The sequence below is a fragment of the Dama dama genome, chromosome 11 (assembly GCF_033118175.1).
Source record: "Dama dama isolate Ldn47 chromosome 11, ASM3311817v1, whole genome shotgun sequence".
NCBI classification, from domain to species: Eukaryota; Metazoa; Chordata; class Mammalia; order Artiodactyla; family Cervidae; genus Dama; species Dama dama.
Genome location: NC_083691.1, coordinates 19,693,400 through 19,976,977, shown reverse-complemented (window position 1 = coordinate 19,976,977; position 283,578 = coordinate 19,693,400). Strand labels below are relative to the sequence as shown.

General features: G+C 41.5%; 3 protein-coding genes, 1 long non-coding RNA gene and 1 pseudogene across 4 annotated transcripts; 3 read left to right on the top strand and 2 right to left on the bottom strand.

Moving 5' to 3' along the window:
• Positions 1-42,888: 42,888 nt before the first annotated feature.
• Positions 42,889-172,596, top strand: ROCK2 (Rho associated coiled-coil containing protein kinase 2). The gene is made up of 33 exons (XM_061154820.1): positions 42,889-43,035; positions 89,252-89,333; positions 91,481-91,581; positions 106,041-106,178; positions 115,673-115,933; positions 122,804-122,948; positions 125,565-125,703; positions 128,048-128,139; positions 128,970-129,129; positions 130,631-130,691; positions 131,284-131,295; positions 135,356-135,435; positions 135,595-135,643; positions 137,278-137,413; positions 137,508-137,599; positions 137,826-138,072; positions 138,466-138,572; positions 140,788-140,947; positions 142,696-142,856; positions 143,200-143,384; positions 146,794-146,863; positions 147,564-147,667; positions 149,655-149,841; positions 151,801-151,894; positions 151,990-152,084; positions 152,829-153,008; positions 153,520-153,688; positions 156,125-156,195; positions 157,240-157,328; positions 157,997-158,075; positions 159,302-159,563; positions 159,649-159,862; positions 169,241-172,596. Exons 1-33 carry the CDS (start codon positions 42,895-42,897, stop codon positions 169,242-169,244), a joined length of 4,167 nt encoding a protein of 1,388 aa, XP_061010803.1. The 5' UTR covers positions 42,889-42,894; the 3' UTR covers positions 169,245-172,596.
• Positions 136,135-137,120, top strand: LOC133064554 (large ribosomal subunit protein uL18-like; annotated as a pseudogene).
• Positions 172,597-173,455: 859 nt separating the features above from the next.
• SLC66A3 (solute carrier family 66 member 3) lies at positions 173,456-186,099 on the bottom strand. Its single transcript, XM_061154819.1, has 7 exons — positions 185,838-186,099; positions 182,818-182,900; positions 182,667-182,736; positions 178,665-178,722; positions 177,045-177,165; positions 176,237-176,278; positions 173,456-174,535 (listed from the first exon to the last, which is right to left on the bottom strand). Exons 1-7 carry the CDS (start codon positions 185,975-185,977, stop codon positions 174,444-174,446), a joined length of 606 nt encoding a protein of 201 aa, XP_061010802.1. The 5' UTR covers positions 185,978-186,099; the 3' UTR covers positions 173,456-174,443.
• Positions 186,100-198,727: 12,628 nt separating this feature from the next.
• Positions 198,728-203,961, bottom strand: C11H2orf50 (chromosome 11 C2orf50 homolog). Its single transcript, XM_061156203.1, has 3 exons — positions 203,707-203,961; positions 201,844-201,883; positions 198,728-199,131 (listed from the first exon to the last, which is right to left on the bottom strand). Exons 1-3 carry the CDS (start codon positions 203,946-203,948, stop codon positions 198,940-198,942), a joined length of 474 nt encoding a protein of 157 aa, XP_061012186.1. The 5' UTR covers positions 203,949-203,961; the 3' UTR covers positions 198,728-198,939.
• On the top strand, positions 201,006-218,205 carry LOC133065455 (uncharacterized). Its single transcript, XR_009694892.1, has 4 exons — positions 201,006-201,127; positions 204,521-204,678; positions 209,043-209,217; positions 215,753-218,205. It is a non-coding gene; the product is annotated as an uncharacterized LOC133065455 (long non-coding RNA).
• The last annotated feature ends 65,373 nt before the right edge of the window (positions 218,206-283,578 follow it).

Genomic DNA, 283,578 nt, shown 5'->3' with positions numbered 1-283,578 from the left:
TGATGACTGACGGAATATTTCAGTGTTTCTTTGAATGGTTTTGGCAAAGCATAGCCCTTAATGGCATTCCTGAATCATACAATGCATGAATTATTAAGGTTTTACTTGTGTAATCTATTAGTTATTTAGATGGTGATACATTGTTCTGGGAAGACTACTGGCTTTAGAATGAACCAGATTTGGAATCAAATTCTAAATTAGATTTTTAAAAAAAGAAACTGAAAAGACCAAAAAAAAAAAAAAATTCTGAATTCTACTAGTTACTACCCATGTGCTTTTGGAAGACTTAATTAACTTCCTGCAATATCAGTTTCCTGTTTTGTTTTTTTTTAAATGGGCATATAGTAATGTCTCCTGATAAAGTTGTTGTGAAATTTAGAGATAATATCTATATAACACCTGGTATAGAGCAGTCAGGCTTCCCTGGTGGTAAAGAATCCGTCTGCCAATGCGAGATCCGGATTTGATCCCTGGATTGGGAAGATACCCTGGAGAAGGAAATGGCAACCCACTCCAGTATTCTTGCCTAGGAAACCCCATGGACAGAGAGGAGCCTGGTGGGCTACAGTCCATGGGGTCACAAAGAATCAGAAATGACTTAGCGACTGAACAACAACATATAGCGGTCACTCAACTACTAATAACCTTTCTTTCTTCCTTCCTTTCTTTTCTTCTATTGAAGAATAGTTATTCATTTGACAATATTGTATAATTGTTAAATGGCAGTGTCGTGTTCATTTCTGCTGTACAGCGAAGTGATTCAGTTATATATATGTGTGTGTTATATATATATATGTTTTATATATATTTGCCACCAGGGAAGACCTGATGTGAAGAGCTGACTCATTTGAAAAGACCCTGATGCTGAGAAAGATTGGGGGCAGGAGAAGAAGGGGACGACAGAGGATGAGATGGTTGGATGGCATCACTGACTCAATGGACGTGAGTTTGGTTAAACTCCGGGAGTTGGTGATGGACAGGGAGGCCTGGCATGCTGTGGTTCATGGGGTCGCAAAGAGTCGGACACGAATGAGCGACTGAACTGAACTGATACATATATATATATATGTATAAAACAGCAAAGCGATTCAGTTATATATACATACAAATAGGCTTTCCTGGTGACTCAGATGGTAAAGAATCTGCCTGCAACGCAGGAGACTTTGGTTAGATCCCTGGGTTGGGAAGATCTGCTGGAGAAGGAAATGGCAACCCACCCCAATATTCTTGCCTGGAAAATTCCATGGACAGAGGAGCCTGGTGGGCTACAGTTCATGAGGTTGCAAAGAATTGGACACAACTGAGTGACTGACATATATATTCTTTTTTATATTCTTTCCCATATGGTTTATCACAGGATATTGAATATAGTTCTTTGTGCTATAACGTAGGACCTTGTTATATATCCATTGTCTGTTTATACTAGTTTGCATCTGAGAGCCTTTCTTACTGAACAGAGAGTCCCACCATATTTCAGTTTGTTGTATTTTCACCTCTCTTGTTAGTCCTCTGTTAGGCTATATGCTTGTGAAGGCAAGATTGTGCCTTAGAGGGTTCTCCACCAAAGTGAGATCAGGAAGGGTTTGCTTGGTTTCCTCAGATGCAATACAGGAGGAGTAATGGGGCTTAATGAATTTAGCCAGCAGCTTAACCATCATTACCCAGGTCCAATAGTGAAGTGAACTGCCTAGCTATTTAGTCACAGCGTGATCTCCAAAGCTTGTTAGGGGCGCCAAATTTGGGGCTGTCAATCATGTCCACAGGGGTAGGTTTCTACAGTATTTGGTTTGGACTACACAATCCTCCTCGGTGTCCTGCCTAATTGCATCAGGAGTTAATACCAGACCAAAACCTTCATATAAAATTTTATCTCCCAGGAATTTAGGATTGGGTCCAAGAGAGTTCAGTTAGCATCTTGGTATTAATATCTTGATGTGGTTAAGTAGAAATCCTGGAATGGACAATTGGCAATTTGCCATCATGAGACACTTAATTCAGAATGCACACACGTTCACACACATGCAGAAGCACATGTGTACACACATGTCCACACACTGATGCGCAGATGCAGAATTCAGGGACACAGCAGTCGTGCCCCTGATCCCTGTCTGGGTCCTGGCTGTGTTTCTGACCTTAGGTTTGGTGTTTGGTTTCAGTTGTTAATGTTGCTAAACTAGGTCTTCATTTCTGCTTCTCGCAACCAAAGAATCCTAAGCAACACCGTTCAGCAAGGACGCACTGCTTGGAGAGCAGGGCACGTATGGTGATACCCTGACGGGTCCAGTTAACCCAGGTCCACTCCTCAGAACTGAATTAAAATTCCCACCTGCTCAGCAAATGGGTCATAAATTTTTTTCATCTCGATCCCCTTCAAGGCAGAAAGACGCCAGTTTTTAAGAGCCTCAGCAGTTGACTTCCCTTTGTTATTGTCTTTCCCAGATGCCGGATAAGCTTGCTCCCCTCTGGGGGCAGAAGAGACTTGGAAAGATGACGTGTAGCCACATGCCACTGCCCAGGCGACCTTCCCTAGCTGAATTCATCCCTGTGGAGGTGGTAAGCGATGCTGTCTTCTGTGCCAGAGGCAGTCCAGTGACAGCCCCCAGAGCCCACGAGATTGCCCCAGAGAATGAATTCAGAAGCACTTGAGAGAATCCCAAGGTGGGAAACCAGGGCCACACTAAAGGCTGTGTGGTTGTGTTGCGTGGAGAAGATGAGGCCCTGGGATTGGGGGCCCTGGGGTGGGAAAGCAGACTCTGTAGAGTGTGCAGATGGGATGCTTGTTGAGAGGTGTCATGGGACCATCCCCTGAGGAGGGGAGAGGAAGGAAGTTGGGCTGGGCAGGGGGAGAAAGTGAGGCCCGACCACCGCCCTGTCAGCCCCACAGGGAACACAGGAGACAGGGTGGCCTTCACAGTCGTCTCCTGTGGGACTGAGGTGACCCAGCCCTTTTACTGTCCTCTGTTGGGTGTGGCCACCACAGAAAGGGTGTGACCTTGGACTAACCAGCGCTGTGCAGCTGAGGTGAACCGTGAAGGGGCTGCTAGCTGGGGTCACTGGAAGACAGCTCCCCCCAGCAGCTGGGGAAGCGAGTCCTGCGGTGCAAGGCTCCGGGTAGCACATCACGGCATCTGCCACAGGGATGCCCACTGCAGAGGGCAGAGCAGGAACCAGTCAGAGGAATCACCTGGAAGCCAGGTTCTAGAGCAACATCCTGTGCCGGGGGCTCAGCTGCTCATCCTCTGAACCCATATTTATGAAACACCAGGGGATTCTGAACCCATATTTATGAAGCACCTACATGTGCAGCCCTGGTCCTCACAGAGCACAGCCTAGCAATGCCAATAGAGACACAGCATCTTCCTGTGTGACAGGCAATAGCCAAGAGCTGCATGGGAGCTCAAGATCTAACTGAACCAAGAAATAAAATTCTAACAAGTAGAACTGTCACTAAGATTGGCTAGGCAGCAATGATACGGGGAAAAGAAAAAATGGACACTGACCTGGGAGGCAGAAAACCTGGATCCAGGGAAATCCTTGGTGGTCCAGGGGTTAAGAATTGGTGCTTTCAATGCCGGGGCCTGGGTTCGAACCCTGAGCAGGGAACTAGGATCCTGCAAGCTGAGTGGCACGTATTTGAACCCAGCTTCTGATGGCTGTGTGAGCTTGGTAAAGTCTCTAAGCCTCTCTGAGCTAAATCTGAAAACAGCAATCATAGCACCTGCTTTAGAGGGCTGATGCGGGATTAAAAAGCTAACATATGTGGCTGGCACTACCCGTGACAAACAGCCAGGATGCAGAGAAGTTTAGTTGGCTGGCCTTCTTGCTCTGATAATCACTCAGCCGTGATGAATATTGTAAAAGTTATTGTTCCAACCAGAAGGGCCATAAACTGTTTTTTATAACCTAATGAAGGCCAGATGCCAGGCAGAGAACCAGAGAACCAACGTTCAGTACTGAAACCCTTGGAACACCCCAGTCGTTCTCTGTCTGATGATTTCCATTACCCGTGTTCCAGGGACAGGAAAGATTTATATACGTTATTTGGGGCTCTGGTTCAAGTCTGGCCAAGCTCTATTGGGACTTAGTCATTCTGACACTGGCCAGACAGCATCCCTGTGAATGCGAAATTGGGTAAGTGGCTACTATAAGTAATTCCCACACACATACACACACAGAAAGTCTTACAATAGACAGATTTTCACAGATAACCATCTGTAAACCAGCAGAGGCTCAAAAAAAAAAAAAAAACAACCCAACAACTCTTCTTGAGGATGAGACAGAACCATCGACAGCCCAGATAATTAAGAGAATTGAAATCATCTTTGCCACCCAAGCTTGCAGAGAGTGGGAGGCAGCAGAATATTTTTATTCCTGATGACCTAAAATACAATGTCATAAACAGAACAGTTGGAAGATCCTAGGACTAACAGCCTTATTTTTCCCCCATTTTATTCTTGTGGTGAAATTTACATAACATAAAATTTACCATCTTAACTGCTTTTAAGTGTACAGTTCAGTGGTTTTGAATACATGGATAATATTGTGCTATCATCACCACCATCCATCTCCAAAACGCTTTTCATCTTGCCAAGCTAAAACTCTACACACATTAAACAACTCTCCAGTCTCTCCTTCATCTCAGCCCCTGGAAAGTACCATTTAACAGCCTTATTTTGCAGCTGTTAAAATAAGGAAAATAAGGCCCAGAGAGGGTCGACAACTTGTCAAAGACACACAGGCCATCTGTGGCTGCTGGAGGACTCAACCCAGATTCTGGAAGTCCCGGTTCATATTTGTTGTTGGTGGTCAGTTGCGTCGTGTCTGATTCTTTGTGACCCCGTGGATCGCAGCTTGCCAGGCTTCTCTGTCCTCCACTGTCTCCCAGAGTTTGCTCAGATTCATGTCCATTGAGTTGGTGATGCCATCTTACTATCTCATCCTCTGCCTCCCCCGTCTAGGTTTGTCACAGCTTTCCTTCTAAGTAGCAAGCGTCTTTTAATTCTCTTAGTTCATACTGTGTGTGTGTGTGCTATGTTGCTTCAGTCATGTCCATCCGACTCTTCGTGACCCTATGGACTAAGGCCCACCAGACTCCTCTGTCCATGAGATTCTCCAGGCAAGAATACTGGAGTAGGTTGCCATGCCCTCGGATTTTCTAGACCCAGGGAAACTGCATCTCTTGGATCTCCTGCATTGGCACTGGCATTGGCAGGCAGGTTCTTTACTAGTGCCACCTGGGAAGCCCCTTAGTTCATATTACTGGCTCTGTATTTTCTTGTGATGGTGGAGCGGGAGATACAAGGTGTGCTTGGCACTTCTCTCCAGCAATGCCAATCCTGAAATCACCCCCAGACCCTAACTACCATCCTATGTTATTTCTAGCTTTGTAAGCAGGAAAGAGAGGATGCTAAATCGCTTCAGGCGTGTCTGACTCCTGGAGACCTCATGGACTATAGCCCACCAGGCTCCTCTGTCCATGGGATTCTCCAGGCAAGAATACTGGAGCGGGTTGCCATGCCCTCCTCCAGGGCATCTTTCTGACCCAGGGATCAAACCCTTGTGTCTTGTGTCTCCTGCATTGGCAGGTGGGTTCCTTACCACTAGTGCCACCTGGGAAGCCCCAGGGACGAGAGATGGGGATGAAAAATCAAGAGCAAGAACCAGAATGGAAGCTGCCTTAGTGTCTTACAACTGTTATGACAAAGTAACACACACTGATGGACTTAGACAACAGAAATGTATTGTCTCACAGTTCTGGAGGCTGGAAGTCTAAAGTCATTGTATTAGCCGGCTGGTTCCTTTCCAGAGCTGTGAGGGAGCATCTATCCCAGCTATTTGAGCTCCGTCTTCAGTTTACAGGCAGCAATCTTCACCTCCATCTGGTAGTCACCTTGTGAGTCTGCGCCCCAACTTCCCCCTTTCATAAGGACACTGGGCAATTTGGGTTAAGGGCCACTCAGCACCAGTATGACCTCATCCTAGTTAATTACATCTGCAATGACCCTATTTCCAAATTCACATTCTGAGATGCTAGGGTGTTAAGACTTCAGCACATGAATTAGGGGGAGGGCACACAATTCAACTCATAGTAGAGGCCCTCTCCTTTATGAGCTGATCTAGAGAGACCAGTAGACCCACAAGCTGATGAACTCAGACATAGACTCTCATATATTTGGCAACAGAACTCATGACATCGTGAATCAACAAGAAAAGCACTGTCTAGTCAATAAATAACCTGAGTAACTAAGCAATTTCACTCCTAGGCATGCACACAAATCTATTTAGTAAATGTGACACAGAGTTTTATATAAATGTATTCACTGCAGCATTGTTTATAGTGCCCCAAAAATCTATCCCCGGGAGAATGAGTACGTGGGTGGGTGTAATGAGCTGATTTGTGCCCCTCAAAGTTCATGTGTTAACGTCTTCACCCAGCACCTCAGAATGTGCCTGTATTTGGAGATAGTCTGTAAAGAAGTAATTAATTTAAAATGAGATCATGAGAGTGGCCCTAGTCCAATGTGACTGGTGTCCTTATAAGAAGGGAAAATTTGGACTGATAAAGGGACATCAGGAATGTGCATAAGCAGAAAAAAAGAGGACACAGGGAGGAGACAGCCGTCCACAAACCAAGACGAGGGGCCTCAGAAGAAGCTAACCCTGTCAGCATCTTGACCTTGGACTCAGCCTCCAGAACTGTGAGAGAAAAAGTGTCTGTGGTCTAAGCTGCCCAGTCTGCAGTGCTTTGTTACGGCAGCCCCAGCAAACTAATACAGTGGTATAAGTATTAAAACATGACTAGTAGTGATAAACACCAAATTCAAGAGGAAGCTCCCCTGTGAGGAAGGAGGCAGGATGTGAGAGGGAGGGGTACTCAGGAAGCTTGGACTACCTCTAACCATTTTACAAATTGAAGTATAATTCATTTACAGTGTTGTGTTAGCTTCAGGTTCATATTTTATGTATAATATTAATGTGTTAATATATTGACCTGTTTATCTTTCATATTCTTTTCCATTATGAGTTATTACAATATATTGACTATAGTTCCCTGTGGTATACAACAGGTCCTTGCTGTTTATCTATTTTACATATAGTAGTGTGTATCTGTTAATCCCAAACTTCTAGTTTATTCCCTCCCCCCAATTCCCTTCGGTAACCATAAGTTTGTTTTCTATGTCCATGATCCTATTTCCGTTTTATAAATAAGGTCATTTGTATCATTTTTAAGATTCTACACCCAAGTTATATCATATGATGTTTGTCTTTCTTTGTCTGATTTACTTCACTTGGTATGATAATCCCTAGGTCCATCTATGTTGCTGCAAATGGCATTTTTCCATTGTTTTTTATGGCTGAGTAATACTCCGTTGTGTATATATATATATATATATATATATATATATATATATATATATATATCTTTATCCACTACATCTTTATCCACTCATCTGTTGATGGACATCTAGGTTGTTCCCATGTCCTGACTATTATAAATAGTGCTGCTATGAACATTGGGGTGCATCTATTTTTTAGAATTAGAGTTTTCTCTGGATAAATGCCCAGAAGTGGAATTGCAGGATTATTTGGTAGTTCTAGTTTTACTTTGTTGAGGAACCTCCATACTGTTCTCACCATAGTGGCTACACCAGTTTACATTCCCATCAACAGTGTCGGAGGACTCCTTTTTCTCCTATCTCCAGCACTTATTATTTGTAGACTTTTTAAAGATGGCCATTCTGATTGGTGTGAGGTGATTGCAATATTTTATTCTTTAAGCTGCATGGTGGGTGACTGGATATTGTTATAGTATTCTAATTTAATGTATTTAATTTAGTGTTATATTATTTTAGTTTAAATCCACAAGAATAGCGAATGTGACAAACGGCTGAGTACTCCCTCATTTCAGAGCAGCCTAGCACACGGAGGCTCTAATTTGGACTCAGTGTGTGACCCCAGGGGAACCTCTTCTCTCTGACCTCAGTTTCTCTACTTGTAAAATTAGAAGAATGAATTAATACAGCGCTTTTCAAAGTGTGTTCCACAGTATACTAATTCCATGAGGTTTTAAATATATATTCTATATCACACAAGGGTTACCTGGTCAAATAATTTTAGGAAGGGTTACCAAAGTGGCTACCCCCTCCAGTATTCTTGCCTGGAGAATTAATTCCTGGACAGAGGACCCTGGTGCGTTACAGTCCACGGGGGTCACAAAGAATTGAACATGACTGAGTTACTAATGTTTTTCAACCAAATATATAATCACATTATTTTATTGCAGAAATTTCAATGCTTTTTAATCATGAACAGCCAACATGGGCTTTGCATACCACGAAGTACCGCACTCTTTTCAAAGACTAATGATCAGCTGCCTCTCTGTTCATTCACACAAGTTCTTGTGTGGGTTCTGAAGGAACATCAGTCATTTTTTTCATGAGTTATTTTGTGTAAATAAACACATTTGAAAAGTTTAAATGATACAGTGACAGACCAATAGTTGTCTTGTGCATAACAGACCCTGCTGAGTATGGTCTGGGGCCTCCTTATATACAAAAGAGACTTTCCTGGAAATATGTTTGCTATGATGAGTAGAAAAATATTTATTTTTAAAACACTAAGCTAAAAAATGAATCAAATGCAAACTAAACCATCTCAAATTAACTGTGAGTTTAACTGTACATTTAAAAAGAAATCCATCAAGGTTTTCTTTTTTAAGTTTTTACTGTGTTACACACACATAAAAGGGAACAAGATAAATGTATGGCTTAGGCAATATCCATCACTCGGGTCAAGAAATGGAATACGGCCAGAACCTTGATGGGTCCTTGCAGTAGAGCCACGCTGAGGGCTCTACTATGGTTCTGGGATGAAAAGACAAGGCAACGTTTTCATCTGGTTCTTCCTGTACTTCTAAGACCACAGGTACATCAAAGGCAGAAGTACCTTCCTTGAATTATGATGCTCCCGGTGACCTCTGCCTTCTTGGAAATAGCCTATGAGCATCATCTGTTTGAACAGCATCCATGAGTCTTGTGTGACCATGGTGGAAGCCATGGTCCGTTCCAAAGCCCAGTGTCTCTTTCACAGGCACACTCAGAGGAAGTTTTAGCAGGAGCTTCATTCCAGGAAAACACTGGGCTCTTGCAAATCAATTTGTATGCATTCTTTTGTCAGAAAAAGAAAACTGTGTAACTCATAACATCCTCCCTTCATTTCAGCTGCCAGGAAATTTGGCCCAAACTCCAGTCCCTCCTTAGAGTCATCAGCTTTTTTGTTGTCGTTTAGTTGCGAAGTCTTGTCCGACGCCTTGTGATGCCATGGACTGTAGCCCGCCAGACTCCTCTGCCCGTGAGATATCCCAGGCAAGGATACTGAAGTAGGCTGCTATTTCCTACTTCAAGGGATCTTCTTGACCCAGGGATCGAACCCACGTCACCTGCATTGGCAGGCAGATTCTTTCCCGCTGAGCCACCAGAGAAGCCCCCATCAGTGTTTAGGACTGCTGATTTTAGGATTGTTGGTGTCAGAGCCAGGAGACTGCTTAGAGAGCAAGTGGTATCATGCATACAAATGGGGAGGTCAAGGTCCCCACGATGTCACTGGGCTTCTCTCAGGTGACCAGTCTCCCTGCTCCCCTGATAGAGTTTATTCCTAAGTGTGGCACTTTGCATCATTAATCCTGGGAAGCTCCTTTGAATATGATCGGAAGTACAGAGCTTGCAGTTGTCAGAACTGAACCAAACGAGCGCAAAGGTGGTCTTCCCCACCCAAGATGTGGCTGAGCTTTAAAGGAATTTAAATTTCGTGCCTCCCCTGACAATTTGACAATTTATTTTCTAATCCCTGCTTCCCAACTACTAGTCTTAGGAGCGAGGGTCAGGTCATAATAATTTTTTTCAATCTAAAGCTCAATAAGAACAATAAGGATGATGTAGCGAGTTCTTCAAGAAGCTAAACTCATTCATTTCTTTTTGTTTGTTTGTTTTTAAAATATCTTTTATTGGGCTTCCCTGGTGGCTCAGTGGTAGAGAATCCACCTGCCAATGCAGGAGGTACAGGTTCAATCCCTGGTCTGGGAAGATCCCACATGCTGCGGGGCAGCTAAGCCCGTGTGCCATAACTACTGAGCCTGTGCTCTAGAGCCCGGGAACCACAACTGCTGAGCCTTTATGCTGCAACTGCTGAAGCTCACACACCCTAGAGCCCTTGCTCTGCAACAAGAGAAGTGACTACAATGAGAAGCCTCTGCTCACTGCAACGAGAGAAAAGCCTGTGCAGCAACAAAGTCCCAGCACAGCCAAAAAAAATTTTAAAAATCAAAAATTTAAAAATGCCTTTTATTTTATGAAATGGTGGCCCTGGAAATTGTTTCCTTGCTCTTTCAAGGCAAAATGAAATGTTGTTAACCCCACATCGGCTCCCTCCTCCTCCGTTTTTTTAAAATAATTTTTTGTGATGTGTAAAATTCACAAGTCTGTGAGCCCTTGTTCTAACAGCCCCTGACCAGCTGGACTGCCCACACGTGTCTGGAGAGGAGCCAAGACCTCAAGGCCCGGTGTGAATGCCTCTTTCCCGTTTCACCGCGAGGTCTTCCCACTAAACCCTCCCTTGTTACTCTTGTTGCACTGGGTTACTGTCCACTCCCGTGATGCTCGTAGCCTTGGGACCCCTCTCGGCCTTCAAGATGGAGTTCCTCCTGCCCAGAATATCCTTCTTCCCTCCGCCTCCCAGGCCCAGCTTCACGAAATCCCTTGGCACTGTTAAAAAAGCTATAAATGTTTGCAACCCGGTGGAGAGTGAGGTAACCCCACAGCCTCTGGGGAGCTTTCCTCCCACGGAACCTTTCCAGAAGCTCCAGCTGGATGTCGGGCCTCTCTCCCTCCAGCACACGGCATTTTGTGTTCACCTTGTGCACAACTGTGTCAGGGTCACACATATCCTGGGAAGATCCGTGTACTCAAGGGCAGGCCCACATATTCCCTGTGGGCCAGGTCAGTCTCTCGGGCACAGCACACACCCATTGCATGTTTATGGGACAAAAGGGTGAGTGACTTCATGAGCCCAGCCCTGGAAGGAGGCACAGGGCAGGATGTGGGATGGGTGACCTACCTCTCTGGACTTTCTGCCCAGCCTCAGTGAGGAGAGACAGTACAACAGGCACCTGTGGGTGAGAGGGACCCAGCAACAAGAGCAGGCAAGACCCACATCCTTCCCTGCCCGGGTAAGGAGCCTAATAAAAATGGATTATCATTTATAAAAGTCCGATCTGAGCCAAGCACCTTTTGTATAGTATCTCATTTGTTCCCCATTTCAACCAAATAAAGTTAGAAATCTGGGACTCAGAGAGATAAAATAACTTGTCCAGGGTTATGCTGTTAATGAGTGGCTTAATCAGGGGGAGTGGAGAAGGAAATGGCAAGCCACTCCAGTATTCTTGCCTGGAAAACCCCATGGACAGAGGAACCTGGTAGGCTACAGTCCATGGGGTCGCAAAGAGTTGGACACGACTGGGCAACTTCACCTTAATTAGGGGGAGGGGGCTATAGACTGAAGTTTGTGTCACCTCCCGGCCCCCAGCCCCCCACCCCCTGAAAAATGCATATGTTAAAAATACAGCTCCCAGTGTGATGGTACTTGGAGGTGTGGCCTTTGGGAGGTGATGAAGTCATGAGGGTGGAATTCCCAGGAATGGGATTAGTGCCTTACTAAGAGACCCCAGACAGCTCTCTCACCCTTCTGCAAGGTCAGGACACAGCAAGATGTTAGCTTTCTGGACTTTCTGAGTGGTGCAGTGAATAAGAATCTGCCCGCCAATGCAGGGGACACAGGTTCCATCCCTGGTCCGGGAAGATCCCATGTGGCACGAAGCAACTTAACCTGCGTGCCACAATGACAGGGCCCACATGCTGCAACTGCCAAAGCCCGAGTGCCTAGAGCCCTTGCTCTGCAATGAGAGAAGCCACCGCAGTGAGAAGCCCACTCACCACAATGAAGGGTGGCCCCCAAGTGCCACAGCGAGAGAAAGGCCCTTGCAGCAACAAAGATGCAACTGAAAAATAAATCGTTGTTATTCAGTTGCTCAGTCGCTTCTGACTCTTTGTGACCCCATGCACCGCAGCATGCCAGGGCTCCCTGTTCCTCACCATGTCCCAGAGCTTGCTCAAACTCATGTCCATTAAAAAAAGAAAAAGAAAAGATAGTGTTCTTCTAAAAACCAGGAAGCAAATATGCCAGTGCCTTGATCTCAGACTCCTCAGCTTCCAGAACCATAACAAATTAATGTTTGTTGTTTAAATCTCTCAGTCTATGATATTTTTGTTATTGCAGCCCAGATGTACTAAGACACAGACTCAATCTGACTGATGCTAAAAGCTGTTCTCCTTCCCCCTTTTGCGGGGGAGGAGCTAGCCTGGGACTGTACAGCACCCACGCCTGGGAACCACAGGCCCCACCCGCCTTCTCCGTCCTCAGAGCGTTGACCACTTGGAGGAAGGGACTTTTATCAAAGCAGACAACGTCACCATGTGCTGCTGTAATAAACACAGTTATTTTGGACACCCCAAGGCTTGGAAAAGCGAAGGGAGGAGGAGAAGCTTAGTTAAGCCTGGGTTTATTTTTGTGAATAGGCGAGCGACAGCCGTAGAAATATTAAAGAGAGTTCAGAGAGTCTCAGAAAGGGAAATACTTGTGCTTTATCACTCGACCCAGAAACTCCAGCAGAGTGCTAATCTTTGATGGATTCTGTCTGCTTAACAGGCAAACTAAGAGTAGAAGTGTTGGGGGCTGGGGAGCATGTCCACACGTGACACATCAAATGCCCCACCCCTGAGCTGAAGCCCAAGCCTGCATAAGCCCTTTTGGGGTGGCTTCATACATGGAGCGTGGTTAGAGGCATCACCCACATCTGTGGCCCAGCAGCAGAGGAGGGGGACGTACTGTTCTCCAGGGAAGTGGGTAGCCCAGATCTTTATAACCGGAAAGTGAGTTTGGCTTTCAGCAGACCCAGGTTCCTACCTTATGAAGCTTTCTTATCTCAACTGTTCCTTTCTTAATAATTCAAAAAGTGAAAAAATTCACTCAATCGTGTCTCTTTGCAACCCCATGGACTGTAGGCCTCCAGGCTCCTCTGTCCATAGAATTTTCCAGGCAAGAATACTGGAGTGGGTGGCCATTTCCTTCTCCAAGGGATCTTCCGGACCCAGGGATTGAACCCTGTGTCTCCTGCACTGCAGGCAGATTCATTGCCTGCTGAGCTATCAGGAAAGTCCCAAAGCATGGGCAATTATCATGCATATTAATATTACTGAGTAAATATTGCTGAGTATCCACTGGGGCAGAAGTCAACCTTGCAGGTCAGAGGACCCCTTGCTGTTCTGCTCTGACATTGGTTTCGATTGGGACATGCTAGTCTACCCAGTAGCCCTCCTTTTCATCAAATACCAGGTAGGAAGGGCCCTGCTCCTCCCCTAAGTTTCCTGGATCACTCTTAGAATAGTCTCGCCCCTCTAGGTACCCTGCAGACTAGCTGGTGGGGCTGGCTTTGCCAAGTCAGAGTTCCCCTGTGGTTCACCGTCTAAGCGAGGCCCTTCAGGACCTGCCCTGCCCTGACCTCTCATCTTTGTCTCTCCAGATAGCAGCTGGGAGGATTTTCCATTAAAAAAAAAAAATTCTTTCAAAGTTCTAATAGGTCATTATGTTACATAAATTTAAGCCCTAATAGAACATTCTGTTACAAGAAGATAGAGGGATATTTCAGAGAACAAAAGGGTCTCAAAAGTGACTGGAATCAGAAACAAGGAAGCTGTCGGAACTGTCCTTCAGGTGCGGGAGGTGACGGGGGGACAGTTCCATCGTGTGCTCTGTGACAAGCATCTTATCATTTTTGCATTCGGCCCTCACAGTTGCTTCAGGCCTGATGTTGTCGGGGCTTCCTTTCAAAGGCCCAGCAGAGGCTGGGCAGCATTTCTGAGTCAATGTTCAAAATTTAGAATATTCTTCTGGCCCAGCTTGGGTCATTGGTCCGTCTCTAGTCCAGTTAACTGAAGCTGGTGTGAGGCGCGGTTATTCCGTGAGCCTGCTGTGGGGCAGGGTGAGTTCTCAGAGTAAAGGGGCTTTGTTGGCGAGGCGGGCACCCCCAAAGGCTGTCCACACAGCCTGTGACGTTATACAGAAAGGATAACGTTGCACCTAGTGCTCGGTTTCAAAATATGGAGTGTAACACCCACCTCTCTGAATTTCTGTGAGAACGTGAGTCGCACACGCCAGGACTCGGTCAAGTCTAAGGGGCTGGTGGAGGCTGGTGAAATCCCATTAGGGAAGTCGCCATGGCCAGCCTGGCGCTGACCCTCCCAGAACCAGCTGTGGGCATCTCAGTGGCCCTGAGCGTGGGGGCGAGGAGCAGGGAGTCCCTCTCAGAGCAGCCCCCATGAGCCCCTCTCACGCTCCTGGCTGGGAGGCAGCACCCAGCCCCGCCAGAGTCAAAGGCGGGTGGTGCCAATCCCACCACGTCCACTCCCTTGGAGAGGCTCCAGGCCATGCCCAGGTTGTCTCTGAAACACCAACCGTCAAGCAGTCCTGCATGGAGATGCGCTCTGCGGAAGCCCAGCCCAGCATAAATAGGCCTCTTTATTCCCCTGCCTTCATGCGAAGAAAAAAAGCCCAGCAGAACTGGGGAAGAAGGACATTCCAGAAATGCCACAGAGAGACCTCTGTGAGCGCTGTGCTATGTCTGTGGCAGGAAGCACTTCATGGGAGAGGCTGGAGCTGCGGGAGGAGCCGGCTCCCCCAGGCTCCCAGGGGGACCCCAAGAGCAAGGCCAGGGGGCTCCAGGCCCGTCTGCCTCCCCCCAGGTCATGATTCCTCTCCTGTGAGACAGTGGAGTTTTGCCATCGTGTGTTGTTGTGAGATCGTGGCGAGGGGGGAGTGGCTGGGATTATTTTTAAACAAAATCATTCACAGAGTCCTCATCCAAGTATATCAAGAATAAAGTCCTGCAAAACTGAGTCTCATTGGTATAAAAACTTGTGATTTGAGATGCAGAATAAACTGAATAAAGTTTGTCTTTATTTTTTTAATTTTATTTAATTATTTTTTTTAACACCAAAAACATTTTGTATTGGGGTAAGCAGATTAACAATGTTGTGATAGTTTCAGGTGAAGGCTTGTCTTTATTTTTACATGAAAGAAAGTATAAAAGGATAAAGTCTGCCTCTAACTCTAGACTTACTACTCAACAGGAGAGAAGAAATTTTTTGGTTCCACAGCTACTGAGGCCTGCCCTGGTGAAACCCATTGTAAAAAGGAGATCTCTCCAGGCAGGTCCACCCTTGGCTGGGTGGTTGTCAAGTCCTCCTGGCTGACTGGAAGCTCAATGTCATGATCTCTTTTGGTTTGAGAAAGTAAAGGCGAAACCTCGGTAAATAAAAATTTTCCAGAATATGGACAAACTAAACACACACACACACGGCCCTCAGACACTCTAGATCCTAATGAGCTGTATTTCTTCTGCTTGTTTCTCACCTCATAATTGGCATGTTGATTTGTACCCACTCACATCATTTAAGTGTGAGGTTCAGGCTGGGAACAGCTGCTCCCAGGGCCACTGCTTTGCTTCCTTCCAATCACAGAAAACAGGGTCGGAAGTTTGGGTTTGTTGTTAAGAGGTCTCAGAGGCGGACACACAGTTGTGTATGCCGGGGTTGCCTATTTCAGGAATGGGATTTCTGAGTCACCGACTGAATTAGACACAGGTGTTCTCAGCGTCGCTGGGGGCCCTGTCCCTTTGGGCTCTGCTGTGTGCGGGTCTTAGAGAGGAAGAGAACTCGACAGGGTCTGGACTGGGAGGGAAACACTCAGGCACTCTTCAGATGAGGCCTCCCCCTCCCCAAAGCGGCATCTTTGTAAGGAATTAGTTGAGGTTATTCCTTGGCCAGGTCTGGTTTCACAGCCGGGTCCCAGAAGCTTCTACTCTCTGATATATAAGGTAGCTGACTTATTTCAGTGTTGTAGCCGATACAATGTCCTAGTTCACAAATTGCAAGGTCATTATAGAAAAGAAAAATATTTGCTTCTATTTATTATTCAGATGCACTGGGTCTTAGTTGTGGTACTCATAGCAGCATGGAGCATCTTTAGTTGCAGCATGTGAACACGTGGGATCTTAGTTCCCTGACCAGGGATTGAACCTGGGTCCCTGCATTGGAAGCTTGGAGTCTCAGCCACTGGATCACCAGGGAAGTCCCTGTGGTCGTTCTTGAATTACCCTTTGTTCTCTCTTCTATCCCCAGACCCTCAAGTTCAGCTCTTAGAGAGCAAGGAAAAATTCATCTTTGAAATCCCCAAGCAGCAGCAAGGAGTATGGGTGGCCATCACCAAACCCTCATGGGTTAACCTCCCAGCAGCTGGGACTCCTGCTGACCCCTACCCCTACCTGGACACACACACCTGTGGAATGTACGAATACTTCCAAACACCCTTTTACACATCATGGCGATGACCGGCAGGGTGAGAGACAGGAAGCCAGCAGTAGAAATCCAGAACTGCACAGCTTTCTTGAGCTGAAGCATCAAATGTGTCAAAGAGAGGACAGACTGTGGACAGTAGAATTCCAGGGAGGGGGTCAAAGGTGAAAGCCATAGAGGCTCTGAATCTGATTCAGCGGGCAGATTCCCCTCTGTGCAAGGCCAGGGGGGCTGCAGAGTTCTGGGTGCAAATGTGGCTGAGGGTGTGGACGGTTAGATGAGTCTTCTTCATTCATTAGGTACTATGAGGACCTGCTATGTGCCCAGCACTGGACTAGGCACTGCGAATGCAATGGAGAATGAGGCACAGTCCAAAGGGCTTTTAAACACAGATGAATTCATTACTGAAGTCTCTAGGGTTCTAGCAGTCAGGGCAAGGTACACATGCAGGTTAGGTCAAGGAGGGGACAGCCCAGGTGGGGTCGAAGGTCAAGCTGGAGGAGGACTGGCCAGAGGAGGAAGGACATTCCAAACATGGAGAACAGCATGCAAAAGGCTGCGAGACCCAGGGCTTGAACATGGGCCTAGAAGTTCACAAAAGTCCGCCGTTACGGGGGCTGGCGCTGGGGCCCATCTGCCGGATTGAGCTGTGGGTTCCCTGAGACAGTCTCCTGGGTGGGACACTGGGCATTTTAGGGAGCAGCCTTCCTGGGGTGACAGACCCTCTGCACCCAGCCAGGAATGGAGGAGGTGAGTAAGAAATAACCTCACAGATGAGAGCAGGGAAACCTGGAGGAAAAGCTTCACCCACAACTGGTCTGAGGACTCTGCCCCTGGTTCTGAAAGTTCAGGCTCATGAAGGAGGAAGGTGAGGCCCAAACACCATAGGACAGCCGCGGATCAGATTTGGTTTCAAAGGTTAACTGCATTACCGCATGGCTGGCACTGCCTTCAGACCAGGAACAACTGGGAAGGAGGGACAGCCTCCAGCAGTAGGGGGAGATCCCCTCCTTCCTCTGGGACATCCCCCTGCAATCCTGAGCCTTCAAACACCACCGTCAAAGAGGCTGATGCCCCCGTGGGGCTGAGCGCAGGTCCTGGCAGCAGACAACATGCAACAGATGTTTGCACTTGAAAATGAACAAGGGGCAGAGTACAAGGGCACACCCGTCCACCCTGTCCTCTTCTGGAGCCTGCTCTGGGCAGAAACACAGGGGGCCACAGTGGAGGGAGAACTGGACCAGTGGTAGAAGACCCAGGCCCGGGCCACTAGTTATCTGCATGACCCTCAGCATGTCACTTTCCCTCTCAGAGTCTGTTTTGTCTGTGACATAGCATGGTTTGACTTCCCTGGTGGCTCAGAAGATAAAGTGTATGCCTACAATGAAGGAGACCCAGGTTCAATCCCTGAGTCGGGAAGATCTCCTGGAGAAGGAAATGGCAACCCACTCCAGTTTGCCTGGAAAATCCCATGGACAAAGGAGCATGGTAAGCTACAGTCCATGGGGTCGCAAAGAGTCGGACACGGCTGAGCACCTTCACTTTCACTTTAGCATGGTTTGGTATCTGCCTGCCTGGCTCAAGTCACACATGATGTCTAGCTGATACATGACAATGCATATGCACACTTTGTAACCGTAAAGAGAAGGTGGACTCTATTGAAGGATTTCCAAATATCCACTGTATCCAGTTCAGGACCGTGGTCACTGTCAGTGGGTGGGAAAGAGCGGGCAGCGTTCTTTCCGGGGAGAAGCAGGGCATTGCCCTCCCTGCTGGCTGAGGAAGCCGACTCAAGGCGCCGACGAGCATCACAGGGAAGTCACGGTTATGGGTCCCTAAAGGGTCATGCTCCTGGCTCTTCCCTACTGGTGCAGGTAACCAGAAGCCACATCAAGCCCTGACATCAAGGGCGGGGCTCCCTGGGGTCAAAGTCAGAGAGAAACGCGGAACCTTGGAATGCGAGGACTAGGAGGGAATTTTGGCTCAGATTCAGTCAACATTTGTTCAGTGTCACTGATATACATCCGGCACCAGGCCAGGTGACCTACAGGCATTAAATGGTCTCCATGACAACCTGGGATGACGCATCATTGTTATCTCCATTTCATGAGTTCAGCTGAGCTACATGGCTGGTCCAAGTGCCTCTAGCTGCACCTTCTACCCATCTGGATCCTCTCATCGCCTGGGTTTCTTCATAAATGTCAGCTCCTCTGAGACACCTTCCATGTTTTTCTCTCCCACAGCACCTGGATCTTAAACATCATTATGTACATAATGACTTTGGAATCACATGCTTCTTTGTGTGTTGCTTTTTTTAACATCTACCTTTCCAGTTAGACTGTAAACACAGGAACCAGAACTTTACTTTGGGCACCATGACTGTCATAGAGCCTCAGGGGCATTCATGAAAACACTTGTTGAACGAACTACCAGAAGAAACACAGATATTAACAACTTACACATTGTTTGATTTTTAAAGTTCTTTCCTTTGTCATTCTTCACCACTCCTCTTTCTAGATATGAGATGAGAAAAGATATTTTGGGTGGGACTCTTCAGTAAGGCCGTAAAAGTTCCCATAATCTTTCTCATATTGAAACCATTGAGCATCTGGCTGCAAAGTAAGGCCAAGATCTTCCAGCCAAACCCCGGATCTACAACTGTCTCTGCCCATCTCAAATGGGCCTCCCTGGTGGCACAGGAGTAAAGAATCTGCCTGCCGATGCAGGAAAAGCAGGTTCAATCCCTGGGTCAGGAAGATCCCCTGGAGAAAGAAATAGTAACCCACTCCAGTGTTCTTGCCTGGGAAATCCCATGGACAGAGGAGCCCCAAAGGCTCCCTGGGGTTGCAAAGAATTGGACACAGTTGAGTGACTAAACAACAACAAAAACAATATACCCTCTGAATTTACATATCAACATCTCATAATTTACACGGTCCCCAAAGCCTTGTGGGCACTCAAATAATTCATCGTGACTGTGGAGTTAAGCCAATTAAACTTGCTCCTTACCTATGTAGGACACGTAGGTCTCGGCTGTTTCAGTGCTGGCAGAGAAGCTCAGTTTGTCTAGACAAATGTCCAAATTGAACAGATTCGGCCAAAGCTCAGACCAGGCTGTCATTACTGTCTTAAATGTGCACTCAGGTTAACTGCACCATTTCCTGGCTGGAAATGCTGTCTTCCTCTTCTCTTCCAACTCCAGTCCTGGGAATTACCAGAGACAACCACTAAAGCTCTGACACGAACTCTGACACCCTAGGAGGCTTAGTACCTGCTGCCTTCCTTTCTTTCTCCATTTGCCAAGGGAGGCCTTGGTCCTGGTCCTCTCCACCCAGCCACCCCCCCCCCACCCCCAGCCCCCAGGTACATCCCATTCTCTGAACTCCCATGTCCCTAATTCCTCCCGCTGCAACTGGCTGGAAACTCACAAACTCTGAACTGAATCATTTCTCCTCTGAGCATGTGGGTCTCTAAATCCAGAGAGTGAGCTTCTTACAAACAGGGATTCAGACTTATCCTGGTCCCCAAAGAACACTGATTTCCGGACTGGCTTTGCAGCGACTAAGTGCTCCCTAAATAAGGGCAAGGCCTTAGAGGCTTTTGGAGAAGGGAGTGGGAACCCACTCCAGGATTCTTGCCATGGACAGAGGAGCCTGGCGGGCTGTAGTCCATGGGGTCGCAAAGAGTCGGACACGACTGAGCAACTTTCAGTTCAGTTCAGTTAGGGCCTTTTAGAGACCAAGGCATAATGGATGCAGAACAGGCTAGGAAAGCATGTAAATGTGAATCAGTTTTTCCTTCTTCCAGTTCTGAATCGAGTTCTGTGAGCCAGTCCTTTTAACTCCCAGGCCCCCTTCCAAGGAGACAGCATGGGCCTGTTGGGGAGCGGCGGGAAGTGGGGGGAGATGCATAGAACCTTAAGACTAGAGTTGAATTATGGTGGGAAAATACATACGTATAAACAAAAGCTAAATTAGGATGGGATGAGAGTTGAAGGAGAGAGCAGAATTCTGTCCAAGGGTTTCCTTTCATGAAACCAAAAATGTTTTCAAAACTCTGAAAGTCAGAAGTCAGTCCCTCACTGAAATGTTAGACAAGATAGTATAAGAAGAGCAGAAATGATGACTGAGAGAGACTTGTGAGCCTGAAGCTCATTTTTATGGGTGTGGACTTGGGACCTGGGAGGCTCAGCCCACTTTGATGGCTGGCAATCTGAGGATGCCCGCACTAGCCGCCCAGTTTCCCTTGGCTCACTGGTGTCCAGACAAAAAAGGAACAAAGCCATGGACAAACAGAGGTACCTATTTCCTGTTCCATGAAAACTGTATGAGTGCCTTTTCTCTCCCAGAATCTCTCTCACAGTCTGTGTCCAGGGCCCAGCCCCTGGCCCTCGGCCAACTTGCAAGATTCCATTTCAGTCTGGAGTTTGAAATTTGTCATGTGTTGACATTTTCGGCCAAACGGCTTAGGAGCGCTCATGTCCAGAATCCACCAACTCTGAATTTTGCACAACTGCCCTCTCTTCACAAGATGCCGCCTCAATTTTTCATGGAGAGTAGCTGAACATAGCAAGAAACTTCCAACTAGAAATTACCCGATTTTTCCCTGGGAGCTTCTGCCGGGAGAGGGCAGGGCCCGGGCTGCAGACACAGGAACTTATTCATTAATCTCACTCCAAGGCTACAAATTGGTTCCTTTTTCACAACAGGGAGCACATTTTAGTGAGCCCTCTTTTGTCTTTCAAATCAGATATACAAATAAGCTGATAGCAATTTTTAAAAATACAAAACAAGAATCTCCAATTATGAGAGCTCCCTGGGCTTCTGAGTTCCTGCCTCACTGAGGAAATGGATTTGAAATGCCAGAGAGGAAACAAGGAGGTCAACTTTCATGTCTATTTTAGTTTTCCAGTGAAGTCCCATTTCCTTTTGACTTTGTATAAACAGAGAGAGGACAGTTGTTAGTTTGGTTATTGCAGATAACCCATGTCTTTAAAGGGAATGTAATTTATCTAAATGGGGATCTAATAAATGACTCAACTTTTCCAAAATACAACTTCTCAGCTAATAATAAGAATAGTAGCAGGTATCATTTTATTGAGCAGTAACTATGTAACAGACACAGCATACATTAGAAATACTGTTGATTGTCTCTGCTATAGCTGTTTCACCCAGAAATTCTATTTCTGAAAATCTACTGCAAAGAAATAAAATTGATTTTGCAACAAGGGTGTGTGTGTGTGTGTGTGTGTGTGTGCTGCAGCTGAAACAAAGTGAATATCAATAAACATGGGAGCAGATGAATAAAATGTTATTTCCAAATCATGAAAAAATTATGCAGCTATTAAAATGAGACCTTCACCAGATGCCTAGAGAGGATTTCCAGAACATATTGTTGTGTAAGAAAATGATGCATAAAATTGTGTATAATATGATTCCCTGGAGTAGGAAATGGCAAGTAGTATTCTTGCCTGGGAAATCCCATGGACAGAGGAGCCTGGTGTCCTATAGTCCATGGAGTCGCAAAGAGTCAGACACGACTAAGAAACTAAACAATGATCTCTTTCTACAAATGACCAAAAAATTTTTCACACAAGGACTTATATTCCCTCAAGTGTACTTGAAAAGTGAAAGTTGCTAAGTTGTGTCCAACTCTTTGCGACCCCATGGACTGTAGTCCGCCAGGTTCCTCTGTCCATGGAATTCTCCAGGCAAGAATACTAGAGTGGGTAGCCATTCCCTTCTCCAGGTGATCTTTCCAACCCGATGACTGAACCCAGGTCTCCTGCATTACAGGTGGATTCTTTACTGTCTGAGCTGCCAGGGAAGCCCAGTGTACATATCAATATGCTTTTATTATTGTATAATCATGAAGAAAAATACAGAGGGTATCTTCCAGGTTGTCAACATAGTTGTGTGTGATGGACCGATGGCCTGGGTTTGAAGAGGAGCTCTGATTTGAGAAGTGCTGAGCCAAGTGGGAAGGAGAAGTTAAAACAAAGGAAAAGGAAATAAAGGACTCTACTTTAAGAAAATCCCCCTTTATATTTAATATAATCATGTCTATGTATTTACATAAAATTATCCGTGTCAGTTATAAGTAATGAAAATATTAGAAAAATAGAAATATTAATAGTATTGAATTTTTCTCAATAATCTTCTGAAATACTGGAGTAAGTAGCCATTCCTTTCTCCAGGGAATCTTCCCAACCCAGGGATTGAACCCGGGTCTTCCCCATTGGAGGCAGATTCTTTACCATCTGAGCCACCAGGGAAGCCCTCTGAAATACTACTTTTCTCATTTTATAGATGAGAAGATGATGATCTGCTTTGCCAAACAGATCTGATTTGCGATCTGATACCAAAGCCTAAAATCTTTTCCTAAAAACATGATGCACAGTTACTGTGGAAAAAAAAAAAAAATTCAAATATGATTCTAAAGTAAAATGAAGATGGTAAACTCACTAAAAGCCAGAGACACTGCTGTTATAATTTAGGGAAACAGCTCTCCAGACATTTCTATGTGCATATCTACCCTTTTAACATATCTCCCCAAATACACCAACATCACTCTCTGTTGAGGTTATGGTGCCAAAGCCCTGAAGGAAATGGACGTTTCCACTGTCAGTCATTCTGGAAAGTGGGCCATCCTGGGCAGGAAATAAGGCTGGTCTTGGGCTGAAGGAGGAGGCGACAGGCCCAGGACCTTCTCTGGGAGGCTCGAAGGAAGGGATCCTTGTGGTGGGACCTGCAGGTAGCCAGCCCCCAGCGATGGGCATAGTATTGAGTAGGATGTACCATGATCTCCACCCTTCAGAAGAGTTGTCCACCTCCCACCCCTCACACACACAGCAGTGAAAGAAATTAAGAATGACATTTTGGATGGGAGGAGGATGGTGTCCCCGCCCTGAGGTCAGGGTGGATGTCCCTGGGCAGAGCAGGTAGCTGGCATTCGAGTCATTCCCAACATGGCCCCAACAGTCCTTGGTCAGGCCTCTTGAGAAGTAATCTTCTGCTAACATGCCTAGAAGGGGCTGATCCGCAAGAGCTGGCACAATGGTCGCCTCTTGGCTGTGGGAGGCCTCTTCCAGAAGTGACATGGGCAGAGGAGAGTGCTCCCACTCCCTTTGCTCCTGGGGAGACACTGAGATGAAAGAGCAGACCACCGCTGAGGCAGCGAGTAGGGTCCAGAAGACGTGCACCTGGCTGCTGAAGGGACCCTGGTGCTTCCCCTGGCTGCCCAAATGGTCACTGATCTAGAAAGACATGGACCTCCTTGCCTGTGAGGACTGATTCACCGACCAGGGACAGGTCTTAAGAGATATTTGGGTCAGTTATACGCGGAATCTAAAAACACTGGACACATAGAAACAGAGAGTAGAATGGTGGTTACCAGGGGCTGGGGGTGGGATGATCAGGGGAGATGCTGGTCAAATGATAGAAACTTGGAGTTAGATGATGAGTAAGTTCTGAGCCTGATGCAAGTATGGCAATCATTGCTACCTACACTGTATTAGATAGCTATTTGAAACTTGAAAGCTACTAAAAGACCAGATCTTAAATGTTCTTATCACAAAAAAGAAAGGACAATTATGTGAGGTGATGGAGGTGTCAACTAACTCTAGGGAGGTAATCATATTGCAATAACAAGTATATCAAATCAACATGGTGTACCTTAAACCTACACACTATTATATACCAATTAAAAAAAAAGGAAATATATTGAGACATGAATCTCAAAGATAGACTCTTTCTTTTAATCTGGGTGGGTGGAGGCTCCTAGCCATTAAGATTTGAATTTTCAGGAAGGGTGACATCTTTGTATACCAAGCTGGTGAAGGGGGAAATGTCAATTGCATGGATATTGATATACACATCCAAAATATAAATCTTATCACATCATTGCCCTACCTAAAATCCACCAATGAATGACTTCCCTTGGGACAAAGCCCAAATTGTGCAACGCAGACTCTGCCACGGGCTCCCTGACGTCTCCTAGCTCCTTCCTTGGGTCTCCAGACCTTCACACATGCTTCTGCTTCTGTTTGAACCACTTCCCACTCCAGCCACCTAAATAGATTCTATTCACCCTTAGAGATTCAGCTTAAAAATGTCACCTCCCCTGGGAAGCCCTCCTTCAGCCCTCCTTCCTCTCAGATTAGATTCAGTCCTCCTGCTGGCGGTTCTTACAATCAGAGCATTTATCACACTTTATGGACATGTGCCACTCCAGCAGAGATTCTGTCCTATTGCATCCCATGGTTTCATATACTAGTTTTGTTGTTCAGTTGCTGAGTCATGTCTGACTCTTTGTGACCCATGGATGGCATCAGGCTATCTGGTGAAAGTTTGAATGATGAAGATAAACAATTTGACACAAAGGGATCATGTTCTTTCATCGTCCTGCTTACATTCAATGATGCTGTAAGTCTGTCTTGAGCATGGCATTCAAGCCTCTTATTGTACTTACTAACCCTCGTCAGCTTTATCCTATCTGCTTTCCATTCCCTGAATATTCTTCCCTCTACAGTGCTCAGCACACAATGGGTACACAGTCAGTGCTTATTAAACTGCCCAAATGAGGTGGTTTTGGACCTTTTCACAGTCTTTCCTTTTTTAATGACATGTCTTTCTTCAACCCCTGCCTGGCTACCCCTCACCGGTCCTCTGATGTTCCCCTGACATACACCTCAGCTTGAAACTGTCTCCATTGCTTCCAGAGTAAATCAGCCCTCATCCTGTGGTCCCCCATACCCTGCTCCTGTCTCCTCATGGCTCTCATTGAGGACAACGAAGATGTGTCTATGAAACTGGTTCGCCAACTCGGCCTGGATCACTGATGGTGCTGACGCTGTGTCCTCGGCCAGCTCCCCTCTCTGGCATCTCACACACTGTCTGCCACATAAGTTGAGCAAGGATTTGTTGAAGGAATGAATGAATGAAGAAAATGGATAGTTTTGCATTTAGAAAACTACCAGGTTAGACTGCACGATTGATTGGAACCCATCCCAATTTACTGCTACAGACTTGCAGAGCCTGTCAGTTGTGATCAGAATCAGAGAAATCATCCCAGCCTGCTAGAGTTGGGTAGAGTCCTTTTTTGTACATGAAGAAATTGCGGCCTGAAATGTGAAGGTCACACAGCAAATTACATAAGAAGGAAGGTGGCCAAGATACAGAGATTGATACCCGTGCATTTCAAGGATCTGATGTCACCTCTATTTCTAGTGACAGGTAATGCACATTTTACTTCTTAATAAAATAACGATTATTTTTTAAAACTGTATGGTGCTTTATGGCTTACCAAGTCCTGTTCAAAAAAAAAAAAACCTCTGAGCGAGGTATTTGTGGTTAAATAACTTGCCAAGATCATTCAGCTCTTCAGCAATGGATCCAGGGCTTGCACTCAAATTTCCTGGCTCTATGTCCAGTACACTTTCCAGGATACAATCAATCTGCCTCTAACATCACAATAAATGGTGGTTAAATATTGATTCTAGACTCACTCATGGGAAACACTAGCATTCCTAATCAATATCATCACTTCCTACTTCTAAGAATTTTCTGAAGGAGACACAGAACAGACTTGTCAAATCTTTACACAAGAGAGCTGGTAAAATCTAAGGTAGGCTACCAGAAGAACCAGAATGTTGCGTGTGTGTGTGTGTGTGTGCACGTGTGCTTGTGAGTATGCGTACAGGAGCCCATATGTGTCTCACAAGCATGTCATTGACTCTGCATGTGGAATACTTGGTATTTAGGGCACTGAAAATTGTGAACATGAACAAAATAAGCAAATCCCCAATATATAATGTCTGCATAGAGTATGACCTTAATAAATATTTGCCAATTAATTAATGTGCCTATGTTGATAAATTCTCATATAATTTTTCTGCATTCAGCCAGTATTTTTATAGAATGACTTTTTAAAATTTAAATGTGTTTTCCAAATAACTAAGTCTGCTCATTTATGCTTTCATTCAACAAAGAATGAATGCCTGCTAGGTGCCAGACACATTGTTCATCCACAATAAGGCAGTGAACAAGACAGACAAACCCGTATCCTCGTGGAGTTTACCTTCTTATGGAATAGGAGAGAAGGCTCATAACCAAACAGTATTATTATATACTATATTAAGTGACAGCCAATATGAAGAAAAATATGCTAAGAAAAGGAATTAAGGAGTGCCGGGGGGTGGGTGAGTGGGCTGCAATTGAAACCAAGGTTCAGGAAAGTGACAATTGAACAAAGCCCCAAGAACAGGAGGAATAAATTGTGAGGATCTCTTGGGTGAAACACTTAACTTTTAGAACAAATAATTTTACAAGGAATTTTTCCCCCCAAACAGCTTACACTTCACTGTTTTCTAAGAGAAGATAGAGCAGGTCATCTAACTGTGTGTGTGTGTGCACGTGTGTGTGTGATAATTCAGCACTTCTGTGACTATCAGTTTCGGACGATCATGTAACGAAGTCCAGCGAGGTTGGGACTTGGTGCTCAGAGGACTCTTTGCCCCTCCACCCAGTGGCCCCAAGTCTGTTTCTCTTTCTCACTGACTCTGTCACCCAGTCAGCTTTTGCATTCTGCTGACTCAGGCAGTCTCTCTACACCACCACCCCCAACCTTTCATCTGCCGTTTCTAAGCTGTTTGCTTGTGAGGGTTGGTTCCAGAAGAAAAAGACTTGAGCAGAAGCCTAACATTTAATGCCGGCGCTTTATGACATCTGCTCTGCCTGTTCCCACGGGACCTGTTGTGCCGACTTCTTGCTCTCAATTTCCTCTCTGACTGTCTCAGTGCCAGAGAATTAAACTCCTCATTTGAGAAATACTGCTCATTAAGGCCTCATTTTCTTTCTGTTTAGAGCTCTGAACCGTTTTCTTTCTGATTTCAACAGATTATCTTAATATGAGGGAAGATGTAGCCAAGACAGACTTAGATGGAGCCATGTCTGAGGGGAAGATTCCCAGGAAATGATCTCAAAGGAGGAAACCCAGAGTCATGCAGGACAGGAGCTGTTTTCATTCCTGGTGGCTCAGTGGTAAAGAATCCACCTGCCAATGCAGGAGATGCAGGAGACAGGTTTGATTCCTGGATCAGGAAGACCCCCACTCCAGTACTCTTGCCTGGAAAATCCCATGAACAGAGGAGCCTGGCAGGCTACAGTCCATGGGGTCACAAAGAGTCAGACACGACTGAGTGACTAAGCAAACATTCAAGCCCCTTGTACACAACTGGCAATACTGGTTGAAAAATTAAGTACTGGCACAGAGGGGTGCCAATACCTTCTTATACAGAGCTATCAAGAAAAGTCCTTCAAGAGAAATTCATGAAAAGTCCTGTGAGTAATAAATTACACAGAGTAATGAGTAATAAATTCTTAGTATGGACCTTGGGGAGTGTCTTTAAAAGAGGTGGCATTTGAATGAAGTTCTGAAAGATGAAAAGATTTTCAAGGTAAATAAAGGGAGAACATTTTCCAGATTGAGGGAACAGCAGGGACAAAGTCATGGGTGGGAGAGGGGGATGCATAGTTTATGGACCAAAAAATGAGAGGATAATTAGTCTAATTTACCTTTCCAGGATCTTTTAAGCTGAAACCTATCCTTCAGAAAATTCTTGCTGAAGATGCTGGGTTTTTTTCCCCTGTTCTTTCCCCAAGTTTATACTTTTGCAACATTCATGCACACAAAAATCATCAACTATAAATTAATAATTCACTGGCCCTGGACTTTAGAGTAGACAGAGGAGATGTGGGAAGTGGGGCTGAGAGTTACCGGGGGCCAAACTGGGTCTTAAACAGGTCTCTCTCCTTGGGGACATCCTGGAGCCCTGGGACTCTGCAGGAGGCAGCGAGACACAGCAGGCTGCCTTCTCCAGATTCAAGTGACGTGGCCTGGGTTTCCAAGGAGTACCTTGCAGGACGTGGGCCTCTTGGGGTTACACTGCTGCTGCTCAATAAGGGGGTATCACCAATGTCTTTGAGCTGGAGAATAACATCAACCACGGAGGGGCCCCCCGAGAGCCTCATCATATGGGCAATGGCCAGGGGGCCACCCCAAGGAGCACCTACCAGACGTGATGAGCCCTGCTCCTAGTAGGGGCAGTGAGTTTGGCCCATGGCCCGTTTACAGAGGCCCAGTCTGACTGCAGGCTGATGCTGACTCCACTTGGTCTCCTGCCAAACCCACGCAGGGTTCAGAGTTGGGCAGCTGCCATAGCTTCGCAGCTCCAGGGGGCACACAGGGGTCAGAGGTCAGGTAACCAAAAATCAAAGTGGTACAAATACCCTTGTGCCCTCCCAGGAAAGCTGTTCTCAACAGAGGGAAAGAGAGCTGGGGGTTCAGGCCCTGTCCAGGCAGGAGAGACTTCTAGAACCCACCTTTGTATCTATGTGACATGTGGTGAGACTGAGATCATAGAATGAAGAGCCACGCCCAAACTCCCATGGCTGGCCACATTTTCAAATAACTCCATTAATTTTATGGTAGCTTTGGATTGGTATTCTTGTTAGTTTTCATAAGTTTTTCCATGTAGTTCGACTTCATGTCTAGGATCCCTTAAGGTAATATTCTTGTTCAAGGTCCAATACATTTTTTTTTCTGGATTTTGATACTTCTGCAATAATTTTTAAAAGTCACTGTCTTTTGATTATCTTGACTTCAACTTTCCTAACAGATTTTTAAATGAAAGTAGCAGCCATGGAATTAAAAGACACTTGCTCCTTAGAAGGAAAGCTATGACAAACCTAGAGAGCGCTTAATAAGAGACATCACTTTGCCGACTAAGGTCTGTATAGTCAAAGCTATGGTTTTTCCAGTAGCCATGTATGGATGTGAGAGATGGACCATTAAGAAGACTGAGCACCAAAGAATTGATGTTTTTGAACTGTGGTGCTGGAGAAGACTTGAGAGTCCCTTGGACAGCAAGGAGATTAAACCAGTCAATCCTAAAGGAAATCAAACCTGAATATTCACTGGAAGGACTAATGCTTAAGCCGAAGCTCCAATACTTTGGCCAACTGATGTGAAGAGCCTACTCATTGGAAAAGACCCTGACACTGAGAAAGATTGAGGGCAAGAGGGGAAGCGGGTAACAGAGGTTGAGAGTATTGGATGGCATCACCCGACTCAATGGACATGAGTTTGAGCAAACTCTGGGAGATAGTGAAGGACAAGGAAACCTGGTATGCTGTAGTCAATGGGGTTGCAAAGAGTCGGAACGACTTAGTGACTGAACAGCGGCAACAACAAAGATAATAACAGGAACGAAATGTTTGCCAAGATTTGAACAGTGCCAGAAATATCCCTTGCCAAATGGTTTCCTCATCTAACACACTTTTCCTCAAAGAAAGGAATCACAAAAGGGAGAAGACAGCTGCCATCAGGAGATGATGACAAGGACGCTGATGGCAGTTGAGAGGCTTGAGCAGAGGAAACTGGGATCCTAGTTCTCTTCTGGCTTCGGGGACCTTGAGGAAGTCAGAATCCTTCCTTTTACAGTGTTAGTTCCTCAGCCTGATGTCCAAGGACCCTTATTAGCCCATGAGCAACTTCTGTTTCAGTCATGTGTTTATTTTGGTCATCAGAATTGACTGACCTCTCTCCTCATAATCCCCTCTAGTCTCTGCTCATTTTGCTATGTACTTCTGCTGCTCTAGTTCTTAGTATTTTGTTCAGGTCCCTGCATCTGCCCTGGGTGCTTCCTTAATTTCTCCAATTCAAATTGTTACATGTTTGTCTGGAATGCTTAGGATTGTTCAAGGATGCTTAGGATGTTCAAGTTGGATAGCCCCTTAGAGGTTATGAACACAACTCTTTTGTTTTATAGGAGAGGAAATAGAGGCACAGCATGGGGTTTCCTGTGATCACACAATTAGCAAATGGAAAAATTGATTCAGTTTTTCTGATTCTTGACTTATGCCCATTGTATGATAGCACGAGAGTTAATACTATGTTACATTCATTTGCCCTTTAATAAGAATTATAATCAATATTTTATAGCTAATACATTAGCATCTTGTCATTAATTCTCATAGGTATTCATCTATTCATTCAGCCATCCATCCATCCACCCATCCATCCATTCATTTTTTCCAAGCAGCCAATATTTATTGAGGGCCCGTGTTCAAGCATGGTACTAGATACTGAAAGTGAAAGTGTTAGTCACTCAGTCCTATCCAACTCTTTGTGACCCCCATGGACTATACAGCTCACCAGGCTCCTCTGTCCATGGAATTCTCCAGGCAGTAGATTGCCATTTTCTTCTTCAGGGGATCTTCCTGACCTAGGGATTGAACCCAGGTCTCCCGCATTGCAGACAGACTACCGACTGAGCCAACAGGGAAGTACTAAGTATTATTATTATTTTCATTTCAGAGGAGAAGACTCTGATGCTCTAAGAAGTTCCATGTCATGTTCTAATTTTCTGAATGAGTTAGGTCTCAACAGGAAACAGAATTGTTTCAAGTGGTTTCTAGGAAGGAACTCTCTGCAGAGGCGTAGGTAGGATTAAAGGAAGGCAAGGCATACTGCGGCTCCCAGGTATCAGCAACACTGAGAAGCTAGGGCCCCAGGGCAGGGGAGGACCCAGTGTTTCTGGATCCCAGAGAGAAGGGAATGTAGTGTTTGGGAGGTGGGGCTGCAGGTGTCAGGTGCGGAGCTGCTGCTAGAGGCCGTGTCAGTGAGAAGGGGAAGAAACCTTGTCCTCCATCCCAATCTCTTCCCAGTGATGCCTTTTGGCCAAACACAACCTGAAGACAGACAATGGCGGAGCCCGGGGGAGGTGGTCCTTCGAGGTCAGGTCCTGGACCACAGAGCAGAGTGAACAAGCAGTGGCATCCAGCCTAATAACCAGCTGGAAAGTGGGTGAGCTGGAATGTCAGCGCTGCCTTCAGATGTCAGATCCTGTGCTTCCTTCTGTACCATGGGCTTGCTTGCATTTATGCCCTTGTGTGTTCATTCATCGGTCAACCCTTTGTTCATGAAGTAAACAAGCTGAGAGCTTACTCCTTGATAAACTATATGTGTATGTACCATTTACCTCCAAATCACTTCCTGCCAAGTTCCCCAGTCATAGTCCACGATGTGCGGTAGGCATTCCACCCATTTTGTTGATGAATAAAGAGCTCCACTAAGGACCATTATGAACTGCACTAAAGGATGGTGCCCAGAGTAAGCCTTAAGCCCACTCTCATTCTCTGAGGCGTGGGGAGGGGATGCTGATGCACTCATCATATCGTCTTGGAATGAGAATGTGGATTGTATTTGAGGGCTAATGCTTCTGATGCTCTGGGAATTCGCACCCCTGTCTGACAACACAAAGTTACAACGTGTCTTGCTGTCAGAGCATCTCCACTCTGCTGAGCTCCTCCCAGCTCTCAGCACTGGTTGTGAAATCTCAGCATTGCTTCTTCGAGGGTTGCGGTGAAGTAGATGAAAGCAGAGCTTGCCCTCCCTTCAGACTTGTGGCTCACACCTCTCTGTTGGGGTAACTAGGTGATATACGTCAAGGTTTGAACGGCTTCCCCTTACAGGTCCTGCTGGGCTGCAGCGAGCAGTGAACATGTGTAAACAGCCCAGCCCTGTTTAAACACTGTCAGTGAGAATGTCAACAAGAGATGGAAAGATTTAAAGACTGTGGTCATTGGCATTCGGCTTCTGGTGGTTGCCATAACACACACACACATATATATATATATATATATTTCCACCCCCACCCCCCCCGGCAAAGTGCAAAAGAATCACAAAGGACAATCCTATCACTTGCTTCTGTTTTTTTCAAACTCATCTACCTTTATGTACTTTAAGGTAAATTTAAAGCACTTAGATGCAATAATCAAGCTTGGTTACTTCCTTGGGGGAGCCTAGTAAAATTTGGAGGTCATCTTCTCTTTCTCTCCTCGTCCACACCCAGAGTGCAAGCTGGGAATATCTCAGGATATAAGAGAACAGAGTTTGGATGTGTAACAGGATCACATTTGTAGAGTCCCCTCACATACATTGTTTTAACACTGGACTCAACTCTGTGGAGTAGCTTTGACAGATGAGGAAGCAGAGTTCAGCAAGTTTGAGTGATTTGTCTAAGGTCACATAACCCATAGATGGTGGTGCTAACCCCTGAGCCCAGGACTCTGGGCTTCTGCTTCTCCCATGAGCTCTGCTGTTTCAGAAAAGGGAGAAAAATTGGCCCCTTCTCCAACAGTGATCAGAACAAGGATCTATCTGACCAGGTACTTTTAGATTCACCCGCTTCAAGAATTACTGCCAAAAGTACTTAGAAAAATGGCCACAAAGAACCCTGCAAACACTGAAGGTGTGGACAGGTAGAAGAAAACTCTTGAAACCTGAGTGGGCTAAATTTCAGGGGTCTGCAAAAGTAAGTCCTTCCTCTCCACTCACTGTGGGCCTGTGACTTTCCTGGTGTCACTTTTAATGAACCACACTGCTGGTGGCTTAACTATGGGCCTGGCTGTCATAAAATGCTTTTATTTGTTAAATAAAAAGAGACTTTATGGGTGCCCTCGGCCTGGGGCACCCATCTTCTCCTCAGCCCAGTTTACCTCAGCTTTAATTTCTTTTAGATTTCATCAGAATTATTTCTTTCTCATGAACTTTCTCTGATCCCCATCTAGACTAGGCTCTCCTGCCTGTTATAATTCTCTTCACACTTTACAGTTTTTCTTTGTAGCACTTCTCACATTTGCAATTACTTGTTCATTTGCCTTACCATTTGTATCCTATCCATCTTTTCCATTAGATCATAAACCTAATAAAGGCCCACAAGGATTATTTCTCTGCTGATTACTATTGTGCAACCAGCACATAAATGTCTCCATTGAATGAATAAATTAATCAATGAAAGAAAGAATGCCTGACATCCAGTCAGTTCTGCTGCGTGGGAGAGAATCAGTCTTTCAGGATGCTGAATGCTGTGTGAGCCCTTATTTGTTCCTCATAGGAGAGAAACTGAAGCTCAGAGAGGTAAGTCAATTTGTCTGAGGTCACACAGCTAGAAAGGGACAGAGCTTGGCTTGGGATGAGGTTTCTCCAACACTACTGCAAGTCCCAACCATTCATTGCCTGTCTGAAGATGTAGCTTTGAGTTGTTTGCGCTTCTAGCCACATAGTTCTGACTCCTTGTAGGCCCACTTCCTCTGGTTCACTTCACAAAGGCCCCAAATTCATTTGGAGGCCAAAGCAGCAAATGGAATATTTCAAGGGCAACTTAGACATTAAAGTGCCACTCAAAAGGCCAGGAAGTTTAAAGTGGTTCCTTATTTCACAGTAAGACTGGCTTTTATGAAAACTAAGTGTTACCCTGTATTCTAAAAACTGATCACTTTAACTACAGTTTTCTCCTTTGTATGCTTTGTAAGTTGTTAATTACTCATGATCATAAACCACTTAATTACAAATGGTGACCTGTGGATTATGAAACAGCTCCCAGACTGGCCTCCTTCCGCTTTGCTTTATCATATTGCTGCTGAGTCCCCCATCACACCCATAATTGCTGAGAAGTCCCCTAATGCCCATCACAGAGGGCCACAGATTCAGGGGATGGCGCCTTGTGCCAGCATCTTCAATGACAGCAAGTCCTGGAGGACAGTAGTGGTATATGTGGCATTGCACAGCACGTTAGTACAGACTCTAGGCCTTCAGGGAAGCCAAGGAAAAAGAGACCATTGCTCTCTTTCTCACCACTCACACCTCCGCTCTCTGTCATTACTTGCTTTCTCATTTATTGATCTCACACTTTATCACACAAGTTCCTGTTTTGTTTGGAGGACTGTCCTCTTCTTCCATTTACAAACCCTAATGAACCTTGGGGACCCAGGTCACAAGCAACCCCCATGTACTGACCCCGTTGCTAGAAGATATCTCTTGCTCCAAGATCCTCTGTATTCTCTTAGCATACTATCGGTAAATATTTTCGGTCACTAATCTTTCTTGAATTACAATTATTTGTGGGGTTTTTTTTTTATGGATACATTCATTCAGTCATTAAACACTGAGTACCAGTTCAATCACCAATTCTTTATTTCTTTGGCTGTACTGGGTCTTAGCTGCAGCATGCGGGATCTTCCATCTTTGTTGTGGCACTCGAGATGTTTAGCTGTAGCACATGGGATCCAGTTCCCTGATCACGGATTGAACCCAGGCCCTCTGCATTGGGAGCGTAGAGTCTTAGCCACTGAACCACCAGAGAAGTCCCTCAGTGACCAATTCTCAAATGCAAATTCTATGTAGGAAGAATCCATACTCAGTTCCTTTTTGTATCTGACAAAGAACTAGCACAATACTTCAGTTACATTTAGGAGAAAACAGGACATAGGAAGCTGGACTGGGAGGAAAGGGAACTCCAGGGTGGCAGTGATGGAAAAAAACAAAAGAAAAAAAGACTGGGAGGTAGAGGATAGGTCAGGTGGAACGGCAAGAGCAAAACTCAGAAGTGGAGATGCAATGGCGCCTTCTGTGAACAACACATCCTATATGGCTTATAGTTTGCTGGATCAAAGTGTTTGGAGAATGAAATGGTAGGAAAGCTGTCTTCATATGGTAGATGGTAAATGATGGGAAATCACCAATATACTCTGGACACATAAAAGACCCATTTGGTGGGGTGGGTGGGGCATTAAAAACACTGAAAAAGAAATAGACATATTGTTCTTTTCATGTATGTGAAACAAGCACTTTGCTAAATATTTTGTTAAAAGCCACAGGGGACCCAGAGCTCAGGAAGAGTCAAGCTCTTCATTCAAGGAACAGAAGGGCTTAGTGGAGGATGGTTAGAAGCTTGGTGGGTGGAGAAAGGAAGGAAGAATGACCTTCCGCCTAGATGGAAACTGGCTTAACCAAAGAGCAAAGAGAGGAGTCAGAATGTTCAGTCAGAGAAGAGAAACCATGGAAGAAAAGTCTGGAAGGGAACGTTGTGGACAACTTGCAGAAAGACCCGGGTTCCAGACTGAGGATTTCACACATAATCATGGAGGATCCAATGAAGGTTTGAGAAGGGAAATCACATAAAACATCCTAGGGATGCAGAGAATGGGGTGGCCAGATATGACATCAAAATCTCCTGCCCAACTGGAATCCAAGCTGAGCTTTCCAGGATCCCAGATATTTCTTGAAACCACTCTTCTCAAACATATATATTTATGTCTATGTGACTTATGTCTATGTGACTCAAGTATACCTTCCAGCTGTGACCAGCTTGTTCTCCTCTGAGAATTTTTCATAGTTTACTGGTGAATAACTTGTCCTGGACGCATCTAGTATCTTTCATCTGGAGATCTTAAGGAGACTTAATGACAACCAAGCTTCATTATTTCTGTTTCGCTTATGAGGAGACTGACTCACAGAGGGGTACAGCAATTTTCTCATTCACACTGGGAGTTACGACCAGAGCTATGAATGAAACTTAGGATGAAACTCTGTTTCATAAACCATTAAACCCTGCATCCTTTATAGGAATGGAGTTTGCAAAAATAATGATACCTTTGTATCAAGAGTTCATCCCTTTATTCTGTTATTAAATCTTGGCTTATGTGAGGCGGAAGCATCTAGTTACAATGCCAGCTTGTGTATTGTACATGCTGTTGTTCTGACATGAAGCAGGATGGGAAAGGGATGTGTTTTGGTGACGCCTAGACTATTGAGAGCTCATTGTTTTCATTTATCTATTCATTTATTATTTCATTTATTCATTCCACTATCATATATCTGAGTTCCTATTACATCACCTGGAAAACGAGCGTAGTTAATATAATCATTAGCGAAAGGCTGTTTTGAGAAGTAAGACAATTTCTACAAAGCACATTGCGTAGCACATAGTAAGCCCTTATACATAATGATAATTACTCTCATTAAACAAGTAATTGCAAGTGCCACATGGAAAGACCAAAAGAAAAAAAAAAATCCTTTTACAATCCTATTTATCTGTGGAGAGGGGAAGGTTGCATCTAAAGGGTGGCTTAATTCCTGGAGAAGAGGTGGCCTCGAATTAAAACAGAGCAGATGGGTCTCAGGTCAACCCAAGGAGACAGGTTCACTGTCTGGAATGTGAAGTATCAGAAGAGCTAGGAAGTTATTGCTGGGTAGTGGAGGTTAAATTCTACTGTTAACCCAACCAGTTAAGAGATGGGCTGGGAATGAAGAGACAGAGAGAAACACAGACAAAATTCACATGAAAGAGAGGGGAGCAAGGCCTACAGATCAAGCTAGCTGTGGCAGAACCAAAGCCTTATTCCCAAAGAGGTCAGCCCTAGAGTCTCTGTTTCCTCTCCTATTAGCCTTCCTTAGTACTGCATTAAAGTTCTTGTCCCATCTGTGTTCAGGGCACATCTGATTAAAAACGAAGCTCTCAAGGTGGGACAGAGTCACAGAGCAGCAAAAATCCCTCCGAGAAGAGCAAGCCCAGGGAGACCCTCTTTCTGTGGATCATTCGGAACGTGATGAGTTTGATATTATTAGGAAACTGCCATTTCCTTATAGTTATTGCAACTTCAGGCCTCTGTGTGCCCTAAAAGTTGGATTTTAAAATCTTTCCCAATCCAGACACAAAGCCCAGGAGCTGTAGAGGAAAATATTGGTAGATGTGACTTCAGAAAAGGTAAACATTTAATGAGACAAAAGACACAAACATCAAAACTGAATGACAGGCAATAGACTGGAATAAAATAATGGCAAACTGTAATTTTAACATAGTTTAACATTGTAACAGGAGGAACATCTGTAAAGCATAAAAGCTCCTATAAACCAGTAAAAAAAGACAAATCCAAAGGACAAAAGATATAAATAGGTAATCTCAGAAGAACTAGAAACACAAAATGCTCATCTTCAGTAGTAATTCTATGCCATCCATGTTCCTGTTCAGTCATGTCGGACGGACTCTTTTTGATCACATGGACTGTAGGCCGCCAGGCTCCCCTGTCCATGGGACTGTCCGTGCAAGAATACTCAAGTGGGTTGCCATTTCCTTCTCCAGGGGATCTTCCCCACCCAGGGATGGAAGCTGGGTCAGTAGTAATTCAGCTCAGTCAGTTCAGTTGCTCAGTCACGTCCAACTCTTTGTGACCCCATGGACTGCAGCACACCGGGGTTCCCTGTCCATTACCGACTCCCGGAGCTTGCTCAAGCTCATGTCCACCGAGTCGGTGATGCCATCCAACCATCTCACTCTCTGTCGTCCACTTCTCCTCTTGCCAGTAGTAGTAATTAAGGGAATACAAATTAAAACAGGATCCCATTCTGTTTGCCTACCAAATTGGCAAAAATTAAAAAGATTTACAATATTTAATATTGGTAAATGTAAAGGGAAACTGGCAGTTTCCTCCACTGGTGGTGAGAGTGAAAACTCGTATAGCCTTTTTAAAGGACAGTTTGGCAGTATCTATCACTATTTAAAGTATGCCAACCCCTTCATACAACAATTTCACTTTCAGGAATCTATGCTATTTAAATATGTCCACATCAAGGCAAAAATAGAAGGATGTACACTGCAACAATGTTTGTGATAGTGAAGAAAACACCAGCATTATTCTACAGAGAAGGCAATGGCACCCCACTCCAGTACTCTTGCTTGGAAAATCCCATGGATGGAAGAGCCTGGTAGGGTTAGGGTTAGGGTTACCTACCTAACCCTGCAGTCCATGGGGTCGTTAAGTGTTGGACACGACTGAGTGACTTCACTTTCACTTTCATGCATTGGAGAAGGAAATGGCAACCCACTCCAGTGTTCTCGCCTGCAGAATCCCAGGGACTCGGGAGCCTGGTGGGCTGCCATCTATGGGGTCGCACAGAGTCGGACACAACTGAAGTGACTTAGTAGTAGCAGTAGCATTATTTTTCTAAGTGTTTCATAGAAAACATGATGAGGAAACCGAGGCACACATGGCTAGTGTGTGGTAGTGGCAGCGCCCAGGCAATCTGTTTCTAGAGTCTGTTCTTAACCATTATGCCCTCTTTGTTGTTGTTGTTTATTCACTAAGTCATGTCTGACTCTTTGCGACTGCATGGACTGCAGCACACCAGGCTTCGCTGTCCCTCACGAACTCCTGGAGTTTGCTCAAACTCATGTCCATTGAGTCGATGATGCTATACAACCATCTCATCCTCTGTCACCCCTCTCTCCTGTCCTCAATCTTTCCCAGCATCAGGGTCTTTTCCAGTGAGTCGGCTCTTCATATCAGGTGGCCAAAGTGTTGGAGCTTCAGCTTCAACATCAGTCCTTCCGATGAGTATTCAGGGTAGATTTCCTCTGGGATTGACTGATTTGATCTCCTTGCAGTCCAAGGGACTCTCAGGAGTCTTCTCCAGCACCATAATTTGAAAGCATCAATTCTTTGACCCTCAACCTTCCTTATGGTTCAACTCTCATATCCACACATGACTACAGGAAAAATCATAACTTTGAAGACATGGACTTCTGCCAGCAAAGTGATGTCTCTGCTTTTTAATATGCCGTCTAGGTTTGTCACAGTTTTCCTTCCGAGGAGCAAGCGTCCTTTAATTTCATGGCTGCGGTCACCATCTGCAGTGATTCTGGAGCCCAAGAAAAGAAAATCTTTCACTACATCCACATTTTCCCCTTCTATTTGCCATGAAGTGATGGGACTGGATGCCATGATCTTAGTTTTTTGAATGTTGAGTTTTAAGCCAGCTTTTTCACTCTCCTCTTTCACCCTTATCAAGAGACTCTTTAGCTCCTCTTCACTTTCTGCCGTTAGAGAGTTATCATCTATATATCTGAGGTTGTTGATCTTTCTCCTGGCAATCTTGATTCCAGCTTGTGATTCATCCAGCCTGGCATTTCTTATGATGTACTCTGCATATAAGTTAAATAAGCTGAGTGACAACATACAGCCTTGATGTACTTCTTTTCCAGTTTTGAACTAGTACGCTGTTCCATGTCTCGTTTTAACTGTTGCTTCTTGACCTGCATACAGGTTTTTCAGGGGACAGGTAAGGTGTTCTGGTATTCCCATCTCTTTAAGAATTTTCCAGTTTGTTGTGATCTACAGAGTCAAAATCTTTAGCGTGGCCAGTGAAGCAGAAGTAGACGTTTTTCTGGAATTCCCTTGCTTATGCCCTCTCATCCACACTATGGAACACAGCATAGCAGGAAAAGAATGAGGTCGATCTCTGTGACAGACCTTAAGATGTCTCTAGGATATATGACTAGAGGGAAAATATCAATGGCAAAACACTGTGATACGGTGTAACACTGTATACATGGGCAAGAGATACACATAGGTATATACAAATACATATGTATGAGAACTGATTAAGGCCTGGAATGGTAAGAGAATGTGTGTACAGAGATTTGGGAGTCTCATTTTGCAAGGTATGTTCTATCTAGTTGTGGTTTGTGTGAACTTTTACAAGAATGTATTTGTGCCCTCTTGGTAAAATAATTATTGTACTGACCAAAAGAAATAGAAAAAGGTTTAATTCATATCAAGGGATTAGTCTTTTCTTCCACATAGACAATGGTATAGGTAGTGGATAAAAATCTTCTACGCTGTGACTTTTTCTAGTCTATGTAAATGACCCTATGTAAAAGGTGCCTCTTCTCTATATCTTATTGATCATTATGTTTTTCTTTTTAGGGTTTTCATGTCTAGTATTTGGGATCATGGCTTTCTGTTAGTCCACCAAGCTTCATAAAAATATATGGCCAGCCATTGAAAAATTAATTTGAAAATTGAGAACCATATGGTGGGCCTTCTGCTTTGCCTGTTCTATTGTGATCAGGTAAAAGGATCAGTAATCAAGGATTAGCTCATTATTTTGTTTCAGTGCAGAAGCAGGTGGAGGGGCCGGCTCACTCTGTCCCCTCGGTGTGGTCTGTGGAGGTATAAATGAGTCACTTAGCATACACAGTGAAAGGACTGACCTTTGAACAGAAGTCAGCGTTATTATCTGCCAGGAAAAAGCTGTATTGGATCCTCCAGGATCTCTTCCTGCCTCATTCAGGTGAGGGTGGCTTTAACACAGAAGGAAAGATGACGCTCCTGGAAAACTCACTGACTTAAAATGCCTTTACAAGGTTAGCCTTTAGAACTAGGTTGCTCTTCTGTGGGCTTCTGACATGCCAGTGAGAGAAGTTCTTAAAATTCTTACAACCTATCGGTTATCAGAGTGCAGATTTTTGGAGTGGCCCCTGTATCCTAGTATAGCTTATCAATTTTTGAAATTTAAATGTTCTCTTAAGCATCTTTTAGGAAGGAAAAAAGGTCCCATTTACTTAAAAACAACTGTATTCACCTTCTCCATAAGGCTGCTCATTTTAGTTTTGAGTAGTGTGTACAAACTACTTTTTTTGTCTTCGTTGTTTTATTTATTTCCAATACATCTTTTCATGTACTTGCCAAAATTTGACGTGCTTGACTTGAATCCCGCATACCTGCCAGGATTCCTTCTGTTAATGTGACAGAGCTTGTTTGGATTATTCCCCAAGCGTTGGACAATTGGGTCCTTTCCCAGGTTTTGGTCATTATGGACATTCTGAACAGCCCTGCTGTAAACATCTTTATGCAAGTTCTCCCCCCACCCCCCTTGGGATCATTTCCTTAGAAATGGACTTCCTTAAATGGGTTTACTGGGTCAAAGGGGCTCAATGAACAGCTTTACAGCTCTTGGCACATATTTTTCAGATTGCGCCCTGGGTGGATCTGACCAATAGCGCAGGCCGGAGAAGGCAGGAATGTGGACCAGCGGCGGCCCCTCTGACCGCCCCTCTTCCGCCACACCCCCCCACCCCCCAAAAAAAGGCCAAGAGCTCGAGATCTGCGGAGGGAAAGCAGTTTTTCTTTTGTGTGTGTGTGTGTGTGATAAAGATTCATTAAAGTATGAAAGAGAGAGAGACAGCTTCTGACACAGACATCGGAAGGGGGCGGAAAGCAGTTTTTCTATGGCCCCTCTCCTTCTCTTCACGGTCGGGTATTGAAGCCCAGCTCGGGAGAACAATTACGGGAGGCGCAGCGAGGTGTTGGGCAGTCCCGGGACGCCTGCCCCGGGGCTGGGGGGAAAACAAGCAGCGCTTGCAGGCCCTCCTGCCGCAGGACTCGCATTCCACCCGCCCGTTCCTCGTCCCGTTTTCGAGTCCCAGGCACGCCCTCCCAGCCCTTCCACTACCAACCCCGTGGCCCAAGCAGGCCCCTCGCTAACGCGGAGCTCTGCACGCGAGGGCAGCCACCCGGCGGCCGCTATTATTCCGGCGCGGGTGATGCAAGGCTGCGCATAGCTGCGCGCTGAGTCAGCTGAGCCGGGCGGGGGCGGGGGGCGCCGAGCCGCCCATCCCCCCACCCCCCCACCCCCCCCCCACCCCCCCCGCTGGCCACCGGGCCCCGCACCGGGCGCAGCCGGGTCGCCTCGGGGCCGGGGGTGGGCCTATCCTAGTCCATGGAGTCGGTCGTCCGGGTAGGGCCCGGCGGGAGCTGAGAGAGCCGGCGGGGGGCGCCGACCCGCCCATCCCCCGCCACCCCAACCCCCCGGCCTCCCGGCCTCGAGCCGGGCGCAGCCGGGTGGCCTCGGGGCGCCGGGAGGGTGGGTGCGGTGGGCCTCCGAGTACATGGGGTCCGTCGCCCGGGCAGGGGCCGGCGGGAGCTGAGGGAGCCGGCGGCGGCGGTGGGGGGGTCCGACCCCCGAGTCCCCAGGTGCACCCTCCCCTCCCTTCAGCTGCAACTCGCGGGTCCAGTGAGGCCGTGACCGCTCGCCGCCCGACGGTTTACCCTGTGAGAACTCAACAGGGGAGGGGGACACAGAGAAGGAAGGAGGCTGAAAAAGGAGAAATGCGGAGCCAAGCAGACAGGAGGAAACGATAAAAATAAAAAAAAAAAACACGAGGAAACGGGCGTGAGGAGGCGGAGGCCGGCGGGCGGCAGCTGCGGCGGCGCGCGAGGGGCGGGGCCGGGAGCGCGCGGGGGCGCGCCGCCAGCCGCGGCCCGAGGGGCTTGTGGGTAGCGGCTGCGCGCGGCCGGAGACGGGCGCCGCGCGGGAGTGTGTGAGGGGCGCGGGCGTGTGGGGCGCGGGCGGCCGCCGGCGGTCATGGGAGCCGGCTGGCCGTGGCAGTAGTTGTCTGGAGCCCGGGCTTCAGCTTCCCGGAGCCCCCAGAGGGCGGGACAGCCCCCGGGGGGCCCGGCGGTGGCGGCGCCACTTCCCCGCTCCCGCCCTCGGAGTCCTGAGGGAGCTCGCGGCGGAGGAGTGGACCGGGCGGCGCGAATCTGACTGAGGGGCGGGGACGCCGTCTGCTCCGCGCTGCTCCCGGGGCCGGGCCGGCCTCCCACAGCCCCAAGGCCCCGGGGCCCTGAGCTCGAGGCGGGCGGTGGGCCCGGGCGGAGCCCCGGCCGGAGCCGGTGGTTCGAGGGCGACGGTAGGCCCCGAGGCCGGCCGGGCCGGAGCGCGGAGAGCTGAGAGCGGGCCTGGCGGCGGCATGAGCCGGCCCCCGACGACGGGGAAGATGCCCGGCGCCCCCGAGGCCGTGTCGGGGGACGGCGCGGGCGCGAGCCGCCAGAGGAAGCTGGAGGCGCTGATCCGAGACCCTCGCTCGCCCATCAACGTGGAGAGCTTGCTGGTATGTGGCCGGGGGCCCGGGAGCCCTCCCTGATGACCGCTCGAACCGCAGATTGCCCCGACTGCCTACCTCTCTGTGCCCACTCAGCGGTGGGGGCGGGCGGCGGAGGGGAGGTCTCGCCCCACCCTGCCCAGCTTCCCGGCAGCCAGGGCCCGGGTCGGGGAGACCAGACAGTTCTGCGACCGAGTTCCGGGAGTAGAGACCCACCTTGGATTCTTCCCTTCTGCCTCCTGGAGCTGGTGTCACCCGCGGCTGCCCCGGTCTTGGAGCGCTGGGAGGAAGCACTCTTCTTCCTCCCTGCCCTGTGGGTCTGGGGGTGGGGGGTCGGGTGGGGAGACCTGTCCATCAGACCCCAGGCTAGCCCATCTGAAAGAGCGTCATGCTGCCTGGCGACGCGCGTCGGAGCAAGAGAGAAACCCGGTGGCTGTCCCTACGGGGAGTCCCCACCTGGGGTACATGACAAAGAATTCAGTCTGAAATCTGGTAACACACAGCCTGAGGTTTCCATGTTTTCAGTTGTCCGTGAACATTAATCGTTACAATTCAGTGCATTTCAATTTCTGTAAGTTTAATTTCAGCGATTATTGCCCGGGAGCTATAAATTCACTTGAATTGTAGTGTGCTATCAGTCTCTCCTTTTCATTGTGTCTCTTTCCTGAGATGGCCTTGGAGATCCCAATTAATAGCCACGTAAAGTCTGCTTGTTGGCTTTGTTTAAGAAAGGAACAAGATTGATCAGAAATGCACTGTAGAATGCTTATTTCTTGCTTTTGTTAGGATAGACTGTTGTATTTTACAGACTCTTTGATTAGTATGCAGTAGAGATGCATTTATGGCAAAGGTGGGGGGTGTAGGTTTTTACCCTGGGGAGGAGAAGAAAGTGAAAAAGATGTGCTGGATGTTAAATTAACTCTGGACGACTAGAATTCGGGTAGGTGATCGTTGGATCCTTTAGGTATTTCCTCCCAGAATGCCTGTTCTACTCCCTGACAGGAGAAATCTATTGACTATATGATGAGAAAAACTGTCTCCTCCCTTTCCAGTGACTGACTGACTTTCCTTCAGAAGCTGTTGGTTATCCTTTGAGGTTTCTGGAATCAGTTGCGGAGTGACTCAGTACCGTTTGGCCAAAGTGCAGGAACTGACTAAAGAGTGTCTTTCTGTACAGTGCACAGAATGTAGTGATGTACTGTGTCAGACGTGTTTGACATTTCCTTTTATTGATTTTCATGTCATTGTGTTGTTCATGTATTTTCATGGGAGCATGACACTCGGATAGTGTTTCTAAGTCTTTGATTGGGGATAGGATTGGTTGCATGAAGGGCATAGCTTTTCCTAGACCAGAGCAGAGACTCTGGGCTTCACTCCCAGCATTTTCACTTTGGTATTTTGCTAGCAAAACTCTGACCTAAGGCCAGAAAGTTCAGTTAAAAATAGTACAGCAAATCTCAAGTATTCATCAGGTTCATATTCAACCTCAGATAGAAATTTTTTGCACTTTCATCTCTTAGGCTTTACGGGTGGTAATTATTAGGGTTATTATGAGCTTGAGCCTAAGCTATTTATGATCATAATTCTTTTTTATTAAAGTGTTTTCTAAATCATTAAAATGAAGGCTGCTTTTTAAAAAATGAAGCATTACACATGCTCAGTAAACTGCCTGGTCCATTCATTTATTGAGTGCCTAGGTCAGCCAAGACACTTTACACCTTTATTAAGGTAACATACTGCTAGTATGACATCACATGCTGCTGACTGGACAGATTTCATCTTTGCTGTTTTTAGCTGATTAACTGTTACGGTTCTGGGTTGCAATAAATCTTATCAGGCCAGAAATTGTCCTTTACTCTTTGAGGTTGCTGGTGTTTCTACTGTAGAATAACAACCTGAAGATTTTTTTAAAAAACCATGTTATTTACAGTGTTAGCTTTAAACATGTATATTTAATTATATCAAATACCGGAGTAGATTACCATTTCCTACTTCAGGGAATCTTCAAATCCATGTCTCCTGCATTACCACATTTTTAGAAATACCTACTCAGGTATTCTTGCCTGGAAAATTCCATGAACAGAGGAACTTGGCCTGATCGCACACACAGCCTGTCCATAACATAAAACATACCGTTTTAACCATTTTAAGTGTACACTTCAGTGGCATTACTTACATTCACATTATTGTGCAAATATCACCATTATCCATCTCCAGCATTTTTTCTTCTTTCTAAACAGAAGATCCATGAGTTAATTTTTAAAAGTGTTATAAAAACATATTTCCTAAAATAGTGGTGAGGGTCACTTTAAAGATTTGAAACCTTACTGTCAACCTTCATTGTCACAATTGATCATTGTTTTACTGTAAATGGCATTTCTTTTGATTTTATTGTAGAAAATATTAATATTTTTTCTTTTACAGAGACAATTTAAAGTAATATGATAAAAACACAGTCACAAATGTTAGTTACTTATTTTGGAACTTAGAAAGTACCATTTAAAATTATATACTGCCTAAGGTGACAAAACTAAGAGGTGAAGTATATCAGAAGTTGCTATTATAACAGTTACTATCATAGGTACTATGGGCCAGGCCTTGAAGGTAAAACTGTTTGTTGGAAGAAGTATTATATGAGATAACATGTAAAAGTGCTTAGCTCAGTGCTTGGTACATAGTAGTGCTTATTAAATTTAGCTCACTTCTGTGTGCTTTTAGCATATTTTTAGGTAAGTGCTTTAAATTTCCTTTGAAAAGGAAAATGATTCTATTGGCAGCTGTTTCTTGCTATAAAATTTTGAATGAATAACATTTTATTTTGAATTTGCCATCAGAAAAGTGCTAGCAGTCTCCAAACATAGATAGATCTGAATTCTAAGACTGTCGGCACAGAGACTAAAGTGTCTTTTTTCTCTGCAGCAACTAGTTTTAAAGAGGCTTTATGTGGATCCTTCAGATTAATCTGAAGAGCATATATCCCTTTTGTGGTTGCAGATTGTAAGTTGTTAGGTATTACTTAAAAATAGAGTTTTGAGAGAGATTTGCTTCTGTAGTATCTGCACCCCGCCCCCGCCCGCCCCCCCCCCCCCCCCAAGGAAATGATCTTCAGTAGTATGCTTTTTCATTGTTTGAAACTTTTGAGTATATACCCATGTTTTGTTGTCAAGACTAAGCTTCCCATACTGCTTACCCAAATATTACGGTAAAAAGAATTGTCCTTTAGTGTTGTGCTGGAGAGATGTCTTTCTAACAGTTTGTGCTTTTGTGCTTTGATTTATTATTTTAAAGGGTAAATGATTATTGTAACCTCTGGGATTCAGGCTTGGGTAAAGTGTTCCATTAGGCTTGTGTTGATGGGAAAAGGTAATTAAAAACTTAGGATTTTCAGTAACTTAGAATACAAAACACTGCATTTAATTCATTTTTATTAAACCTGTAAACCATGTGAAAATATTTTTTATCACAGTGGTTTTTGGTAAAGCTTATTTGATGTAACATCTGTCCTGATCTGATGTTACAGTATTTAAGGCGGTTTATCTCTCTTGGCGTAAATAATAATAGCTTCCCCTGAAGAAATATTGGGGTTTCCCAGGTGGCTCAGTGATAAAGAATCCGCCTGCCAATGCAGGAGGCATGGACTCAGTCCTTGGGTCAGCAAGAGCCCCTGGAGGAGGAAATGGCAACCCACTCCAGTAATCTTGCCTGGACAATCCCGTGGACAGAGGAGCCTGTTGGGCTACAATCCATGGGATCACAAAGAGTCGGACACAACTGAGCTACTGAGCACGAGAGAAATAACAGCGTTTGATTTCAGGATGCTACCCCAGACTCCCCGGAGTTTTGGGGACTATACTGTACATGGTATATATATTTTATTACTATTTTAAAATCCAAATATTCTGAATTTGGAAACATCTTGCCGCAAGGTAAGGCCAGCACAGACTAAGTAAGGAAGTACTGACTTAACACACACCTTAAATAGATGTAAAGAAATAGTGGATAATTATCTTGAAGCCTAAGTTGTTGTCCATTGTCTTGGTTGAGTCCTGATCAGATAGTTCTCTTTTGCAATTTCAAATTCTGAAGTATTCTAAGCATGCTAAGAGAATATAGCATGCAGAATGGTGCTAAAGATTACTTTTGCCTTTTCTAGAACTTTGTATAAATGGAATCCATAGTATGTACTCTTATATCTGGCTGCTTTAGTTCAGGATAGTTTTTGAGATTCATCCATATTTATTTTGTGTACCAGCAGTTTGTTCCTTTTTTTATTGCTAACTAGCATTCTATTGTATGCATAACGCACAATTTGTTAGGCATCTTCTGTTGATGGATGCCTGGGCTGTTTTCAGTTTTTGGCTATTTCGTATAATATACTTTGGCTTTTAATAAAGCTTACTGTAAGCAATTTAGTAGTAAGCCTTTGTGAGGACACTCATTTCTCTTGAGTTAAATACCTAGTAGTGGTTTTACTAGGTCATAGGGTAAGAGTATCTTTAGGTTTTTTTTGTTTTATGTACTGTCAGTTCTTTTCCTAAAGTGGTCATACCATTTTACATTCACACAGCAACCTGGGAGAGTTCCAGTTCCTTCCCAACGCTGGGTCTTAAGTTTTAGCCATTTTGTGGGTGGGTAGTGGTATCTCATTGTGACTTTCGTTTGCATTTTTCTGGTGATTAATGACATACTTTTTTATGCACATAGCTGGACATTTGTATATCCTGTGAAGCATCTGTTCAAATCTTTCATCCATTTGAAAAAATTAATATTCTTTGTTTTTGAATTACACAAGCTGTTTATATATCCTGTGTACCAGTTTTTTTGTCAAATATATGGCAAGGTTGTTTTTTAATCACATTTTTTTTTTGATCGTTATTGTTTTTTCTGCTTGAAAGACTATTGTCTATTCCCATGTTGCAAGAAATTTTCCTTTACTTTCTTTTAGAAGTTTTATCGTTTTACTTTTTAGGTCTAGGATATATGTTAAGCCAGTTTTAGTGTGCAGTGTGAATGTTTTTCCTCATATTCCCCAAATCCAGTTACTTAGCTTATTCAGCACCATTTTTTCCACAGCTTCATTGAGATATTATTGACTTGTAACATTGTATGTGTGTAAGGTGTACAAGTGATACACAATACTACCTAATGTTTACCACAGTAAAGTTAGTTAACACATCCTTTACCTCACATAATTACCATATTGTTGGTGTCATCTTGAGAATATTTAAGATTTACTCTCAGCAACTTTCAGGTATATCTGTACAGTGTTGTTACTGTACAGTATAGTCACCAGCAGCAGTTTATAAAAAAATGTTTTTCTTTTCTCATTGGATTGCCTTGCTTGGCACCTTTGTTGAAAATCAATTTACTGATAGGTGCTTTTTTATCAACTTAGTAACTACATCAAGTCCTTCCTCATGGTTCTATTCTTTAACCCATGCTCTATTCAAAATTCTTCTTTAATTTTTAATTTGTATCATTTTACTTGAAGGAAATGAGCAGGCAGCAATGGTTGAGACAGGGAAACATGGATTTTATTTTTTGAAGTGAAGTAAGATTTGTTATTTTTTAAGTTATACAAATAATATGTTCTTATTATAGAAAATTTAGAGACGAAAGAAACATATAAATGCAAGCGACACTTCTACATAGTTGACTCACATAGAGATAGCACATTTTGGTATAAATACCTGTCTGAAAAAATTAAATGTAAAAGAAGTAAAATTACACTGTACCTATGCTTTGCCATTTTTTTTTATACGTAATGAATAATAGAAACTTTTATGTAATCAAGTTTATTAGTCTTCTCACTGTAGAGTGTTTTCTGGCTTAGGACATTATCCATTATCAAGATTATGATATCATAGACCTGAATTTTCTTTTAGTACTCTAATGGTTTTATTTTTAATGTTACTTTTACTTCATTTGGAATTCTGATAGAAAATATGAAGTAGGGGTACAAAATTTCATCAGGAGGTTTGTCTAACTACTAGAGTTCACAAAATATTAATTGGGAACCTCTGTTATATCTCTGTATTGTCAGGTAACTTTATTTGGGAGTGGTGCTTGGGAGAAAACAGAGAGTAATGATAGGGATTTGGTCTTCATTTGAACTTCTTGAGTTTCTTCATGGAAATTACATCTCTTCAACTGTATTTAAAATCCTATCCTGTGCTTATATTCCAAAAATATGAGCTGTTAGTGATAAGGGTTACTGGTGAAAAGACTATGGAGACTTGGAGCAGCATATTATAATATAGCTTTTGGGAAAAAAACATAAAACGTTTTCTGTTGGTAGCTTATTTTATAGAGGTTGATATGAAATCATGGTGGCATTTGGGACTCTACTGAAACTGTCACTTTTATCCTTGATTGGAGTCATTGTCCTTTCCTCTCATCTGTATCATTTGTACCCTTTTTTTTTTTTTCTGTGAAGTATGTTTAAAGTATAGATATATATTTGTGAGTTCTGCAATTGGGTGTCCCAGATGACCCTCACTTATCTTTTGGGTCATGATAGTGAGCAGTTCAGAGTGTGTGTGTGTGTGTGTGTGTGTGTGTGTGTGTGTGTCTGAGAGAGAGAGAGAGAGAGGCAGACAGAGATAGACAAAAAAGGAAGTATTGAGATTCACTTTTGGTTCATTATTGGTAAACTTTTGGGGAATGTTTCTAACTAAGTCCAAGAATGTTTTATATGGTTTGTTGTTTCATCCTAGTAAGGTATGGGTTGTTTAGGTGTGCCATCTAGAGTGCTCTGTAGGTTTGTGTTTGTTATTGGTTATAAACTGATCACTTAGTACTTAACATCTAATTTCCTTTATTTTCCAAAAGAGTTTCAGATTTTTTAAGTTATAAAGCAGTTGATAGAGATTTTCAAGAGATGATAGACTTGGAACTAAATTTTAACACTTCACTGTTGGGTTATTTTTTAAGCCAAGGAAATGAGTAGCAGAACCGTCTAATACTTTAGATAGAAATGAAGCAGATCCTGGTTGCCATTACCTTAATTACTTGGATGTTTGTGATGCGGAATGACCAAGTATTGTCATAGGTACTTCTTGGTTTTTTACTTTATTTGATGGACAGAATACAAGCTCTTTTAGGATATGGTTCATTTTTTTTCTTCCTCTTGCTGTGTCTTGTAATATTTGTTGAATAAACTAACAAATAATGCTTATTTAAGTAATGGAAGTGAAAACCTATATAAATAGATCCCTGCTTGAAGAGATATTAAAGTATTCCCCAAGTAAAAGTTTTGATATTAATATATGTTCTTGTCACTTATTTCTTATGTATCTATAGGAAGGAAGATAAGTGAACATGTATATATGCAGAGGGGTTGCGTTTGGGTGGTAGAATTAATTGGAAGTCAAGCAGAAGTGAATTGTGATTTGAATATTTTCCGAATTGTGCTTAGGCAGTTTGTCTTGGAGAGTATTTAAGCTGATTTTATTCAGTGTTTTAGGTAAGATAAAAACAGCTTCTGAGGGCTGAACGGCCTTTATGATGTTCTCCTACTCTTTAACTTTTCTTCTGTTTAAACATATCCAGTTCCTTCTTATGTACCTAGGTGATACCTGTGTTTGAAATAGCCTTTCATGAGTTAGGGCAGATAAAATTCTAGTGATGTGTTCACAGGGTGAAATTCCTTAAAGTGGCATATTGGCTATTATTAACAGTAAGGCAACATTTGTTAACCGAATTAAAAACAAAGCCAAAGGGCATGACAGATTTTGATCAGGATTTAAGAGTGTTATTGCAAGTCACTTTGAATGACTATTTTGAAAAACTTTCAGTATCAAGCATTCTGATTACTAGCCCCAGCCAACCACTGATTCTGTTCTGTTTCCATGAAGTTTTCTTTTCCAGAAATTCCATACAGACAGAATCACACAGTATGGAGACTTTGTTCAAGATTCTTTCACCTGGTGGTGTTTAAAGTCACTAAGTCATGTCTGACTCTTTGAGACCCCATGGACTATATATTCCATGGAATTCTCCACACCAGAATACTGGAGTGGGTAGCCTTTCCCTTCTCCAGGGGATCTTCCCAACCCAGGGATCGAACTCAGGTCTCCAGCATTGCAGCCGGATTCTTTACCGGCTGAGCCACAAGGGAAGGCCTTCTTTCACCTAGCATAATGTTTTTTGAGCTTCATTTATGTTGTAGTGTTTATCAATATCTTGTTCTTTTAAATTGCTGAATAATATTCCATACACCACATTTTACTTAGGAATTCACCTTAATGTTTTTATTTCTCTTGACTAGATTTCAAGAAGTAGGATTGCTGGGTCATGTGGTAAGCTTATGCTTAACTTCTAAGGAGTGAACAAAATGTTTTCCAGAGTGGCTGCACGATTTTACATTCCCACCAGCAATATATAAGGGTCCCAGTTTCTCTGCATCCTAAGAGAACACTTGGTATGGCGTTTGTGTTTATAGCAGCTGCAGTGCGTTTTACTAATGAGAAATGATGGCTGAGCTCTATTTCATGTGCTTGCTAATTTTGCTTGTTCTTTTGATATTTTACTAATGTATCATGAGAATGGTATGGTAAATGAAATTCAGTTTTGTTTACCACACGTGAATTCTAGTGTTGAACAATAGAATGCCGATAAATACAGATCAGAGCCCTTGGTAGGTGAAATTACCCTGCTATGTCTCCACCTAAAAGGCCTAATTAATACAAGACTCTTTTTTTAAAAAAAAGAAAGAAAAAAAAACAGTGAAACCTTGTTATTATACTTTTTCTTCCAAGTAATGAATGAGCCTTGTTGAACTGTGTAGGCCCTGTGATGGCAGTAGAGTCTCTCCTGGTTGGGTTATTTCTAAGTTGAAGTACTTCTGACGTAACATGGCTTTTAAGTGGTGCTCCTTTCTGCTCTGTGCTCATCTTTCCCTTTTGATTATTTTGAGCATCTTGAAGTAAGCTTATAAGCTTATTTCTCTCTTGTTGGACCCAACACTCATCATTATACATTTGTGTTTTACATAAAAGATTAGGAAACAATTCTTGGTATCAATTTAGTAACTTGGTTCTTATGAGGGAAGGATAACTATTGATGTTTAAAACACTGTATATTATGCTTACCTTTGTTTTTTACTTTGAGACTCATCTGAATTTAACAACAGATACAAATGTTGCATTTTCCTGTTTGTAAGTGGCATTGGGTATTGATTTTGGGGATTACATTATGTGCAGAGTTTTGGAACTTAATGGAAATAGTGTTCTTTCTTTTCAGATATAATAGTAAGTCCCTTATTTGTGCATTCTGTATCAGGATATGACCCTACTGTTTTGCCTTGCTTTTCAGTATGATTCCTTTAGAAGTCATAAAAATATGCTTATTGAAATTGAAGTTTTCCTTTTAGCTTTAGTTTAGATGATTTTTTTTTTTTTTTGAGTTTGTATCACATAGGACTTTTCTGAGCAGTGAAGGGAAAATTTAGGAAATTATTCTCTTAATCTTTAAGATGCTTTAATATATTAAAGATGACTTTAAAAAATTTTTGGTTTAGTATGTATTTTTTTTAAAAGAAAAGTGCATTAGCACGGTTGTCATGGACTTTGAGGCCTGTAAAGTGTAGTGAAATGTGTTTTTGCATGTTGAAACCTAGTAAAATATTTAAAGTATTGAATGTCTAAACAGTATGATTTTGAAAAATGCTTCACTTTTTGGGGATAACTTATTATAGAGTTACAGTTTGTGGCACTTTATTGTGTTACATAGTGGATAAAGTGCAGGTTGAAATTGAATAGTTAAAAATGGTGTGTTATGGTTGATTAGTTTGCCTTTGTTAAAAGAGTCAAGATTTAAATTTTTTTTTTTAAATGGACCATTAGATTTCATCAAGTGATGGTAACAGGTTGTATAATATAACCAGCATCTATGGGAATTAGTAAAGAATAGAGGAAAATATACCAAAATTATGATTTTCTTTCAGGGAAGTGAGATACCAAGTCAGAAATTGGAAAAAGATAATGCAAAATGTAGTGTTTAATGTTAATGACAATATTCCATCTATTTTAAATTTAGGAAAATTTGCTTGGAGTTAACAGAATATTTGGAGTGCTTTTAAATATCTAAAGCACAAATTTTTGAATTTTTGTATTGGCTTTTCCATGATTTCTCAAAATATAATCACTGAAATTAGTATGCAAATGAAATAACAGATTTTTCTCTGAACTTTAAATGCATGATATGATCTTGTATTAGTTGCATTCAGCGTGAAACAATTTTTTTGTTATTTTACATTCTTTCAAAAAGATACTCTTAAGCTTTAATCTAATGCATTGAAAAAATTTCCTTACTGGATTAAAATAAAAATGAAAATATATACATATAGTATATTTAGTTAAGCTTTTTCTAATCTGTATCTGCTAAAGCCAATAGCTAAGGCAGTGGTTTTCAACCCTTGTTACACATAGGATTCTACTAGAGAATTTTACAAATAGTGATGCCTAGATTCCACCTCCACCCATTCTAATATAATTGGTATGTGATGTGACTTTGGGATCAGGAGATTTAAAAGTTCCACATCTGGTTTTCAAATACAGGAAAGTGAGCTGAGAGGTGCAATATTCAAAGATTGGCAGAAGGGCCACTTGGTCCAAAATGTGTCTCAGAAAAGGAGAATTTTGTTTCTTCTTTTATATCTGTGGCTCAGAGAGGCTTGAATGAAGCCAGAAAGTCAGAATTATCTGATGAAAGTCAGAATCATAGCTAAGGTGCTTTGTGGAAATGGTGTCAGATCTTCAGATGTAGATGGCCTGTAGTGAGGCCAGGAATTTGCATTAAACCAAGCATCTCAGTTGATTCTGATGCAGGTAATCTGCTGGTCAAAGTTTGAGAAACATTGTAGTGTTGCTTCTTATACTGATTGGAAAAAAGCAAAAACCAATGGTTGAGATCTCTGGCACACATAATTGTATATGTGGAAAATGCTGGCATATGGAGAGATGCCAGGTTTTCTGAAATATGAGTCATCACATTTTAAGTGTATTTTTTTTTTTTTTAAGAGCTCCATAGGAATCAGACCAATGTTTTTCTTTTTCTCATTTTAGAAGAAAATTTAATTTGCTGAGATTTTCTGAAGGGAGAGTCAGATAAGATACACCAAATAGAAATAATTAAAAAAAAAAAAAGATTGTGGTAAAATATACACAATACAGATTTCAATGTGGAAATGTTATTACATCTTACCCTTCAGTGGGAAATATAGTTTCCAGAGACTTACTGTCCTAGAAATATATAATTCTGATGTTTTACATTTAACAAATGATGATGGGAAAATAGGGACAGTCTTTTTATTCCCTGATTTAATTTAGGAAGAAAAATTTCACTAGAAATGTATGGTCCTTCAGAGAATGGCACCTGAAGCAGGATGGCATATGTCTGTGATTGTATCTATGTTGAAAAAAATAGTAAAATCATTCAAAAATTTTGTTTACAAGGAATCAAAAAACTATTGTAAAATATTCAAGCCTTTATATTAAACTTTTGAAATTTTGCTTTCAAAGCAGCCTTCAGAGTTATTGGTTACATTAATAGTCATTAACATGTTACTATTTAGATTTTTAAAAATATACTTTATTTGCAATTATTTCTCTTCATTTAAAATGAGAGAAATCCACATGATTCTTAGACAGTGGATAAGGTGTCTGTATTTTTCATTCACTAAATATTTGTATATCAGATTTCCTGCTCTTAGGCCATTTTAATTTTGATGGTTAAGGGGTATATACCTGTTTCAAATTAAAATTTGCATGTGTTGATTCTTGTGATAATAGTAAAGCTATTAGAGGTATAGCAGTTATGATTTTTTAAATCTTTTTTTCATATTTTAAATCCTTGGCAACTCACTTTTTGTAGATTTTATCTTGTGGTTTAAAACTGCATCATTGTGGCCAAAGGCACAATTTATTATTTATGAGTCTAGGGTGATACATAAGTATCTTTAAAACCTTACATTTTGTAACAGTTTATCTTTTAAGATGTATCCATTCTTTCCAAATGATTACTGAATAGAAAGATAACTATAAACCTGAAACAAATCTGGAATTGGGTGACTCTTCTTTCACAGCCTTAATATATCAGTACTTCTGCAGTTATTGTTGGAAGTTTGTTACATATGATTTTGTAACCTTTCATTGGAAGTGTTTTTTGGATTTAGAATCATTTTACAACTAGTGATTAGAATCCCTATTCCATGACACCTCAGTATTGTATTACTTCCTAGCATTTCTAAATACTTGACAGAATGCAATTTGAGACTTCATGATTCTTTATTCCATATTTATGCCAAAAAATTTCTAGGTTGTTATTTCTGACTGTAGCTTAAATAGAATGTATAATTCATGATTGCAAAATTTAAAATTAGAGTATGGTGTTTTGTTAATGTTGTATTCAGGCTAGTGAAAAATTGTCACTAAAGCAAGATATAACGTTATAAAATAATTAGAAAACTGAACTAGAAGATTTTGCTGGTAGTTCTGAAAAACAATTTCTGCTGCAAGCATATATTTTGTATAAAAGAGGAAGCTCTAAAATTACAAATTTTGAAGACATTGCTGAAAACAGGTTTGTTTTCCACACTTAAGACATTTCCATAATAGGAAAACAATGGATGATACAAATAAAACTAAATTTAGAAGTAATAAGAAACTAGTACAAAATTAGCTAAAATTGGCTTATGAAATTTCCTTCAGAGGGAAGTAATAAAGTGAAACACTTAAGTTTTTAAGTACTGATTTGAGGAGAGGGGAATTGTGGAGACGGGATTTTAAATTATAGGAGAAGGAAGTTTTGTCTTTCAGGGTGATATGGGGAATGTAAGTCCCTGGAATAGTGTTTTACTTTACTTCTTGTTCTCACTTATAAACAGGATTTTTCAGTTTGGTTCAAGTTTAATTTGTGAAATAAAAATTTAAAAAATTTAAACAGTGACTTGCTTATTTCAAATTATTTTATGTAAGTAAAATTCCACTAAAATAAGTCCATAAAACAAAACCAGTTTAACCTGTATTCATAATATGAAAATACAGATGAAGTTTTTCCTTAAGAATTTTTTTCCTGGCCTAAGGTGGTAAAGATGGAAAAAAATAAAACAGCTTGATTATTTTCATGTGTTATTTTTAGAAGAGAAGCAGAGTAGTGTAATGGAAAGAACACTGGATTTAGAGTCGAAAGACTGATGTTAATAAATTAGGTGTTTCATTAATTATCTTTCTGTCCATGAGTGATAAAATTTATGTCTCCATCCATCTGCCTCAAGGAGGTGTGAAGATTAAATCCAGTGAGAAACTATATGTGATAGTGTTCTGTAAACTGTACAGAACTTTAGCTTTTTTACAGGCAGTTGAAGAACTATGTGTAAAACTGCCTGTTTGTATATGTCTCTGTCTTCAAAGGGGTATGTATGTACATACAGAATCAGTCTCCTGATGTTAGCCTGCTTTTCCCACAAAGGTAACACATTAATTTACACATACTCAGTTCTCTGAAGTATTAAGTCTATGAATGAAAAGCATTTTTATTTTTTAATTTACTGAGGATAATTAGTTTCCTTGGGTGAATATTTGCTTATATTCATTTTTTGGATTACTTTATTGCACTGCAATTGTCACTTTTTCCTAACTAATGTTTATTCTTTTTCAGTAGGTATGATATTGAACATCAAAACAGAGTCTGGTGTTCTTACGTAGTGTAGAATTTCAGAAATCCTGACATAAGTATGTAAGGAAGAGTCATGACAGAATTTTTAAACCATTGCATTATCCACTTGCAAAAATGTTAATTATGCTTTATATAAGGTTTATAGGAGCATGTGGGTTGTACCAACAGTTCTTAACTATGGCTTGAATTTAGCAACTTTTGGCCTGCATTTCTTAATAGAGGTTAAGTGTAGGAACAGGTGTGAAGTTGCAGATTGCCGATGTTCTGCCATGTTACCTCTGATACAGATTCTGGTCTTTAGGCATACCAGGGTAATTATTAAGTTATCGTGTAGAAAAATATACACGGGTAGCGTAAGAGGATATGCTCATTCTGTGTTGATCGCCACTGTAATCAGTAACTGATTTTCTTGGCTCATGTAATTTCAAAGTTGATTTTGGGATTTAGGATCTGGTAACAGAGCTGGGTCTTATTACATAAGTCCATTGTCAACCATTTAACAACCTCATGAAATTGGAATTTGTATTTCTACAGGCTAGCAAAATGGAATTGGTATCCAGGCAAAATTGAAATGAATATGGGGAGAGTTCTGTTGGTAGCCACTGTTACGGTGATAAATTATACATTTTCCCTGTTGTGGCATTTATGAATTAGAAAGTGGATTTTATCTTTTTTTTTTTACATTTCAGTGTTTTTCTTAGAAGTCTTCAACATAGACTTTTCTATTTTGTGGTTGGTCTCTGTGCTTAGGTGCTTGTCTGTCTGTCTCCACAATAGTCAGGCAAAGTCTTGAGGTTTATGGCTCACAGATGGTGGGCTTCAGGGGATGGAGGCTTATCTGCAGAGATGTGAAAAGGAAGAGAGTGAGCAGGACCAGACAGTCATCCTTTCAGCAGTAACTGAATATGTCATGTTCTTTTATACTTGTAAACTTCATTTTTTAACTTCAAAAGTAATACATGTCTTACGTGTAAAAAATTAAAAATGATAGAAGTAAATGTAAGTTTTTTTCTTAGCCCTGTCTCTTTGACAACTACTTTATAACACATCAGTGTATTACTTTCCCTTTTTCTGTGCATGTATCATCATATTGGTATTTCATTTTTCTCCCTTACATTAAAAATATACAAATATTTACCATGTTTTAAAAACCAAAATGCAGCTATACCATGTCTGTTTTCTGTATTTGCTTTCTTTTCATTTGTTTTGGAGGTTGTCCAGTCAGTTCTTTTCAAGAGATGTAGAGTATTCCATTATCTGCATTTGATATAATTTATTTTATTATTCCAATATTGATAGACATTTAGGTGGCTTTCTTCCATATAAAAAATGTGGCAGTGGACATCATTGTAAATATTTTTGTGCATGTGTGTGAATATTTTTGTAGATTTCTAAAACTGGAATTGTTAAAGTGTGTGCAGTTCAAAATTCCAAAATAATTATTCTAGCAAATTGAATCCTCCCAATAGCGCTGAGAATACATATACTCCCATGGCTTCGGTAGGCTGAATATTGTCAGCCTTTTATGTTATTTGCCAATCTTGTAGGCGAAAAAAGCTATTATCACTCTTTTTAAAATATGTATTTCAGTATTTGATTACTAATGAGTGAAAAAAGTGAAAGTGTTAGTTGCTCTGTGGTGTCCAATTCTTTGTGACCCTGTGGACTGTAGCCCACCAGGCTCCTTTGTCCATGGAGTTCTCCAGACAAGAATACTGGAGTGGGTAGCCATGTCCTCCAGGGAATCTTCCCACAATATGTACTGTTAATCACTCCTAGGTTTTAATTCTCCTTTAAGATCCACCTTACATTTTTTTCATCTTAAACTTATTTTTATTTCTCTAATTCCTTACTTGTGCTGCGGTGTACTGTTGCTTCAGTCGTGTCCGACTCTGCGACTCCGTGGACTAGAGCCTGCCAGGCTTCTCTGTCCATGGGATTTCCCAGGCAAGAATGCTGGAGTGGGTTGCTGTTGCCTCTTCCAGGGGAGCTTCCTGACTGTCTCCTGGATTGGCAGGTGGATTCTTTACTGCTGAGCCACCTGGGAAGCCCTAGTTTTGATGGTAATGGGGCATAAGTGCTTTAAAGATAATTTCATTTTTTCCTTTCATTTTTATTGATATGTGATCGACCTGCAGTACTGTATAAGTTTCAGGTGTGCCACATAATGTCTTGACTTACGTACATTGCAAACAGATTACCATAGTAAGTTTAGTTAACATTCTTCACCTTATATAGTTATATAGTATTCATTTTTATGTCTTTCCTCAATATCTAGCACAGAGCCTATAGTACTTAGCATGTGTTTAGGAGGCTTTATCAAATGGTTAGTCTGACTCCCAACTGGTAGTTTATATGTGAGGTTTGCTGCCTCCTTTTGCGGGGGAGAGAGAGGGTTGGTGCTTAACTTAATGGTAGTGGTTCAGTTCAACCCCTTCATTTTACAAATAAGGAATCAAGTATAAAGGAGGGGTGCCTTATTTAGTAATGAGGTGTTTTTATTTCTTTATCACATTCTGCTGGGTATTGTGAAACATAGCAAAGCTCCAAGCTGGGTCTTATCTGTAGTCAAGGACAAATGTTGATTTCTATAATCTGAGATCGACTGTGCGCTTTTCTCAGTTAACAGGCCAAGTTAATGAGGCTTTTGCCTGATGGTCTTAGCCTGTAGCCTTAAGCCAATACAGTTCATCCAAATTTCATTTGGCTCTTTTCAGAGAAGTCTTAAGTCTTCACATATTCTAGAAATAAACTTTCCTATTAAAAATTGCAGATGTTCCAGGCACTGGCAGGCTCCTGAGAGGTTTGATGTCTTTTCTTCCAGAGAATTCTTGACACCTGTTCTCTGAGCTATCTTCTTATGAAGTGACTCCACCAAATCTCATTTCATTGTTGCCTTTACCTGCTCAAAGATATTAGCGCTTATACACACACATCTCTTTTCATTCTTGTTCCCCTACCTATCCCTCCTCCACCCCCCCCCCCAACTTTTAAAAAACGTTCTTAGCCTTCTTCTAATGTTAACATAATCATTTGCATCTTCAAATTGTTTCCTGAATGTTACTTTTTTATTTGCTTAAATAACACCTGTCTTTCTCTGGAGAGAAATCCCTGTTTCTGGAACTTGTACCTTCTTTGACTCTCTACATGGCCTGCATGTTAGGAAAGGGTGGGAGGGGTTTCCTTCGTTGTGCTGCTGTGCCTATAAAACCCTTTCTGGTAAAATTCCTGTTGTTGAGTCTTACATATTTGGGGTAATGCATCTTTTCTTGCTTGTTGAAGACTTCTGGCTTACATTCTTTCATTTCTTATAAGGTTGTGCCACCATTCCTTTCAGTGTTATGTGAACAGAGTACCCAGGGTGCTGGTTTCCCTGGTGGCTCAGATGGTAAAGAATCTTCCTGCAATGCAGGAGACCTGGGTTCAGTCTCTGGGTTGGGAAGACCCCTTAAGAGAAGGAAATGGCAACCCACTCCAGTATTCTTACCTGGAGATTTCCATAGACAGAGGAGCCTGGTGGGCTACAGTCCATGGGATCACAAAGGGTCGGACACGACTGAGTGACTGACACTTTTGCTTTTCTTTCATGAAGCTACTCTGGACCTCACCATTACTGTAAATTAGCATCATCTTTGAGGTTATTAATTTAAACATCCTGCTCCTACCACTAATCCCTTATCCTTTTTACTCTTTGTTGCTTTTGTGATCTGCATTTCCTTGACACCCTTCTCTGTCAAATGCTTCCTTTATAAGCAAGCAGAAATCCATTGTGAATCACTTCAAAATGCTAGCTAGAATTTCCAGTTTCTTTGCTTTGTTGAATTTCTATCATATGCATCTGGTAAAACCTAAATTTTGGGTCATTTTGTCTCTGTGGCTTACGCAAAAGGTATTTGTTGAGTACTTATGGAGAAAAATCACAGACTGCCCTGGTGAGTGTACTTCATAGTCTCAAGTCGCTGCAGGAGCTGTCAGGTCTGCAGAGCAATTCTTTCATTCCCCAGGCTATGTTAAACATTTTTATTTTCTTTCTTTAAACTTAAGAAACAAAGTATTCTCCACAGATGGTCTTCCTACTTCATGAGAAAACAGAAGCCATCAAAAGGAGATCCCTTAAATTTCCTGTTACTTGACACATTAGTTTATCTCTTCTGTATCATTTGTTCTTTCTTTTCCTTCTGTTTCAGTGGATGAGATGTCCCTCAGCTTGAGTCTCCAGAGTGCTTTGAATGTCTTTCACTCCTTCCTGCTGGTTAACTCTATTTTGCCTTTTAATCTTTCTCTTCTTTTTTCTTTCTCTTAATTCTGATTCTTTCTTATCTTGCTAAACTTCTAATATCTCACCTCAGTTTAGTTCAGTCGCTCAGTCGTGTCCGACTCTTTGTGACCCCATGTAGTACAGCACGCCAGGTTTCCCTGTCCATCACCAACTCCCGGAGCTTGCTCAAACTCATGCCCATCGAGTCGGTGATGCCATCCAACCATCTCATCCTCTGTAGTCCCCTTCTCCTGCCTTCAATCTTTCGCAGCATCACAGTCTTTTCCAATGTGCTTAACATTTCTTGAATACTGTCTTTTCTTGGCTTCTGTGACAGTTATTCAGAGTATCTCTTACTCTTTCATCTCAAACTCCTTTGTGGTCTCTTGTCCCTCTCTGAATGAGAACCCCTTCCCTCTTTTAATGTATTCTTTTCTTTTTAAGCTTGTATCAGTTTTAGGACTTTCTTTGTCATTTATATGTTGATGACTTTCATTTTTCCACATGAAACTTGCCTCTGGGCTTCAGGCTCACACTTCCACCCAGTTACTAGGCAGCTCCACTTGGATACCATAGACTCTTCAAGATCAGCATGTCTGCAGCTGTATTCTTCTCTCTTGCTCTCATATCTTCATTTTCTCTAATCAGGAATCAATGACTGTTCCCACTCTCCTAGCTTGGATCAAGCCAGAAATGTGGGTGACGGCATCCTTAGTCTCACATCCAGTCAGTCGCCAGATTCTGTCAGTGTTATCTCCTACAAAGCAGTCATGTCTCTCATCCTACTGCTGCTTTCTTATTGCAAGTGGTCATGGTTTTTCTAGATTGTTATGGTATTTTCTCCCTTGGTGTTCTTTCCTGCCATGTTTCTAGCCTTCTTTTTCTACTCTCCAGCCAACTATGTATTATAAGATGAAAGTCTAATCATGTTATCTCAAATCAATTACTTAAATGACTGAAGCCCATTCATTCAGGGAAAAGTTCAAAATGCTCATTATTTCTTACATGATGGTTATGATCTGACTTCTGCTGACTTCTTCAGCCTTATTTCTTTTCACTTACTTCTCTTCCTTCTGGATTCTACCCATTTCATTTGAAATGGCTTCCTTCCTGTCTCCAAGGTTTTTTTTTTTTTTTTAAGTATGCAGATCCTTTTGCATAGGAAAAAAGGCTGACTCTGGAAATATTACTGATATGCTGCATGTGGAAGCACTTCTGCATTAGTTTGGTTTGAACTCTGATTCTAAATGGAGAGGACAAGTTTGTATTTACAGTAATATTTTTCAGAAGGTGACCTAGTTATGTTAATTATAATGTACAGTTGGTTTATAGAACTCAAAAGAGAATTTCCATAGAGAAGCGTTCTAGGTGGAGGTTGCTAATGTGAACTCATACTTTTTATGAGCATTTCTATCATGAGAAGTATATATGAAACAACTGTTCATGGAAAGTGATAATATAAATGCTGGTCATAAATTTCCTTTAGACTATAGAAAATAGATAAATGAGTTCTTGATGATAAGAACTTGAAACTTAGCATATTGAATAGAGGCTTTTAAAAAATTGTGTATCATTAAGATTATTGTCAGCAATAATAATGATAATGTTAATGGTAATGAAAAGTAATAACAGTAATAATAATATTAGCAAGACATATTGTTCCTCTGTGCCAAGCACTGTTCTGAAGTGCTGTTTTAATTTGTTAGCATTCTGTTTCATTTTTTCAGGAACATCAAAGTGACATATCCTTTAAAAATGTTGTCTTCACAACATAAACAGATGGAGAGATATTCCATGTTCCTGGGTATGAAGAATCAATACTGTGAAAATGACTGTATGACCAAATGCAGCCTACAAATTCAATGCGATCCCTATCAAATTACCAATGGCATTTCTCACAGAACTAGAACAAAAAATTTCACAATTCATATGGAAACAGAAAAGACCCCAAACAACCAAAGCAGTCTTGAGAAAGAAGGATGGAGCTGGAGGAATAAACCTTCCTGACTTCAGATTATACTACAAAGCTACAGTCATCAAGACAGTATGGGACTGGCACAAAAACAGAAATATAGACCAATGGAACAAGGTAGAAAGCCCAGAAATAAACCCATGCACCTATGGGTACCTTATTTTTGGCAGAGTAGGCAAGAACATACAATGGGGCAAAGACAGCCTCTTCAATAAATGGTGCTGGGAAAACTGGACAGCTACATGTAAAAGAATGAAATTGGAACATTTCCTAACACCATACACAAAGGTAAACTCAAAATGGATTAAAGACCTAAATGTAAGACCAGAAACTAAAAAACTCTTAAAGGAAAACATGGGCAGAACACTCTGATGTAAAGCAAGATCCTCTTTGACCCACCTTTTAGAGTAATGGAAATAAAAACATAAGTAAACAAGTGGGACCTGATTAAACTTAAAAGCTTTTGCACAGCAAAGAAAACTAAGCAAGGTGAAAAGACAACCTTCAGAATGGGAGAAAATAATAACAAATGAAACAACTGACAAAGGGTTAATTTCCAAACTATACAAGCAGCTTATACAGCTCAATACCAGAAAAACAAACAATTCAATCAAAAAGTGGGAAAAAGACCTAAACAGACATTTCTCCTAAGAAGACGTACAGATGGCTGACAAACAAATGAAAAGATACTCAACATCTCATTATTAGAGAACTGCAAATCAAAACTACAATGAGATATTACCTCACACTGGTCGGAATGGCCATCATCAAAAAGCCTACAAAGAATAAATGCTGGAGAGGGTGTAGAGAAAAGGGAACCCTCTTGCACTGTTGGTGGGAATGGAAGACGGTATGGAGATTCCTTAAAAAACTAGAAATAAAACCACCATATGACCCAGCAATCCCACTCCTAGGCACATACCCTGAGGAAACCAAAACTGAAAAAGACACATGTATCCAGTTGTTCATTGCAGCACTATTTACAATAGCTAGAACATCAAAGCAACCTAGATGTCCTTCGACAGACGAATGGATAAAGAAGTTGTGGTACATATACACAATGGGGCTATTACTCAGCCATAAAAAGGAGCACTTTTGAATCAATTCTAATGAGGTGGATGAGCCTAGAGCCTATTATACAGAGTGAAGTAAGTCAGAAAGAGAAAGATAAACATTGTATACTAACACATATGTGCAGAATCTAGAAAGATGGTACCGAAGAATTTGCAGGGCAGCAATGGAGAAACAGACATAGAAAACAGACTTATGGACCTGGGGAGGGTAGAGGAGAGGGTGAGATGTATGGAGAGAGTGCCATGGAAACTTACGTTACCATATGTAAAATAGACAGCCAACGGGAATTTGCTGTATGTCTCAGGAAATTCGAACAGGGGCTCTGTAACAATCTAGAGGGGTGGGGTGGGGAGGGAGGCGGCAGGGAGGTTCAAGAGGGAGGGGATATATATATACCTATGGCCTTCCGTCTGGTCAAGGCTATGGTTTTTCCAGTGGTCACGTATGGATGTGAGAGTTGGACTGTGAAGAAAGCTGAGCCCCGAAAAATTGATGCTTTTGAACTGTGGTGTTGGAGAAGACTCTTGAGAGTCCCTTGGACTGCAAGGAGACCCAACCAGTCCACCCTAAAGGAGATCAGTCCTGGGTGTTCATTGGAAGGACTGATGCTGAAGCTGAAACTCCAATACTTTGGCCACCTCATGCGAAGAGTTGACTTACTGGAAAAGACCCTGATGCTGGGAGGGATCAGGGGCAGGAGGAGAAGGGGATGACAGAGGATGAGATGGCTGGATGGCATCACCGACTCGATGAGCATGAGTTTGAGTAGACTCCGGGAGCTGGTGATGGACAGGGAGGCCTGGCGTGCTACGATTCATGGGGTTGCAAAAGAGTCGGACACGACTGAGCGACTGGACTGAACTGAACTGAATTGATGGCTGATTCATGTTGAGGTTTGACAGAAAACACCAAAATTCTGTAAAGCAATTATCCTTCAATTAAAAGATAAAAAGAAAAAAATGTCTTCAGAAATACTTATAAATTCAAATATGGTTTCAGATATTTCTAAAAAATTATGACCCTTCTAGATAGAACAGTTAGTTGCCTACTTTTTGCAAACATAATGAAAATCTGTTACCTGTCTGTATTAAAGTCAAAAAGTCAGAGTAGCATACTATCTATTAGTATAACCTAACCAATTCTTTCAGTAAAGGTTTTACTTATTCTGTAGCTAAAAGATTTAGTAGTTTTTAGATATAATATTTACTGAGCAGCTTTGTATGATGTCTCATTTGAGGTAACAATCTGTGAAATATGTGGGCAGATGTTATTCTTTGTATTTTCTGGAGTAGTGAGGAAGCAAATTTGGAGAGGTTTATGTAATTTTAATTTGTTCAGAGAAATGTAGCTACTAAACGGTAGAGCTGGAAAAGAATCTGTTTTTAGGCTTCTAAGTTAGTGTTCTTAAGTAAAACTTAAAGCTCTGTATAAGAAATTCATAGCTGTTATTTTTAGACAAGCTGGATATCTTAGAAAAATAATATTAATGTTAAATGTCTTAACATTAAAAGGATTTAAAATCTAAGAATACTTAAAAATCAGTGATGGTTAACTTACCCTAAAGTCCCCTTTGGTTCGGGTTGATGTTTTTCAAAAGAGTAGTCAGTTTGGTTTTTTGTCTCCAAGTGGAGAGTACACTTAATTCTGTATGATCCACACTTCTGGAGGGCTACAGTAGAATGGATAATTCCAGAACAGTAAATTATCTAATGATAGCTTGTTATTTATACACCTTTTAAAGGTTTTCTGGAACACTTGAATATGGATATGTGTAGAATTCTGCATATTAATAAACCTTAAGATTGCAGAAGATTACTGTAAGGAGGACTGCTGTTACTGTCTCCAATTGGTTTGCTGTCAGACTTGAGATAGCCTTAACTTTTCTATTATAGGTCTGACTGGGATACAGATGAAAATGGTAATAATGTCTTTAAAGGAGATGATTGAAGCTTCTTTCATTTATGTTTGGATAGCAAAATTAAGGAGAGGTGATAATGATTAAGAAATTACAATATTTTAAAAACCTGCTAGTGGTGTTAGTGTAGATGTTGTCCCCTGACCATTTGATCAAGCTAGGGAGGAAATAGAATGCATAGCTCAGGAGAGAGGAAAGGAGTTCTTCACAACTGTGGTATCCTATAATGATAAAATTAGCAGTTAAAAAGTTTCTTTCTATCTCATATAAGATACTGTTTCAGACACAGACCAGGTAATTCCTAAGAAGTTACAGAGTATTATTTGTGAAGATAAAGCTTATTGTCTAATGGAAAGTTAAATGATCATTTGAAGAACAGTAAATGCAATAATATAAAATAGTGCCTTACTTGCTATTTTGAACAGCAAACAGTGAACACTATGAATTAAGAAAAGGTAGCAGTCACTGGACTTTGGAAATAGTAGAAAAGCTTTATGAAGAAAGAGGGACTTGATTTGCATGTTGCAAGATGATAATTATAGTGAACATAACAGTGGTGATAGTAAGAATAGCATATACTTAAGATATACGTGATCTCTGGCACTTTTATGTGTATTAACTCATTTGGTCCTCCTTACAGCTCTGTGAAATAAATAATGTGATTTTCTTGATCTTAATGATGAAGACACTGAAGGAAGGAACGATTAAATAACTGGTCTGAGACCACACTGCTTTTAAGTAGGGGAGTTGGGATTCTGCCGTATGGCTCCAGATTCTTTGGTTGGGCTACAGGGCATCTCACACCGTAGGATTGCTATAGACTGGGAGGATAATCTTCCTCTTCCTTAAGTGGTACTGGGTAATGTGTTTAGGCCTTTGGAATGGCAGTATTATATTATATTTCTGAATGAAAAATAAGCACTTAGCCAGGGCACAAAGCTTTGACTTGTGAAGTTTGGCTAAAATCTTTTTCTTCCAAGATAAAATGTGTTTCAGTGAGAAAATTTAAAAACCCAGTATAGCAGATATTTTTAAATAAAAAAGAAAACTCATTTTAACCTTTCTGAGTGGGATATATCCCCCTGACCTATATTATTTTCATTATATTGTATTAGGATATTTGAGTCAAACTGTCTAATTTTCAATGTACAACAGACTTCCGCATATAAAGATAGTTGCAATTGTGTAAGTTAATTAGGAAATTAAAATTTTGAAGAGAGGATTGTTGGAAAATTGTTAAAAAAAAAAGTAATGACATTGGGTTAAACAAATCAAAAGACCTAGTCATACCTTTGTGTATGTGTGTGTAAAAATTTATAGGACCACCAAAATGAGTGCCCTTTTATATAAATGACTAAAAATGTTGATGATACGTATTTAGAGGCATTGTTGCATAACAGCCAACACATAGTGAAATACTTAATATTGTTTGGAATAGAAACATGAAAGTGTTCCATCGTGTATATAATCTTAAATTTAAAAGTATCATGCTTTGTTGTCAAAGCATACAAACTCTTTTAGCCAGGAGCTCTCCCCTGTATATTTATTATGAATGTTTCTTCTGAAACATTCCTTCATAAATGTGATAGGCATTTAACAAAGGCAGTATAATATAGTGTTTAGGGAGTCAGGCTCTGGAGTCCTATTTGGGTCTATTTCTTGTCTTTGCTGTATTGCCTTACAAGTTACTTAACTTTTAAACTTAGTTTCCTCTCAGTAAAATGGGGGATAATAATACTACTTCCTGTATAAAGTTGTAAGTTTAAATGAAGCAATCAAAAGCGGATAGTGACAGACGTGTCAGCCTTCAACAAATACCAGGTTTGTTTATTATTGAGGTTAAAAAAAATGCATAGCATACAATCTGCCATTTTGACCATTTCTAAATATGCAGTTCAGTAGTGTTAAGCACATTCACACTGATTTGCAACCAAGATCCATAACTTTTTTCATCTTGCAAAACTTAAACTCCATACTCTTTAAAAAACAATTCTCTATTTCCTCCCCTTAGCCTCTGGCAACCACCCTTCTACTTTCTGTCTCTATAAATTTGACTGTTCTAGGTACCTGATATAAGTAGAATTGTATTTTTTGTGACTGGTTTATTTCACTTAGCATTATACTCTCAAGGTTTGTTCATATTTTAGCATATGTTAGAATTTCCTTCTTTTTCAAGGCTGAATAATACTCCATTATGTATACACTGCATTTTGTTTATTCATTCACTTGTATTGATAGTTGGAAACTTGGGTTGCTTCTACTTCTCAGTTATGGTGAATAATGCTGCTATGAACAGTGGTGTACAAATACCTCTTGGAGACCCTACTTTTAGTTCTTTTCAGTAATACACAGAAGTGAAATTGCTGGATCATATAGTATGATGATTCTATTTTTTATTTTTTTGAGAAACCTCCATACTGTTTTCCGTAGTGGCCATACCATTTTACATTCCCACCAACAGTGAACAAGGATTCCAGTTTCTCCACATCCTGCCAACATTTCATTGTTTTGTGGTTTTTTGATAGTAGCCATCCTAATGAATGTGAAAGTCTTCTTTCTCTAATTTTTTTTTTCTTCTGCTTGTAGGCTTAAATCGTTCTTTCTCTAGTTTTCCTAAGGAACCTTAAGTTACTGAATTTAGATCTTTTCTTGACCAAAATTTGCATTTACTGGTATAAATTTCTCTTTAAATACCACTTTTACTGCCAAATGAAGTTTGATAAATTATATTTTCATTTTTATTAAGTGACATCTTCATTTTTGCCATGTGTAGTATACTAGGTTGATAGCTTTTTGTTTTGGTAACTTAGAAATGCTGCTTTGCTGTTTTCTGACTTGCACTATTTCTCTGTTCATAATGTATTAGGGTTCCTCCTGAAAAGATAAAAGATTTTCAATTAATCTGATTATGATATGCCTAGCTGTAGTTTTTTCTTTTTTCTTTTTTGGCTGCACTGGGATGCCTGTGGGATTTAACTCCTCAACCAGTGATCGAACTCTCGCTTCCTGCAGTGGAAACACAGATTCTTAACTGCTAGACCACCGGGAAAGTCCCTGTAGTTTTCTTTATGTTTATGTCTTTTTAATATTTTACATGTGCCTGGCTCTGATCTCCTCAAACCAAGGTGGCTGCTAAACTCTGCTTTCGTTTTTCTTCCAGAATTGGGCAACCAGTAACTGTCTTTAGGTGGTAAACTGTAACTGTCTTATTGTTATTGTTCAGTCATGAAGCTGTGTCCAACTCTTTATGATCCCATGAACTGTAGCATGCCAGGCTTCCCTGTCTCAAACTTGTGTCCATTGAGTTGGTGATACCATCCAACCATCTCATCTTCTGTCACTGCTTCTCTTCCTGCCCTCAATCTTTCCCAGCATCAGGGTCTTTTCCAGTGAATCAGCTCTTTGTATCAGGTGGCCGAAGTATTGGAGCTTCAGCTTCCGCATCAATCCTTCCAATGAATATTCAGGGTTGATTTCCTTTATTATTGACTGGTTTGATCTCCTTGCAGCCCAAGGAACTCTCAAGAGTTCTCCAGCACCACAGTTTGAAAGCATCGGTTCTTTGGCACTCAGCCTTCTTTATAGTCCACCTCTCACATCCATACATGACTACTGGAAAAACCAGTAGTTTGACTATATCCTGGACATTATCAGCAAAGTGATGTCTCTACTTTTTAATATGCTGTTTAGGTTTGTCATAGCTTTTCTTCGAAGGAGCACATGTCTAATATTGTGGCTGCAGTCACCGTCCGCAGTGATTCTGGAGCCCAAGAAAATATCTGTCACTGTTTCCAGTTTTTCCTCATCTTTTGCATCCATCTTAGGGCCCACTTGATTTCTTCCCTCTCAGGGATCACTGTCCTTCATTTTTATCCAGTGTCTTGAAAATTGTTGTTTCACTATTTTTCCTGGTTCTTTAGGTGAGTGGTAAGGTAGGTAGGTAAATCCAGTCCTTGATACTCCATCTTGGCTAAAGGTGAAGGCTGTAGAAATTTTAACTTAATCCCCTAAATGTTAGATAAAAATCCATTATCATACTATGGTAAGACCTGTATGATATATGATATGTCATAGTTTATGTAAAGAGTTTATCACAGTGCTAGCACATGGCAGAACTGTTTCTGTTGTTTTCCTCATTATCTCATCAGAAGTTTAATGTTGCTGTTTTTCTTTTTAATTATTTAAGATGAGATTTAATACAATTAATTATAACTGCACCATGAGAGAGTGCTATTGAAGGAACTTGGTGTGGTGGTAAAGAATATTAAAAAGTAGATAAATTATGGCAGAGACTTTCACTGGCCCAAATATCTATTATATTCTGCTTCTGTATTGGGAAAAACCCCTGAGATTTACTTGGTTTGAACTGAATGGAATAAAGACTGTATATGTGTACACATATCTACTTACATGTATGTATATTTTAACATATATACATCCTAAAAATATATATCTCAAAATATATATATATTTAGCGGTTTTGGTTGCAGTGTGTGATTGGCTGCATATGTTGAGGCTTACAGAATGTGAGCATAAGAGGTTTGTAAGTTGTATTAAGGAAGAATCCTTACAGGGAACTGCTTATGTATCCTTTTCTTGTCATTTGTTTTTAATGGCTCATGTTGGTGCTTGCTGTCCCCCATCATGATGTGGAAGCTGTGTATTGAGGTTGATGGTATCAAAGCAGAGAAACCTGGGTCCCCGATAATCATTGACCCTTAACTGCTTTGAGGCAGAAGGGATGGCACTGAGGGGAGTTTTCTATCACTTGCAGCTGAGCCCAATTTGAACTGATAAGATACTTAAAACTTCCTATCATTTCCTTAATATTGCCAAGGAAATAAATTTCCTTGCTTCTGAATTGCTTAGAAATGTGTAGGGATCAGTTTGATTGGTTTTTTAAAAATTAATAGTTACTCCTTGTTAGAGTTCCTTTTATGTATGTGTCTTATGTTTTACGGACATCATTTCTTTCATTTCCTTCATGTCTTTTTCACAACATAACTGCAGTGTTCATTATCTGTTTATCTATGTTATTGAGGTTTAGAGAAGTTATATAAGTTGATAGTAGCTTTAGAATTCATATTTTGTTTCAAGTCTGTCTGGCTCCAAAATCACACTTTTTTCAGTGAGCCATGCTTTTTCTAGCACCTTTGTTTTAAATCTTTATTTTTGAGGCAACTTCTGGCTGCTAAATTAATCTCTTAACTTTGGGGGTATCACTGTTGTTTGTTTATTAATGAAGAATTGGAAATTAAACTCTCCTGAAATTGTAAAGATGAAAACTATCTCAAATCCTTACTATTGTTTCTATTCTTTGCACAACCATGGACTCTAGCCCTGCCAGGCTCCTCTGTCCATGGGATTTCCCAGGCAAGAATACTGGAGTGAGTTGCCATTTCCTTCTCCAGGGGATCTTTCTGACCCAAGGATTGAACTCACATCTCCTATATTGCAGGTGGATTCTTTACCACTGAGCCAATAGTGGTAATTCAACCTTAAGGCTTGTATCATAGATGATGATTATTCTGAAGATCTCAACCTAGCCTTTGCCTAAATTGTTTAACTATTCTAATGTTCTTTATCAGTTAAAGATTTAGTTTTAGGTAGGGTTAGCCTTAAATTGGGTTTCCCTTATGGGTCAGCTAGTAAAGAATCCGCCTGCAATGTGGGAGACCTGGGTTTGATCCCTGGGTTGAGAAGATCCCCTGGAGAAGGGAAAGGCTACCCACTCCAGTATTCTGGCCTGGAGAATTCCATGGACTGTATAGCCCATGCGATTGCAGAGTCAGACATGACTGAGCGACTTTCACTTCACTTCACTTCAGCCTTAAATTCGGGCTTCCCTGGTGGCTCACCTGTAAAAAATCTGCCTGCATTGCAGGAGACCCAGGGTTCTATCCCTGGGTTGGGAAGATCCCCTGGAGGATGGCATGACAACTCACTCCAGTACTCTTGCCTACAGAATTCCATGGCCAGAGGAGCCTGGTGGGCTATAATCCATGGGGTCACACAGAGTTGGACACAACTGAAGTGACTAAGCAGCAGCAGCAGCCTTAAATTAGTGTATTTAATATTGACTCTTCTGGTTTATTCTTAACCTCTTAGCTTGAGAAATTTTTATGCATTTTTGGTTTTCATTCTCTTGTTTTAGCCCCGTCTGTTCAGTGATGAAATGAAAGCAGTCACGGGACGAACATCACATCCTAGGAGTATAATAGTGCCAAGAATTACTTGAAATACATGATCACCTACAACATTTGCTTCTAACATTTAACTTTTGTAATCTATTATGAAACATATTTTTAAAGCCTGAGTATTCTAGAACTTGGTTTACTTGTTATCTCTTAAGTGAAATAAAGGCTGATTGTGTACCTGAAAAAGAAATTGACTGGTGGAAGAGACAGATGCCAGAACTATTGAGAGTAAGTGCTTGTTTGTATAACCTTTTCATTTGTTGAGTCTTTCCTTTTTTGGAGTACAGGAAATTAAAAAGTATGGAAGAATTTGCCATTCCCAGCTGGTCACATGTTCACCATTCTGTAGAAGTTCTTAATGCTGCTTTTATTATTTTATGAATCTGGCATAATTTTTCTCTTTAGTAGTTGATGAAGTGTGGATGCAAATTTAATAAGGAAAATTGTTTAAGATTGATAATATTATATATGCAAATGTTGTTTATATTCCATTCTCTCTGCTTTCACCAACCTCTGATATTGGATATGTGTAAGTTTTTTTTTTTTTTTTTCCTCTCTCTTATGATAAAGTACTTGTCTACTTTTCCAGCTTTTTGAGTTTGAGTGCTAACAGTTGAGGGTAATTGTATTTTTAAGAGAGCTGCCTTAGAATTGTGTCCAAATATGCCTCTGCCCAATAGAGTAGCCACTAGCCACATGTGACTATAAGTTCATTTCCTCAGTTGCATTAGCCCTATTTCAAGTGCTCAGTGGTCACATGTGGCTAGGGGCTACCGTATTGGACAGCACAGAAGTAGAACCTCTGTTGAGCGTCTGAAATACTGATAATCAGATTGTCAGCGAACAAGGTACTTGTGTGATTCTTACTATTTTAGATGTATTTATTTAATATGTAATTATTCATTTGGATTTTTAGCAGAGGTTGTTTAGAAAAGTCAGATCATTCACCTCTACATATAAGCCTCCTACATTTTGATGAAAGTTTTCTCACTATATTTTGAGGACATTTTCAGAAGTCATTGTATAGTGTTGCCTAGTTCACAGATAGGGCTTTGTTCCTATGGTGATTTTGAAGGTTGTGTTAAGTTTCTGGATCTTTTGTGGATCTGATTTTTAAAAATATTTTTTCTTGGTTTTATGATATAACCAAGTTCTTGTATAACTCTTAATGCTTGACTGACTGCTGGACATTGTGTATAAACATCTGCTTAGATAATTAGGTAATGTTCTCTTTCTTCAGAGGGGATTTTGTTTTTTCCTGTTGGTCAGTTAGGATTGAGGCAGATCACTTTAATCTATTTAGTGATTGAACTGAGGAAGATTTTCAGTCTTTTGAGGGTTGCTTTATTTCTGCTCCCCCCCCCCCCCCATTTATTTCTAGGATATTTATTTCCTTATTTATTTCTAGGTTGGGCTTTTTATTCTTTGTGAGTCTAAAACTTTAATTTCTATGTTTCCAATCCCGTTAGAGTGCTGGAAGCTCTCTTCAGCTTTTTGAGTTACAGCTTTGTAACTCAAATTTAGGTTCACCTCTCCTTGTGCCTCCTCCTCTTCTCTGCATTGTTAGAGTCATTGATAGGACTGTCTTAAAATATTAAGTCTATAGTTGGTGGAGGTAGAAATCTCCCTGTTACATTGTCTACAAATTACATGTTTCTTGAAAGAATCTTGGTTCAGTGTACCGTATATTGGAGTTTTAGGGGTTTGATATGTCACAGTTATTCTTCAGAGCCAGTTGAGAAAGGAGTAAGTTATTATAGATAAGGATCTAAATTTATTGTTGGTTAACTCTAAGATACAGTTTCAGATATGGGACAAAATAGACTCATTGTCCTGAGTATATTTGAACTCTTCCAACAGATAGATCTCCCTCATAGAGGTAGAATCCTCCTTTCTGTGTTTATGCCAAAAACAAGAGTAGATGAGATTTAGTGTGTATCAATTATGTGGATCAAGATTCTAGAAAATTAAGTAATTTTGTTGTTGTTTAGTCGCTAAGTCATATCTGACTGTTTGCGACCCCATGAACTGCAGCATGCCAGGCTTCCCTGTCCTCCACCGTCTACCGGAGTTTGCTCAAGCTTGTGTCCGTTGAGTTGGTAACGCCATCTAACCATCTTATTCTCTGTTGTGTCCTTCTCCTCCTGACCTCAATCTTTCCCAGCATCAGGGTCTTTTCCAGTGAGTAATGTAACTTAAAATAATTGTCAGTAGAACTTGTGATCATTCTGTCTCTTACATAAAACCTATAATTCTTGCTTCAGTAGAACTGATATTTTTACCAATTCGGCCATAAAGCATGGATTTATAGTAAGTTGGAATGTTGAATGTGTTAAGATACAGAACATTGTTTTGTACTGTTAGGAATACAAAATGAAATATTTTACGGTAATCATTCTGGCAGTATGATGACCTTTATACAGTCTGGCTATTTGCCTTTTAAATTGAGAATTTATTTAGGAATCAGTGACTTGCGTGTGCTCAGAATTCTCTCAGTGTTGCATATACTACAGTAATGTTGGCAGTTATGAAGTCTGAACCATATGACTGAGCACAATAAGTACAGGAATCTTTCTTAAAATGTACTTGACTTTTGATTCCAAATCCAACTTTGACCTTAAACATTTTTTATTATGAATAAGACTTTATGGTAATGGCCAAACTCATTTAATATTTCTTGAAGGTTGCAGTCAGTGAAAACACAAGATAGCACAAATGTAGTTACGCTACATCCCTTAAAAAAAAACTCCCCAGATTTTGTGATCAGATTACCATAAGAGACATGACTGAGCACAAACACACACAGAGACTAACTTAGAAGAAGTAAAACATACCAATACTTGTTACAGGGACATTTACCAGGAAAATATCTTTAAACCATCTTAGTTTGACTTTTATTTAGTTCAGCCCATTCATAAAATATTTAAAAAAATATTGACACAGCTTTAATATTAAATGATTGGTTTCACACTTAGGAATGTTAAACTACTTTTTTGTGTTTACATTTTATCATTATTATTTTTTGGCAGTTGGTGAGGAGAAGGATTGAAATAGGTTTCTGGGTAGAGAAGCCTAACTAGTAATACTGTTTCTGTTGGAAATTAGAATTGGATTTATACATTTGGATTTCATCCACTGTTTATAAGGTGAATGAGGATCATGTATGTAGCTCAATTAATGATTATCAAGCCATATTTATGAATACATATTTATATTATGTGCACATGTTGTTTTATATGTGCATACAGTTTTGTATGTGTTTCGTTTTTAGAAGTATTGGTTTAGATTCAGATATGTTTTAAGATAATATTGTCTGTCATTTTGGTGACAATTATTCAAGAAAGGAAGGTCAGCTATATTACCTTGACATAGGAGATAAAAGTATTTATAAAGTGAGATGTTACTGATTTGACTACTTTGTATATAGAAACCATAAAATCATCTTGTAGAGTTTTGGATTGTATTTTTTTTCTTAAATACAAATGATTTAGTATGTTTTATAATACTGTAAACTAATTGACATCATTGTGGTTAGTTTAATTATAGTCTTGATAAGTTTTCAAGGAAATGTGATAATAAAATATCAGAGACCTTTTCTTATGTATGTCTCTTGCTTCCCACCATTGACTTTCTTTGCATATGACTTTACTGTCTCTCTTTCTCCCAAGAGAAAACTTGATTTCTCTACATAGCTGTATTTTCCAGTCATCTGATACAGTTTATTCTTGTCTGTCAGCATTTGGATTGTTTATACTGTACATTACGCATGCTATTAGCAGATACTTTCTTGCTGTATTAGCTCACTGCAGTATTATAGCTTTGCTTTCTGATGGAAATAGGTTTGCTCACTAAGCTCCTTAAAGCAGGGACATTTATTTCATTCATTTTTGCTGTAGGCATATTTTTTGAAAGGATATCCCAGAACTATCAAAATTAACAGTGGAGTTCTTTTGGCCTGTTTCAGTATTCCTTTGCTAAGATTGTGAAAGTGAACTTATTTTGTAATTGTATCTTATTAAACCTTTTGTGTTTCAAGGACTTTGTGTACATTCTGTCATTGACTAAATATTTATTTGCAACTGTTAATACTACATGTCAAGCCCTGGTTTAGGCCTGGAATGTAACAGTGAACAAAATAGATGAAAACTCCCTGCTATCAGTTTACATTTAAGATAATTGTATGTAAGATACTGGTTTATGGTAAGGAGAAAAAGGTAAAACACGGAGGAAGATATGAATATATAGGGTGTTGATAATTTCAGAGATTCCTTTTAAGTAAAGACCTGATGGAAGTAGGAGAGCTGGGCATGGGCAAACATCTTTGTGAGCGTTCCAGACAGAAGGAAATAGCAGATCCAAAGCCAGGAGTCAGGAACATGCCTTGATGTGATTTTAAAAAAATCAGCTTTTATTTGGAAACAATTTCAAACTACTGCAAAGTTTAAAAAACAAAACAAAACTGTATACGCTTTGCTCAGAGACCTCATTCAAGTTTTGTTAATTGCTCAGATAATGTTCTTGAGAGGAAGAGGATCTAATCCAGGCCCATGCATTGGATCCAGCTCTCATGTCTCTCTAGTCTCCTCAGTTTGAAACAGTTCCTCAGTCTCTCTTGCTTTTCATTCTGTTCGCATACTGAAGATTATAAGCTACTCATTTTGTAAACTGTCCTTCAATTTGGGTTGTCTAATGTTTTCTGATGATTTGACCCAGGATACATATTTTGGCTGCAGTTTCACAGATGTGATGTTGTTTTCTTGATGAATTTTTTCGTGGCATACAGTTAGTTTATCTAACTGTGTTTAGTGTTAACTTTGACCACTAGATTAGCGATGGTGTCAATCAAGTTTGTAGTCCATGTAATTAATAAGTATTTTGTGGGGAGATACTTTGAAACCACATAAAATCATGTTTCATTCCCACTTCAGTCTACTAGTTTTAGCATCACTGATGTTTTTCACCTAAAGTAATTTTTACCATAGTGGTTGCCAAAGGGTGATATTCTGATTTAAGTAGTCCTTCTAGAGGTGGTGATAGTGTAGTAGTTAGCATAGCTGTCTTCTCCATATTCCTCCTACTTTTATTAGTTGGCATTTTACTGTAAGAAAGAGAATTAATTAATATCTAAATTTATACAGTGATGTATCTATTAATTAATATCTATTTACACTTTTTTTTGGCCATGCTGTACAGCATGTGGGATCTTAGTTTCCCGACCAGAGAGCCCAAGCTCTCTGCAGTGGAAGCATGGAGTTCTACCTGTTGGATTGCCAGAGAATTCCCTTAACTTTTTAAAATACTTGTATCTTGAAGTAATTAGAAATTCACAGGAAGTTGCAAAAATAGTACAGAATGGTCCTGTGTACCCTTCACCTAATTTCCTCATTAGATAACTAGTACATTAACAAAACCAGGATATTTGCATCAATACAATGCATAGGTATAGATCTAGGCAGTTTTATCACCTGTGCATCTTTTTACTTTTGGCACAAGGTTCTATAGGCACATCTAAAATTTATCCTGCTCTACTCCTGGGATCAGCTGTTTCTCTGAGGAGCCCTAATGTTTTTTTAGTGGAGAAGAGTGTTTTAAGACTCTGGGTGGTAGGTGGGCTCATGGCTATTGAGATTGCTCATGGCTACTGTACTCAGACCTTTGCAGTGGGCAGGTCAAGCATCAACATATATATTTTTATATGTCTTTATACATTGAAAATCATGAATTTACACTGATGCCTCCAGTTCTCTCAATACCATGCTTTCATTCTAACTCTTCCCCCATCCCATATTTGCACCTCTTCTCTCAAAATGAAAAGCTGGTTCCTATTACTATATAGTTATTGATTTGCTCTTTCTTTTGTACGTAGCCAGCTCACCACCTCCGCGGAACTGTGATGCTGCTCAGGCGTACCTTCTTGTGAAGGCCCTGGCAGCTACTGAGCTGCCTCCCTGTTCTGTGTCCACTTCCTCCTTGTGTGGGGCCCCTGTTGTCATTTTCACAACCTTCAGAAGGCCATTGTGGCTGGAGTAGCATGAATAAGAATGGAAGTAACAGGAGGTGAGGCTTGAGAGTTATCCAGTTAAGTGGGTGAAGTATGATCATAAAGAGCCTCATAGCTTATAGCAGGGAATCCGTGCTTTCCTCTGAATGAGATGGAAGTCCTTGGAGGTTCTAAGTGAGAGTGATGGGGTAAGAGTGGGGAGGATGAAAGACAGTGGAAAATGATAGGATCTGGATTGAAGGTCCCTCTTGAGTCAAAAGATTGTTGAAGTATTAGAAAAAGCTGATAGTCAATGAGTAGGATGTTTAAAATTGAAATTATGAGATGTGGCAGTTAATGATTAGGTTAAGGAGACCACAGGAATCAATAGGTGTTAGGATATCTAGTAGTATAATGACATCACCAAGAATTTTGACAGAATTAGAGAGTGTTAGAGAGTCTGACAGTTAGCAAGGAGCTAAAATCTTTAGAGACTGAGGGTTAGTGATAGTGGGCAGGGATGCTCACAAGAAGGGGTGGTGGGTGGCTGATGATGGGGTTCAAAGCTCAGAGTTTGCAGAAAGAGGAAGAGTGATCTAAGATTGACTGCTCCGAGCAAAGAGGACACTTATCCCACCTTGCAGGCTTCTACTATTTGGGAAGGTTGTTATGGTAAGTAGTGTCATCAAGGGAACAAATAAGGTTTCAACTAGATTAGGAAGGTAAAAGAAATCAGTCATAAAAAGAAGTTCAATAATTGAATTGCATATCTGTGTAAATAATACTAACATACATACCTGCTTTCTTGCTTTAGTAAGTGTAACTTACTTAATATTAGGTAATTGTATCACCAGTCCTCTTGTTTGATATCTGATTTAATGTTTGAGAACATATTTTATCTATGTAAAGTTTTATGGTAGAAGCATTAGAGGAATCAAATGAATTTGACAAATTCTGTACTTAAAGAATTTACAGCTTAATAGATGTGATAAGCAGTGTATAGAAAAATATTTTAAGTAAAAAGTGACGTGTTCACTGAAGAATATGTGATGTGTCAAAGTTTGGAAGATGGAAGATTTTTATCCTGGCATATCAAGGAAGAAGGTGTCTTGGAAATAAGTACCAATTGAACTGGTCTTGAAGCAGAGGTAAGATTTGGCAAGTAGGGATGATCATACAGAACATTTTCTTATGCTTAGCACTCAGTCATGGTACATGGTTGACAAGTTATTAGTAAGTTTTGAATGTTCTGTGGTACAAGACTGATATAAGCAAACTTTTGAGGGTAGAAAGATCAGTGTGAAAATTTTGTTGGTCTAGGCAACAAAAAAAATTTTGTTGTTTTGTTGATAACAATCTATTTGATTGTTATCAAATAGAGATAAGGTGAACCAAATATAAAATTTAAGTTTTACTGGTGGTGGTGGTGATGGTAGTGATTTAGTCACTAAGTCATGTCTGATTCTTGTGACCGCATAGACTGTAGCCCATCAGGCTCCTCTGTCCATGAGGTTCTGATTCTTGTGACTCCATAGACTGTAGCCCATCAGGCTCCTCTGTCCATGAGGTTCTCCAGGCAAGAATACTGGAGTGGGTTGCCATTTCCTTCTCCAGGGGATCTTCCCAGACCCGGATCAAACCTGGGTCTCCTGCCTTGCAGGCAGATTCTTTCCCAACTGAGCTATAAGGGAAGCCCAAATTTTACTGGTAGCCATATTTAAAAACTAGAAAGATTAAATTAATGTTAATAATATATTTATTCCAGTATAACCCAAATATAATTTTAGCATGTAATCAATATTAAAAATTATTAATGAGATGCTTTACATTCTCTTTTTGGTACTAAGTCTTTGAAATCCAGTTTGTATTTTATATTTACAGCATATCTCAATTTAGGCTATCACATTCAAGTGCTCAATGGCCACACATAGCCAGTGGCTTCTATATTGGACAGTACAAATCTAGAGCAAATAGGAATGAAAAGTAGTAGAATAATGGGAAATAAGATTGGAGAAGGCTAGTGGGGCCAGATGGCAAAGAATTTTGAATGCTAGTTAAAGGTTTTAGACTTTTTTCTAAGCATTTGTAAGCTGTCAAATAATTTTAAGGAGGACATGAAAGCTGCAGATTTAAATTTCAGAAAGACTAGATAGACTGCTCAGTAGTAGATTGGAAAGGTGCAGGAGCAGTGGGTGATTAAAGGCAAGGAAACTAGTTAGTAGGTAATGAATCAGAATCTGAGCAAAGCACAGTGGGGAATGGAATGGAGAAGGGAGCACCTGTGAGACCTTAGAACAAATATCAGCCGTACAGAGGGAATGACCTGATGTGAGGGAGTAAGAAAAGAATTTCTGGATCAGACTTACATAAAATGGCACTGCTTATTAGAAACAGAGTAGATGACTTTTGAGTGAGAAAATATGAATTGTTTTGGATATGTTAAAATGTTTACCTTTAAGAATAATAAAAAAAAATTCTGACATTTAAGGAATTTGTCATCCGTAAATTTTAATCTTGTATTCCTTCAGTAGAATAGTTTTGAAATATCTTCAGGTATTCTTTCTGTATAATTTATGTACATGTTTTAAGATACTATGTACATTATAAAATACACATAAAACGAATTTAAAAGTAAAAGCTAAATATATAAGCATATTTGTGAGATAATTTTATAACACTGCAAAAACTTTTCTCACTAAGTTAAATGTGTTTAATTGCATTAAAAATTTTTGGCTTCATGTTGGTACAGTGAATTGATGATTAGATTTGAAGTTCAATTTATTTTGCTACTGGGTTTTTAAGGACTATGACAGGATATTTTAAATTTCACAAAGACATATGGATACAAATGGAAGAAGCACAACGCATTAGTGGCTGCAGTTATTAAGTCACAATACTCATTTTCCGGTTTTGCCTACTAGTTACACTACTCATTGATTGTTGTAATTTGGTTTGTAAATTTCTGTTTTCTCTGATCGAGACTAGTTGTTGAAAACAAATCAGAAATAATTTATTTTTATATTTAAACACATGGCTGAACATCTTTAACTGGGTCAGAAAATTATGTTTGCAAGTTTTAAAAACATGGATGTGAAAGTTGAAAAAAACAATTTTAATAGGCCAAGCATCTTATTATCTGTGATTTCAGACATATCCTTTTCAAAAACACTCCTTCCTGTAGCAAGAATTTCTTCCAGAGAGAGTTTTTCTTCTTTTCTCACTTGCTCTCAAGAAAACAGATTTTAGGGTTTTTTTTGTTTTGTTTTGTTTTTACCATATTTTCATACATTTCAGCCATTAAAAAATTCCAGTGTTTCCCAGTGGTGTCTGAATTTAAAAAAAAAAAATTTTTTTTTGATGTGAAAGAAACTAACAAAAATTATTTTTTATTTTAGTAAAAAAGTTAAAAATAATTTAAAAAACTAATTAGAACTAAAATACAGGAGACTTTCAAGCATTTATCATTAAGTTTAATGAAAATGGATTAAGTGCTGGGTAGAACACAGGTAAATATTATGCAAGTAATTATAGAGATTTTTTTTTTCATATTCCTGTTGTTTAGGTTTTAAATTGGGGTGGCTTTGGCTTTGTTTTGTCACTAATATGAAATATGAATTCCTGAAAAGCTTTGTGTTCTGCAGAAACCATGTACCATAACTAACAGGGCTTATGAGAATAATAGAGTAGGAACAGACTGTGTAGAACCTATACAAATTTTAATTAAAATGCTAACAAAAATATTTCAAAAAGCAATATTTGTCAGCTCCCCTGAGGCTTGAGCTTTTTTCTTTGAGATTTATGTCTTCTCAGCTTTTTCATCTCCACTTGTAAACTTACTAGATAGCTTAATGTCATGAGTGTAAGAGTTTTTGAAGCTGCTATTTATTTGTACTTTAGTAAGGCATTTCTACATCATTTTTGGCTTTTTTCTTAATGTCATCCTGTATTGCTAAGGCTTTCTGTTTTAATTTGAGAAAACTTGCCTATCATTTAAAGACATTACCAGCCTGGAAAAAAATCACATATTTTACTTAATATTTGAATTATTTCCTTATTTTCCACTTGTATATAGGATAATTTGTTACAGAAATTCAGATTATAGCAGTATGTATTATTTATTCATCATTAATGATTATGGATGTAGCACCATATTTCAAATAGCCTTTAGATAATTTTTAACTTTGTGGGTGGTGATATGATTAGCTTGTATTATTTTTAGCCTTATAATTTGGGCATTAAGAACTTATAAGGAGTAGGTGAGTTATTAAACTGCCATTTTTTTTTCTCAGTTTGTACAAATTGCATTTTGGTATTATCTTAAATCTGTGATTAAATCCATTATAGTCACTTTGAGGTGTAATTGATATACAATGAGTTGTACAATTTGACATTGGCGTATGTCTACACACTAAAGTGGAATGCTTTTTAATCTGCTTGGTAACCTTTCCACTGGTAAATTAAAAAAAAAGTCTGGGTACATGTAAGCTGTAGTATGTCACAATTCAATGAAAGCTAACAAGAGTGAGATGTTACTGAAAACCCCCTTGTTAAACAAAAACATTTTAAGGTTAAATATGCAAAATTGTAATATTTTCTTCTTGCACTTCAGTGGATCATCTTATATATTCCCATTGAGTACATTTACTCAACTTGGGAGATTTCTGAGGTCTATTGGATATTTGGTGGATCCTTGCGTATATAGTTCTGGGTCTCGGGGTAGAAGTAGATAGAGGTATTGGCCATGGAAAATGGTTCTCAGGATAAAGTTCAGATATGTGTTTGTTTTGTTAACTTCTCCCATTGAGTGTGGTGGTGTGGTATAGTCCCTAAGTCGTGTCCGACTCTTGCAATCTCATGAACTGTAGCCTGCCAGGCTCCTCTGTCTATAGGATTCTCCAGGCAAGAATACTGGAGTGGGTTGACATTTCCTTCTCTAGGGGATCTTCCTGAGCCAGGAATCAAACCTGGGTCTCCTGCATTGCAGGCAGAGTCTTTACCGACTGAGCTATGAGGAAAGCCCCCCACTGAGTGTAGGAGAAATTATGGCTATTTGTGAGTTCCAGTTAAGGATGATTTTATGTTCAGTATTTTTAAGTAATTTTCTTTTTCCTTTTAAACCAGTGATACTGGTGTGTCTAAATTGATTGCCAAGAGATTCTTATTCGTACTTGTTGTCCATTCAGTCAGTTGTGTTTGACTCTCTGTGACTCCATGGACAGCAGCACACCAGACTAACCCTGTCCTTCATTATCTCCTGGAGTTTGCTCAGACTCATGTCCATTGAATCAGTGATGCCATCCAACCATCTCGTCCTCTGTCGCCTCCTCCTCCTGCTCTCAGTCTTTCCCAGCATCAGGGTCTTTACCAATGAGTAAACTCTTGGCATCAGGTGGCCAAAGTATTGGTGCTTCAGCTTCCTCATCAGTCCTTCCAATGAATATTCAGGGTTGATTTCCTTTAAGATTGATCTCCTTGCTGTCCAGGGGGCCCTCAAGAGTCTTCTCCAGCACCATAGTTTGAAAGCATTAGTTTTTGGGCACTCAGGCCTTCTTTATGGTCCAGCTCTCACATCCGTACATGACTGTTGGAAAAACCACAGCTTTGACTATACAGACCTTTGTCAGGCAAGTGATGTCTCTGCTTTTTAATTATGCTGTCTAGGTTTGTCATAGCCTTCCTTCTAAGGAGCTTTCTTTTAATTTCATGGCTGCAGTCACTATCCACAGTGATTTTGGAGCCCAGGAAAATAAAAGTCTCTCACTGTTTCTGTTATTTCCCCATCTATTTGCCATGAAGTGACGGGACCTGATGGTATGATCTTAGTTTTTTGAGTGTTGAGTTTTAAGCCAGCTTTTTCACTCTCCTCTTTCCCTTTCATCAGGAGGCCCTTTAGTTCCTCTTTGCTTCTGCCCTAAGGATGGTTTTATCTGCATATCTGAGGTTATTGATATTTCTCCCGGCAGTCTTGATTCCAGCTTGTGCTTCTTCCAGCCCAGCATTTTGCATGATGTACTCTGCATAAAAGTTAAATAAGCAGGGTGACAATATATAGCCTTAGCATACTCCTTTCCCAATTTGGAACCAGTCCGTTGTTCCATGTCTAGTTCTAACTGTTGCTTCTTGATCTGCTTACAGGTTTCTCAGGAGGCAGACAAAGTGATCTGGTATTCCCATCTCTTTCAGAATTTCCCACAGTTTATTGTGATCCACACAGTCAAGGGCTTTAGCATGGTCAGTGGTGTTTTTCTGGAATTCCCTTGCTTTTTCTATGATCCAGTTCAGTTCAGTTCAGTTGCTCAGTCGTGTCTGACTCTTTGCGACCCCATGAACCGCAAGACGCCAGGCCTCCCTGTCCATCACCAATTCCCGGAGCCCACCCAAACCCATGTCCATCGAGTTGGTGATGCCATCCAACCTTCTCATCCTCTGTCGTCCCCTTCTCCTCCTGCCCTCAATCTTTCCCAGCATCAGGGTCTTTCCAGTGAGTCAGCTCTTCGCGTCAGGTGGCCAGAGTATTGGAGTTGCAGCTTCAACATCAGTCCTTCCAATGAACACCCAGGACTGATCTCCTTTAGGATGGGCTGGTTGGATCTCCTTGCAGTCCAAGGGACTCTCAAGAGTCTTGTCCAACACCACAGTTCAAAAGCATTAATTCTTTGGCGCTCAGCTTTCTTTATAGTCCAACTCTGACATCCATATATGACCCCTGGAAAAACCATAGCCTTGACTAGACGGACCTTTGTTGGCAAAGTAATGGCTCTGCTTTTTAAAATGCTGTCTAGGTTGGTCATACCTTTCCTTCCAAGGAGTAAGTGTCTTTTAATTTCATGGCTGCAGTCACCATCTGCAGTGATTTTGGAGCCCAGAAGAATAAAGTCTGACACTGTTTCCACTGTTTCCCCATCTATTTCCCATGAAGTGATGGGACCGGATGCCATGATCTTAGTTTTCAGAATGTTGAGCTTTAAGTCAACTTTTTCACTCTCCTCTTTCACTTTCATCAAGAGGCTCTTTAGTTCTTCTTCACTTTCTGCCATAAGGGTGGTGTCATCTGCATATCTGAGGTTATTGATATTTCTCCCAGCAATCTTAATTCCAGCTTGTGCTTCCTCCAGCCCAGTGTTTCTTATGATGTACTCTGCATATAAGTTAAATAAGCAGGGTGACAATATACAGCCTTGATGTACTCCTTTTCCTATTTGGAACCAGTCCGTTGTTCCATGTCCAGTTCTAACTGTTGCTTCCTGACTTGCATACAGGTTTCTCAAGAGGCAGGTCAGATGGTCTGGTATTCCCATCTCTTTCAGAATTTTCCACAGTTTATTGTGATTCGCACAGTCAGATGCTTTGGCATAGTCAAATAGATGTCAAGCAGTCCAGCAGAAATAGATGTTTTTCTGGAACTCTCTTGTTTTTTTGATGATCCAGTGGATGTTGCCTATTTAATATTTGGGTCCTCTGCCTTTTCTAAAACTAGCTTGAACATCTGGAAGTTCATGGTTCACGTATTGCTGAAGTCTGGCTTGGAGAATTTTAAGCATTACTTTACTAGCGTGTGAGATGAGTGCAATTTTATGGTAGTTTGAACATTCTTTGGCATTGCTTTTCCTTGGGATTGAAAGGAAAACTGACCTTTTCTAGTCCTATGGTCACTGCTAAGTTTTCCAAATTTACTGACATATCGAGTGCAGCACTTTAACAGCACCATCTTTTAGGATTTTAAGTAGCTCAGTTGGAATTCCATCACCCCCACTATTTTTGTTTGTAGTAATGCTTCCTAAGGCCCACTTGACTTCATACTCCAGGATGTCTGACTCTAGGTGAGTGACCACACCATTGTGGTTATCTAGGTCATTAAGACCTTTTTTTGTACAGTTCTGTGTATTCTTGCCACTTCTTAATCTCTTCTACTTCTGTTATGTCTTTACCATTTCTGTCCTTTATTGTGCCCATGTTCGCATGAAATGTTCCCTTGGTATCTCTAATTTTCTTGAAGAGATTTCTAGTCTCCCATTTTATTATTTGTGTTCAGGAAAAGTTAGGAAAATAGGTTGTTTTATACATATTTTTTTCTCCTGCCATAATAATTGTAATGAGAAAAATTGGATGTTGACCTGTATCTGTTTATTCAGAAAGACAGTAGGATAAATCACTTTTCTCTCTGCCTTCCTGTGTTGCTAACTTTCTACATGCAGAAAACCCAAGTTAGTACTGGAGCTGATTCCCATATTATTAGCCAAAGATATTAGAAATATGGGAGATCTGGTAAGTGGGCATGCTCTGAGGGCTTAGCTTAAGATTTATTTGAAAGCTATGTCTTACCTTCCTCCTTATGCAGTTTCATATAAAAGTTGGACAGTAAGATTTTTTTTTTTTAATGTCTTTTAGGAACTGGAGCTGGGGTTTTTCACTCCAGCTACTGTTTTCCCAGTAATTGATCTTGGGGAAACATTTTGTCCATTAGGTTCTTTTAATTCTCAGTCTTTGGTCTTACTGCTCTCTGCACTGAAATCCAGTAGATCTTTGCAACTCTAGCTTCTACTTATTGCTTGACATTTTTCTTTCTCATTCTTGAATACTTTGTGGTGATGGTGTTTTTTTCCACTTTCAGTGGGCTACAACTTTTAAGTTTCTCCTGTCATTTCTATGCATTTGAAAGTAGGGAAAGAGACAAATAGTGTTAATTTTCTTCATTGCTTTGAAGTTTTGGTTGTAGGCTTTTCTTTAATATGTTTTATTTTTTAAAGTTTCTTTATCTCAGTTTTAGTATCACTTTCGAAGAATCAGTGTTAAAAAAAATTACCTCCTAAGGTTTATATGAAACTGCTTAACGAGGATGATCATAGACATAGGGTTTTAATCAAGTCTTGAGCTAATGCAGCAACTTGATCTCAGCATCAGTTTCGTATGCTGAAAATACTGGTATCTTTTAATAATTCAGTATTTGTTTCTTAAAAATAGTACTAAGTAGAATAAGTTTCAAGTGTAGAAATTTATAAATGTAGAAGTATAGATGTAAATATATTTACCCCTGCAATCTCTTCTGAGGTAAATTATTAGCAAATTAAACTATTAGTATTATTCAAAAATAAATGCTACCAAAAAAAAACCCCTTAATGTGCAAATGAAATAGTATTTGATCTTTAAAGAATGGTTTACAAAAACAAAATAGTATTACCACTGAGCTGAGCTACTGCTCAAGTGTTCCAGCTGCTGAAAAAGCTCTGACTGTATACACTAGTGGGAGATATTATGGGAAAATATTTATAAACTATTTCTAGTTTTTTTTTCTGTTTGTTTATTCTTTATGGAACTCCATCTCTCTGTGATGACTTTTGGGGAGGCTGTAAGGTAAGCAAGGATTCAGTCCTTTTACTGATGTCAAGCTGTAGTTTTGTTTCAAAGAAAATTTTCTTTTGTCTTCATTATATGTACATGGAGACAGTATGAAGTGTACAAATGATGTTTCTTGGGAAAGTCTGAACTAGAGGAGAATATTCTTGTTAATAGAAGCTTCTGCCTGTCAATTTAAATGTTTTCTTCGTTGTGGAGATTAATTGAGGTCCTATTGTAGAGGACCTTTCAAATGCATGTACCCTTTTTGATTTGAAATGTTAACACAGAGTATAAATCTGGATATATCTAAAAATATGTGATTCAGATTTTGCATTTTAAACTTATTAAAATATCAAAATTATACCAACGAAGATATATTGATATTTTGGTACTTAGAAATAGCCTAGTATGCTAAAATGCTAGTATGAAAAGTAGTTCAGCTATCCTTGAGAGGGAATTTGTGGATTGAGGATGGAGGGAGGGTGTCAAAATGTGAATGTAACAGTATCAACCTGACTAGAATTTGTATGTTAATTTTTAATGTATTCTTTTCTTTCAGTTGGAAAGAATCACTATCCTTTCAATGTATCTGCATTAATGATATCAGTGGGATATAGATAGTGTTCATTGTGATTAAAAATATTTATGGCCTATTGTTATCACCTCTACACCATTCTCTATAGAATATTTTCACAAAGTGTTAACATGTTTCTTAACAGAAATTGAAAATATGAAATATTACTTGTAAATAAACATAATATGTGCAGTTTTTCTAGAATTAGTAAAGTAAAAATGCAAATTTCCCCCCCATTTTCTTCCTACCCAGATCCTTAAAATCTCTCTTTATTACCATTTCATTTTCTGCAATCCTTTAGCTTCCTTCTTTACCCTTCCAAGCTTCCACTGGTGGTTGAGATGAGGGAGATGAGTTAAGTATATTGAACCTCTAAGACTTAGGAAGTATTTTGCTACATCATTTTCTAATAGCAAGACCTTGGGCTTGCCAAAGTGGCTTAATCTTTCTAAACTGTAATTTGTTTCTTTTTAAAATGAGAATATGTCTTTTTCTGCCTTCCTTGGAGTTACTTGGGGATGAAGCAATATATGACCCAGTGTTTTAGAAATACTGTTTCCTTCATAAGCATATCCCCTCCATTGAGTAATTTGAGACTTGGTTTGTTTCTTATTAGTTTTTTTCACTCCCACCAAGTTACATATATGTACTTTTTCCTATTTTGATTATAAATTTAATGCATGCTTGTAGAAAGTCTAGAAAATACAGAAAACTTAAAGAAAAAAATAGAAATCTGAAAATGCCTCATCCTGTTTTCATGTTTTTAAGGGAAATTTAGTTTTGAACGTCACTTTCCTGAGGGTAAGGATAGTTTAATGTCTCACTTATTTTTAGATTTTTTTGTTCTTTCCATGCACTAGGCACACAATTAATGCTTGTTGAATGAATGGGAACTAAAACTTATTCTAGGTATATTTCTTAAAGTTAAAAGCTTTGTAAAACTTTACTGGATATTCAGAGAGAAAAAATATCTGACTCACAGGAAATAATAGTGGATATACATTTTAAAATGACCTTTTTCTATTGGCTAAAAGTACAGTGGAAAATATGATAGGATCAACCCTAATATTCTCTGGCAGAAGTTAGGAAACTATTTAAAGCTATTGGACTGGGCAGTTTCAGATCAAAGTGGATTGACATTTATTTAGTGAGAGTAGCACAGTAAAATTTAAAGGCTTTTTGTCTTGAATGCTTGAAAATTGTAATAACTTTTTCCCCCTCTCTTTATTTTTTATTAAACAGGATGGCTTAAATTCTTTGGTCCTTGATTTGGATTTTCCTGCTTTGAGGAAAAACAAAAATATAGATAATTTCTTAAATAGATGTAAGTATGTGTAAACTTCATATGTGATCACATAACTCTACTTTTGATGAGAGATTTATGTTTAATATCATTACAGTCCACAACTTTTAAATTATTAAATACTTTTAGTTTGCCACCTGATATATTTAAATACTAATATTCTTTATTTTCAAGCCAAAATTGGAAAACCAATTAAAGTATGTGAAATAGGTAAAATTCAAAATTTTGTATAAATTAAGACTATTTAGCATTTTCAGAACAGGTCATTTATGACAGTTCCAAGAGAAGTTTTCAGCTAATATTAATAAATCTAAACTTAGCTTGCTTTTTTCAGCAAGCTAAGAGAGTTAGCTTGAAAAAGAAAAAGCAAGAGAATTCTAGAAAAACATCTACTTCTGCTTTATTGACTACACCAAAGCCTTTGACTGTGTGGATCACAACAAACTGTGGAAATTCTTAAAGAGATGGCAATACCAGACCACACTACCTGCCTCTTAAGAAACCTGTATGCAGGTCAAGAAGCACCAGTTAGAACTGGACTTGGAACAATGGACTGGTTCCAAATTGGAAAAGTAGTATGTCAAGACTGCATATTGTCACCCTGCTTATTTAACTCATATGCAGAGTACATCATGTGAAATGGAAAGCACAAGCTGGAGTCAAGATTGCCAGGAGAAATATCAATAACCTCAGATATGCAGATGACACCACCCTTATGGCAGAAAGTGAAGAACTAAAGAGCCTCTTGATGAAAGTGAAAGAGGAGAGTGAAAAACCTGACTTAAAACTCAACATTCAAAAAACTAATATCATGGCATCAGGTCCCATCACTTCATGGCAAATAGATGGGGAAACAACGGAAAGAAGGACAGACTTTATTTTCTGGGGCTCCAAAATCTCTGCAGATGGTGACTGCAGCCATGAAATTAAAAGATGCTTGCTCCTTGGAAGAAAAACTATGACCTACCTAGATATAAGCAGAGATATTACTTTGCAAGAATGGTTCATCTAGTCCAAGCTATGGTTTTTCCAGTCATCATGTATGGATGTGAGAGTTGGACCATAAAGAAGGCTGAGTGCCGAAGAATTGATGCTTTTGAACTGTGGTGTTGGAGAAGACTCTTGAAAGTCCTTTGGACTGCAAGGAGATCCAGCCAGTCAGTCCCAAGGGAAATCAGTTCTGAATATTCATTGGAAGGACTGATGCTGAAGCTGTAGCTCCAATCCTTTGGCCACCTCATTCGAAGAACTGACTCATTTGAAAAGACCCTAATGCTGGGAAAGATCGAAGGCAGGAGGAGAAGAGGATGACAGAGGATGAGATGGTTGATGGCATCACCAAATCGATGGTCATGAGTTTGAGCACGCTTTGGGAGTTGGTGATGGACAGGGAAGCCTGGTGTGCTGTAATCCATGGGGTTGCAATCAGACATGACTGAGAGACGAAACTAAACTGAAGACTTAGCTTTACGTTACCCAGAAGACTAAATGGGCTTTATGTTTGTTTAAATGTAGATATTTCAGTCTAGTTAAATAAAGATAGTGTGATAACAATTATTGCCATAAATGTGGTAACTTTTAATAACTTTTAATATTTAGCAGTATTGATGTTGCAGTGAAGTTGTGAATGAATTGAATTCTGAGGATTAGAAATTCTCAAAATAATTGTGTACACTTTATGTGGACACAGTAAGCTTTTTAATTTGGAATTATCAGAGTCTGGGCTATTTTCCTAATTAAAAACTTACCTATAGTTATCAAATATACAACATGTGATTAATGTTTTTCAAAGAAATAGGCTACCAGAATTCATTATGAAGATTAACCTTGTATAACTTGGTAGCAGCTTTCTACCATGATTGAGAGTGTACTCCAGGATTGCTTGGGTCATCACCGTTTTAGCTGTCATCTAACTTGCTACACAACAGAGTTGGAAACAGCATTGCTTAAATACTGCTTTTTTGGTAGTCTTATATGTAGAGTTTTCATCCTTTGACGTAAAGTTTATGTGTCTTAGATTTTTAAACAACAGCATTTAAAAACTGGTAAATTTAGCTGAAAACTAAACCCAATCTTTGAAGTATATATTTGCTTACCAATATGGTAATTATTTTAAAATGTTGTTTATAAATATGGTGATTGATATTATGGTGATCTTTTTATTGTAGATGAGAAAATTGTGAAAAAGATTAGAGGTTTACAGATGAAGGCAGAAGACTACGATGTTGTAAAAGTTATCGGAAGAGGTGCTTTTGGTGAAGTCCAGTTGGTAAGAAAGAATTTGTTTTGTTCTTTTTATTATTTGTTTTGATGACATGGTTTTGTGAAACATTTGTCAGTGGCCCTAGAGTGGATCTTATTTCTGTGTCCAACCATGCCAGAAAATTAGCTTTATGAGTTTCATCATTTCATCTCTTAAGCGCATCGGTATCACATCTATGAAAGGAGACAATTATAATCTGTATACCAGGTCTTTTACAACTCTAAAACACTGGGATTTAGAATAAGGCCAAGTTGTCTGCACACATGATCTGCTTAGTAGTTAATATTCTTTCAGAACTACTGTGTTTTTATTTAGTATGTTCAGATTCATAACATCTCAGCCTAATTAGGTGACATTTAATATGAAAAACCCAGCAAAGGCATTTTAATATTTGAAAGAAAATGTAAAACTTGCCTTTGCGGGGCAAAGTGATAGCACTAGAAATACTTATAAATGTCTGCAGACATTTCAGACATTTTATTTATATTATTATATGAGGAACAGTAATGTAATAATTTCTTTTTTCATCACCTGAATATGGAACTTCTCTTTTCTTTTTCTTATAGTTAAACTATAAGAGTCAAATTCTGTTTTTAACTTAATAGTGCTTTATTCTCCTTGCTGGAGCACCAGGAAAACTGTGTGCTAGCATGGGTTTCTCTAGGAATACATCATGACAGAGTAACCTCTGTCTTTTTCTTTCATCTCTTGTCTCTTTGATAGGCTTATTGAACTTGTAGATCAAGATAGTACAATAGATGTAGTATATATCTATAAGATATTTGAAAAGTCCGACATACTTGTGAATATCTGGAGAAATATTGAATAAGCATATGGGTAGAGAGCTTTAAAACTAAGTTAATAACTGTTGAAGGCATGGTTCAACTGGTTCCTTGGACACAGATCCCCAGGGACAGTTTTTAGAATTCTTTCCTCTCCTATTAAACATTTTATTAATGACTTATATTTAGGCAGTGGTGACAGGTTGAATAACTTTGTAGATGAGTTAAAACTGAAGTGTGAGGATGATTTTAGAAGATGAGCCAAACCCCAGAAATCAACTGGGGAGATAATTAGCCAAATGGAATAAATGAAATTTAACCAGAATGATTACCAGTTGGATATGAAGAATTCAAGGAATAGATTGCTAAACAGTATATTAAAGAATGATTATTCTTGAATGTAGACCAGGCAAAAACCATTGATGATATGGCTACCAAAATAGTAAAGTTTGGACTTCTTTAATAAATTTCTGAGATAATACAGATAGATTTTCTCTAATTTGAGGTGATTGGGTCATCTCTGAATATTTAACTCAATCTAGATGCCCTGGTGCCTTGTTTTATTTTTTATTTTTTTTCCTCAATTATTTTTATCAGCAGATGAATGGATAAGAAAGCTGTGGTACATATACACAGTGGAATATTACTCAGCCATTAAAAAGAATACATTTGAATCAGCAGATGAATGGATAAGAAAGCTGTGGTACATATACACAGTGGAATATTACTCAGCCATTAAAAAGAATACATTTGAATCAGTTCTAATGAGATGGATAAAACTGGAGCCCATTATACAGAGTGAAGTAAGCCAGAAAGATAAACACCAATACAGTATACTAACGCATATATATGGAATTTAGAAAGATGATAACGATAACCCTATATGCAAGACAAAAAGAGACACAGATGTATAGAACAGACTTTTGGACTCTATGGGAGAAGGCAAGGGTGGGATGATCTGAGAGAACAGCATCGAAACATGTTGCCTTGTTTTAAAAGACATGTTGGAGAGTATCAAGGGACAAATAATGCTCAGGGACTTGAAATAATGCCACCTAGGGTATTATTGAATGAATTGAGACGTTGATTTGGAGTAGATTTTAGGAATGGGCTGCCTTGGAAAGTAAAGAGGTTTTGTTTTATTTTTTGTTCTTAGTGGAAGTGCTGAAGCTTCAGCTAGCAGAATGCTCTAGTGGGTAGGGTGGGAGATTAAGTTACATGACAGTTCATATGAAAGTTTCTAGAAGAGAGGGAAATTATAAAGTAGTTGAATCTTAGCTCTGCCATGGCCTAACTCGAAAGACCATGAGTACAGGCAGATTTCTCAATCACTCTGAATTCCAATCTGTAGAATGCTGATAGTAATACCTGTGTCATGGAGGTCGTTATAGGAAAACTAAATGAATTTAAAAAGTAAGCCTGGTTGTAGTATTCTCTGAGTGTTAACCATTGTCATTATTTGCTGTTTGATATAGAAGTCATATCACATGTATTTGAAATAGGTACGTTGTTTCTTCATGCTATATGATTATGGAAGAGACCCTAGAATTTGACATTGTATTTTTGGAAAGAAATATGACAGATCTTGACTTGTCATGTTTTGGTGACAGGCTGGTCACTGTTGTGTGTTAGGTTAACTTGATCATTAAAATTTAATATGTTGAAGAAGTCTTCTATTTTTGTTGTTAATTTCCATCCTGTATTTCATTTGGCCACAAAATATGCAGAAACAAAGTTAAACGTTTTTAAAAATGAAAATTATTTTAACATTCCATTAATCTGATGACCTGACCTGAGAGCTTGTACATGTTTGTTTTGGATTTAGTTCTTGGTTGTTACCTTAGGCAGGGACTCTTCAAAAGAAGGGTGAGAATAAAAAGGAAAAGTCCAGGTGCTTTTCCCCATTGCCTTTTGAAGTTGATTTGTATGTGGTAATAAATTAGGCAGATGTGTAGGGAATGTTCCATGTTTGGCATATTTTTATGATTATGTTTTTCTAGTCATATGAAGAAAGTTTTACAGTAGTGGGTGCAACTGTGTCTTCCCTTGTGAAATGCTTTTTCTGGTCAAGTTAAAAATACATTATCACAGAGGACATACCATTCAGTTTCTACAAAGATTCTCATTGTAAAAGTAACTCTGGTATGTAATAGCAGCTATTCCATAGTGTAAGAGCTAGAGTCAGGCTGCTTAAAATTGAATTCTGACTCTTGCTGACTAGCTGTGATGTCAGACAAGTTACTTAATCTCTCTATGCCTTAAGTTTCTAATCTGTTAATGAAGATAACAATAGCATCTATGCCTCATGGGATTACATGGAAGAAGTAAATGTGAGAGTATATATATAAAGCATTTGGAACAGTTATAGTAAACACTTAGTAAACGTTAGCAGTTAATTATCAGATATAAAATGGCACATTTATCTGTATCTATCAATGAAATATTTAATCTGGATTTGTTATGTTCCAGGAGCTGTGCTAGCCTCTAAAGATATAATAGAATAACCACTCAATCATGTCCAACTCTTTGCGACCCCATGGACTAAAGCCCATCAGGCTCCTCTGTCTATGGAATTTTCCAGGCAAGAATACTGGAGTGGGTAGCCATTCCCTTCTCCAGGGTATCTTCCTGACCCAGGGATCGAACCCAGGTCTCTGACACTGCAGGCAGATTCTTCATGGTCTGAGCCACCAGGGAAGTCCCCTTGCCATCTGAGCCACCGGCGGAACCCCAAAGATACAGTAACATAGCCTCTTGCAAAGACTTGGAAGCAACTGAAGTGACTTAGAGCACGTACACGCACACATGCACACACACACACACACACACACACAGTTGCTGAGAGTGGTAGTTTTGTGCAAGAGATGAAGAATTTTACCTTATGATAAACACTATGAAGGAAAAGATCTGTATGCTATGAAAGAGAATAATGGCGGAATGTGCCTTATTCAGACTGGGAAGTTGGGAATGCTCTTGCTGTGAGATAGTGACAATTAAGTTAAAGGGGTTGGCCACGTGAAGAAGTGTGGATGGAATGGGAGTCAAAATACAGAGGGAGTACTTGTGAAAGTGGCATGAACCAGGAAAGTGACAAGTCATTTAACTTACTTGGGTGTAGATTTCCTCATCAGAAGAGTCATTTTTTTGTGGGTTGAAAAGTTCTATCATCCCAGGAAGGCAGAATTTGTTTATCCTGTTGTCTTATGGTTGTTGTTGTTTTTTTCCTATCTACCAAGATGTATATTTAACTTCTGTTTTTATATCATGAAAAGTTGGTAACAATAGATGATTTTACATATAAAATCCTTATTGTTTTTGGATTCTGTTCTTTTGGAATATTTTATCACATCTAACTTTTGTGGAACATAATATGATTCAGTATAGCATATTGTTTAAGATCATGGACTCTGGAGTGAGACCTCTCAACGACCCACCCACTTTGTGACTCAGTATTCTCAGTTGTAAAAAGAAGATAATAATAGTTCATTATTCATAGAGTGCTATGAATGTTAAATGAGCTAATATATGGAAAAGATCTAGAATAGTGTCTGACACATAGTAAATAGGTAATAGATTATAGGATAAAATTGAAGCCTTCCTGGAAAAGCAGTTAAGTTCCTTTTAAGACTCACATACTCATTTCTTTTTAAAAATTTGTTTATTTTTGGCTGTGCTGGGTCTTTGCTGCTCTGTGGGCTTTTCCCTAGTTGTGGTGAGCAGGAGCTACTCTTTAGGGTCAGTCCTTGGGCTTCTTATTTTTGTGGCTTCTCTTATTGTGGAGTGTGGGCTCTAGGGCTTGATTCCCCGGCTCTAGAGAGCACAGGCTCAGTAGTTGCGGTGCATGGGCTTAGGTGCTCTGACATGTGAAATCTTTCCTGGATCAGGGATCAAACCCATGTCCCCTGCATTGGCAGGCAGATTCTTTACCACTGAACCATCAGGGAAGCCCTATTCATTTCACATATTGGCTTAACAAAACATGTCTTTAATAATTAAGGTAGTTTAATGTTCAATTTTAATAGGTATTTTTGCAGAAAATGCTCTGGTACTGTGGAAAAGAGTCAAAGTCATCCACTTTTGTTTCCATTCTTTGGTACATAGGTTTCCTGTCATCAGAGCTTTCATTTCTTTTATCTTCGAGTGGCACTAATAATAGGACTTTTATAAGATATTTTTGTGAGTACTAAATTATATTATACATATGTGGTACTTATCATGGACCTGGCACATTATAGATATCCAGTAAATATCAGCTGTTGTCGCTATTGTGACTTCTCCATTAAGATGTATCACAGACATCTAAAACGTGAATTGGAATGCTTGATTCCTTCTCTAAGTTTGCTCTTCCTCACCAAATCTGTTCCTTCTCTTACTTTCCCATCTTAATAAATAAATGGCTTTAGCATCAACCCAGTTGATGCTCAAACCCCCAAATTAGGGGTCATTATTGATTTCTCTTCGCCTTATTTCTTATATTTAATTTTTCAGTAAGTTCTGCTCATAATGTTTCTCCAGTCTCTCCACTTTTGGGAGATATTCATCTTTCTCCAAGATACCTAGTCAAGTATGAGGGCCTGCTTTGTTTTTTACTTCTGCTAATAGTTTCACTGTTTTACTATTGATTTTGGATTGGGAAGTGCTGATGGAGAAAATACCAAGACTATGCTTATTAAATCTTCTGCAAATTCATGTCACCTAAGCTCAGCTGAACCCATGTGACTGTTTGGCAGACTGTTTTCCCCATAATTCATATCCTTGTATTTTCACATACCACTCTCTCCCCCAACTTGGGTATGATAAAATCAACTGTAGTGCTTTTCTAACATACATGTTTTGCTTCATTCTGTTTTCTTTATTTCCCCACTTCTCTATGATGAGGTATATGAAAAATCGGAAGTATAGATCTGTCTAATACTAACTGATGCTAAATTGATCCTTCTAAAATGTATTCATTGTACATATCTTAGTATTTTATGGCTCACTTGTCTACTGACTGAAGCAGGAAGTGTTCATCCTGGCTATCTAGGCTCTCTTTTAAGACATCAATTAATCTTTTTTTTACTCTTATTTTCCATTATGCTGTTCACTTTGTCCACTCAAGACTGATATGAAATGAGGATTTTTTTTTTTCTAAATCTCCTACTGACTTGCTTTTAATTTAAATGATTTTAAACTAAAATTTAAAGTGGAACCAACCAGAAAGAAAGGGCATGTGGGGAATGATTCTCTAATACTTGACAGATTTTTTAGTCCTCTTTGGGAATAAAACAGGCTCCTCTCTAGTTATAAGGTTATTTCTGATTTGTTAAAATTATCTCCCTCCTTTCATCTTCAGTGGAAACCTCAGAGGCACAGAATAACTATTCCAAATCTGTCAGATAGATGCATTGAGTCTTATTGTAAAAATAATCTATTATAAGTTTTACATTAGAAATCAATTTTAAAGCCTCAAATGGGAAATTTTGGTTAGAATGATTTTCAGAAGTTTTTGTCCATAAGTGTTCTAGGACCTCAAGGTCCATTTTAGGATTTTTCCAAGCATGTCTCAAGCTACACTTAAGAATGTTTCATCTACTTAAAAGTTTTTTTTAAAAAGTATATATTAGCTGTGGAAAACATAAATATAAGAAAATAAAAATCTCTCAGAATTCTATCAGCCGAAATAAAACTGTTAACTGTTTTGACCCTTGTTACCTTACTTTTTAACCTTTTTTTCTTCTATATAGAGTCATTGCACTCATCCACTTTTAAAATTAGAAACAAGGAATATAGTATTCTTTTCACTAACAAATAGAAACATTGGAAGAAAGACGACATTTTTGTCCTTTAGGTAACCATAGATTAGTGACATAGGGGAGACATATGTAAAGCTTCATAATAGAATGAACTGAGTTTCATTTGGCTATGGTGGAATTAGTTAACATTTTTGTGGACTATGTTCTGTGTGCTAAGTGTTTATATTCATTATCTTATTTTATCTTTGCAACAGTTCTATGAGATTCTTAAGTAGATTAATTCACCGAACTTTAGAGAGGTTAAGTGAATAGGCCACATCGTTTGCAAATAGCTGGGACTTTTGCCCAGGTTTGTTGACATCTGTGTCCATGCTTTTAAGCAGTACTCTCTGTCCAGTGCGATAATGAATCACCAGTGTATCTGACTGTTTATCCATCCATATTGAATAAAGAAGAAAGCTAGAGAACAAAGGGGAATGTACAGAGTTGCTAAGGGAGATTATAATAGAATCATTCAGAAGGAGATAGCCTCACAAGGAAGGTCAATGGAAGCCAGCTTTCCTAAAATAACAATGCTTTATTGTACTACTTTGTAATACTAGTACCAATGTATTTTAAGGTATGAGGCAGACATTTGGCATGAATACAACTGTTGCCTCTTAATGTTTGTCCTGTAGATCAAGTCAAAGTCTGCAAGCCAGTGGTTTCTGTCTCATGTGCTGTGAGCCTGTAAAGTGTCCTAAAGTGTCCTTAGATGAAATTCAGGCCTCATTAACTAGTGTCTAACCAAGTTTTCTTTATTTATTAAAAGTTTTATAGATCTTTTTTTTTTTTTAAGTTTTATAGATCTTATATAGCTATGATTTTGTTAAATTTGTTGAAATGGATAATTCCAACATTGTGCTAACCACTTGGCAGTCTCACAAATGAAAGTTTTATTTTGTTATTAAAGGAACTTATGAAGCAGACATACACAGGACTAATTACGATATTAGATTATTGGAGTCGGTAGCCTTTCCCTTCTCCAGGAGATCTTCCCAACCCAGGGATTGAACCCATGTTCCCTCATTGCAGGCAGATTCTTTACCAGCTGAGCCAGAAGGGAAGCCCAGCAATACTGGAGTGGGTAGCCTATCCCTTCTCCAGGAGATCTTGCCAACTGAGGAATCGAACTGGGGTCTCCTGCATTGCAGGTGGATTCTTTACCAACTGAGCTATCACAGAAGCCTCATAAAGCTATAATTTTCTTAACTTTGTTGAATTGGATAATTCCAACATTGTGCTAACCACTTTGCAGCCTCACAAATGAAAGCCTGTATTCTGTTTTTAAAGGAACTTATGAAACAGACATATATACTACTAATTATGATATTATCATAAGCATTTTAGAAGCATAGAAAAGGAAACAGTTTTGCATAATCACCAAGAATGAAGTCAACAAGTATTTTTCACATGTTCAGAAAATCATCTTATGCCTCTGTTTTTGTTTATTTGAATGAATGGGTCCTTCTAGGTTTGTTTTTGTTTGTTTAATTAATTTCGTATATAAGAGATTAAGCATAAATAAATGTTTAACTGTTTCTTAGTAGCTAACAAATATCTTTTAGTTTCTGTTCATTGTTGTTCAGTCACTCAGTTGTGTCCGACTCTTTGTGACCCCATGGATTGCAGCACTTCGGATTCCCTATCCTTCACAATCTCTGCTCAGACTCATACCCATTGAGTCGATGATGCCGTCCAACCATCTCATCCTCTGTCTCATCCTCTGCCCTCTTCTCCTCCTGCCCTCAATCTTTCCCAGCATCAGATCTTTTCCAGTGAGTTGGCTCTTCGCATCAGGTGGCCAAAGTATTGGAGCTTCAGCTTCCTCATCACTCCTTCCAGTGAATATTCATGGTTGATTTCCTTTAAGAGTGACTGGTTTGATCTCCTTGCTGTCCAAGGGACTCTTGAGAGTCTTCTCCAGCACCACAGTTCAAAAGCATCAGTTCTTTGGTGCTCAGCCTTCATTATGGTTCAACTCTCACATCCGTATATGACTACTAGAGAAACCATAGCTTGGACTAGATGGACCTTTGTTGGCAAGGTGATGTCTCTGCTTTATAATACACTGTCTAGTTTTGTCATAGCTTTTCTTCTAAGGAGCAAGCGTCTTTTAATTTCATGACTGCAGTCACTGTCCACAGTGATTTTGGAGCCCAAGAAAATAAAGTCTGTCCCCTCTTTCCATTTTTTCCCCATCTATTTGTCATGAAGTGATGGGACCTGATGCCATGATCTTAGTTTTTTGAATGTTGAGTTTTAAGCCAACTTTTTCACTCTACTCTTTCACCTTCTTCCAGAGGCTCTTTAGTTCCACTTTGCTTTCTGCCATTAGGGTGGTGTCATCTGCATACCTGAGGTTATTGATATTTCTCCTGGCCATCTTGATTCCAGCTTGTGCTTCATCCAGCCCAGCATTTCTCATGATGTACTCTGCATATAATTTAAATAAGCAGGGTGACTGTATATAACCTTGATGTACTCCTTTCCCAATTTGGAACCAGTCTGTTGTTCCATGTCCTGTTATTGTTGCTTCTTAATCTGCATTCAAGTTTCTCAGGATGCAGGTAAGGTGGTCTGGTATTCTCATCTCTAAGAATTTTCTCATTTGTTGTGATCCACAAGTCAAAGGTTTTAGTGTAGTCAATGAAGCAGATGTTTTTCTGGAATCATCTTGCTTTTTTTTTTTTATAATCCAATGGATGCTGGTAGTTTGATCTCTGGTTCCTCTGCCTTTTCTAAATCCAGTTTGTACATCTGGAAGTTCTCGGTTCATGTACTGTTGAAGCCTTGCTTGAAGGATATTGAGCATTACCTTGCTAGCATGTGAAATGAACCTAATTGTGTAGTAGTTTGAGCGTTCTTTGGTATTCCTGTTCTATATAGCATGATTCTTAAAACTCTTGTCATAGTCTGGATCAGGCATAAATAATATTAGGGTATAAATCAATCAATTAGGGTATAAACCAATCAGTATAAATTGATTGGTTATTACTGTTATATGATTGCTTTCTCTAATGAAGTTAAGAAACATTCAAAATCTAATTTGCTCTCAGAATAAGTGAACGTTTGAAGAATGGCATAAGTACAGAAGAGAGAGTACCTTAGCTGTCTCTCTCTCTCTTTTTTTTTTTTAGCTGTCTCTTTTTAATAGCATTTCAAACTAAAAAAAAAAAAGGAACTTTTATTAAAAGCTTTGCTGGCATGAGCATTTGCTTTGCTATAATTTGATAAGTAAAAATCTTGTCTGTCTTCTGGGGAAGGGAATGGACTAGGATCGTTCATTCCCTAATCCCACACTCTCGCACTCACGTTTTCATATTGCTTTCCCGTGTATTTATTTCCATCATTCTGTAAAAGGCATAGCACCATATAAATAGAAGGAACTGTTATTTCAGGTTAATAGTTTGATATACAAAATGGATATAATCTGTGACCCTCATCATAATTAATTTGGCCCTTTGCATATAGGATTCTTTTCATGTAAACTTATGTCAAAATACTTTAAATTCCAAAATATTTTTTAAGAGTGATATAACCCATTGATATAAAAACCTTTGTAATTATAATATGATTGAGCGGTTTTTATCCTGGACTGTATTTTCTTTCGATCCATATTGATGTTTTATTTACTTCTTATATTAAGTACTGAAAAGGGATGTTAAAATTTCCAGCTGAAATTAGGATTTGCCTGCTTCTTTCTTTAGTTCTGTCAATTTTTGCTTCATGAAGTTTTGAGCTCATTTATTAGATGCAAGCATATTTAGAATTTTTAATGTCTTCCTGATGAATTATACTTCCTTTTTTTCTGAGTTATCTTCTTTATCTCTTTACCTTATTGTCTATTTTGTCTATTATTAATATTTTTCTACTTTCTCATCCTTGCTGTTTGCATGGTTTGTCCTTTTCTATCTTTTTATTTTTAACATGTTGGATCTTATATTTAAAATATATGAGGCTATGTTTTGCTATTTAATTAATTCTGGAAGCCAACTATGCTCACCACTGTACCACCAATGCTGCTTTTTAATTAATTGATAATTTCTGCCTATGAATTGTATGTTTAGCCCATTTATATTTGCATGTACTTTAGACTTTAAGGTTGTCTCATAGCCCCCTAAGTCTGTTTGCTGCTGCTGCTGCTGCTGCTAAGTCACTTCAGTTGTGTCTGACTGTGCAACCTCATAGATGGCAGCCCACCAGGCTCCCCCATCCCTGGGATTCTCCAGGCAAGAATACTGGAGTGGGTTGCCATTTCCTTCTCCAGTGAATGAAAGTGAAAAGTGAAAATGAAGTCACTTAGTCGTGTCCGACTCCTAGCCACCCCATGGACTGCAGACTACAAGGTTCCTCTGTCCATGGGATTTTCCAGGCAAGAGTACTGGGGTGGGTTGCTATTGTTCTCCTCTAAGTCTGTATACATTTTCATTTATTCATTTTTCTCTTTATTCTTCAGATTGATTTGTGTTTAGGTTTACTAAATTTTCTTTTTAAAAAAATTTGTCTATTTTTAATTGGAGGACAATTGCTTTACCATATTGTTGGTTCCTATCAACATGAATCAACCATAGGCTATCCCTCCCTCTTGAACCTCTCTCACATACTGAATGTCCTTTTATCTCCAGTCTCTGTTAAGCCCATCCAAAGAATTTTCCATTTTAGTTATTGTTCAGTTATAGAATTTCCAATTGGTTTTTTTTTTAATAGTTTCCATTTTTCTGTTGGTTTTTCCTTCTGTTCAATTGAAACTATTTTTTCCTTTTTTCCTTTAACATACTTTCTTCTAGGCTTTTGAGCAGATTTGAAAGAGATATTTAATATGTTAGATAAATCCAATGTCTTTGGGGGCTGTTTTCTGTTGACTGCTTTTTTCTTGATGATCAGTCACATTCTTCTTTTTGCCTTTCAGGTAACTTTTAAATTATGTACTGGTCCTTTTGGATATGTGATAGAGACTCTGGATTTTATTTTTCTTTGACAAGTGTTGGTTTTCATTTTAATAAGCTGTCCAGTTACTTGTTGATAACCTTTTAACTTTGGAGCCTTATGAATGTGGATGTGTTTAAAGACCAAGTTGTTCCCAAGTCCTTTTAAGGACTGTACCTCCAAACTCTACTCTCTTTTTGATCTTTTAGGGTTTGGTATTATAAAACTTTGTTAGGTGGTGCTAGAGTAGGCCTTGCTTTACAGCATGGTTCTTTCTCCTAAGATGTCTTGCCTGGATGCCCAGGAAACCGTCAGGGTTTTTTCACTCTTTTTTTTTTTTTGGCTGGAAATACAGTTTAACATCTGGTGTCTCAGTTTTGTTGTCAGCCGCATAGCAGTTGCTCTCTGGTATACCTTTGGTATTTCCTCTTTGAATAATCCCTACCTTTGTTGAGCTTACATTCTAATATGGGACTCAGACAATACAAGGAAGCAAAAATTGCAAGTTAAATGTCTTCTTAGAAGAAAACAAATTGAGTTCTCAGGTAGAGAACAATGAGATTATTTCCACCACATCTGTAGTTACTTCCTCACTGAGTCTTGAACTCCTCAAAGTCAGGAGTGAGAGTTGGAATTAACTTCTTCTGAACTCCTGTTAGTGTTGATATTTTGACCTCTTCCCATGAATCACAAATGTTCTTCATGGCATCTAGAGTGGTGAATGCTTTCCAGGTTTTTAGTTGACTTTGACGGGATGCATCAGCTGAATCGCTATCTATGGCAGGTATAGCCTTACAAAATGTTTTTCTTAAATAGTAAGACTTGAAAGTTGAAATAACTCTTTGATCCATGGGCTGCAGAATGGATGTTGTGTTAGCAGGTATGAAAATAACATTAGTATCATCGTACATCTCCATCAGAGCTCTCAGGTGACCCGGTGCATTGTTAATGAACAGTAATAATTGGAAAAGAATCTTTTTCTTTGAGCATAGATCTCACCAGTGGGCTTAAAATATTCAGTAAACCATGCTGTCAACAGATATGCTGACGTCTAGATTTTGTTCTTCCATTTATAGAGCACCATCAGTAGATTTGGCATAATTCTTACAGGCTCTGGAATTTTTGGAATGGTTGTCTCAGCTAGATCCTTTGGATAACTTGCAGCAGCTCCTGCATTAGCACTTGCTGTGTCACCCTGCTCTTTGATACTATGAGGAAAGTTCACAGGTAGCCAACTTCTGCTGTCTTCAGACATCTCTTTTATAGCTTCCTTATCTCTCTCAGCCTTCACAACTGAAGACAGTTAGAGCCTTGCTCTGGATTAGGCTTTGGTTTATGGGAATGTTGTTGCTGGTTTGATCTTCTATTCAGACCACCAAAACTTCATTCATATTAACAATAAGGTTGTTTTGCTTTTTTATCATTTATGTGTTCATTACAGTAGCACTTTTAATTTCCCTCAAGAACTTTCTTTTTGCATTCACAGCTTGGCTCACTGGTGCAGGAGGCCTAGCTTTCAACCTGCCTCAGCTTTCATCATGCCTGTCTTACTGAGCCTAATCATTTCTAGCTTTTGCTTGAAAATGAGAGATGCACAACCCTTCCCTTCACCTGAGCACCCACAAGCCATTGTAGAATTATTGATTGGCTTAATTTCAATATTGTTGTGTCTCAGAGAATAAGGAGGCCCAACGTGAGGGAAAGAGGGGAATAGTAGGTCAGTGGAACAGTCTGAGCACACACAGCATTTATTAAGTTTACTGTCTTGTATGAGCATGGTTTGTGGCACCCCAGAACAATTGCTGATCCCAGATCACCATAACAAATATAATAACAATGAGAAAGTCTGAAATATTGTGAGAATTACCAAAATGTGACACAGAGACATGAACTGAGCAAATGCTATTGGAGAAATGGCACCAGCAGATTTGCTCAACAGTGTTACCACAAACCTTCAGTTTGTAAAAAAAAAAAATAATGTAATATATACAAAGTACAGTAAATCAAAGTTCAGTAAAACAAGGTATTCCTGCAAAAACTGTCAGACCAGAGTGGTATCAGTGGAGATAGTTAGAAATAGTTGGTTTCTGAGACTGTTTGAAGGTAGGACTGATGTGATTTGCTGATGAGCTTTATGAGCTTTTTCTCATAGAAAAAGAGGAGCCAGAGGTTTTTAGCCAGAGCAGTTAGGAGAATGAATATGCCATTTACTGAAATAGAAACTATAGGAGAAATAAATGGAGGGGTGAAGATGTGGAGTTCGGTTTTGGACATCCTATTAGATAATTCAAGTGTAAATATTAGCAGTTTACTGTTTATTATTGATTATCCAATAGATGTCAACTATTATAAACATTCATTAAATATTTATTGGTTCTTTGGTAGAGTTTGCTATGTTATATTCTAGGATTAAAATGATGGTCAAAATAGATGTTGTCCTTGCCCTCAAGGAATTAACAGTCTAATGAAAAAGGTAAGAACTGATCAATAACCATATTATTGGTGGTTCTCCCCTGTTTTTTAAAAAAATAACCTTTTAAATAAGATACCCAAAAAGAAGTAAGGATGGCTTAACAAAATCACAAATAACCCTTGGTATCTAAATTTACTAGGTTCTTATGTTCAAATCATGATGGATATATGTACATACCTTACAATTTTTTCACTTAACAGCATCTTATTCTTTAAATTGGTTGGCTTACTTAACATGAAGGAATGAAGCTTCATGAATTCAGTTTATTTAGATGAAATGAGGTAGTTTTATAGTGAGTTTAGCATTTAAAGGTATTGAATATTTCATGAAAAATTTAGGCTGTTGGGAATTTTCTCCTCATTAAAAATGTTATGTTTTTACATTTTGTTATCTAAGGATCTTTTTTTTGGTAACTAAATCTTGAAGAATAGCATTATAGTATGATCTATTGTTCACCATTTTCTCATAAAATTAAACTATTAATTCTTGTATTTTAAAAATCAACAGGTTCGTCATAAGGCATCACAGAAAGTTTACGCTATGAAGCTTCTTAGTAAGTTTGAAATGATAAAAAGATCAGATTCTGCTTTTTTCTGGGAGGAAAGAGATATTATGGCCTTTGCCAACAGTCCCTGGGTGGTTCAGGTAAGCAGACTAACTTTTTATATGTTTATTTCCCTTTTTTATAAGTGCTTATTATTAGAATTGATTTTGTATTCTGAAAGTCCTATATCTGATTCACATGACAGTGTAGTTATTTTTAATATGATCTGATTCATTACACTTGTTTAATCTTGTAAAGTAGTATGTCATTTAGACATGATAGGTATGATGTAAATTGTACAGAAACAAGTATTACTTGCAACTTTCTCTTTTTCAATTCCTTTTTAAAGAATTGAGTTACCAGTATGCTATTGTCCCCCACTTACTCTTTCTCATGATTTGTATGGTTGTATGATAAGAACAATAATTAGTTTATCTTGAAAAGGAGAAAAAATTCTACATTAAAATTTTTGAAAATTCTCTTTCAGTCCCTTATGTGTTACCTACAGTGTAAGACAATATTGGGATTCCTAATACAGCCTTTTATTTGACTGTGAAATAAGTTTATTTTGCCTTTTTTTCAGTTATATTCCTCACTAGCTTTGGTTTTCTAATTTTTTTTTTTTGTGCTAATAGCTAATTCTGCAGACATTTTTGGTCAGATGTCATGAGTAAACTTAGATACATATCAGAGCATGTTCAGTATGCTTAAATGATCCACAAGTTTGATACCATGTTTGTGGAAGGCTATTTGGAGATAAAAGATTTGCTTCACTGATGACCATGTTTTTTAAAAAGCTCATTACCATTGCTTTTTTTGTGTGATGTTGAGCTTCACCCTTCCACCTCATTTTATTTTTTAAATGTAGCCAGTAGCTAGAAATTCCCAATATGTTTAGTTAATACTAAATTTTTTGTAGCAAATTATATATCATGGTAATCTACTTGATTAAGAAGTGATGGTAGCAAAGTATTAATCCACTTTTAGCTTTCAATTGCTTTCATAGTAACAGATAAATTGCCAGTTCTAGTTTAATTTTATAAATTTATATCTTTGACCTTTAATTCTGCAGAGTAGACATGTAAAAACTGTCTACTGAGATGGTTAATGAATTTGTGGAAGCATATCTAATAGTGAAACATTGCACAGTTGAAAAAATAATAGATTATAATCCTGGTTATCATTTGTTTATCTCTGGTAAAGCACATTTCATGTACCATCATATTTATATGTATGAAATGTGTGACTTTTGGGAAAACTTGTCAAAATAACTGACTTATTTCTATTTATTTAGTTTTCAGTAGTTTTCAGTGTATTTATGGAGTTGTGCAGTCAGTCATCGCTGCTACCTAATTATAGAACACTTTTATCACAAAAAGAAACCTTGAACCAGTTAGCAGTTACTCCGAGTCTTTCCTGCCCAGTGGCAACCACTCATCTGCTTTCTGTGTTGTGGATTTCCCTATTCTGAACATTTTGTAAAAATGCGATCATACAGTATGTGGTATTTTGTGACATCTTTTTTTATTTAGTATAATATTTTCAACATGCCTTCATGTTGCAGCTTGTATCAGCACTTGATTCTTTTTATTATGGATGAATAATATTCTGTTGTATGGATCTACCACATTTTATTTTTCATTTAATGGATACCTGGGTTGTTTCTGCCTTTTGGCTATTATAAATATGTTGTGCTCAATTTTCTTTCATATGAATTTTTGTCACATATGTTTACACATTTCTGTTAGGGATCTATCTACCTTGCAGTGAAAATAATGGGTCATAAATAAGCCTATAATCAATTTTAGTTGATTATTGCAAGCAGTATTCCAAATACTAGCCCCCCCCCTTTTTTAAGCCCCTTTTTTTAAAATGGTTATTAAGTGCTTAATTGTATGAAGGCCCCCATAATTTGTTCCTATATCCTTTTAACTTTTTTAATATAGATTATGGTACAATATAAATCTTTGACCTATCTGTATTTTTTAGAGCTATATTCTTAGTGTAACTTAAATTTAATAGATGAATATTACACATTAAAAATAATATTTTTGCTGAGAGAACTTTTTCTTTTTTAATCCACCTATATATCAAGTTTGCTGTGTTCTTTGGGTACTTTCTAGTGTCCTTTCTATTATTGTAAACACTTACCTGCTTTCCTTTATAGTTTCATACATCCAAGTATGACGTATATTCCTAAACACTTTACTTTTAGCTTTTTTTCTCTTGTGCCACTTGGTGAAGAAACCTGGTTTTTACTGATTTCATCCTGTGGTGTAGTCTTAACATGTTCCTCTCATTTCTGTTTTTGTTAGTTGGTGATTAAATATAAAGGCGTGATCACAATCAGATGTAATGGGGAGTGTGGCAGGACAGCTTCATGGGTAATGTTTTATTCTTTCAGGAGGCTGATGTCTGGCTATCTCTTACTCTTGTTATTTTATGAGATGTCTGTGCTGTGCTGAGATTGTTAATCTTTTAAAGATTGCAAAATGGTAATATTCCAATTGAGTTATTTCTTCTTGAGTAGAATACTTCTACAAAGACAAATAATTCCCCATTTGGTTACCAGTAGTATAGGTCACAGGCCACACGCATCACTGAAATCTGATTTTTAGAACAGCTTCATCATCCCCAAATGATCACTTATACCTAAAGTCATTTACCATTCCCCTCCAGCCCCAGGCAACCACAGGTATGCTTCCTATCTCTGTAGATTTGCCTTGCCTGGGCATTTCAGGTAAATGGAATCATACAACATGTTGTCTGTCTTTTGGATCTGGTCCATTTCCCTTATCATACTGATTTTGAAGTTCTTGAACATTGTAGCATGTCTTATACTTCATTTCTTTTTAGTACTGAGTAGCATAGCACATTATATGTGGTTTAATCAAGAGTATATTTGGTCTTTGTTCCTTGCTCTTAGCACAGAGCTTCAAAAACTCTTCTTCAGTTTCCTGTGTGTTATGCTAATGAGGCAACTCCTGTTGGCATTTTGATAACTTTTGGATGAAATGGACATGAGTTTGAGTAAGCTCCGGCAGTTGGTGATGGACAGGGAAGCCTGGCGTACTGCAATCCATGAGGTCGCAAAGAGTCAGACATGACTGAGCGACTGAACAGACTGAACTGGATGAAAAGGGGGCTGATCATTAGAAAGAAATGAGCACATGATTAGAGAATTAGAACTCTCAGCCTTTCAAGCTAGGAGTACTAGAAGGAGGTTGGAAATTGAGTTTAATCACATGCCCAATGATAGAATTAATTGTACCTATGTAATGAAATCCTAATGAAAGCTGCAGACATTGACACTCAATGGAACTTCTTGGTTGGTAAAGACATTGATGTACTGAGATGGTGATTCACCCTGATTGCACAAGGAGAAGATGCAGAAGCTCTGTTGCCTCCCAGTCCTCACCTTATGTGTATCCTTTACAGTAAAACTGTAGTCAGAAGAATGTGCTTTCCTGAATTCTATGAGTTAACTCAGTGAATTATTGACCCTGAGTGAGTCATGGAAACTCCAGAATTTGTAGTTAACCAGAAATGCTGGTGGCTTGGGGACTCTCAAGGTACAGAAGTACAGCTAATGTCTAAAGTGAGGGCAGTCATCTGAAAGACTAGGCTCTTAACTTGTAGTGTCCAATGCTAACTCTAAGTACTTGGCATCAGAGTTGTATTGCAGAATACCCAGTTGAGGAGGGAGGAGTTATGTGGATACCCCATTATCTTTGTCCATTTACCATTTGATGGGCATTCGAATTGCTTTCACTTTGGACTGTTATAAATAGTGAATATGTTGCTGTGAACATTTGCATATAAGCCTTTTTGTGGACATACTTCATTTCTCTTCGATATATACCTAGGAATGGAGTCTTAGTTGTGTGCTAAATTTGTGTTTAACTTTTAAAGAAGTTACCGTACTATTACCCAAAGTGGCTGTGCCATTTTACATTCTTATCAGCATATGTCAGGTTCCAGTTTCTCCACGTTCTTGCCAACACTTGATATTCTGTCTTCTTATTATTATTATAGTCATTCTGGTATGTATAAAGTGAGATCTCATTGTGGTTTTAACTTGACTAATGACTAATGATAGTGAGCGCCTTTTCATGTGCTTATTGACGACTCTTGTATCTTCTTTGGTGGAATGTCTGTTCAGATTTTTACCCTTTAAAAGATTATGTTGCTTTGAGTTCCTGTTGAGTTGTAGGAGTCCTTTGTATAGTCTAGATACTTTTATCATATATATCACTTGTTAGTATTTCTTTTCAGTCTGTGGTTTGTCTTTTCCTCTTCTCATATGATTTTCTGAAGCCAGAAAATGTTAATTTTGATCAAATCTTATGTCAGTTTTTCATTTTGCCAATTTTTTTATATTAGAAAAATTTTTTGCCTAATCTAAGGTGATAAATATTTTTCCTTTGTTTTTTCATAAGATTTTTATAGTTTCGGCTCATGAATTTAGTCCTATGATCTATTTTTAGTTAATTTTTGAGTATGATGTGAAGTAGGGGCCTAAAAATGTTCATATTTTTGCCTGTGAATATCCAGTTATTCAGATACCATTCATTAGGAAGACTGTACTTTTCCCACTAAATTGCTCTGACACCTTTGTATGTATGGGCTATGTCTAGACTGTCATTTCTGTTCCATTGATTATATATATCTATCCTTATACCATAGCAGTACTGTTTTGATACAGTAGTTTTGTATTGAGGTTTGAAATTGTGATGCTTTGTTCTGTTATAAGATAGTTTTGGCTCTTCTAGGTTATTTGCATTTCCATGTAAATTTTATTATCAATTTGTTGATTTCTGGGAAATAACTTGCTGGGATATAGAGTTTGTATTGATTCTGTTGATCAATTTGAAGAGAATTGTCATCTTTATGATATTGACTTTCTCTCCAGGAACATGAGTGTCTCTCCATTTATATCCATCCACCTTTTCTTTTGCCATTTAGCGTTAATAGCATCACACACACACACACACACACACACACACACACACACACACACACACATTTATATACCGCTTTCCTTTTGCCATTTAGCATTAATAGCATTACACACACATGCACACACACACATACACACACACATGCATACCACCTTCGCAGTTTGGTAACCAGCCTTATAATGTCTTTTGTCCCTTTCTTCTCTGCATCTCACCATCTTCCATTTACAAATTATTCTAATTTTGACTTGACTCTCTCAAAGTATTTAATTTTGTATCAGTAATTATATTTAATAGACTTTTCTAGATTATTTCATTTGCCCTCTTTTCTTATGTCTCACATAATTCTCTTACTTGGATTTTTTCATTTTGTCAAACCGTTTTCCTTGAGCAGTTCTTTCAGAAGTGGTTTGTTATCAGATTTCTGAGAATGTGCATGAAGTAATACACATTTATTTTGCCATTTCATTGGGTTTTTTTTAGACTGCCATATTCTAGAATTGAAATTTTTTTCCTTCACATTTTTAAAGGTATATCTCTGTTTTTTGTCTTCTGTGTTGGCTGAAATGTTTGTTAACAATATGATTTGGGTTTTGTACATAAGATACTTTTTGTCTTTGTAAACTTTTAGAATTTGTTTTGTTAGGTTTCTGAGAGTTTAGCACTATCTTAGTTTTTCTTTGTTTCATTTGCAGTCCTTTTGATCTAGATTTTTGACTTTATTCATTTCTGTAAGTTTTTGTTTGCTATTTATTTTTTCTTTTTCTTCTGGTCTATGTTCTCTCTTCCAGACTGCATTTAGCTAGATGTTGGAACTTTGCTAACTTTGCTCTGTTTTTCATCTCTGAATCCTTCAGTGACTTCAGAGAGAGAGAAAGTTACTCTGCTCAATTTTCTTGCTTTATAATTTGTTTTTCTCTTATCATTAGTTGTATGTTTAATGCCAAAGCTTCAGATTTTTTCCCATATCATCCTGTTGTTTACTTGATGTGACTTGTTACCCTTTTGATGCTATTGGTTTTTATATTTTTAGAGCTGTTCTTAATTTGTCCTATTTAAGCATTTCCTTGACTGTTAACTTTCTGTTTCTTGAATTGCTTTGCTTCTATTTCATGATACTGGTTTCTATCAATTGTTGATTTTTGTTGTTGTTCATTTGCCCAGTCCTGTCCAACTCTTTGTGATCCCATGGACTGCAGCATGCCAGGTCTCCCTGTCTCTTACCATTTCCCGGAGTTTGCCCAAGTTCATGTTCATTGCGTCAGTGATGTCATTCAGCTATCTCATCCTCTGACGCCCTCTTCTGCCCTTGATCTTTCCCAACGTCAGGGACTTTCTAATGAGTTGTCTGTTCACATCAGATGACCAAAATACTGGAGCTTCAGCATCAGTCCTTCCAGTGAATATTCAAGGTTGATCTTCCTTAAGATTGACTGGTTTGATCCTAAGGTCTTTGGGAGTCTTCTCCAGCACCACAGTTCAAAGGCATCAATTCTTTAGCTTTCTGCCTTCTTCGCATTCGAGCTTCTCACAACCATACCTGACCACTGGGAAGACCATAGCCTTGACTACATGGACCTTTTTCAGAAGTGTAATATCTCTGCTTTTCACAGCACTGTCTAGGTTTGTCATCGCTTTCCTGCCAAGAAACAACCGTCTTCTGATTTCATGGCTGCAGTCACCATCCACAGTGATTTTAGAGCCCAAGAAGAGGAAATCTGTCACTACTTCCATCTTTTCCTCTTCTGTCTGTATGCCATGATCATAGTTTTTTGAATGTTGAGTTTTAAACCAGCTTTTTCACTCTCCTCTTTCACCCTCATCAAGAGGCTCTTTAGTTCCTCTTCGCTTTCTGCCATTAGAGTGGTATCATCCACATATCTGAGGTTGTTGATGTTTCTCCTGCCTATCTTGATTCCAGCTTGCAACTCATCCAGCCTGGCATTTCTCATGATGTGCTCAGCCTGTAGGTTAAACAAACAGGATGTACCCCAGTGTTCATCGCAGCACTGTTTATAATAGCCAGGACACGGAAGCAACCTAAATGCCCATCAGCAGACAAATGGATAAGAAAGCTATGGTACATATACACAATGGAATATTACTCAGCCATTAAAAAGAATACATTTGAATCGGTTCTAATGAGATGGATGAAACTGGAGCCCATTATACAGAGTTAAGTAAGCCAGAAAGATAAACACCAATACAGTATACTAATGCATATATATGGAATTTAAAAAGATGGTAACAATAACCCTATTTGCAGGACAGAAAAAGAGACACAGATGTATAGAGCAGACTTCTGGACTCTGTGGGAGAAGGCGAGGGTGGGATGAACTGAGAGAATAGCATTGAAACATGTATATTATCAAGTGTGAAACAGATCACCAGCCCAGGTTGGATGCACGAGACAAGTGCTCAGGGCTGGTGCACTGGGAAGACCCAAAGGGATGGGGAGGGAGGTGGGAGGGGGGATCAGGATGGGGAACACATGTAAATCCATGGCTGATTCATGTCAATGTATGGCAAAAACCACTACAATATTGTAAAGTAATTAGCCTCTAACTAATAAAAAAAAAAAAAAAAAAAAAAACCAGGATGACAAGCAGACAGCCCTATCATACTCTTTCTCGATCGTGAACCAATCAGTTGTTCCATACAGCATTCTAGCTGTTGCTTCTTGACCTGCATACAGGTTTCTCAGAAGACAGGTAAGATGATCTGGTATTCCCATCTCTCTAAGAGCTTCCCACAGTTTGTCATGATCCATACAGTTAAAGGCTTTAGTGTAGTTGATGGAAACAGATATTTTTGTGAAATTCCCTTGCTATCTCTATAATACAGCAAATGCTGGCAATTTGATTTCTAGTTCCTCTTTCTTTTCTAAACCCAGTTTGGACATCTGGAAGTTCTTGGTTCGTATAATACTTGCATAATATGTAAGTATTTTAAGCATGACCTTACTAGCATGGGAGATGAGTGCAATTGTCTGATGGTTAGCACAGCCTTTGGTACTACCCTTCTTGGGAGTTGGGATGAGGATTTTCCAGTCCTGTGACCACTTCTGGGTCTTCTAGATTTGCTGACATAATGAATGAAAAACCTTGATAGCATCTTCCTTTAGGGATTTGAATAGTTCTAATGGAATTTCATCACATCCACTAGCTATATTACTAACAGCAATACATCTTAAGGCCCACTTGACTTTGCACTCTGTAATGTCTGGCTCTGGGTGACTAACCACACCATCGTAGTAATCCAGTTCATTAATATCTTTTTTATACAGTTCTTCTGTGTATTATTTCCATCTCTTCTTGATCTCTTCAGCATCTACTAGGTCTCTACTACCTTTATCCTTTATTGTGCCCTTCTTTGGGTGGAATGCTCCCTTGATGTTTCCAATTTTCCTGAAGAGATCTCTAGTCTTTCCCCTTTCGTTGTTTTTGTCTTGTTAAGCATTGTTCATTGAAGAAGGCCTTCTTGTCTCTTCCAGCTATTTTTTGGAACTCTTTGTTTTGTTGAATGTACCCTTTGCTGTCTCCCTTGCTTTTTGCTTTTCCTCATTCTTCTACTGTTTGTAAAACCTCCTCAGATAACTAGATTCTTGTTTTTCTTTTTCCCGTTTGTGGAAATCTTTTCTGTTTATGATGTGTGCTTTCAGGGAGGGGTGGGACATGTTGTTGGGTGGAAGGTACAGAAACCTTTCCTTCTGAATTTGTGGTTTCTTGTCTCTCCTGGGAGTCAGGACCAATCTTAGGTGCCTTGTTATTAGTTCTCATGCTAATAATATTAGTCCTATTCTCACCTGATTTATTTGGAGACCCTGATAACTACGCCCCAGCAAATCCCCTAGCTTGGTATCCTTTTTCTCAGGTCCCAGTGCCACTGCTTTAGTTTGAGTGCAGTTAACACTGCCAATTGCTATTGATTATGAACAAGATGATGGGGAAAGGAAGGGAGAAGGCCCTGTCCCAAATGTGGCTACAAATTACTCTTGCCAGTGGTGTGGGACTTATTCCCTCTTCTGATATCTATTGAATCTGGTATGTTAGATGTTTCTAAACTGCCTGCTCAGCTCTCTGCTTTGTGAGTTATGTGCAGGAATTTGTTTGCAGAAAGTTGGGCTATTTTATTATGGATTCTTTTGTCATCACCTTTATATTCCTCTTTCTTATTCTGTTTCCCTTTTAAAATATGTCTATTTAAATAGATTCCTGTATTCTCCAAGAGGGAAAATGATACATTTATGCATATTTTGTTATTTAAGCATGAAGAAGATATCCATATAATAGTTTTATCTGATAACTGGTTCTCCATTAAAGATATCCAAATCTAAAGTCAAAGATTTCATAAAGTTTAACTCTGTGTTGGTTTTACAGTAATTTGTCTTTTTCAATAGCAGTATTGATTTTGGAATTTTTTTCTGTTAACAGTTCTAGTTTTCTTTTTTTCCTTTTTTAATATTTTTATTTATTTATTTGGTTGCACTGGGTCTTAGTTGTGGCATGTGGGATCTAGTTCCCTGACCAGAGGTCGAACCCAGGCTCCCTGCATTGGGAGCACAGAGTCTGAGCCACTGGACCACCAGGGAAGTCCCTCTTTTCTTTTTTTAAACTTTTTTTCCTTTTGTTTTCCAGCTCTTTTGTGCCTTTCAAGATGATAAGTATCTGTACATGGTAATGGAGTACATGCCTGGTGGAGACCTTGTAAACCTCATGAGTAACTATGATGTACCTGAAAAATGGGCCAAATTTTATACTGCTGAAGTTGTTCTTGCTTTGGATGCCATACACTCCATGGGTTTAATTCACAGAGATGTGAAGCCTGACAACATGCTCTTGGATAAACATGGACATCTAAAATTAGCAGATTTTGGCACATGTATGAAGATGGATGAAGTAAGTAATAAGCTAGTTTTGTTTTTTTCTTAATGCTAGTTTTTTAAGAGACAAAAAGAAAACAATATATCTAGACTTCATAATTTAAAAAATATATAAATTTAGTTTTACTAACTATGTAATGACACAAACAAGGTAATAAAATATCTAAATAAAAACATTTCCTTTAGTAAATCATTCATCTAGTTGTAGAATACTTTGTAGATTTGGTGAATCCAAGAGAAATAAGTAATCATCTTCCTCATAGCATTTTGACAAACATTTGCTACCAGTCAAAACTAGTTCATGTTTATAATGATCTCTCTGTAAGTGTGCTGTAATCCCTGGCAGTAATTCCTGATTGGGAGAGATCATGTTTTATTTCTATGTATTCTTGTTAATTATCTTGTCAAGACTTTTATTTTGAATTAAGCTGATTTTCTTTTCTCTTTACTTCTTAACTTATTTATGCCACCTATTTGATATTCACTTTTATTGATTGTCATCAGTGATCCATTTTCTTCAAGCTCAGCTCTGATTTTTTTTTACCTCATATAGAAAGTTTTCTCTGATAATGCTAACCTGACTGATTACTCTCTGTCATAATGTCCATAATGTTACTCACTTAGAATTCATGCTGTACTTCGCAGGCCACTTTTTTCTATCTAGGTTTGTATGCCCTGTCTACCCAGCCAAAATGTAACATCTCCTGGGTTCTCTGGTCATCTTCATAGAGTATTACTATGTTTGTGTTCTGCATGTACTAATCAATGCTTAGTAGGTGGACCAAAGCTCCCTCTTGTGGTGTTTATCATAATGTAGTATAAAGTGATTACCAGTAAAAATTATCTTTAATGAAAATGAAGTAATTTTCTGACAGAATACTAAACTTTTTAATGTCTGTTATACATAACAAATGATATTTATGTGTTGCACTTCCATGAATGTGCTCTGATTTTCATTAAACCAAGAACCTTTGGGAGGGTGCAGAGAAATCACACCATGTGTTTTTAGGATAGGTAAAGGTGGTTAAAGAAAGAAAGATGTTGAATATGCAAGTGTGGAACAGGTCAGAATATGGTGTTTACAAAATTATTTTACAAGCATGTAAGTAAATACTAAATTCAGCTGTTTAAATATCTTAAATTGTCTCTATAGGGCAAAATAAAATATGGTGTATGTAATTTTGTTTATTGTTTTTAATAGTACATGTAGTTAATTATGTTCCTCGGCTCACAACTTATTGTATTAGTTATCCACACAAAGACCTCATTTGGTTTTTTTTTTTCCAATTATGTTTTCCCCCTTTCAGTTGTTTTTATTTTCTTCTCTTTCCCTAATACATAGCCATTGTAATGTGTTTACTATAAGCTCTTACAGGCTATTAGTATAGTAAGAGGTAACAGGAATACACAGAAGAACTATACCAAAAAGATCTTAATGACTAGGATAACCACGATGGTGTGGTCACTTACCTAGAGCCAGGCATCCTGGAGTGTGAAGTCAAGCAGGCCTTAGGAAGCGCTACTACAAACAAAGCTAGTGGAGATGATGGAATTCCAGCTGAGTTTTTTAAAATCCTAAAAGATATTGCTGTTAAAGTGCTGCACTCAGTATGTCAGCAAATTTGAAAGACTCAGCAGTAGCTGCAGGACTGGAAAAGGTCAGTTTTCATTCCAATCCCAAAGAAGGACAATGCCAAAGAATGTTCAAACTGCTAGCAAATTGCACTCATTTCAAATGCTAGCAAGGTTATGCTCAAAATCCTGCAAGCTAGGCTTTAGCAGTGTGTGAACCAAGAGCTTCCAGATGTGAAAGTGAAAGTTGCTCAGTCGTGTCTGACTCTTTGCGACCCCATGGACTGTAGCCCACCAGGCTCCTCTGTCCAGGGAATTCTCCAGGCAAGAATACTGAAGTGGGTTGCTACTCTCTTGTCCAGCGGATCTTCCCAAACCCAGGGATTGAACCAGTCTCCTGCATTGCAGGCAGATTCTTTACCATCGGAGCCACCAGGGAAGCCCCCTAGATGTATAGGCTGGGTTTAGAAAAGGCAGAAGAACCAGAGATCAAATTGCCAACATTCATTGGATCATAGAGAAAGCAAGGGAATTCCAGAAAAACATCTACTTCTGCTTCAATGACTATGCTAAATCCTCTGACCATTTTTTGTTTTCAGTAAATCTTTCAATTTATGACATTTGTCAGTTATGAAACACTAGATGTATTCAGCAAACACACATTATCTGATCCATGTAAGATAAAGTACTTTTGAAAATGCATACCTGTTTATGTTTCTCTCAAACTTGAAACCCTTTAGTAGATTTCTATCATGTATTAAAGAAAATTGGAACTCCTTACCTAGTTACCTGAAGCCTCCTCTTAAGGTGATATAATCCCTGCCTAGTGTTTCACCTTCATTCTCTATCATTTGTTCTCTTGTACCTTGTGTTTCAGAGGTCTTAAATTAAATAATTTCTTTTATACCCATGGTATTTCATGATTCCTGGCTTTTATATAAGGTTGGTGCAAAAGCAATTGCCGTTTTGCTTTGTTGAACTTTGCCAGTTGATATTGGAATACATAAATAAATGTGGTTGTGTTATACATCATTTTAATGCTCATTTCTCGCTTTATGTATTTTTGCTAATGACTTAATTACTAGCTGTGTATTTTATATTTATTTTAAACTATGGAAATGAAGTTAGACAAAAGGCAAATTCAAGTGATTTTCTTATTTGAGTTTAAAATGGGTTGTAACGCAGTGGAGACAACTTGCAACATCAACAACACATTTGGGCCAGGAGCTGCTAACAGATATACAGTGCAGTGGTGGTTCAAGAAATTTTGCAAAGGAGACAAGTGCCTTGAAGATGAGGAGCACAGTGGCCAGCCATTGGAAGTTGACAGCGACCAATTGAGAGCCATCATCGAAGCTGATCCACTTTAACAACTACACAGAAAGTTGCTGAAGAACTCAATGTCACCTATTCTACCATCGTTTGGTACTTGAAGCAAATTGGAAAGGTGAAAAGCTCGCTAGGTGTGTGCCTTGTAAGCTGACCACAAATCAGAAAAAATTGTCATTTTGAAGTGTCATCTCTTATTCTACACAACTGCAATGAACCATTTCTCAATCGGATTATAATGTGCAATGAAAAATGGATTTTATACGACAATTGGCAACGACCACATCGTCGTTGGACTGAGAAGAAGCTCCAGCGAACTTCCCAAAGCCAAACTTGCACCAAAAAAAGGTTGTGCTCACTGTTTGGTGGTCTTCTGCCTGTCTGATCCACTAGAGCTTTCTGAATCCTGATGAAATCATTACATCTGAGAAGTATGCTCAGCAAATCAATGAGATACGATGAAAACTGCGATACCTGCAGCCAGCATTGGTCAACAGAAGGGGCCCAATTCTTCTCCACAGCAACGCCCAATTGCATGTCACACAATCAATGCTTCAAAAGTTGAACAAATTGGACTACTGAGTTTTGCCTCATCCACCTTATTCACCTGACCTCTCGCCAACTGACTACCACTTCTTCAAGCATCTCGACAACTTTTTGTAGGGAAAATGCTTACACAACCAGCAGGAGGCAGAAAATGCTTTCCAAGAGATCATTGATTCACAAGGCATGCGTTTTTACGCTACAGATATAAACAAACTTAATTCTTTCTGGCAAAAATGTGTTGATTATAATGGGTCCTGTTTTGATTAATAAAGATGTGTTTTAGTGTACTTATAATGCTTTAAAATTTATGATCCAAAACTGCAATTACAGTTATACCAATCTAATACATGCTATTGAATACACTCTGCTTGGCAAGTTCCTACTCACACTTTGAAACTGAGTTCAAAGTTTGCTTATCTTGTGAAGTCTTTTAAGTTGGCTCCTCTAGCTTTTTAACATGTACCCTCTAGGGAGCATTTTCTTTTTTTTTTTCTTTCTTTGTACTGTAAGTTGTTGAACACTATTTTGTATTTTCTGTGTTCCAGCCCTGAAAACAAACACTTCTCAAAGAAGATCTAATTCCTTTTATTCAAGAATGGTATTTAAAAATCAGTATTTGGGTGTTAGATGTATTCGTTGCTTTTGGAGTGTCATTACTTCTAGACCCTGTTAGTGGTCATGTGTATATTGTATATACTATACTAACTCACATGCACATACATGTTCATATTTAATTCTGTACTTACTAGTCTGTATATGAAGTGTATTAAAAATTATGAGTTCATATGATACTTCTGATTCTAGTTTTATGGCACAGGATTCATTCTAGTCTTCCTCCTTTCTTTTTTGTATTTACTTTTTTGGATAGTGAGAAACCTGGCTCTCATTATATATACTACAACTGTTTTCCAAGGTAACCTAGGTCTGTTCTTTTCCTCTCTACCTTCTTTGGTATGGTTATGTTATTAATTTATGAAACAGGTCCGTTTCTTACTGTTGGTGTTCCATTTAGAATTGTCCCACATCTGGTTGATTTTAATTATTTATTTTTTGGATATGTGAAGCATTCCTCTGGTTTAAGAGTCAGAACTGTACAAATCACGTCCTCAGAGAAGGATCACCCCCTCCTTATCCCACCACCCCATTCCTGTACTGTACTTGCTTCTTTCTACCCTTTTCCTACTCACCCCCTGTAGGTAAACCAGTCTCTTAGTTTGTGGTTTATCCTTCCTGTATTTCTTTAGAAGAGAATCAGAGATTTGTCGTAAATATAAAGTTTATATTTGTGTAATTTGAGAATTTCCCCATGAGATAGTTTTTAAGTGCATGTGTGCTTAGTCACTTCACTCATGTCCATCTCTTTGCAACACCATGAACTGTAGCCCACCAGGCTCCTCTGTCCATGGGATTTCCCAGGCAAGAATACTGGAGTGGGTAGTCATTTCCTACTCCAAGATCTTCCCGATCCAGGGATCTAACTCGCCTTTGTGTGGGCAGGTGGGTTCTTTACCACTAGTGCCACCATCTTTCCCAAATATTTATTTAAAAAAACTTTTTTAACCCTCAACATGCTTGCCAAAGATGGTGGTTGAAATATTACATTTTCAAAAACAGGGTACCAGTAGCATAGTCTATTGTGCAAGAATTATTTAGTCCCAGCAGAGTGTTTCTTTTCTACAAATAAGTAGTTATTCAAACTGACCTCCATCTTTCCTTTTCCAGCTTCATCATGTGAAGTTTTACATTTAGCTGATTTGGCCTTTACTGCATTTCTTGAACTTTACATAAAGTCATTCTTGTCCCTTTGTTTTTGCTCTTTTTTTCTAAGCTGCCATACCAACTCTCATTCATTTGAAGCCTAACTTGTTTGCCAGTTCTTTTCTTATCCTTTTCTTCTTCTGAATCTTTGAATGCTAAACAAATTTTCTTTTATTGGCACTTTTGTGTCTGGCCAGGTTTTAGCTATTTAAGTGTCACGAGATTCATTTTTTGGAAGTCTAACTTACATGGATAAATGTGAAATGAAGAGATTTTATTTACACTAGTAAGTCTTTTATGAATTTTTCCTTCAGTAGAAGTCAAAAAAAAAAAAGGTCAAATATAAGGTAATGATAAAAATTAATTTTATGTCCTGGTTTTTGTAGTCAGGCATTGTCATCTTCATTTTTTATCCTAAATAGTAACCCATGCAGAGTATTGCCATCATAATTTGCTCATTTATTTCCAAATTTTTTATTTTATTTATATTCAAACTCAAATGACCTCTGTTTGCTGTATGCTTGGGAAAATAAAGTCATTGAGTTATTTTTGCTGATTTTTGAGGAATGAAAAGATTGCTTTTGAAACTAATTTCCCATATATGATGTTTTATTGCATTTAAATAAAAGCATTTATGTAAGTCATGTTTATAAAATACAGTGAACTTCCTTTTTCCAAGGTGGTCATAGTACTTAGTAGTTTGCTAGTTTATATAGCTTACTTATTAGGAATAAACTTATTAGGTGACACACTTTTTAAATTAGGTAGATAGAGAAAATGAAAGGCATGCAACTTAATCTGTGAAGTTTTTCCATGTTTGTACATAGCTGGAAGTAAATAGGTATTAGTTAGCACCACACTACTAAATACTGTTGTGATTTAATCTTGCAGCATACACCCACAGACAGACAGACGGACAAACAGATACACACACACTATAAAATAAACACACACATAGGTATTATCTACAGTGGTTCTTGTCAGAAAGACATCAAATAGGGATTATCTTATTGCCCACAGAAACTAAACACAGAAAGGAGTGTTCTTATCATTTTGCCAAATACCTTGATGCCACAGCTCCACATTTCTAAACATGCAGCTTTGAGGTATAGCTTTCAAACAATTAAGATCTTTTGATTTAAATAGTTGGTCTATTTCTCGCATTTTTTTCTTGGTATAATAATACCAAGAAAAATGGTTAAACTAATACCCATTTCTTTATCCAGCCTCCAGAGGTGAGGCCTTTGCAGTTTTAATCACTTCAGTTTCTTTGGAAATATTAAAGCTTCCTTTCATGATTCTTTTCTTTTCCCCAGGTCAGGTGCGTTAAGACCACATTTGTACTTCTCTTGTTAACTCCTTAATAGTGTAAGAAAGAGACGATGTTGATTTGCATGGAACTCCCATGAAGTTAGCCACCTTTTCCTTCTTTCATTGATGAAGCCTCTATTATTTTAGAGTTGGAAAATTATCACTGATCTCCCATAATCCAGACATTTTTATGCATTTCATAATGCGTCTATCCTCTGTCCTCCCAAAACCATGTCAGCAGTGAAGGTCTGTTGGTAGCAGTGGGTAGTCACTGTATAAATAATAATAAATGGATTAGTTTTGCTTATATGTGTGTATTTTTACTCACATTTTATATACATCTTTTTTCCTCTCTCTGCACTTTACCTAGACAGGCATGGTGCATTGTGATACAGCAGTTGGAACACCTGATTATATATCACCTGAGGTCCTGAAATCACAAGGGGGTGATGGTTACTATGGGCGAGAATGTGATTGGTGGTCTGTGGGTGTTTTCCTTTTTGAGATGCTGGTGGGTAAGTAAACTGGAATCTTTTTTTAAAACCTATCTGATAACACTTTAGTTCTAAGTCAAAAATGTGAGACTATAAAAAAGTTAATTGCTTGTGTTCTAAGGAGAAAGTAGAATTTCTTTAAACCTTTGAATTGATAGTGTATGACAGAGTTGATTGGAAAATTAAAACGAAGCCTCATGCTGGTACAGTAATTGAGTAGAATATGGAAGGAATTGAAAGTCTGCTAGGAAATAGTCCTTCTGTAGACCTTTTTGATTAAGAAAATACTAGAACAAGAAGCAAATTTACAGCTGCAGTGGGCCTTCATTCTAAGATTTTCTTAATCAGTAGTATTCTGTTGTAAATAGGGAACTGAGAGTATTCAGTTTATGTAATTGTGTTATGTAGTTAGTTTTTGTAAACTGTTTTTCTTGTATTTGCTACTTGTATAGATATTTGGTTTGTAATTCCAGTCAAATATGGTTATTGACCATTTGACTATCAAGATAAATATATTTTATAACAGTGTTTCAACCTCAGAAAACTCAGAGACAAGTTAAATGATTTCTTTTACTTTGGCCACATCAAAATTTGAAATGCTCAGGTATTTCAAAACTTTTCTTTATACCATAGATTTCATTTTTAAGATTTCCTCTTCCTAAGTACTAGAGTCACAAAAATATCTTCTGGCCAAGTAAACCAGTGGCTTTAGGGTGAGGGGTGAAAGTGAAAGTTGCTCAGTCCTGTCCAACTCTGCAACTTCGAGGTCTATACAGTCCATGGAATTCTCCAAGCCAGAATACTGGAGTGAGTACCCTTCCCCTTCTCCAGGGGATCTTCCCAACTCAGGGATCAAACCCAGGTCTCCCACATTGCAGGCGGATTCTTTACCAGCTGAACCACAAAGGAAACCTAAGAATACTGGAGTGGGTAGCCTGTCCCTTGTCCAGCAGGTCTTGCCAACCCAGGAATTGAACCGGTGTCTCCTGCATTGCAGGCGGATTCTTTACCAACTGACCTATGAGGGCAGCCCAGGGAAGATATAGCAAAATCTAATTTATGAGGCAAATGTGTTAAGGCAGATAACATTATAAGAATTTAGAGTGAATTAGTGTTACAACTTGGAGAATTTCTTTTCTGTGACTCTGAAAGAAAATTGGTGGTGAAAATATGTAAAATCTGTATAATGATTGAATATGGTTATTGCTTAAAACAACAACAACAACAACAAAAAAAAAAACCTCAGTACAAAATTAGGTAACCCTTTCTCCTAAGACTTTGTGTAGTTAAAATGCCTTCTCTGGATGACCATCTGTGTACATGTGGTGTTGACCTTGTGTGCTAAGTATCATGTCCGGCTGTGACTGGCTTTGTTCTGGGCCTTTGTCATTGCAGTGGGTCTCTTTGTACATACTGTGTTCTCTTAGGTAGCTGTCTGTTCTCCCCATGTCTGGGCCCTGTCTGATGATTTATTAGGTGTGTTTTGTAGTATTTTGAAAGTGGAATATATTCCATCATTTGCCTAGACTCTCCCAGAGTTTTAAAAAATAATATGCTTTGGAGGAAGTCACCTGGGTTTTTTGAAGAGACCATTTATACACGTGCTGCCGTTTTCAGCTCTGAGAGCTGAATTTAATGAGTTTGAATGGCACTGATATGCAGTATTCTGAGCATACTCTGGTGCTCACTCATCAGGTTGGTTAGCACTAGACTTCACTTCAAAGAGTCTACTGCAGTGAAAAATCACACTAGAAAAATCTTGAATTCAAAACTCTCCTGTGCTACCCTTGGAAAACAAAAACTATCTGAGCACTTCTTTTTGGCTGATTTGGGGAAGTCTGGTTTGTACCAAGGTGATTTGAAGCACACTGGCAGGGCCTTTAACTCTTAGAATTTGAGTACTGGCCAAAATGATGTTGTGAACTTTTTTGAAAGTCGTTATATTCGTTTCAGTGCCTCTTTATCACAGTCATCAGTTGGCAGGAACACTGTATTTGGAGAATGATTCTGCCATTTTCAGTTCTAGCTGTGTGTCCTTGTAGGCAAATCACGTCATCTATCTGGGCCTTGGCTTCCTTGTATGTAAAATAATGAGGCTGATCTGACTCTTAGAGCTGCATTGTCCAGGCTATTGTGATGAAAGTGGCTTATGTCTGCACTGGTTAGTATGGTGGGGACCTGCCATGTTGGGCTTTTGAAATATAGCTAATGTGACTAGGGAAATGAATTTTTTATTTTATTTCATTTTAATTAATTTAAAGTGCCACTTGTGGTTGGTGACTACTGTATTGTATAACAAAAGGTTTGATTTAGCTGAAGCATTAGAAGGCTGTAACTGATCTGATCACACTTAGTAATCTTTTAAATTATCCGGTAAATTGATTTTTTTCTCATTATATATTTCCCAACACATTGTACAGTTAGTATTGATTTTATTTTGATTTTAAAAGTTATGGGCTTATTGGTATGATTAAAATTTAAATATATTCTTGGTGTGTACATGTTTGTTTTGACTGAGATTTCTGTCCCATAGACATTTCCTTCTTACATGCATGCAATAAATCTAAACATATTTAGTAAAAAATGTTTAATTTGCATTCTCTGTTACACTCTGTGTCTTCTTTCTTGGTACTTTAGGGGATACTCCATTTTATGCAGATTCACTTGTAGGAACATACAGCAAAATTATGGATCATAAAAACTCACTGTGTTTCCCTGAAGATGCAGAAATTTCTAAACATGCGAAGAATCTCATCTGTGCCTTCTTAACGGATAGGTAATATACATTAAATTTCTTTATAGAGATTTCTTTGTAGAGAATCCTTTTAGCTTTTAGACTTGTAGAAGTGAAAGCTTACTTAACTCTTATATATACACATATAAAATCAGTCTTTTTACCCAACTTGCATTTAATTCTGGTTTAGCCTTTTCCTACTGCTTAGCCTGGGATTGGGTTACCATTGTCATTTTGTATGTGCAGCCTGATGGTGATCCAACTCTGATCTTAACCCTCATATCTAAAAAGAAAACTTGATAAAGTAATGCATCTGAGAGAAAAGAAAACTTCTGTGTTTTTCACATTTTATCCTTTAAAATGATTGAGCCATATTGCTTTTGAGTGTACAGCTTTTGAGAGAAGAACAGATAAATATTCAAAAGTTAATAATCTTAAAAACTGTGTTTGACTTTGCAGTGCCTCCTTCCCAGCCCCTTTTAATTTGCATTTGAATATGAGCAAGTCCATCCTGAAAATTCTATTTTTCTTAAAATAGATGAACATTATTGTGAAAACCTGCCTTAAAAAAAGAGAAGCCTGGAAAGCTCCTTGAAGTGTCTCCCTTGCCCTCTCTATTTTCTGGTTTCCCACTTTACGTTTGTGATTGGAGTCATCCTGTCAAAGGGCCAATGCATACAAGTGGGTGCTTCCACCTTAGACCAGACTTAATGATTTTAGGGAAATTATCTTACTTTCTTGGGAAATAATTTTACTCATTCTAAATATGATGGGATCAGATTTAGATGATAACTGAGGACTTTTCTTGCTCAGTGATGCTGTCTTCCTGAGCACACCTTATTGTTAGTTTGCCAGTTGCTTGTACTACAGTACTGTAGTACAGTACTTGTACCCTCTCTATTTTCTGGTTTCCCACTTTACGTTTGTGATTGGAGTCATCCTGTCAAAGGGCCAATGCATACAAGTGGGTGCTTCCACCTTAGACCAGACTTAATGATTTTAGGGAAATTATCTTACTTTCTTGGGAAATAATTTTACTCATTCTAAATATGATGGGATCAGATTTAGATGATAACTGAGGACTTTTCTTGCTCAGTGATGCTGTCTTCCTGAGCACACCTTATTGTTAGTTTGCCAGTTGCTTGTACTACAGTACTGTATGAGAAATTCTCATACATTTCTCTTTGCATACTTTTTGTAGGATAAAATCTTAAAGATGGATTTCTGGGCTATACATTTTAAAATTGACCTACTTGAGTTGCAAATTTGACCCCCAGAAATGTCACATGGGATATATTCCATTATTAAGAATTGTTTCCCTCATTCTTGTCAAACTAAGTACTATGAATTGTTTATTTTTCCGTACAAAGCAGAAAATTACATTTTTCCTCATTAATTTAATCTTTTTCATTTATTTATCAATCATTTGTAAAATAAAACTTTGTTAATTACATAATTAATGAACACTTCATGGTGATACACTCAAAATAAATTTTATATAATATTTGCTTTGAGGACTAAGTGGAGTTGATAGAAATGATTATAATTTGTGTTGAAAGGTAAAATATAAAACAGGATATATAGCATGTGTTAATGAAAGGAGTACCATTCATGAAAGACTAGCCTTAGTGATTTATGGTCGGTGGTAGTTGCAATCTAAAGAATGATTGTAGGTGGGGAAAAGATAGTTTGAGAAGAATCTAATGCCACTAGTGTGGCTAGGAGTACTTCCTTCTATAAACTTTACACATTTTCTTGTTTATGTTAAACATAGCTCCAGGGGCATAATTGCTTATTATTTCCACATAGTCTTCATTGAAGACTCAAAAAGTCAAAGAATGAAATTACTAGCAACATTTTTCTTGTATTCTTATTGATAATTTTAATACAAATGCAATACATATTTATATTTAACTTACATTTAATATAGATGTAGATCTATCCAGAGTGAATATGGATAACTTCAAGCACAGTATGTGAGTTCTTTTTAAGAAGGGGGGAGGATTTTTTTAAATAACATTTTTGTTATAGAGGTTTTTAAAAAATTCTTCTGTGCCAAAAGTTAGATCTCCATTCATTTTATGCCCTAAAATTGGTCATATGATTTTGGCACATACCAGTGACTTTTTTAATTGAAAGCCTCCTATACTTTCATTTGAGGCAAAGTGCAAATAGAAACATAATTTCTTTTCTACGACATTCATTATTTAGAGAGATCACATGCTGTAAAATTAGATTGCTTATTTTTGAGCAGTATTTAAGCTGAAGCTTTTCCATTTTTTTAAACTCATTTCTGATCCTTACTCTGATCCTCGTTGAGATAAGAGTATTTTTGTATTTTTATAATCTTACTCTTTATAATAGAATGTTTAATTGCATTATTTAGGGAGGTACGCCTTGGAAGAAATGGGGTAGAAGAAATCAAACAACATCCTTTCTTTAAGAATGATCAGTGGAATTGGGATAACATAAGAGAGAGTAAGTCAATAAATTTAAATATTTCCATTTCATCACATTTTAAATCTCATAAATTGAATCCTTTTCTGATTTAAAAAGCATGTCTGGTACTCTTAACAGTAATTTTTAAATTAAGAGATTTTATTTCAATCATTTTGAAGCTGTGTAACTAAATCTTATTTCAGTATCTTAGCAAACTAGTATGTCTTTATTTCCCAGTGCTTTTATGATAAGCATTATAGGTTTCTTAATTTATTAAGATGTTATTTGGATCTCAATAATTTTCAGTATTGGGGAAATAAAATTCTTTAATTCATATGTTTGAATTAATAAATCAATAATTAGTTACTTATGGAGAGTACTCTGGTGAATACTAGGGTAAACATAGTAGTTCATTTAAACTTCATGTATATTTACATTAATTCATTTTAAGAGCAAGAAATATTTCTACTTAAAGATGTAGTAGAAAACTTCTGAAAACTAAAGAATGTATGTGCAGTTATTGCTGCTTGGAAGTTTAATACCTAGAATAATATCGTACTGCTTTGCATAGATTAATTCATCTATGTTTAAAATCAATCTAATATAATGATAAAACAAAAGAATTTCAGTTCTTTGAAATGATAAAATAGTAAATCTGTCATTGAAATTTTCTATAGTAAATCATGACAGTATAGTATTGTTTGCTAATCAAATATCAATATACAATGTGTTAATATTTATATAGTGTGTTAATATCAATATAACATTAATAATCTATAATAACTAATATAAAACAGAACAAGGGTGGTTTCTGTCTTTTTAAATCATATGTATTATTATTAGACAATGTGTTTTTTTTCTTTTAATAGCTGCAGCTCCTGTGGTACCTGAACTCAGCAGTGACATAGACAGCAGCAATTTTGATGACATTGAAGATGATAAAGGAGATGTAGAAACCTTCCCAATTCCTAAGGCTTTTGTGGGAAATCAGCTACCTTTTATAGGATTTACCTACTACAGAGAAAATTTGTATGTGATTTGTTTGTTATATTTTTATTGTTTTCAACATCTAGCTGTAAAGAGTTGTCCTTCTTCAGGACTCTGAATTATAGAAGATAATGTGTTAATTTGTTTCAAACTGAGATTTTTTTGAAGAATATTATATATAATCATTTACAAATGAATGTAAGGCAGTGTTGTGTTTTTGAAGACAGAAACCTGCTTTTAAGGGAGTCTGTCAACCATTAAGGGACATAGGAGAATTATATAGTCATAATGAAGAGTAGAATGGGATATGAGCCTTAAGAAAGGTACCAAGAAGATCTGAGAATCATAATTCTTGTGATTTCAGAAGAAAAATAAAAGTCACATCTCTTTGGGGCTAGTGTAGGGGGAAGTCAGGTAAGACCTCAAGGAAGAGATAGCATTTTAACCAAGTCTAAAGGTAAGAAAGGGTTTTGAGTAGCTGAGATGTAGGGAGGTTAGGTGAGTGTGGTGGGGAGGTGAATAGTGGAAGCAAAACTTTGGAATTTAAGTATACACTGGGAGCAGAGCAGTATAGTCCAGTAGGTTTCAAACATGGTATATATCACTGTATTATAACCATTTGGAGAATTTAATGGGACTGTGATTTTCTTGCCTGTAATACTTTCATCTAGTGCAGAGCCTGGCATAAGATCATTCGATAAATATTGCTCAACTGGAGCAAGTATTGGGTATAAGATTAGAAAAAGACTGGAGTTAAAGTGTGAGGGAAGCATAATGGAACAGATGATTGTTGTGTATTATGCTAAGGGGCTTTTGACTTTGACAGGAAGTGAAGAGCTGCTGAAAACTGTTAAGTAGTTAAATGAAGAGTTAAAGACATTTGAGAAATTTTTGATACTTCATGTTTGTAATGGTTGGGGCGATCAACTGTTATGGTTTGCCCAGGACTAAGGGGTTTCCTAGGATGTGCTATGGGACTTTCATGCTAAAATTAGGAAAATCAGCGCAAACCAAGATGAGTTATTCATCCTGTTAAAGATAAGGTTCTGAAAACTGCTGTAATGCTGACAAAAGTGAAGACATCTGTGCAGGAGAAATCCAGGCATGTTCATACACAGCAAGGAACGACCCGGTTAAGAGAGAAACTGACAGTTAAATAGAAGTGATGATTTATGTATTAAGACCAGGAGATCAAGAGATGTCTTTGAAAAAGAGGAGAGATGTCTCTTTTCAGAATATTTCTAGAAAAGAAGAATAAAATAGGAACTCAAAATGAGGCAAAGAGGGGGAAAAATACAGTTCTGTTTAGTGACTCCAGTCTCAACAGTGTTACCAAAGACTAGAATATCGGCTTAAGAGTGAGAAGCAAGAAATAGCATTTTAAATTATTGAAAACGGTATAAATGTCAAGGGGGGGCGGAAATAGTACTTCACTTAAAACATGTTGAAAGTGAAAAGAAAGATAATTTAATTCTGAGGATAACTTTATATCAGAAAATGAGTTAAAATGGCATGCAAAAGAATTTCCTGCCTTTACTTCTAGGTTACTAAGTGACTCTCCATCTTGTAAAGAAAATGACTCAATACAATCAAGGAAGAATGAAGTATGTGTAAATTTTTACTACTCTATTTTAATCACATGTTCAAATATTTTAGTAATATCCATGTTATTTTAAAAGTTCACTTGATGTTACTTTTAGATGGCATTCCTTGTTGCAGTCCAGATCAGTATAACACTGAAGTGATTCATTTGTTTGATGAGTATTATGGTATGAGATCCAGTGGCTAGTAGAAAGATGAGTTACATGACTTTAGGCTTAGTTTCATTACAAAAGTGATAGAATATGTTATAAACAGCTGTATTTCCTACCAGTTAGAAAATTTTGTAATCTTAGCACTATATATGAGTATAGATTGTAAGCTATAAGAATACAGAAATAGTGGATAGATTAAAATTTTGAGTATTTAGCAATGAATTGATATAAAGGATAATTTTATCAAAATGTTACAGTATTTTGTGACCTCCATACAAAACTAAATGATGTAGACACATAAATGAGGATGCTAAATATTTTTCTCTTCAAAACTTATAAAAACTAAAAAAATTGAGTAATTTTGATATGATTTGTGTTTTAGGAATTTTACAAAGCATAGCAAGCATTTTAATTTTTTTTGTTGTTGTTTTGTTTTAAATAGGAGAGTCAAGAGGTATGTTGATGTCAAATATGTTGAAAAGCAGGAAAATCTCATCACTCTAGCAATGTTTTGATATAACCATTTGGATATAACCTAGCATTTGGAGTACTACACCTCCCAAGAGAGAAGTTCCCAACCTTTTTTTCTGTCAAGTATTCTTTCCATTATTGCTCCTATGGATCTGTTGTTTAAAATATGTATTATGTACTTTTTTTGGTTTTGTTTATTAAGGATATGTAACTAGCAGCAAGAACTTTTGATTGGCGTGTGATAACTAATCAGCATGTGATCAAGTTATCCCAATGTAGTAGCAGCCAAAAGCTGTTGAACTTGACGAGTTCACTGGCCTATATTTCCTTACTAGGGAGTATACAGTTTTTCTTAAGATACATGGAATATTTAAGAAATCATGGAGAACCTAATCACTAGAAAAATTAGTGGAAAAAACATTGTCCATGGAATCTAATAGGTCTTTGGGGGCACTGCCACTTATTAGCTGTGTTGTCTTGGCCCAATTGTTCATCATTTTTGGATTTCAGTTTCTTTATTGAATAAATGTACTACTACCCATCTTTTTATGGCTTTTGTTAGGATTAATGACACAGTAAACGTAAAGTGTGTGCCATTGTATCTAAAATACAAAAGGAACTCAAAAGGTTAAATCCTTTAGAAAGGCAGTAATACCCCCAAAATAGATTCTTTAGTGCTTTCTATAATTTTAGTTTTTTTAAAGACTGATAAATTTGGCCTATAGGAAGATTTAAAGAATGGCAAGATGACTTGTAATTAATTAGCCATCATTAATCATTAATGTTATTGATGATAAACTTTTCATAGTATTGTGCCTGGTACAATATAGGAAATTATAAAGAGGTTTTATGTGTGTGTGTGTGTGTGTGTGCGCGCGCGCGCCTTTTTTTGAGGTAAAATTGATCAATTCAGTTCAGTCGCACAGTCGTGTCTGTCTCTTTGCAACCCCATGAACTGCAGCACACCAAGCTTCCCTGTCCAATACCAAACTCCCGGAGCTTGCTCAAACTCATGTCCATCGAGTTGGTGATGCAATCCAGTCATCTCATCCTCTGTCATCCCCTTCTCCTCCTACCTTCAATCTTTCCCAGCATCAGGGTCTTTTCCAATGAGTCGGTTCTTCACACCAGGTGGCTAAAAGGATTGGAGTTTCAGCTTCAGCATCAGCCCTTCCAGTGAATATTCAGGACTGATTTCCTTGAGGATTGACTGGTTGGATCTCCTTGCAGTCCAAGGGACTCTCAAGAGTCTTCTCCAACACCACAGTTCAAAAGCATCAATTCTTCGGCGCTCAGCTTTCTTTATAGTCCAACTCTCAAATCCATACATGCCCACTGGAAAAACCGTAACTTTGACTAGACGGACCTTTGTTGACAAAGTAATATCTCTGCTTTTTACTATGCTGTCTAGATTTGTCATAGCTTTTCTTCCAAGGAGCAAGTGTCTTTTAATTTCATGGCTGCATTCACCATCTGCAGTGATTTTGGAGCCCAAGAAAATTAAGTCTGTCACTGTTTCCATTGTCTCCTCATCTATTTGCCATGAAGTGATGGGACGGGATACCGTGATCTTAGTTTTTTGAATGTTGAGTTTTAAGCCAGCTTTTTCACTCTTCTCTTTTCACTTTCATCAAGAGGCTCTTTAGTTCCTTTTCACTTTCTGCCATAAGGGTGATATCATCTGCATATCTGAGGTTATTGATATTTCTCCTGGAAATCTTGATTCTACCTTGTGCTTCATCCAGCCCGGCATTTCACATGATGTACTCTGCATATAAGTTAAAAAAGTAGGGTGACAATATACAGCCTTGATGTACTCTTTTTCCTATTTGGAACTAGTCTGTTATTCCATGTCCAGTTCTAACTGTTGCTTCTTGACCTACATACAGATTTCTCAGGAGGCAGGTCAGGTGGTCTGGTATTCCCATCTCTTTAAGACTTTTCCACAAACAAACTGACTGTATGATCCACACAGTCAAAGGCTTTGGTGAAGTCAATAAAGCAGAAGTAAATATTTTCCTGGAACTCTCTTGCCTTTTCAATGATCCAGCGGATGTTGGCAAATTGATCTCTGGTTCCTCTGCCTTTTCTAAATCCAGCTTGAACATCTGGAAGTTCATGGTTCACGTACTGTTCAAGCCTGGCTTGGAGAATTTTGAGCATTACTTTGCTAGCGTGTGAGATGAGTGCAGTGTGCAGTAGTTTGAACCTTCTTTGACATTGCCTTTCTTTGGGATTGGAATGAAAACTGACCTTTTCCAGTCCTGTGGCCACTGCTGAATTTCCCAAATTTGCTGGCATATTGAATGCAGTGCTTTCACAGCATCATCTTTTAGGATTTGAAATAGCCTAACTGGAATTCCATCACTTCCACTAGCTTTGTTTGTAGTGATGCTTCCTGAGGCCCACTTGACTTCGCATCCCAGGATGTCTGTCTGGCTCTAGGTCAGTGATCACACCATCGTGGTTATCTGGGTCATGAACATCTTTTTTGTACAGTTCTTCTGAGTATTCTTGCCACCTCTTCTTAATATCTTCTTCTTCTTTTAGGTCCATACCATTTCTGTCCTTTATTGTGCCCATCTTTGCATGAAATGTTCCCTTGGAACCTCTGATTTTCTTGAGGAGATCTCTAGTCTTTCCCATTCTGTTGTTTTCCTCTGTTTATTTGCATTGATCACTTAGGAAGGCTTTCTTGTCTCTCCTTGCTATTCTTTGGAACTCTGCATTCGGATAGATACATCTTTCCTTTTCTCCTTTGCCTTTCACTTTTGATACTGATATGTAACATTTTGAAATTGATATGTAAGATTATATAAGTTTCAAGTATACAACATTATGATTTTACTTCTGTGCTCATTGAAAAGTGATCATTAAGTGTATAATAATCAACCATCACCATACAGTTGACCCCATTCACTTATTTCATCTACCCCAGCCCCTTTTCCTTTGGTAATGACCAGTCTGTTCGGTCTTTTGCTTTTGTTTTGTTTATTTTTTCCCTTTTTTTGGTTTGTTTCCATATGAATGATACCATATGATTTTTGTCTTTCACTTTCTGACTTGCATTCTAATACCCTCAAGGTTCATCCATGTTGCAAATAGCTAGATTTCACTCCCCGCCCCGCCTTTTTTTATGGCCAAGTGGTTCCCAATCTGTATGTGTATATCACATCTTATTCATTCATTTATCTTCCAGTGGATACTTAGGTTGTTTCTATATCTTGGGTGCATATATCTTTTTGAATTAGTGTTTTCATATTCTTCAGATAAATACCCATAAGTGGAATAGCTGGTTTATATGGTAATTCTACCCTTATCTTTTGAAGAATCTTTGTATTCTTTTCCATACTGGCTATACCAGTTTACATTCCCATCAACAGTGCATGAAAGTTCCCTTTTCTCTACATGCTCTCCAATATTTGATATTTTTGTCTTTTTGATGATATTCGTTCTAATGTGTAAGGTGATACTTCGTTGTGGTTTTCATTCATTTCCCTAATAATTAATGATGTTGAACATATTTTGTTAGATCTGTTGGCTATCTGCATGCTTTCTTTGGGAAAATTGAAAGAAAGTTTGTTCTTATTTCTAAGAAAAGTAATATATTTTTGAGCATATTCAGTCAAATATTCCAAATATTTGTTTCAGATGTAGACCTTTTATCTTTATCTTATTAGCACAAATGGTGACAATATTTTCATATAAATAACCTACAAAAGAACAGTGGAGGATTTCAATTTTTTTAAAATTTATTTATTTATAATGAATGAGAAACTTGCTATCATAGAAGAATTCTGTCAAAATTGGAGCTTCTCATTTTTATGTTTACATAGTGTATTCATATATACACATGTGCTGTGATACAAAGCAAGAGATGGAGGATTTTTTTCTGTCAATAAAAATCACATTAAGAAGGTACAAATACAGTACCTATATTAAAGTTGAAAGAAAGGAGAAGAAGATTATCATTGTTTTCTTTAAGCCTCTTGCCTTTTAAATGTGATCACACTTTGTAATTACAGTTTTTTATTTTCTGACAGATTCAGAAAAAACTGTACACATTAGAAGAACACCTTAGCACTGAGATACAAGCCAAAGAGGAACTAGAACAGAAGTGCAAGTATGTTCTGTGGATAATTAAATGTTATATTTTAAAATGTAAATTTAAACATTTTACTAAAGAGACCTGCAAAGTAATTCTATGATTATTTTACAATTTATGGCAAATGTCTTTATTGTAAGAATTATTTTATTTACTGTTGCCTTTGAAATTCTTCAGATCTGTTAATACTCGCCTAGAGAAAGTGGCAAAGGAACTAGAAGAAGAGGTAAAGTTTCTCTATGCTTTTATTAACATTTTTGTTCGTAAAAAGTTTTGATGCCTGAATTACCTATAGAGTTCACTCAATACCATACTAATACAAATCTTGTTATATAGTAAAATATATGTTGTAGCATTGGTGGACAGGACCAAGATTATAGAGTAAACTGTGATAATAGGCTTCATTTTGTTGTGGTTTTGCAATGAATTAATTTAGTATGTGTAGATATTTCAAGGAAAAATAGTTTGTCATATTAATGACATAGCTGAAAAATAGAAATTGACAATTTTTTAAATTATTCAGACCTGTAGTTTATATTAAGTAAAGGTGATTCAAGGGTGATGAAATGTTACAGAGATTTTGGCTTACAATAGTAAACAAAACACTTATGTTCCTGATTATTTAAGAATAATATGCTATTTTAAAAATATGGAAACCGCTTTCTCCCCCCGGAGCTGTGCTGGTTCTGCAGCTCTGTGGCAAGCCGCGGAATTGGGGTTCTGTCCCACAGGATGGGGTTTGTGAAAGTTGTCAAGAACAAGGCCTACTTCAAGAGATACCAAGTGAAATTCCGAAGGCGAGAGGGCAAAACTGACTACTATGCTCGGAAACGATTGGTAATCCAAGATAAAAATAAGTACAACACACCTAAATACAGAATGATTGTTCATGTAACGAACAGAGATATCATTTGTCAGATTGCTTATGCCCGTATAGAAGGAGATATGATAGTTTGTGCAGCTTATGCTCACGAACTCCCAAAATATGGCGTGAAGGTTGGCCTGACAAATTATGCTGCAGCTATTGTATGGGCCTGCTGCTGGCCCGCAGGCTTCTTAATAAGTTTGGTATGGACAAAATTTATGAAGGCCAAGTCAAAGTGACTGGAGATGAATACAATGTGGGAAGTATTGATGGTCAACCTGGTGCCTTCACCTGTTGCTTGGATGCAGGACTTGCCAGAACTACTAATGGGAATAAAGTTTTGGGGGCCCTAAAGGGAGCTGTCGATGGAGGCTTGCCTATCCCTCACAGTACCAAACGGTTCCCTGGTTATGATTCAGAAAGCAAAGAATTCAGTGCTGAGGTACACTGAAAGCACATCATGGGTCAGAACGTTGCAGACTACATGCGTTACCTGATTGAAGAAGATGAAGATGCTTACAAGAAACAATTCTCTCAGTGCATAACAAACAGCGTAACTCCAGACATGATGGAGGAGATGTATAAGAAAGCTCATGCTGCGATACGAGAGAATCCAGTGTATGAGAAGAAGCCTAAGAAAGAAGTTAAAAAGAAGAGGTGGAACCGTCCCAAAATGTCACTTGCCCAGAAGAAAGATCGGGTAGCTCAGAAGAAGGCAAGCTTCCTTAGAGCTCAGGAACGAGCTGCCGAGAGTTAAACCAAACCACAATTTTCTATCAAGATTTTTCAGATAAGACAATAATAAACTTATTGAACAAGCAAAAAAATAAAATAAAAATATGGAAACCATTTGTAATTTTAACAAAATAGCTTTTATTAGTTATTAGCTTTTTTAAAGGTTTCTTCTATCTGTTTGATATAACTGAAGTATTTTTTATTTTCATTTGATTTTTATACATACTTTCCTTCGATAATAACTTCAAGCATTATTTCAGATTACCTTAAGGAAAAATGTGGAATCAACATTAAGACAATTAGAAAGAGAAAAGGCACTTCTTCAGCACAAAAATGCGGAATATCAGCGGAAAGCTGATCATGAAGCAGACAAGAAGCGAAATTTGGAGAATGATGGTTTGTAGTGTAGAATACTAAATACTTACTAAGAAAAGAACTTTGTATGTGTGTGTTGTGTTGAAGCTTACTACTTAAATGCTTTTTACCATAGTTAACAGTTTAAAAGATCAGCTTGAAGATTTGAAAAAAAGAAATCAGAACTCTCAGATATCCACTGAGAAAGTGAATCAACTCCAGAGACAAGTAGGTTGATCCCAATTTATTTATAATAAGGATTTTGAATTTTATTTATGACTGTTAGCATTTGTTTTAATTGGTAATGTTACAAAAAGGAAATCATTTGAAAGATATTTTTAGGGTTTTTCTTATTTTAAATAGTTTGCAATGGGGTAATAAATTGAAGTATTTTCATCATATATGGCTGTGTTTATTTGTTTGTTTTTTGTTTGGTTTTGAATTGAATTAACAGCTGGATGAAACCAATGCTTTGCTGCGAACAGAATCTGATACTGCAGCCCGGTTAAGGAAAACACAGGCAGAAAGTTCAAAACAGATTCAGCAACTGGAATCTAACAATAGAGATCTACAAGACAAAAATTGCCTGCTGGAGACTGCCAAGTTAAAACTTGAAAAGGAATTTATCAATCTTCAGTCAGTTCTAGAATCTGAAAGGAGGGACCGAACCCATGGATCAGAGATTATTAATGATTTACAAGGTATTAAAATAATGTGGAGATTGCACTTAAGTTCATCTTAAAGATCTGTGATTTGGAAATAACCTTAGATGGTGGATAATGTGCTGGAGTAGTAAGTGTATGGATATACTACTCTGTTCTATAAAGTTAGGGTGTTAGAAATACATTGTTCTAAAGTTTTCTGAATGAAGGATTTACTTTCAAGTAGTATGAAGTATTTTAAGTAACAAGCCATTTCTGGAAGCAGTAGATTGGATTCCAGTTGAATTAACTCTGAAGCACTATACCAACAATTATAAAATTTCTGCTCATAAATAACAGCTTTAAGGTATGAGGTGAATTCTGAATTTTTTACTCTAAATTTAATTTGTATTGTATATGAATTTATTGTTTTTTAAAATGTTGCAATTTTAGGTAGAATATCTGGCCTAGAAGAAGATGTAAAGAATGGTAAAATCTTATTAGCAAAAGTAGAGCTGGAGAAGAGACAACTACAGGAGAGATTTACTGATTTGGAAAAGGTAAAACCTGTTAAGTTTTATATTCCTGTAAGAAAATGGCTGTAGAGTTTCGAGTTGAAAAACTTATTCTAAAATCAAGAAAATTAGTAAAAGATATTTCCAGCACTCATGTACTTTTTTATATTGTTACATACATTGAGGATATATACTTTAAGGCTTACCATAACACCATACAAGCAGCCCTTAGCATGTTAGTTGCTTATGAAGGGAGGACTGTCCTAGGGTGTGTTATGAGGATGCTACTCCCTAGACGTCTTAGGAAAACGCAGATTTTGATGTACATTATATATTCAAAATGATGTAAAATTATCATGAGTTTTCATGTAGAAGTTTACCAAAAAGTGCTATAAGCAGGGATAATTTCTAGGCTCTGTGTAGATAATATTTTGTTTTCATTCATTTAAGTATTTAGTGTATCGAATGTGGTAGAAATATCAGGATGCAGTTCTTGCCCTTAACAACCTCACATCTAGTAAGTAATTTCTAAAGTAAAAGTAAAGTACACAGATAATTCCAATGCAGTGTGGTAAGTAGAGTGATAGAGGTATGGGCAGGGTATCTCGGGTACACAGAAGGAACCCCTAGTCTGACAGGGCAGCATCGGCTGACAAAGTAAAGGTGCACTACGAGCGGGGAAGGACATCATGAGTGAAGGCACAGAGGATGGAAAATAAAAAACTCATAGTCAGTGTATTTATGGATAAGCTATTCAGTATTTCTAGAGTAAAGAGTGAAGGTCAAGAAATTTTACTCTTTTAAGGGAAAGACAGTGCATATTTTAAATTTTGCAGGCCATATGGTCTCTGCTTCAGTAAAGGGAATAGGCATGGCTATGATCTAATGAAGTTTTACAAAAATAGACATCAGGCTAAAATAGGCCATGCAAGATGTTGAATACTCTATTAACAAACTTATTTGCTCTAAGAAATGGACTGACCACTGAAGAGCTTTTAAGTTGGGTGATTTTATTAGTGATTCATTTAAGATAACATTATGTACCATGTGAAAACTAGGTTTGAGGAGGACAAGATGAGGTACGTAGATTAATCAGAGGCTTTTTCAGATAAAGTAACTCAGATAATGGAGACTTAAACTAGTACAGTAGTTCAAAGGATGGAAAATAGGAATGAATCTGAGAAATATTTGAAGGAGGAGTATTTGGGAACACTTAGTGATTGAATGATTAAATGTAGCATGTGAATAGTACTTAAGAATGAGTTTTGAGTTCCTAGTTTGTGACAAAAATCTATAGTAGTGGTGTCTTTAATAAAGAATAAAGGAGAAGTAGAGGAGACAATGATACATCCATTTTAGTCTTGAGATGTTGGTGAAACAACCAAATTAGGATGTCTACAGAGAAGTAAGCTATGGTAGTAGCAGCTAGAAATATTTGATCGTCACTAATATTGAAGTAGCTCAAACTACGCGAATGAAAGAACCCATCTGGAAGGAGATTGCTTAGATCTGTGGTTTTTCAAAGCAGAGTAAACTACTCTGTTGATAGATTGTGTAGTTTGAAAAAAATTATTTTCATTATTGAAAAAAAAGTCTGTATTTATGATATAAACTATAGGAAACAAAGAATTAGAAAATCTTTTGAGGATATATAGAAAATTAACTTCTATTAATGGTTCTCAACTTAAAACATGTTTTCCATGTGGAAAATAAAGATGAGTAGTAGAGGATCCTGTATTTTTTTACCCCCTAAAGATCTAGCAAGGAAGATGTTAGGTATGTTTTTAAAATTTGAGAAATAATACAGAAAGAGGAGAAGCATCATGACTAAAGAATGCTACCTGCAGAGAACACCCAATATTTAAGAGGTGCCTGGGAGAAAACTTCACACACAGCAGAAAAGATGAGAGAAGGATGGGGAGAGCCAAGTGAGGTCAAGTATATCAAGGAAATAGTCTCAAGGGCAACAGTGAGTTCAAATGAAAAATGACTGAAAGGGTTTGTTGAATTTGATAATTGAGGTGTCATTCATCACTTTATTGAGCTCAAGTAATCACAGTGAAGATCTCGAAACAGTAGTGGAGATATGGGAGATAAGTATATTGGGAAGCAAACAAATGAAACAGCACATAGGGTACTTTTACAGAAAGTCTGAAGATCGGAGGGAATGTGTTAAACATTGTTAGTAAGCCTGTACAGAAATTTTTGAAACTGTGAGCCAGTCTATTTTGTTGATGGCTGCCGTTTAAATCTTTAATAGGAAAAGAACAACATGGAAATAGATATGACATACCAACTAAAAGTTATACAGCAAAGTTTAGAACAAGAAGAAACTGAACATAAGGCTACAAAAGCACGGCTTGCAGATAAAAACAAGATTTATGAATCCATTGAAGAAGCTAAATCAGAAGCCATGAAAGGTATGCATTTTCATAAGAGGATTTTCAGCAATATTTTACAGAATTGATTCTGTATTCAATTCTGATTTTGGAAAATATTTTTAAAAACTATTAGGAAAACTTTACATATATATATATATATATATATATATATTTTTTTTTTTTCCCCCCCTCCCTTTAAGGCCGTGACCATTTCTAGGATAGTAAGGCTCAAACACAAAATTGCTCAACCACATTTTTAGATCAGAGAGATGAATATTTCAGTGGTATCAATAGTGGCAGGCATATAGAGTATGAAGTTCTAGATATATCTGTTCAGATTTGGGGGATATGCTCTTTTTATAATTAGCTTGACATTTCCCCAGCTCATGTTAGGAAATTCTTTCCTGAAGTTTGTGTAAGTTCACTGAATATTTTGAAATCTGGCATGATGAAGATACTAGCTGTATTTAGTCAGAGTCACACAAAGCTAATGAGTGTAGGGTAAGATAACAAAGTTAACTTTTCCACAAACCAAGCCTGTTATCTTGGAATTGTCATTTAGATTATATCTTGTTTTCCAAACTGACTGTTTATACATGATGGCTTTGAAATTCCAAAGGAAATCAATAAAGTATTCGTGTCAAAGATTTGTAAAACTCTTAAACAGAAATTTCATTTCATATTAAACCATAACATTTATTAATAACTTAGCAAAAAAATAGCCTTTTAATTATTGAATGTAGTTAAAATTGGAGGGTTTTTTTTGGTCAAAAGCAGTTTAGTTTAAGACATTGATTTTAGATGATAAAAGATGAAATGAGTGCTATATTTAGAAATACCTGGTAAGAAGAAAGTGGGACAAGAGTTGAATTTCTTTTGAGATCATAATTTAGGTGCTATAAAAAGCAGACATTTTTCACATTTGTAACACACATGTAATCACCACCCAAGACAAGATAGACAATCTATATTTTCCTCATCTCAGTGAGTTCACTCATGCCTCTTTCTGTTCTCTAGATCCACGTTCCAGTGATTAGTTTATAAAATGAGTACATTTGTTTATAGGTTGTTCTCAGAACTGTTGAAAATGAACCAATTTAGCATAGTAACAACTGTCTTTTTTTCAAATTTCTCTTCACAACTCTAACATACAGATGACTTTCATATTTTGCATGATTGCACACAACTTAAATTTTGTAGATGGTACTCAAATATGGTATAAAACCTACTGCGTGTCATTACTTCCTTTGAGTAAGAATATGGCTTACCAGTGAATTACTAGCTATGTGATCTTGTCTAGTTACTTACCCTTTTATGCCTAGTTTCCTGTAAAGGGACAGTTCCTATATTTGGTTGTGAAAAACAGGTGCATTGATATATGAAAAGTGTCTAGAAATGCTAGCTGTTTTTAGTAGTATATGAAAAGCATTTCATTTTCCCACACTTTTGAAGCTAGTTCATTAAAAACTGAAAGTTCATAACGTTTAAATTGTACCTAAAATAACTTTGGTAAGTGATAAAGGCAGAATTATTTTGCTTTCATTAAAATGAATATAATATTGCAGAGTGTGGTAGATTTTTATACCCTGCAAATATAACACTTAATTTTTAAGCATGAAATTGTTGATATTTCAGTTGTATTAAGAGGAGTAATGAAAATGTTAAATTGGAAATTAAAAAAAATTTTGAGGCAGCATCATTTATTGCAATTTTTATTAGCACTGTGTCATGTATTTGATATGCTTTTTTTGTTTGGTTCATGATCATGTCTATTTTTGTGGCAATAGAAATGGAGAAAAAGCTCTCGGAGGAAAGAACTTTAAAACAGAAAGTAGAGAACTTGTTGCTGGAGGCTGAGAAAAGATGCTCTATATTAGACTGTGACCTCAAACAGTCACAGCAGAAAATAAATGAACTCCTCAAACAGAAGGATGTGCTAAATGAGGATGTAAGTGTGCAGCTTACTGTATAATGAACTATTTAATTAATTAATAATAAACTAGGTTTATTCAATGATGGTTTTACAATTAAAATTTTTTCTTGTAAAATAATATTCTGTAATTTTTTAGTTGTACCAGATTTGGATGATATACTAAATGAATCATAATTAAAATTTCTTTGAAGACTAATTTTATTTTAAAAATTTATTATGGAAAATCCAAAAAATACTGTGAAATGAATTAACTGTTTAAGGGGGAAAATACCTGTTTTATGTCATTATATTTATTGCCAGCATCATTGATGAGAAAATAAAAATAATTTGCTTACATACCAATAACACTATTTTTTAGGTTAGAAACTTGACATTAAAAATAGAACAGGAAACTCAGAAGCGCTGCCTTACACAAAATGACTTGAAGATGCAAACACAGCAAGTTAACACACTAAAAATGTCAGAAAAGCAGTTAAAGCAAGAGAATAATCATCTCTTAGAAATGAAAATGAGCTTGGAAAAACAGAATGCTGAACTTCGAAAGTAAGTTAATTGTTTGAAACAAAGACTTACTAATATACAGAGCTATCTCCATGTAAGTTATCTTAATTTTTACTTACCTGGGAGTTTTCTTTTGACGCCTTTGTTTTCTTGACCACATTTTTCTCTTTCTGTTTAAGTGATGTGTTGAGTGCCACTGTTGTCCTTCAAAAAGATTTTATTTGCTTCCCCAACAATTTTTACTACTGCCACATTATGATATAATGGTATATTGTTTGTGCTAAAGAAGAAAAGGTCTGGGGTTTGCACCCCACAGTCTTAAGATTCCTCCTCAGGACTGTCTCACAAACAGAAGTGTCTTTTGTTTGTTCCTTTAGTTTCTGGGACTTGGAAATGTTTGACTATTAAGCAAACACCATAATAAATTTTTAAATCATATTTTAGGATACACTATTGTGCTATATCCCTGAGTCAGGAAGATCCCCTAGAGAAGGAAATGGCAATCCACTCCAGTATTCTTGCCTGGAGGATTCCATGGACAGAGGAGCCTGGAGGGCTACAGTCCGTGGGGGTCACAAAGAGCCAGACACAACTGAGCAACACACTTTCTCTACTGCAATATTTAATTTACTTAGAAAACATTGTTAAAATACTTTTAATTAAGGCATATAGTAAATATACTGTTAAAATATGCCCCATTTAGTCATTAGTAGTATAATTAGTACTGATCAAAGATTCTAGGAAATACCACTTCCATTAAACATGAACCTGACATAAAAAGGAAAGACAGAATAGGAAGGTGTTCTTGAAGGTTAAAAATTATTGCCAATGTAAATTTATTAGAAGAGTTTGAAGAAAAAAAATTTTTTTTAATTTCACAAAATATAGAACAAGAAGAAATGACATAGAATATATGAGAGAAAAGCTAAGACGCACACCAGCTTATTCTAAAAGTTCTAGCACCAGACAAGGAATTCCAGAGAATCTTAGGGAAGGAAGTTACTAAAGAAATAATAGAAAAGAATTTCTCATAATTGGAAAAGAAGTCTTTATATTGAAAAGGCCAGCAAAGATACTTAAGAAAAGACTCACATTTAGACATGTTCTTTTGAAATCTCAAAAACAAAAGAGAATGGAGTTGTTGCAGTTCTTATCTCCAGCTGGGGAGGTTGTGGTTTGTGGTTCATGCAATAGGAAATGAATGGTCTGATTATGTCACTTAGACCAGTGATATAACTGTGTTAGGGGTTGGGGAGAGGTTAGGGGTGGTAAGAGCTAAATTCTCACATATGGCAGCAGGGAATTGGTAAATAATTAAAATGTATGTCAAGGAATAAGCTGAGATGTGGTGGGAACCACAAAAGAACAATAAACAGAAATGAAACAAAGTGATTTCCTCTAGGGAAATAGGATTGTCCCATGGATGGTTATGGATAAGGAGACTGCGACCTTTCGTAATTTTTTCTGTTCTAGTCTGTATTATCTAACTGTAACCATGTGCATATTTATATAATTACTTTCTGAAAAATAGCTTTTGTTAAATACCTAATAAATGTTGGGTTTTAAAAGTTACATATAATGAGCAGTAGCTCTTCAAAAAGATCATGATATTAATATTACACTGGAGTTTGCTGCAAGTGAGCCTAGCTAGTGGTGATTTAAAATTTTTAAAACTTGCTCTTTCATATGTTATTAGCATCTTTCACATCTTTGGCTCAGAGAAATAAGAATCCTACTTTTTTTAATAATACACTGATTAATAATAAAATACAGAATTGACACAGTGAAGTGACATTTGGTGATAATTTCCTATTTATCCAGAAGTTGAAGGACCAGTGAGTAAACAAAGTGATCAGATTATATTAAATTAAAATAAGGATAAAAGTTCTCTAAGTAATATTAAATTGAAATTGAAGGCACTGTGATAAAATCATTTAATCTCCCTGAAGTTTTCTTGCTTTATACACTTTTATTTACAAATTTATTTGGCCACACAGCCTGTGGGATCTCAGTTTCCTGACTAGGAATAGAACCCGTGCCCCCTGCAGTGGAGGTGTGGAGTCTTAATCACTGAACTGCCAGGGAAGTCCACCTATATACATTTTTAAAATACCCAACTGGTAGTAAAATATTTTCTCACTTTAAAATATTTAGAACTATATTAAAAGAAAAAGAGAAAACAAATATAAGGTCTCCTTTATGAATACAGACATGGTTAATCTCTCCATAAGTACTATATCTTAATAATCTTAATATATCCTTCCATACCTTTTTCTGTGCCTATACCTGTACATCTGTACTATATTATTTACAGGGTTGAGTTTTTGTAGAGTTTTTTTGTTGTTGTTTTTTGTTTTTTAATTGTATCATGTATTGTTCTCCAACTTGTTTTCTTTCTTCTTAGCTTTGACTTGAAATAACTATAATATATATATATATATGATTTTGTTTTTTTGACAAGCCTTATTATTTCATTAAACCTTATTAAGTCAGTAAGCCTTATTAGACTTATTATTTCATTCCAACATCTTAAAAGTGTTACTAGGTTTGTTTTTTATTTAACTTTTTTCTTTACTGAAGATTAAGATATATATAGAAAAAGTACACAAATGATAAATGTAGAACTCTGAATTTTTACAGAGTGTTCAAATCTGTGCAGTTACCATTTTGTTGTTCTTTGTTTGCTAAGTTGTGTCCAACTCTTTTGCGACCCATGGACTGTAGCCCACCAGGCTCCTCTGTCCATGGGATTTTCCAGGCAAGAATAACTGGAGTGGGTTGCCATTTCCTTCTCCAGGGGATCTTTTCCAACCCAGGGATTGAACTTACATCTCCTGTATTACTGGTGGATTCTTTACCACTGAGCCACCAGAAATCCTTGTGCAGTTACTATTTACATTAAATATAAAAACCTGTACTCTTAACCTCCCTGCAGGGCCCCTCCCAGTCATTTCTTCACTCATTCTAAGATAATCGATTTTCAGGTGCTCTTTAATTCTACTATTTGGTTGGCATAATTCACTGATCACAATGCATGTCTGAGAATATAATTCAGTGTTATTAGTTTAATATAGCACTATTTGGTCTCAGAATCCCTTACACTCTTAAAAAAATTATTGAGAGCCCCAAAGAGTTTTTGTTTATTTGAATTTTATCTAATGTTGTTTATTGTGTTAAAAATTGAAACTGAGAAAATTTAAAAACACAGGAGCATACATGCACACGTTTCATTAGCTGTTGGAATAATAAAATCCTCAGATGTCATACAGCCTCATGAAAATGTATATACATGGAAAGAATTAAAGCTTTAAAAATAGCCATGATTCTTAGCATTATGAAAATAATTCTACCTCGTGGATTTTCTGGAAGGGTCTTAGGTACTCCCAGAGGTTTCCTAGACCACATTTCAAGAGTTGCTGGCTTAATATGTGTCTAACCAATGTCCCCACAGAGAACGTCAAGATGCAGATGGACAAATGAAAGAGCTCCAGGATCAGCTTGAAGCAGAACAGTATTTCTCAGTAAGTCCAGATATATTACTTTGAAAATAATTGTATTTGTAGAATTAGTAAAAATTTTTTTTGCCAGGAGACTAATTATTTAAATTCTTATAGCAAACCCCAGAGAGAATTTGGATGAATGTTTTATACCACACACCTGTAAAAGGAATACCGGGGCAAGAGACTGTAGATAGTCTAACAGAAAATTAATTATCACTTCAAAAAAAAAGTAGTTGTAAGCACATACCCGCACCATATGATGTTCATTTCAAAAAGCATAGATTTTTGAGGAAGAATATATTTGTATAATGAAAGAAATAAGATTGTCATTTTAACATTTGCCCTTTTTTGAGTTTTAAAATATGAAATAGTAACTGTCACCTCTGTTTCATTGATTTTTAAGCCAGCAAAATTTTCTTGAATAAATTGATAATATTTTTCTTTGCCTCTTCATCCTACCAATATGACATTTAATGAGAAATTTCACTAGGTTATCCAGTTGAAAATCACACTTGTAAATTATTAGCTGAAGTTTTATTAGTTAATTGGGTTGATTACCAGAAAATAGAAAAGCTTATTGAACTATCACTTTGCTCATGGGCTCAACATTACTCAGTTTTATGAGCCTATTAGGTAGTGCTCAACTGAACTTTTTGTCTGGATAGCTTTTGAATATTTGTAACAATGATGATACATGTTTCTATTCTGTTTTGCTATTTAGACCCTCTATAAAACACAGGTTAGGGAACTTAAGGAAGAATGTGAAGAAAAGACCAAACTTTGTAAAGAATTACAGCAGAAGAAACAGGAATTACAGGATGAAAGGTGAGGATAAGATCCTTATCTCTGTTCATAGCCATGTACCCTACTGCTAGAAAGTACCTGTGTGTGTGTTAGTCACTTAGTCATGCCCAACTCTTTGCAACCCCATTGATTGTAGCCTGCCAGGCTCCTCTGGCCATGGAATTCTCCAGGCAAGAATACTGGAGTGGGTTGCCATTCCCTTTCCCAGAGGATCTTCCCGATCTGAACCCAGGTCTCCTGCATTGGCAGGCTGATTTTTTACTATCTGAACCACCAGGGAACTCCAAATAAAATTTGTTGATGAAATTAATAAAAAGCAGAAGATATTAAGAAAAGGTGGCAAGAATACACAGAAGAACTATACAAAAAAGATCTTCATGACCCAGATAACCACTATGGTATGATCATTCAACTAGAGCCAGACATCCTGGAATGCAAAGTCCAGTGGGCCTTAGGAAGCATCACTACAAACAAAGCTAGGGGAGGTGATGGTATTCCAGCTGAGCTTTTTCAGATCCTAAAAGATGATGCTGTTAAGTGCTGCACTACATATGCCATCTAATTTGGAAAACTCGGCAGTGGCTACAGGACTGGAAGAGATCAGTTTTCATTCCAATCCCAAAGAAAGGCAATGCCAAAGAATGTTCAAACTACCGCACAGTTGCACTCATTTCACACGCTTGCAAAGTAATGCTCTAAATTTTCCAAGCCAGGCTTCAACAGTACGTGAACCGTGAACGTGAGATGTTCAAGCTGCATTTAGAAAAGGCAGAGGAACCAGAGATCAAATTGCCAACATCCACTGGATCATCAAAAAAACGAGAGAGTTCCAGAAAAACATCTATTTCTGCTTTATTGACTACGCCAAATCCTTTGACTGTGTGGTTTACAACAAACTGTGGAAAATTCTGAAAGAGATGGGAATACCAGTCCACCTTACCTGCCTCCTGAGAAATCCAAATGAAGGTCAAGAAGCAACAGTTAGAACCGGACATGGAACAACAGACTGGTTCCAAATCAGGAAGGGAGTACGTCAAGGCTGTATATTGTCACCCTGCTTATTTAATTTATATGCAAATACATCATGAGAAATGCTGGACTGTAAGAAGCACACGCTGGAATCAAGATTGCCGGGAGAAAAATCAATAACCTCAGATATGCAGATGACACCACCCTTATGGCAGAAAAATGAAGAAGAACTGAAGAGTCTCTTGATGAAAGTGAAAGAGGAGAGTGAAAAAGTTGGCTTAAAGCTCAACATTCAGAAAACTAAGATCATGACATCTGGTCCCGTCACTTCATGGCAAATAGATGGGGAAAAAATGGAAATCGTGACAAACTTTATTGTTTCGGGCTCCAAAATCACTGCAGATGGTGACTGCAGCCATGAAATTTAAAAACACTTGCTCCTTGGAAGAAAAACTATGACCAACCTAGACAGCATATTAAAAAGCAGAGACCTTACTTTGCCAACAGAGGTCCGTCTAGTCAAGGCTGTGAGTTTTCCAGTAGTCATGGATGGATGTGAGAGTTGGACTATAAAGAAAGTATTGAGCTTTTGAACTATGGTGTCAGAGGAGACTCTTGAGAATTCCTTGTACTGCAGGGAGATCCAACCAGTCAATCCTCAAGGAAATCAGTCCTGAATATTCATTGGAAAGATGGATGCCGAAGCTGTAGCTCCATTACTTTGGCCACCTGATGTGAAGAACTGACTCATTGGAAAAGACCCTGATGCTGGGAAAGATTGAAGGCAGGAGGAAAAGGGGATGGCAGAGGATGAGATGGCTGGATGGCATCACCAACTCGATGGACTTGAGTTTGAGTAAGCTCCAGGAGTTGGTGATGGACAGGGAGGCCTGGCGTGCTGCAGTCCATGAGGTTGCAAAGAGTCCGACACAACTGAGTGACTGAACTGAACTGGCTGATCTGATGAAGTTAATTAGACAAAAACTTCAACTTTGTAATAAAAAATTGAACATTAAAATTTTATTTCTCTTAAACCTAGGGATTCCTTGGCTGCTCAACTGGAGATTACCTTAACCAAAGCAGATTCTGAGCAACTGGCTCGTTCAATTGCTGAGGAGCAGTATTCTGATTTGGAAAAAGAGAAGATCATGAAAGAGCTGGAGATCAAAGAGATGATGGCTCGGCACAAACAGGAACTCACCGAAAAAGATGCTACTATTGCATCTGTAAGTAAAGTCCTTGGTTCATTTTTGGCCATAATTAAATTGTTATATATCTTGCTTTAGAAATACTAGGAAAGTAACATAAATCTAAATGAAAAGTTGTATGTTTTGGCTACAAGATATTTGAGCTCGTGAACCATCAGCTTCTCAATGTTGTTTGGCAGAGAGAGAGCCCCCCCAAAACACAACTTCCAGTGGCTTCACCTATTGGTAAATTCAGAGTTAAGGACTAAAGTGAAAAGAAAATACCAAAAGTACAAAACAGTTTAAGTCTTTTTTTTCTTGTTAAATCAATTGTAGTTTAAAAGAATTTGAAATTAATCATGAAGATTAATTTAATCATGAAGATAGCCATATGTAGGTTGAAAATAATTATAATAAAAATTTCAGATAGAAGTAAAATATCAAGTAGTTGAGTTAGCCTTATCAATTGTCCAGATCTATTAAAAATGTTATAGTAATTTTAAAGCATGGCATTAGAACAGGGATATTTAATCCTGTTCAGTGAAAGTGAGTAGGGAGACCAGAAATAGACTGATGCGCACAGGAGAGCTTGGCATATGACGTCGGTGGCAACACACGAATCAGTGGGAGAGGATACAGATTTAATACATGGTTTTGAAATGACTATGTTTTTATGTGGAAAGAAATAAAATTAGATTCTTACTATCATTTACCATATATAACAGTAAATTCTAGCTCTCTTAAGAACCTAAATATGTAAAATAAAAATTTTTAAATATTAGAATGAAACTTAACATTTACTTGTAACAGAAAATAAATAAACAACAGGGAAAATACTTGTATTTATTAAACAAGTGATTAGTATCTAGAATATTAGCGGAACTCCTACTATTCAGTAAGAAAAAGCTAAATAATCTAAAGGAAAAATTGGCCAAAAGAGAAAACCTAAAAATATGAGCAAATGTTTACCTTCACTATTATTTAGGAAAAGGCTAGCTAAAATAATTTTGTATTACCATTTCATAGCCATCATGTTGGCAAAAACTCAGTGTCTGACTACTTTGAAATATTTGAAGGATGTGTGAAAAATGATGTTTTTCTTACTAATATCCAGAGTATAAATTTAATATAGCATACTACAGTATAGTAAATAATATTGCAAGTTCCAGTAAATTTTACATATTCATATAATCCAAACAAAGTTCATAATATAAATGTGCTAGAGAAATTCAGACATACTACTCCTAGCAGCATAAATGTTTGTAATAGCAAAAATTCAAATATATTAATAGATGAGTGAATCGATAAATGGAATGCAGTAGAAGCTAGAACTACTACATCAGTTAAAATTAATTATATATATTGACAATTTCATTCTTAATATAATGAATGAAAGCAGTTACAGAAAAATACAGCATCATGCTATTTATAGACAGTTTAAAATCACATAAAACTGCATTATGTTGTTTCACATGTGTGTAATGAAAGTGTACAATCATGGATGGGAAGGATGAACACATAATTCACAATAAAATTTGCTTCAGGAAGGAAGAAGAATAGGCTTTGGCAAGAATACCAAAGAATGTCAACTTCTTTAGTAAAATTTTATTTTCTGTTTTAAAACAATGTTTTATAAACTGTAGTTTTAAATTTTATTTATTCTGCATGCTGGAATGCAGAGCTTTGTTATATAGTATTTGCTCTTTTTTTTTTAGTTTACTAACTGTTACTTCCATTTAAAATACTACTAAAGATTTTTGAAAGGGGGCAAATTTTTGGCTTCCTGGGGTATATATGAAATGTGTTAACGTTTCGTAAATTTTCATCAATTTTGAAGTTTGGTAAGGTAGGACAAAAGCAAGAACTGTAGAGATAGATGTACTTAGAAAAACAAGAGTTTTAGCAACATTCTAGGATATTTTCATTTTGAATTACTGCTTTATAACTTAAAATTTTATAAATTAAGATATAAATTTTTTTTCCATTTTCATTTCTTAGCTTGAGGAAACTAATAGGACACTAACTAGTGATGTTGCCAATCTTGCAAATGAGAAAGAAGAATTAAATAACAAATTGAAAGAAGTCCAAGAGCGTATGTATTAACAAAGAATAAAATTTATTTTCAGTATGCCTAATGTTTACCAGTTGCTAAACTATTAATATAATTTTTACATTTTTCTGTTTTAGAACTATCAAGGTTGAAAGATGAAGAAATAAGTGCAGCAGCTATTAAAGCACAATTTGAGAAACAGCTGTTAACAGAGAGGACACTTAAAACTCAAGTGTGTATATAATAAGCTCTAAATATGATTTTGAAATTTTTCTTAGTTTATCTTTCTTGCATTTTACTTCTAACATTACAGATTGGCTGTAGCAGTCATTGATGGTACCAGTATTTGTGAACCGTCAGGATTATCCAGTTTTTTACCACATTGAGAGAAACTAGATTTGATTAACATTGTTGAGTTCAATGTTTATTAAGTTTCTCTTAATTTTTCCATATGGAATCATAATCCCTCCTAATTTTTTTATTGTAATCTGGTAAATTTTTCTGCTTTTGAGAAATGGTAGAGAAGGACCATTTGCTGACAGCCTAAAAAAGGGTCACTCTGAAAAGGCATCGTGATTATTAACTACCCTTTTCTCAGCTCTCAGATTGTATATACAACATGAGTCCTGGTGGGTCCAAGACGCTTTGCTCTGTGGTTGGACATTTATTTTATCAGTGTGATGCCAGTGCAAAACTCTTTTCTAGAATAAAAGATCTGCCTCCCAAGTGGTAGAAAATGAGATTAGAGTTGAACCTATAAACATTTTAAATTATAGTTCTCAGAAAACATGAGAGTGAAAAACAGAGTGTTGGTTGGAAAAGGATGATGAATAATGATGAAAGTGTACTTTTTTTTAGTATAAAAGGTGTTTCTTTGTGGCCCTTTGTGTAGGGAAGGTTTTGTAATGTGCTACTGGTGAGTTACCAAGAAATCATCAACATAATTTATTTACATCCTTATTTTTATGTTTTTAAGGCTGTGAATAAGTTGGCTGAGATCATGAATCGAAAGGAACCTGTTAAGCGTGGTAATGACACAGATGTGCGGAGAAAAGAAAAGGAGAATAGAAAGCTACATATGGAACTTAAATCTGAACGCGAAAAACTGACGCAGCAGATGATCAAGTATCAGAAAGAACTGAATGAAATGCAGGCTGTAAGAATACATTTTGAAGACTTCTTTTTAAGAAGTAGAATTATTTTCATGTCTGCATATATTTTATAGGTTATGGAACATTTCTATTAATAATTACAGTAGTCTCCCCTTATGCAAGATGACTATGTTCCAGGATCCCCAGTGAATGCCTGAAGCCACAGATACTACTGAACTCTATACCTACTATATATTTTCCTGTACTGTAAGGAGTGGGGTAGCATATACAATGTGAATAAACTGGATAAAGGGATGATTAATATCCCAGGCAAGTAGAACCAAGCAATGTGAGAGTTCATCATACTACTTAGAACAGCACATGATTCAAAACTTAGAGACTGCTTATTTCTGAAATTTTCCATTTGATATTTTCATACTGCAGTTGACCTTGGATAATTGAAAACACAGAAAGTGAAACCTTGTATAAGGAGAGACTGCCATATTACTGAACTAGGAAGCAAAATTATAAGATGTATGACATTCAGTTAATTCAATGTAATTCAATTTCTTGTAGCAAATAGCTGAAGAGAGTCAGATTCGAATTGAACTACAGATGACACTGGACAGTAAGGACAGTGACATTGAGCAGCTGCGCTCCCAGCTCCAGGCCTTGCACATTGGTTTGGATAGTTCCAGTATAGGCAGTGGACCAGGGGATACTGAAGCTGATGATGGGTTTCCAGGTATAGATTCTTTCAGCCCTTACATTTACTTTTGTCTTAAATGTAAATCAGTTGATGGTTTTAAGTCCTGTAACTGACTTTGCTCTTGAGGAAAAATATTTGTCATTTTTTAAGGGAACACCTACTCCTTAGAGTAGGGGTTCAGATGACAGTTTAAATTATTTTATTTACTGATTTTTCACAAAACTTTTTATTAAAAAATGCAAGTGTAAATTTCACATATTTAGTTATTTAAATTAACTCTTTGTATATTATTCATAGCTCTCCTTTTAAGCTTTCATTTTTATTTTTTCTTCTTTCTGCATTCTTACTTCCTTTTATGTTGGGTGTAGTTCATATCACTCAGTCACACACTATGGAATCCATGTCATTCACCTACCAACGTTCCTCCACTTCTCTCAATATTGCCACTAAGCCTTCCAGTTCTCATATGCTTCTTGACTCTGACTCTGACTCAGAAGAAGAATCTGTTCCTTACTTACCTATTTCATCGGAACCTAATGGTACAGGTGACATCATGAAAATCCTTGACCTCTGGGTTTTTTTCCCCACTACCCATAATTTTAGTCCTTTTGAAAATTTTTGTAATAATAACTAATATTGACTAACTCTAACAAGTTGCTCCATTAACAAGTCTCAGTTAAAAAGAAACTGCTGCATGAACAAAGATTTTGTTTTTTAAGGAATTTCACTTCGCATTGCTGTTACAATTGATAGAACTTTATTTTGTAAGCTTATAAGAAATGGAGTAGTGCTTTATATCATTTAAGAACATATGGTTTCACTGTCTGTTTCTTCCATTTTTAACCAAGAAGAAATTTGTTCTGAAGTTTCGTATGAAGAATGGTGGTACAGAAAAAGCATGTGTAGACCGTTTTAGAGAGTATATTTAGGTTTCCCTTGAGTGCTTACTTAGTCTACATTGTGAAAGTGAAAAGTGTTAATCGCTCAGTTGTGTCAGACTCTTTTTGACCCCATGGACTGTAGCCCTCCAGGCTCTAGTCCATGGGATCTCCAGGCAAGAATACTGGAGTGAGTTGCCCTTCCCTTCTCCAGGGGATCTTCCCCACCGAGCAGTCAAACCTGGATCTCCTGCATTGCAGGGAGATTCTTTACTGTCTGAGCCACCAGGAAGACCAGCCAACATTGTACTTGGCCTTAAAAAAAAGTATAAGACAGTTTGACCTGATCCTTCTCCTGAAAGGAATTATAGTTTAAATGAAGAAACCAGTTGGAAAACCCCAAAAATAGTTATGTTTAATGCAAAGTTAATGTAAGTACAGAAAACGTTTAAAGTAAACACCACAGGAAATTAGTGCATAAACAGTTGGATGTAAAATAAAATTTAATCTGTTAGTTGAATTCAGTGTAAATTTGCTATATTTATTTACATTGTCATCACACTTCCCAGGTATATATCAGTATAAATCATAAGTGATTATATTGAAGTTGTTTCAGATCTTAGCAATAAAATTATTTTAGTCTCACCAGTATTGTTAGAGATCATCTGATTAATCCCTTAAATTGGTGTAGGGCCATGTCCAGACATTCGAGTATATAGCTATATTTAATGACATCATTTCTGTTCATGGGGTCTGGAAGGTTATTAATGTGAGAGAGAGAGGGAGCAAGTATAAGCACTGGATCAGAGATGTGTCCCTGTGTGACCTTCTGTGGGATTGTTCTCAGAGTTGAAGAAAATTTATATAAGGTGTCTAGCACAGTTCAGACACAAAGTAGGTGATAGCTACTTTTATTATTAGCATAACCTCCAAAAATGCTTACTTTGTACACAAAATTTTATTTCACTAAAATTATTTCACTAAAACTGATCAGATACCATTAGAACAGATTCTAAGGATGCAGAGTTTTCTTGGCTGAACTAGAATTTTACTGATTTTACTATTTTAGAATTTAGGAATCTTTTGACTTACTGCTACTTATTAGCCAGATTTGATCTGTAATTTACACAGTTTTACTTCATTTTATTTAAAACCATTCTAACAGTCCATTTTCTCTGAACAGTTAATTACTCACAGAAAATATTTTGTCTTCAAAATTGTGTACTACATCTGTAGTTGGGCTTTCTTCCAAAGGAAAGATAGAGGATTCTGATACAGGTGTACCAATGAGAATAGACAGACAGCTGCTTTTCATTTTTGCAACTTGTCTGCGGAACTTTGCAAATGCATGAATTTAATTAATGGGGCATTTGACGTTATAAACTACAAGATATATATTTCCAATGTGATATAACCTGGATTTCATTTTGCATTGTATAACTTGCTTATACTGATCCTACATTATTATTATATATTAGATGATGTCTAAATTCTGAAGGGCATATTTGCTTGTGACTTTCATGTTAAAATTTTGTTAATTTCCTCATTTTCTTAAGAGATTTGTTGTACTTACACTCCTATCTTGTGCTTATAGAATCAAGACTAGAAGGATGGCTTTCATTGCCTGTGAGAAACAACACTAAAAAATTTGGATGGGTTAAAAAGGTAATTGATACTTTTGAATCAGTACTTGATTTTTAGTCAATACCTTGAATACTTCTGAATCAGTACCTTGATACATTTGAATCAAGGTCTTCTGTTTTACTTTTGGTTTAGCTATAGCCATTTCACTTTTGTCGTTGTAAGATATAGATAGCCAGAACTTTTAGACACATAAAACTTGTTTGTACTTTGTGGTTTGGAATAATTAATTTTATATATCTTCGTTTAAAAAAAAGAAACTTTTCATCGTTAACATGTTGTTAATAATAAAACAGATTTTGGTGTTAGGAAAATAGAAGGCTGTATTGACCTTGGTGCTTTTGCTGTTTCCAGGAAAACAACTCTAGATATGACGGAAAGTTCCAGATATTTCTTTACCTCTTTTACTATGATTATTGATATTATGTTCATATTCGATAAGTATCTTAGCTTTAGGGCTGCTATAACAAAATACCACAGACTGAGTAGCTTATGAACAACAAAGGTTTATTTCTCACGGTTCTGGAGACTGGAAGTCCAAGATAAGGAATCGGCCAGCATGATTGGGTTCTGGTAAAGGTCTTTTTCCAGGTTGCAGACTTCTTGCTCTGTCCTCATGGTGGAAGGGGTAGTAATTTCTCTGGAATCCCCTTTATAAGGGCACTAATCCCCTTCATGAGGTCTCTAGTGTCATGACCTAATCACTTTCCCAAGACCCCACTTCCTAATATCATCACATTAGGTTATGATGTAAATTCATTAACATATGAATTTGGGAGAATATAACCATTCAAACCATAGCAATAAAGCTGCTTATGCTTTTGGATCTTAGAGCTAAATCAGTCTAAAAATTAGTTGAATTTATCCCCCCCCCCCCCCCCAATTTGCTTACTTAAAATGTGTACAAACAGATCTGTTCTTTTTTTAAGGATACATTAAGATAGTTTTTTAGGTATTTAACATATATTTTATATGATTTTTATTGCTAATATATAATTTATTTTCAAAGAAAAACAAGATATATATTAACTTTAATCATTGTTTAATTCGTTTCCTCATTTTTAACAGTATGTGATTGTAAGCAGTAAGAAGATCCTTTTCTATGACAGTGAACAAGATAAAGAACAATCTAATCCTTACATGGTTTTAGATATAGAGTAAGTATTTTTATTAGAATATTTGTTACTGTTGTTCAGTTGCTAGGTCGTCTCTGACTTTTTGTGCCCATGGACTTCAGCACACTAGGCTTCCCTGTCCTTCACCATCTCCCGGAGTTGGCTCACGCTCATGTCTGTTGAGTTGGTGATGCCATCCAACCATGAGACTATTTTGTAACTTTATCTTTTAAAGTTTAAGAGAGTAGTGTGACCTTTTGTCAAGTTAGTGTAATTTATTAGTCATATAGTACATGTATATTATAGTATAAGTGCTACTATACTGTTGTTAGATTTTCTTATATTTGCTTCATACAGATGAAAGTTTGGCATATAGAGTTGGCTAAAATGTCTCTATTTCATGAATCTTCAATATGTTGTTTTCTGAAACTAATTAGAAAATTTCTGACTTATTGAAAATTTCTCAAAATCTCAAGGAGTAATTGAATTTATAGAGCTCTAACATTCTAATAAGTGTCAGAGTTGTTCAGTTGCTCAGTCGTTGTCTGACTCTTTGCAACCCCATGAGCTGCAGCACACCAGGCTTCCCTGTCCTTTGCCATTTCCCAGAGTCAGAGTAGTCAGTTTTAATTTCTGACATGAGTATAAGAAGACTGATATAATCTGATCCTTTGGTAATACCTTACTCTTTTACTAAAAATCTTTTATAGCAAGTTATTTCATGTCCGACCAGTTACACAGACAGATGTATATAGAGCAGATGCTAAAGAAATTCCAAGGATATTCCAGGTAAATGGTTTTATTTTGTGGTTTGTTTATTTTGTTTTGTTCTTTTCGCCTTTATGCATTCTCAGCATGACATGACATAACGAATTTCTTTATTCTTGGGCCTTTTTCAGGTTATCTTTCTTCAATTTTTGTCCCATTTAGAGGTGGTTTGTTCATTTGTGACTTTCATGCTTATCCTGTTGGATACATCTTAAATTCTTCTCTCCATCTTACTTGTTAAAGTCTGTAGTCTGTAGTGTATTTATATCATGTTTCTAGCCTTTGCTATCCTTTTGTTCAAGGTTGGTTATGACATTGTTTGAAAATTTTTATTTTTAATTGGAGGATAATTATTTACAGTATTGTGATGATTTCTGCCATACATCAACATGAATCAACCATAGGTATACATATGTCCCCTCCCTCTTGAACCTCGCTCCCCATCCCACCCTTCTCGGTTGTCACAGAGTACCGACTTTGGGATCCCTGTTGGTTACAACATTTTTTGAGCATGAATGTTCTGTTTTGGTTTTATGTTCAGTGCTCTAGAAAGTTAAAAAAGTTGCTTGTGAAGTTAAATTTTGCACCCAAGAACCCTTTTACTTCCAATTTAAGGTGAAGCCAAATTCTTCCTTTTATTTCTTCCATTTTGAAATTAGTCACACCAACCATGAATCCCTTCTGGTAAGAGCTGTAGTGCTTGGTGTACTGTTGGGAAGCTGGCAGCTTATTTTCTGAGTACTTAGCAAGTTTGTTTGAAATATCTTATACATCCTTTCCTCTTTTCCTTTTTTCCTCAATTCTCCAAATACAAATCTTTTCAATTAAAACTGTATTTGCAGTTATCACTGAGTGGTCTGTTTTTGAGAATTATAGAGCCACAGTTGATCTCTTCAGGTGATTGTTTTGAAAATTCCCTCCAAGAAAAGCTTTCTAACACTAATCAAGTGAAGATTTATCTTTGGCTAGCCTATTGTGAAAAATTTGCTGAAACATAGAAAGATAACATGGAGAAAATTAGGAGGCATCATTTGAACAGAATTGATTCTTTTGAGATGTGAACCACATTGACTGGCTAGTGACTTTACTCATCTGAGCTCTTGATTACAACCTACTACCATTTGAATAACAAATGCATTTTTGTCTCATTGAATAGTTTAGACTAATTTTATTTATACTATAAGAATTATTACTACATTAAAATAGCTAACGTTTGAAGATACTCATTTTCTTTATGGTGTTTATAGATTCTGTATGCCAATGAAGGAGAAAGTAAGAAGGAACAAGAATTTCCAGTGGAGCCAGTGGGAGAAAAATCAAATTATATTTGCCACAAGGGACATGAATTTATTCCTACTCTCTATCATTTCCCAACCAACTGTGAGGCGTGTATGAAGCCATTGTGGCACATGTTTAAACCCCCTCCTGCTTTAGAGTGCCGTCGCTGTCACATTAAATGTCATAAAGATCACATGGACAAAAAGGAGGAAATCATAGCGCCTTGCAAAGGTAAATAATAAATCACTTGTTCAATTAATATTACTTATGTTCAGATCATTTTAAACATTAATTTTTCTCAAATATTTCTTTATAGTGTATTATGATATTTCATCTGCAAAGAATCTATTGTTATTAGCAAATTCTACAGAAGAGCAGCAAAAGTGGGTGAGTCGGTTAGTGAAAAAGATACCTAAAAAGCCTCCAGCTCCAGACCCTTTTGCACGGTCATCTCCTAGAACGTCAATGAAAATACAACAAAACCAGTCTATTCGACGGCCAAGTCGACAGCTTGCCCCAAACAAACCAAGGTAATAAATGAAAATGTGGCAAAAATTAAAGCGTTAAAAAAATATTTTACTATTTGTGCTCAAATTACAAACTTTACTAATTACAGTTTTTCTTTGCTTCTTATTTTCACAATATATGGAATACCAGAAGTTTGAAACTATTTCATTGCATATGTCTCATTCATTGGTTCAGCTGGATGTAATAAATTTACTTACTAAATCACAAACATATATTACATTCAACCAAAAATATATAAAAGAATATATTTTGTCTCAATTTTGTCATGTGTATGTATATAGTCATAATATTTTATGATTTTATAAACACATTGACTTAACTTATTGTTTTATCAGATAGGATGCACACATAGACCTTTAAGTGTCATCTATACACATTTTGTTTTTATTATTGCAAACCTCTTTAACCTCCTTTATATTAAATGACTTAGAGGGTAGGACTGAAATCTTAACTCTTAATTCAAGTAATAACTTGTCTCAGATTTAACAAGTAATATAGATCAGCTTTTAAAATGCAAATATTAACTAATGAATATAGTGGGCATTTCTTGTAGTTGGGGTGAAGTTGGGAATATGGAGTTAGGTTAGAGATGATTATTGCACAAAAGCATTTTGATGGAGCCATTTTCGTTTAGCTACATTATAGTAATTTTTGACACAAAATAATCATTTCTTGGTTACCAGCTAATACAGTATTTATAAATAAATACTGATCTTCATTGAAATGAACATGACGATTTGGTTAGCTATAGGATAAAGTATGCACTTACATCATGGATCTGATTCCAGTTGTCCTTTTAAACACAGGACCTTCTGTATTTGAATAGTGATGTGCATTGGCTGTAATATCAGAAATACTTTCATTCTAGCCTAATATCATATATGAAACTTTTCTTGAAGCTAATATCACAAGGAAATAATTTAGAATGGAAAAGGTAGGTTGGTGTGTCATTTCAGTGAAAATGTTGAATTTTTGTGTGAGATATCAGTCAGTAAGTTCAGTCACTCAGTCGTGTCCGACTCTGCGACCCCATGAACCACAGCACACCAGGCCTCGCTGTCCATCACCAACTCCCGGAGTTTACCCAAACTCATGTCCATTGAGTCGGTGATACCATCTAAACATCTCATCCTCTGTCGTCCCCTTCTCCTCCTGCCTTCAATCTTTCCCAGCATCAGGGTCTTTTCAAATGAGTCAGCTCTTTGCATCAGGTGGCCAAAATATTGGAGTTTCAGCTTCAACATCAGTCTTTCCAATGAACACCCAGGACTGATTTCCTTTATGGTGGACTGGTTGGATCTCCTTGCAGTCCAAGGGACTCTCAAGAGTCTTCTCCAGCGCCACAGTTCAAAAACATCAATTCTTCGGCGCTCAACTTTCTTTATAGTCCAACTCTCACATCCATATATGACCACTGGAAAAACCGTAGCCTTGACTAGATGGACCTTTGTTGACAAAGTAATGTCTCTGCTTTTTATATGCTGTCTAGGTTGGTCATAACTTTCCTTCCAAGGAGTAAGTGTCTTTTAATTTCATGGCTGCAGTCACCATCCGCAGTGATTTTGGAGCCCAAAAAAATAAAGTCTGACACTATTTCCACTGTCTTCCCATCTATTTGCCATGAAGTGATGGGACCGGATGCCATGATCTTAGTTTTCTGAATGTTGAGCTTTAAGCCAACTTTTTCACTCTCTTCTTTCACTTTCATCAAAAGGCTCTTTAGTTCTTCTTCACTTTCTGCCATAAGGGTAATGTCATCTGCATATCTGAGGTTATTGATATTTCTCCCGGCAATCTTGATCCCAGCTTGTGCTTCTTCCAGCCCAGAGTCTCTCATGATGTACTCTGCATATAAGTTAAATAAGCAGGGTGACAATATACAGCCTTGATGCACTCCTTTTCCCATTTAGAACCAGTCTGTTGTTCCATGTCCAGTTCTAACTGTTGCTTCCTGATCTGCATACAGATTTCTCAAGAGGCAGGTCAGGTGGTCTGGTATTCCCATCTCTTTCAGAATTTTCCACAGTTTATTTGTGATCCACACAGTCAAAAGCTTTGGCATGGTCAATAAAGCAGAAATATATGTTTTTCTGGAACTCTCTTGCTTTTTCGATGATCCAGCGAATGTTGGCAGTTTGATCTCTGGTTCTGCCTTTTCTAAAACCAGCTTGAACATCTGGAAGTTCACGGTTCACATATTGCTACAGCCTGGCTTGGAGAATTTTGAGCACTACTTTACTAGCATGTGAAATGAGTGCAATTGTGTGGTAGTTTGAATGTTCTTTGGCATTGCCTTTCTTTGGGATTGGAATGAAAACTGACCTTTTCCAGTTGTGGCCACTGCTGAGTTTTCCAAATTTGCTGACATACTGAGTGCAGCACTTTCAGAGCATCATCTTTTAGGATTTTAAATAGCTCAACTGGAATTCCATCACCTCCACTAGCTTTGTTCGTAGTGATATTTCCTAAGGCCCACTTGACTTCACATTCCAGGATGTCTGGCTCTAGGTGAGTGATCACACCATCGTGATTATCTGGGTTGTGAAGATCTTTTTTGTATAGTTCTTCTGAGTATTCTTGCCACCTCTTCTTAATATCTTTGGCTTCTGTTAGGTCCATAGCATTTCTGTCCTTTATTGAGCCCATCTTTGCATGAAATGTTCCCTTGGTATTTCTAATTTTCTTGAAGAGATCTCTATTCTTTCCTGTTCTGTTGTTTTCCTCTATTTCTTTGCATTCATCGCTGAGGAAGGCTTTCTTATTTCTCCTTGTTATTCTTTGGAACTCTGCATTCAAATGGGTATATCTTTCCTTTTCTCTTTTGCTTTTCGCTTCTCTTCTTTTTGCAGCTATTTGTATGTGAAAAAAGATGTATGGTATGGTAAAGCTAAATATCGTAGAATTAGCTAAATATTGTAGAGTATGATAGTAATTGGCCTGAATAAACTCAAAGAATTCAGAGACACTGAAGATCATTCCATATACCTAGTGCAAAACATCTAAAAATTAAATTTCTATTATTGTAGAACCGTTAATGCATAAATACCAAGTTATTTTAATATCTTACATTATATAGTGCTTTATTCTTCTAGCATGCTTCCATATCCTATTCTCTCTTTTAACTTCCTATGTATTCTATCATTTGATCTTTAAAATACTTGTGGAGTAGAATAGGTGCTTTTTTTTTTTTTATTTCAGACTCTAGGAAGGCAAACAATTTGGTTAGATTCAGGACTATAAGAACTCCAGTTTTTTTAGTATATTTTATTCTTTTTGCTATTTTACAAGTTAATGATTTCACTATATATGATAACACATAGTTTATGAAGCAGTTTTCAGACTGAGACGTTTCAATTACATAAATTTTCATGTTCACCAACTGATAATTTTCTTGCCTCCCCCACTACAGCATTACAGTTCATTTGAAAGCACATTTACTTTTAATTTTTGTTACTTTTTTTTAGTTCTGGCCCTGCCCTTCGAATCATTCTTCATTGATTTTTTAAAAATACATTTGCATAGCAACAGTAAGTAATAGGGATTTCTTTTTCTCACAACTATGCATGTAGATAAAACTAATACCAAAACTGACTGTAAAATGTATAGGGATTTTTTTTTTTTTTTTTTTTTTTGGCATTTTAAAATCTAGTATGCTCTTTGAAATTTTAAATGAAAAGATGGGCAGATTTAAAATATAATTTTGCTTCTTATGCCTCTGCAACATTATTTCCATTGCTTTTAACATATATATGCCTCCATTGCTTCATTAACTCATAAAATTGTATCTGTGTCTGTCCTTATGTATTGAATAACCCTGCATTTTGCATTCCATTTTGGGTGTCACATTTTAGGAGTGGCATACACAAATTGGAAGGTATACAGAAGGGAATTACTGAGGGAGTAATGTGTCATTTGATGGTGTTACACATGTAGCAAGTGGATGAACTGTAAGTCTTCTGAGGAGGTGATCTGAAAGGGTGGGAGATCATAAATAACAGTAAAGACTTAAAAGATTTTTCCTTGAAAGAACCAAGCAGAGAGGCACATTCTAAATTAACAGGGAAAGCCATCAAGCAATCAGATGTGCAAAATTGAAAGAATTGGCTTGCTCTAGAATGGTGAGTGCCCTGTTGCCACAGGTGTGCACTTGGTTTAGATGACTGGCTGGCAGAACTGTGAGGGAACAGTGCTCTTCCATCTGTCCTGTGTATGCAGTGTGATGTCGAGTAGCATGGCTCGAGAAGGGAGTCAAGCCTTGGACCAGATGATCTTTAATACCTGCTAATTTGTAACGTATTCCTACAGACAAATGGGTAGAGCTTTAAAGCACTATCCAAGAAAACGTAGGAGCAGGATATCTGGTTTGTATTAACAGTGATTTAATATATAGCTCTTCATTTGTGCTCATTTAATATTAGTCTTAGCACTAGTCAGTCTAGCTTTAGTTGAACCAATTAACTCACCTGGTATCTTTCTTAAAACAAATGTTTGGCTTCATTAGACATCATCACATATGTACATTCCTAAACACACTAAAACATAGCACCCATAAATGTTCATCTAATCTTTTTTTTTAAACTTTACCTTTGTTAACAACTGCATCATTGCATTTTTTTCTTTTGGCTTCTGTCATGTTCTTGTTCTGAGTATTCTTTTACATCTCTTTGCAGCGCTTCCCTTTTTCTGTAGTTCTGAAGTGCTTGAAGTAATATGTGTTAGCTACTATTATTATATACAATGACATTTCTGAGGGCATATTATATTATGCCAGGCTCTCGTCTGAGAACTTTAACTGTACTAACTTATTCATCCTTGTAACCACCCTGTGATTTAGCGGTTCTATTTTACAGATTGAGGAGACTAAGACACCGAAACACTGTGTGCCCAGTGTCACTCAGCTCACGAGCAGCAGGGTCACGAGTTTATATCCAGATAAGCTAGTTCCAGACCCTGTGTCCTCGGCTGTTTCACACTTCTCTGCCTCATGGCGATTCAAGGAGACTTGAATTAATTGGCAGTTTATAAAACATAATGTGTAGAATGCTATTCTAGAAGAAAGTTATTTTTCTTTAATTTGAATTAAAATACTATGCTAAGAAAAGTAAGAAATTTGTGACTAAAATGCTGACTTTTGATGAAGACAGTTTGGAGAGATCCTCATTTGTTCCAGTGCAAGATACAAAATGTTGGTCCCTGCTGAGGGCTTTTCTCTTTAATTTTCTATGAAGATTTTTTTTTAAAGCCATGCAGAAAAATATAAAGCAGAAATGCAACAAATACTTGTTTTAAAAAATAAAGCATTACCAGTACAGTTAAAACTTAAGGGTAGGGGGAGCTAGTATTTTATCATTATTTCATCTTCATTCTTTTCCAGTTTTAAATATTAGAACATTAATAGACTAATTGGGAAAAGATAACAAAGTTATATACAACTTGACGTATCAAAAATATATTCATAAATGAAGTAGAAGAAAATAGGGGAATGTATATCTGATCTTGGATTCAAGAGGACCTTCCTAAGAGTAAAAGCAAAGAAAGAAAAGAAAGTAAAAGATTGACTAACCAAAAATTAAAGCCTTGTAGATTTTAAAAATGCCACACATTTTACAACACACATGAAAAAGATGGGTTAGTGTCTTTATTCATGGAGTTCTTATATAAGTCATTTAGAAAAAGGAGATTGACTTTTCCCAATATAAAAATTAGGAACATGTAAGTATTACCATAAATATTAAAAGTTATCAACCTGATTATTAAGCAAAGAAATTAAAATTAAAACTATATTGTAAAACTGTCCTCACCTGCCAAAATGATAAAGATTAAGAAACTTAGTATTGGTAAGATGTAAAGAAACAGACCCACTTATATGCTGCCAGTAGAACTCAAAACTCAGTGCACCTCCTTCTGCAGCAGTCTTTGGTGATAAGTTTCATAGGCCTGAGGTGTATAGCCATTGATCAGTTAACATGTTGTTTATTATGGAGGTATGAACAAGAGTTTTGGGAGAACAAAGGAAATCATGGAGAATTCTGCCATTAAAGCATCAAGAAAAGTCTCAGAAAAATGGAAGATTAGTAATTTACCAGGCAAAGAAATAAGAGAAAAGAAAGTTTTAGGCAAAATATTATATGCAGAGGCACTGGTTGTCAGGGTTACATGTGTGTTTGCAATGTTGTATGGGGTTACAGTGGGGAGTGGGTCAGAATAGAAAGCAGAAGAAGGTGACACTGGAGAGAAAACTCTGGGCCAGATTGAAAAGGACTGAGTTCATCACTATGCTAGGGTCGTCTTGATTTTGTTCTAATAGGAGGCTTTCAACAAGAGATTAGTATGTTTTGACTTAATGAGATCCTAAACTAAAATACTGACAGTAAAAATGGAGAGAAGAAATCAAGTTAAAGACAGATTTTTTAAGTGGAAATGACAACTAGATGACTGATTGGGAGCGGTTGAGGCAGAGGTTTTAAGGGACATTTCATCATGCATTTCCCTGGGCTTCCCTACTGGCTCAGCTGGTAAAGAATCCGCCAGCAATGCTGGAGACCTGGGTTCGATCCCTGGGTTGGGAAGATCCCCTGGAGAAGGGAAAGGCTCCCCACTCCAGTATTCGGGCCTGGAGAATTCCATGGACTGTGTAGTCCATGGGGTCGCAGAGAGTCGGACACGACTGAGTGACTTTTGCTTTCACTCATCATGTATTACACTGATAGCCTAGTGATGAGACTTTTAAAATCTGAAGATTATGACCTGGGCACACACTTCACACATTCTTCAGAGGTTTTGGAAGGATATGAGATGCATATTTTTCATAAAAGTATACTAAAACAGGGGCTTGGATGTGCAGGAAGAACTCCCTGCATATGCAAGAAGTCTCCCAAGTAGTAGAGTTGAAACCATAGCTATACATGTGAGGCTAAATAAATGAGTATATACTCAGCTGTGCTATGTTTTAAGGGAATAAATAATTATGTCTGAGTTTGTGTGCTTATATTTTGTATTTAGTGCATATTGAAGTAGAGTAATTTGAGTTGATTTGTTTACTTTTAAATTAGGGTAATAATCATCCATCAACCTACTCTGTCAGTGATTCTCAAAGTCAGCCAGCTGTATCAGAATTCATCTCAAAATTTATCTTAAAAATGCAAATACTTACCTACCCACCTTCCCCCAATTTAATTATATCAGAATCTCTTGAGATGAGGCCTCGGAATGTGCATTATATATAGCATTGAGTAAATCATATACACTAAAGTTTAAGAACCAATTGCATAGTGACCATAGCTGAGTTTTGGGGACCAGGTGAGTTCCTTGGCACAAATGTATTCATGGGTGTCACAGTTATAAACAATGAGGAAGTTACTTCTGTTTTTAAAAATAAAAATTATTGCAATGTTAGGTGATTGGGTTGAATTGGAAAGGGAAGATTGCATATACCCCTCTTCTAAGTCTTAATTTATTTGGCCAAGATAAGTTGCTAATGCTGCTTATCTACCTTTGGTTTTTCCCCTATCTGTAGTTTTATGGAAGGCTTAACCTTTGGTGACCCATTGAACAAGTAGGGTCCTGCAGGAATTGAGAAAGCTACATTCTTAGAATTAATCGTCTTTCATACTAGGGTTTATGGTACAGCTCTGGGAAAATGTGAGCTGACAGTCTGGACACTTCTGTGAAGGGAACATTGACACATGTTGAGCTTTCATAATTCTTAAATGGGGCGTCAGGGTGGCTACATTTTTATGTCGGCCCAGTGGAAAGAAGATTGTGTCTTACCCCTGAATATTTTCTGTGTCCTCTGTTCTGTGATGGTTTGGAAGGCATACCTGGTCAACATGATTATGTGCATTTGCACATAAAGAGAAAGACTTCTCTGAGTGCTTCCATCTCAATTTTAATCATGTTGTTATCAGTGAAGGGAAAATTAAAATGTTTACAGCATAATGTGTGATTTTTCCATCATAAGATATTAAGCTGTTGTTTCTAAAGAGTGTTAGAGTATAAACTTGCAAACCTCCTATTGCAGATTGCTTGATTTGGCATTTAAAGACTGGGATTGGTCATTTGATGATGTTGATGGTGATGATGATGATGACGATGTTTTTGATTTCTGAAGAAGTTAAATGGGGTAAATCAAAAAATGAGAAATGAGTTGTTTTAGTTTTTCCAAGTAGTGCATGTGGTTTGCACTTTGGGTTTTCATTCTTTTTTTACCAGTTTGAAATTTTATTGAGTTGTTTTTGATAGTATATATTTGAAAAGTAGCCTTCAGACAAATTTCTAACTGAAATTTCCATGTTAAGTATGAAAGCAAAATGCTATGTTCAGATTCCTTATTGGCTATGTATTTTCAATACAGTTGGAATTTTAATTTTTTATCTTAGGAATGAAACATGTAGAAATAACAAATGGAGCTAATTCTGATACTTTCTGTTCATTCCAAAGAAGTCATATGCAGAGAAGTAAAATTTACAGTGTTTTCAAGTTCTTACAGCTGTATTAGTTTGTGAACATAGCATGGGATTCCTTCTCCCTCCATCCCTCTCTTCTTCCCCCCCTCTTTCCCTTTTTCTAACTTGCAAGAATTGAAACCATAAAAACTTTGATAAATGCTGTGAACTAGCTGTTTCTGATTTTGCTTTTTTTTGTGATATGAAATGTTTACTTTTTGAAAATTTAATGTTACTTTTGCTGAAGAATGCTAATGGTATGCTGTGAAAGCTCTTGTGCTTTTAGAAAATGTCATTTGGTTAATAGAGGCTAACAGAGATTTGAATGAAAACTGAACCTCATGAGTTAAATCTTATATATGGGATGAATGTAAAAGAAATAATGTCTATCTTAACCTAAATAACATGTTGCAGAGTACATACTTAAATCACACATTATTTGGATCTGGGATCTGTTTATAACCAGGATTTACAGGGTATTTTTTACATATATTTACTACAACAATGTGTTTGTTCCCATTTCGTAGATTTTAAAAATGTGACATAGGGTGAAACAGCCACGTAGAGCCTGGTCCTTCAGTCCACTCTTCTTTCACCCACACGAGGAAGCTAACAGTTAAACCTCAAATCAAACAGGTTCACTTGAGTTATTCATTGACATACTATCTCACCCTAATAGCCAGTTAACCATATTAAAACTTGTGTGTCATGTTTGTGGCCAATATGAGAAAATATGAGGAAGAATATAATTGCATGTACCTTGAAATAAGAAAAGTAAGACAATAAATATGCTATATGCATGATTGAGGTGTTAAAAGTATAGTAGTTGGAAGACTGTAGAGTTTGATGTAAATGGAATGCCTTTTCAAAGAACTGATCACAATCTCTTAAATTATTTCACTGTATCAACTGACTTTATTTTCCTTTTCTTTCCAGCTAACTGCCTTCTGTGAATGCAGTCATTATTCAAGGGGATCATATTCTTCCAGTTGAAACAAGACTGAAATATGATGGCCCAAAATTTATTAAAAAGTTATATTTTCCTGAGAGACTAATACACATATATATATTCCCTCTATTCCTGCAATATAAATTCTAAATCTTCGATAGGTTTTCTGGGCTCCTTTGGAGCAACAAGTTGAACCAACAGTGATTGGTTAATAGAATAAGAATATCATGTGCAACTCTTTCAGACTTGTTCCATAATGCTCTCCTAGCATCATTCACACTACATTGCATAAAGAATTTAGAAGAGTTACAGAAATCATCTTTTCTGCTTCAACAGAGAGATTTCACCAGCACATTTGCCAGAAGAATCTGGGAATGGATTCCACTACAGTGATAGAGACTGTGTCTTTAAGAAGTGACCATTGTGTGTGTGAACACACACACACATACATACACACACACACAAATAGTACTGTAATACTGCAAGAGGGTTTTTTAACTTCCCACTTTATTTTTTTATAAACATTAATCAGATATCATTACTTACTGCAGTTGCAACTATGCACTTGTATAAAGCCATAATGTTGGAGTTTATATCACTCATTGTGTGTACCTGCTGGAAGCTGCATGTTCATGTTTAAGCAATTATTGCAACAAGAAGTTTGAAGTTAATTATATCAGTTTCTTAATGCTTTGTAATAGGCAACTTTACCCAGTTTGAATGCCTTAATTTAATTTTTTTTTCAAGATATCCACCCTTTCCTGTATTTAAAACAAACAAAAAAAGTATTTACCAGCTCTTAGGATGCAAATTTGCTTTGCAGAAGAAAATTAGTGCACTATTTTTACACATAGTAGTTATCATTGTCGGCCTATTTTGATTGTATAACAGAATTTTGTTTAAGTATTGGTGATAGAAACAGTAATGGGTAGTATTGGAACTAATATATCTTTTATGTATATCTATTACTTATCCGACCCCTTTTACAGACCTCAGTATTAGTGTGTGACTATGAAACATTTTCTTTGCTTTTAATTTGCTGGCTACCCTAGGTGTGTTTTTATTTCTGATAAAGACATTTGTGACTTTTTACATTTTCACACTCAAGATTCAAAAAATTATCTCAAATACAAAGAAAACTAAGACATACTGTAGATATATTTTAAGTATTTAAGTGTGATCCCGTAAACACATGACTGTGTATGGCAGCATTTCATTATTGTGGCTGGGAAGCAGTGGCCTCAAAGGCACTTAATTTTTATTTTTTTAAATGCTATTCAAGTTACATACAGTTTATGCAGGACTATTCCTGCTTTATTTCTCATTATCCCAGAAAAGTATGTTTTTTATACTGCTACAGTATACATCAGTGATAAGAATCAAGTAAAGAAAAATTCTGTGATCGTCTCTCAGCCTCTCTGTGTATATACATGCACATAGAGTTTGGCATGATACTGAGATACATCATCCAATATTTCTATGAAGGAAGTAGACATTTTTCATTGATTCCTTCTGGGGTCAGTGTTGAGGTGTTTAAAGAGTTAGATCCCCAATTATAGATACTATTGTGGAAATTGAAGAGTGGCCTTTGGCTGCTGATGTACTGAAACTGAATCTTGTTACTACATTTTCCAGGCTGCACTCTTCCATGCTGTCTGTGCTAAAACTAGATATGCATGCCATTTCCCTTGCAGGTATGTTCTGGTTCGGGGGCACAGCTCTTTTTTTTTAAGTAAGATTAAAAAATGAAAAATATATAAAATTTATATAGAATAAATATTTCCATTCATTAGACTTGTTAAAAGGAGACTGAATTAATATTTTATATAGAGATTTTGTTACACTATGGGAGGTTCTATCATATTATTCTGAATTGGAGAGTATATATATATATTTTTAATAAACTTTATTAAGGTGAAATAATTTGAAGTTTACACATGAGTAATTGAAATATTTGAGTAAAAATGGCAAAAGTTTAAATTTTGAATGCTGTATATATATTAGAGAATATGGAGAATCATGGTGTGATGCAACTATACAAGGAAAATTAATGTGAAGTTTTTTGGGGGGCAAAGAGATCCTAAGGGGCAAAAAAAAAAAAATCTCTCCATGAAGATTCTTCACATTATATGGTTTGACATAAGGATTTATAGGTCATTTGTCCAGCCAATGGAAATGTGCTTAATAAAAAATTCTGACCTTGGGTAAGAATTTGCTTTATACCCTGTTGCTGGTTTCATGTACATACATGAGTGCATGCCCCCATCCAAATGTTTTCTTCCCAACACTCATTAAATGTGACATTGACTTGGTCTAACAACCTGCTTTTGTGCCAGCTTCTTTTTCTTGAGGCTCCAAAACCTCCAAGATAAAGTTAAGACCAAAAGTTACTTGTTTCCTCACACCTGATTTCTCCTAGAGCCACAAATACCTCCTTTTGAGAACTAAGAAGTAGTGAATACTGGGATTTTCTTAGTTGGGTTGTTTTTTGTTTTTGTTTTGTTTTTTTAACTTTTGTGGGAATACTGAGGCAAAGCAGAAGGAAAACAGGTGCCAGGGTTACTGCTGAGGATGACTGTCTAGTGCATGTTGAAAGTATTAATAAAAAAAGAAATGCTATCTAGAAGCAAACTTAAAAAAAAATAAGTTTAAAATGCTCTGGAGCTAACTAAAGGACAAGTATACCAATAAATCTAAAATAAAGGTGAGTGTTTTTAAGATTAACCTGTGCTAGAGTTAGACGATTCTGGCTGTGAATGCTCTCCTTTATCCCAGTTTATCTGTAGATCCTCAAGAAAAAATACTCTAGGTTGCCAAACCACAATTTGAGAAGTTATGCTGCTGCTGTTAATCTATTACAGGATTTGGGTGGTAAAATAGAGAAACTGGACACTATATTACCTTAGGGAAACATGCTTTAAATAACATGTTTTAAAAATCCACTGAGAACAAGTCACTTCTGAGTTTCTTGATCTCTGTTGACACTGCTACTGACTCACCTCTCCTCCCCTGGAATAAGACGTCAGTTTCCCTATATTGTGAAGATACCATGGTTGGTTTGTAAAGCACTTTGAAGAATAAGCACTGTCTGACAGTGCTAGATATTATGTTTTGGGGGTTCTCTCCTTGATTCCCTTCCCCATAATAATGAGTTTTGTTTGGGGTTGTAGTAAATTATGAATTGCATGGTTTAGATAATCATAAATATTTGACAGCTGTCCCCTTGAACAAAAATCATGGTGCCCCCCAATTTTTTTTAAATTTTGTTGCATCTTTGTAGTAATGTAATTGTATTTTATGCCTGCTTTTTATATTAAAAATTAAATAAAAGAAATTAAGACATAAGCATTTTCCTACTTTTCCTGTGAAATACTCTTGCAACCTTCTAAAATTTACCCCCCAAAATTACTTTCCCTAAAAAATGGGTATAGTAAAGAAATCTTATTGAGGTTACACACTTGGGGATCTTCAGCCCTATTGCTTAATCCGTGGAGAAATACAAAATCAAATTTCAACTAGGAGTTTGTGTCTAATTTAACATCAGTATTTTAAGGAACATGCAAACTTGAGAATCTCATTTGAGTGTCAAGGATAAGGAAAAGAAGCAGTCTGTTTCGGTAGAATAGTGTGCTGACAAGTGGTTTTCTAGAACTTTTTGGTAATCAGTGAGGTCTTTTCTAGGATACTTGCTGGCTCTCTGATCTGGGACAGGTTATTCAGTATGGGTTTCAGTATTTTCATCTGTAAAATGGAGACTGTTTACTTACAGGATTGTTGTGGGATTAATGTTGTGTACAGAATATCTGGGGTGGCTCTAATGTATGTTCCTTTCCCTTCCAAAGGGGAAAAATGGAGAACTCTCCACCTACGATACTATATTTTCTCTAAGGAGTTGCTTTAGGCATTGATAAAGTATATCTAAATAAAATATTTGTTAGACTAAAAAATCACACAGTTTATACTACTAGTCAGATGATAACTACATATGAGAAGAGATTTACTTGGACTTTTTTTAAAATGCGAACTATGATTTTTAAAACTATAGAATGAATGACTTGTTTTTTTATTTTTAGATGCCATGTTTCTCTTCCTATTGGTCCCAAGCAGTAGTTCTAAAAGGATTTGTCAGTTTGTATTTTTAAAACTGTACTTTACCTAACTTAAAGCTAATCACATTAAAACAATTGAGTTTTAAGACTCAGAAGAGTTCAAAATAAGTTTATTTTACACAGGAAACATTTTCTAATAAACATCATTTACTTACTGCATATAATAGAATAATGCTACTCAATTATTTGGTGAATGTTTTTAAATGTTAGGTTTTATAAGCTTTTATAGGAAAATACAGTGGATAATCTTAACAGCATGTTTAGAGTATGATACCATAATGAGAATTAAATCCATGAGAGCTTGGCAGAACCCAGCAATACTCTTTGCTGCATATATTTTCAGTAGGCAAACCCTGGTTGAGGTTGGCTGTATTTTGTACCAAATTCCAGTAACAGTTAATTGTGCAGGTGTGATCCTTTTAAAAATGGCAGCATTGTGCTTGAATCTGGAAGTATATTGGGATTGCCCCTTCAAGTAGAGATTGCTGCTATCTTTTGTTATGAAATGCTTAAAGGCACAGTATGAAGTTAAAGAGCTACTTTGGTATATGCATTCAAACCAGTTACATTTTTGCTTGCCTTGATATCTTTGCTATAGCCAAGGAGGTATTTTATGATAATATGATACAATAAGGCCATCCTATTGCATATGTATTACAATTAAACATTCGTCGCAGGAAGTGAACCCTCGTAATTTATTAAAATTTCCAAAATCCCACTCCATTCATGTGCATTTGTGTTTTGGAGAGGGTGTATTTCTTAAAAGATTTTAAAAGTTGAGAAGTAGATGTAATTAGTTCCCAGAATAAGGGTCAAAGCTACTTCCTCAGAATGGGCTTTTTGGAAGACTTCCATCCATCACCAGCCTTCTCAGAACTGCAGATGTCTAAGTCCTACCTTAACCTAATAAAGTGGGGGTGGAGGATTTTTAAAAATCAACATTTTTAAACAAGTGTTTAACTGGGCTTTTTCAAGTCTAAAGTATCTTTGGCACAGTTGACTAAACTTATGATTTAGCAGTGAGCTTTCTTTTCCTTTGGTTCAGTTATTCAGAATCCACTTTGTGTATAGGAATAATCCATCATTCAGACTTTATATCGGTCTTCCGGTAGTGAAGTATTGTAGCAGTTACCCATATATTTAAGGCCAGCATGATCACGAAACGTATAAGAACTGAAATCAGTCAAAAAAGAAAAGTGTATATTAAAAAATACTGTTTTCACATAAAATCACCACCTTCTCTTAAGTAGAAGCCTAAATAGGCTTAACGCTCCCTACCCCCCACCCAAAAGGAAACAGAACTATGGATCATGTGAATGTTAGTGCCACTGTGGTTCCAAATATTTCTGGGGAAAAAAATGGTCTTATCATTACTACCTCTGGTCACTTGGCCTGACTTCATGAATAATTGCATCTTAAATGCTTAATTTGGAGGAATCTGACTCTGGTTGGTAAATGCTACAACTTTTTAAAAACCTGTTACCATTCTTTTAAGCCTTAAGGGTGATGATACCTTAGAAAATTCCATGTTAATTAAGCAAAAAGTAGTACACTGCAATCAGTTAAGATAATTCTGAAAAACATCAAGGTATGTTTTATATTAAAGTAACCATGAAAATGTAGCTTTTTGTTAAAAAGGAAAAAATAATCTCAATGACTTAATGAACACTCCTGATAAATAAGGTTTATGAGACTTAATGTGTCTTTGGGGTTGTAAAACACTTTTAAGATAGCTGGACTGTTTTTAAGAGATTATTCTCAGATAATCACGTTATTATTCTCAGAAAGTTCACTTTCATGAACAGCTGTCACCTCAGATACAAAACAAATCACAATTAGAAGAGTCTCAACCTTTTAAAATTAATTTTTAATATGAAATTTGTTTTGTTGTTCAACTATGGTTTGACTCACCTTTGCAAGCAGAGAATTCACGTCCTATAGGGAAGCCTCAGGTTTCTCCCTTCCCCACTTGACCGAGGTATATGCTCTGGCCAGACACTTTAAACCCTTCTGTCAGAGCTAATGTAAAGTACTTGAGCCAAAGATAAAACCCTGGGATGGGACTAGCAAATGCATCCTGCTGCTTTCTGGCACTATGTCTCAGATAATAATGAACTTCTTTAAAACGTCTACACACCAAGGACACATTTCTCGTCTTCACAGAATAAGTCACCCTACCTGTTTTAATCATTTTCCAAACATTTATATGCTTGAAAACTCAGCCTAAGGAATGAATGACATTCTCTTTAGGTTAACCCAAGTTTGTTTTCTCCTCCATCACGGTAACCCTTTAAAAATAACAGAACAAGGACATGGAGTAAAATGATTGTGTCACTCCCCACCCTGCTGCATGTGGGCAGTTCTCTGAGGCTCCCTGCCACCGCCTTCCCTCTCATTAGACTCACCCCAGGGCTCTCCCACCAGCCCTGCTGGTGTTCCTCCATCCTCCTTGCTCACGACCTCCATACGTGCTGCTCCTCGTAACAGTCTCTTCCCTCCTCATCCCTCTCCCCTTCAAATTAATCTTCCCAGCTCCCTCCAACTATGTCTGGCTTCCTTGTTAGGTGCTCATCCTGTCCTCTTTCAAAACACAATATTTTTCAAAAATTGTGTGATGACCTCACTCTTCATTTCCACTGCTGGAGTGGAAGCTTTAGGAAGATAGGAATCGACTATCTTGTGCATATTCTATCCCGGATACAGCAAGAGGGTGCTTAACACTATACATGGAGACTGATTAGGACCTGCAGTATATTGCAGCTAGCCTCCAGTGGGGCTAAACTGGCTCTGTTAAACCCCAAGATAATTTACAAGTGAAGGAGGCAGATGGCATAAAGTTCAAAGAGGACATGGGCAGAAAAATATTTTGCTTACTTGTAAGATCATTGGTGGTTATTAAAGTTGTCATTATTCTTGCTGTAAAAGAAAAATTTCAGCAATAAATATCAACTCAGACATTTCAATACTTAGCAAATATCTTTACATTTTAAATACAGGAATATACACTAACTATTCTTGAAAGATCTGAGTAGAAGAGAACCCTGGATGGAGAAGCTGATAGTTTAAGATTTTAGAAGAAACATGAAAAAGTATAATTCAAATATCAACAATTAGTAAATCTAATGAATGTAATAGCTCTGGATTTTTTAAAATGTTGCTACCTAAATAGAGTATATATTCATTTTAGGTAGTTCCTGCAAGAATCCAAATGAACAATGGAAATTGTAAAGTTGAGGCCAAACACACTATGGCTCCAGGAAAACTCCACTGCTGCAAGTTATGTTCATTCACAAAAGTCAATGTATGATTCTCATCTCTTCAATTTATTACATCATAAACATGTTTAAAACAAGTTAGTGGATTTAATATAATCAACTTCTTGATGCTTTGCAAACAACAAGAGAGGACTGTTAATATCAGGTCATATTTTTGGGGAAAAGTGTCCTTTCACATTTTTTTTAGCAACTGGGATACAGATCTTGCAGAAAATGGAGAGTGGTGTGCATGAAATCAGTCTTACAAATAAGGATACACTAGAGATTCAAGAGTTACATGCAAAGGATTTAAGCTCAAGGGATTATGACCCTTGGACATCAAGTTAGCACACCCCTCTAGGTAGACACCCCCCCCCACACACACACACCAACAGGGGACACCCCATCAATTAGAGCTGTGTTCTTACCTGCACAGGTATAAGAAGCGAGGCTCCACGTCAGAGCGCTCACAGCTCCTGAGTCCCTGCTCTTCCACAGGTACTGGAGCTGGGCAAACTTACTGGCTGCACTGATGAAAGTGCATAAATTCTGTTTGAAGATAAAACAGGAGAAAGGAGTCCCTTAGTTTCAAATGCAGAAGAGCACCAGATACTGAAAGCCCCTTTGTGGGGAGAAGGGGGGTTATGCTTTTTGGGATTCCCCAACCAGGGATTGAACCTGGACCACCGGAGTCCTAGCCACTGGACCACCAGGGAATTCCCCGAAAGCATCTTTAAAACCAAACTTTCACGTCAAGTAATAACCAACTTGGACAAGGACAAAAGCCAAGTTTCATGATGAATGGAGGCAGCAGCAGCATGCTTAGGTCTAAGCCACCGACCCCTTCAGGTGAGTAACCAATGTGCAGCCACAAGTAGGATGTAACCGAGGGTAAAACTCTGCAACGGCCACAAAGGCTTATCTGTCCCCACCTGCCAATAATAGATTGATGTATAGATACTACAGTAGAGCATGGGGGCACCATACTTGCACTGAGATTTATAAACTCAAAGCAGCAAGCTGGGGCACATCAGCTCTGAGTTTCCGGCTGTTCTGAGCCACGTGGTGAGACTCTGGCCCTGGGCTCCCTGACCTCTGCTCCCCAATGAGGTTAACAGTACAGCACCCTCCACCCTGAGCCAGGCCCAGGCTGCCATGGTATAACCCTACATATCTGCTCTCCGTATGTCACAAGGCTGAGAGCCAAGTCCACTTTCCAACAAGATGCTGGAGGTAGAATGGGTCGAAATCCAGGAGTTTGGGTGTGGCCGGCAGTGACCACCAATTAGTTCTGCTCCTTTTCCCATGAGGTAGAAAAGTTCATGTCAACCACCACTTGATCTTTGGTCAAATGCTTCCTGACCTGCTACCAGAATCCTATTCTTACAGCAGGGAATTTCTGGCCCTTAACCAAGGAAGGAAAAAGAATACAGTGCTTACCCTTTTCCAAGGAAGAAAAAAAATAATGTTCAGGGGGCAAAGTTAGAAAAATAATGAGTATGTCGTCAATGTGTAATTACTCACCTGATGATATGGTGCCAGTGGCAAAGAACCCACCCGCCAATGCAGGAAACCTGAGACATGGGTTCCATCCCTGGGTTGGGAGGAGGAAATGGCAACCCACTCCGGTATTCTTGCTTGGAGAATCCCCATGGACAGAGGAGCCTGATGGGCTATATATAGTCCATTGGGTCACAAAGAGTTGGACACAACTGAAGTGACCTAGCACCCAACCTGAAACTCTTCACTTCATGCTCAGTTCTTTATTCGACTACCAACTCCACAATCTGGTTCTCGAGGGCTCCCCCCGCCAAATGAAGTAAAAATATTGTGCCATAAATTTAAGTGAGAATACTGTCTTTTTAGTATTTGGATAGCACTGGACTTTCATCCCAGCATGCTTTGGTACAGCTGCAAAGCACAGGGGTGCTTTCGGTACGGCGGGTTGAACGTCTGATCTATAACACTGTTTGCAGGGCAGGTGTCACGAGGAAAAGAGGGAAGACAGGCTGCTGTGAACACACGTTCTTCTCGGGCAGTTTACTCACCATGGCCAGATCTAGGATCCACTGCTGCAGAGTGAGGATGAACCAAGCAGACACACAGCTTACCACGCGCTAAGGGACACAGCAGTGACTTGTTGGCTGGCAGTTCCACTACCCGCCCGTGGAAACAAACCGCGAACACAGAGGTTACACGTCTAAGCCAAGTGTGGAACCGGGAACAACTCTGCTAGAACTTGTCAGTTTGGAAAAGACAAAAGTGGTCCAGGTAAACACTTGCTAGTTCAGAAGCACAGAAGCAGAATTCTGGAAGAAAATTACAGAGAACCCTGTGTTCTCAGACCCTTCCTAGGGCTGGGAACGTTCCAGATGATCTTAACTGCCTATTTCATTCTTGACCATGTAGACCTCTCCAACATAATGTCAAGAGTTAACGCACCTTTGATCTAAGATGTAACACAATTTATTTTTATTTTTTAAAACATGAAATTGTGGGATCACAAGCCTCCAGGGTCTATCCATATCAGTCTGATTAAAAGCCAAAATAATCACAGTGGTCGTGAAAGTGAAAGTTGCTCAGTCGTGTCTGACTCTTTGCAACCCCATGGACTGTATAGTCCATGGTATTCTCCAGGCCAGAATACTGGAGTGGGTAGCCTGTCCCTTCTCCAGGGGATCTTCCCAACCCAGGGATTGAACCCAGGTCTCCCACATTGCAGGCAGATTCTTTATCAGCTGAGCCACCGGGGAAGCCCAAGAATACTGGTGTGGGTAGCCTATCCCTTCTCCAGAGGATCTTCCCAACCCAGGAATCAAACTGGGGTCTCTTGCATTGCAGGCGGATTCCTTACCAACTGAGCTATCAGGGAAGGATCTTCATTTGCTATGATCTCTCCCAGAATCATTCCATTCCAGACACAATGGTATTGCTATTCCTTGAACATTTTCAAGCATACTTCATCTGAGCCCTCATACACTTACCTGTTTATCCTCTTCTTAGGAAACTTTTTCACCTGGTATCTTTAGGGCTTGTTGGCTCACTTCCTTCAAGTGTTTACTCGTATATTACCTTTTCAATAAATAGCTCCTTGTCCACCCTATGTAAAACTGAGATACCTCCTGTTTATTACCTGTCAGTGCTTTATTTTTCTCTGTAACTCATACCATGCAACATTCAATATATTTAGCTTATTAAATATGGTTTTGTTTCCCACATAACTTTTATGAACACAAAAAGACTGTGCATAGAACAAGACTGGCTCATAATGCATGTTCAAGGATTGACTAAAAAAAACAAGCACTTAGGATGCCTGATAAAGGAGATGTCTTCTGCAAAATTGTTGTCACGTGAAACTGTTTACTGGTTTCCTCTTTCCTGCTAAATCCAGTGTAGAAATGACACAGTTGGGTAGAGCAATGCTAGGAGACAGGAGAAATGATACCTGATTTCCATCAAGCTCAGTGATATTGCAGGAAGGCAACCCGCCTAGAGAAGCAGAAACAAACACAGGAGGTGGTGGCCAGGCTGGGGCAGGGACGACCAGGAGCCTCTGCTGTGACCACAGGCAAGTCATTTTCCTTCTCTCAGCCTTGGTTTGCTTATCTGCAAAATGGGACTTAATATTCCTTACCCCATTTACCTCCTCACTGCTTTGTGGCATATTGCAGGGACTCAAGAGGCTGCCGGGATTACAATTAATAACATTATTTAAATGAAGGGCTTTGAAACAGACAATCCCTGTGCTCTGGCCAGTGGTAGTAAATACAAGTCGATACCAGAGAAAGGCAGCCTGAATCTAGGAGAAGGGAATTTTGTTTTTCAAACACTCTCTAATTTGAATTTTAAACTACTGTTGCCCAATTTTGTACCACTGCACCTCATTCCACTCATTCCAGATACACATTTTATAAAATTTGAGCAGCAGTAGCAGCAACTGAGATCCTAGAGATGACTTATTTGTAGGGTGGCTAGACAGAGCAAAGTAAAATACAAGACATCCAGTTAAACTGGAATCTCAGATCAACAAGTGATTTTTTAGCATCGGCGTGTCCTGCATAGTATCTGGGACCTACCATTACTTATTTAAAAAATGCACTATTAACGTGGCTACCCTGCTTACTCGTGCTCTGTAAGTCACAACTGAAAGAAGGAAGTTATACACAGGTTGATACTTAGAGTTGCCATTAGCACCCACATTTTCTAATCTACACCTCACCATTTGCACAAAGCTGCTGCATTTTATTTAAAAAGTAAATCCCACCATGCTTTTCACCTTTAAAGTACTCTGTTTTCTAAAGCCTTTCTTAACCAGCTAGGGCTGACCTTGAAACATTGAGGGGCAGGAGAGTCATGTGATCCCTCTTTTTTTTGCAGAGGAAAACCGAGTCTGGGGGCTTACACCTCGATCCAACAGTGGAGGGTCAGGACTCAGTCCACACCCATTCCCCTCTGCAGACAGGCTTTTAGTACAAGAGCCACCACGACCCTGCCATCTGCTCAGCTCGCCCTGTACTCCTGGCATTGTCATTCTAGAAACAACCCTAAAAGGTAGGCATTATGCTGCCTCTTCATAGATGGAACAGCTGCAGCCCAGAGGACTGGCCTTTATGGTCAGGGCCCAAGGCCATCCAGGCAGCAGGCACGCTGGGGGTTCCCACCATTCCACGCCCACCTCCTCACATGCTCTGGGCAGATGAGGCTTGGCTGTCCCGCCCCCCTCACCTTTCCTCCACCCTGAAGCTCAGATCATGTCACTGATGTGGCAGGACTGACTGCCACTCAAAAAGGCTCTCTTGGCCTCTTAAGGAGAGTGAAGTTCAACAAGAGAATAACGGGAGTTTTGACAAGCAGAATGAAGATGGAAGGCAGGCCCACGTGCACAGAACATGCTGAGTGACGTGAGAGGGGACAGGTCTGTGTGACGACCGGAGTCTGCGGAGACCTGAACCAGCTGTCAGGAGCCCAGACCTGCCCACTAATAGGCAGTAAGAAGCCAAGGTGACCAGGTGTGTTAGTGGCATTGTGTTACAGACCAGACATGCCTGTCATTACAGGGGGACGTTTGGTGGGGAGGGAAGAAATGTCTCCTTTCCCCTAAAGAAGACACGTGGACAACAGAGGTGCTCCTGCAGCCCAGCCTTGAGGTCCTAAGTCTATATCCCACCTGGTGGGTCAGGGAACCGTGGGGCACCCTGGTCTCAGAGGGGTGACCCCAGGCAGAGACATCTCGGGCATCTCTGGGCTGTGGAGATACACTCACCCACAAGGAATCTTACTTTGGGGACTGTTTTTTCTTAATTTAACCAAAAGAATAAATATCTGGTAAAAGATCCTGCTTTAATAGGGCTTCCATGGTAAAGAATACACCTGCCATGTGGGAGACCTGGGTTCGATCCCTGGGTTGGGAAGATCCCCTGGAGAAAGGCATGGCAACCCACTCTAGCATTCTTGCCTGGCGGGCTCCAGTCCATGGGGTCACAAAGAGTCGGACACAACTGAACGATGAAGCACAGCACAGCACAAAACCTGGCTTAATAACATCCTATTGGCAAAACAGGTGGATGTGAGAGTTGGACTATAAAGAGAGCTGAGCACTGAAGAATTGATGCTTTTGAACTGTGGTGCTGGAGAAGACTCTTGAGAGTCCCTTGGAGTGCAAGGAGATCCAACCAGTCCATCCTAAAGGAGATCAGTCCTGGATGTTCATTGGAAGGACTGATGTTGAAGCTGAAACTCCAATACTTTGGCCACCTGATTCGAAGAGCTGACTCATTTGAAAAGACACTGATGCTGGGAAAGATTGAGGGCAGGAGGAGAAGGGCATGACAGAGGATGAGATGGTTGGATGGCATCACTGACTCAATGGACATGAGTTTGAGCAAACTCTGGGAGTTGGTGATGGACAGGGAGGCCTGGTGTGCTGAAGTCCATGGAGTTGCAAAGAGTCGGACACGACCGAGCCACTGAACTGAACTGAACAGCAAAACAAAACACACCCCGCCGCCCCACCCGGTCCCAGCCCCGATTCTCAGATGCTGAAAGGATACGCGATGATGTATGGCGCTGCCCGTCTCACATCCCCGTTGAAGTGGAAGACACACAGCAGGAGGATGAGATCTGGAAAGGAAAGGCTCTGAGTGAGGGTGGTGGGGGAGGTGCTGAGGGCCGCGGCTGGGCAGGGGGATGGAGGTCGGTTACCTTGTGCGATGAGGATGGGGTACTCCAGGTATGTCAGCAGGGGGTACTCATAGTAACACTGGTACCGGAGGAAGACCAGGAACCTGGGGAGAGGGAGGACACTCTGAGGTCAGACTCACCCGACCCCCACAGCAGGCAGGCCTGGCTCCCACCCAGGAGCCCAGGTTTGTGCGCAGAACCCGAGAACTGGAGCCAGGCATCAGCAAATGCTAAGGACGGAGGTACAGAACAAGGGCTTCCCTTGTAGCTCAGATGGTGAAGAATCTGCCTGCAATGCAGGAGACCCGGGTTTGATTCCTGGGTCAGGAAGATCCCCTGGAGGAAATGGCAACCCACTCCAGTATCCTCGCCTGGAGAATCCCATGGACAGAGGAGCCTGGCAGGCTATACAGTCCATGGGGTGGCAAGAGTTGGACACGACTGAGTGACTAAACCACAAACCACCACAGAACAAGGATGAACTATCAACCGAATCATCTCTGCGACTTCTGGAGCTGGGACACTGGGGTCTGCCAAGCCGCTTTGGATGGTCAGTTAGAGACAGATCTGACGGGGAGGAGGAAGAGACCGGGCTTCCGGACCCAGGCCTGCTTGTCTCTAAGGCTGGGCACTTCCGAGGCCCCAGGCAGCTGCCTCAGAAGGACGTACTCAAGAAGCCCAAGAGGCCAGGAAGCTCCTCTGAGGGAGGCTGAGAGGCATCCTGGGTGGGCGTCCCGGGCACAGGGCATATGAGGGCCCAGCAGTGGGCTGGGGAACCTGTGTTTTAAACAAGAGGAACATCCTGAGATGATTCCAGCAGCCTCCAGAGCGCTGCGGCGGGGGGTGGGGGGGGTGGAGACAGGAGGACTCTTCAGTTCCTTTAAGAAAATTCTAGCCCTGGAGAGGCTGTAGCGTGGAGGTGTGGGGGATAAAGACCCCAGGGTCCCTCCTCTCTGAAGAAGAGGCCTGAGCTTCCTGCCTTCCCAGCTCACACCCTGGCCAGTCCAGCCCCTTTGAAATTTAAATGCCTCTGTCATCATCCCCTCAGGTCTGTTTCCCCAGACCCAGACTGTAAAGACGTCCCCCCTACCCCGCCAGGCCCCATGTCCCCCCCAGGGTGAGCCAGAGCCTCCACAGACCATGCGGACTTAATGGTTCACATCTCCTAAGCCAGGATGGGGTGTGACCACAGCCCCACACCCTCACCCAGGGCCACGCTGTGACACTGGCCAGCACTTAGCCTCCGCCTACCTGCCGAGCCACCTTCCTGAGACCACCTGGACTCATCCCTCAGCATCACCTGCTGAGGGTGGAGCCCCAAGGGAAGCACAGACTCCAAGACTTGGGTGCTGGGCTCACAATCCCTGGTAGTTACTAACCTCTGGGGCCTCAGCTTCCCTACCTGTGAAATGGGGATAAAAGCACACCTACCTCCATCCCCTGTATCTGCACAAACAGATGCTTTAAACCTAAGACCATGTCTTCAGCATCTTTCTCTGGCCTCACTGCCTCCAATCCAGCCTCCAAGCTTCTGTTTACAAGGCTCCCTGCCTGGAGGGCCTCCTTCTCCAGGTGGCTACCTCTTCTGGTCCCTGAAAGGATACCCAGGGGTTCCCCTGCCCTGAATGATGAACTTCTCAGTTCAGTTCAGTCGCTCGGTCCTATCTGACTCTTTGCGACCCCATGGACTGAGGCATGCCAGGCCTCCCTGTCCATCACCAACTCCCAAAGCCTATTCAAACTCACGTCCATCACGTGAGTGATGCCATCCAACCATCTCATCCTCTGTCGTCCCCTTCTCCCCACCCCCCCACCCCCCGGCCTTCAATCAAAGGGCACGGCAATCCACTCCAGTATTCTTGCCTAGAGAATTCCACGGACAGAGGCGCCTGGAGGTCTACAGTCCATGGGCTCACAAAGAATCAGGCACAACTGAACTTCTCACCAATTATCTATTCTCCCCAGAGAAGTGGGGAGCACTGAGGCAGGGGGCACTTCCCCAGGTGGCCCCCAAACCGATGGAGGTCACACACCCTAGGGTTGGCCCCTCTGATGGGGGTGTTCCTGGAGGGACCCCACAGGTCCGAGGGTGGCCCCTCACGCCTTGCGCCCCAGAGATCTCCTCTGCCTTCCTTTTGGCGTGAGAAACCGGGTCCCACCAAGCGGGCTGCCCCCGCCTAGAAGTACTTGCCCAGGACCCGCCCTCAGAGTTGCGGGGTGGTAACGAGTCTGCGGCTGGCGCTGGGCAGCCAGGAGGGCTGGGCTTCACTGGGCGAGGGGCTAGACTGCTGGGTTAGGGTCTTTCCCACCAAGTTTACAACTCTGCTTTTCACCGTTCAGGTCTTTATGATTATTACTTTGCTTATTCAGAATATTACTACTTTTTCAGTAAACTGAGGTATAACTGATATACATTATATTAGTTTCAGGTGTATAGCATAATTCAGTATTTGTATATATTGTGAAATGATCACTGCAACAAGTCTGGCTATCATCCATCACGTTCAGATCTTTAAACACTGAGTCAGGGCACCCACTCCTGACTTTTAAGGATAAACGAGCTCTTGCAACAGTCTTCAACTGCCGACTGGTGCGCCAGCTGAAGTCCAACTCCAACTCAAATCCCCCTCTACCTCCAGAAAGCTCTACCTTCTCTGACACCCGTCCCCCCACCCCCCGAAAGGTGTAACTTTTAAAAGCCAGAGGGTCCAACCCCTCATTTTATAAGGAAACCGAGACCCGAGCTAGGGGGAGGGTGGGTTTAGAGAGGATGCACACACGAGTCTCGAGGGGCCTTGCTCAAAGCGGGATGACTGGTTTTGTCACTAACCGGCGGAGTGACGATTTCTCTGAGTGTCGGCTTCCTTATCTGTAAAATGGGCGTGCGCCCACTTTCGTTCCGGCGCAAGGCTGGGAGAGCAGCAAGGACGGAAAGGAAGTGAGCGGCCCGGGCAGGCGCTACTCCCCGCGGCCGGGGCTTTGGGGCTCGGTTCCCCGCGCGCCTGCTTTAGCAGAGCCGGGGCGCTCCCGGGCTTACTCACCCCGCCAGCTCCAGCAGCAGGCTCGGGAGGCTGATGCCCCGCGAGCTGCGCGCCCCCAGCACGGCCGAGATCTGCGGCAGCTTCAGCGCCGCGCACACGCCCAGCGTGCTCCAGTTGCACAACCACAGCAGCGTCTCCATGGCGCCCGCGTGGCTGGGATTCCGGGGGTTCCGCCGGTCCGGCCGCCTGGCGAGGGGAGCGGCTCAGCTCTCGGCCTCCGGGTCCACCGGTCCGGTCCTTCCGCCTTTCCTGGCCCCCGCCCCCGGGGCCGCCCCGTCGAGGTCCGCCTCTCCGCTCCTCAGCCTCCGATCTCCGCCCTCCGCCCCGCCCAGGGGCTCCGTCTCCCGCGCCTCCGTTCACTCCGGCCGCGGCTGGTCCCGACTCCTCCTCCGGTTCGCCCCCACCCCAGGCCCGCTCCGCCGGGGGGGGCTCGCCTCCTGGGGCCTTACTGTCGGGGTGCGCTCCTCCGCCCTGCCCCTGATCTGCGCCCCACCTCGCCCCGCCGGCCCCTCCCCGGGTCCTGTCCCTCCGCTCCCGGGCCCGCCTCGTGCCCTTTGCATGCTGTGTGCCCGCTGCTGATTCACTTTCCCGCGATGTGAAAAACAGACTCGGGCAGTTCTGAGCCTCCGGGCGACGCCCCGTAAGGGGACGCTTTCCCACGGGTCGGCGGTGGGGGCAGAGCTTGAACCCCGGAGGGCGAACGGGCACCTCTCGCGGGGGCAGAGGCCATTTTGTTAAGAGTTTATTACTCCTGAAACGTGTTTTGTTTTGTTTTGTTTTGTTTTGTTTTTCTCACTAAGCATTTCAGAAATAAGACTTTTTCGTTTCTCTGCGTCCTCCGCAATTTACACGCGGAGAAAGGGCCCAGGCCCGGCCAGCCTTTTCTCCTGCAGAGAGCGGACGGCGCCCCATCTCTGCAGGAAGCCTCTTTCCTGGGGGCTTGGTCCTCTACCCTGAAGACTACCCGGCCAGAGCCTTGCACTTCAGCGCTTGAGTGAGATTTTTTTTTTTTCCCCTTAAGGAGGTAAAAATAGATTTCTATTGACAAAAGAAGGAATGAGGTGTCGGGGCGCGGGGGCAGGGGTTGTGTGTGTGCATTTTCCAAGTTTTCGAAATGGTATAGGTACTGAGTCAAGATTAAAAAACAGGAAAAAAAAAAGTCGCATAAATAGAGTGCCAGAAACCATGGTAAAGAAAAGAGCATTGCCTGGTCAGCCCTCTCACTTGCCCACCTCTCCTGTGTCCTGAGGGGAATTCAAGAGGGAGGAGACCAGGAAGCTTTCAGTGCGGGGGTTTACAGGCCTTTAGCTAGTTAAGATGCATATCTAAGGAAAAATGAAAAGCCCTGAAAATTAACCCCTAGAGAAGGAAATGGCAACCCACTCTAGTATTCTTGCCCAGAAAATTCCGAGGGTGGAGGAGCCTGGCGGGCTACAATCCATGGGGTCAAAGAGTCAGAGGGAACTGAGCTACTAAAAGAGCAGATATATGGGGGATTGCTATGCTAGACTCTCCTTCTGCATAGGTTTGACACGTTCTGTATAAAAAGCAAGTTTAGAAACGGAAGGAAGGATGGTCATGAGGTCCTGTGATGCTCATTTTAAGGTGAGGATTCTGAGCTCCGGAAAGGTGAGGGAACCTAGGTCCCGGGACTAGATTTAGTCCTGGTGTTATTGATCTGGGCTCTTGAACGCTTTGCTCAAGAGAAATCAATAAGAGGGCAGAGGAGACATTCACGCAAGGCTTTACTGGGTCTTGGGTTGAGCCTGAGTGGTGGCTTAGGTGGTCTGCCCACCCCCTTGGTATTGCTTTGCACAGGGATCAGACATGGTACCCTGCTTTGGTCCCAGCACCTCAGAAGTGGCGGTTGAGTTTTGGCCTTGTTGTATCTAATTACTCATATTTTGCCCCAGCTGCCCAAGTATGCAGTTATTTTTAGTCCCTTATCATTTCTTTATATTCTGTTGCTGGAGGAGACATTTGTCCTGGTGGAACCACTCAGGTAGAGTCCCAGGTCCCAGCCTGTCTCACTAGGACTAGATGTGCTTATTGCTTTTGAGATGTCATTGTCTCTGCCCTCTCAGGAGAGTGTGTGTGTGTGTGTGTGTGTGTGTGTGTGTGTGTGTGTTGCATTTGTCTGTTTGGGCAGCATTAACAAACTACCACACACTGCGGGGGTTAAACAACAAGAATTGATTTTTTCACACTTCTAGAGGCTGGAAGTCCAAGATCAAGGTACCAGCAGGATTGATTTCTGAGGATGCCTCTCTCCTTGGCTTGTAGACAACTGCCTTCTCTTTCCTCTGTATGCACATCCCTCGTGTCTCTTCTTAGAAGGACACCAGTCCTATTGGCTTAGGGTTCCACCCTTAGGTCCTCACTTAACCTGAATTACCTCTTTAAAGGTCTTATCTCCAAATTTTATGACAGTGTGGGTTGGGGCTTTGACATGTGAGTTTTGAGAGAACACAATTCAGTCCATGATAGCAACATATAGATGTTCACACACGCTCTGCATGTACCCACATACATTTTATTGATATGTATATATTACATGTATACGTTACCGAGTCCAAGCTTACTCTGCTCACCGTGGGATAGGCCAGGCAATCTGAGATGGGGTGTTGGGACGAGGAAGGGACTTTATTCTGGAGCCAGCTGACCAAGAAGATGGCAGGCTGAAGTGAAAGTCATGTTTGACTCTTTGTGACCCCATGGACTATACAGTCCGTGGAATTCTCCAGTCCAGAATACTGGAGTGGATAGGTGCTCCCTGCTCCAGGGGATCTTCCCAACCCAGGGATCAAACCCAGGTCTCCTGCATTGCAGACGGATTCTTTACCAGCTGAGCCACAGGAAAGCCCAAGAATGCTGGAGTGGGTAGTCGATCCCTTCTCCAGGGGATCTGGTAGCAAATTCAAATGAGTCTCATGAGCCACCAAGACAGGGTGTTGGGAGATGACAGAACTTTGGAATTTTGTAACTTCTGGAACTTTGGAGGGTCCAGAAGTTCTCTGCCAAGAAGAGCGTGTCAATGAGGGCTTGACTACAGACCACAGAATCTGCCCCTTAGTAGTAGTAGTAGCGGAGTTAGTTGTTCAGTTTGTGTCTGACTCTTTGAGACCCCGTGGACTGGAGCCTGCTAGGCTCCTCTGTCCATGGGATTCTCCAGGCAAGAATACAGAGTGGATGGCCATTTCCTCCTCCAGGGGACAGGATCTGCCTCCTTCATTTCAGTCGCTCTGACTCTTCACGACCCCATGGACCGCAGCACGCCAGGCCTCCCTGTCCATCACCAACTCCCAGAGTTTGCTCAAACTCATCTCCATTGAGTCGATGATGCCATCCAACCATCTCATCCTCTGTCGTCCCCTTCTCCTCCTGCCTTCAATCTTTCCCAGCATCAGGGTCTTTTCAAATGAGTCAGCTCTTCGCATCAGGTGGCCAAAGGATTGGAGCTTCAGCTTCAGCATCAGTCCTTCCAATGAATATTCAGGACTGATCTCCTTTAGGATGGACTGGTTGGATCTCCTTGCAGTCCAAGGGACTCTCAAGAGTCTTCTCCAACACCACAGTTCAAAAGCATCAATTCTTCGGCGCTCTGCCTCCTTAGTGAGCTAATTAGTATTTCGAGGCGCTAAGCAGAGTGTGGAGTCACTGGGAGGGTGAGGAGGAATGAGGAGGCCCTCAGGAACAGCTTCCAGAATGTCACGGCCCTGGGAGGGGAGTGGCGCGGCCACCTCCCCTGCTGTCCTGTGATCACGAGGGCCGCCCAGTCAGGGCGCCGGGGACTGACCCCCACAGCAGCCGGCCCAGCTGACCCTGAAGGACCCGCCACTGCATCTCTGAGCTCCCAGAAGGGTCCCAGGCTTTGCCTTCAGCCCTCCCACTGCCCTTGAGAAGCCTGACGGCCATGGCGTCACATCGAGCCCCCTTCCTGCCTGGCTGTCACGGTCAGGGTCTTCACAGAGCCATGCCCTTAGCCCACAACACTGACCACTGCGCAGGGCCACCAGGACCTCGGGGGCCTTGGACAAAAGACAGTTTCTGTTTGTTATTCCCTAGTGGGTGTTGGGGAGCGGTGGGAGTTACGGAGGGCAAATCTAGTCGAAGCTGTTTGTTGTCTCATGTGTTTGAGTATCAAAGCTGGAGGCCGAGGGCTGAGGTCCCCGAGGGCTCAGGGGGACATCCGTCTGAAGTCCTGGCCGGGTCGGTCCTGGCTTCTCATCTCCTTCCTGTGAGCTCTCAGGGCTCCGGTGCTCCGACCGGACTGCAGGGCTCCCAGGGCTGAGGAGGTGACCGGAAAGCAGACGGGGCCTGGAGAGGGCCTGGGACACAGGGCGTGGGCAAGAGAGGGTGAAGGGCTGGCCCGGAGGCCAAGCACAGGAAGTGTGGCGGAGACAGCGCGGAGCAGCCCAACGTCACCGCACGATGCTGTCATTAATCATCCCGGGGCTGAGAGCTCCCTGCTCTCCGTAACCTCTCTCTGTGTTCTTCTGAAATCCTCTGCTGCTCCGAACACCAGGAACCGGCTGTACTTGGCCGCGGACCCACAGTTCTTCAGTTCTGGGCTGTCTCCTGTGAGCAGCTGAGGGCACCAGAGGAAAGAAGGCATAAGGGTGCCCGGTCATGGGGCAGGGAGGAGAAGCTGGCTCTGGAGGAGGGAGGCGGTGGCGGGGAGGGGCATGCCTGCTCACCCTGGATTCGGGATGGAGTCTCAGTTACGTTGAGGTAATGCTTTCAGGTTTCACTTGCAAAGAGAATCTAGACAGTTAACTCAGTGTCCCCTATGATTTCAACAAACCCAGCTCATGTTCAGATGCCAAACTTTTGGTGTGAGCAGTTCCTGCTTTGGCACGTGCCACGGGGATGGCACTGGCCTCCACCCGGGCTAGACTGTTAGTCAGTGGACAGTAGGAAGAGTAAAATAGGGAAGCAAAGAAATTCCTTTAAAAAGTGAAGTGAGCGAAGTCGCTCAGTCGTGTCCGACTCTTTGTGACCCCATGGACTGCAGTCCACCAGGCTCCTCCATCCATGGGATTTTCCAGGCAAGAGTACTGGAGTGGGTTGCCATTTCCTTCTCCAGGGGATCTTCCCGACCCAGGGATCCAACCTGGGTCTCCCACATTGTAGGCAGACACTTTTACCATCTGAGCCACCAGGGAAATCCCCAGTCTCATTAAATGGAGAACAGTGTGGAGATTCCTTAAAAAACTGGAAATAGAACTGCCATAGGATCCAGCAATCCCACTGCTGGGCATACACATGGAGGAAACCAGAATTGAAAGAGACACATGTACCCCAATGTTCATTGCAGCCCTGTTTACAAGAGCTAGGACGTGGAAGCAACCTAGATGTCCATCGGCAGACGAATGGACAAGAAAGCTGTGGTACATACACACAGTGGAATGTTACTCAGCTGTTAAAAAGAATGCATTTGAATGAATTCTAATGAGGTGGATGAAACTGGAGCCTATTATACAGAGTGAAGTAAGTCAGAAAGAAAAGCACCAATACAGTATGTTAACACATATACATGGACTTTAGACAGATGGTAACGACAACTCTATATGCAAGATAGCAAAAGAGACACAGATAAAAAGAACAGACTTTTGGACTCTGTGGGAAAAGGTGAGGGTGGGATTATTTGAGAGAGTAATATTGAAACATGTATATTACCATATGTGAAATAGATGACCAGTCCAAGTTCAATGCATGAAATGGCACTCAAAGCCAGTGCACTGGAACAACCTAGAGGGATGGGATGGGGAGGAAGGTGGGAGGGGGTTCAGGATGGGGACACATGTACACCCATGGCTGATTCATGTCAGTGTATGGCAAAAAACCACCGCAATATGGTAAAGTAATTATCCTCCAATTAAAATTAATTAATTAAAAAATCTTATTGAAGTATAGTTGATTTACAATATTGTATTAGTTTCAGGGGTATAGCAAAGTGATTCATACACAAATTTTTTTTTTATTCTTTTCCATTCAAAATTATAAGTTACTGAATATAGTTCCCTGTGTTATACAGTTATTCTTTACTGTTTATCTTTTTCACATGTGATATTGTCTTTCTCTTAATCCCGTACTCTTAATGTATCCTTCCCTCCCATCCTTCCCCTTTGGGAGCCATAGTTTTTTCTCCTATGTCTGTGAGTCTGTTTTTGTTTTGTAAATAAGTTCATTTATACTCTTTTTTAGATTCCACACATTAGTAATATCATAAAATATTTGTCTTTGTCTGTCTGACTTAATTCATCTAGTATGATCATCTCCAGGTCCATCGATGTTGCTGCAGTTGGCATCATTTCATTCTTCTTTATGGCAAAGTAATATCCCATTATATATATCTCACATCTCCTTTATTCACTCATCTGTCAGTGGACATTTAGGTTGCCTCCCTGTCTTTGCTGTTGTAAATAGGGCTGCCTTGAACATGTACATGTATCTTTTCCAATTAGAGTTTTCATCTTTTCCAGATGTATGCCCAGGAGTAGGATATATTTTTAGTTTTTTTAAAGAAAGTCCATAATGTTTTCCATAGTGGCTGTACAAATTTACATTCCCACCAACAATGTAAGAGGGTTCCATTTTCTCCACACCTTCTCTAGCATTTATTATTTGTGAAGTTTTTGATGATGGTCATTCTGATCGGTGTGAAATGACTGTAGTTTTGATTTGCATTTCTCTAATACTATAATTAGCAATGTTGAGCACCTTTTCATGTCCTTTTTTGACCACCTGTGTGTCTTCTTTGAAGAAATGTCTATTCAGGCCTTTGGCCCATGTATTTTGATTGGGTGGTTTGGGTTTTTTGATGCTGAGTTGTATGAGCTATTTGCATGTTTTGGAAATTAAGCCTTGTCAGTCGCATCATTTGCAAACATTTTCTTCCAGTCAGTAGGTTGTCTTTTTGTTTTGTTATGATTCCCTTCACTGTTCAAAAGATTATAAAGTTTGATTAGGTTCCATTTGTTTATTTTGAAGTGAAGAGCTTTCCTGCAAGCATCAAAGGCTGATGATCAACAGCAGCAGTGACAACTATAGATGTGTCTGGAATCTGTTGAGTGTCTGCTGTGTGCCCAGGTGTTTGACTTTCAATGAAGTCGTTCCACTTTTCCCTTGAAGCAAGGAGGCTGTTGTGGTTTTGAGGTGGTTTTGGCTGGGAGTTCCTGCCCTGGCACATGGCTGTGGCTCTTTCTTTTCCCTCCCTCCATCTTGGACTCTGTCATTTTGCCACAGGACCAGCCATAGGAGAGCTGCTCCAACCTGGGGCCTAGCCCATCCCTGCTGTTTTGTGAGTGCTGGCTGCCCCAGGGACATCTTTGAAACCTGGGACGTGGGAGATAGGACATGGGTGTTCTGTCAGCCTTCACTGATCTCTCAGCCTGGCCTTTACAGGCTAAGATCTTGGGCCAGCCCTTGATTTTCCTTGGTCTCAATTTCTTCATTTTAAAATGGGGATCACCATACCTGAGGGCTTCCCAGTAGCTCAATAGTAAAGAACCTACCTGCCAATGCAGGAGACACAGGACACAAGGGTTCAATCACTGGGTCGGGAAGATCCCTTGGAGAAGGAAAAGGCAACCTACTCCAGTATTCTTGCCTGGAGAATCTCATAGACAGAGGAGCCTGGTGGGTTACAGTCCATGGGGTCACAGAAGAATTGGACACAACTCAGTGACTGAAACAACATCAACAATAACAACCATACCTGCCTTGTAAGGTTATTGAGAGGGACACAGTTGGCGCTCAAAATATGGTAGTTCCCTACCCTGTGCAAACTAGTGAAATGTTTTGGGAATTTGTGGACACTGGCTTTGCTCCTGGAACTGTGGGGGAGAGCGGCCCTGGGTGGAATCAGGTGTGGGTCCCGGAGGGAGGTGTGTGGGTCCCAGGCCACACGTCCCAGCTGGGACATCCCACGGGCATGATGGCTGATCTTCGGGGCTTCTCTGTGTCCTCAGGAGGGTGTGGGGGGTGTTCTTGCATGCACACCCACGGGGATATCGCTGCAGCCCATAATAGTGTCCCCGTCTGGAAGAAGTCTGCTCTTCCCTGTCCACACAGTTACACAGCCTGTCACATGAACCTGACCCCACTCCCCGACCACAGCTGAGCGGAGCCAGGCAGCTCCCTGAGTGCAGCTGGCTGGAAAGACCTTCCAGGGAACATTGGCATCAAGCACTGAGTGACTCCGTTCTCAGTCCGTCTCATCAGTAGGCGAACCATCAGCTCAGGGGCCATTCCTCTGATACGTGCATTTAGAAGGTCCCCAAGCCTGTAGAAAGCTTGCAAGAATAGACCAGTGAACACCCATATGCTCTTAAGTTTATCAGTTGTTACCATTTTTATCCACCTTTGCTTTATCCGTCTCTTGTCTTACAGACCACCCACGTTTTTGTTGTTGTTGTTAAACCATTTGCAAGTTAGTTACAGACATGATACTTCATAACTTTGCCAACAAAGGCCCATCTAGTCAAAGCTATGGTTTTTCCAGTAATCATGTATGGATGTGAGAGTTGGACTATAAAGAAAGCTGAGCGCCGAAGAATTGATGCTTTTGAACTGTGTGTTGGAGAAGACCCTTGAGAGTCCCTTGAACTGCAAGGAGATCCAACCAGTCCATCCTAAAGGAAATCAACCCTGAATATTTATTGGAAGGACTGATGCTGAAGCTGAAACTCCAATCCTTTGGCCACCTGATGCGAAGAGCTGACTCATTTGATAAGACCCTGATGCTAGGAAAGTTTGAAGGCGGGAGGAGAAGGGGACGACAGAGGATGAGATGATTGGATGACATCACCGACTCAATGGAGATGAGTTTGAGCAAACTCTGGGAGTTGGTGATGGACAGGGAGGCCTGGTGTGTTGTAGTCCATGGGGTCACAAAGAGTTGGTCACAACTGAGCGGCTGAATTGAACTGACGATGCTTTACCCCTAAATAGCATATATCTTGTAAGAACAAGGATGTTCATCTACATATCCAGGTATAGTTATTACCTTGTGCAAATTTAAGCTGATATCTATTCTTTAGTCCATATTATCTGATATGTAGTCCATTATCTGATACTTAGTCTCAAGGTGTCCTTTAGAGCTGCTTTTGTTTGACTCAGGAGCTGGTCACCTTTGATCTGGGTCATGTCCTCAGATTCCCTTTGTCTTTTATGAACTTGATGTCTTGAAGGGAGCCTGGTGTTTCTCCAGTTCCCCTCAGGTTATTTGAGGCAGGCGGGAGTGCTCCCTGGGTGAGCCTCCGCCCGCATGGGTCCCATGATGTCAGCTCCATGTAGACCTGTGAGCAAGAAATGGGCTGGTGTGTCCCTCTGCATGGCTGTACCAACTCCGTAAAGGGCCCCTGGAAGCTGGGAGATTCAGGGCTCATGGAAGGCTCAGAGCTCAGAAGAGCCCTGAGCTGGGGACATCCTAGCAATCTGTCCCCCCAACCCTGCCCTCGACTAAGCCCTGCAGAGGAGGACGCTGTGTGATGTAGGACTGGGCCAGAGTGAATAAAATCCTTGGCTTAGTTTTCAAATTGGGAGAAGATGGCAATAATATTTACAAAGGAGATGGTTTGGGTAGTGGGCCAGGCACAGACTTTGTGCTCAATACACCTCACTTCTGTCGTGACTGTGCTCCAAGGAAGTGGTGAGGCAGGGTGAGCCCCAGCCCCCGCCCCCCACCCCCCTGCCCAGGGCAGACAGAGACGCTCCCCTAGGGTCCCTCCAGTCTGCAGGGGCTCAGCCACCTGCACCCTACTTAACCTTGATTACTCTTATTTCCTGGGAGTTCCCAGAATGCCTCTTCCTTTGACACACTCTCTCTAATGGAAATAGCTTTTTTGTTTTTGTTTTCTGGGCATAAACGTAAAATGAAGCTTGCTTATAGCAAAAATGCAGATCAAGTCTTTAAGGAGCCACCAACAGCTGTCTTTGACCAGCCCAGTCCCGGTTGGGTACACTTGGCTGTCCTGTGATGCTACTGTGATGTGACCTTGACCCTGACTGTTCTGACCTCTGACTTTTGTCCAGGCGCTTGACCTCACATTGGACAGGGAACCCAGTTCCATCTCAGATTCTGAGAAAGATGGCTGCAGCCTCCAAGTCCAAGTGCAGAGGGCTGTGTCCTGTTGTGGGTGACCTTATCTCGTTGCAGAATCAGGCTGGTTTGTTCCATTACACTCTGCAAGGGTCAAGGGTTGGCAGTGAAGTGGGTGTCCTGAGTAACCCCTGATAACACTGAGAACTTATTATTGGTGGTGATGGAGGATCCTGCAGGTTGGGAAACAGTTCCCCCTTTCCCAAGGACCCAAAGACTGTCCTTGAGCAGAAGAGGTCTAAATTTTACTAAATACTGGGGATTCACGTTTTGGAGGATTAAAGAGGTCCAGTACTGTACAGTGACTGAGTGTAGTCTCAGGCCTATGGTCAGTCTCTGGAAGTAGGCAGCTGTGCACTGTTGGGCAAGTGACTTAACCTCTCTGTGCCTCAGTTTTCTCCACCTTAGGGCATAATGATACTCAAGTTTGCTGAAAGGAGTAAAGGACTCCAAATGCGTAAATGACAGTGACATTTAAGGTTAGCTGTGAAACTGGAAAAAGCCCAAGAAAATGTCAGAAAAAGTGACCATTCTCTCCTCTGGTCCATTTTCCTCTCTCTTCAGGAGGCGGTGGCTGGGGTCCTGCAAAAGATATAGCGGAATGCCCAGAGACTTGGGCTTTGCCTCCAGAGTTTCGGGATTTTAGCCTCTTGTGAATATAACCTCCCTGCCTGCTAACTTTTTGAGGTTATTATGAGAAGCAAAGTCTGCCCTGGTGGCTCCTGTGGTGCAGGAGACCTGGGTTCAGTCCCTGGGTCGGGGAGACCCTCTGGAGGAGGGCATGGCAACCCACTCCGGTATTCTTGCCTGGAGAATCCCAGGGACAGAGGAGCCTCGCGGACTACAGTCCATGGGGTCGTACAGAGTCAGATATGACTGAAGCGACTTAGCTCACACACAAGAGGAAGAAACGAGGGAAAAAAATTTAAATGCTTCCCACTGGAAATGTGGATAATGATTGTTTCTGTTTGTTTACCTCTGCTCCACACACACAAACACGCACACACGTCCCTCACAGGCTCCTCCCGCCTGTGCACCCCCTCTCGCCTCCTCCAAGGCCTCTCCCCTCCTCAGCTGTGGAGACCAGACCGCAGGCTGTTTGCTCCCAGTCCCTGGGCCTCTGTCTCAAGGCCACGCCTGCACCGCGAGGGAAAATTCAGCCCAGCTACATGACCAAGAGGAAGAGCAGGACTAACCCACCAGTTTGTTTGCTTAAAATATACCTTTATTATTTTATATTTTTGAGGTTGTAATGAGAAGCAAAGGCCACACTGTGTGGCATGTGGGATCTTAGTTCCCCAACCAGAGATCAAACTCATGTTCCATGTGATGGAAGCTTAGCATCTTAACCACTGGGCCACCAGGGAAGTCCCTAAGCCATTGTTTTTTAGCCAGAAAGAGGAAAGAAGCCCTATCTGCAATTTTTGCCTGGACATGAGTGGCCCAGACTGTCCTTCGTAAAGTGGACACGGGCCACTTGGGAGGCAAAGGAGACCAGCACTCAGGGAGCGCGCCTTCCTTCCAGACCCTGGGCCAGCCCTGCCCACGCGAGCATCGCCTGGACCCCAGGCATCCCGCTCCCTTTGCCGGCCCAAGCCCAGGCCAGGTGCCTCCCTGTCTGCCCCGCGGCACAGAGGATGGATCCTGGTCACGGGCTCCCTGGGGTGGCCAGCACTGTTTCAACTGGGATCCGCTGTAGGCAGGCTCCCCTCATTCCAGCTTCACCCTGACCACCCTGCCCATGACACCGGTAACGAAAGAGATGGAGACGCTAACTGGAGAGCCAACTGTCTCTGCAGCTTCTGACTGAGGACCCACGTCTTCCCCAGGTGACGGTACTAGGACAGTGCTTGCCCTCCCTAGAGAGGGGCATCCGCGGCAAATACACTCTCCCGCTCTGCTGCAGGCACTGCTGTAAACAATCACACAGGGTAACTCATTTAATCCTCCTAATAACCTGACAAAATCGACCATTTTATCCCTATATGTGGTAGCAGAAAGCTGGCTCCCCAAAGACGCCCATGTCCTACACCCTGGGACCCTGCGTGCAAGAGGGATTTTGCAGGTGTGATTGAATTAAGGACTGTGAGCTGGAGAGATTATCTCAGACATTTGGGGTGGGTCAGTGTAGTCACAGGGTCCTTAAAAGATAGGGGAGGGAGGTAGAGAGAGAGAGAGACGTTTGAAGATACCATTACTGCCCTTCTCCAGGAGAAGACTCTTGAGAGTCTCTTGGACTGCAAGGAGATAAAACCAGTCAATCGGAGATAAAACCAGTCAATCCTAAAAGAAATCCACCCTGGATATTCACTGCTGAAGCTGAAGCTCCAAAACTTTGGCCACGTCGGTGTGAAGAGCCAACTCATTGGAAAAGACCCTGATCCTGGGAAAGATTGAGGGCAGGAAGAGAAGGGGGTAACAGAGGATGAATGAGATGGTTGGATGGCATCACTGATTCAAAGGACATGACTTTGAGCAAACTCCAGGAGGTGGTGAAGGACAGGGAAGCCTGGTGTGCCGCCATCCGTGGGGTCACAAATGGTTGGACATAACAAGCAACTGAAAAACAACAACATCGCCGCCCTTGAAAGTGAAGGAGCCAAGGGCCAAGGAGTTTGAATAGCTTCCGGAAGCTGGAAGAGGTGAGGCATCAGATTCCTCCAGCTTCCAGAAAGGAATGCGGCCCTACCAATGCCTTCAGTTTAGTTAGTCCAGCGAGAGCTGCTTTGGATTTCTACCTTCAGGTTTGCAAGATAACATGCATGTGTGGTTTGGAGACCCTCAGTTTGTGGTCACCTGTTACAGCACTGATGGAAACACCACATCACAGATGGGGAAATGGCCCGGAGGCTCCAGTGACCTGCCAAAGACTGCAGGTGCCTAGAGCCAGGAGCAGGATCCCGACTCAATGGTCAGTGCTCCTAACCCCCGGCTTGTGTGGGATGCTGGCTGAGGCTTTGGTGATGGCTCCCCAGCAGCGTCCGCCCAGCCCTCCTCCTAGATGGGCTGCAGCTCCTCTTCCAGCTTCTTCTTCCGGGCTCCTTCCATGAAGAAGAAGTCAAGGCCGATGAGGGTTTTCCCCACAGGAGTGTCCACCCGGCTGCCCACGGCCCGGTTCGTGGAACTGGGGACAGTGTCAGAGAAGCGAGGCACGTAGTCTGGCAGCTTCACGGGCTCCTTCTTGTTACCCTGAGGACAGGGGGACAGTGAGGGTCATCTGCTGGGGGAAAGACAACTGGAGAGGCCTGAGTAGGGAGAAAGGGGCGGGGGCAGGTGGCCTCTGCAGGAAGTGTCCTCTGGGGGCCTGACCTCAGGCCCCGCTCTGGGTCCAAACTCAACTCTCCCGCCCAGACAGATGCCCTCTTCATCCTTCTCACCCCCAGGGCTGCCTACCCAGTGGCTTCCCTTCCCAGACCCCTTCACTGGGTTGCTTGACTGGCAATGGCCGAGGGAGGGACCACATTTAACTCTTTCTCCATCGTCCTGGCTGGAGACGCTGCCGCATTCATGGTGGGAGCACCATGGGGTTGGTTTTATTTGTTTGGTCAATTTTTACTTTAAGTCTAACACACACATTACATTTACATTTAAAGTCACCCAGTCACGTCCAACTCTTTGCAACCCCGTGGACTATACAGTCCATGGACTTCTCCAGGCCAGAACACTGGAGTGGGTAAGCCTTTCCCTTCTCCAGGAGATCTTCCCAACCCAGGGATTGAACCCAGGTCTCCTGCATTGCAGGTGGATTCTTTACCGTCTGAGGCACAAGGGAAGCCCAAGAATACCTGAGTGAGTAGCCTATCCCTTCTCTAGCAGATCTTCCCAACCAAGGAATCGAACCGGCATCTCCTGCATTGCCAGTGGATTCTTTACCAACTGAGCTATCAGGGAAGCCAAAAATCTGACACTTGTAGTCTGTTTCCTCCTGCCCCTGAAGAGAGAGGTAAAAAATGTCTGACGCTTGCAGCCTGTTTCCTCAATTTGGAGACCCCTAGCCCTCCTGCCTGTTACCCTCTTATCCCCTCCTTTTCTTTTAAGAGAATTATGTTGTCTCACCAGTTTAGGGATGATGCCCCTTATCAGCTCGGAAGCAGTTACGGAATGAAAACGACGCCCCTTTCCCTGGGCAACACACACACACAAGTCCCCAAGTCCCAGCTCAACCCAGCCCCCCAACTCCCCCCCGCCCGCCCCCTGGCCAGGAAACAGAGCCCCATCCGCCTCAGACACCCACGTTTAACCCCTCAGTCACTGTCTCCACCTCCAAGGGGACCTGGTCTTGACCTCTTAACACCAGCAGCTGGCTTTCCTGGTTCTGAACTTTACCGTAAAGGGATCCTGTCTCTGCCCTCTGGCCCCTCTCTCTCACTACGTGATGTGAGATTCCCCCGTGTTCCCGTGTGTGGCTGCGGCTGCTTTGTTCTCCATGTTATATGGCCTTCCGTGGTGTGGTTGTGTGAATACTCCACGGGTCACTTATCTATTCTGCCACGGGAGCATTTGGGCTCGTTTCCAGTTTGGGGGTTCTTAGGAGGGGTGCTGCCCTGAACACGCTGCCTGGTGCCTTCCGTAAACTGATGGATGCGTTGAGTAAATGTCTGGATTATGACTAATCTGATAAGCCTTCCCTGTCCTTGTTTTTGGTTAACTTTGTGTTGTTCTGTGTCAAATCGAAGTGACAGGACCAGTTTTTAAGAAACAGGATCCTGGCTCTCACCTGGGAAAGTCTGTGTGGAGGTGGCCCCACGGTGTGGGCTTTCTGGGCGGGGCACCGGTCCCAGGGGTCAGGTTGCTGATACACAGCCCTGGGCAGGGAGAGACTCTGCAGCCTGGGAGTCCAGATCAGGGGCTCAGGGTGGGAATTCAGAGCCTGTGAACTAAATCTTCTATCTCAGGACAGACAGCAGCCCCACAAGGCTAGTCTTGCAGATGTCAAACCATCTTTAAAACCCACAGGGGCCGTGCCAGTGTGGCCACTGCCTTGGTTGGCTGGTTACACTGTTCAGTTTCTAGTTTTGGTTCTCTGACCATGTTTTTAACAGCCAGATCATTCTTCATTTGCTCATTGCTCTAACATGAACTGAGCACGAAATACTTATTGGCTGCTGGCAGGTAAAGAATAGCTGGGGGTATGTGTTCCACAATGAAGCCATCTTTGCCTTTCTCTGAGGGAGCCCATGTCCAGGTAAGCTTGCTCATTGCACGATGGACCCAAGTAATGGGTGAGATGTGCTGGGGAGTGAAGAATATGGTGATCTGGCCATGCTTGCCAGGAAGGGGCCTCTTGGGTGGGGCCTTAAAGGATGAATAGGAGGCCATTAGGCTAATGAGGTGGGAAGGGTATAAAAGAGAGTGTGTTGTCCATGTGAAGTGAGCAAGGAGGGGGAGGAGGCAGGGCTGGACCATGGGAAGTGTTGCAAACCATCCTGGAAAATGCAGATTTATGGATTTTAAACCAGGGAGAGAGAGAGATAGTTTTGCAGTTTAGAAAAGTCACTCTGGTAGCCACGTGAAGGATGGATTGGAGCTGGTGATATTAGATGCAGGGAATTTGTTTACAAGGGTGTTCACTCAGACTCATCCTCTACGTGGGGCCAACCTCACCTCACTCTATCTTGCTGACACCATCGGACCAGGAAAAACATGTCAGCAGCGGGCACCTACCAATTCCAGTGAGTTCATCTCACTGCGGTCAAGGAACACTGGGGAAAATTCATTTCTAAATGCTCTACAGAAGTATTTTCTTTCCCATCAAATCCAGAGTTTCTGGAAACAATGTTGCATTTTATTCATCTCTGTACATTCCAGCATCTAGCACCCAGCAGGTCCTCAGTAAACATGAGATGAATGAATAAACACTCCAAGTGCAAGCATGTCAGACGGGAACATGGTTTGTCTTACCATGGGGTCATAGTCTTTCAGGAAACTCCAGTTCTGAGCCCTGGAAAGGAAAACATGATGACAGTGTGATCCTACCTGTGACGTTTTTACCATTATTTTAACAGGGTCACTCAGATGGTGAAGAATCTGCCTGCAACGCAGGAGGCCTGGGTTTGATCCCTGGGTCAGGAAGATCCCCTGGAGGAGGAAATGGCAACCCACTCCAGTATTCTTGCCTGGAGAATCCCATGGATGGAGGAGCCTGATGGGCTATAGTCCATGGGGTTGCAGAGTCAGACATGACAACATGACTAACACTTTCACTCCATGTCAAGGGAATAAGTTGCTGCCACAAATGCACGTATTACATCATGGAGGAACTACAATCATTAAGTGGAACAAACTCTAAGGATCAACATTTCAATAGAGAGGAAAGTCTAATTGCAGAGGGTATGGCAGGTAGATCAGGAAACCGGAAGCCATCTCACCCCATGCCTCTGCCTGGGCAGGGTCGAGTGTGGAGGGGGTCGGTCTGCCAGTCTTTTGTGAAGAAAAGCCAGCTTTCATTTCCGCAAAGCTTGGTAACCTTCCAGGGCATGTGTCAGAGGAAGGTGGGTGGTGGTGGGGAAGTGATACTGAAAAAATTGCGTTATCTGTGCTGGCAGTTTCATTTTCATTCTATTTTTAAAAAGTCAAATAATTCTCCAAGACTTAGAAGAAAAAAAGAGGTTTCTCTGCCCCAATCCACACAGACCACAAACACATGACCTAGAGTCACGGCACCAGGGGGACCCTGTCTTTGTAAATGTCCCCTGTACCCCAACACACACACACATACACACACACTCCATCTCTCTGACTCCAATCCATCCATCAGCAATTCTAATTCTACCACCAAAATCTCCCTTGAATTCTTCCACCGGTTCCCAGCTCAGACACCCTGCGGTTGCCGGTTTCTTAAATGTCATTTGGCCCTGTCCCCCACCCCCACCCCCATTTCGAGGTGTTCCAGGCACAGCAGGCAGACTGGTCATTTAAACTGTAAACTCGGTCCAGTCAGCCTCTTGCTTAAGACCCTCCAGGGTGTCCCATGACATGCGAAAAAAAGTTATTGGGACTTGGGTAACTGCCCGGCTGCCTCTTCCTACTCCCCACCCTGAGGCTCTTGTCCCCTTCCTGACCACCCCAGCCACACGCATGGTCTTTATGTTGTTGCTTTTTTTAATACACCAAACTCTTCCACGGCCCTTCTCATACTGGGGTCTCAGCCGGAAATCCACTTCCCCCTCCTTGAGCCCCTAGAAAAGTAAGATGCCACTCTGCTCCATTGGTTCCCTCCTGACACCAGCTGCACGTTGCTCTTGCCTGTGACTATGTTGCTTTTTGGCTGCCTTGTCCTGAGAGTGAGGACTCCATGGAGACGGGCCTGGGTCTGTCTTGTCCCCATTGGCGGCCTGGCACGGCGGTGGCTCTTCTAGGGACTTCTGGACTGAATGATGCCTGAAGGGATGCCCTTTGTCGGGTCAGAGGGCTGGCGCCTCTTCCGAGGCTGCTGCTACAGCTTCCTGACCTCCCCCCGCTCCCACCCTCGCAGTTCGTCATTTTGAGCTCCAGCTGGAAGGATTATTGCAAAGGGAAGCCGGGCTTCCAGGATGCACGTGATGGGGATGCACATCCCACCTACCTGGCCCTACTCTGGGGGCCCACGCTAAGCTCCCTCACCTCCCCTGGTCCAGGCTCTCACTCCTTGGCCCAAGAGCTTTTCTATCAATGCCCTTCGCCTGGCTTACTCCCTCTCACCCCAGGTCTCCCTTTCTCCGGAAGCTTCCTAGACCCTGAGCTAGGCTGGGAGGCCCTGGAGAGGGGACAGGGCAGGACACTCACCAGCGCTGCTGGCTCCTCTTCTCGGCCTCCAGCAGCTCCCTCCACAGCTGGTCCCGCTGCACACCCTCAGCCCCCAGGGCTGACCGCTTGGCCTTTGGGGCCTGGGGGCCACCCGCGGGACCCCTGCCCACCACAGGGCCTCCTGGGGCAGTGGACGGGACTGAGGCTGGAGGCCTGGTTGAAGGCTGTGGGTACCCAGCTGATGTAGTCCTCTGGAGTCCAGGGGTGGGGCGGCTTCCCATGGGTGCAAGTGTGTAAGACTGCGTGTGTGTGTGTGTATGTGTGTGTGTGTTTAAGAGAAAGAGAGAGAGACTCCTGCCTGAGTTCAGAGAGCTTTCCCGCATTTGTACCAGGAGAGCTGTGCAGAGGTTCTCCTCAATGGCCCCCCGGATCCTGAGCTCAGAGGGGCTGATGGGGACCAGGCCCTCCAGGCTGCAGAGAGCATTGGAGCCCAGTCGTGTCTGAGCTTCTGTCTGTGTTGACTGTTGCCCTGGGAACGGGCAGCTCCCTAGTGTGCTAAGGAGGGGGAGGGCCCTGTGTGTCTATGTGTGTGTGTTGTGTGTAAGAGACATTTGAGCCCCAGGCTTGGGTGGAGAGAGTTCCTGGTCTGTGCCAAACCCGCTCAGCTGCCCTCAGCCCTGCCCTCCTGCCCCCCTGCCTCCCTGGCTGGAGACCTCAGTAGAGCCTGGGGGAGAGGGGCAATAAGAAGAGACGTGGGTGGGATCCGCCCCAGGTGGGTGCCGTGAGACTCACAGGAGAAGATGGACAGGCAGTGCTTTGTGAACAGGAGTGTGGCGCTTTGCTTCTCTCTCAGATCATGGAAGAGCTTACGAGTACACGCCAGGCGAGGGACCATCAGTGATGCTGCAGTTAACACCTGCTCTTCTGCAGAGACCGGGAGGATTTGCGGCCCTCAATCTTGCTTGACTCCCCCAGTCATGCAAGGCAGGCATCTCCAAGCCCACTCTACAGGTGAGGAAATGGAGGACCTCCCAGCATGATAAGTGGCTGCCCAGAGCCACTCAGGTGCCAGTTGTAGCCGGGCCTTGAGTTCAGATCCTCAGAAGGAAACAGTGAGAGCCCCTGGGGTGGGGATTCCTGTTCTGAACCTTTGGTCCTGTTTCTGCTCTGACCCACGCAGCCTAGTTCCCTTGTGGCCCCAGGCCCCTCCTGCTCTGCTCAGCTGACGTCCTCAGACATCTTCCCCCCTGGTTTGTGCCCCCAGCCCCTTGCACTTCCCGAGCTCTTGACTCCGTCTTACCCCCCGTGTGTGTTGGCAAAGTCATGGTTCTGTGGGATGACCTGCTGGGCATGGTGCTCCTGCCTCTGCAAGGCTGGGAAGCAGACACATGGCCAGATGGCTACACACATACACACACGAACACACACGTGCACACACGCAAAGTCCTGCTATGTGGAGGGTGCACGAGGCACCCCAGGGTGTTGGCACAGGTGCAGCCAACACACCAGCTGTTTGCCCACCTGGGTGCGTCTTTTGGATTCTGTTTTCATGAAGGGAGCCCCAAGGACTTGGGTCTTATGGGTGCAAAGCATTTCCAGGTGGAAAAATTGGGGCAAATGCAAAAGCTTGCCAGGTGGCTCAGTGGGTAAAGAAGCTGCCTGCCAATGCAGGAGATGCAAGAGACTCGGGTTCTATCCTTGGCTGGGGAAGACCCCTGGAGGAGGAAATGGCAACCCACTCCAGTGTTCTTGCCTGGAGAATCCCATGAATGGAGGAGCCCGGTGGGCTATGGTCCCTGGGGTTGCAAAGAGTCGGACGTGACTGAGCTACTGACTGACTGAGTGCAAAAGCTTGGATGCAGGAGAGAACAGCGGTATTTGAGTTCAGTCATTGGGGTCGCAGGGAGGGGTCCGAGCGACTGGCTGTTTGGATCTGTGTGGGGAGCTTGTGCACAATGGAGCGTTCCTGCCCTTGAGCTACAGGGCAGAGAAGACCAGGGAAGGACACGCAGGTGAGGGGATGTGGCCATGGTCCAGGTGAGAGGAGGTGGTGAAGCCCCCGCTGGCCTTGGCCGAGGGCTGGAGGGAGGAGAGGGGGTGAGAGCCGCCAGACCCCCGAGAGCTGCCGGCACTTGTCTGAGGAAGGGGCTGAGCCAGTGTGATCTGCTGGGACGTCTGTCTAAAAGCAAGGGCTGTGGGGTTGGGCCTCTGTCTCTCCTCTTCCCTCTGTTCTTCCTCCAGAGCCAGGATGAGAATGGCTGGCCGTTAGTAACTGGGAAGCCTCAGGGCTCAGAAGCAGGCCTCCCTGGTTGTCGCTCTCTCTTAGGTGTTTGTGGCCACAAACAGAGCCAGGACGGGTACCTGCAGTGCCCCAGGAGTAGTGGCTCTGACCTCCTACAGCCTCTGGAAGGGGTCTCGTCAGTGTGTTCACAGAGCCTAGTGCCTGCTGCTGCAACACCACTCATGAGGCCAACTGCAGACAGCACGGAGTAGCGGGAACAGCCTGGAACAGCCATGCAGTCTGCTCAGACACCCTGGCCCAGGTTTCCCAGTCACTTGCTCCAGACGTGAGGGACAGGACCAAAAAGGCCAGCCAGGGCCATCCTGGATGGCCAAGCATCTGGTGTATGTAGAGGCTGAATGTTTCCATGGGGACTGGTTTTTAAAAATTAAAATATATTTAGGAACTATTTTATAAATCAGTCCTAAAGGAAATCAATCCTGAATATTCATTGGAAGGACTGATGCTGAAACTGAAACTCCAATTCTTTGGCCACCTAATACGAAGAGCTGACTCATTTTAAAAGACCCTGATGCTGGGAAAGATTGAAGGTGGGAGAAGGGGACGACAGAGGATGAGCTGGTTGGATGACATCACCGACTCAATGGACATGAGTTTGAGTAAACTCCAGGAGTTGGTGATGGACAGGGAAGCCTGGCGTGTTGCAGTCCATGGGGTCACAAAGAGTCAGACACGACTGAGTGACTGAACTAACTGACTGACTGAGAAACTATTTCAGACTGATAGATGGTAGAGAGATGAGTATATATGTGACAAGCATACACAATAGGATGTTTCTTATAAAATCTAGGGGGTGGTTAGATGGGTATTCACTGTACCATTCTTTTGACTTTTCTATATATTTGGACATTTCCAATATAAAATACTGGTGGGAAAAAAAGACTGCACCTGCCAGTCTAGCTTGAACATATTTCTTTTTGCAATCACTGATCTGAAAAAAAGTGTACAGATTCACTCTGGGTAGGTCTCGCTAACACCACCCCCATCCCTCCAACCCCAGGGAATCAGGGGTTTGCCCCTTGCACACCTCACATCCCGTAATATAACTTTCTGTACAACTTTCTAAGAAAAGGGAAAAATCTGTGGATTTGGGAGGTTGCTGGAGTTGTGTTTCTCTTCCCGAAATCCAGAGTCCCAGACACCAGCCGAAGGCCAGCCTTATGAGCAGGCCTTTTGAGGACAGCGGTCTCAGGGCTGTTGTGGTAACTCTTCTGTGCTTGTGCCACGTGGCTGACTAACAGCTGACTATCCCGCTTTCCCCAGGAGCATCCTTGATGTGCAATGCGTGTGTGTGAGTGTGTGCACACACTCAGTTGTGTCCAACTCTTTGAGACCCCATGGACTGTAGCCTGCCAGGCTCCTCTGTTCATGGGATTCTCCAGGCAAGAATACTAGGGTAGGTTGCCATTTCCTCCTCCAGGGGATCTTCCCAACCCAGGTTTCGAACATGCATCTCTTGCATCTCCTGCATTGGCAGGCAGGTTCTTTATCAGCTGAGCTGCTGTGGAAGCCCAGAGATCTTGATAATTTCCAGAAGTTAGGTACACTACATTTTCAACACCAATATCGGCTCTGAGAGATTATTTAAATATTCCCTGATAATTACATTAAAAATAGCATTTGTATAGCACTTCAGGATTGAGAGTGAGCTCACCTGCATTTCTGCCTGAAGCATCATGACAGCCTTGTGAAGGGGGGCTGGACATTTCTGGATTTGAGTGCAGAGCCTGGGGGATTGGGAGAGTGACTACCCTCACCGCTCACACGGGCAGGAAATGCAGTGTCAGGAGCGCCGCCTCTCCTGACTGCCATGGTCTCTTCTTAAATTGTTATTTGAAGAGAAAAGGCAACCCTCTTAAACGGTTTTACTTTGTGCAAAATATAAACTCACTGGTTGATATTCTGGAGACTCAGGCTTCCCTGGTGGCTCAGCTGGTAAAGATTCCGCCTGCAATGCAGGAGACCACAGTTTGATTCCTGGGTTGGGAAGATCTGCTGGAGAAGGGATAGGTTACCCACTCCAGCATTCTTAGGCTTCCCTTGTGGCTCAGCTGGTAAAGAATCCGCCTGCAATGTGGGAGACCTGGGTTCAATCCCTGGATCGGGAAGACCCGATAGGGATAGGTTACCCACTCCAGTATTCTTGGGCTTCCCTGGCAGCTCAGTGGATAAAGAATCCACCTACAATGCAGGAGACATGGGTTCAGTCCCTGAGTTGGGAAGATCTGCTGGAGAAGGGCACGACTACCCACTCCAGGATTCTGGCCTGGAGAATTCCATGGACTGTATGTGTGTGTGTGTGTGTGTGTGTGTGTGTGTGTGTTAGTTACTCAGCCGTGTTTGACTCTTTGTGACTCCATGGATTGTAGCCCGCCAGGCTCCTCTGTCCATGGGATTCTCCAGGCAGAATACTGAGGTGGGTAACCTATCCCTTCTCCAGGGGATCTTCCTGACTCAGGGATTAAACCTGGGTCTCCTGCATTGCAGGCGGATTCTTTACTGTCTGAGCCACCAGGGAAGCCCCTGCTTCTTGTGAATCTGAGCCAAAATGCTAAGTAGAACTTGCAGCTTTTCCAGAAAATGCAATATTTTTAAGGCTCTGCCTACGGAGAAGCCTTCCAATAACACACCAGGGGTGATGCTGGATCACATAACTCATCCCCTGCTGGTTCTCAAGCTCAGCCTCAAAAAGGAAACAATTTCCTAAGTTGGATAAAAACCAAAGTTCCCACGGCTGACCTCCTGCCTGTTCAGTTAGAGCAGACTCCCCCGGGGCAAGACACTTACCTGTACTTGCAGTTGTAGATGTCCACCTGGCCAGACAGGACTGAGCGACTTTCATTCACTGGATTCCTGGGAATTAGGAGTGCTGGAAAAAATACGCTGGGCCATTTATTTTCTTTATTATTTTCTTTATTCTGTAACGTCTCACTAATGGCAGATGAGTGGAGAAAAGGGGAAGTTGAACTGGGAATGGTTGCAATACTGAACTTGGGCAGCAGGGGGAAGTCTGTAGCTTTGCATGCTCTGTGGGGCCCTGAACCACGAGCCACCTCTCCTATCATCATCCCAGCGACCCCTCAAGGAAGCTGGGCGTCTTTAAGATTGGAGGCACGTTGAGAATGAGTGTGACGTCCAGAGAAAGTGTCTGTGAAGGAACCTCGCGCAGCGGGCTTCCAGGAAGACATGCAGGACACAGAGCCCTCGGTGAAGAGAGTCTCCAGGCAGCGGTGATGCTGTGACAACAGGTGAGGCCCAGGCCCAGCGATGGGAAAGGCCGGAGGCCTCCCGCTCTGCAGGTGTGCAGAGGTGACAGGGGTGGGGCGGACAGGGGCAGCTATTTTCCAGTGGGCCTGGAGGGTTGTCGGTATTTTAACAACTGCCCCTGTACTTCTTGTTTAGTCGCTCAGCCGTCTCCTACTCTTTGGCTTCCCGGTGGACTGTATAGCTCGCCAGGCTTCTTTGTCCATGGAATTCTCCAGGCAAGAATACTGGAGTGGGCAACCATTTCCTTTTCCATGGGCTCTTCCCGACCCAGGGATTGAACCCACGTCTCCTGCATTGCAGGCAGCTTCTTTACCACTGAGCCAGTCTGGTGTTTTCCAGCCCAAATGCCATGGTGTCAGTGGCTCATAGGATTGTTTATTCCACATCCCGCCCCCTCGCCCCCCGCAAGACAAGGGGACAGGCCACGCTCTGACAGTGGATCAGGCCACCTTGCCTTTGACCTTCTGAGCCCCCATCTGAGTCCTCATGATTCACCCCCATTCCCCTCGCCTCCACATGACTCATGGCTCCCCAGGAGCCCAGCTGTCAGCCCTCACGCCTGCTCCAGGCTCCAGCTCCAGGTGGTCTCTGACCCAGGGAAGGAGGCCACTAGAATGGAGTGCCTCCTGCATTTTATTAGGCCTGAAATTCAGTCGGTGACTTAAGCTGCAGAAAGGTGGTAAAATATGGTAATTACGAGCAAGCACTTAGGGGTCAAACCTGGAGGTCAGCACAAGCTCCTGCCCTCACCAGCACTCAGAACGTTGAGAGCAGCCGTGCTGGTGAAGGCCGGGTTCGCAGACAGCTGTCAGACAAGCTTCTCCACAGGGCAGACCCCGTCTCAACCCCCTTGCTGCTACTTAACAGTTTTCCTCTCTCAACCCCAGTCTTATCCCTTGGAGAAAGATGGTAATAATAGCAGTCATCCCAGAGGGTTATGGCAACATGAAATGTCTCAAATTATGTATAAAGCTTTTAGCAAATGGCCTGGCATCTGTTAAGAGTGATGCTGGCTAATTTTATCGTGATGATGTAGCAGCTCACCACATAGGGTAACCCCAAGAGCATTCTTGGAGCCCCAGTGCTGGGTTTACGGGGCTTACTGAAGCTGGGAACCCAAGGCCAACTTGGAAAGGAGCCTCCTGATTGGCCTTGTGCTGGGCGATTCTAGGGAGAGTGTTAGTCATTTTGCAGCTGCGGGATGGCCTTGCCCGGGTTTCTTTGTTTTTCTGTACTGTTGGCGTCATCCACGTCCTGTTGGAAACCTCGTTTACCTCGATTTGCCTGCCAGCAGGGCTAATTTGCACTGTCTCAGTGATTATACAGATCTTTGCTATCAAAGCCTTGGGTCTTGTTGAAGGCAGCACATACGAGGTCATTCTTCCCCATAGAAACTGGAGCAAAACCTCCCCACAGCCTTATGACTGTGGCTGGGCTCTTCCTGGGCTCCAGGTGGCCCCTCCTGACATCTCCAGCTTCTTGCTCCCTGGGACTTTCTCTGTGGTTGGTTCACACTTGACATTCAGGTCTCAGCTCAAATCCCATCCTTTTCATGACTTCCTACTAAAGAACTCCCAACAGTTCTCTGCCAGTCTGTCTCATCTCTGTTTCCTTCTTAGCATTGTTATCTCAAATTATTTTGTCCTTGTCTGTTTCCTTCACTAGAGACAAACCATAGGTGCATCATAAATGCATCTCCAGCTAGAATGATGCCTGGCATATAGTAGGGGCTCAGCAAACTGTTGTAGAAGGAAGGAGGGGAGGAAGGAGAAATATCCCAACATATGATGCTTCCCTGTTTGGTCCATAGCATTCTAAGGAGCTGGAAGAGGAGCTTCACTTCTTGGGTTCTGCATCCTTCTCAAGCCCGTGGTCGCTTTTGCAGCATCCTTGCTGTGCCCCGGTTTCACCTTATCCATTGCAGACAGCTCTCTGTTATGACATGCCTGGTGCTCTCCCATAAAAAATGCCTTTCTGCGAGAGGATCTGAGCTTCTCCATTCTGCCCCTAGGGTTGCTGAGAACAAGATACAGGATGACCTTCTAGGTAACTGAGGATGTCTGTCAGACCTCCATTGAGTTGACTTTTCTCCAGTCTCTTCAAATATTCCTCCCAAGATGTGGTTTCTAAGTGCTTCAACTTCATCTCTATCAGGGACCCTGAAAAATCTGAAGGGTGTCCTTCAGAGGTACAATAATAAGGAGAATACCTACCATCCAAAGCATTTTGTGAGCATTGAGTGGCATAATACACGTAAAGGATTTAAGTACAAGCTAAGCACTCAATAAAGGTTGATCTTATAAAAGAGTGGGATTTATCTTGGAACTCCTATTCCTATACACCTTGGGTTGAGGGCATGCTGTTCCAGAGAGAATTTGCAGTTGTTTCTGCCAAGCACACAGGGAACCATCAACCCTAGGCCACTCAGAGATAATTTCTTGATTTTGGTTTCCAGACCAAATAGTGTCAGTTCAAACTCTATACCCAATGAGGGCAGGTATGTGATTGTGGCTTCTCATGGAGGACTTTCTTTCCCTTCTTAGAGAGTAGGAGTGGGAATTGAAAGGTTTCCTTGACATCTTGCTCTGTTAATTTTTTCGTGTTCCATCTTCTTGTCCCTGAGAGTACAGCCTCCAAGGATCCTACATTTCTAAGGCATCTTATTTCCAAGTCCCTTACTGGTACAGGCCCACAGTTTTGTTCTTGTTTCCGAACAGCATGGACAGCAAGCCTCCTTGTTCCCGAGCTTGGCATATGTCCCCAGGGCAGGGCAGGAGTTTTTCTCAGTTTCCTCTTTGCTTTTGGCTCCTGGTTCTTCTTTGACTTGATTGAAGGCACCACTATGCATTTAAGAGGATATTTATCATATATTACCCAGGATTTGTAGGTGTTTTGTGGCAACAGAATTTTCAGATTATGGAGATTTCCATGTTGCTGGAGACAAAAATATCCAGATAGATGTTATGACTCACTCAAACCCATGGAGCCTGAATGGAGCCAGACCCGCCCCCTCTCTGCCCCCTGCAGACATGCAGGCTGGCCTGCCAGTGCTAGCCTGCTTCCTGCTGGGCCTTCAGAAATACCACATCTGGCTCACAGACCCACCAGCACCTTCATGGGTCTGTAGGCATTTGGGCAACTTGAGCTGGCAATTGTGGTTGGTGGTTATGGTCACACTGAGGCTGCCAGTTGTCGTCTGTCATTGTTCATCTCTAGATGTTGCTGCCACTTCATTTTTACAGAGAATTGTGGAAAGAGGTGAACAATTTTTCTTGCTAAAATAAAGATGATTTAGCTCCTTGCCTTCCTCGGGGCTGCCATCCTAACGACCTCATTAAAGTGACATGAGGTTGGTTCCTAGTGACTGTTCACCAGCTCCCAGCAATTAGCTCTTTTTTTTCCCCCACTAATCATTTAAAAATTACATCATTCTGTGGGAGAAAATATTTGCAAATGATGTGACAGACAAGTGCTTAATCTCCAAAATATACAAACAGCTCATACAACTCAACAAAAACAAACAGCCCAATTGAAAAATGAGCAGAAGACCTTAATAGACTTTTCTCCAAAGGAGACATACAGATGGCTGGTAGAGACAGGAAAAGATGCTCAACATCACTAATTATTAGAGAAATGGAAATCAAAACTACGAGGTACCATCTCACACTGGTCAGAATGCCCACCATTAAGAAGTCTACAGATAATGAATACCACAGAGTGTGTGGAGAAAAGGGAACCCTCCTACACTGTTGGTGGGAATGTAAGTAGGTGCAGCCACTAGAGAGAACAGTGTGGAGGTTCCTCAGAAAACTAAAAATAGAGCTACCGTATGATCCAGTAATCTCACTCTTGGGCATGTACCCAGACAAACTCGTAATTTAAAAAGATACAGGCAACCCTATGCTCATAACAGCACTATTCACAATAGCCAAGACATGGAAACAACATAAATGTCTACTGATCTATGAAAATATGGTACATACATACAATGGAATACTACTCGGCCATAAAAAATGAAACAATGCCATTTGCAGCAACATGGAGGCAACTAGAGATCATCATACTAAGTGAAATAAGTCAGAAAAAGATAAATACCATATGATATTTCTTATATGTGGAATCTAAAATATGGCACAAATGAACCTGTCTACAAAACAGAAACAGATTCACACACAGAGAACAAACTGTAGTTTCCAAGGGGGGAGGAGGCGAGGGATAGCGGTGGACTGGGAGTTGGGGATAGTAGATGCCAATTATTATATTTAAAATGGATAAACAACAAGGCCCTACTGTATATCATCAGTCAGTTCAGTTGCTCAGTCATGTCTGACTCTGTGACCCCATGGACTGCAGCACGCCAGGCCTCCCTGTCCATCTCCAACTCCCGGAGCTTGCTCAAACTCAAGTCCATCGAGTCAGTGATGCCATCCAACCATCTCATCCTCTGTCATCCCCTTCTCCTCCTGCTTTCAATCTTTCCCAGCATCAGGGTCTTTTCCAATCAGTCAGTTATTCTCAAGGGTGGCCAAAGTATTGGAGTTTCAGCTTCAGCATCAGTCCTTCCAATGAATATTCAGGACTAATTTCCTTGAGGATGGACTGGTTGGATCTCCTTGCAGTCCAAGGGACTCTCAAGAGTCTTCTCCAACACCACAGATCAAGAGCATCAATTCTTCGGGGCTCAGCTTTCTTTATGCTCCAACTCTCACATCCACACATGACTACTGGAAAAACCACAGCTTTGACTAGACGGACGTTTGTTGGCTGTATATCATAGGTACTATATTCAATCTCCTGGGATAAATCATAGTGGAAAAGATTATAAAACAAGAATGTATACATGTGTAGCTAAATCACTTTGCTGTACAGTGGAAATTAGAACAGCATTGAAAATCAACTCTACTTTGATAAAAAAATTAAAACTGAAAAAATAAAAATCAATAAAAATTACACCACTCTGGAAGTTTGCTCAAAATTGGTCAGTCTTGCTAGTTTACTTCTAGATTTCACCCTTTTCCTCCATTCTTGAAAACTGGATGACGTTTTCCTATCTTCAGTCAGCCGACCTCTTTCTTCCTCTCTTAATTTCTTCTGTGTTCTTTCATTTGATCTGGAATGAGGCCTTTCACTCTCCCGGCTATAAATTGTCTGATTCTGAAACTGGAATTTTCTAACGTGGCCAGAAACTCTTTTTTTCCTTTACCATCTCTCTCTTATCTGGGATGATGACATTGCATCATCTATGATGTGAGAACGCTGGGGATAGAGCGTGTGGATCGGAGTTGAAGTTGTATCAGTAAACCAGGTGATGGACTGAGCTATTAAAAATATAAGCCCCCCATGTGGAGCAGTAGAATTCAGATGAAACCTCAGGACTGGGAGAGGGAAGGGGATGGGCACTGATGGTTGTTTAACCCCTTCCTTTCCCAGGCCACATGCCAGACCCTCCCCCAAATCCCATAACCACCAGAAGCCTCAGACTCTGTGGAGTGGCCTGCCTAGGTGGGTGGAAAGCAGCCTCCAGCTGGTTTTGTGACTTGTAGAATTTAATTACCTGTTCATCTTACATTCATATACAGATTAATCCATCTTTTAAAAATATTTTTCTTTTTATTTCTCAGTATATACAAAGTAAGTGCCCCCGCTGGTTTAATTTTCCAAGTTGTAAGCTGAGGTGAAGGCCGTGTCTCGGGGACCTTCTAACCCCAAGTTATAACTCCAGCTACAGCAACGTGGAGGAACAAAGGCCGGACAGAAAGGGGGCCTGGGTCAGCGAGAGATCTGACGTCTGTCCCAGTGGAGACAGGGCAGGCCCTGGTGCTGACTGGCCCGCTGTCCCCTCCGCTTTGGGCTCAGGGTCACTCTTCCTTTTAAACTGGGAAGGCGAGTTTAACTAGGATGGCAGAGCCTAGTGGACCGGTGGCTCTGTTGTTGGTGTGTAAATCGGTGATGCCTCCCTGGTGCCTCCCCTCCCTCTCCTCTGGGCTGTTCCTTAGCCTTCCGAGGAGCCTAGAACATCACTGCAAATGTACAGCAAGATTCTGGCAAAGCAGAGAAATTTCGTAACAAAAATATTTCTTTTAATATTTTAGTTGGGAATGCAGGCAGCTGTTAGAGGCTCTGAAGCTAAATTCCAAAAGTGAGGCAAAGTGACTGACAATCTGGGCACACTTGGACAGGGAGTCTCCCTTTACCATAGCTCAGTTGGTAAAGAATCTGCGTGCAGTGCAGGAGACCCCGGCTCTTGTGTGGGGAAGATCCCCTGGAGAAGGGATAGGCTACCCACTCCAGTATTCTTGGGCTTCCCTTGTGGCTCAGCTGGTAAAGAATCCGCCTGCAATGCAGGAGACCTGGGTTCGATCCCTGGGTTGGGAAGATCACCTGGAGAAGGGAAAGGGTACCCACTCCACTATTCTGGCCTGGAAAATTCCATGGACTATACAGTCCACAGGGTCGCAAAGAGTCGAACACGACTGAGCGACTTTTTCACTCACACTTTCACTCTACCGTGCACAGGCAGGAGTTGGTCCGGGGCTGAGTGGTGGTCCTGAAACAATGCGGTGCTCAGAGAGGGTCCCCATAAAGCAGTATGATCCTCCCAGGAACTCTCCCCTGGGCTGTTCTTCCCTGCGAGGGACACGGAGGGCTGCGTGAGGACCATCCTTAGAGCTGGGAATCACATCTTCTTCTGCGTGACCCCATCATGTACATTACCGTCTGCCTCCCCGCCCTCCCATCGCCCACCGAGGCTTCCTGCCACCGCCCACCTGAACATCAAGTATCTCATTCAGCTCCTGACCTCCACTCACCGCACCCCCCACAACCTCGCCGCTTCCTCCTACTGCTTCTCCATCATCCTCCCTTTGATCCAGACACACGAAACTACTTGCCATTCCTGAGATGTGCCCGGAACGCCAGTGGTGTCGTCTTCTGGGAAAGAGCATCCAGAAGGACTCAGGGCTCAGGGCTGACTGTCAGGGCTCACAGTCACTGAGCCTTCCTGGGACCCCCACTCTGATCTGGGTTCCGTCCTCTCGTCTCTGGACAGCCCCCTGCCCCCCGCCTGGGACTTGCATTCCCTGACTGCAGGCACTTGTTCATCTCTCTCCCCGCCTGGGTTGAGCAACTTGAGGGCAAGGAGCTGTGATGTTGAGTTCCTGATGTCCCCCGGCATGTAGAATCAGACTAGCTTGTAGCAGAGGCCCGGCACATTTCTCTGGGATGAAGGACTGAATAGATAACTGAAAATAGCAAAAAGTCTCCCAGGCCAAGGCTTATACACCAGGAGATCACCAGGGATGGGCTGTCAGTGGGAGGACATTCCCAGGCCTGCTCATAAAGGGAATCAGGGGCAGTTTCTGGAACTTTCTGGACACAGGTACCATCCTTGGAGAAGCGTATCCTTTTATTATGTGACTGTGAGGGGTCCCTCCTTTGGCTGCTGGATGTGGTGTGTTGGGGGCTTTGCTCCCCAAGTGTTGTGGGGGGCCCCAGGAAACCAGCCCTGAGACAGAGAATGGGTTCAGGCAAGTTAGTGAGGGCAGTGCTCCGTGATCACCCTCTGCCCAGCCGAGAGGGCTGCCCAAGGGTCGGGAGGAAGAAGCTGGGCTACAATGTCCAACCACAGAGGGGAGCGGTGTTTCTCAGCCACTCCCTGAGACCCTCTGCAGCCCTTCCGAGTTCCCCAAGTTGGAGCTAGGGGCCAGGTTTTACACCCCCACGATGACCATCAAGGGAGGCGGGCATGTTATGGATTCGACCGTGTCCGTCCAAAGAGACGTGTTGAATTCTTGAGGCTGCCCCAACCTGGGAATATTCGAGAACCTGCTACAGAAAATGTTGTGCACAGGGATCTCAGGTCGGTGGGGCAGTGTAGGTAAGAGACACAAGATTCAAAGTAGCCTGAGTGCGTTTCATTAATTAATTCTTTTATTCACATGCTTCCTTCATTTTCCAAATATTTATTGAGCACCTGCTATTTGCTCTACTAGGGGCACACTGGGGGCATGCCAAGGCGGTATTGTGAACCCCTCAGCCAGGCGCTAAGTGGCTCCTGCCTTTCTGTGTTTCTGCAAATGAACCCACTTTCTTGCCCCCTGGGATCCAGACCAGCAGCTTCATTCCCATGTGCCTACTGCGGCCCTCACCACATGCACTCGATGTAATGTGATGGCGTAATTACAGAAATGGATAACACCCCGAGCTTCCCGAACCACCCCAGAACACGTTGTAATGATTTGTCACCCATTTTCCAAGGTAGCATGCACTAACCCTTAATTATAAGCCAAGGCTGGAGATGAGTAAATAAATATGCATGCCAGTCTGAATGCTATAATTAGAACTACCATTTGGCTAAAGAAAAGTAGAGACGCTTTAATTCCAGGCCTCTGCCTGAATGTTGAGCTGCTGCTAGGGAACGGCCCGTGTGTGTTAACACGTTAAGTTCTGAGCAAGAGCTAGCATAGTGAGAAGGCAGCGTTTTGTAAACGGGGCTGGGACTCTGCATGTCACTAGATGTTTCAATTCTGTGTTTATTTCCCAAAGCCAACTTAATGTGATGGTTAGTAGTTTTCAGACACTGACTTCAGATAGCTACTTTGAATGACAATTTGGCGTAAAGTGTCTAACACTATTTGTATAACAGGTTGGCATCACTCATTGGCAGCAAAGAGTTGGGTAATAATGGGATGGACACACACCATCTATTCATTTAACATTTTTTCTCACGTATCCACTCCATGCCAGGCACTGTTCTAGGTAGTGATGGACACAAATGACTTGGACCTAGAGCTTGTCAGACAGAGTAAGTCAGGCAGAGAAAGACAAATATCCTATGGTATTGCTTATCCTGGCGTGCTGCAGTCCGTGGAATTGCAAAGAGTCGGATGCTACTGAGCGACGGAACTGAACTGATTGCTTATATGTGGAATCTTTAAAAATGGTATAGGTGAATCTGTTTACAAAACAGAAATAGAGTCATAGACATAGAAAACAAATTTATGGTTACCAAGGGACATGGGTGGGGAGATGGATAAAAATGGAGATTGGGATTAACATATAGACACTACTGTGTATAAAAGGTTGTTGTTCAGTCACTAAGTTGTGTCCAACTCCCTGTGGCCCCATGGATTGCAGCACGCCAGGCCTCCCTGTACTATGTATAAAATAGATAACTATTAATAATAAGGACTAATGTGCAGCACAGGGAACTCTGCTCAATACTCTGTAAAAGTCTATATTGGAAAAGAATCTAAAAAAAGAGTGGATATATGTATATGTGTAACTGGTTCATTTTGCTCTATAGCAGAAACTAATATGACACTGTCAATCAACTATAAATAAAAATTAAAATTCTAATTAATAAAAATTATAAATAAATATACATTAAATTATTAATAATTATATATTAATATATTAATTAATATACAATCGGTGTATTATATAATTATATATAATTACTACATTAATATATTGATTATATAATATATTAATTATATTATAATTATTATTAAATTAAAATTATTTATAAAAATTATAAATAAATAAAATATAATTATCTTATTTTTCTCAAATAAAAATTAAAAAACACAAATGACTTGCTTTCATGGAGCTTACTTTTTAGTGAATGGAGACACACAAGAAAATAGTCAACAATTATATCAGTTCAGTTCAGTTCAGTCGCTCAGTTGTGTCTGACTCTCTGCGACCCTATGGACTGCAACAAGTGTATAGCCAAGTACATAATACATATACTATGTGGTATGGTGATAAGTTCTGCAAAGAAATATGTCAGGAGCAGGGGAGAGAGTGGGAGGGAGTGCTGTCTTGGGTCGCATGGCTGGAGAAGGTTCTGATGAAGTGACATTGCAGTGAAGGCCTGAATTAAAGGAGGGAGCAGTGGGGATACATGGAGAAAGAGTGTTCAAACAAGAGGGAACAGCAGGTGCAAAGGCCCTGAGGCATCTGAGGCAGGGCCTGCCTGGAGTGTCTGAAGATCCGCATGAAGGCCAGTGTGCCTGGAGAAGAGGCAGGGAAGGAGGTCTGGAACTAAGATCAGAGAGGAAGGCAGGGCCAGCTTAGTAGCCTGGGGGCCACAGCGTGGGTGTAGATTCACTCTGCAGGTAATGGGCGCCACTGCAGGGACTTGAACAGAAAGGGACACGACTCGGCTTCAGTTTTAAAACGATCATTCTGACTTGGTGCAGAGAAAGGATGTAGAGGCATGGGTGCGTAAGGAGACAGCCGCCCGGGGAGGCCCCCATACCTCTTCTCATCTCGCTGGGGTGCGGCTGGCACAGGGGTTCGTGAGCAGGACCCGGGCTGTCTGGCCCTGATCGCCGCTGTGCGGTCCTGGTCAAGCTGCTGGAACGCTTTGTGCCCCATTTACTCCAGGTGGAGCCGTGGTAAAGAACTGCCTGCAGTGCAGGGGACGCAAGAGACGTGGGTTCCGTCCCTGGGTTGGGAAGAGCCCCTGGAGGAGGAAATAATGCCCACTCCAGTATCCTGGCCTGGAGAATCCCATGGACAGAGAAGCCTGGCGGGCTACCATCCGGGGGGTTGCAGAAGAGCCAGTCATAACAGCAACTACACAACCACAATGAGGTTGGTGGGTTCTCCTCCAGGAGGGCTCTTCCATCGCTTAGGTGCTGGGATGCTTGGAAACGTCCGATGTGCCCCCATCCCGTCGCCTGAAATTGTTCCCCTCTCTCCCTCCGTGGGGTTGATGATGGGGACCCAAAGTGGGGAGGGGGGAGCATTCTTTCTCCTTAGGCTCAGGGCTTGGGAATTGTGTGAAAGTGAAGTTGCTCGGTCATGTTCGACTCTTTGCGACCCCGTGGACTGTAGCCTATGCGGCTCCTCCATCCATGGGATTTTCCAGGCAAGAGTACTGGAGTGGGTTGCCATTTCCTTCTCCAGGGGATCTTTCCAACCCAGGGATCAACCCCGGGTCTCCTGCATTGCAGGCAAATGCTTTACTATCTGAGCTATGAAGGAAGCCCTTGGGAATTGTGTGGGTTCTCCCTATTTTGCAGTGACCATTTCCCTAATTCAGTGACCAGAAGGTATACAATCTAAAAGCCAGCTTGCTAATGACACTGCTGGTAAGAACAGGTTTCTGTTTCTGGATTGTTCTGGCCAGCTCGGCCCAGCTCCTGAACTGTGAAGGCAGTGCGGGGGACTTGAAAGAATGACCCTCCTAAATGTTAACTGAAGTGGGTCAGGGAATAGGGGGTGAAGTTTGTTCCTGAAGACAGTGAGGAAAATGCATGTCTTGGCCTCACTGGAAATAACAGACATGTATATCTTAATTATGTCGGGGAGAAGATCACAGCCGATGTCTCCAACTGCAGTATGTAATTGAGAAATTCCAATTAGGTGGGTTTTAAAAGACAGATTTCAATTATGAGGGATAACCACCTGTTAATTTAATTGAATTTTCATTTCTCCTGGTTCCTGCAAGGCCAAGTGCACCATTAGACCTGGTAAATGCTGCTGTTTGTTCATGCACTTGCAGCTGTCTAGAAATCTGATGCCATGGAAGCTGCACAGAGGCTTTGTATGGGGAATATATTAAGACAGTAACATGTGCAAAAGCCTCTACCCAGAGTCCGGCACTTAACAAGTACTTAATAAACACTAACTAGATCTTCACAAATCATTAATCTGGACAGCTGCTCATTTGATAACTGCTTTATGTGAACTGTGAACTTCCAGATGTTCGAGCTGGTTTTAGAAAAGGCAGAGGAACCAGAGATCAGATTGCCAACATCTGCTGGATCATCAAAAAAGCAAGAGAGTTTCAGAAAAACATCTATTTCTGCTTTATTGACTATGCCAAAGCCTTTGACTGTGTGGATCACAATAAACTGTGGAAAATTCTGAAAGATATGGGAATACCAGACCACCTGACCTGCCTCTTGAGAAACCTATATGCAGGTCAGGAAGCAACAGTTAGAACTGGACATGGAACAACAGACTGGTTCCAAATAGGAAAAGGAGTATGTCAAGGCTGTATATTGTCACCCTGCTTATTTAACTTATATGCAGAGTACATCATGAGAAACGCTGGGCTAGATGAATCACAAGCTGGAATCAAAATTGCCGGGAGAAATATCAATAACCTCAGATATGCAGATGACACCACCCTTACGGCAGAAAGTGAAAAGGAACTAAAAAGCCTCTTGATGAAAGTAAAAGAGGAGAGTGAAAAAGTTGTCTTAAAGCTCAACATTCAGAAAACTAAGATCATGGCATCCGGTCCCATCACTTCATGGGAAATAGATGGGGAAACAGTGGAAACAGTGTCAGACTTTATTTTTGGGGGCTCCAAAATCACTGCAGATGGTGATTGAAACTGAAAGTGAAGTTACTCCAATACTTTGGCCACCTCATGCGAAGAGTTGACTCATTGGAAAAGACCCTGATGCTGGGAGGGGTTGGGGGCAGGAGGAGAAGGGGACGACAGAGGATGAGATGGCTGGATGGCATCACCGACTCGATGGACATGAGTTTGAATAAACTCTGGGAGTTGGTGATGAACAGGGAGGCCTGAGGTGCTGCGATTCATGGGGTCGCAAAGAGTCGGACACTACTGAGCGACTGAACTGAACTGAACTTACTCTTCATACGACAAAGGTCTGTATAGTCAAAGCCATGGTTTTCCCAATAGTCGTGTATGGGTGTGAGAGTTGGATCAGAAAGAAGGCTGAGCGTTGAAGAACTGATGCTTTTGAATTGTGGTGTTGGAGAAGACTCTTGAGAGTCCCTGGGACAGGAAGATCAAACCAATCAATCCTAAAGGAAATCAACCCTGAACATTCATTGGAAGGACTGATGCTGAAGCTGATGCTGTAATATTTTGGCCACCTGATGCGAAGAACTGACTCATTGGAAAAGACCCTGATGCTGGGAAAGATTGAGGGCAGGAGGAGAAAAGGATGACAGAGGATGAGATGGTTGATGGCATCACCGACATGAGTTTGAGCAAGCTCTGGAAATTGGTGATGGACAGGGAAGCCTGGCATGCTGCAGTCCATGGGGTTGCAAAGATTTGGACATGACTGAGCGACTGAACTGAACTGAACTGAAGTAATTAGCGAAATCAAGTCAGAGAGACAGAAACTGGAATGGTGGTTGCCAGTGCCCGGGGGCTGGGGAATGCAGAGTTATTGTTTAATGGGGACAAAGTTTCAGTTTTACAAGATGAAAAGTCTGGAGGTGAATGGTGGTGACGGTTGCACAACATTATGAATGTATTTAATACCACTGAGTTCTATGATCTAAGATGGTCAAGTTTGTGTTATGTGTATTTTGCATGCTAAGTCGCTTCAGTTGTGTCTGTCTCTTTTCGACCCTATGGACCATAGCCTGTCAGACTCCTCTGTCCATGGGATTCTCTAGGCAAGAATAGTGGAGTGGGTTGCCTTGCCCTCCTTCAGGAGATCTTCCCGACCCAGGGACTGAACCCTCATCTCTTAAGTCTCCTGTATTGGCAGGCAGGTTTTTTTTTTTCCCGCTAGCACCACCTGGGAAGCCCATGTGTATTTTACCACAATAAGAAACATTTGAAAAAAAAATTGAGGGGACGTTGGCAGAGTTTCTAGAAGTCGAGGAAGGGAAAAACATGGTCATGTTGAACTTGGAATTTACAGTATTACCTTTTTGGCCAAACTGTAGACAATGGGTAGCTTGCCAGGGGGCACTAGTGGTAAAGAACTCACCTGCCAAAGCAGAAGACATCAGAGACGCAGTTTCCATCCCTGGGTTCAGAAAATCCCCTGGAGGAGGGCATGGCAACCCACTCCAGGTTCTTGCCTGGAGAATCCCCATGGACAGAGGAGCCTGGCGGGCTACAGTTCCACAGGCTCCCAAAGAGTCAGACACAAATGAAGCGACTGAGCACACAGAACACACAGACAATGGGTATCTTAAAAAAGAAAGATAGAAAGGCCTGGTGATATCTTGTCTTCTGCATAATTTCTGTTATGAAAATTAAAATGTGTCTGCAGAGCTTATCTGTTACAAGTGCGATTTTGCCATCTTTTTCTAAGGGAGAGCTTCACACTGTAGTTATATTGAGGGAAATGTGCTTTAGAATTCATTATTTTTAAATCTCTGAAATTCTCTTATGTTCCCCCTCAAAAGCCAGCATTCTGTAAAACTCATTATTATTAAGCCTTTGAAATTCTATCTTGCTCCCCTCAAAAGTCAGCATTCCGTTTGCTCCTGCACACCCAGTGCTTTTGTGTGAGGGGTTTTGTGCTGTTTGAAAACCAGCTGTCTCTTTCCTATATGTCCAGCTCCAAAGACAGTAGTGGTAAACTGGATTCAGTTTCTTCAGTAACTGTGGAAGCGATGCCCTGGGAATGTTGAATTTATTATCGTGCTGCCTTAACACATGTACAGATCTGAAGAACCATTACTGAAAAAATACAAGCTTGTCATTTCCTTAATTACCCATCCGAGAGGCTCTTCTGTGCCTGGAAGAGTTTCACAAAACACTGACAGGGAAATGGTGAGCGAGGTGCCAGATGTGTTATTAAAGTCAGTTATAATGATCCAGAGGTGAGCAGAGAGGTAATAGAAGAGAATCTACACAAATGTGGCGGATCCATGGGGCTGATCGCTAAGGTCTACTCAGCCCGTTTTAGGGAGCCCGTCATCTACTAACAGGAGAAGGCAATGACACCCCACTCCAGTACTCTAGCCTGGAGAATCCCATGGACGGCGGAGCCTGGTAGGCTGCAGTCCATGGGGTCGCTAGGAGTCAGACATGACCGAGCGACTTCACTTTCACTGTTCACTTTCATGCATTGGAGAAGGAAATGGCAACCCACTCCAGTGTTCTTGCCTGCAGAATCCCAGGGATGGGGGAGCCTGGTGGGCTGCCATCTATGGGGTCGCACAGAGTCGAACACGACTGAAGCGACTTAGCAGCAGCAGCATGTACTAAGATATGTTTTTAAGATTGTGGAATCCATGTATACCTATAGAGGGAAAAAAGAGAGAGAAGCAGAGAGGAACCTTTGGGTTTTCCCAATACCAAAATACTTCATGAGTTTCAAGAGTTATGGCCAAACGACAGAGGATGAGGTGGTTGGATGGCATCACTGATTCAATGGACATGAGTTTGAGCAAGCTCTGGGAGATGGTTTGTACCTTTGATGCTTGAACCTTTTTCCTTAAACACTGAACCCTCACCCTTCCCCACCATTCTGGCTGGATATTAAGCAGGCTAACTACACTTGATGTTAACACTTTGCAACTTTATTAGCAAGTTTTAAAAAGGGTCTTGAGGAACTGAAATTGTAGTTGATGAATTTAAACAATGTGCTTTTTTGCCTAGGTGTGATGTGACAGATCTTGGGTACCTTGAGGGAATTTTTAGGAATTAAAAGAAGATCCAACTTTGACATGAGAGTGAGCACTTAGCAAAAATGATTCAAAAGCCCGGTGGCCTTGGTAAGTGTTACAGACTGAACGTCTATGTCCCCTGCAGATTCATATATTGAAATGTTAAGTTCCAGTGTGAGGGTATCCAGTGATGATTAGGTTATGAAGGTGGGGCCCTCAGGAATGGGGTGGTTGTTGTTCAGTCGCTCAGTCATATCCAACTCTTTGCGACCCCATGGACTGCAGCACACCAGGCCTCCCTGTCCACCTTCTGCCAGAGTTTGCTCAAACTCATGTCCATTGAATCAGTGATGCCATCCAACCATCTCATCCTCTGTCATCCCCTTCTCCTCTTGCCTTCAGTCTTTCCCAGCATCAGGGTCTTTTCCAATCAGTCAGTTCTTTGCATCAGATGGCCAAAGTACTGGAGTTTCAGCTTCAGCATCAGTCCTTCCAATGAATATTCAAGACTGATTTCCTTGAGGATGGACTGGTTGGATCTCCTTACAGTCCAAGGGACTCTCAAGAGTCTTCTCCAATACCACAATTCAAAAGCCTCAATTCTTCAGCACTCAGCTTTCTTTATGCTCAAAGTCTCACATCCATACATGACTACTGGAAAAACCATAGCTTTAACTAGATGGACCATTGTTGGCAAAGTAATGTCCCTGCTTTTTAATACACTGTCTAGATTTGTCATAGCTTTTTCCCCAAGGAGCAAGCAGATGACACCATCCTTATGGCAGGAAGTAAAGAGGAACTAAAGAGCCTCTTGATGAAAGTGAAAGAGGAGAGTGAAAAAGTTGGCTTAAAACTCAACATTCAGAAAACTAAGATCATGGCATTCAGTCCCATCACTTCATGGCAAATACAAGGGGAAACAATGGAAACAGTGACAGACTTTATTTTTGGGGGCTTCAAAATTACTGTGGATGGTGTCTGTAGCCATGAAATTAAAAGACGCTTGCTCTTTGCAAGAAAAGTTATGACCAATCTAGACAGCATATTAAAAAGCAGAGACATTACTTTGCCGACAAAGGTCCCTCTAGTTAAAGCTATGGTTTTTCCAGTAGTCATGTATGGATGTGAGAGTTGGACTATAAAGGAAGCCGAGTGCTGAATAATTTACGTTTTTGAACTGTGGTGTTGGAGAAGACTCTTGAGAGTCCCTTGGACAGCAAGGAGATCCCACCAGTCCATGAAGCTGAAACTCCAATACTTTGGCCGCCTGATGCGAAGAACTGACTTATTGTAAAAGACCCTCATGCTGGGGAAGATTGAAAGCAAGAGGAGAAGGGGAGACAGAGGATGAGCTGATTGGATAGCATTACTGACTCAATAGACATGAGTTTGAGCAAGCTCTGGGAGTTGGTGATGGACAGGGAAGCATGATGTGCTGCAGTCCATGGGGTCGCAAAGAGTTGGAAATGACTGAGCAACTGAACTGAACTGAACTGAGCATGGCCCTGCCCACCAGACCAAGACCCAGTTTTACTCATAGCCAGTCTCTCCCATCAGGAAGCTTCCACAAGTCTCTTATCCTTATCCATCAGAGGGCAGACAGAATGAAAACCACAATCACAAAAAACTAACCAAACTGATCACATGGATCACAGCCTTGTCTAACTCAATGAAACTATGAGCCATGCCATGTAGGGCTACCCAAGATGGACAGGTCATGGTGGAGAGTTCTGACAAAATGTGGTCCACTGGAGAAGGGAATGGCAAACCATCTCAGCATTCTTGCCTTGAGAACCACATGAACAGTATGAGAAGAAAAGGGGTTAGTGTCCTTATAAAAGGGACCCCCAGAGAACATCCTTCCTCCGTCCACCACTTGGGGGAGCAGTGAAAAAGAGGGCTGTTTATGACCCAGTAAGTGGACTCTCACCAGCACTGAATCCGAGGGCAACCTGATCTCAGACTTCCAGCCTTCAAAACTATGAGAAATACATGTCTGTTGTTTATAATCCACAGAACTTATGGTATTTTGGTTATAGCAGCCTGAATAGACTAAGACAATTAATGCAAAGGGGTTAAGGCATTAACCTTAATGCCTTAAGGAGGTTCGTCGCTCAGTCCTGTCTGACTCTTTTCGACCCCATGGACTGTAACCCTCCAAGCTCCTCAGTCCATGGGATTCTCCAGGCAAGAATACTGGAGTGGGTTGCGATGCCCTTCTCCAGGGGATCTTCCCAATCCAGGGATCGAACCCAGGTCTCCTGCATTGCCGGCGGATTCTTTACCATCTGAGCCACAAGGGAAGTCCAATGCAGAAAGTAACCCAAAGCAAATGTAGACCGCAAATCTGAGTTGAAGGTGGTTTGTGTGTGCTGGTAGGGAAGACTGTTTCTTGTCACAGCTACTGCTAATTAAATACTTTTTGAGCCAGATGGAAAGGTAATTAACCCCAGACCCACTGTACTTTTTCCACCCACAAATTATAATATCTTGGGAATCCCAAGGAACCACTAGTGATTTATGCGTAAGAGATATACTGCTGTCATTTTGAGTACTAACATGCACTTCTGTAAAACTTAGGTCTGTCTTTTGAAAGGATAATAGGAAATACTGAAGTGATGTGTGTGGGTGGTAGCGTTGAAGTTTGCCAACTTCACGATTCCACAAACCTATGCTTAAATATGGTACAACTTGGGCATTCTTTATAAATTACCAGAGTCTGTTTCCTTATCAGTTAAAAAATGTTAAAGTGTGTGTTTCTTAAAGGATTAAATAGGATGAGAAAAATAAATAAATTAGCATCATGACCAGTAGATGCTTAATAAATATTAGTTCCTCCATCTTGCTTAGCAAGTAATTCTAGTGCTTTAACAACTGTTGCAAAAAATTGGCTGAAAACTGACAGATGAAGGCTATTTATTAACATTTATTCATGGTATAAAATAGTGATCAGCATGATAATCTATTAAAATTTTCAAATGTGCTTTGAACAATTTGTTGTCCAAAATAACCTAAATCTGGGGTGTGTTTAAGATGGCCTTATTCTGAGGTGTTGAAATACACAAAGCATCACGTAGTTGCAAAAACATTGAGAAAGGATAGCTCTTCCTGCATTTTCCCCCCTCCCCCATTAAAACAATGGACTTGATAGTGCTGTTTCTTCTTAATGAGTTACCTTTACTGGAAAGTCACTGAGCTCAAGGTTTGTATCATGGATTTAATCTTCTTTGTAAGACTAACATCCAAGTTGCATGGAGTCTTTTATGCTTTTTTATCACCGAACTGGAGGGTTCCTGAACCCCTGCCTGTGAGATCGTCCCTTTTGCACATGGCCACAGGACCCACTGAGCCATTATTCAGCTGTCACCTCCTTAGAGCATGGGTTAAGGATGTGCCCATCGTGCACTTCTTTGCAGTGAGATGTTGGAGGGGTTGTCTCCCTCAACCTTCCGTGGAAGTTTTACTCATCAGAAGAAATGTATAGAGAGACATGCTTTTCTTGCCCTGTACCATTGGACGTGATGGTGTTTCCTTGAAGTACCAGTTCTGCAACAGCTATCTTATCACCTTGAGGGAGCCAAGCCAATGTGATGGGCTACACAGAGCAGAGAGCAGAGCAGCAGATGGGGAGGACCTGTGTTAGCCAGGTTGGAGCTGCCCTGCTCTGGACTTGGCATTATGTTGGTCATAAATCTGCCTTACTGCTTAAGCCAGTGTGGTCAGGATTTTCTATTATTTGTAGTAAAAAACTCCCTGGTACCTGTTTTTCTAAATTGAAGTATAGTTGATTTACTGTATTAGTATCAGGTGACACTATTTTTATAGATTCACTTCAGTTCAGTCGCTCAGTCGTGTCCGACTCTGCAACCCCATGAACCTCAGCATGCCAGACCTCCCTGTCCATCACAAACTCCTGGAGTCCACCCAGAACCATGTTCATTGAGTCGATGATGCCATCCAACCATCTCATCCTCTGTCATCCCCTTCTCCTCCTGCCCTCAATCTTTTCCAGCATCAGGGTCTTTTCCAATGAGTCAGATGTTCACATCCGGTGGCCAAAGTATTGGAGTTTCAGCTTCAACATCAGTCCTACCAATGAACACCCAGGACTGATCTCCTTGAGGATGGACTGGTTGGATCTCCTTGCAGTTCAAGGGACTCTCAAGAGTCTTCTCCAACACCATAATTCAAAAGCATCAATTCTTCAGCACTCAGCTTTCTTTATAGTCCAACTCTCACATCCATACGTGACCACTGGAAAAATATCCTTGACTAGACAGACCTTTGTTGGCAAGAATGTCTCTGCTACACTCCTTTTTATTAAAAAGCAATGGTTATAATTCCCTTTGCTGTACAATATATCCTTGTGGCTTATCTATTTTGTACATAGTAGCTTGTTTCTCTTAATGCCCTACACCAATCCTACCCCTCCCTTCTCCCCTCTCCCCATTGGTAACCACAAGTTTGTTCTCTGATTCTATGGGTCTGTTTCTGTTTCATTATATACATTTGCTTGTTTTCTTTTTTTAGATTCCACATATAAATACAACAGTCTGACTTATTTCACTAAGGGTAATACTCTCTAGGTTTATCCACATTGTTGCAAATGGCAGAATTTCATTCTTTTTTATGGCTGAGTAATATTCCATCATATATGTATATTTATGCCACATCTTTATCCATTCATCTGTTGATGGGTACTTAGGTTGCTTCCATCTGTTAGTCATTCTAAATAGTGTTGCAGTAAATCAAGGATGCCCCAATATGTGTTTTAAAAGAGGGTGTGATAACAACAGTCACAGACACAAAAAATGAACATACGTCAAAGATTTTATTTCATGGAAACATTCAGATGTTGCAACAGTTCAAAGACAAATTCAGAGACAAACACAAATCAGTTCAGTTTAGTCCCTCAGTCATATCTGACTCTTTGCGACCCCATGGACTGCAGCACACCAGGCCTCCCTGTCCATCACCAACTCCCAGGGTTTACTCAAACTCATGTCCATTGAGTAAATGATGCCATCCAACAATCTCATCCTCTGTCATCTCCTTTCCCCCCTGTCTTCAATCTTTCCCAGCATCAGGGTCTTTTCAAATGAGTCAGTTCTTCGCATCAGGTGGCCAAAGGATTGGAGTTTCAGCTTCAGCATCAGTCCTTTTGATGAATATTCAGGACTGATTTCCTTTAGGATGGACTGGTTGGATCTCCTTACAGTCCAAGGGACTCTCAAGAGTCTTCTCCAACACACAGTTCAAAAGCATCAATTCTTCGGCACTCAGCAAATAATGCTAACAAATAATGCAAACAATAAGTAATGCTAAAAAAAAAAAAAAAAAGGAATTTATAGATAGATTAAAAGTTGCCTTTTTCCAGGGAAGGGAAGGAAGAAAACCATTGTCCTTCTAGATAGAGTTAATTTGCATGTCTATGGACAAGAATCATTTACACTGCTATTGGCTACAATTTACACAACAGTAAAATAGCTTAAATAAAACGAGAGGTGTAAATCCCAGAGAATGAGAAAATCCAGAATTAGACAATGCTACCTTTCCCGTGAAGACACTTGGTAATCATTTTGATCTGTTTCAAAGTTTTTCACATATGAGTCATATCTGTCAAATCTAAGAGGTTTATTACCTGTGTTTCCCATCCTTTTTCTTACTCTGAATGCCAGGATGGTTTTGGTTACTTCTCAGGCTGTTTTATGATTTTTCTTTTTATGGCTCTTAACCTTCAAGAAAGCAGGACTCCTGTCAATTTCTCTTTTAAGCCCAGTCTCACTCCAGTGTCTAAGCTTTATAAGCAGGGCTGTAAATAAGTTGTGATGGACAGCCCTGCCTTCTTCCTTGATGGAGAAGATGTTAATGGATTAAAGATGGATTTCTACTTGGCATCTCTAGGTTCTACCTTGGATGTGTTTTTGGGAATAGATTAACCATTTCTGTTGCTAATATTTTTCCAGTAATTGTTCAGGCTAGTGATTTCCAAACTCTTACTTGAACGGGTACTGAATCAAAAATTTAGTTTGACAAGAACTTTCATCCTTACGTCCACAAACACTGCCTCCAGTATAAGTTATGAATAACATCTATCTTTAAAGTGGCTTCAAATCAGCTTTGCTGTTTTAGAGATATTTCTAATAGTGATGGAGATCCCTTCACAGACCCCTCCACCGACCACACGTGCGGGGATCAGTGGCAGAAAAGACAGACTAATCTGGCTGCAGCTTCTAGATCACCCTGACTTCCTCTTGGTCATGACTCCATTGTCCAGTTCCAACTGTTTCCTCTCCTCCACAGCCAGATAAAGTGTTTCCTTCCCCAGTCAGGTTTTTAATTCAACAATTCTGCTTTCTAAAAGGCGACACTGTGTCTTTATGATAAAGGATCAGCAATTTAGTGTTGACATCACCTGGTGTCATTGTGTCCCTGTGGTTGGGGGTGGCGGTGGTGGCTGACGCACCAGGGACACGTGGTTTCATCTGATTTCCAGGGACGGATGAGGGCCCTGCTGCCCTCACCTCCTTCGCATCAGCTCCGTGAGCTGCTGCCGCCTTTGCTTGCCCACTTTGGTTTATTGGCTGCTTTCAGTGTTCATTGCCTAGTGAAATGACAAATTGCATTGGATGCGGCTGTCTTGTCAATGACGAAGCAAAGTAATTAAATGTTCAAATTATATTCCTTCAACCCCCCCCCGCCCTTCCCCAGGCTGGGCTCGCTTTGTGTAAATTGAATGGCGATAAAAGATCCCACCGTGGGCTTGGTAAACGGCCTGTCATATTCTGCAGGAAAGGAACTCCACAGGCACCAGGACCTTCTGGGCTTCTAATGTCACAAGTGACAAAGGGCCCATGCCTTCCTGCTTGATGATAATCACCTGTCACCCACTGATGGCAGAGGATCCAGCTGGGGCTGCTCATTTTCATAATCTGATGAAGATGTCTGGGGCAGGGTGGCAGTAAACTCCCAAGGGGCAAAGGCCCCCAGAGGCCAAGTGTGGGAAATGGCAAAACCCAGGGCCCAGAGTCTTTAGGTCTCCTCCAGGCCCTAGCCCAGCCTGAGAGTCTGTACCCCTACTGTGTGACAGGCTAGACCTGACCTTCCCATGCCAGGGGCCCTCCCCCGACACACCCAGCCCTTTCTTCATTTCTGATGCTAAGACCCAGCATTCCTGACCACTGGGTCGGTTTTTGTTTTTTAATTGTGGCACAACATACACAACATGATATTTATCCGTTTTAACCATTTATTCAGGACATAATTCAGTTGCATTGAATATATTCACAGCTTTGTGCAACCATCAGCATTATCTGTACTCAAAACTCTTCCATCCCAGCGTGAACTCTGTGCCCAGTAAAACTCTCACCCTTCCCCTTCCTCCTGGCCTCTAGCAACCGCCATTCAACTTTCTGTCTCTGTGAGTCTTTTTAAAGATTTATTTATTTATCTACTGATTTATTTGGGCTGCCCTGGGTCTCCATGGCCGAGGGCGGGCTTCTCATTGCGGCGGCTTCTCCTCTTGCTGTGGAACACGGGTTCTAAGCACGCAGGCTCAGTCATTGTGGCCCATGGGCTCACTTGCTACAGCAGCATGTGGGATCTTCCCGGACCAGGGGTGGAACCTGTGTCCCCTGCATTGGCAGGGGGATTCTTAACCTCTAGACCGCCAGGGAAGCCCTGCCCCTATGATTTGACTCCTCCAAGTACTTCTTACCAGTGGAATCGTGCAATCTTACATGTCTGATTTCTTTCACATACCATGATGTCCTCGAGGTCCGTCCCTGCTGTTAGCAGGTGTCAGGATTTCCTTCTTTTTTGAGGCTGAATACTGCCCCAGCACATTTTGTTTGTCCATCCACCTGTCACTCAGCCTGTGGGGTGTGGTGCCCTGGTGAGGGGGGCTGGCATGGTGGGCTTGGCTTCCTGCCTTTGGGTAGTGGCTCCCAGCGCTCACCCCCTGTGTTGGTTTCCCTCCCCACTTTGAGTCCCCACCTGCTCTGGCCTCCCCTTCAATCCTGCTCCCTTCCTCTATCTCCAGTGTTTGACCCAAGACTTGCCTGTCCAGTCTGTTTCTCTGTAGCTCTCACCTGGCCACCTCTCATGCCATCTCTCAGCCACCCTCATACCCTTTCTCCTTCTGGCTAGGTGACCCTGGGCTGCCCAATCCAGCTCAGGCCCTCAGAGAAGGGACATGGATCCACAAAGGCATTCTCCCGAGTCACCCTGCTGGCAACGGTGCAGGGACTCCAGCCCCCGGTCACTGTTGGCCACTTACAGGTGAGAAGTCTTACAGGTGAGGCCCTAGGGGCTGAGTGATCCGGCAGGACCATGGGCCAGCTGGGGACAGAGCAGGGGCCACGGCACCTCTGCTCCTGAGTCTGATGATGGTAATTCTTCCCACAGCTTCATGTGCTGCCTCCAAACCACCCTTCCGGGGGCACGATCACCCACGATTGGTGCCATTTTAAATTTTACCCTGGGTCAGAGTGAGACACATGGAAAGGAAAGCAGCTGGGCTGTTTTATTAGAAAAGAGAGTGAGCCAGCTTTAGACAATAGCTGAGCGTGATGCTGGCCTCTTTGAATAATAACCGGTGATAGGACACACTTCCTCTGGCATGAAGAGCACAGTGGGTGACATAATTGTACCTGCCTGCATCCAACTTGGCTTTTTTTTGCGCTGGTTTCTTCTTTGTTTTTTATTTTGGGGATGGAGTGCTGGGGGAAGGGCTCTCGGAGCAGAATGGCTGTGCAGAGAAGGTCGAAAGATGATCAAATGGGGCTTATATTGACCACAGTTGGGCTTATCTCTACGTGGCTCCTGGAGAGAGCCAAGGGCATTTGCTCTCTGTCTCTTGGAGGATTGAATCCCGTGCTGCAGCAGCTGTTGACACGCCCTGATGGCAGTTCAGGGTGGAAAATGAGGTACTTTGTGCTCCAGGGAAACTGGTAGAACAGGTCTTTAGGTGGATATTTTCAGAAACTGATTTCATGATCCCAATCTTTGCATCTCCTCATATCTAGAAAAGCTCTAACTCCCTTAATGGTGACATTGGTTCCTCATGACCAGCAGAAAACCTTTTGTAAAATAAGTGCTTGATTGCATGAACATCACTTTCACTGAAATCACATATATTGACCTTCCCCCAGTACCTCTTACGAGCAGTTTCTCAGAGTTATCTGAGGTGCTGTCTCCCGGGCTGCAGTCCTCATTTTGCCCCAAATAAAACCTAACTCACAACTCTCAGGTTGAGCATCTTTTTTAGTCAACAATTTGAAATGGATTTTTTTCCCCCAAAGTATGGAAGTTATTGATTTTTCTATATTCATTTTATAATCTACTTTTTCTAAATTCTTATTTGTAGTTTTCCCATTTGTGTTTTGGGCTTTCCCACCAAAAAAAGGAGAAAAAGAAAAATTCAGTATCTCTGGCAGATAGTGAGAATTTGTATCTTTCTTTCTAAATCTAATGCCTCTTCTTGCTTTCTCTTGCATTGGCTATACTCCAACACAATGCTAAATAGTAACAGTAAAAGGCATCCTTGTCTTGTTCTTGACTTTAGCAAAAATCTTCTAGTATTTTCCATTTAATGTAATGTTGGACTTTACATATATTCCATATGTATGTATATATGAAATCATGTTAAGAAAATACCTTTTGTTTACTCTGTTTTCCAGTCTTTGAATTTGTATTTAATTCATTGTGTTTATTTTCTCCATTTATATTATTATAATTTAATATATATATTTTTCTGACAGTCGTTTTTGCAAAATTCCACTGATTCTAATATGTCATGTTTTCATTCTGTTATTTCCAAAATATTGTGTAAACTCCTTCTGTAGTTCCTATTTTTCCTAAGAATTGTTTAATAGTCTATATTTTAATTCTAGGTAGAAGGGCTTTTTTTATTTTATTTTTAATCTTACTATTCTCATTGCATTATGATCGGAGGATGTCATTAGTACAAATTCCATTCTGAGAGATTTATGAAGATTTTCTTTGTGGCCTAAGATAGTTAATTTGTATAAATCTGCTATCACACTGTTATTTGTCATCATTGGAGAGCTGATGCCAATTAAATGAGAAAGAAAAATAGGCATACAGAGTGGAAAGGAGTGTCATTACTATCAGATGTTATCATTGTTAAGCTGAAAAATCCAAAGTGAAAGAAACTGAAAGTGAAAGTCGCTCAGTCAACAGAAAATCTATGTGACTCAATACACTTCAAATATGTGTGTGTGTATCTGTGCTGTGCTTGCTCTCTCAGCTGTGGGGTCTCTCTTTGTGACCCCATGGATGCAGGCTCCTCCGTCCATGCAGATTCTCCAGGCAAGAACACTCTAGTGGATTGCCATTTCCTCCTCCAGGGGATCGTTCCAACCCTGGTCTCCCACATTGCGGGCAGATTCTTTACCATCTCAGCCACCAGGGAAGCCCAAGAATACTGGAGTGGGTAGCCAATCCCTTTTCCAGGGGATCTTCCCAACCCAGGAATCCAACCGGGGTCTCCTTCATTGCAGGTGGCTTCTTTACCACCCGAGCTATTAGGGAAGCCTATATATATAGAAACATAGAACTAGTTATATAGTTTGTAAACATTTGTGTATAAAAAATACATATCTACTAGATATGTTTAGCCATGCAAAGACTGTTTCTGAAGGGACATCCAATAAGGAGAACCACTGGCTGCTTCTAGGGGGAGAACTGGGAGACCCGAAGATGGGGTTTGGTTTGGAGCTAAAACCTAATCATGGTAGCCATTCCCTGTGGATCACAGAAATATTAGAGTGACCAAGAAATCTGGGTATCTAGGAAGAAAAGAAGTCCAAGAAAAACTGTAAAGAATAGAAAGAGAGGTACTCTGTGCTTGGCTGTAGAACAGGGGCTCTTGGGGTGGGAGGAGAGACTGCTGGCCTCTGCCCAGGAGAGGACACCAGGGACCTAGATGGAAGTGGGCTGAGTCCCGAGTCCCTCCTGTGGAGGAGAAGAGGCCACTTGTGATTGGATGAAAGCAATCCCTAAAAGCAGATTTCATCTCTCCTGTTATCATTGAACAGACGGTGTTTGTGCACTCGTTTTCCTAAAGGAACTGTTGAAAACAAGTCCATGTGTATATGGCTGCAGAATAAATGGCAAAAAAATAACATCGTCTGGGGACCGTTTTAAGGGCAAAGCTTTTGTTTGGGAACTTTTTTTTTTTACTAAAGAGAGAAAATTCACGTGTTTGCTCCTGAAGCTTTAAAAGCTTTTTCACTCTCTTGCTTTAAACACGGTCGTTAATGGAATGAGAGCTTTCTTCCCCCCTCCAATAATGGTCCATGATTGCTTCAGAAGCCCACATCTTTAGAAATGCCACAGTTCCTCTTTGCCAGTCCTGATTCCATCACTGATGGAGCCGCCTGAATTTCTAAGCACTGCTGCCAGACTCTCCCTTAAATTTGGGAGATGCACAGCCACTTGGAATTATCCTGACAAACGGATGTCTTTGAAGAGAAACCTAAGCTATAAGCCTTTCGGGTAACACTTTGAGAGCTAAAATAATCCCTCAGTCCTGCCATTTATTGGCGCTTCTGTGGAAGGCCGCTGGGCTTGGAGCCAGAAGTCTTTTTACCACGTCCTGCATTCACCATTAACTTGCTCTGTGAACTTGAATGAATCACTCCTCCTGCTCATCTCAGTTGTTCATCTGTGGGGGAGGAGAGCATACGTTCTGCCTCGCTGGGAAGGTTGAAATCAAATTACGTAGACAATTAAATGACACAGTGCTTGGCACATGATAAAGGTCAATTGCTAGTTGAGGGCAACGGTCCTCACACAAAGCTCCTTGGAATCATCTCTGAAACTCAAAATAAAAACACGGAAAATCCTGACCCACCCACACCGGTCCCCCGTGTCTGCCCCAGACCGATTCTCATGGTTCTGCGCAGTCTCTCCATGCGTTGTCGCTTGGGATCCACAGGTCCAGAGTGCTTAAAGTCATGATAGGGAAATGTGACCACAGACAGCTCTCTGTGCGCACATTCCCTGTGCCAATATCCAGCACCTGGCTGATTCTATCATGCTGTGTCAGAAGACTGACGGAAAGTCTTCTTTGGAATTTCTCATGGCAGAACAGATTTCCTCAAAAAGGAACACAACCTCAAAAGCTGAACTGTCTCAGAAGGTAAAATTCAAACAGGAACGATTTATAGTAAACACCATTCTGGTTGGACCACTGTGTTTTTGTAATGCTTTGTCAACAGAAGATCAGCTTCCTGACAGGGTTTGGTGGGCCTCCTCTGAAGGTCCCTATGAGATAATGGTTACCCTTGCCAGTCCCCTCGAAGTCCGGAGGGGGACCCACACTAACTCCACTCAGGGAGTCTGTTATGCCAAGCACCACAGACACGACTGGAACTGTCCCCAGAAGTGCCCCTAACGTGTGCAGGGCCAGGCCAGAGCTTGAGGAGGCCCACAGTCCATGGCCTAGTATGAGCAGGTCAGTAGAACATAATACCCTAGTCTCTTTGCTTGACACCTGTGCTGGAAGGCAAGGCTTGCATTCAGAACTCTTGGGCAATTTGGGTAGGTTTCCGGTAGAAATGTGGCTACCCCAGGGCTGCTGGCCCCAGGCCTCCCCTCCCTCCGATGTCTGTCTTTCCATCTTCTCCTCTCCCTGCATCGGGAGGGACCACAGCCTCAGCTGCCCCGCCTCACAGAGGCCACTGCTAAGCTTCCACTCGGGCCTAGGGGTGCTCAGTCACAGCCGTGTCTGACTCTTTGGAACCTTGTGGACTGTAGCCCGCCAGTCTCCTCTGTCCTTGGGATTCTCCAGGCAAGAATACTGGAGTGGGTTGCCACTTCCTACTCCAGGGGATCTTCCCAACCCAGGGATCAAACCCACGTATCTTGCGTCTTCTGCATTGGCAGGCGGGTTCTCTACCACTAGCCCCACCTGGGAGACCCTGGGGCCTAGGGATGTGCATACCAGTGAGCGTCTCCGTTGGGAGAGCAGGCCTGCAGCAGACTTGGGGTCATTTGGGTGGGGATTCTGGGAGCCCGAGCACCTGAACCTTGGTCTGAGAGAGGAAGGGACATGGGCTCCAGGTGGGCACAGCTTAGACTTGACCCACAGGGAAGGTCAGGGTGGTACCTCTATAGCGTGGACACAGGGCAATGTCCACAGGTAAAGCTCACCTGACTTAAGATGCAATAAGGGCTGTTACAGAACGTGGAGGAATCACCAAGCGTCCCCACACACGGTCGATGGCTCTGGGGGAGGGAATTAGGGACCTGTTCTTGGCAGATGAGAGGAAGGATTTGAAAGAGATCTTCAAAGGTGAGTGAGAATCATCCAGCAAAGAAGGGAATGTTTGTGGGGAGAGTAATTTTTTGTTCATTTGTTTAAAATTCTAATGATTTTTGTTACATCACTTTGATCTAGCTGTTTCACTTTTAGTAAATTATCCTAAGAAAATGATCATTATTGTATCCAGAAAATGCAACAGAGATGGTCATGACTGTTGTGTTGAAGCACTGGGAGTAAGCTAAAGGCTCAAGCCTAAAGATCTCAGATTGATGGGGAGGGTATTTTTAGATGGAGGGCAAACCTCATTCAAAGAAGTGGAGGTGTGAGAAAGTATACAATGTTCAGAGAAACCACATTGGATTCCTGTAAACAAGATGTGTGGTGGTGGAGGAGGTTGTTGAGGGGACAGAGAATGATCATCTAGGTCCTCAGGGACATCACCACGAAGGGAACAGAGAACCAGTGAATTAAAAGCAACACTTAGAAATAAGAGAGGAGGGCAGAGCATCCTTGGTAATATATATTTTCACACACACATAAAGTGCACTTACAAAGTGGGCAGTTGTCACTGTATTTGCAAATTCTGCAAAGTAATACCTTAATGCCGGAGCGTGGATGCTAAAACCATCTGATGCATTGAAGTTTAGATATCATGTTAATTTTTATTTGTTAGTGTTTTTTATAAAGCTACAGAATAACGAAGAAATAGTTCCTGCAAGAATTTTGTTCTTAAGAACTGCATTTATTACAAGATTTTATAGCACTGGGAGCTTTCACAGGCTTCGTAAGCCACAATATTGTTCCAAATGAGTAAATCCAAGTCCTGCCCCAGGATATTAAGAACAAATAGAACAGAAATCTTTCTTGTTCTCATTTTCATTTATATTATCCGACAGGTTTTTAGGACTGCTTATTGGTGAAATGAATCTGAACAGTGGAGGCCCCTGGAGGGGAGGAAAATGTGAGTTGTGAATATGACTTTTCTACCAAACAAAATGAAATAGAATTTAAATCCATTATAATAAACTCCACAGGGCACATCTATTGTCTTGGTGCAGCAGAATTCTTCTGTAATGACTGTGCTGTTGACATTCAAACTCTTTGCTTATAGTGACTAAAAACGAAATGGTTTAGAAGGCAAAAGGCAGTGCTTGGAACCCAGTAGGGGAAAGTGGGTAGCTGGCTCCTGATTAAAAATCCATCTCCTCTTCATCTTGGCTGATTTTGTCTAGTTGTCCCCTACATCCTGTGTGATTTAGGGAAGATCATTCTCCTTTTCTGTGGCTGGCTGAGGTATAAGTATGAGAAACAGCTCTTCTAGCCCTTCTTAGATTTGGATGTGATGGCTAGATAGCCACAACCATGAGAAGAGCCATCTCGCAACCATGAGAAGAGCCAGCCAAAAGACAGGTCAACAAAGGGGAAGGTGCAAAGAACTGGGGTCTCTGAAGATGTTACTGAGTCACTGAGTTAACTAATCTGGGACTCATCTTGCTTGGGAAGCATTTTTAGGTAAGATGATACTTTCTTATTTTGGCAATTGACAGCATTTTCACCAACAGAGAAGACAATGATCTTTTCTAATCTCCCTACCTCTCTCTTCCTGGATCGTTAGACAAATAGTAAATTCATAAGGTTAGCATGAAAGTTCTGGTGGGATCTTTTGAGACTGGTGAAAGTCTTTGCCTTAGAGAGGATGAAGGGAAATCTATACATATGACAGCCCCCAAAAGCAAGAGAGGTCAGTTCAGTCATCTTATAATCTTACCCACTATAATGTTTATGTGCATACACATATTCTTCATACCAGGAGCTAGAGTGATCATATGAAAAGGACACTGGACTTCATGTCAGACTAAATTCTGGATTCTGTTTTTCACTAACCTCTACGAGTGATCTTGTGAAGGATATTTTGCCTTTTCTAGGCCTCAATCTTCTCTTTTTAGAAGGAGAGCTTGGAATAACTATCTCTGGGGTACCTTCTGGCTCTCACTGTTGGTGACTCTACCCCACTTGTGTTTTGTGAGAATGTCACAGCGTGGCCTGCCCCCTCTCTAGCGGGGAATGGAAGATTTCTTGCCACGTGCTAATGGAGGCACATGGCCTAGAATATTTGGACCAGGATTAAGTCCTAATGATATTCTTCCCTTGGATCTTTTAAAAATAATTGCATTTATTTATTGGCTGTGCTGGGTCTTCGCTGCATGGACTTTCTCTAGTTGCAGCAAATGGGGGCTATTCTCTAGTTGCGATATGCAGGCTTCTCATCACAGTGGTTTCTCTTGTTGTAGGTTTCAATAGTTGCAGTCCCCAGGCTCTAGAGCATGGGCTCGTTATGGTGCAAGGGCTTAGCTGCTCCAAGGCATGTGGGATCCTCCCAGACCAGGGATCAAACCCAGGTCTCCTGCATTGGCAGGCGGATTCGTTACCACAGAGCCACCAGAGAAGCCTTCTCCTTGGATTTTTAACTGGTGTCTTTTGCAGAGATCAAGGTAATGCTGACCTGAGAAACTCAGAAGGGCTGGAACGTGCAGTATAAACACTGGTATGTGTGTATAGAGTGTTGCTCAAACTGTCCTGTATTATTCCTTCCTGTTGATCTGTGCAAATGTTCTGCTTGGTACCTTTACACATCCACTTCCTACGTCTGAGCATTTTGAATAAAGTTGTGTTTTGCAAGGCAGCAAAATCCCCAAGGGCAGGCCCACTCAGTTGGTCTCTGTTCACATCTAGCTCCTATGCCTTAAGAATTAGATATCAGCTAGTGGAACTGATCAAAATGAGGTGAACTAAAAGAGTTCACTGTATCAAGTCAGACAGAGAAGGTGAAAGATCATATGACATCCCTTAGAGGTGAAATCTAAAAAGAAATGGTACCAATGAACTTACAAAACAGAAAGAGACTCGCAGACTTAAAGAACAAACTTAAAATTGCCAGGTGTGGGGGGAAGGATGGGGAAGAGGGATAGTTAGGGAGAGCAACATGTACACACAGCTATATTTAAAATGGATAATCAGTGAAGACCTACTGAACAGCCCAGGGAACTGCTCAGTGTTATGGGGCAGCCTGGAGGGGAGGAGAGTTCGGAGAAGAATGGATGCATGTATATGTATGGTTGAGACCTTACATCTCTGTTCACTTGACATTATAACAACATTGTTATCAGCTATGTGCATGCATGCTAAGTTGCTTCAGTTGTCTCCAACTCTTTGAGACCCCATGGACTGTAGCCCACTAGGCTCTGCTGTCCACGGGATTCTCACAGGATACTAGAGTGGGTTGCCATGCCCTCCTCCAGGAGATCTTCCTGACCCAGGGACTGAACTCACGCCTCTTATGTCTCCTGCACTGGCAGACAGGCTTTTTATCACTAGCACCACCTGGGAAGCCCTGATCGGCTATACTCCAAAACAAAATAAAAAGTTAAACTAAAAATGAAAGGCTTCACTATCAATTCTTGGTTCTGAGAATGGGAAAAGGGCTTAACGCTCTGATGTCTTCCTCACCTCATCTTCTACTGCTGTTTGCCCTTGCTTTGGGCTGGCCAGCCCCACCGAGCTTTCTTCTTTACGCAACATGGTCATTCTCCCTGCTGCCTCAGGACATTTGCATAAGCCTTTGCCTCTCCCTGGACCACCCTGCCCCCTGCCCCACACACCCCAGACTGGTTAACCTCCACTCATCTTTCAGGGCTCAGATCTAACATCCATCCATTTGATATTCATTGTCTGGGTCAGTTTGAGCTTTTATAACAAAGTGTCATAGACTGGAGGCTTAAACAACAGACATTTATTTCACACACTTCGGGAGGCTGAGTGTCCAAGATCACGGTGCTGGTAGATTCTGTGTCTGACAAGGATCTGCTTGCAGGTTCATAGATGGTGGTCTTGTTGCTCTGGCCTCACATGACGGAAAGATAGGGTGAGAGAGCTTTTATAAGGACACTCATCCCATTCACGAGAGTGGAGCTTCCCAAGAGTCCTGTCTTCTAGTACTATCAAACTAGGGTTAGGATCAACACATGAATTTTTTGAGAGAGACATGAAGGTTTGGTTCATTGCGTTTATTGAGCATGTACTAATATGTGCAAGGCTTGTGGCTATGAAGGCTTCTTTGCCATTCCCACTCTCATCCTCATGCCTAGTCTCTTCTTTCACAGACTTTATCATAGTTTGCAATAATGAGTTTGTGTGATTATTTGATTAACGTCTGAGTCTGGTAAGGTGGACCAGCGGATCTCTGCAGATCTCCACTGGCAGCACCCTGTCCCCATGCTCTGCCCCGAGCTGCTGGCACATGATTCAGGCCTGGCATATCACAGGGACTCAGCAGACACTTTCTGTGAATGAATAAGCTGTTGAAGAGATTTTGTTGTAATCTGGTCAACACCCAGGTCATGGATGGGCTTGTCTTACACAGATCCTCTTTTCAGAGGGCAAGCGGAGCCCAACCCACATACAGATATGTGTCTGAGGACATGAATGTTCTTTCTGGGGCAGAGATCCTGATCTAAAATATCAGGGATTTGCATGCATTAAATGCACATTTCTCCAATCTTTCCTTGGTATTTTGACCTTAAAGAAAAGCGCTGACACAAATGTCAGGCTTTTGTTTGTTGAAGAGATGGGGCATGTTCCAGCTTTGGAAAGGAACCTGTGTATTCCCTGTGTTGAGAGAAGCCTGACGGTAGGCTTCGTTATCCATGGATAGATTGTTCTGGAACCTAAGGAGGAGACAGACAGGGTATTTCATGGAATTAATCACAGAAATATCTCTGTCATGAGGTTTTTTTTTCCCGTGATTGCTCACAGGAATCTTCCCTGTTTGAAAGGATGAGTGAAATAAGGCATTTATTTTATTGTTTGAATGGAAGCTGTTGGTCCTTCTTTATTTTATTTTTTAAAAACTTGTTTTATTTTATTTATTTTTGGCTGTGCTGCACAGCATGTGGAATCTCAGTTTCCTGACCAGGGATGGAACCTGTGTGCCTTGCATCAGAAGAGTGGAGTCTTAACCACTGGACTACCCGGGAAATCCTGGTTGAAACTTCTTGGGTAAAGCAATTATTGATAACTTTTTTAGATTTGGAGGGAAATGAGGATGTATTCAGATTAAGTGGTAATATTCAACAGATTTCCTGGCCAGCGGCTTACACTGGAGACACAATTGCTCAGCCAGGACCACGTGGCCACCTTTCTCTGTGTGACTCTTCCTTTCACATCGGGAAGGATGAGGACCTGTCTTACAGGTGAGGCAATGGAGGCAGAAGGGCAAGAGGTGACTTGTCTGAAGTCTCACACCTACAAAGTGGTACAGCTGGGCCCAGATCTAAGGCTCGAGCCTCTTTCTACTGCCTCCAGATGCTTTTATTCTGAAACCAGGGTGAGCTATGGTGAGAGAGGCTGGCAGGAGGGAAAGGATGGATAAACCTATTAATAGGAGGGGAACTCAGTTCAGATCGCAGGAGCCCTGCCCCTGGCAGAGCAACTGTTAAGAGTGAACTTTAGGTGGTCGGATCCTGCCTTTTTAGGAAAATGACACCACCTTTTACATCTGTACACAGTTCAGAGGAGGCAGGGTTAATATGGGGACAAAGGGGCTTGTGACCCATCCATCAAGGGTTAGAGCCTGGCTTTAAATGTGCTTGTGATTGTGAAAGTGTCTCCACAGATTTCAGTCTTAACAACTCTGATAGAAGAGGGAACTATATTCAATATCCTGTAATAAACCATAATGGAAAAGAATATGAGAAAGAATACATTAATATGTGTGTGTGTAATTGAATCACTTTGCTATACAGTAGAAATTAACTTGGGCTTCCCTGGTGGCTCAGATGGTAAAGAATCTGCCTGCAATGTGGGAGACATGGGTTTTATCCCTGGGTTCGGAAAATCTCCTGGAGAAGGGCATGGCAATCCACCCCAGTATTCTTGCCTGGAGAATCCCATGGACAGAGAAGCCTGGTGGACTAGAGTCCACGGGGTCGCAAAGAGTCGGACACGACTGAACGACTGCACAACACAGCACAGAAATGAACACAACATCATAAAACAGTGGTCATGTATGGATGTGAGAGTTGGACTATAAAGAAAGCTGAGCGCCAAAGAATTGACGCTTTTAAACTGTGGTGTTGGAGAAGAGTCTTGAGAGTCCCTTGGACTGCAAGGAGATCCAACAAGTCCATCCTAAAGGAGATCAGTCCTCGGTGTTCATTGGATGGACTGATGCTGAAGCAGAAACTCCACTACTTTGGCAAAGAGTTGACTCATTGGAAAAGACCCTGATGCTGGCAGGGATTGAGGGCAGGAGGAGAAGGGGACGACAGAGGATGAGATGGCTGGATGGCATCACCGACTCGATGGGCATGAGTTTGAGTAAACTCTGGGAGTTGGTGATGGGCAGGGAGGCCTGGCATGCTGCAATTCATGGGGTCGCAAAGAGTCGGACATGACTGAGCGACTGAACTGAACTGAACTGAACTGATACTTCAATAAAACACATTTAAAAAATAAAAATTCTTCTCCTTCTAAAAACTTTGCATCCTGTCCAAGTGGGCTTTTAGGTATAAAATTCATACTCATTTGTTCATTTGGCAAATTGACATTCCACTATATTTACGATGACTTGGTAAGTCCTATAGGACTGTCAGTTGCTTAGTCACATCCAACTCTTCGTGACCCCATGGACTGTAACCCACCAGGCTCCTCTGTCCATGAGATTTCCCAGGCAAGAATACTGGAGTGGGTTGTCATTCCCTCCTCTGGGGGATCTTCCTGACCCAGGGATTGAACCTGGGTCTCCCATATCTTGGGCAGATTCTTTACCTCTGAGCTACCAGGGAAGCTCAATAGAACTGAGCTCTATAATTAATCTGAATTCCAACCCAGCTTCTCTCTGAGTGGATATCTCTTCTACCCACTACACCCAGAAAAGGTCAGCTTTTGGTTTGACAACTCTGTATAAATATTAGTAATAAAAGTTATAGTGAATGACACATATTTTATACACTTTATAAAAATTATCTTCTTTAGTTATGTATTTTGCTTAATTGTCTCCATTAATTTTCTTCTTAAAACAACCCGTAATTTTCTCTCCATCCCATTCACAGATGCAGAATCTGCAAGTTGAAAAGATGAAATGGTTCCAATGGGGTCACAGGTTCCTCTTAGGACAGGAGTGGCTCCAGGCTCTGGATCAGGTCGGCTTTTCTCCAAGTCTCCACTCTCAACACCACACAAGAAGGCAGACCTTGCTTTACTGTACTTCGAGGGTGGATTTTTTGGTTTGTGGCCGCCCTGTGCCAAGCAACTCTATTGGTGCTGTTTCTTGAACAGCATTTACTTACCTCCTGCCTCTGTGTCACATTTTGGTAATTTTTGAAATATTTGAAACCTTCCACCAGCAAAAAGATTATGACCTGCTGGAAGCTCAGTGACGGTTAGCATTTATTAGTAATAGAGTCGTTTTCAACTACTGGCTATTGTTATTTTAGACATAATGCTATCCCACATTTAATAGACTACAGTATGGTATAAACACAACTTAATGCACTGGGAAACCAAAAAATTCATGTGACTTGCTCTATTGTGATTCTTGCTTTGTTTCAATTTTTGCTTTGTTGTGGTGGTCTGGAACTGACCCCTCAATGTCTCTGAGGCTTGTCCTGTCTCCCACAGTGATTGCCCTCGAAGAGCAGAATATGAGCCATTATTAGTAATGTGCACCTTTGTAGGAACTAATTCATTAATAGTGGAGCTTCCCAGGTGGTTCAAGCGGTAAGGAATCAGCCTACAATGCAGGAGACACAGGAGATGTGGGTTCGATCCCTGGGTTGGGAAAATCCTCTGGAGAAGGAAATGGCAACCCACTCCAATATTCTTGGTGGGAAAGTCTCATGGACAGAAGAGCCTGGTGGGCTAAGCAATTATTAAAATAAATGGAGACTGGAACCAGGTCTTTGAATTATTATACCATATCGAGTTAAACCAAAATTTAAAAAGAAATCATTTTCAATTACTCTGCTGTCACTAAAAATTGCTTTTAATTGAAGACATATATTTTTAGACATAGCAAAAGATTTTGTACGCTTAATGAGTTGTGTATAATAATATGACTGATTAAAAGTGTTTATATCCTCAAAATATACTAGCAATTCACATCTCTTAAGCATTTTACAATTTGAAAAGCACATTGAAGTATGTTATGTGGCTGGTGCTCATAAGGACCCTACAAAGTAGGTCTTAGCTTCTCCAATTTATAAAAGAGGAAATTGGAGAGATTTGTTCCATGACATCTAGCTAGTGTGAGTGAGGTGGTGGTTTGAACTCAGGTCCTCCAGTTTTTGAGCACAAGCAGAGCCTCCTTGGTGCCAAATGAGAGCAGGGCTTTGGGGTACAGGGCGTGGGGGGGGGGGGGCACACACACCCTCTCAGAGCACCAGGGCCTGTTACTATGGAGTAACAGGAGTCCTTTTTCAGATGTTTCAGGGCTTCCCAGGTGGTGCTGGTGGTAAAGAATCTGCCTGCTGATGTGGGAGACGCAGGAGATGCGGGTTCCATCCCTGGGTGGGGAAGATACCCTGGAGTGGGGAATGGCAACCCATTCCAGTATCCTTGTCTGGAAAATTCCAAGGGCAGAGGAGCCTGGCGGGTTACAGTCCATGGAGTCTCGAAGAGTGGGACATGGCTGAGTGACTGAGCATGCACACAGACAGTGTGAAATGTTATAGGATTAAATGTTACAAACAGTAAAAGTCACTAGTTATCTGAAAGGCTTAGGTGTGATGGATTTTTAATCTTATATTCATTTAATTAAAGCTCATTTTGTTTTCAGATAGCCCAATAAAAGCTTTGTTATTTGGCCTAAATCTCTGAGGCACACTGGAAAACCTCAGACTCATACATTAAGGGCCAATACCAGTCCCCAGGTTACTCAAGTATTTACAAAATCTATTTGCATAAGAATCTACTGCCCCACATCTACCCAACTCTCTGTGGGGCTGCCCATCAAATAGGAGAAAGATACCTTTTGGCACTTTTAATGCTTTCCCCCAGAGAACACCTCTAACTGAGCAGAAGCAATCGGATCTCTCAGCTGGAATGATCTAAGTGGAATTAAATATTTTTAAATGATGTCTTGATAGTTGTCGAAATTTCTGGGCTTCTGCTGTGACTTGACAGCTTGGTAATTGCTAATTCACTTTTATGCTAATTTAACTCCATCCTAGTTGACGGTTTTCCTGTTAAACTCTTAAGACTTGCTCAGACGGAGTCTGGGCAGATCCTCCAGCCTGACTTGATGGAGGGCAGGGGTTCCCACAGCTCCTGCGGCCCCAGCACCTCACACCGGAAGATGCTCAGTACACATGCATTTCATGAATAAAAGCTATAAAAGGGAGTGGGGAAAATCGGTGATTCTTCAGCCCTGCAAGCATTCAAGCATTTACAGCCTTTGCAGAAAGCCGATTCAGGGGAAAGAGTACAAGTTTTAAAGTAGGACACAGCTGGGTTCAGATCACTTCTCTGCCATCTTATTTACTAGCTGAGTGACTTTGGAAAATTACTTAACCTCCCTAGGTGTATTGCCTCATCTACGAAATGCAAATAATGTACCTACCTTAGGGTGTTGCATGCATTTAAAGAATCAATGTATTGGCAGTGTGATTATAGCACGTAGTATTCAAGAAACACAGGCTTCATTTTTCTTTCTCCTTTTAAGCAATTGGGATGCTATTTTCTGCAGTTTCTGTTATAGTTCTTCCTTTTCCCCAAAGCACTAAGAGATGAGCAAGCTCAGCCTCTGTCCTCCAAGATCTAATGGGCAATGGAGGCAGGGAGATCACATGGAGGCCCGAGCTGGGCAGGGAGGTTGAGGCTCAGACTGCCTGCAGAGTCCTTGGCGCAGGGATGGCACACAGGAGGCCACCAGGAAGCACCTGTGTACCTCCCAGCGAACGTGCACTCCTCTTTTATTCCAGAAACTATTCCTCTCCTTATCCCCAACTCTCAATTCTGGACCCATGAGTGAAAATCTATGTCACCTTTCCAAGCGTGCAATGAAAACGGTAGGATCTTAGAATAAAAATGTGGAGCATGAAATGAAGGCTAGCAGAAAATGGTATACAAGGAGCAAAGACTTCCTTTTTATTCTGTTATTCATGTTTTTTATTTTGAGTTGCTATTCTCTTGAGGTGGCAAAAACTTAGCTTTGGTCAAGTTAGGGGGGTCTCCTCTTTCTCCCTGGGGAGCGTCTCGGTATCCAGGGGCCAATGTCAGGTCAAAGCACTCCACATGGACACCCGCTGTCCACAACTCCTGCAGCTGCTGCTCCGTCTTCCATCCCTCCCAGGCGTCAGGACTCGCGGGTCCGCATCATTCTGCTCATCCACTCTTGTTCGGGCCTCGCTTCCTTGGGAACGCCCCCACCCCTCCCTCCCCCTGTGCCCCTCCCACGAAGGACCCCATTACTCTGCAGGGTCATCTAGGGCTGTGTCATCCTTGATGGCCAGGCAGCTGGTCCTCTCGGGTATTCCTGGCTCTCGGATGCCCTTGGGGTATCAGCCTCTGGCACCCTTTGTGTGGACTGCCACCTCCCTATCTGGAATTTTGCTCAGACCCGGGCCTCTTTGACTGTGCACGCTCAGTTGCAGTTTGGATGCCTCCTAAATTGGGACAGACAGAGACTCTATCCCTCTCTGCAAAGCCAGGCTGGAGAATGACCTTGGGACCAAATGAAGAAAACATATAGGTCTTCTCTTCAGGCCCCTCCTCCTTCCACAGCTGGTTCCCTGGTAATAGGTGCATTCCAAATCTGAGAGAAGGGCTTTCTAGCCAATTCCCTGGCTTCCCAGTTGGTTCTGGTGGTAAAGAACCTGGCTGCCAATGCAGGAGACAGAAGACATGGGTTCAATCACCCGAAGAAGGAAATGGCAACCCACTCCAGTATTCTTGCCTGGAGAATCTCATGGACAGAAGAGCCTGGTGGGCTACAGTCCACGGGGTCAAAAAGAGTTGGACACAACTGAAGTGACTTAGCACACACGCACACCCCGTGCTCAAAGTGGGTGTTCTTTGTAGACTGGGGTTAGCACTGTATCTCGGGTGTGAGTTTGGAGCCAGGTGACCCCAAAACATGCCCCCAGCCCTCCCTGTGTTCTAAAACAGGACAGACACTGGTTTCATGCGTTTACTCCTCTGACCACTTGTTTCTCCTCATTTTCTATTTTTAAGAGGTTTTAAAAATGTCTGGGATGATTCTTTTTTTTAAGACGGAAATATACATCTTCTTGGCATGACATGGAATTTTAACCACAGAAAAGAGCCGACATCTCCCCAGAATGTATTTCGAGAAGTTTCCTTTGCCTTTTCACTAGTCATTTTCCTGGGGCGCGCCTCCCTCCAGCCCTCCCCTCCCCCACCTCTCACTTAAGGCTCTCCTCCTCCAGGGAGCTCTCTCTGGTTGCCCAGCCAGCAGGAAAGGGGGCGGGGGTGTGGCTTGTGTGTGAGCTTGTGCAACGCCCATCTCTAACACTTGCCTTAGTCTGGTCAGTTGGCTGTAAAAAGTACCACAGACCGGGTGGCTTACACAACAAACATTGATCTCTCACACTTCTGGAGGCTGAAGTACGAGATTGAGGTGCTGGTGGATTCTGTTTCTGGTGAGCATGTTCCACCTGGCTTGCAGATGGCGACCTTCCCCAAGTCTGCATGTGCGTGAATAGGAAGAGGAAGAGAGAGGTGGGGGGAATCTCTCTCCCTCCCTCTTATAAAGCCACGTCCTGTTGGATTAGGGCTCCTCCTTGTGACCTCATTTCACCTTCATTGCTTCCTAAAGGCCCAGTCTCCAAATGAAATTCCTTTGTGAGTTAGAGCATCAGTACTTACGAATCTGGGGTGAGCGTGGGGGGAGGGGGAGACACAGCTCAGTCCTTAGCCTCGGCTCTCCAGTCTCCTCCACCTTGGGGGTTAACCCCTTTGCAACACACATGCCTTTCCTGTTAGCTCAGTGATGCTGGGGGCTCAGCAGACGGGCATTCCTGAGCCCGGCCTCTCTGAGGTCCACCCTCAGTGCTGACCCAGCCTCTCTGGTTGGGCTCAGTCCTCTGGCCCTGCGGCCCTTTCCGGTCTTTTGGAGGAATCCCCCCTTCCCTCCCCATTCCCACTGGCTATGGGCAGTAAAGCTCATTCTCCTTCCAAACAGCTGAGCTCCCCTCCCGTCCAGTGCCCTCCCTGTGGGTGGAGTTTAGGGCGTGGAAAGGGATTTCTTACAACCCAGCATCTTGATTAGCACTGTGAGCTTGGGGTGGGTGGGTATGGGCAGTGGGCCTTTCCCCAGGGTCTGGCTATGAAGTGCTGGCCACCTGCTTGGCCGAGCTGAGTCTCCTCTTCAGAAAGTGGGTGGTGGCCCCATCTCACAAGGTCTGGGGGCACTGAGGGTGATAATAAACAGAATGTACTATGGGCAAAAGTGAAAGTGGCTCAGTCGTGTCCGACTCTTTGTTGACCCCATGGACTATACAGTCCATGGAATTCTCCAGGCCAGAATACTGGAGTGGGTAGCCTTTCCCTTCTCCAGGGGATCTTCCCGACCCAGGAATCGAACCAGGGTCTCCTGCACTGCAGGTGGATTCTTTACCAGCTGAGATATCAGGGAGCGGGGTTACTAACAAACCATGTAAAGGTGCTTGAAGACGTCTGCATCTTGAGATGTGTCTGCCAGGTTTCTCTGCTGTAAAGGCAGAGTGCATTTGTTCTTTAAAAGGGATCACTAAGTCCAAAGACCCTCAAGGGAAGGAGAGTGAGTTTGGGTAGTTTGTACATATACTACTTGGAATTCTTCCTTATGGAAATTGGTCTCCAGCTTTTGGCTCTTTGAAGTTACATCCTGTGTTCCTTTGACATGCCTCATTGTTTTTTTGTTTTTGAGGTTTTTTGTTTTTATTTTTAATGGTGAATTCTTTTTTTTAAAAAAAGGACTTAATTTTTTAAATTAATGAATTATTTTTATTTTTGGCTCTGCTGGGTCTTCATTGCTGTGCATGGGCTTTCTCTAGTTTCAGGGAGCTGTGGCTACTTTTCATTGCGGTTCCCCCACTTCTCTTGGTGTGGGGCGTGGGCTCTAGGTGCATGGGCTCAGTAGTTGCAGGACATGAGCCTAGTTGCCCTGTGGCATGTGGAATCTTCCCAGATCAGGCATCAAACCCATGTCCTCTGCCTTGGGAAGCGAATTCCCAACCACTGGGCCACCAGGGAGGTCCCTGTGTTTGAGTTTTTGAGCACTGCTTTACCTTCTGATACTACAGGATACTTCAGGCTCATCTTGTATTTTTTCCTGCTTCATCTCTAGAATTAGCCATTTCTCCGTTTCCATTTTTTTTTTTTTTTTGGAGAATCACATTTAGAAACCAGATTCTTGGCTCTAAGTGGGAGATACCTGAGTTTTGAAGAAAGTTTAATTCGTATGTGTTGACTGCCCTCCTCACCAAATGTGGCCTGTGGCCCCAGCAAACAGAGGTGAGTCATTCATGACAAGCATGGACCAAAATCATTCTGATTCAGAATGGTGAACTGAGCAGATACATATTTACCTCTCCTGCCTCCAAAATGGTTGATCACCAGAACACATATTATAATAATGAAAAACTTTGAAATATGTCGAGGATTACTATAGCGTGACGCAGAGACATGAAGTGAGTAAATGCTGTTAGAAAAATGGTGCGGACAGGCTTGCTCAACACGGGGTTGCCTCAAATTTTCAATTTGTTTAAAAAAAAAGAAAGCAATATCTACAAAGCCCAATAAAGAGAAATGAAATACATGAGGTATACTTATATAACATATTTTGTTCATCCATTTACCACTTGATAAAATTTGATTTCCACCTTTTTGGCTACTGTGAATAGATCTGCTGTGAATATTTATGTACAAGTTTTCATGTGGACATGGGCTTTCAGTTTTGTTGAACATGTACCTTGAAATGGAATCACTGCATCAGAGGGTAAATCTATGTTCACATGTTTGAAGAACCACCAAATTGTTTTTAAGTGTGGCTGCCCTATTTTATATTCCCACCAGCAGTGTACAAAGATTCCAATGTCTCTACATCTTTGCCTTCTGATTATAACCATCCTAGTGGCCACCTGATGCGAAGGGCTGACTCATTTGAAAAGACCCTGATGCTGGGAAAGATTGAGGGCAGGAGGAGACGGGGACGACAGAGGATGAGATGCTTGGATGGCATCACTGACACAACGGACATGGGTTTGGGTGGACTCCAGGAGTTGGTGATGGACAGGGAGGCCTGGTGTGCTGTGGTTCATGGTGTCACGAAGAGTTGGACATGACTGAGCTACTGAACTGAACTGAAATGAACTGAGTGGGTGTGAAGTAGTATCTCTTTGTGGTTCCCATTTGCATCTGAATAATGATTAATTCTGTTGATGCCTTTTTATGCCTTCAACACTCAGACAGGCAATTGACAACTCTGTCTTAGTCTTCACTTCCTGCTCACACTGATCCTCAAGATCAGTCAGAGGTGAGGACTTCTCAGGTCTATCAAGGGTATGCCCCCAGGGCTGCATGTGTATAATGCCTCCTAGATTCCCAGGAATAGGTCAGAACTTTTCAAAGCCCCCTATGGATATCTCAAACCCAGCAAGTTTCTCAGTTACCTTTTTGTTTGTCCCAACTGGTACTACCCTTGCAGGCTGCTGTGGATGTTGAACAATTGTTGCAGGTTGTTTTTGACAAATACCCTCAGGGAGAAGGTTGTTCACACTGTGTAAGCTCTAAGTCAAGTCATGTAAAGAGAAGTCTTCCAGTAACGGTTGCCAGGGAATGGCCAAACAGATCAAATAATGAAAATTCTACAGAATGAGATTTTTGGGAAATCCAAATCTGGTCTTCTCTTTCCAGTGCCTGCTGAGTGGCTTCTGGTTTTCGGTGTGATGAAACTTGATTTCTTAGACCAAGGAATGACACTGTGAGAAGGAATGACAATGGGGATGATAAAAACCATAAATTTCACCACTGTTACCAATGTTCTGCCACTTTCTTAAGTATAAACAGTCATTACATCATTGCAAACCTTTGGTTAGTTTTCCAAGTTCTTAAAAAAAAATTGATTTTGACATTTTTGGTTAATGTTCTCATTGTTTTTATGGAGAAGTACATTTTTGGAGATTATTACTTTGTCATTCCTGCTGTTGTCACTCTGGGCTTCCAGATTCTTGACCAGAGCAGACCATGTTGCCAAGTGGTAGAGTTATTCACTGTTGCTGATTCAAGAGAACAAAGGAGTCAACAATTGTTATTTCAATAATTAGTTTAATTTGACAAAAATTTAAGAATCTGGGATATTTTGTCCCAAGCAACATTTGACAGGTCAGTGGAACACCTGAAATTCCATCTCTGACTGTCACCTTCTGAGCAACAGCCTTTATTTCTTCATTAGGGACGTCATACTATCAGACCTCTACAGTTTTGTTGTATGTTATGTGACTACTGGTGGCTCAGACAGCAAAGAATCTACCTGTCATGCAGGAGACCTGGGTTCAATCCCTTGTTGGGACGACCCCCTGGAGAAGGAAATGGCAGCCCACTCCAATATTCTTGCCAGGAAAATTCCATGTACAGACGACCCTGGCGGGCTATAGTCCATGGGGTTGCAAAGAATCACACACGCCTGAGCAACTAAAACACACACGCGCGCACACACACACACGCGATTCTTGTACTTTGATATGTTTGTCTTCTAGGCTGAAATGCAGTTCAGCCAGCCAATGAAGCCTGAGGTTTAGGCAAAGGGTTTTGATTACAAGATATATTTTAATTTTTAAAACCTTTAATTTCTTCTGCCCCCCTCAAATTCTATTAATGTAAGTTAGCACATTAACAGAATAAAAGAATACAGTGATTTCAATAGGTGCATTAAAAGCATTTGAGAAAATTTAACATCCACTTATAATTTTTTTTAAAAGGAAAGAAAACTTAGCACATAAAAAAATAGAAGAAAACTTATTTAACCCAATAAAAGATATCTACAAAGAACCTACAGATACCATCTTGCTTAATGGTAAAGCATTAAAGTAATTCCTGGTAAAACACAGGAAAAAAAGAGAATGATACATAACCCTACAATGTGGTACAAAAAGTTCTAGCCAGAGGATTAATAATAAGAAACAGAAGTTTTAAGGGTTGGAAAAGAGAAACCGAACTGTGTTTTTTTTTTTTTTTGCAGATACTATGTAGAAAACCTAAGGGATTACATAATTAGAATTAATAAAACAGATACTAGATTTTTTCAGGTTTTTAATTATAGCCTTTATTTGGAAGATATCCTCATTAAATGTTTTAAATTTTTATATCATTATTAAAGGTTACTTTCCATTTACAGTTATTACAAAATATTGGCCGTATTTCCCATGTTGTACAACACATTCTTGTGTCCTATCTTGTGAACCTGACTTATACTTCAGTCATGTCTGACTCTTTGCGACCCCATGGACTGTAGCCCGCCAGGCTCCTTTGTCCATGGGGATTCTCCAGGCAAGAATACTGGAGAATACTGCCATGCCCTCCTCCAGGGATCTTCCCAACCCAGGGACTGAACCCAGGTCTCCCACTTTTCAAGCAGATTCTTTACTGTCGAAGACACCAGGGAAGCCCTATCTTTCACCCATTAATTTGTGCCTCCTATTCCTGCACCCCATTTGTCCCCACCCTCACTGATAATCACTGGTTTGTTCTCTATATCTGTGAGTCTGCTTCTTATTTTGCTATATTCACTAGTTTGTTGTATTTTTAAGATTCACTTGTAAGTGATATCATATAGTATTTGTCTGTCTCTGTCTGGCGTATTTCACCTAGCATAACGCCCTCCAAGTCCATCCATGTTACTGAAAATGACAAATTTTTGTTCTTTTTTATGACTGAGTAGTATTCTCTTGTGTAGTATTCCACTGTGTGTATATACATATGCATATAAATATATGTATATTTATGAATGCACACACACACATACTCATTGGAAAATACCCTGATGCTGGGAAAGATTGAAGGGGATGGCAGAGGATGAGATGGTTATATAGTATCTCTGACTCGGTGGACATAAATTTGAGCAAACTCTGGGAGACAGTGAAGGACAGTGGAGCCTGGCATGCCGCAGTTCATGGGGTCCCAAAGAGTTGGACTTGACTTAGTGACTGAAAACCAACAAATGTATATATAAATGTGCATATTTACACATATATGTATGTGTGTATGTGTGTGTGTGTGTGTATCACATCTTCTTTATCCATTTATCTACTGATGGATACTTAGGTTACTTCCATATCTTGGCAATTGTAAATAAGGCTGCTATGAACATTGGAATGCATGCATTTTTTTTGAATTAATGTTTTTGTTTTTTTCTTCAGATACATACCCAGGAGTGGAATTGCTGGGTTATATGGTGGTTCTATGTTTATTTTTTTAAGAAACCTCCGTATGTTTTTCACAGTGGCTGCACCAATTTACATTCCCACCAACACTACACAAGGGTTCCCTTTTTCCCACATCCTCACTGCTGCTGCTGCTGCTAAGTCGCTTCAGTTGTGTCCGACTCTGTGTGATCCCATAGACGGCAGCCCACCAGACTCCGCCGTCCCTGGGATTCTCCAGGCAAGAACACTGGAGTGGGTTGCCATTTCCTTCTCCAATGTATGAAAGTGAAAAGTGAAAGTGAAGTCGCTCAGTCATGTCCGACTCTTAGCGACCCCATGGACTGCAGCCTACTAGGCTCCTCCGTTCATGGGATTTTCCAGGCAAGAATACTGGAGTGGGGTGACATTGCCTTCTCCTACATCCTCTCTAACATTTGTTTTTTGTGTTCTTTTTGATGAAAGCCATTCTAACAGGTGTGAGGTATTCCACTGTGGTTTTGATTTGCATTTCCCTGATGATTATCAATGTTGAGCACCTGTTAGCCATCTGTATTTCCTCTTTGGAAAAATGTCTATTCAGTTCTTCTGCCCATTTAAATAAGTTTGTTTGTTTTCTTGATGTTGAGTTATATGAGTAGTTTATATATTTTAGATATTAATCCCTTGTTAGCCTTATCATTTGCAAATATTTTCTCCTATTCAGTAGGTTGTCTTTTCATTTTGTCTGTGGTTTCCTTTTCTGTGCAAATGCTTTTTAAGTTTGGTTAGGCCCCATTTATTTATTCATTTCCTTTACTTTAGGAGACAAATCCAAAAAAATATTGTCTCAATGTATGTCAAAGACTGTTCTGTGTATGTTTTCCTCTTGAAGTTTTGTAGTATTCAGTCTTACATTTAGGTCTATAATCCATCTTGAGTTAATTTTTCTGTATGGTGTTAGAGAGTGTTCTAATTTCATTCTTTTACTTGTAGCTCTCCAGTTTTCCCAACACCACTTAATGAAGAGTTTTTTTCTCCATTGTATATTCTTGCCTCCTTTGTTGTAGATTAACCGACCACGAGTACATGAATTATTTTTTAAATTGCAATAAAAAAATTTCCTTAGACTACACATTAAGCAATTATAAAACATCATTTGAAACAGAATACCATTTATGATAGCTATAAAAACAAACAGATCCAGCTACCTTGAAATAACTCTAACAAAGATTTTTGTGGAGAAAGTGGTAAAATTTACTGAGCAACGTTTTAGAAAATCTAGAGATATGTCAGGTTCATGGATAGAAAGACTCACTATCATAAAGATATGATTCTCCCAAAACCAACACACAGATTTAATATAATTTTAATTTTAAAGATCCAATAGGTCGTAGCTATGCAAAGATGGTTAAAGCTGATGGGCTACTGGTTTCCAGGAGTTAGAGGGAAACGTAGAACCAAGAGGATTTGAAGCAATGCAAAAATGTTATCTGATACACATGCTAAAGCAGGACTTCCCTGGGGGCTCAGCAGTGAAGAATCTGCCTGCCAATGCAGGAGACACGGGTTTGATCCCTGGTCCTGGAAGATCCCACATACAGCAGGGCAGCTAACCCCGGGCGCCTCAACCACTGATGCCTGTTCGGCTAGAGACCGCGCTGCACGACACGAGAAACCACAGCGATGAGAAGCCCGCACTGCCAGGAAGACCCGGCGCAGCCAGAAATGAATAAAATAAACTGCTAAGTCAACAGTGACTTAAGCCCAACTTTGTTATGATGCCCTTACCTTTTAAATACCTTTCTGAATTCTGTTTCCTTCTATTTTATTCACAATTTTGCATTTCTCTTAATGAGTGAATTTTTTTTTTCACATGTTAGTAGATGATAGCAAGGTTATTCTGACATAAAATCAGTTGGGGACAGTATCATCTTTTCCGAGTCTCTGAAAGAGTTTTAGATTGGAGCTCTTCTGGAATGACAGAACACACTGTCAATCTATGATTTGGAATTTTCTTTGGCTTTAATTACGGCTTTGACTCCATTTAGCGCCAAATAGGTATTCATGCTTTCTACTTTTGTCCATTTTGATAAGTTCCTTTTTAATGGAAAGTTTTCATTTTTCTAAATTTTCCAAGCTTTTGAGATAAGGTTGCCCACATTTTTTCCTCGTTAGCCTTTTAAGAACTGGAGGGTCAATGATGACGCCTCCTTTATCATTTTTGATGCTGGTTTTTTAATGCTTTCTCCCTATAAAAGAAGCTGGGGAGACTGGTGGTGAAACAAAGAAATATATTAGGAATTAAAAGGTGGCCCTAGCACCTGCCAAAGCAGGAGACACAACAGATGCGGGTTCGATCCCTGGGTCAGGAAGATCCCCCAGAGGAGGGCATGGCAACCCACTCCAGTATTCTTGCCTGGAGAATCCTATGGACGGAGGGGCCTGGCGGGCTATGGTCCATGGGGGTCGCAAAGAGTCGGACACGACAGAGGCGACTTAGCATGTGTGCATGCAGGAATTTTTTTAAAATATGTTTCTGTCCAGCAAGCTCTCTGATAAAGAACCAGGAAGATCCTAGTGATCTGGTAAAGAAGCTCAGTTATTTTTCTTTCCACAGTAAAGAAAAGAATTAGAAACCCAAGAAAAACAAAAAAAACTGTACGTGAAAGTTGTGGCAGAAAGTGAACCTGCTTGACATGTGGGTATAGAATATTCCCTTCTCTGTCGTGGGAAATTAAACACAAGAATCCTCACGACAGACATGAATCCTGCCAAGTTCATGTTACAAATTCCAGGCTGTACATGACAGTCAGCATTCTTTTTTTTTTTTTATTATTATTATTATTATTTTTTTTTGTCATACATTGACATGAATCGGCCATAGATTTACACGTATTCCCCATCCCGATCCCCCCTCCCACCTCTCTCTCTACCCGATTCCTCTGGGTCTTCCCAGTGCACCAGGCCCGAGCACTTGTCTCATGCATCCCACCTGGGCTGGTGATCTGTTTCACCATAGATAGTATACATGCTGTTCTTTTGAAATATCCCACCCTCACATTCTCCCACAGAGTTCAAAAGTCTGTTCTGTATTTCTGTGCCTCTTTTTCTGTTTTGCATATAGGGTTATCGTTACCATCTTTCTAAATTCCATATATATGTGTTAGTATGCTGTAATGTTCTTTATCTTTCTGGCTTACTTCACTCCGTACAAGGGGCTCCAGTTTCATCCATCTCATTAGGACTGGTTCAAATGAATTCTTTTTAATGGCTGAGTAATATTCCATGGTGTATATGTACCACAGCTTCCTTATCCATTCATCTGCTGATGGGCATCTAGGTTGTTTCCATGTCCTGGCTATTATAAACAGTGCTGCGATGAACATTGGGGTGCACGTGTCTCTTTCAGATCTGGTTTCCTCAGTGTGTATGCCCAGAAGTGGGATTGCTGGGTCATATGGCAGTTCTATTTCCAGTTTTTTAAGAAATCTCCACACTGTTTTCCATAGCAGCTGTACTAGTTTGCATTCCCACCAACAGTGTAAGAGGGTTCCCTTTTCTCCACACCCTCTCCAGCATTTATTGCTTGTAGACTTTTGGATAGCAGCCATCCTGGACAGTCAGCATTCTTTAACTAATTAGATGAATTGAAAGGGAAAATAACAGGAGGATTTTATGACCCACTTTGTGTTGACAACTGAGGAATTTCCTGGCAGAATGTGACAGGAGGGAAGGACAGCAGGAAATGCCATGCAGGGTGAGTTACCTGGCAAACAGAATTGTTCCTGGCATTTGTACCTGACAGCCTAGCGTCCCCAGAACCACGATGTGGGCAGCACATTGTGAGTCCAGTTGATGTTGCTGCAGAAACCCAGCCTCTGTTCACTGGTGCAGCATAGAAACACTGAGACAAGAGTTCTGGGGGACATAGAAAAGAAATGGCTTTATTGCTTTGCCCGGCAAAGAGGGCCATAGCGAGCTAATGCTCTCAAGATTGTATTTCCCATCCTGGAAAGGATTCATGAGGAATGTTCATGGAGCAGGGTGTGATCAGCTCATGGATATTCTTCTGACTGGTTGGTGGTGAGGTAACGGGGATTCAGCATCACTGACCTTCTGGTTCTAACTGGTCTGGGTCCACGTGCTTGTGGGCAGCATACACATTTGCTTCTTCCACCTGGTGGAAGTTACAGTATCTTCAAAACAGTTCAGAGGACACGACTCAGAATATTATCTATAGTCCTTGAGGAGCAACTAAAGGTCCTTGACTTTGTTTAATGGCTAAAGTATTATTAGTTTGGGTTTCCCAAGTGATGCCCAGTTCAGTTCAGTTCAGCTCAGTCGTGTCCGACTCTTTGTGACCCCATGAACCGCAGCACGCCAGGCCTCCCTGTCCATCACCAACTCCCAGAGTGCATCCAAAACCATGTCCATTGAGTCACTGATGCCATCCAACCATCTCATCCTCCGTCGTCCCCGTCTCCTCCTGCCCTCAATCTTTCCCAGCATCAGGGTCTTTTCAAATGAGTCAATTCTTCGCATCAGGTGGACAAAGTATCGGAGTTTCTGCTTCAACATTAGTCCTTCCAATGAACACCCAGGACTGATCTCTTTTAGGATGGACTGGTTGGATCTCCTTGCAGTCCAAGGGACTCTCAAGAGTCTTCTCCAACACCACAGTTCAAAAGCATCAATTCTATGGTGCTCAGCTTTCTTTATAGTCCAACTCTCACATCCACTGGAGATGTGGATGACCACTGCAGAAACCATAGCCTTGACTAGACTGACCTTTGCTGACAAAGTGATGTCTCTGCTTTTTAATATGCTGTCTAGGTGGTACTAGTGGTAAAGAATCTACCTGCCAATTCAGGAGACATAAGCAATGCAGGTTCGATCCCTGAGTCAGGAAGATCCCTTGGAGCAAGGCATGGCAACCCACTCCAGTATATTCTTGCCTGGAGAATCCCCATGGACAGAGGAGTCTGGTGGGCTACAGTCCATGAGGTCTCAAAAGAGTCAGACACTACTGAAGCGATTTGGCACATTAATTTGACTTGCTTGACTGTTTTCCTTTCTTTCTGCATGTTCTCACTTCTCTGATTGAATTTATTCTTTGAATAAAGGTTTTTTTTTTTTTTTTTTTTAGACTTAGGGTCCTGCTCAGTTACAATTTCAAGAATCCATGGAGAACAAGCCTATTGCAGTTGCTTGCTATGGAATATTAATCATTTTTTGAATCAGATTTGACCCATGTTATAAGCCTCCTTTCAGAAGTCAATGAGGGCCACACAGACACAGGGCAACCGCCAACCTGATATTTAGGATGGGGTGGGAGCAACCAAGGATGCAGGGTCCTGGAGGTGCCACCACTTCATGTCGGGTAAGCTTCTAATAACATGGAATTCTGTTTCCTTCTCTATGTATTGAATCACCCTTCTTTACAGAAAATATTTGCATAATTATAATATTATCAGCTCCCTTGACTTTAAATGGAGTTTTAAAAATGAACCTATAGACAATTAAGTTGTTGATACAAGAGTTGATTATAGATACACTTGTCCTATTGTTTAATCACTAAGTCATGTCCAACTTTTTGCGACCCTGTGGACTGTAGCCTCCCAGGCTTCTCTGTCCATGGGATTTTCAGGCAAGAATACTGGAGTGGTTGCCATTTCCTCCTCCAGGGGATCTTCCTGACCCAGGGATCAAACCCATGTTTCCTACACCGGCAGACGGGTTCTTTACCACTGAGCCACCAGGGAAGCCATAGATACAGAATAAAACATTAATAGTATAAAGCATGATAAGCTGAAAGCAATGATGAAGATGACCAAACAGGGAGCCTGGGAGAAATATTTCCTTCATCTTATTCCCAGGTGGCACTAGTGGTAAGAAACCCACCTGCCAACGCAGAAGACGTAACTGGTGTGGATTTGATCCCTGGGTTGAGAAGATCCCCTGGAGGAGGAAATGGCAACCAATTCTAGTATTCTCATCTAAAGAATCCCATGGACAGAAGAGCTGGGTGGGCTACAGTCTATAGGGTCACAAAGAGTCGGACACAATTGAACTAAGAAATATTGTATATAGTTGTTGAAACAAGTAATAGTTTTCTGTATACTTTAAGGTTAAATATACTAAATTAACCCAACAAAAACTATTTGGTATAACTATGAAAGTATGGAAGATAAGAGAGGTAAGCAATAGTGTGAGCTAAATATTTTATTTTTAGAGTTAGGAGTCAAGTTGCATAACAGAGATATTAGAATATAGGTTCCCTGGACAATATACTGATATTGGGGAAAGACAGGGGGCATTTAATTATTTAAATATCATGCTTGGTTGTTTAGTTTTTTAAACCCAGTGTGGATATTTTTCTTCTCTTGCTCTGTCTCTCTCCCTTTCTCTTTCTCTCATGGGTCCAAACATTCTGTGGATGTTAAAAGATAAAAAGCAGCTGTTCTCTTTCAAAACTTGGCCTCTCAAAATGTGAAGATGTGTGAATGGAGCCTGAAGGCTCAGAAGGTGATAAAACAAAGGACTCTTCAGGTGGGTATGTGTCTGCAGGAGGCGACTGGATGTTCCTCACTGAGGACTCTTCAGGTAGGTGTGTGTCTGTAGGAGGCGATTGGATGTCTGTCACTGAGGACCCTTCAGGTGGGCACGTGTCTACAGGAGGCGACCGGATGTCTGTCACTGAGGACCCTTCAGGTGGGCATGTGTCTGCAGGAGGTGACTGGATGTCTGTCCCTGAGGACTCTTCAGGTGGGTGTGTGTCTGCAGGAGGCGATCGGATGTCTGTCACTGAGGATGCCTGCGGGGCAGCAGCCCGGTCAGGGGTCGCTTCTGTCTCTGGATCTGGGTGCCGGCTTACCCATCTGAGTGCTGAGGGCGGAGCCCCTGCTTGGCGTCACTCAGTGTTCCCCTGGCATGTGAGCTTTCTCCCACTCCTCATTGCCTGTTCTGGAACCTTCTTCTCTGACTCTGAGGCCAGCTCCTCCATCAGAGGGAATGCAGGATCATAGTCTCACATTTGCACGTCTTTGGGAAAAGCATCTCTCTGCTCCGTCCTCACACTTTGCTTTGCTCTTCTGCTAAGCACCCCCGCCCCTACATGCCCACACATCAGAAGCCAAGAAGCTGACCCTTGGAGGGCCCAGTGTGGCCCAAGGCCCTGAGGGCAAGGGAGGGAGAAGAGTCAGCTCCAGACATTTTTGCAGAGACTGGATGCTGGAGTGGGCGAGCAACGCAACATCTGATTTCTACTTGAGAGAGACCACAGCATTCCAGGGGAGCTGAGCCAGAGGGCAGGACCCATGGAGGCAGGAAGAGCAGCTTGCCCCTTCCCAGTGAGCAGGCAGGGGGTGACGAGGCCCACAGAGGGAGAGCTGGTGGAGGGGGCGGCGCTGGAGGAGGAACTGAGTTTCCCTAATTCAGGAGTAGGGGACCATCTTTGCCTCCCCCAGGACCTTGTGAATGAAGCATTTACAACTGAGGTTCCAGGGTCAGGTGGAAACACAGGCTCAGGCCTGGCCACGCACCCCTTTGTCCCAAGAACGGTGATGGAGATGCAGCGTGGACGGCAGGACACACCAGGTGTGAGACTTTGACCGGGTCCAGACCTGGAGTTCAGCCCCTGCCAGAGCTGGGCTCTGTGCTCTGACTTCTTGGCAGAATCCCCACCTATCACTGGAGGCTTCAGAAGTTAAATGCAAAGCTGCCAGGGGCTTTGAGTCACCTTTTCTTCTTTTTCTTCTTTTTTTCCAATAACGACTCTTGAGTGAAAATTAGGCTGTTGTGTGGGTGGCTGTTCAGGGCGCCTCATTTCCACTTCGGAGAGCTACCCACACAGCAGATTTTAGTAGCACTTGAAGTGGGACCTGATTTTGCCTCTCAGCTGCTATATTAAAATAAAAAGCCCTTAAGCTGATTATAAAGATACCAGTTTAAATGTATGGATACCATTTCCATGAGGGGTGCAATGTCTTCACTGATTCTCTGAGACCTCCTGTCTCAACCCAGGGATCAAACCCAGGTCTCCCACATTGCAGGCAGATTCTTTACCAGCTGAGTCACTAGGGAAGCCCAAGAATACTGGAGTGGGTATCCTTTCTCCAGCAGATCGTCCCAACCCAGGAATTCAACTGGGGTCTCCTGCATTGCAGGCAGATTCTTTACCAGCTGAGCTACCAGGCAAGTCCATAAAGATCCAATTTAAATGTCTGGATACCATTTCGATGAGAGGAGCAATGTCTGCACTGATTCTCTGAGATCGCCTGTCCCCAGTGGGGGCGCATGTCACACCCACTTTCGGACACTTTTTGGCCCAGGATGGGAGAGATGACAGTGGAAAGAGCTCTGAACAGAGTCAGAAGCCAGGGGGTCAAGCCTGGCTCTACTGCTAACTTGCTCTGTGACTCAAGAGGCATCTTGGCCTCTGTCCACGTGGGGACATTTACATCTGCCTGGTACCTCGAGGACTAGATGAGTTAATGAATGAAACTTTGTCTCCTCACTGAGCTGCCCTGATTCATGACCACACCTCACCCTTGAGGCCTTTTGGACGGGCCGCTCCTGCCTTTGCCCCCTCTGGAGTTTCTTTGGGCTCCTTTGGAAGATTTCTGTGAATCAGCCTGTCAGCCTCTCAGCTAATCTTATTTCTCTTCGGTCCACCTTCAGGTAACAGCCTGAGCCAGCCCTCCAGCATGCAGTTCTGAGCACATGATTCCTTTGCTTAAAAGAGAAGTCTTCAGGCTAAGCTTGGAACTCCAGTTTGGCACTCAAGGCTTTCCTTCCTCTTCCAAACCATCTGCAAGCTTCTTCTCACCCTCTGGGTAGAAGCCTTCAAAACTCCCCCAGGCAGCAGAGGTGCTCAGACCCCTCTAGGCAGGCGGAAATGTAAAATCTCAGTTCTCTGGGGTGCAGCCTCTATCCTACTCCCAGTGACAGTGAATAACTCTGACCCACACTCTCTGTTCTCTGCTGTGATGTTCCAGGACATGGGGCATGGGGGTGACGGGGTAGGAACTGATGCTCACCCGTGGCAGTACCCTTGTAGGCACTCAGAGGTATTAGGTGAATGAATGAATGAATAATTTAAGGGGCCCCTTTTGTTGAGAACATTCTTCTCCTCCTGACCTTTCTAGACTCAGTAGGGGGCCACATCCTCTAGGGATGACTCCTGAGACCCCCTTTAGGGGGACGTGAGTTCCCTCTAAGTCCCTGTGTAGATGTCTGTCTCAACACTAGAAAGGCTGTTTTCCCTCAATTGCTCATACAGTCCTGGTGTTTCTCCACTCCTGTGGCATAGAGTCAGCCCCGGAACTTGGTGGGGACAACCATGATGCTGAGTCTTTTTATCTCTTGAATCTGGTGTTTAATGAGGGGCTTAGAGGAGGTCCTCAGCTACTGCCTCTAGCAGAAGGTGATCCCCAAGTGCTGCTAGTGGTAAAGAATCTCCCTGCCAATGCAGGAGATGCAGGAGACACAGGTTTGAACCCTGGGTGGGGAAGATCCCCTGGAGGAGGGCATGGCAACCCACTCCAGTATTCTTGCCCAGAGAATCCCATGGACAGAGGAGCCTGTCCATGAACTGTAGCCCGGGCTACAGTTCATGGGGTAGCAAAGTGTTGGACGTGACTAAGCAGGACCTCCCATAATCTGTAAGGTGCCAGAGGTGGTGGCCAATGACTCGCCAGTCTGTTCTCTGCTAAGCTGGCAAAGGACACAGAATGAGACACGCCCCTTCCTGAGGTCACCCACCCTCCGCCCCCATCAGCCTGTACCAGACTAGTCCTTTTAGATGGCAAGGAGGGGGCATGCTCTTCATTCCCAGAGGGCAGGGCAATGTGCAGAGGGTGTTACCGGCTTGGAGTCCAAGTGCTGGTGTGTTGGCCCCATAGCTGTCCCCTGAGCTGCCTCGAGATCCAACTCACTCCACTTCTGACCTGTCTCTCTCACCTCCAGCTCTTCTGCTCACTTGGAGGCCCAGGTATGACCGGTGGGATGGTGGACGCTAGGAGGAAACGTCAGGGAGGGCTCCAGTTCTGGTTTGATTTCCTCATCGAAGAAAGTGGTGGCTGACTTGCTTAATGAATCCCCCAAAAGTCAGCCCACCTAACCCAGGGTGAGCATCCCTGCTTTGTTAGAAACATCACGGTCTAACCTCATACTGAGGAACGGCTGTGTCTCCTTTTGGTTCTGAGGTTCCACCTTTTGGGAATAATAGACGCCAAGGTTACTGTGCCAAGGAGGTTTAGCTCTTTCCTGCCCTCCCCAGCCTGGCTGCCTTCCCAGAGAAATATCACGAGTCATCTGTGGTTTCTCTCCCTGCCGCCCGGCGACAGGGTCCCATCACTGATTCATCTGGTCTGAAGATGGCATCCTCTTCTCCTTCTAATGGTGGTGGCAGGAAGGGAGATACATTTGGCTGGTTTATTCTGTCTTCTAGCTGTTGCCTCTCCTAGACTTGAAGGCAAGTGCATCACTTATTGGCCACTTTATTCCCAGGGCCCAATACTGGACTTGATCGTGAGTGCCTACTGAAAGGTTCTTACAGTCAGGCTGTAATTAAGGAAGCTGCTGCCCAGCAGGGAAAAGGGGGAGTTGCCCAACACTGCTGGTGGGAGATAACGGAGAAAAATAAAACCGGTCCATGTTGATTTCTTCTCCACACGCGGCTGCACACTGCCCATCAGAATGCATAGACGGGGTATCCCCCCCTTTGACCTCCCAGGGGCCTTGTGAGCTGGAGATTATTGGCACTATAATCATAGTGATGAGCACTGAGATCCGGAGAGGTCAGGACCTTGGGCAGAGCTGCATAGCATGGGAGGAGCCAAGCAGAGATTAGACACAAAGTTGTCAGACTCCAAAGCCCATCCCACAGGAATGTCATTTACTGAGCATCTATTTGGTACCTCTTGTTTGCCCTCAGTTCTCTTCCAAATGGGAAGCCAGCCTTGTTTTATTTTAACATGGGAAAACCTTGAGTCTCAGACAGGTAGGTAACCACTCAGGAAGCACGGTGCTGGCGAGTATATTGCACCCCAGTTGAACTAACTCCAGATCCAGTTCTTTCCCCAGTATTCCCAGCTGCTCCATCCAGAGTCCAGCAGGACAGCTTAGCATTGCCCAGCCTGGAAGCCTCGGTCTTATCCCAGCAGAGCATGACTGCTTTGACCTTCAGCCTCAGCTCTAAAATGCAGTCCCCTGACTGAGTTTTTCTGATTTTGGATATTGCTCTCAGCCCCAAAACTTTGCTGTTTGGCCTGAAACCAAGAGAGGCCGGACCCAATCAGACAACCGCTGAACCCCCAGCGCCCACTAGCAAGCTCTCTGCAGGACCTTCCTGCCTGCCTGTCTTCTGAAGATGGATTGGGGGTAGCATGGTTAAAAAGAAGAAACATGCAGTCCTGAGAATGCCACTTGAAAGTTTGTTAAAAATAAATGCTGAGGCTCTTTCCTTTTGTAAGTGCCCTCATTTGAAATCTGTCACTTCTGGGTGACAGAAGTGTTGCCTCAGCAACACTGCCTCCTCTGGGATGGGGGAGGGGGATGTTTTACTGGATGGATGGAGTGCACTCATGGATACTTTCTTACAAGTCTTCTGGCATGAAGTTTTGCTTTCAAAAATAGGAAGCATGCCAGCAAATATATAGTATTTGCTTGACAGTACTAAATTCCCAGCATTAGTCTTCAGTTGTACCTTGATTGAGGTCTTGGAGATTCTTGGAGTCCTTTTGTGCCCTCTGTGGTTCTGCCTTTAGTTCCTAACTTCATCTTTTCCCTGCTTTGAATTTTGAACAAAGTATCTGGGAAGCCATAGGAACTGTCCTGGATCTGAAGTCCTTCGTTCTCAGACTATGTGAACTTGGGCAAACCTACCCATTTTTTGGAGGCTTGTCTGCTCCCTCTGAAAGAATTCGGGGCAGCTGAGAAGACTCACCTGGCAAGTCTGCAGTCCTGGGATCCCGTTAAACCCTTGTTCTTTCACACAGTCTGATTTCCTTTGAACTTGCTTTTGAAGCTCTTGTTTGCTCTATTCTGAGTCTTTGTTATTTGCTGGGTACATTTTGGGGTGTTGATTATTTTTTTCTCTTTCTCAGATGGAAATAACCCTCACATCCTTCCTTCTCTACCTCCTGTCTTTGCAAGTTTCCCTTTCATCTGCTGCTCCTGTTAATTTCCCACTCCTCTTCCTGAGCAATTGCTTATTCCTCCTAGCAGCCTTCACAATTCACGTTGTTTCTATTATTTCTCTGTAACTAGCATTTATCATTAGCCTCCATCTCGCGGGCACATCTAAGATGTTTTCTCATTTTGGTACAACCATGTTGTTCTTCCTCCTACTTCCTTTCACCCAGAATATATTGAAATGTTCCAAAGAAGGAACTGACATTGACAAGATAGGAAAAGGTGGGCTGGAGGTTGCTTTCTTGCCAAAGGTCTTAGTAATTTCTATTTCCTGTCTTCCATCTTGGTACTTGGCTTAGAGTGGGTGGCAGTGGTGACAACCGGCATGGGTGAAAGAAGCAGAATGACTTAATCTGTCATCACAAAACATGGAGGCCTGTAGGGAAAAACGCTTGTTTCTTAACATCAGGGAGACACAGGCTTTGAAATCAGAGAACCTTCATTTTGAACGCTTACTGTGTGCTTTGACTTAAAAAAAAAAAAATTATTACATTTCCTTCAGATCCAAAGACATATACTTAGCTACCTAATGTACCCAGAGTTTACATGTGAAATGTGAGGCAGGGCGCCATCTTAATTTTTTACTAAATGGATAGCCCATTGTGACAATACTGTCTATTGACTTACCTTTTCCCACTGATTTGAAATAATCATCATTATCATATGCCAAATGGGTAATACATAGGTCTGTTTCTGGATTTACTTTTTGCTCTCCCATGGATTTTTCCATCCACGTGCCAGTATCACATATTTTAATCATCACTGGAAAGCTTGAGTTTCTGAGCCAGAATATCCATGGATACTCGTAATTCACTTTTTTACAAGGATAAAAGGGTAGTTGCAGAATCCGTTGTTCCTACAAGCCATCTGGTATTCCCCAATACTTGTAAAAAAGAGTGTAAAATGATACTTTAGACTTCTATTTGATTATTTAGGAATCCTTCTGAGTATCCAAGTTAATAGACATTCACTAAATTTTTGAAGTGAAGCAGAATTCCAAATGATTAATTTATGAGATGTTTGTTTCATGGAGACTAGTTTATTTTCAGATCTGGGAAAACAAACCAAACTTGGAAAAATTTTCTCCTGTCCTGTGGTCCTGGCACTGGTAAATAGTTTCTATCCACCCCGGGGTGTACGACACGAGTTTAAAGGGGGCCGCAGCATCCTCCCACTCCTGGCCTGGAAGCCTCCTTCCAGATTCATAGCTAGTGCCCTATAGCCACGGTGAAGATCAGGTAGTCCTGGCTCTCCTGGGGTCTGGAGTGGGTGCCAAAGACCATCGGCCATCACATCCACTGTCAGTAACTTTCACTGACAACTACCCTCCAAGAGTTATTCTAAAGAGTATCTATCGGGTTTCAAGAATTTTTTTGCAGTCTCCAGTTTTGAAGAGTAGAGTTCTGGTGCTGTTTGAGAGGCAGGGTGATGGAAAGTTACGCGGCTCAGAATAGCCTGGAGTTAAAACTCCCCTCCGGGTCCTCCCCACCATTCTATGCAAAACAAAGAACTCTCTCACCTGAAGAAAACAAGGGGCATTAAGGTTGATTAGGACCAGCTCCCAGCCAGTCCCAGCCTCTGGCCGATCTCCAGAATTCCTTGCCCCAGCCGTTTAAGAGATAACTAAGCCGAACAACCTTGGAGAAGAACAGGCCCCCTTAAGACAGTAGATTTCCATACATATGCCTGTACAAACTTACTCTTTTCTTGGGTTAGTGCAGCAGCTCACTAATTGACTGCTGCCCCTTCTCGCCTCATTAAAGGTGATCTGTTCCTGTAAAGTGCCGGTCTCCTTCTTTTTCCAAAACTCGCCTTCTCTAACTCCCTTACCCTACAGGGGGCATTTACTGAGCACCTGGTTTATTCCTCAACACGGAGATACTTTATTTGTACTCTTGGATTCTTAGGGCCCGAGGAAGTGGGCTGAGACATCCTGAGAGAGAACCCAGGCTGAGAGTTCCCACAGCTCACTCCAGTCTGAGTAACTTTCATTGATGTCTACCCTCCGACATCGTGTGACCCTCAGGTGATAAGAGGGGAACAGCCCCCACCCTCTCCCCCTACTTTAAACCACGTGCTTTCTACCCCGGAGAAGGCAATGGACCCCACTCCAGTCCTCTTGCCTGGAGAATCCCAGGGACGGAGGAGCCTGGTGGGCTGCAGTCCATGGGGTCGCTGGGAGTCGGACTGACTGAGCGACTTCACTTTCACTTTTCACTTTCATGCGTTGGAGAAGGCAATGGCAATCCACTCCAGTGGTCTTGCCTGGAGAATCCCAGGGACGGGGGAGCCTGGTGGACTGCCGTCTGTGGGGTTGCACAGAGTCAGACACGACTGAAGCGACTTAGCAGCAGCAGCAGCAGCTTTCTAACCACAATGCTTGAGCCTCCGGTTCAGATTCTGCTGGGTTCCAGGCCCAAGTACCCACAACTGACAGTGCTTTCTTTCTGCCTTATCAGTAGGACGAACCAAAGCCAAGGCTGATGCCCATTATTATTTCTGACATTTTCTACATTTGTTTTAAGGTAGTGAAACTGACTTGTCATTTTAAGCTCAAGTAGATATCTGAGGACTTCCCGGATGGCTCAGATGGTAAAGAATCTACCAAGCAATGTGGGAGACCCTGCTTCGATCCTTGGGTTGGGAAGATCCCCTGGAGAAGGCAATCGCACCCCACTCCAGTACTCTTGCCTGGAGAATCCCAGGGACGGAGGAGCCGTGGGCTGCAGTCCATGGGGTCGCTGGGAGTCGGACTGACTGAGCGACTAACACACAGATATCTGATGGCCCATATTCGATAGCTCCTGTCTGTTTCCAGCTGCCTTACACCCCAACTTCCTCCTGGTGCACCTGGCCTCAGGTAAACCAAGGAGAGAACAGAACAGGCCTGTCTTTGAGCCATTCCAGGCGTGGGAACCACACCCAGAGAAGCAGCCTCACTTGTGCTGGCATCAGAACACGTCCTGGAATTGGAAGACTCAGACAGTGACCTTCACAGAACTGGTGAGAGCAAACCTCCTTTCAATGGAGGAAAAGAAGCTGGGGGTGAGGCGCAGAGAAGGGGCAGGCTTTCCGCTGCAGGAGGAGGAAGGAGGGAGGCGGAAACCAGGGCTCCTGCAGCAGGCGGCAGGGAGTCTGTCTTCTAAGCCAGTGTTGGTGACGTTGAACAAGCCCAACAGGTTCCATCTGGATGTCTGAAAAGTTGAGAGACAGATAGGAACTTTTAGACCTGCTCACCTGTTTGCTGGTTATTTGAGTCACATCGCACCCGAGGAGAGATTTATAGAGATGTTCTCCTGACAGTTATTTAATTAGGGCTCAGCTATGAATATGCAATCAAATGGTGGCTGAAACTGCATGTCCCATTAGAGCTTAATGACATAATTTCATTTCTCTTTCATCACAAACAAGGGTACAAACTCCGACAGCAGCCATCACTGGGGACAAATGAGAGGTACTGATTAGAAACCACCAGTCTGACAGCAGATCGTGGTGCCTGGGGCCAGGGGTGAAGAGGAGGGAAACACAAAGGGACCCGGAGACAATTGAGGTGATGCATGCTGGTCATCCTGAAGGGGGGAGGTCTCGGGAGCACACACATCTGACACATCCAGGTGTGTGCCGTAAACACGTGAACTTCCTGACTACTCCACTGAGTTGACGGCAGCCTAGCCAGTTGTCACTCCTGCTTCTCCTCAAACATTTTGTGGCCTCCAAATAAACCCTAGAGTTCTAGGGTCTTTAAAATATGTTATATTGTTTAAAACTTATATTAACGTAAAAGTCAGGGAGAGGAGGGGAGCCCTGCTTCCTGAGCTGCGGAAGCTTTGTCAACTTGTCTGATCTGATGGTCACAGCAGCCTGGGAATGAAGGGCATTTTCTTCCCATTTTACAGATGACACAAGACAGTACTGAGAAGCGACAGAATTACATGGTGTCTGGTGGAACCAGCCTAATGAATTCCCCGTTTTTTCAGCATCCCATGTTGGGAACTCCTTAAGGAGCTACATAAGACCACGTGGGCACCTCATTCTTACCAGCTATGAAGTTATCTATTTCTTGTTTATCTCATTAAGGCTTTGGCATATTGCCATCATGGAGTAAGTATAATTCTGCATTCTGCTGTTTGCATTTCATGCTGTTTGTAAATATTTCCCCATGTGGTTCATACTTACCTTTTTGAAAACCTCCCTAAATCCTATCGAGCTTCTGCGTCATCATTTACTTAATCCTGTACCAAGTAAGGAGGTTGTTTCCAGTATTTTGCTACCATATTTGCAACCAGCTTATCATGTCTAAGACAGTATCGGATAGTGGATGAGAATACAGCCCTGCAGTCACACTGTCTGGGCTCGGATCCTGGAACTGACACACAATAGCTGTGTGACTTTAGGTAGGTTGCTTGACCTCTCTGTGCCTTCATTTCTTAATTTATCAAGTAGAGATAATAATACCTTTCTTGGAGGCTCTGCGTCCCTAGACTAGGGAAGCCTGGCTCTGTTCAGAGTCCTAGGCCCGCTGCTTTCCCTGTGCAAGCAGAAACCCTTTGGTGATTTAGAACGTTCCTTGGAGATGGAAATGGCAACCCACTCCAGTACTGTTGCCTGGAAAATCCCATGGACAGAGGAACTCGGGTAGGCTACAATCCATGGGGTCACAAAGAGTCAGACACGACTGAGTGACTTCACTTCACTTCTGAAATGGGAGAGTGTGTTTGTTTTCGGTGGCTGCTGTGACAGATTAGCGCAGACCTAGATGTTTTATTTTGGGGGGCTCCAAAATCACTGCAGATGGTGACTGCAGCCATGAAATTAAAAGACGCTTACTCCTTGGGAGGAAAGTTATGACCAACGTAGATAGCATATTAAAAAGCAGAGACATTACTTTGCCAACAAAGGTCCATCTAGTCAAGGCTATAGTTTTCCAGTGGTCATTTATAGATGTGAGAGTTGGACTGTGAAGAAAGCTGAGTGCCGAAGAATTGATGCTTTTGAACTGTGGTGTTGGAGAAGACTCTTGAGGGTCCCTTGGACTGCAAGGAGATCCAACCAGTCCATCCTAAAGGAGATCAGTCCTAGGTGTTCGTTGGAAGGACTGATGCTGAAGCTGAAACTCCAGTACTTTTGGCTACCTCATGCGAAGAGTTGACTCATTGGAAAAGACCCTGATGCTGGGAGGAATTGGGGGCAGGAGGAGAAGGGGACGACAGAGGATGAGATGGCTGGATGGCATCACCGACTTGATGGGCATGAGTTTGAGTAAACTCCGGGAGTTTGTGATGGACAGGGTGGCCTGGCGTGCTGCAATTCATGGGGTCGCAAAGAGTCGGACACGACTGAGCAACTGAACTGAACTGAATGGACTGAGAGGCTTAGAACAACACTTACTGTTCACAGTTCAGTAGATTTGGAATCCAGCATGAGTCTCAGTGGGCTCAAAGGAAAACACATTCCCACCCTGGAGGCCAAGGGGAGAATGTGGTTCCTTGCTGTCTGCAGATTTTAGAGGCCTCCAGCTTGGTTCATGGCCCTTCCCGCATCTCTAGAGCTGACAATGCTAGATGAGCCTTCTTGTGTCTCTTCCTCTCTCTGTTTCTCTTCTGATCCCTCTCCCATTTGTAAGAGCACTGGACTTAGCTGGATCACCCAGGATCATCTTCCTCTTTTAAAGTCAGTTGATTAGAAACCTTGATGTTATCTGCAACCTTCATTCCTCTTTGCCACATCACTTAATGTAGTCATAGGTTCTGGGAATTAGGACCTAGCTCTCATTGGCACCGTCATTCTGTCTACACACAGATGGGGTGGAAGCCTGTCAACCACAATCCCACCCTCCCTTGCCTGGGCTCCAACTCACGTGGGCCAACAGGAGTCCCTGGCACCAGATCGGAAGGTGAGTGAAGGTGTGAACCCTCAGGCTCCTGGTGTCGGCTCTGGGGCAGCAGTGACCTGGGTCCAGCACCATCAGGGTGTGCTCGGCCGTGGCCCCAGCCCAGGGTGCTGACGGCTTCCTCACCTCTGGGTAGCACCCCTGCCTGCTCTGCATCTTCACTTGGAAGCAGTAGTGGTTCCCTGGTCTCTAGGTCACACCCCTTCCTGCAACACCTTTGTCATCAGCTCTTGTCCGTGGGGCCCCAGAGTCAGGCATGACTGAGCACTCATGGGAGAGACTTGATCACAAGGCTGGGAAACTCACAGCCTCCCCGTCACTGCTTAAGCAAAGGTAGCCACACCTCATCTTGGGGCTGCTGCAAAGATGAAACAGAATGGCATGTAAGTGCCTTGCACAGGACCTGATGCTTAAAACATGCTGAAGACATTATCGCCAGACATGGTTTTAGATTTGAGACTTTTGTTGGCTTTTGCTACACTAAGGATTTCAATTTTCAATGACAGTCAAATGCTCTTTTCTGTTGAAATTTCTTCTGTTGACTCCATTTTGAAGAGTCTAGCCTGTCTCTGAAGTTGAGATAAATATTCAAATCTATCTTTAGTAGGTTTCCCTTGAATTTTATATATTTAAAATTATTTAACTCCTTGAAGCATCTGGAGTGTATTTTGGAGGCATGATATTAGAGGCAGGTCTCAATTAAACTCAACAGCCCTATAAATTAGCCTCTCTCTCTCTCTCTCTCTCTCGAAGTTGCTCCGTCATGTCTGACTCTGTGACCCCATGAACTGTGGCCCACCTGGCTCCTCTGTCCATGGAGTTCTCCAGGCAAGAATACTGGTACGGGTAGCCATTCCCTTCTCCAAGGGATCTTTCTGACCAAGGGATCAAACCTGAATCTCCTGCACTGCAGGCAGATTCTTTACCATCTGAGCCACCAGGGAAGCCTATGCAATTAGCCTAACTTCATTTAATAAATGGGGCCTCCCTGGTAGCTCAGCTGGTAAAGAATCGCCTGCAATGCAGGAGACCCTGGTTCGATTCCTGGGTCAGGAAGTTCCCCTGGAGAAGGGATAGGCTACCCACTCCAGTATTCTTGGGCTTCTCTGGTGGCTCAGCTGATAAAGAATCTGCCTGCAATGCGGGAGACCTGGGTTTGATCCCTGGGTTGGGATTATCTGCTAGAGAAGGGACAGGCTACCCACTCCAGTATTCTGGCCTGGAGAATTCCATGGACTGTATAGTCCATGGGGTCACAAAGAGTCAGACATGAAGGAGGAACTTCCACTTTTCACTTTCATTTAGTAAACAGCCTTGTGTTTCCCCAGTGTTTGATGTTGCTTGCTCTGGTGTGTAATAGGTTCCCATGTGTAATGGGGTCTATGGGGGCTCTGATCTGTGGATTCATGCAGCCATATAAGGACATTCTGCAGATCCTAGAGCGTCATTCTGCAGCCTCGGATATGAAGGACAGCTTGTTTGGGTAACTAATTCTTAGTGAGGTTGTTGTTCAGTCATGGATGACTCTGCAACCCCATGGACAGTAGCCTACCAGGCTCCTCCGTCCATGGCATTTTCCAGGCAAGAGTACTGGAGTGGGTTGCCATTTCCCTCTCCAGGGCATCTTCCCTACCCAGGGATCTAACCCAGGTCTCCTGCATTGCGGGCAGATGCTATACACTCTGAGCCACCAGGGAAGCCTGGTGAAACTAATTCTCAGAGCACCTTGTTTTCTGCTGAGCTGGGGCTTATAGATCTATGTCTTTTGTCTTTGAGAAATTAGGTTATTGGAGATATCAAAGGTAACTATGATTCATCCTCTTTCATTGTAACCTGATTTTTCTGCTTGGATGATCGCTGAATTCTATCTTTCTCCCTGTGGTTTAAAATTTTTCTGAGACAGTCTTGGTGACTGTCTGTGATTGTAAGTTTCAGACCCTATGAACCTTCTCCTTTTGCAGCCTTAGTTCTTGCTTTTCCAATATCATCCCTCCCACCTCTTAAGAAGACTCTTGATTTTATTTTCTAATTCCATGATGCTTCTGTTTCCTAAAGTGACTTTAATTGCTCAATTGTGATTTTTACTGCTTGACTTCCTTTTCAGTAATAACAGTTGTCCTGGTTTATTCTTATCTACTTGCCGTGATGTCCTCTTTTATCTCTTTAGAAGAGATGCCAGCAGCTCTCTAAATCCTCGCCATTCTGTCTGATGGAGAGGTCAGGGTGTGTAACTTTGGAGATTGTCCCACTATGTGCCTTGGTGGGGTACACGCTTTATTGGCATCCATCATGTCTTTCCACCCTGCCGTCCTTTGCGTTTTGGCTTGGTTCCCCTGTTTGCTGGCTCATTCGTGCTTGTGCCTCAGGCCACATGACCTGTTCCAGGAGTGCAAGGGAGCAGGAGCGTTCCCTTTCCATAAGGCAAAGAGCACAGTGATTCCTAGTTCTGATGGTGCAACCTACATTGCTGCTGCTAAGTCGCTTCAGTCGTGTCCGACTCTGTGTGATCCCATAGACGGCAGCCCACCAGGCTCCCCCATTCCTGGGATTCTCCAGGCAAGAACACTGGAGTGGGTTGCCATTTCCTTCTCCAAAGCAAGAAAGTGAAAAGTGAAAGTTAAGTCACTCAGTCGTGTCCGACTCTTGGTGATCCCATGGACTGCAGCCCACCAGGCTCCTCCATCCATGGGATTTTCCAGGCAAGAGTACTGGAGTGGGGTGCCATTGCCTTCTCCAGCAACCTACATTAGCAACCAACAAATCCCAGAAGTTGGTAACAATTAGCAACCACAAGGGCAGCCTATTGTTTCTTGGTGACAGCACCAGAGAATAAAATGGAGAACCTAGTGGAAGGAGGTGTGTCCTTTTTCTAAGTAATCCAGGGAAAGAGAGACAGTTGGGACCCCTGAGCAGAGGACACATCCCCCATACTCGGTGACCCCAGAGACATGCCCTTCCCTGACGGCTGGACTGTGTCCATCCCCGCTGACAACACAGGGCACTGGTGGGGACACAGAGAAAGGTAAGTTCCTCTGTGTCTTGTATGCAAATTTCCGTCAAAATTTTAAAAGTATAATAAGTGTTTCACTTCTTTAAAGGGTAAACCAGTAATTTGCTAACTCTAATTACGCAAAAATAGCTCATTTTCTAAGCTGATTAGAGGCGGGACTGGGTTCAAACACAAACTCTACCATACATTGCAGGGTATGGCCAGTTACTTGACCTAACACCTCTCTGAGCCTCCTTCCTGCATTGGTAGAAAGGAGGCATAACTGTAACTGCCCCTCTTAGAAGATTCAAGCGTTACACTCCCAAGAGCCTGCCTGATGTCTCTGCTCCAATTCTTGGCACCTCTCATGGCCATTCCTCTCCCAACTATCTTTGCTTTTGTGATATCAACGTCCATCCCAAGCTCTGGGCAGAAGTCTGTACTTAATCCTTCATTTCCTTCTCTGTCTTTTTATCAGCCCAACCCATGAGCAAGTTCTGTCCAGAGGCCATTCTACTCCTTTCTAAAAGAAGACTTTTCTCCATATTGCCTGCCATGAGCCTACCCTTAGTTATTGAAGGTCACCTTAAATAAGGTAGTGAATTAATTCAGGAGTACCTTAATCTCTCCCCAGACCACTGCAAGAGCCGTTTCACTGGTCTCCCTGATCCCTTGTCCACATGACTACAAAAAGTATTAGCAGACCCTTACTTAATTGTCTAAGATCTAGTCCCTTTCTTCCTCCCTCCCACCCCTCCTTGACTGCACTCTCATCGCATTGGTCTTCCTTTGGTTCTCAAACACACTCCATTCATCCTGACTTGAGACCTGTGCACGGGCCCTCCCGCTGCCCTGCTCTCTCTGAGATGAGCCCAGTGGGGAAGAGATGAAGCTGAGGCTCTGATGGGATGAGTCAGCAGGACTGTTCTGATGCTCCCCGCTCACATTTAGTCATGAAATTAATGAACAAATTAACTAGGAACTGATTATTCCAAAAATAAATTATAGATTCAGCTTCTTTCTTTTGGCTTCACGCCTTTGGAGTCCCACAACTTTTCCAGAGGAGAATGAAATGAAAAGAGACATTTGCAATTTTAATTTTTTTATGTCACTTTTACAGAAAACTACAAAAGAAAGAACTATCAACATGATCAAAGGAAATAGGAAAATTACAAAGAGGGGGAAGAGTACTATCTTACCATTTTTTACAGACTATTTGGAAAGACATGAATAATACATAAATCCTACAGACTAGTTCAGGAAAACAATAAATTGGTACTTAATTATTGTGAATTCAGAATGTAGGTGGGCGGGGAGTCCAGAGGAAAGGGTGCTTAATCTTCTAAAGAGAAGATTACAAAGAAGACAGTTCAGGCAAGCAGCTTATCTACTGTGAACTAGGACACCAGAAACCAAAGCTGGGAAGATTGAGTAGGAAGGAAGAGTTAATTCTGAGGGTCTCTGGGGTGAAGTTTAAGGGCATTGTGACAGACATACCATTTCCCACAGAGGCTTCTTTGCTAACTTTTGACTTTGTGATGGTGTTCCAGAGGCTCCAGTTTGGCTAGAATCTCATTCTGTCCCAGAATCCCAGAATTTTTGCTTGGTTTTCTCTCCCCCCTTTCTCACACAGCACATTTCATCCTCAGACCTTTTCCCTGTATTCTTCTGTGCAGGGAAAGATATGAGTGCTGTGTTTGAAAACGAAACAGAGAAATCCAAGATTTATAGAGAGAAAATTGTAGCATGGCATGCAGAATGTGCTAGAGAGAAGAGGGATCCTCATGGACATGGGACCAGCTGGACTTTGAGGCTGTCTCCAGAGAGGGTCTGTACGCTCCATGTTACCTGCACAGCCTCATGGCAGGGGGTCTCTCAGGAGGCTGGCGGCTCACTGCCTTCAGGAGATACATCAGTTTCTGTAGGGCGATGCCAGAAACAACAGTAGGTCAAGACCCCAGTAGAGCAGTGGACTTGTTCTCTAGCTCTCCTGAAGTAGGGAAGAACAAATCTGGCTCCATATTGCACCTGTTAATTTTATTTTCACCTTTGGATCCCATTGTTTTTGCTACAATTAGTCACTGAAGGGATATGGCCTATAAGCTTAAATTATACCTGAGGGCCCACCTTAGGGAACCCTGCCTCCCCACCTGTGAATGATTACAGGAAGGAAGAAATTAACACCCCCCCCCCCACCTCCTACAAAGGCTGATGGGAACCAGGAATGTTTGACTTTACTCCTTCCCCTTTGAATAAAGAAGAAGCCTAAATTCTAACTCAGGCAAGATGGTTCTTTGAGACAGGAGTCCACCATTATCTCTGTCAGCTTTCCAAATCAAGCCACTGTTCCTTTACTCCAGCAACTCTTTTCTTGATTTATCAGCCTGTCATGCAGGGAGCAGTAGGAACTTGGACTCAGTAACACTCTGTCTGTCCATGCAACTATCCGAACATGCATCCATCCATCCTTCTATTATCTACCTTCCTCCAGAAAAAAAGAGCAATCTTGTAAAGACACAAATAATACTTTAAGATAGCTAGGTAAAGTTAGTAATAAGAAAAGGTAAAGTAAGTGTAGGAGGGTAAGCTGAAGCCAGGAGTGAGGCTGTCACACATAATACATGCCTCTGTGTCCTAAGCACCTACTAGGGATAAGCCACATCCTGGTTCTGAGCCTTCTAGCAGCCAATGGGAATGGAGAAACCCAATAACATGATCGTTCCCTTAACTCTTAATATCTGTAAGGTAAAAATAAACCCGTTGTCAAGGAAAAGCATGGCTCTGACTGATTACAAGACCAGTGAGAATTTTCCTGAACTTTTGTAGAAGAGGAGGGTTGAGGTTGAGCCATAACCCTGGGCCTGTGACTGATACCAAAAAACCCTGTTGAGAGGAGATTGTGGTATAAAATTAATTAAACAAGGAGGCCATCAGACCAAGTCAGTAAGGAAGGGACGATGCTGAGGATGGGGATGACCCTAACTTGATGAGTCCCCAGGACTGACTGATGCTCTGGGGGGTAAGAGAGAGGTCTGGGGGTGTGAAGTGGCCCAGCACCCCGAGGTCACGCTCTCAGTGTGATAGCCTTCTTTGGGGTTCAACGGCAGGACCTTGGCAAGGTGCTGTATCACCTTAGTAGTCCATGTAAGTAACTCAAACCTAAGCCTGTGTTGCCTCGAGGTAAAGGAATTAAAATTTAAGGAAAACTTATCACAACCTGCCAACGAGGGTATTCTAAATAAGGCGACTGCATATGCTGTAGCCCAACAGAGAATGAAATTCTCAACACAAGCTGCTGTTTTGAACCAAAGGATAATGAAATGGTCAGCCTGGTAGGACAGATGGTGTGGGACAATGACCACCCCGGTCCAGAAGACACCACCAAAGACAGCAGCCCGATCCCACCCCAGGCGGCATAGGTCCCTGAGGCACCAGACACCCCGCTGGAGCTGCAAAGGGGCAACTTCCTTTCCTCGTGGGGAGGACACCGTGGTCGTGGTCGTGGTCTTGGTCATGGTGGGGTGGGATGGAACGAAAAGGAGAAGAGACAGGATGGGAAGTGAATGGGGACCAGGGGCAGGGCTGGGGAGGAGGGGTGAGCAGAGGTGGAATGGACCTGGGGTGGGCTCTTCACTCCACCATCCCAGGTCTTCCCAACATCAGAGGGCAGGACAGAGGAGACAGGCTGGGAGGAGTCAGGGTTCACTCACCCCTCTTCCTTGAGGTCCCCACACCCATCACTGCTGGGCTTCACCACCAGATAGAGGGCACTCCCTGTCGGGCTCTATCTCTGGTTGCTGAGAAGCTGACGGTTCCTCAGTTCCTGTGACTTTGTGATACAGAACAATTTAGCCTGCCCTCTGCCTTACCGCTGACCCATCTGGTCTGGGATGTTCTGCCTCTCAAACCCTTCAGGATGTTTTCTCCAACAGAAGAGTGAAATACTGTCCCTTTGTTAGGACATGGAAGGGTGGCTGTCGCTGCTTTCTCTATATTTTTATTAGCATTTTTTTTCTTTCTCTCATATTCATAAAATGACTGTGCTGCCAAGTTGACTAGCGAAGGATAGCAAGAAGAAGCCTCCAGAATTTTCTAAAAAGAACTTGACTCATGGATCTCAGGAATCAAGAGAGGAGGAAGGACCAGGAAGTAAGAGGTGGAGGTGGGGTGGCTCGGAGGACCAGAAACCTAGCGGGGTTGGGGTTGGGGGGGTGGTATCCAGGCTGGACAGTGGGGTGAAGAGCTTAAATCAGCTGACACTCCCCTGGGCTGGACTTTCAGCAGGAAAACTCTGTGAGGACAGAAGGAGGCTCCCTTTCTTAAAGGAGAGAGATGGCTGGATCTGAGCTAGAAAAAGCTCCACTTTACCTCTGGGCAAGATGTTCTGGAAACAAAGACTGAGCTCTCAGGTTGGCCAGGCCTGGCTCAGGGCCAGCTTCATCCCTCTGCCTGCCTGCAGGGCATCTTTGTGCCCTGACCCACCCCCTCCCATCGTGTGAGTGTTTGCGGTGCCCAAGGGAGCCAGTTTGAGAACTTGAAAGTGGAGAGGAGACTGGGTGGGGGCACATGTCTTCCAGAGGTGGGTGGGGGGAGGTTCAGCTGGGGACCCAGGCCCACTTGGTTCCAAGTAGAAGTTGTGAGCACCCTCCCTCTGCCCTAATTTTGCTACCTTTAACCTTTCCGCAGCACAGGCTCCTTGAACGGAGCCTGTTCGAGGAAAGAGACAGATGTGCACTGACACAGCACGTGAGTTCAGAGACAATTCTGAAGGCTGTCCATCAGCAAGAGGCTTTCTGAGTTTTGTTTTATTTTTCTTGTTTGCTTTCAAATAACAGCAAATCAACAGATGCATCAGGCAGATGATGCCTTCCTAGCATTTAGCAAAATACCAAGCAGCACTTCAATGCCCAAGAGATTCCTTGTTTTTGCAGGCAGTCTGCAGGGATGTGGCTCCCAGAACTGCGGGAAGAAGGGGAGCTTTGTCTTTGTCTCCACCAAGGGCTCCCGGGAGCATCCAGTTCACCCCCTGCTCCAGCCCATGTACAGCCGAACCATCTTGGTCTCCTCCTAGAGACCCGCTGCTGCTGCTGCTGCTGCTAAGTGGCTTCAGTCATGTCTGACTTTGTGCGATCCCATAGACGACAGCCCACCAGGCTCCTCTGTCCCTGGGATTCTCCCGGCAAGAATACTGGAGTGGGTTGCCATTTCCTTCTCCAATGCATGCATGCACGCTAAGTCGCTTCAGTTGTGTCCGACTCTGTACGACCCTATGGACAGCAGCCCACCAGGCTCCTCTATCCACGGAATTCTCCAGGCAAGAATACCGGAGTGGGTTGCCATTTCCTTCTCCAAGAGACCTGCTAGTGTCTTCAAATGGGCAACTGAGATAGGAACCAGCAGTCTCCCAACCTCCAATCTAGTTCTACATTGAAATATGTATATATTCAGTCCTACTTTGGTGATACATTAGGCACAAAAACATAAATTAAACATGCATGAGATAGAAACCAAGTATAAATGCACTGGGTTGGATAACATCCCTCCATCAAAATTCATGTCCTTCCCTTCATGAACCTCAGCATGTGACCTTGTTTGAAAATAGGATCTTTGCAGATGTAGCTAGTTAAGAAAAAGTCACAATGGAGTCAGGTGGGATCTTAATTCAATAGGACAGGCATCCACAATAGAAGAGAAGAAAACACACATGCACACACACACACACACACACACATGCACACACACATATGCATACATGCACACACATACACATGCCACACATGTAACACACACACACATACACAGAGGCACACACAGGGCCATGTGACCATGGACAGAGACTGGAGCAACGCATCTATAAACCAAAGATAACGGGCAAGACCAGGCAGCACCCACCCCTAGTGCCATCAGAGAGAGAACCTTGGTCTCCAGCCTGACTGAGAGCGCCCTGTCCCTTGGCAGCGTGCGTCCCTCAGTCCTGAGCGTGGTCAGTGTCGACACCGTTCTCGAAAGTTCCCAACCCAGAAATCTAGGGGTCCTGCTGGTGTCTCCACCCCCCGATCCCACCCCGAGCCTCAGCAAGTCCTCGTGCTGGTGCTTCTCTAACTCGTTCCACCCAGACCACGCGCCTCGGGCTGCACTGACAGTCACCCTGGAGGAGAGTAGGGCTCCCTGGAGCCCTCTCTCTGGCCTCCGGTCTTGTCCTCCTGCAGTTCATTTCACATTGGCTGCCGGCATTCACGGTACTGGCCTATCACCACTCTCCAGAACACACAAGATGAAGTACGACTTCCTAACTCAGCAAAGGATTATGCAGACACTGTGGACTGGCCACACTAACAGTCTCCCCAACTCTCCATTGTGTTTTGTTTGTTTTTCTGTGTCCTTCTTCTCTAGAGTCTGGGAAGGTAAAACAAATTTTTCTAGACATCTTCCTATCAGAGGTAGCCATGTGACACTCTTGTGGCCAATAAGATGTAAGTGGAAATCTACTTAGTGGAGGGCTTTCACTCCAGACGAAAAAGATGGAGAATGAAGGGATTTTACCATCTTCCTAAGTGGAAAGCAAATGTGATGGCTAGATGTGTGGCAGCTATCTTATCACTAAGAGGATGGTGGAAGAGAGATACAGGGAAAAGACTGGATCCCTCGTGACTTCATGGAGCAGCCACACAGGCCCTGGATAGCCTACCCTAGAGTTACATGAGGGAGATACACCCTTGCTTGTTACCCACTCAGTCACGTTTTCTCTTGATTCAAGAAATGGGTTTCCTGATCTATACTGAAACATGGTAGTTACTCCGTAAATGTGAACTCCTTTTCCCTTCTCCATTTTACTTGCTGCCTGACTTATTCATCCTCTCTGCTTTCTTAGGAATTTTCTAGAATTCTGGGAAGAAAGTTTATTATGCTGGTAGACAACTGCATGGTAAACAGTAAGTTCTTTGTAGGCAAGACAATCCTTCTTTGAAATGTCCTGTGTCTGACTCCTGACAAGGGCTCAGGAATGTTTGTGGACACAAAATCCCAAGCTATTTCTCTTCTCTTTGGCAGAAATCCTGAACAGCTGTCTTCCACCCCCACCAGGAGGAGTCACTGGGACATCTCACTAGCTCAGGGCGGGGGCGGGGGGGGGGGTGGCGGAGGGGGCCTTGTCCTTCAGCTGTGTGCCCTACGGCTGCCTCTGCAGGGTGCTAACCAGCACTTAAGCTCTTTCCTTCTCCTTTC

What these genes read in the sequence shown, in the direction of transcription:
- ROCK2 (XM_061154820.1), top strand. Translation starts at nt 42,895, where the DNA reads ATGAGCCGGCCCCCGACGACGGGGAAGATGCCCGGCGCCCCCGAGGCC. An exon ending in AGCTGATGATGGGTTTCCAG is followed by an intron (nt 153,689 to 156,124) that starts GTATAGATTCTT and finishes TTGTGCTTATAG; the next exon opens with AATCAAGACTAGAAGGATGG. An exon ending in TACATGGTTTTAGATATAGA is followed by an intron (nt 157,329 to 157,996) that starts GTAAGTATTTTT and finishes AATCTTTTATAG; the next exon opens with CAAGTTATTTCATGTCCGAC.
- C11H2orf50 (XM_061156203.1), bottom strand. Translation starts at nt 203,948, where the DNA reads ATGGGAAGCCGCCCCACCCCTGGACTCCAGAGGACTACATCAGCTGGG. An exon ending in AAGAGGAGCCAGCAGCGCTG is followed by an intron (nt 201,884 to 203,706) that starts GTGAGTGTCCTG and finishes TTTCCTTTCCAG; the next exon opens with GGCTCAGAACTGGAGTTTCC. An exon ending in TGAAAGACTATGACCCCATG is followed by an intron (nt 199,132 to 201,843) that starts GTAAGACAAACC and finishes CCCTGTCCTCAG; the next exon opens with GGTAACAAGAAGGAGCCCGT.
- SLC66A3 (XM_061154819.1), bottom strand. Translation starts at nt 185,977, where the DNA reads ATGGAGACGCTGCTGTGGTTGTGCAACTGGAGCACGCTGGGCGTGTGC. An exon ending in CCCCATCCTCATCGCACAAG is followed by an intron (nt 182,737 to 182,817) that starts GTAACCGACCTC and finishes TTTCCTTTCCAG; the next exon opens with ATCTCATCCTCCTGCTGTGT. An exon ending in GCAGCGCCATACATCATCGC is followed by an intron (nt 178,723 to 182,666) that starts GTATCCTTTCAG and finishes GCGCGTGGTAAG; the next exon opens with CTGTGTGTCTGCTTGGTTCA.